Below are 288,358 nucleotides of genomic sequence, written 5' to 3'. Positions count from 1 at the left end.
CAACATTGTCCAAATGAAAAGTGGACCAGAAAACAGAATACCCAAGCAAAGATAACAATTACCAACCGGCAGAATAGAATTCAGGACAGTGTCTCTAAGCATCCATCCCTGCACTTCTTGGTAAATTGTATTTGTCCTAATACTCTAGCTTAATCTTCTGCCTAGTTTGGCTTTGCAGATGTTAGACCAGGATAGTGTTCATTGTTCTCGGCTAGAAATAGCTGTACAAAATAAGTAATTGTACCTTACTGAACCCGTGTTCAGCAGTTGTCTACGATCATGAAAATGCACTTCTTGTACGTCGCTTTGGATAAAAGCATCTGCCAAATGAATGTAATGTAAGCAACCCAGGGGTGGGTCCACGAGTAGCCAGATGAAATTTTAACACTGAGATAAAATTTACACAGCCATCATTAAAGTGAGTCCCTATACTGTTCTTTTCCCCCGTCATGATTTTTTCCTTTCATCTGATGCATTTTCATCACAATTTATTCCAAAAAGCCCCTCTGCAATGGGTTGAATATGGCTGATTAATAGCTTGGAATAAATCAAAATTTGTCTTTAACTGTTCTTAACCTTGACTCACAGTTGAATGCAAATGCAAATCATCAAATTATTTATCCATTCATTCATTTATTTATCCATTTATTTTTTTATGCAGTGTATCCCAGCTGTAACCAGAGAGATACTTGCACACAAGTCCTTCAGCCTTTCTCTGAAGCACACACAGGCAGACACACACACACAAACACACGTACACACTCCCACACACATGCACACGCGCACACACACGCACACACATACGTATACACACACAACACACACATACACGCACGTGTACACACACACACGTAGGACCCACAGGGAATCAACGCACCTGCCTGGACCTCTGCTCCGTAGGCAGGGGAGATGATAGGGAGATGAGAGATAAGGAAGAATTAATATAGCGTGGGAGCTGAAGCATGCATATCAGAGAGTTAGGGTAGGGGGGGTGGAGGGGGGGCTGGAGGGGGTGGAGCCAGGCCCTTTTCTGTCTGTGCCCGGCAGGTCAGCAGCCTCCGATAGGCATCGAGGAGCAGGGCCCGGGTCCTTACCCGGAGGGTTCAAGGTAAGAGCGACAGCCTTTGTCAGCGCTTTGATCTCCCCCCCCGTTTTTTAATTAAAGTGGTTTGCGTTGTGCCCCGTACAGAGGGATTCTGTTCCTCTCCGCCGGACAGCTGGAGCGTTCCACTGCATTGTGCGGGGGCCCGGCGCAGAAGCCGAAAATGTGAAAAGGCCACAGATTGAGAGACGGAACGGGAGCGGGGGAAGCCAAGGGCACGCAGCGCCCAATTAAGAGCGAGGAGCAGCAGGCAGCAGCAGAGGCAGCGAGGAACACAAAGAGCCGCCTGCCTGCGACGGGTCAAGCCATCCGTCCACATCGGCTGTCTCATTTCAAAGCTATTTTTCATTAAGGCGTCCATTCAGCCTTTAAAGGAATAACTGAATGGCGAAGACTGTAAGGATACTCTGGCCTATGTTAGTTTAGTTGCATTTATGAACATTCAGAAGCGTCTGCAATAGCAGCCTTACTCATATGAAGTTTGGTGAGAATGAACAGTATGACTAAGAAATGTTACTTTTGGGTCTAGATTCAATCAGAATTTGACCATGATTTAAGGATTCATTTATGTAATATATAGTTAATAGCACTAAAACATGTCTATTGACTGGGTTTACCAGATATTGAAGTGGCAAAACATTCTCAATTTCAATTATTTTTTTATTGATACATTTGTGATTCTCCACTGCCAGCAGGTCCATCGCACTCAACCAAACCGATAAAAAATGTAGCAAAGGCAATTATTTCTTATCAATATCAATCCCTGATGCAAAAAAAGTATAACTTTCTATTGGTAAGAAAATCTAAATACTACCAAAATCAAACAAGGAAGTACGCCTGAACACTATTGCTAAAAAATATAACTTGTAAAAATGTGTTTCATATAGAACGTCACAAAGGGAGAGCAATCACTCAATGCTAATTCATATCTGTTATTGACATCTATTACCATTAAGGTAAGAGAATGTCAAGACTCAGAAAGTAATGATGCATTCTGCATTTTACTCCACTTAAAGGCTAGTGTACTACAATTATAATGCATGTTGTTATATGTAACAACAGGCAATTTTTTTTTGATGAGTCATGCTTTAGCCTACTATTGATTGGCTGTTTGTGAGTGTGCGTGTGCGTGTGCGCTGCATGCCTGCTTGCGTGCGCGCGTGTGTGTGTCTCTGTTTCTGTCATTGATCTTGTTTGCTAAGCTATCAAATTTAGGCATAACAATTCAATTGTAAGCTAGAGTTGAATAATCCACCAAAAAAATTTTCTCAAAAGCACTAACATCATAGTATGTCCAACAAAAAAGATACGTCCAATTCCAACAGGAGGGAGGGAGAATTCAGCAGGGAGAGTGGCTCACTTTTTGATAAACACATAAAGGCAGCAGTAAAAAATGTTGTAATGTTTGGATACTTAAGCAGTTGCCTAATTCTACAGCTTTCTTTAAGGTAAATAGTCACAGCATTTTCTGTTGTTCCTTGTCATTGTTTCCCAGTGTCACTGACAATAGATTTTTTTTAAAGTGGCTCATCATCAGTTGGACCAATCAGAAATTAGCTGGTTAATTAATTTAAATAAAATGCTGTTTAATAAGAACTGTCTCATTATGAGTACTCTCAATTTCAATAAATGCATACTATATGTTACATACATCATGAAAGTATGGTGTCATCTATGTAGCAACAACCCACTGGACCTTTTAAGGATGAGTCTAAACTATTAAAACATGCTAAATTGACATACTGTGCAAGCGATGCTAACACTTTTCATTTTTACTGAATATATTTATGCATATTACCTGGGAAGGGGAAAAAAATATTTTGTTTGCACAAGGCAAAATAAATAAGTGCACTAGAACCCAGGCATGTTTTCACTACTGTCATTACTAAAATAAGGGCCAAAATGTGCTCCCTCCTTGGCAGGTCAGGTGGGTGGGGTTGCAGAAGATGGCAACCCAGTGGCTCCCCTGTAGCAGTAGTTTTCCAAGCTCGATGAATAAAGAAATGCGCCTATCTAAGATCGATAACAAAAAAAAAGGGTAATACATTTTACTTCGCTTTTTCTATGTCATTTTCTATTTTAATGCTCAGCTTGACCCAACCCTGGCAAAACAATTCTGGAGGAAGTTTGTGGATCGGGAAAAAAAGAAAAAAGGTCAAACGAAAAAGAAACAAAAAGTCTCTCCTCCTTGGATATTCTTGGAGAGTTTTTCTGAAGGTTAATGATTTCAGTGGCCTTGCAGTAGAGTGCCGAGCAGGAGACCGTACATCGCACATCTTACAAATGAGTAATGCCAAAGTCTTTCACATTTTCGCCCACTCCCTCTCCGCTAAGCGGTGCAGTATCGAAAGAGATCTATTGGGGTTGCGGCCCCGCGCCGGACTGGCACGCTTTCCCGAGGGCAGGCGGTGCCAAGCTGCTCCGTGTCCGAGGAGCGGGCACCGGGTTTTCGACCCCGTAAGTCAATCAGGCTCGGGCGTGACTCGCACTGTTTCTAAGGTTACGGATCCGTGACCTCGCGATGAAGGGGAAGACCGTACGGAGATTTAACGCATCCGCATTCGTCTCTCCCAGCTGGCGCGGAGCATCCGTTTTGTCGCGGCTCAGCCGACGCGCCCGGCCCGACGGCGGATTTCACGGGGCGAGCCCACGTTGTCGTCTCTGCATAATAAGCGGAGCTCCTCGCTCCCCTGTTAGAACAAATCCCCATCACCCCGCGCACTGAACGGAGCTCGCGCATCGCCACGCGCGCCGGATTTCGGGAAAGCTCTGGGCAAACAATGTGAGATTGTTTCTGCGCAACCTTCTTCAGGACCGCGCGGAGCTTAATGAATCTGATTCTACTTTCACTTTTTTTCCCGGACATTTTGCCCTGTTCAGCCCATTGGAAATCACTGTCATTTTCCTCATCTGCCACTCTTTTCAAACATTTTTTTTTTTTTAATTTGTATAATTGTTTTGTAAAGTATTTCAAGTGCATTCAAACAATCCAATACCCTAATGCATATTGCAAAATGAGGCATTTTATTGTTATTGCTATTTAAATGTAATTAGCAATTATAAATAAGTACTTGACTCTGATCTAGATCTGATCATTTGGTATTGAGATCCATGAGATGTCTAGATTCAGTCACTTGTGTTTACACTATTAGCTGGCGATTTCTGATAAGCAGAAGAGTACACAATACAGCAGAGCTTATCATAATGCCATTATTTGTTTGCTTATCAGTATCCAGGGTAACATTTACAGTTAACATATGGTCCATTTATGGGGCCAGTTTGCTGTAAACTGCCCTTCAGATGAAACAATAATTTAATGCAGATGGTGCTTGAAACCCCGGTAATTAAAAAGAGTGGTGGGGTCAGGCCCGTTGTCCCGATAATATTTCCCACAAAAAAGAATGCTCTCTATATCTAGCCCCCTAACAAACTCCCCTACGGCCGATTGGCTACACAGTCCCATCCCTCCTGGAGTTCTCAGTTGACTTATTTTGTCAAATAATACCATTCGGTTCAAGGCCCTTGTTATGTTTTAAAAATGAGGGTCCATCCAAGCATTTAAAACCAGCAACCGGAATCAAGGAATCAAGTCAGGTTCTGTGATCAGTGCACAAAACCGAGGTCCCACAGGATTTACCCCAAGACCACGGGTGAGCACGGATTTATTTTAGTAGCACAGGTGGCAGTGAAGAGGATATAGGCAATACTCCAAGAGGGTCAAATGGCTAGACGAGGAGGACCGTCTCAAAGAATCGGCCTCCGGCTATTTAAAGGCAGTGCCTCACATGCACACTTCTTTAGGGTCTAGCTGTCATGTAGGAAGATAGATCTGATTTTAGCGGTCTGTGAGTCTGGAGGAGTTCAAAAGAAGCGGAGCATTGGGGATTCTGATATGACAGTTGGCAGGCAGGGTAGAGGAGGGGATGTTTCTGTATATCAAGGGCTCAGTGAAGGGGTGGGTGATGGGGTTGGGGGGCCCGCATTCATGAATATTTCGCCCTATCAAAATGTCCGTTTCAGCCCAGCAGAGAGCGAGCCCAGCGCATTTTAATCAGCCAACGCATTCAGGCAGAACTGTACCTAAGCTAACAGAGAGCTTTCTCTGGCGATCGGAATGCACACCAAGGGTAAAAAAAAAAAATACAAATAATCGTAATGAAAATGAAACGAGAACATTTGCCGCCTGACCCGTAAAAATGTGGCGCGCGATTTTTAAGTAGAAGGGTGATTGAAGTTATCGATTGTCTGGAGCGTTTCACAGCTATTTAGGATGCTGGGTTAACAAGGGGGGTTGCCAGGGGTTTGAGATGCGATATTAGCAATCAGGGTTGTTGGCCTGACTGTAGAAAATCAATTTGAAACAGGCATTGGAATGCAAATATTTGTTTGTGCAGCTTTTTTTTTGTGGACTGAAGTCTCAGTGTTGTTTATTCAGGTCTTTGTTTGTGCTGGGAAAATAAGCCTTTCACTATTCTGTTTCGGGGAATTTCTAATACTGCTTCTAAACTCTTTTTTTGTTTCTGTTTACATTATAGATGCATGGGTAAAGAGGTGGATAAAGTAGAAGGAGGCCCAAGCCCAGAGACATGTGATGATGGGCATCTGAATTCTTATCCATTGCTTCCCAGTCACGATGCCTGTCTATACTGCCCCTAATGGTGGAAAAAACTTCCCATGGTGGTCAGAAAATCAGAAGTGTTGCCTATCTTCAGATGCAAGCTGTTGGCCCCCCTCTTTAGACGTGGTTACACTTCCACCTCGATCTCTTAAAGCCCCTACCTTTTGTGCTAGTTCAGGTTATGGTATTTTTATGATTTCACGCTTTCCTCTTGAGGCCTGTTATGGATGTCATCTGTATTTATTCTGGGTTTGTATTTTGTTTCTTGTTCAGCATAGTTAATTTGCACAATCTTACTGGTTCGGAGATATTGTTGGCCAAGTCTGGCGCGATTACTCATCTACAGAGGCGGACTTTTTTCTTTAATAAACATTAAACACCATTTAAAATGCCTAAGGTTTCCCCCAAAATGACATTACATGTAAATGGTTTTCAACACTATCGCCCCTAATTTCCATATATGAAGCCCTCTCCATAACCTCACTGGGTACCAATCCTTTTTAGATGGTATTCTGTACCAATTCTCTTTAGATGGCATTGTAAACATCTAACAGCAAAAAATCATCTTGTTTGCTATAGCAACTCAGGCAGCATAATTGTAACATCTGCTGCATTTCTACAGATGGGGACATCATGTTTTTTGGTCACCTAGCATCCAATTCCCAGAAGAATACACTTTGAAAACCATACTAACTTTTCAAGGATAGGTAACTTTTTAAAAGGCTTGTATGACTTGATGTATTGTTGATAAAAATTAAACCTTATACCTGAAATTACTTCCCAAAAAGATGTTTACTTTGCTCACTCAAAAAGTTTTTTTGTTTTTGTTACCTTAGGGGGGTGGTTGAGAACTGAACTGCGCATGTACCAGTCTGAAATGACTAAAGTAGCCACATTGTACCTTAAGTTAGACCGTATTACATTTATCAAGTGTTACATTTATGATGACTCTCCCGTACGTTAGGCCTACAGTACGGTTCTTGACTCACCTGACAGCTAAAATAGATGCTACAATAGTAGTATGTATATAAACAATAGCCAATATTGCCAACAATAGCCAATATTGATTTTGCTACCAACAATAGCCAGATTGGTTTTTGTTTTGTTTTAATTACCAGCTATACAATGGGTTCACTCCCAACACGAGGCACGAAACTGAGGTTGAGTTTCTGTGGCAAAATCATGCGTGTAACTAAATCAATCTAGTTAACTTAATTTACGTGCCAAATAGACAGAGGACTACTACAATTGAATGATTAATGTGTTTAAATTAATTATGCTTTTTTTTTTTTTTTTTTTTATAAAGACGCCATTACAATCTTGCAAGATATTGTGCATGTTTTGGTGTAGCAGGTTGCAGTAGTGAACTGAAGGAACGTAAGCACTATTTTTAAGCATCCATTCAGTTAGGAGCCAGCTGATAATCTCTGTGCTTCACAGGTGATTTGATCCCAATGTTATACTACAGCCTCAGTCCATTCAATGGAATAAATATCACGCGAATCATATGTAATGTAATCTTAATTAAAATCAACAGATAAGAGCATATTATTTCAAATGAGTGTTGTGAATATTCCTGACTGTAAGCGTTTAGCATTACTCTGATAACACAATAAGCATTTTCATAACAGATGCTGGCAACAGTCATTTGTTTTCTGTCATTTGTTTCAACACTTTGAGATGGGCACTTCTTTTTCTAATTAAGGACTCACGCTTGCTGTTCGTGCTGTGAAAGATAAGGTCATTAGTCCTGTACATTTTTACAGTGCCTCAGTATCATAGCTCGCGCCTTTGTGTTTGCACATTATTACCACTCAGACGGCTGTCTTTAGCTGCTTTAATGTGTTTGCCAATAGTGCCGTCTTCTGCATTAAACAAACGTCTTGAAGACAAACGGATCCTCCTGATGTGGTACCGCTTACTAATGGATACCAATGTGTTGGCAATGTTCTTTGCCCTGGCATGAACCTGAAATGAAAAGGAAATTGCATCTGGAATGGCTAGCCTCCACTGTGTCATGTCTGTGGTTCTGTATGGGAGCTTCAGACCGTCTGTGGTGCCAGCAGTCTTTGAAGGGGATCTGCATTACAGGCAGGCATCTTTTATGATCACTGTCAGTGCGTGCACACACACTCACACACACACACACACACGCACGCAAACACAAAAAACAAACCGTTCAAAGCATAATGGGCGCAGTGGCTTGCCGGCATCCTGCTAGATTGGGCCAAGTCCCAGTCCTTTGATACTGATTGGTAGCGTTTGCTATTAGACCTGACTGTTTGGGCAACTTGCAGCTTGCAATGCTTGCAGTAGTTGACAGCCACATAAACAAGGAATTGCCCATTTAAAGCTGTTTAAATGTCTTTTGCTGAGACCTCAGTATTCACAACACAGGGGAACTCGTGCCTGAATAGGACCAAATGCATTTACACCCAAAATTCAACCTCAAATAATTTCCCAAATTAAAGGAGGAATAAAGACTTATTAGAAACACAACAATATTGTATGTTTTTACATTACATTACATTACATTACATTACAGGCATTTGGCAGACGCTCTTATCCAGAGCGTCGTACAACAAAGTGTAAAACCATAACCAGGAACACGTATGACGAAAACCCTAGAGAGAAGTACCGGTCCAAGTGCAGGGAACAACCGCATAGTTCAACTTGGACCCTGAAGGTTAAACTGACTAACACTAACACAAACGAGAACAGCAACAATGCAGTCTATGCAAAAATACAAGCAGTAGTTAAGACAGGTGCATTAACTAAGTCACCTATGAGACAGCTACCTAGTTACAACCCTAAGCTTACAGTCAATTAAGAGATTACAGGGAGGTAGGGAGGGATGGGGAGAGGTGCAGCCTGAAGAGGTGAGTCTTCAGTCGTCACTTGAAATGGGTCAGTGTCTCAGCTGTTCTGACCTCCACGGGGAGGTCATTCCACCATCGTGGGGCCAGAACAGACAGGAGACGTGTTCTGGAAGCGCAGGTGCGAAGAGGGGGAGGCGCCAGGTGTCCTGAGATAGCAGAACGGAGGGATCTGGCTGGCATGTAGGGTTTGAATATCTTGTGGAGGTATGCTGGGGCTGATCCCTTGACTGCCTGGTATGCTAGGACCAATGAGTTTTTGCAGTGTTACAGAATGGATCTTATTTTTTAAATGTTTTTTTTTTTAAATATATATATTATTTTATTGTAATGTTTTTTCTTGTTTTGCAACCTCCAATACAAAAGGTTGCCAGCTATTGTGCAAATAGGTCCACAGAGAGGGAGAGGATCCTGAGAGAGGGAACAAAAGGATAATACAGCCACTCTGTGTGTGAGTGTGTGTGCGTATGTGTGTGGGTGTGTGTGTGTGTGTGTGCCAATTACTGTGACACAACTGTCACAGTAATTGGCATGGGTTTATTGCTGTCACTAGCAGTTGGTCAGTGAAGAAGATGGAAAGTTTTACTCATAATTATAGTTGTAATATAACAGTTGTTGCATATGGATCTGCATTCACATGTTATGTGTATTTTCAAAGGAAGCATAAACTCACCATAAAAGCTGCAAGATAAGTTGTTTTAAATACAATTTGATATTTACCTGTCAAGCAAATACACTTGCAAGGTAAAGCATATATTATCGTGCACTCTATCCCAGCTATATGAACATGGTAAAGTCCACAAGATTCACCACCATCCTATAACAAGATTGCTTTAGCAATTATATCATGATCATCATACATTACTTAATACTGCATTACACTCTATCCAGGCGCTACACAGCATAGTTCGATGTAGGCGCAAGAACACTAGGTATGAGTATGCAATGACCCCACGATGGACTCACCGTAATAACTTGTCAGAAGCAAGATCCTCCTATACAATAGCATGACCATATCACACTGCCAGTAACTAACTATCAATATCCGCTAGTCATAGCGACTATAGGCTGGGTGAGAGAGGCAGCCTGAGATGATCTTCATCTCGTTTGAAGTGGAGTCTCTGCGTTCTGACATCAGGGTCTCCACGGAGGAGACAGGGCGGAAATGCACGAAGGAGTGCAGGTCCAGTGCGAAGAAGCTGGCTGTGTGAGGTCTGATGATCCTCTGATGATCATCTATCTTGAAGCTAATTAAAAGGCTTAATCTCAGGGTTGCCGTGTGGCTCATCGTATTAAGAAACTGTTCTAGTATGTGGATGTGACACAAAGTCAAATACAGACAATAGTGCTAGCAGGTTTCCCAGCAACCCTGCAGGGAAGCAGAGTTTTGGTCAGCACAATGTAAAACAAAATTATTCAGTTCACTCAAACAGTTTGAGGACAGCAAATTAATTGTAAGTGTTCAACTGTTCTTTCCATTTTTTTTTCTTTCAGCTTTAAGAATTTTTATATAACCCCATTTATGTACTCTTATTAATTGAGTTACAAAAATGTATTCCATTCTTCAGTTGAGGATTCTCTTTGAAAAACTACATTTATCTTTTACAGTGTAGGATTTTCCTTGCCTCCTTTTGCATCTTGTATAATTAGTTATTCATTTTTCTGCTGAATAAAGAAGAATAATCTTTTATTGAATGAAGAGGGAAAAAAATTGGGCTAGTTAAAACAATTTGGACACCGGAACACATAGGCCTAATTGGAGAGTGAACAGTGTATTAATTGGCTTAAGACTGCATTTCAGAACAATGTATTTAACAACAAGACAACAAAACAGCAATTCTCTGGCCACATCAAGCTCATCTTTAGGCCTATTCAAGTTCATCAAGTTCCGACTGTAAAGGCAGTCTATTTGTAACAGTAAGGGCTATGATAGCAAACTACCATCTTATTTAGACTATTGTCTTCCATTTGTCGCGATACTTTGTGGCATGGACGTAGGTGACTGCAGACTTAAAATTGAAATCTCAAAAGTTTTTGTGTATTTTGAGATTCGCATTAGCCCTGTATGCCCTGTTTATTTTATTTATTTATTTCCTGACCAGAGTGTCTGGAGGTGTTGATCATTATTACCAGCCAAATTCCGATGGCTAAATCTTGGTTGGTGGATGTGTAGTTCAGCTTCTGCAGGTGAGGGCCTGAAGAGGTATTCTGCGTAAGGCCACAAAAAGGCTATGGCTCGCATTGCTTTTCACCTTCAGCCTGGTCACCACAGTGGTTTTCATGCCACAGTTTATGAACAACACAACTGACAACACAGTAGAGTATACATTTTGATCATAATAAAGCTGTGTTGAACAAGAGGTTAAAAAAGGTAGGTTTTGAATCCTGATTTAAAGAAAGCAGTTTTTTTTTTCTTCCCACACAATCTGGGGTAGGTTTTTTCAAAGCTTGGGAGCCCTCGAGCTAAAGGATCTACTGCCAGTTTTATTTAAGACTGCATGACCAGCTGGATGATTAAGGTTGCATGACTAGCACTGTGGTGCATGCGCCTCTTTCCCATTAAGTTGTGTGCAGATTTCTAACTGACTGGCAGCGTTACCATGGAGCCTGTCTGTGTCTCTCTCTCTCCCGGCCTGTTCACCCTCCTACAGCCATGATGGGCAGCTCTAAGCTGCGAGTGCCACACCAGAGCCAACCCTGGCCCCCTGCCTCCGCAATTATGTTTGGAAGAGACGTCCCTCTGCTAAAGAGGGCGAGCACAAGCAATCCAAACTGTGTAATGTGAAAACATTAGTTTGGGCGGGTCAAAAGGTCACGCTCCAATTACTGACTTGAGGGTGAGCAGGAACTGATTCCCAAGCCGGAGAATACAATATGTGATTCATGAATTCATGTCTTTCTCAGCTGTAATGAGTTCTTGAGGGACAGTCTTGTGGAGTTTTTATTTTATTTTTTTTGGAGCAGGCTCAATAGATGCACTATAGACCGGGTTCCCAACTGATCGAAGCAAATGTTCCCTCAGTGGATTTAGTCTGTCTGGCCCTCTGTCTTTCTCTCAGATGTCGTCTGTGATATTGTTATTGCGGACATTATATCTGTGTGTGTGTGTGCGTGTGTCATGTGAATTTATATAATATTGAATAGCATTAAGGATTCAGCATTTAGATTGCTCACTTACTCTGAGATACGTCAAAATTCTGTCTCATAATTCCATCGCCTTTGGAAGTATTTCATCGAATTTTGTGGCATGTTACATTTCTGCCTAATTATTCTAAAGAAGACAAAATGCACTGCCACCTCCTCCTCCTCCAGTGCCAACATAGACATCACCTCAGAACTAATGATTTCCTTCCTCCTTATAAGCATTTGCTCATGAAGAGAGAAGAGATTTCAGATGTCCTGTTATTGGTCCTTGTAGTGCTTTTCTATTAGTTATCAAATTTGAAAGCATTAATAAATCTATAAAGCAGTAGTCATCTAGATATGTTGTCTAGATACTGTATCTAAAATACAAGAAAGCATCATACAAATACTATTTATTGAAATACTTGATAAATGTTTATCTGATGTAAATCTTCATTTCAATAAAACGTTAATTCAGAGGAAAACTAACACTGATTGTTTTAAAATGACAGGAGGTAAGCAGAAAAATATTATGTCAACCGCACCAGAAGAGAAGAAGGCCATTTCTCACCTGTCTAAGCTTTGTAATCCTCAGCCTGGGTCCTCTCATCAACTCTGTGATCCTCAGCCTGGCTCACCTCAGTCCTGTCTGTGATCCTTCGCCTGGCTCCCCTCAGTCCTGTCTGTGATCCTCAGCCTGGCTCCCCTCAGTCCTGTCTGTGATCTTCAGCCTGGCTCTCCTCAGTCCTGTCTGTGATCCTCAGCCTGGCTCTCCTCAGTCCTGTCTGTGATCCTCAGCCTGGCTCCCCTCAGTCCTGTCTGTGATCCTCAGCCTGGCTCTCCTTAGTCCTGTCTGTGATCCTCAGCCTGGCTCTCCTCAGTCCTGTCTGTGATCCTCAGCCTGGCTCTCCTCAGTCCTGTCTGTGATCCTCAGCCTGGCTCTCCTCAGTCCTGTCTGTGATCCTCAGCCTGGTTCACATTATTTCTGTCTGTGATCCTCAGCCTGGCTCTCCTCAGTCCTGTCTGTGATCTTCAGCCTGGCTACTCTCAACTCTGTAATCCTCAGCCTGGGCCCTCTCAACTCTGTAATCCTTATCCTGATTCCCCTCAGTCCTGTCTGTGATGAGCCTGGCTGGCTCATCTCAGTCCAGTCTGTGATGAGCCTGGCTGGCTCATCTCAGTCCAGTCTGTGATCCTCAGCCTGGTTCGTTTTATGTCCTGTCTGTGATCCTGTGATCTGTGAGCTCAGCAAGATTGCATGGCTCAACATTTTTCATTGTGATCATAATGGATCGTGTCATATATACCCTACAGAACGTATAGGCTGAATCATAGTTCTTGGCCATGGAATGGGCTTCTAACACAAATCTTTTAAACCATTTAAAAGACCATGGGTGCCACTCACTAACCCAGTGACCTGTGGGATATTGGAAACCACATGAAATACTTCATATACCTTGTGGTTCGTCTTTTGTCCTTGTGTGGTCAGGGACTGAACACGCCAACAGGGATATGACTGCCCACACTGACTTTAGCACAGATGTAATTCTCAGAGGAAAATCCCAGCTGCATCGAAAAACAATGCAGCAAGTGTTAATGGTGCTGAGATTGTCTTGTCTACGGTCTCCAGAAGTTGCAGGGTTTCCACCCATGGCAGCTACTGTGCTTGTGTGATTAGTCTATCAGACAGATAGCCCCTTGATTAATGACGGTTCAGATTTTGCCATTTGTTTGCACTAGCCAACTGCAAGGTCTGTGCCTGCGATTATTCATAATGACTATAACAGATTGTGATCAGTTGACTACCATGACCCCCCTCACTATGCTTAAATAAACTTGACACCATTGGCAGTGCAAGGTGCATGTAATTAAGGTCATTAGTGTTAAAGGAAATGCTTGTCCTTTGCCATGTTTTCAGCACAAATGATTAATGAGTTACTTTGAAATGTATATTGAATAAATTATTTGGGTATTTTTAAGTGGCAGTTTACTCAGGAGGGGTGAAACTCACCTTACAGCACCCTTAGCTGCTCTTACAGTCGTCAGGGGCACTCATAAGTTACAATGATTTTTTAATTGCAACATAAGTTACAAGGGCTTTGGGAAACACCTTGAATGCTAATCATTGTTTTTTAACAGTCTTGATGCTTTGGGCGTTTTTGTAAATGGGCTCCAGTACCACAGAAAACATGGTCAAACCGTGAACTACTTTGTGGACCAGTGACCTGTTCTTAACTGTGTTGTGGAAATCTCCATGATCTAAACTGACATCAATCTTCAACTGAACTTTTTTAGGTAAAGGATACTGCCTTTACCTCATGTAAATAAGGTTATTTCTCGTCTACCAGCTTCTTGACCTCAACAAAAAGGATGTAATGGTGGTCCTCTGGATGAAATTGCTGTAATCAGGGATACAGGAATTTAATAGAAAGATTCCAAATCAAATCATAGGGTTTTCAATGTTTGGTTGTGAGTAGCTAACTGTGCACGCTATGCAGACACAACAAAGAAACAGTGCACTGTGTCATGTTATAATGCTACTTTTATTTTTCTTTTCGCACCATTTTTTTTTTTGTTTTGTTATTATGTTTCCTTGTTTTAATAAAATGAAAACTCAAACTAGGTTGGATTTGTGGCAGGCAATACATTTGCAAAGAAAATAAAAATAATGTATCCTTGCAGCCATACATTTGTTTTGGACAATTGTTTTTTTTTTTGATGTGAAGATCAATTGTTTGATCTTCCTTATTGTTTCAGTGCTAGTTCGCACTGTCCCTTCTCAATGAGGAGAAAGAATGTGTGGTTGCTATATCTCGCTAAATCTTTATGTATTTATTTATTTTTTATTTCTTGTTTCCTCTGTTTTTTTGGGGTTTTTTTTTGTATTGTTCTTGCAGACTGAAATACTTGGAGGCTTTCGGAACCACAGAGAGAAATTTGCTCATTAAACCATGCTACCATTTCTTATACATCGACACCATTTCGCTTACACCCACACAATAATTAAAATAAAGAAGCCCAGCAACTTTGGCAGGTTGTTATAAATTGTAAACTAAACAAGGACACTGGTCACTGCCCTCGGGAGGCAGTGACAATGCAGTAATTGCAGACTGACATCAATGTAAATACACAGCCATGATAGGGCCATCTCAGTAGCTCGGAGCTTTTAATGGGCAGTTAAGATGCAGTTAATCAGAAGCTAACCACATGCTCATTTGTTCCAATTTCCCCTCGCTTGCTAAGAACTGGATTTTTTAATTCCTTTCTCAACAAATGAAAACAAATTCCATTATGCCATCCTGCAAGTTGTTGTCCCTCAATTTGGCCGGGTTACGAAAATGTAAGTGAGATACTTAAAAGCAAAGGAAAAAACTATTTCATATATTATTGACTGAGTTGTTATTATCAATTTCACAGGCATAATGTTTATCCTAAATTGAAGCATTCCTCAAACTGAAAGTATTGGCCTCACCCCTTTCTTTCTGTTGCATGCAGGGGAGTACACACTTGCGGAGAACACAGATGGACAGCAATCAAAACAGCAGCAGGAATCTAACACCGTAGACGTAGAATCAAAATTGATATTGTTAAAAGCTAGGGGGGAAAAAATCAGAAGCTGCAGCCTGTAATGTGTTTTGTTGACAAATGCAGTTGAGTGAACTTTTATGTTGTGTTATACGTTTTTGCTTTCCATGGCCCCCACACCCACCCCCATGATAATAATGGTAACAGTAGCAAATGCAATAGTAATAAAAAATGATTTCAAGGGTTTCAATGCAGATGGTCCTCCGACGACCATTAGCACTGAGCTGCTGGCACAATGGATTGCAATAATCTCATCATGAAAGTATCACAGGATGCTGAAATTGTCCTCAGTAGAATTAAATATTTTAAGAGGGGAGCAGTAAGGAAATTCATCTTAATGATTTGGTAATTTCATACTGAAGTGCATTTTACTTTTATTTCTCATAAATTTTCTATGTTAATGCGTCCCATAGCCAGTTGCAAATTCATGACAGCAATGTTATAATTTCTTGTCAGAAATTTTAAAAAATAAAATAAAGCTACAGGTATTTGGTACAGGTATTCCTTAATGTGATTTTAGCACGCAGTGATACATTTCAGTCACATTTCAGTCCATTTGTACAAAAGCATGCATTTTCACATTGCTTCATGAAATAGCAGTAATATTGCTCCAGCCTCGAAACTCCAGGGATCAGGTGGTATCTTACATGGTTTTGTTTTCAGGAATCAGGAACAAATGTTTATGGATCAGGAAACGCTCTAATAGAAAGGAGTCAGCTTGTATCACCACATAACACCATGACATTGACTTTTATGAATTCCTACTTTCAACTTTAGCCTGAGCTGCTACAAGGTGACAGCAAATTAAATGAGAGGCTGACTTTAAGAAAGAACAAGCCCACATTTCTTTCGGAAATTGTAACGGTACCAACGCACCATACAAAATGTGCCACCGGGCAGGAACTCTATAATGAGGGAAAGGTGTGACTGGAATAGCCAATCAAGGAGCCTTCCTTCCCTCATCCCTACTTTCCAGCGTAATGGCACAGCAAACACCGTCTTCATGATCCTTCTCTCTGGTCTCATATGTGACTGTGTCTTTAGTTATTTAGTGTAGTTTAGTGGATTTAAAGGTCTGTTTTATATTTACATCTTATCACCAAGTTTCCGTTTTAAATAAGAAATTTGGCATCATAGCCTTGACACCAGCAAAGAGATTTCAGTTGGTGGTCTTTTGTGCTGCAAGTTTAGAGAGTTGTCCAAGCAGTTCTAACATCAAGCAAGGACAACATCAGTATTTTGTGAACTTTCACCCAAGAGAGAGAGTGATCTATTATTTTCCTTTCCCCAGGCTACTTGGTCTTTCACTTTGTTGCGGACACTTGAGAGGTCATATCAATAAGCTGAACAGGAAGTTCGGAGAAGAAGAAAATTAAAATGAAGAAGCTCATTTCATCTTGAACTACATTTATATCTGCAAAAAGACTTTCTATAACTGTGCATTTGGACTGCAAAAAGGACTAAGGGCAACTTATAAAAAAGTAATATGGGCAAAATTCTTGTTCACTTATTATCAAGTATTAATTCAAATTAATTATAAATTACAGATAGAGGTTGCCCCTTGCTCATGTTTCTTTGACAATGTATGCTAAAGTTAAGCGGTGCAGTTTTCAGAGATACCACACTTTGACCTATACAGAACTATCCATGACAGCTCAAACATTTTCTGAGAAAGATTTCCACAGTCTACGTTCTATCTCTACATACAGTGCATGAATAAATTATTTGAATCATTCCATTTTTAAGGCATACTCAAAAAAGGCACAGTCCCAAATAGCATGTTTGTGCGTTGATTAGTGGACGAAGAAAAATAATGAGTAACCTTAACAAGTGCTATTGTAAGTGCTGGCTGTTTTCTATTGATTATTGCACGCAGTCCCTCTTCATGCCCGAATTGATACATAGTCGCAATTTATCAAGCTGAAGCATAATTCAGTACAACAATAACTTGCTGCAAACATGTATTTAATCATAACACAAAGGAAGGCCATATGGTGAACCGTGCCAATATTATATCGCTGCTGATTGATTTCAAGGGCTTGCATAAGTGATTCAGTTTGTGGTACGCAGGACCAATTCAATTTCAGTACATGCAGTTGATCAACCATTTTAAGAAGCGTCAATACTGTATTTTCCAAGAAGTTACTTCACAGTCAGCAAGAAACTCTTGTGTTCAAAAATGTATTTATGAATGTAGGAAACAGTAATTACAGCTGAAATTACAGATTGGTAACACAATAATTGGATGGACCCAATATCAAATGTCAAATTTACTGCTTCTTATATTTTTAACTATTTCAAAATGTAAGGACTTAAGCAGGCCCTTTTAAAAAAATGAAACTTTAAACTGCCAATGTGATAACATACATAATACTACTCCAACCTTCTTGACCAAGCAGAAATGAATTGGGACTGCTCTGTACTCCGAATAACAACATTGCTTAATTTATGTGCCCCAGTACCATCCTTTTGGGTGCACCCATCTGACCCAGCAGTACAACTAAACAGACCCTCAGAACTCAGACACGTTTAATTGTATCGCTCTGGCTGAGGCCCTGATCCCAGATATTTCTTTAATTACTGGGCAGAGATGCCATCTTGCAGTTAGTCTCCCAAGTGTTTGAATCCCATTCCGTGGCTGTGCCTGAGTGAACTTTTAGAATGGCCTCCATCATTCTCCACAGGATTGGTACGTGACTTGGACCGGAGCCCAAATTCACTCCACGCTCTCTACTGTAGGCTAGATTAGCAAGTGTTGCTTTTTTTTCCGTACCGTGTGCAATATTCTGGACGAGCAGTCAGAAAAAGTTGCGGTTATTGAAAACAGTTAATGACTGCTGAAGACTGCTTGTCGATGGTAAGAAAAAGATTTAACCCTGAAGTGAACTTGCAGTGAATTGAATCGCTGCCCTCACTGTGGTCCGCTCCCATTCCTCAGAGTTTCAGGAAATTTCCAGGATATTATTTTTGAAAAAGACTGTTCTGTTTTACAATTATTTAAAATGCAGGGTAGGAACATTTGAGAAACTAAATGATGGTATGCAGATAATGTAATTTTCTTGACAAAGGTTACAGATATACGGTACATACAGATGTACATACTGGTTTAAAATTATGTATCTGGGCCATCAAAAACTGGGTTAGGCTACTAGATTTGGACACTTGTAAGGCTTCAATATGAATTTGTGATTTCTCCATCTCTGCATATAAAAGGACTGGGTGGATGACTGATTTATGATTTAGAAAAGTATTTGGGGGAGGGGGTATTTTTCTGGAGCTATTTTGAAATATTTCACATTAAAAGAGGCAAAGTGGGAATAGACTGTAAATTTCCGTTGCGGCATGTTCTCCGGACTGACCTCATAAACTCATCCACTCTAACCTGTCTCGGTCTATGATCCTCCTTGGAGTATGCAAAGGCCAGATGCTGATTTACCGTACTTACTGGAATAAATAGGATTGATCTCTACAAGGAGTCGTTAATGGTTCTGGATTGCTTTATAAAAATGAATGGCTCTGAAAACTGGCTCAGCCATCCAACTTCTTCTAAGCTACAAATCCTGACAACGGAAAACAAACTAAAATCAATCCATGGGCCTCTTTGCACTAGACCTGCCCCTCTTGGACACCACATGTGCATTCGCTCTTGTGTGTGTGTGAGTGTGTGTGTGTGTGTGTGGGTGTGTGTGTTTTGGTGGTGTGTGTGTGTGTGTGTGTGTGTGTGTGTGTGAGTGTGTGTGTGTGTTTGTGTGTGTGTGTGTGTGTGTGTGCGTGCGTGTGCAAAAGAGAGAAAGAAGGAGCATGGGTAATGGATGTGTCTACAGGTAATGCTTGGCTGCTCTTGGAATAGATGAATGGAAGAGTCACTAGGGATACCATTTTTAAAGACATCCTTACGTGAAATATGTGTCAGAGTATGCGCGAGGATGTTTTTGCCAGCCACTGCGTCCGGACCTACTTCAATTGACGGAAAAAATTATTAAGATTCCAGCCATATCTATCATTAACGTGTGAACGATGGCCAGGAGTGTTTTACAATACATAACACCGTAATCTTTTTGAAAACTATTTTAAAACAAAAATAAGATTGAACATTTATATTTGCGTGTTTCATCTTTTTGAAAAATAAAAATATGCATATGTGTTGCAAAACATGATAAATTAAGTTTTAAAAAGGCAATCTGCAATCAGTGTGCGTGTGTAAACCTTTGATCGACAAAAGAGACTGTCATAATTTTGCATCGTTAGTTTAGCTGTTTCTGAAACATATTTTCTTCTGAATAAAGAGGACTGAATAAAGATGACAAAAATATCTTTGGCCAATACACACAATTTCCGCTCTTTTCCACCATGGCGAATGGGCCCATATGGATGACGATGCATGAACTGGCTTTAGTCTGCAGTGGAGAATAACAGATTTAACAACAAGACAATACAACAACAATTGGCTGATCAAGCTTATCTTTAAGTCTATTCAAGTTCATCAAGTTTTTAACAGAATAAAAGGCCTATTTATAACAGACACAAAATAGCATTTGGGCAATGATAGTCAACAATCAACATATTCAAGACATGTTCTTTTATCTGTTGCAATACTTCATGGCACATTGGCTGACTTAAAAATGAATGTCTTGTGAGTTTTCTTGAGATCCTTCCGTGCATGTTAGCATAAGCTTCTCTTCCTGTAGGCGGCTTCTCTGTGTGGTTTTGATCCGATATAAACTGCTGCTCTGTGCCCAAAGAGCCTACCAGTCTACCGGAGGGTGATTTGGGGTGATAACAGTAACTTATGCTTTTGAGATAAAATATGGTCGAAGTGGTTGGGGGTGTGAGGTGTTCCAAAAGCGTTTGTAAACACAGTACTAACTCACTGTAAGATTCAGTACAATCTTAAAAAACAGCCAATTTATTGGTGGTCCGCTGTACGCAAGTTATTGCACTGATGGTGCAATTTGAAATCCCACATTTAAATGTTCATTTTTGTGTCACTTTGTGCCACTACCCTACTGATTAGTGCTAAGATCCCTTATGCCCTACTTTTATGCATAACAAATCAACTTGTCTATAGAAGTAGAAGCACTGTGAGGTTCCAGTTTAGTAAGTTACTGCTGACATAAATCCACTGTTGTTTGTTCAGTTCTGTTACACAATCACTGTCTTTGTGGCATGAATCTTTATGTCAGTCCAGAACAGTGGACATTTTCGGTACATGATCAGTCGTTCACTCATTCTCCTTTGATTTCATATCAGAAATATATGCACACCATTTAATGTAACATGAATAAATGATATTACATCAAACCACGTGTGTATCTGTGATATTTGTGTCTATGTGTGTGTGTGTGTGTGTGTGTAGAGAGAGAGAGAGAGAGAGAGATTTCATTAGGACCTCCTTTGAATTCTGCCAGATCGATGGTTGACATATTGAAGCCTCTTTATTACAATATGCAGTCAGGTGATTAATACCTAACTTGATGTGCTGACACAGAGGAAACAGGCATAAGAATGCAAGTGCAGCATTTCCGCAGGGAAGGGGCCTGTCGCTCTGGTACAGAAATAACCCCCCTTTCCCTCCCTCCCTCCACCAGAACTTCTCTCAGACTGCTCTCTAATTGCCTCCTCGTTGAGCCTAGCTTTGTTTGGGGGATTTTGTGAAAGTTCATTCAAGCCCTGAGGTGTTAGCTTGACCTGAAAAAAGGATAGTTGTGTCCCCATGTTACTCACTCTGCAGTAGTTCTGGTCTCACTGACTGTGCAAAACCACAATTAAAAGCATTATTCCCTTATAGGCTATCTTAAATGTACATTGCAATGGGCTGGTCTATTTGCAGATGTTTAAGTAAGATTAATTATGGTCAGTCAACATATAAAGTGTAAAAAGATATTTTGGAAAATCTGACCAAAACAGGTGTTGAATCACAATTAAATGTGAGGTCTTTTTCTTCATGAACAAAGGCAGCTTCATTCATTTCTAAACTGCCCAGACTACAGTGCCTGCCAAAAAGAAGACTGCACTCAAAAAAATAAGTCTTTAGATGAACACAATTTAATTGCATGAGAAATTTTCATCTACCTTTATATCTACCTTAGGTCTGTTAAAACCACAGGTAGCCTAATATAATTGGCCTGTAATGTAAGTACAATAGCTATTAAAGCTGCAAGAAATATCGCAAAGAAGATTGTTAGCCTTAGTTGTGCGGGGCCAAGTAAACATATTGTGGCAAGGTTATTCCCCACGAGAAATTGCAAAGAAGCTTAAGATTTCCAGATGCATGGTTCAGTACAGACTCAGAACATTCCAGCTGATTGGCAGTAATGTTAACAGAAGAAGACCAGGAAGATCAAGAGGCAGTAGACAAATATCGTGTGGTGTCTAGCAAAAGAAACCATTGTAAAATTGCACCACAACTATAGGAATAACTCAATGCAGGTATAAGAGAAACCAGTTCCCCTGACTACAGTGAAATGGCAAATATGATCTGCTGGTCTAAAAGGATGTACATCTGTGATAACTAGTTTTCATTTCAGACATAAAGGCCTTGATTAAATCAACCTCTCTCCTGAATTTGTACTTACAGATGATAGCAGGTGTTTTTTTTTTTTTTTCACAGACAGCAGCATTAATATGGATTTCATACTATTTCATGGATTTCATACTATGTTTATGAAGAAAAAGGTAATGCATAACATTTATTTGTCCAATTTCATGTAAAATTTAATGCATGCCAGTCTGTGAACTCGGTTTATTTAGTCTGTCCTCCGGGTTCCCAGGTAGAAAATGTTTATGGAATTTGCATAGAAACTAGAAAATGTAACAGCATATGTGGCATTTTTGAATCTGTGATTCATGTCAAATGGACAGATTTAAAGGAGCACACTTTCTCTTTGTTTATATATCTTACTGGCATGGCAGGTATGCCATCCTGCCAAGTTACGGCTTGGCGGGGCAGCATGCATGGGGCATACCAAGGCGTAACCCAGCATCGAGAGTTTGACACTTTTCAGGGTTTCCTACAGAAATAACCACAATTACCACTGACTCTCAGCCCTTAAAACATTAACTTCTGTACCTTTTGACCTCATGAAAACAGACAGAATTCACAAACAACTTCACACGTCCATACAATAAAGTCCCAGACATAGGGGATTTTTTTTTCCATCTTCTTCTTCTTCTTCTTCTTCTTGCTGATTATATTATCACAAATGCTTCAGGCCCACAGAGACTATCCCCACTGAACATTTAGCTATTTCTGCCAATAGCAACATCAGATATACATGCAAAATGGCATAAAGGTCCTTTTTTATTTTTTATTTTTAAACTTTGTGGTTGCCATCTATGGTTTGATTAGAATGGAAGGAAGCTGCCCTTTTTGCTAATTAATAATTGCCAAGAAATTACAGCTATTGCTTTTACAGCAGTATAATCTTTGTGGAAAACTCATAGTATCATATCATGACTAGGGATGGGTATTCACGCAGATCAAAGTAGATTTTGGTATTTAATTTTGGTGCTATCTGCACTAACGTTATTCACTCGCTCGGTCAACTTGTTAGCAAGTTGGCTAGCTAAACTCAAAATTCTCGAAGTAACACTGTGCAGCTGTATTTTACCCAGAAAGATTCAAACAATGGGACATGCCTTCGCAATAAAAAAAGACATTCTTTAAAGTTGTTGTTACTACTCGTTAAGGTAACTACTGGTTCAGGTTTCAAAACTGTACATTTATATGCATTAATATTATCACTTACTCATAACACAGTACAAAAAGAAATGATATCTGAAGAAAAACAGGTTTTCAACATACAAAAATGTACAATGTACAGCTTGTTTACTTCATTTTGTGAGCTAAGATAGTCAACATTGTTACTTGTAACTTTTCCTAATTTTGATATCAATACTTGCAATGGCAGGCCTAGATTTAGCAAGTTGGAATTAATGACTTATAGACAGCACTATAAGTCTGTATGTGTTGAAAATGTTGAAAATGTGTTCTTCTTCAGTTTTTTAATTACACTTACCATCATTCACTTTATTGCCTGAACCCCTGGGAGGAAACATAAGTCAAATGGAGGCCCAAACAAAAGGGATCGCTTTGCAGACTAAAAAACACAGCCAGCCATTTTCTGATTGCCTGAGCAGAGCTGGAAGTGCTTGAGTTATGCAGGCCTATTAAGGTAAACAGGCCTTCTTCCCTTTTTTCGGGCGCCCAGAGGAACGGAGTAAACACGGCGAGGAGAGCAGCTTTTTTCCGTTTCCTTTTCACGATTGCCCATCTGCAGACTTTTCGAGGAGAGGAGCACGAGCTGAATTCCGAAGCCAACGGAGCAGAGAGAACAGGTGCTGTCAGGGAGCCAGGCGGACGGATGTCAAAGAGCAGGGGAGGCGCGGCGAATCGCGAATGCTCACCCGCGGCGCCTGGGGAGAGGGGGCGGCAGAGTTAGCCTCAGGTATCCAGGAATAATAATTACACTTCTGTCACCTGGAGACAGGATTACAGGGGCCTGCCCTCGCCGAATGGACAACCTTTCCACCACTGGTGTCTAGGGAGCCAGGACAGGGAATGCTGTTCTCTCGCCTGTTACATCCAGACACGGGATGTCAAGAACACGCACTCATGCCCATACGTACACGGACAGACATGTACACAAGCATGCGTAAACAAAGTTAAACAGTGCACCGACACACACATACACACACACCATGAAAACTTGTGCACACACAAACACACACACATTGCATAAGCTTTGCAGGGCTATGCAGATCTACGCATATACGGAATGCCACCTTTGTACCGTTTGTTTGATCGGGCTGAGTTCTGCTTCAGTGCCGTCTATTAAAGGTCCGAGTCTGGCAGGTTTATCTGACTGATATCTGATATCTTCTCACAGTGCCGACAGTCGGCTGTTCTCTCGCACGTTACATCCACGTATGGGATGTCATGAACACACATTCGCACCCATAAGCACAAGCACATACATATATAAGCCCACACACAGACATATTTACACACACAAACACACGCACACACACAGCTTTGAAGGGCTCAGTTCCACACATATACGGAATTCCATGTTTACACTGTTTGTTTGATCGGACTGAGTTCTGCTTCAGTTAGTCCTTTAAAGGTCCCAGTCAGGCGGTTTTATCCCGACCGGTGTTGATATCTTCCCACAGTGCCGATAAGCATGGCCAGGGCTTTGGTCTCCCCAAGCGTAAGCCTCAATTACTCTTCGGGACATGGAGATCCTATCGCAAAGCGAGGTCTTGCTTCACTGTGCACTATAGCAAGATGCAAATTCCCCACATACCTGCTACCGCCTCGAGCATGGGAACGCGAGTCTATTGAACCAGTGCACTCTCTAACTCCACGTGCCAGGGGAAGTCAACCTGAATATTGCAGGCTCTGAGTGATGGATCTTCACTCAGCATTACAGTTCCTTAATTGCCCGAGGAATCTTTTAAGAACACCCAAGGCTGGTGTCTGAAAAATGATCAGTGCTTGTCGTTCCAGTTATAATTGAACACGCATATCTTGCGGGAACTGTCTAATGGGAGGTTTTCTGTTTTAAAAAACCTTTAATAATTTCAATGTGAACCTCAGGGAAAGTGATTTGAGATATCCCTGGGCATATCATGGTCCTACAGTTAATAGCAGTTAAATACCCTTGCCTTACTTATTTTGTTAGGTTGCTATATCTGTTGCTATCTGTTGTTTATTGCACTGGATTTTGCCAGGATTTTGTCAACACTTGTCCTTAACTTTGCATTACAAATAATGGACATTTAAAATCATTTGAAACATTTGGTCTCCTAACTGCCAGGGATGTGCTTCACTAATAAATAAATTGTGAGTTGCTTCCTCTGATGTGTTTCTTCTTCAACAAATAAGGTGGGGTATCCGATTCAAGCTAAATTCAAGCAAATGCAAGCCCCGTACAATGAAATGGCTGGCTGGAACTATCAGATTGCAGGACTACAGCCTCACAAACTGTAACTGCCCTTTCCAGATGCTCTAGAGATAAGTGCATCTAGGCTCAAGGCTACATCACTGGTAAATGATTGCACTGCTACCAGAACGTGCTCTGGATTTATTGAACTCTGATTGGCTCCTCAGCAGTGGCTGTATACTTGCCTTTTCTTGTCTACTTGTTTTCACAGTTTAGCCCTGCTGAGAAAACCTCATTAGCATCCAGCCAGCACACACAATTCACCCGCATGGCTACAGCGAAGGTCAGTGTTTTTCTTTGTGTCAGGACCTAATGAGTCTGACTCTGAAATTGACTGCCTACATAGGTTAGTCCCAGGGGCAGAGAGAGAGAGAGAGAAAGAGAAATTGTGGAATAGCGTGCAGAATAAAGTGGAATCCGTGCAAAAGGGCCAAAATATTCCATCCACTGAACCAGTGGACTGGGCGTTCACTTGGTCCACATTGCTGGAGAGTGGATTGTCCAGAAGGTTCTTTGGTCGGTGGTACTGTTGGCAAGTAGGAGAACTGAAAATCAGTGTGTTAATTCTGCATGACCTTGATGATAATATAAGGAAAATTTCCATACTACCAAGTCTTTAGAACCTCTGTTAGTACTGTGACTGCAGATTCCAGTTTTCATATGGTAAGAAGTTTTGCGGACGTGATAGGTGAAAATGAGAGAAGTGAGGATAATAAGATGATGCCTACTCTCAAAAGTATTTTTATAGCTTCTACATTTTCCTGGATACAATCAAGGACTGTCCTTGACTTTTACTTCAAAATATGCAATGGTTGTTTTTTTTATTTTTCACAGAAACAAACAAGTCTCAGCAATCACCAATATGAAGTCACTAGACCATGTTTGTGAAATAAATAAATAAATAAATAAATACGCTTGTAAAATCAAGGACAAATGTTGATTGAATCCAAGTCATTGTCCACTGCAGTATGACAAAATTTTATCTAGATTGTACTAAAATCTGTGCATTTGCATTACTATGTGTTATCTACTGAGCACAATGTGCCATCTACACCATTAGCATAAGCTGAGCTAATTATAAAATTGATGTGGCAAAAATAAGTGGGCAAATGTTTTTTTTTTTTTTTTGGCCCACCACCATCCCCCCTCAGCAGAGGATAGCTTTATTTATACAATTATAATGAGCACATGTCGTAGTGATAGAGTAGGAGAATGTTGAAAGAGGGGAAAGTAAGGCAGCGATTCTTGGATCTTTTCCGAAGCTGACCATGAAGGCACTCTGCAGCGCTGGTCAGTGAGGTGCTGTTACGGGGTACGGTATCCTTGGCAACAAAGAGTAAGACTCGAGAGCTACAACGCTGTATGTGCGGAGAGACTGAAAAAAGAAATAGTGACAGATCAGAGTGCCTAAAAGAAGGAAGGAGAAGTCCGAGACGTCGGGAGCGATTAGCGGGCTCGCGCCCCAGGCTCCGCGCGTGGAGACGGCGTCGGGGAAACGACGGCGAGCCATTTCGGCACGAGGGACGGTGTTAACCAGGCACCTTCTAAGAGCGGGAGCCAGTCGGGCTAGCCGGAGCAGCACACCATGCAGGGAGGCAGGTGTTTGGCTGCGTGCGCCAGCTGAAAAGAAGGCGACGACGCGGGTGTGGGTGGCGGACATGGATAATATACATATTTCAAATACTATACCTCTTTAGATGCAGGTACATTTTGAAGGACACACACTGCTAACTGAAACAATAATTTGGTATACGAATTCCATTCTGAATAGTGGTGAAAATGTATTTAATTGAATTGTCATTATTTATCCCAGGTCTGCTGGGTGGAAGATGGGGAGTTTAGAGGAAGAGGTAGACTAGTCAAAGGTAATAGGAGAGAAACTGGACTGGTACAGACAGTGATGGGGTTCACACAATATCTGTGTACATAGAGTTCAAATTGCATAAATACATACAAATACACATCTCTTGCCACAGCACAGCACAAACGAACAGAGACGGTCTCTGCCTGCTCCCTGCACTGCCAGGGGTTTTCAAGTGTGGGAATCTGAGAATGATATCACCTTCAAGGCTCTGAATCTAGCTCTGTTCTCTGGGTACAGCGACTCACACTGCGATGCCTGACCACCCAGGAGAAGAAATGTTTCTGATGTTTGCTTGTGAGACCTCCCAGCTCCTCCTCTTCCCCTACTTTCAGATTGCTTTCTGTTCAAAGCCGAATAACCTTCGAAGTACCGTGGCGCCTGCGAAGACCTGTCAAGTGCAGGTCAAGATTGCCAAAGTTGTGAAACAAAGTTTATCACTGAATTACGAGAAATGCCATTTGATCCAGGGATGAAGTGGTTTATTTAACATAGCCAATGTGTACATCACTCTTTATGTTTACAGATAAACCTGGTATCCAGTTTTATTCAGGAGCCACACAGTGCACATCTGCAAACTACCATCGTTTTACCCTACAGCTGATAGCTGGTCTTACCAGCGGGGAAACAAAGTCTGAGATTGGCTCTTATTTATGTAGCATCTCTTGTATGAAATATTGACACAATGCACGTATGATATCACATAAAAATCCATTTCTTATTTTACGGCTTGTGCACACATGCTACATCCTTCTATCTTTTTTCATTTTCTTCATATAAACGAGCAACAAATCATATCACTGATCATCATCTGCAAATCAGGAGACCAGCTGCATTTGGAATGTAAAATAAGAGAAAAACACTGGGATTACTCCTTTTATGATTCATACTGCTGTAACCCATGGTTTTGGAGAGTTTTCAGTTTATCTGATTATGACACAGAATTGCAAAACCCGTGTGAGTTAAAAAAAAAAAATTTTTTATGATAGCTCTGGAGAGGTTGATCAATTTCAGGGCTGAGGAGCAGGCCAGCCACCCACACCATGTCTGAGAGATAAAGAGGGAAAAGGATCCTGGCATAGAGAATGCAAGGAGAAAGGAGGAGACACACTACTAAGAACCTGTATATCCTCACGTAACCCTACCTTTACCACTGTCTCCTGTTTTACTTTCTACAGACATTATCTATTTTGTTATTTTGTAAACATCTGTTTCAGATTATGAAGATGTTTTGCAGAATTTGCTACACGCAAACAAAACATAAATTTAAAAAAGGAACCTTTATTCAATGTAGTGAGAGCCACTCTAAAAATGGCTCTTACTGTAAATTCAGGAAAATACCGGTACTTCTGCGATAAACTTCTTACCGGTAATTCAGAAAAAACATAACTCAGGGGAATAGATTCTGAAATGCACTGCAAATTTCAGAATCTATTATGATATTTCTAATTAAGATTTAGCCTTCGTCCAATCCATAATATAATGCATACAAAATAACTGTGACTTAGAAGGTTGAGACTTATTGCCCTTGCTTCAGCAAAATGTACTACGGTCTTGTAAAATGTTGCCATATGTTTTCAGTCTCCAGTCTTTCCTTCAAAAAGTAGATAGGTATCAAATGAAGAGAAACTAGTTGCCAATACAGGAAAAAATGTAATTTTGCCAGACTTATCCTTTGACCCTTTCATGCATGGTGTCCACTGCAGTAGACAGGGCTTTCAAAGTCTATTTCTATCAATTCAAAAACATTTCAATGTCCAAACTGCCTGATGGCAGATTGCTTGGACCTTTGTGTAAATTTTTATATGCTCCGTATTGTTGCATTTGATGATTGGCTTTTCTAGTTATGATACATTGATGGTCAAAATGGTGGGTGAAGGTGGAAACTCTTCAGAGTACCTCAGTATAACTGTGAAAACCTTCTATTCCTAGAGAACAGAGCATATTAAGAATATATTCTTGTTACGTAAGATTAAAGGAGCATTCTAATTCATATTTTAAACAAAAAAATACTTTAGTTCTTATACTGTGTATGAAAAACCTTCTGTCCCCTCTTGTAGACAGAGAGTTGTAATCTGCATGTCTACATATTTTCATGGAGCCAACAATCCAACACCCTTTCACATATCCTTATAAATAAAAAAGGATGTGAAAAATAATTGCTCTGTTTTTGGAATCATTCATGCATGAAAGGTTTAAGGAAGGAAATTCAGATTCTAGGAATTAATTGACATCATCATTGTCATCTGATGGGCCTTACTTCATCATCTAAAGCCATATATTTACATCTTCATTGGGTACATATTAGGGGTATGCTACAAAGTCACTCTATCTCTCTATCTGTTTCTGTTCAACCACCAAAATGATCTGTGTATCTGTGGTCAGATAGAATCCAGAAGTGGGCATGGCCTAAATTGGAGATGACAGGAAAATACAGACAAATAGATTTTTTTAAGGTCAGGCTATTGCAATCACTTGTCTGTCTGCCTGTCTGTCCATAACAACCGTAGCTCTCCTGCGCCCTGCTAGAAAGGTATGTTGGGTAATGATGTTCCTGTGCCTCTCAGGATTACAGATTGGCATAGCTACACTAAAAAATGTCAGTACAAGATGTTAGCTCTGAGAGACAGCTCACCACATCTAGGTTGACAGACCAGTCACACTGGGTTTGTGTAATATTAGTCTGAACCATTAGTTGGCTACAGCTGGCAAGCAGGGTTCTTGCTGGTTCTAGCTAATGTGATCTATCCAATAGGTAACATTATCTTACCTAGCTTAGCTTACCTGGCAAGCACAAAATCCAGGTAAATTGTTATTTTTAATTTAGACCCACCTGTTCATCAGAAAGAAAGCAAACTTAGCATTGGTCTTGAACTCCACCTGATCCTAAAGCTCTTGTCACCTTCTGAATTTTGCTCTGGTGTTTATTTTAGTTTTACAGCGAGCTCTGTCAATTTTTTTCTTCATTTTGCCATTTAATACTGCCAGTGATGCAGGAGCAGTTTATTTGTCGGCCATTGGTGAATCTTTTTATTTTTCAACGCATCCAGCTATGTGTACTGTTACAGTATGTGAACGTGCAAGGTCAATCTAATTGTTGACTGGTTCATGATGAGAACTAGCCGATCTCTTGGTTTGCCTTGTAAACCACTTCATTGTCTTGAAAACAAGAACTCAGGTTGAATCCCTTGTTTTAGAATGCAGAATTTGAGGGTTCTGTATAAACACAGGGAAGGAGGTACAGTGGTGCAGTGGCTAGCACTGTCACCTCACAGAAACACCTCTCTGTGTGAAATTTGCAGCTCTCCATGTGTCCATGTGGGTCTCCTCCCACAGTCCAAAGACATGCAGGTTAGGCTAACTGTAAACCCTAAATTGCCCAGTGGTGTGAATGGTGTGCGTGCCCTGCAACTGGATTGGGGACCTATCCAGGATATATTCCTGCCTCTCTTCCAGTGCATGCTGGGATATTATCCAGACCGCCCACCCATGATCCATGAATTAGTGGGTTAGATCATAGACGGATGGAACACACAGGGCTCGAAATTAACTTTTTTACTTGGTAGCACTGGTCCTCCCAACTTCAAAAAATTAGGAGCACCCACCAAAATGTAAGGACCACCAACAATATATGCAATATATTTTTTTATTGATAAAATGACAATGACAATATAACAGTACGGTTTACAAGTAACAGTTAAACTGTCACGCTTAAAATGTGTCGACTCCGTTGCAAACGCACTGTTACCTGCGATCTCCGTCCCACAGGCTTTACAGTATAAAGGGGGAATTGCGTGTTATGCATTCAAACGACAAAGCGCTTCTCGTCACATTAATACCGCTAATTAAATCAACCTCCAGTAAACTGCATCGGAAAAATTATCTGTTTCAATCGGGTCGCTACACAAAACACTACGTTAACGGTTCAAAAAAAAATGCCGTAATCGTTCGCTTCAACTTTTCAGCTATCGATAACACTAATAAATTGATCATAAACTTATGTCTTCAGGTAACATTAGAGTGTACTAACTAGTGAATGTACAGAGAAAGGGACGTCCGACTGGAAAAAGAAAAAAAAAAAGGTTGCACCAGAACAATTATTTGCACTCGCACAAATGCTCCCAATTATATTTCAAGGTTGTGCAGATTAAATTTCGGGAGCATATGCGACCAAAATGGTCGCAATTTTGAGCCCTGACACAGTGTGTGATGTTGAATTTCCCATGATGACCCCTAATTCAGCATGACCGTTCACCGATATCTTTCTAAAAAGTTATCTACTGCAACTTCAAGGAATTCTACTTTTTAATAGACATCATACATATGGTGCATTACAGTAGCATTCGCCTGACTACAATGTGTAACCACATGATCTCTTTCCTGAAGATCACAGGGATACCAGAGTATATGTTGCTTCATTCTTTTTTATGTAATCAAGTTAAACAAAATGAATTAACTCTATTTTTAACTAGGTTATGAGGATGGTAGAAAGTTGTCTAAAAGTAGCAACAATCAATTTTCCCACAGTTGATACCTTGCTGTGCAACGGACAAAACTGAACTGAACAAGCCTACTTGAAAAAAGTTGTGACTAATGACTCACAGGCAATTGTTTGAAGAAAACTTGTATACATTGGTAATGTCTTATTACAGTTTTCCATATCAGTAACGTCAGCAAAGTAGATTGAATTGCATATGCCCTTGACTAGTCTGGGTGAGTGTTTTGGATTGAATCCCAGCCAAGGTCTTGGATTCCGTCAAGATGTGGCCTTAACTTACAAAAGAAAGGGTTATTTTTTCAGCAGTGAGTTCACTAATCACCAAGATTAACTCACTAAACTGGGTTTGTGAAAGAAATAAACAAACACTTGCTTTCATTTGTAAGTCAAAATTAACAAATGTTAGACTGTTTCAGTTGAGACTTTACTTTTAAAACATATGGATCACCACATGCCCTTTCGTTTTCTCCCTGATTGTAAAATACTTTCTTTAATCTGGAAAAGCAATCGGCCAAGACAAAGCAGAGCAGCATCAAGAGTACCCCAAGCTTTCCGAACGGCGCCAACGTAAATAAAAAGTTGGCATTTTAATGCCGCTCGGGTAATGTGTTTGATGGTGCAATGATTTCCCAGTGACAATAGCGCAACTCATTTGTGTACTTTATTGGTCAAGGAGAGAGCTTAATTCTCAGGGGAGAGGGGAAGCCAGGTCTTGATGAATCATGTGCTAGAAACCGTGAAACGTCCTTAACCCTCTTCACTCCCAAGAAAAGCATTTCCGAATCACGTAACAACAAATTTATGCACTGCCAACCTGCAACCAGTAAAGTTCACGCTTCTAATCAACGGCTAATGTTGGTAAAAGAACAGACTGGTTAAACATGTTGAACTGAACATTCATATAAAGATAAATCCACACAGGACAGGTGAACTGGAACATGGATGTGTTGTAATTCTCAAACCATGAGAGAAACGACGGTAAAAACTTGTTCCAGGACACAAATTGATCAGGTATTCAGTTGGCATATTTATACTGATTCGAATGTCTCATCTCTGAAGAAAACTAGGAAGTGGAATGCTTTGCACTTAATGTGTATTAATAACTAGAAACTCCAAATTAATTTTAATGAGTATTTGTGAATTAGAGATGTCCTGATATAAGGTATAAAAACTTAACCCATATCATGTAGACTAGTCAGAGGTAATTACAGAATTATTTACCTAAAGAGTTTGGACCTGAAGGTCATGGAACTGAATCTTAGGAGTAGAAATGTTATTACACCTATTGGAGTCCCATAGGTCTTTATCTTACCTCCTATAATAAATACAGAGCTGCGTAAATACACAAAGGATTTAAAATATGAGCACAGCCAGCAAATGTACTATTGCCACAAATTACTTGCACTACCAAAGGGTATTAGTGTAAGTTCAGTAATAATTTAAATAATTTAAACACAGCCCCAAAATGTAAGTTAATGTTTTGCCACCGCTGTTAATAGAGAATCTGGCATAGGAGAACATTAGTAGCATCAATTTATGTAGGGAACATGATCCAAAATTTCAACTTGTATTACCATCTAAATCCCTGTGGGATAACTGTAGGCATGGAATAGCCTTGCAGTAGCCTATACTGTACAACTGGGGATTGGTTTCAACAGTCTAACTGCATTTGTCTTTAATACTGCAAGTTGCATTTTGGGATATAATGAAACCCCAAAGGCTAGACGCTAAGTGCATTCATGGTCACAGCGTGACACTCATAAGTAGCATCCGGGCTAGACATTTTCCAAAAGCTTTCAGAAGTTGTGAGAGTCTTTAAAAATAATTTCAGGCCTGGTCCAAGCAGAAAGTTGCATGGTGCTTCTAAGGAACACAACAGAGGAGTCCTGACTTGACCATAAATCTACAGAACATTCCTGCTGGTTTTCAAAATTTGAAATTGGTACTGTACTTCCAAACTAATTGATTACCAATGCTGGCACATGCAAACCACTGCACTGCACCAACAAAAGCTTTCTACATATTGTGTAGACAGCAAATCAATATTTAGTAGTTCCAACCAAGTCCCAGGATGCAGAAGGATATGTTTTTTTTCCGATGGGCAGGTTTAAACTAAAAGCACCAAAGAATTGATAGATCTGACCAAGGTCTAATTTATTCACAAAGTTTAAAACTTGCGTTTTTATTTCATGTTAGTCCATCTGTTTTAGCATTTCAAAATGTAGCTTTAATTTGACATGTCCATGTCTATGTCTATCCCCCACTGATTACCACTCAACCCTATTACAATATCTGTGGTTTCATGCTCTGAAAGCAGCATGTGATGGTTGTGGGAACACTGCTGTCAGTCATCATCTGGGCTTAATTACTACCAATTGATGTAGATCGCTGGGGAAGGGTAATGTGATAATTGACACACAAGAAGGCTCTATTAGCCTCTTTCTGAGGGATGTCTTAATTGCAGGTGGGAAAACTGCCCTAGATTGTGTGGTGTCCCTAATGATGGCATTATCTATTTAGCATATAGCATAGTGGAAAATCTGGACCTTGGTGTCAACCCCACTGTAAACCTGAATGAGCCATCAGCCAGAAGCAAGAACACATTATGTGGAGCCATGTTTTCATTCTGGTTGATTCTTAGTAATCATTTATGGCATTAATATCTATACAGCATAACATTTACAAGTGTGTTATTTCTTAGCAAAGTGTCATTCTTTTCAAATATTGTTCTTCTAATGATCGGATTACTGAATTTATTTTCATGATCTTTTACTTTTGGAGTGCCTGGCAACGACCATGTGCGTAATTGGCTGAACATCATGTGGAAAAAAAAAAAACTATTATAAACTGTTCAAAAAAAGGTTTCAAGGACTCGGTGACCATACAGTAATGCAGTCTTTTATATTTACTCATTTATTTTAATACTGCTATATTAAGCTAGATGTAGAAAGGATGTGAATAATCTTTAACTGTGTATTTCCAGCTAACACAGAGAGGAACATAGCATCAGAATTGCTTCACCTTTTTTAATTTTTCATGTGATTCCTGACACTAAAAGAAACTTACGATACGAAGCGATAGATTCATCAAGGTCTTGTGGGGTCACAGAGCTCTTACCACATGTAGAATTTCAGCACTCAGCAACTAATGTGCCGTAAGCACCTTTTCTGATGTTAAAATGGATGAAATGCTCCAGCCCTTGTTTTTGCGTATCTTAATGCATATGTCATTCAAGGAGTTCCCAATGTAGGACTGCACAATTTTGGGAGGAAAGAATGTGAAATATGTGTAAGAGGAATTAGATATGATTTATTAATTTGATAACATTATCAGGCTTCACTGATTGCACCATTTATTTAACGGCCTGGAGAAAACAGGTATAAACTGCATTCACACCTACTGACATGTTTGTGTTAGGAAGGGAAAATCTCAGTATCAGCAAAACTAGAAAAAAATGTTCTTCACTCGCATAAGAATTTTTGACATGTCTGGGGAGATAAAACAGTCGAACTTCGAAGATGCATCAGAACTGGAAACCGTTCATAATTCTGGCGTGTTTGCAGCTTTGAAAAAGATTTCAAAATGTTCTCATTTTAATTATTTTGATTCATTATTAATTGAAACCTTTGGATTTACACTACAAAAACAACTCTCATTTTGTAGCTATAAACCTTTATTTAAATGAATCAATGATAAAATAAGATAAGAACATAAAAATGTGTGAGCGTCAGCTTTCTCAACAAAGATATTCAATTTCAGTGATCATATTCAACAAGCCTTTTTGTGCATCTGAGATACAATTACTTTGGAAGGCTGAATCTCTAGACCTAGATAAGAGCATTTGCCTAGTGCTTGTAAAGTAAAGTAAAGTAATACCTCCAGTTCTTCCGAATCATCTTCAAAGGCCTCCAGTTTCTTCACACACTCAAAACACCCCTTGAATATAATACATAGCATTAAATACAAAATGTAGCATTGCAACCATTCAACAAGTTTCGCCGGTGTTGTAAGCGTAAGTAAATATTCCACATGCAGGGTTGCAGTTCTTTGTTACTTAGTGCTATCTTTGGTAAATCTTCCCCTGAGTATCAGCTGGATTCCGAACTCATCGGTGGAAGACGCCATCATGGCACATGGGATGATACGTGTAAATTCTGAGTGTGCCTGGGGTTTCACATGCAATGACTGGGCAAACAGAAGTCACACATTTCGAAAGGGTGGAAGAGCCAAAATTGTCACCAGTATTTAATCCCAGTTGTGTCTTCCCCACATCTACAATGTCTCAAGTGTCCAATGTTTTAACTTCTTATAACAAAATTTGATGGTCGCACATTCTGAGTGACTGTTACAAAACCATAATGATTCCAATTATTTTCATTAGGGATTATCTAATTTAATGTGTTACAAACAGGGGAATGTACAGATACAGACAGAGAACAAAAAGATAAATAATCATAGCCCTCTCTATCTCTCTCCTGAAGCCCGAAGTCATGTGGGATACAAATTATCTTGTCTTACAAACGAGTTTGGTTTTCCTGTCAGGTCTTGAAGTGTCAGTCAATATTTTTCTCTTCTGTTCTGCTCTGCTTCTCTGTACCATACATTTTGAATCACCTATTGACAAGAGCGGGGTCCTTGTGCTGCAGAACTGTGCTTTATCGAGCCATGAGCACATTGAAGTGAGTGACAATTATATTGGTATAACCTTGAGATTTGAAATGGACATTAATTAATTTTGCTCCAGTTTGGAGTCATTCAAATTGCTGGCACAGGGCTCGACATAGTAATCAGTTTATGTGGCCGTGTATTTACTGCAGGAATGTTAGGCTACATATCTTTCCCAATAACTGAATATCACTGCACCATTTAGGTTATAAACCTCACAACTCAGTGCTGTACATATGCCTATAAAATGATAATGACAAGGGAGAGAAGAGTCACATATGTTTAACAACCACTCATGTGCATATTTCCAAGAGACCAGGAAATTATAGTCTTTCAGTAGATGTGAATATGTGAGAAGATTTCTGTTAACGAAATATGTTAATTTGCAGATATTGTATAAAAAGAGATTTGACTGGCTCCTGAATGTTTGTGAAGTCTCTGACATTCACTGCCAGTCTTTACATTATTATGATGCCACGCACCTGTGGCAGGTCATCTTCATACAGTTTGTGGGCCATATGCAAGGGGAATTGCTTAGTACAGGCTCTAAGAGAAGAATAGGCAGCTTGCTATCCAGAGACATGCCTATCTTATACTGGCCTGTCATGTAAGGCTGTGGAGAGGGGAATAACGGGCTCTTTAGCTGTAGCCGTAGCTTTAACTGAAGGTCAGTGCCCGTAGTGCTGTGGTACAAAACTGTTATCAAACGGCGAGTCCCGCTGGTGGGCCATGAGAGCGAGGGATATTTGATTTGCTATAACAAACTTTCCATTGGCGTTCACCTAGTTAATGAGACACTGAAATTCTTACATGCACACTTATTAGGGCGTATGTGCAGTTGTATTGTTTACCATTTTTATTAAAAAATCTGAATGTACATCGCACATTTGTATACATTTCGGCAAATGTAATTTTCACTACTTGAAAGCTTTGCATTTTTGTGTTAATTTCTGTTCTCCCTTGCTTGATGATAGCCTTTGATATCAAAAGCCTAACCTTGGCAGATATTGAGCAACTTGGACCATTTCGCTCTCTCTGTCATTAAGTAAACCTCAAATCCCCCAGCAGTGCAAAGTATTAATATTTCAGGCCGGGGTGGAATTAATTATGAATGAGAACAAGCTCAGAGACTCTGAGGTTTGTACAAACACTCCAGGTCCCTGTCGACCACGCAGGTCAACTGCTAATGAGACCATGGGTTAACCTGAAACATTCCCCTCAACTCAGCAACAATCAGTGATACAGCTCTTACCGAAATTATACACAGCAGGCACTGTTCTCCATTGGGGACCAGCTGAGGTTAGTTTGTTGCATGTTCACCTGCTCCTGAAGTTATCCAGACCTTTCACATACGGGGTGATACTGTGAAATAATTATCTGACAATAGAATTCCAGAATTTATTCGTTAGGAATGTTGCTGCTAGATTTTAGAACTGCCACTGCGGGGAACAATATGTCAGAAAAGAGAATAAACACTGTCATGGATCTTCAATGGATCTGTTCTAGTGAGTGCTTTTGTCGCAAACATAAGAACGCTTTGAAGTGAAGTCTTAAGAATGCTTCAGACGTCCTTATGAAGTTGCATTACAGCATATATATATATATATATATATATATATATATAGCATTGTAAAAGCTCTCATTACATCTAATATTAGTATCACCAGGAGTAAATTCACAAGCAAGTATTCAGTTGGTATAGTTTGAAGGTAGTGGCCTTTGATGGCCCATAAAACATTATTGGCCAAAGATGGGAAATTTGATAGGTGGGAAATGACAAGTGAAGAAACAGCTTTAAAAAGTGTCCTTATCCAATTATTTTTCTGTTATTATTTTTCACTACTTTTATGTTAAATTAGGTGTGCATTCAAAACTGGGCCACATCAGGTTTAGGGGTTAAATTACTGATTTAAAATCTAAACAATAGCACAGACAAGGAAGAAAAACTTTATGGACTTGAAAAGAGAACAATTCACAGATACAATTCACAGAGTCACAGAAACAAGCTTGCTGGGTGCAGTTGCCATCCCTACTGTTGTTCTTGTTTTTGATCTTGTTGTGCATCATTAACTTACAATAGCAGCCATTGGTATATGCAATAAACACTTTCAAAGAATAGGAAAACAAGCTAACTTTCCCCATATCAATTCTGCCAGGAAATTGCATTGATATATACACATAGCAAAAGCATTACATTCAGCAGAAGTGGTTCTCTTTCTCTCTGAATCATCCATTTTTTTATGGAGCGTACAATTGAACATCTCTAAATTAACTGTACGAATGTTACAGTGGAGTAAGTTAAGTCCAAATTAATGAAGACATTCTACATGCCCTTCTGAGTCCCAGGGCTTTTGGCTTCCTTTGCAAACACCCTCTTTAATCTTCATGTTTTCTGGCTGAAAATGAACATTCATTAAAATGGAACTATATTTTCTGGTGAGAGAAAATTCCAGAAATAAAAAGGGAGAGAGAATGAGGCAGTATATTAAACCAGCTCAGGAACACTGCCCCCTTGAGAGCTGAATACGTCTTCAAAATGTTATATGTTCAACAAGCGACCAAGTTGGGAGTGTTGCTTTCTAAGATGGCGGCCAGGAGGAGCTTTATGACTGTACCAAAATCAAAATAATTCCATTTAGATGATTGTGATTATTAAACTGCATGCCATGGTAAGCATTAGGGAGGAAAATCAGAATGAATCAGAATCATTGTACACGGGAATCAAGGAGTAACATAAATTCTGTTGAACCGGTTTCTGGACGATGCATGTCTGTCTCATATTTCCTGCTGTGCAGGTGTTGGAATCCTCGCTGAAGAAGGACAGGCATGTAATTAATTTGTGTGCTTTCTGTGCTTACAGAAATCATGGTGTGACTACAGATGATCCCATCATCAATTACCTTCGAAGACTAAGGTGTGCTGCTCAGACTCCTGAGCAGAGTGGTCTCAGAGCTGAATACATGAAAGGAAACAAAGATGCCCATAGCTGTTTTTTTTTTTGTTTTTTTTTACAACGCACATTTTTTCAATATATTGCTTTTCTTCGTTAATATATTATAGATTCCAATATATAATATATTGCTCCCTATAGCCCCGATGCATGTTGGCTCTATTATTCTGCCAAAAAAGAAGGAGAAAAAAAACAGATATGTGTGAATCACAGCACGATTCACAGATATGTTCAATGTTAATCTGAAAAAAAATTAAAAGTTACAGAGGGATTGTATTCAAGTATATAAAATGTATAATTAAAGTCATGAAAGTATAAAATAATTTTTATATCACCTATATCTAACAAATGCACACCATTGGTACAAGCTGTATTTCTTACACACACAATAATGTGGACACACACAAACACACACATATTTATCACAATATTATCGGTCACGTAATGTATACTCAAGTTTTTTTTTTTTTTTCTCAGGTCTCAATTCCACTTCCACTCCCTATTTTCCTACTCTTTTTGTCTCCTTCGCTATCTTCCTTTTTGTATTTATTTCTTATCTTTGCATCCACCAACACTGGGGAATCTTTCAACGCGAGTGGACCATCCCCCATAAAAGATTCAGGCCTTGCATTAAACTGTCTCCTGACATCTGTAACGCCTCAGATAGGAGCATATGGTGCAGAGGGGGAAGTCGGGGGATGCTCCAGTAGCCCTGGGTCAGTGACACAGTCCTGGCGACTCCTAAAATCACATGCCATTATGATGAAGAACAAAAAACAACAAAAAACATTTTGGCTGACAGGAAGCCTTTTTTAAGAGCATTTTTATGATGTTGATGTTAGCAGTCGTGCTGAAGGAAGTGAAGGTGAATGCACCCATCCAGAATAGGGTCCGTTGTTAGTCACTGGAACCACATGACTGAATGCCCCTGTCTGGCGTCCATGTTGCATGTTCATTCTTTTAATTGTTAAAATGACACAGGCATGCGCACACACGCATGCACACACATGCGCACACACACACACACACACACATGCACATACACACACACACACACAAAATATGTAAACAAGAACACAAATTTAATGTTGGGACCAATTAAATATATTAAAAATAAAATCAAGAAACTTTGTTTCTGGAGAAAAAAAAACTCTTCCTTTTCTTTTGGACGTGTGGCACTGAGACTCTGCATCCACCATTAACGCAGTTTACCTTGCCTAACAGGTGTCTTTACTAGGATTTTCACTTTGAATTATTTACCAGGAGCTTTCACCTTAAAAGGCGTGTGGAAGATCAATTATTGAAAGGGGTTTTACCACACCGTGTTAATTATTTAGTGGCAATTTAGAGCTTGGCAATGGGTTAACAGGTCTTTCACTAGCTGTGAGGTGGTTTGGGAAGAGAGCGAGGGAGGGAAGCGGTCTCAGGAATGGGAAGAGGGGGCACGAAGGGGAGATTCGAGGACAGGAAACAGGGAAGGTGCAAGGCCTGGAGGCTCGGATGGCTGGGTGCGAGGGACACTAGGAGCATCATCTGTCATAACACGACCTTCTCGTCTGTCACACCCTGCTAGCGTAGCTGAACTTAATTGGCAGGATTCATGGAGGTGAAATGTACCCGCCTGTACCCACTGCAGCACATGCATGCGTGGATGTGCGCCTGAGTGCCTCCGTGTGAGTGTGCATGTGCATGTGCATGTTCGCATGACCGTGCGGGTGATGTAAGAATGATGCATTTGCCAGGCTGTCCCAGCATTGGACTTTACTGTCTGTTTTTCATTATTCACAGAATGCATTTGCTTAGCAGCTATCCAGGGCAACTTAAATGTTACAGGACGTATCATACAATACGTCATCAAAAGGGAAGCATTTGAGATTGCGGCCTTTGCAGAACCGAACCTAAAGTTTTAGACCTAGTAGCTAAACCCATCACTATATGTGAAATGAAAATTTGAAACCTTATTGTCAATCTAGAAGCCATTGCAGTTATGTCAGGCCATATGGCTCTGTTCCAGAAGCCCTCCCACCCATCCACGCAAGCATGCATGGGTAAGGCAGGGAGGGCCCCCCCTCCCCCATCATCCAGAGAGATATGCTGAACAGATCCAGCAGCAGCGAGGACAGTTTTATAAACCCACATAGGAATGGAGCTTGGGTGGAGTAGGGGATTTTAGACTGACTGCGTGCAGCAAGCATGCATGCAAGAGGAAGCAGCCAAATGAGTAAGGAGAGGCCATTTAAATAGACCGCCCTGTTATGTGAATGGACTGTGAGAGTTGAACATCACTACTCAGCCTAGCCATCAGCGGATTTAGCCAGAACCGGGCCTCCCTCTCGTGTCCTCCCTGAACTAACATGATGCTTGGTACATGTTGACTTTAACACTGACCTTTAACAAAGGAGATGCTTGCTGGTAATGTAAGGACAAACTGGGGCTCCCCCTGCAGGTTAACACCATTGTCAGACTGCCAGAGGAAGAGATAAAAAAAGGTTCAGTTTTTCAAAACAAGAAAGTACTAGAGTTTCTCAGATGTTTTTGAAGTTTAGTTGGAGTTCTTCAGATGTTGTAAACAAAACAAAAATTTGCCACACATTTCTTGTTGATGATGCACAAAAAAACTCCAAAAACCTGAAACTACAAGAACATAAAAACCTTTCCTTTTCCCAAATATAAACACGGAATTACAGTCAGTGATACGGGATTTTAAACCATCATATTAGTTGTTTAGTAATGAGACACTTACTATGAGTATAGCTTTAAAGGAACTTCGAATATGGGTTAAAAACTTAAAATGACCCAAAAAAAAGGTCATGAATGTATTTGCTTCAAGTAATACAGTGCATTCCTCTGTCTGGTGTGATCCAAAAAAAGAAAAAAAAATTTTTTAAATCAATAAAGAGGAATGTAGAACAACATGTGGTTTCAAAGTTGGTTTAAAGTTAACACCTTGTCTGACAGAAGAGTCATGAGGTTGGCTGTTTGCTTTGGGACCAGCCTCTTGTCTTTGACAAGCCCACTCGAGGCGCTATCAGTCTCTACAAAAAACCCAAAGTGTCAAGCGTCAAAACCCAAGGTCAGCGTAGCCTGGGGCTGCTTATCTTTCTTTCTTTCTTTTTTTTTTTTTGGTATTGTGATATTTTGGTACTGTACTTTTTGTAAAATAATAAAATGTAGTTTTAAAGTCGGGTCAGTCATACAGCGAGAGGCGGAATTCTCCCGAGTGCACATTTTTTCCAGATCGCTAAAAAAGCCTTTGGTCCAGCTGAAGATTGCAAAGTTTTGTGCGGTATACTGCAAAGAGCTCACACAAAATATCCCGGTGCTCCAGTGAAGAGCTTGAATCTCCACTGAATGTTGAATCAAAGTATCTAGTTGAGTTGAGGTGTTCTTTTGTTGGCACTTGCCTAATAAATTGGTGGTTCAAAATTGTGGTTCAAGTATATAGAGAACATTTGAAATAGCATTACATTCATCTTGTCAAAAATGGAAAAGATAAAATGAACATGGTCTGTTTCCTTCAAAACCGGGTGTTCTTCTGTCATGTTTCAAGGTCAAGGCCCTCTAAAAAAATGTGGTAATCATTAAATTAAGATTGACACTATTTCCATCCTTAACTAATCCAGATTTGCTGAAGGGTAAATTTGTACATTTCTGACTTACAAACAAGAATTCCGACAGTAAATTATGAAAAGAAAACTGCACTCAAAAGCATATTTCTGATTACAGATGATAACGTACCAGTGCTTCACTATAAACAGTGCCTCTTCCAGGGTCCTGAGTGACAATTGCATTTTTCCTCTTTGAAAAATATTTATCTGTGACAAAATCATAATGGCAGCAGTTTTGTGTAATGAACACATTCAAGGGAAATATTTTACGGTCCTGGCCTCGAAACAAAGATCTGGAGTCCAACAGAAACGATCCAGATTCTTCATCTACCAGAGACACATGGCCAGCTTCCGTTCTATCTCGCAAAATCAACAGCTTTTTCACATCTATGAGTCTGTTGTACTCCCTCTCCCCCTCTCTCTCTCACCATATAAATGTTTTGCTTATCTCGGATTCTGGCCCTGTCTCTAGCACTTCAGTGCTCGCTGTGAACACCCTGTGTGAAATGAAAACTGTTGGACTGCCACCGGCACTGAGAACAATAACACTCCCTGCATCACCACGCAGAGCTGGACTGGGATGGTGGAGAAGCTTTTCTGGGGATCCTACTAAAAACAAATACACATGCAGTACATTTTAATATGTATTACCCATTTAATTACACAGAGAAACATTGTATTAGGAATATCTGAGAAAGAACATAAGCCTTACAATTATAGAACACAAGATGTATGAAAATACACAAGAAATTCAGACTTGATCATACTTCAGACTTTCCATGACACAAAAATGGTTTATGAAAGATATTATATATGTTATATGATCATGTCCATGATCATATAACATATAAATAGACTTGTTGATAGTCTGTGAACTTTAAACATATTGGTACAGGGATAGCAGAAGAGGAAGATGCCATTTTGTTTACATTCCGTCCATTAAGTCGAACACAAACACGAGTCAAACGCAGCGGCCGCCCTTTCTTCCCGGGGAGAAAGCGAGGCGAGGACGTGACAGGAATTCCGCGGCCTCGGGGAGAAGGGCCAAAGCGGTGATTCGAACCAGCAGGGGAGGCTTCTCCGAATTCCCAGACATGTCTGCTCGTCGCACATGCAAAAGGCGGAAGGACGTCTCGCGCGTCTGATCCCTGGTCGCTCCGTGTTTGCCGTCGGGGCTCTGGCCGTGCTAGCCGGCGGCGGCGGCGGGCTTCCAGCAGGGCGAGGACCAATGAATCTGCCCCCGCCGCGTGGGAAGGGCGACCCCTATAAACTCACAGCTGCTGCGACAGACCGAGGAACACACAGAGCCTCGGAGTGTTTACCAAGGCCTGATATATGTCCACTCCTGCTTTCAGTCTCCTCTCTTAAATTCCACGCGCGGTTACTTCGGGGAGAAGAGAAACAAGCCGGGATGGGGAGGCACTGGCTTGAGAGCCCATTTTTACTATCATTGCCAGAGGCCAGGTGAGGTTTTGTTGTTGTTTATCCAGAAAAAAATAATTCTTCCCGTAAATTATCTTTGGGAGTTCAGCCACCTCCCCATTTATTTCATTTGCACTGGCTAGAAGTGTAAGAAATCCACTCATAATATCCCCTCATATCTTTATAAGGGTTCCTTTTTATTTGAGCATTCATAATTCCTCTTTACAAGTAATTATAGATAATTATGTATGCCCACATATCAACTTGAACCTTAAATGAAGATATATCCACTGCAACCACACACTGAGGAAGCTGAACTAAACCAAAACATGGTGATTATTAATTGTGTTTTAAAATTTACAAAAAAATGTTTTTTGAGTGATAAAGATGTAAAACGAGGTTTCTGTCTTAGTCATTATGCCTCCTCCTCATGTCTTTCAATTGCAAGTTCACGAACAGAGCAGTAGGAAGACAGTTATTTTTGCGTAGGTATTTGGTCATGGTTTGCTGTGGCAAAACAAGATACTACTAATTCAATTTTGGTTCTTTGTGGACTATAGCTCTTAAGTAGCTAAAAAGGGCAAAGCAAGTCATAAAAAGTGGACAGTTATTGATGGCAACCTGGTCTTATTGATGAAACATTAAAAATGTAAGACATTTCGCATTTGCTTAAGTGTCAAATTTAAATGTTTGAGCCTCTTGTATCCCTGAAGAACCTGATCAGCTTTACTTTGCCATTGCAAGAACACCACTTCTCAAAGGAAAAACAAATGCCTTTATAAAATGGCAGTGTCATGTAATCTGCTGTTCTGCTGAGGTAGCCTACAGCTCTGCTGAGCAAGGCAAAATTTGTGAACATGTTTAGCCTGTCAGCATTAGCATTAGCCAAATGGTCCTAACAACCTGTTAAAATTGAGAAATCTCAACTAATATTGGTGTTATTGCTAACAAGCTCTTAACATGTGGCTAAAAATAATTACGGTGGCATCTGAACAAACCCATAAAAATGGTTAATAACCATTTACTGATAGGTAGTTACAGAGTCATTAATTAGACCTAAATTAACCCTTTATATGTCTATCCAAAAATACTGTTACCCATTTTTAAACAAACTGAATTTTTTTGCAGTAAACCACATAACACATGCAAGAACATTCGCAGTAGCAGAATTACTGTATAAATGTGATAATGAATGTGGTATGTTGGCACATAGGATCACAAAGACCAAACGTCAAAGTCAAAAAGCCACAGCCAAGTACTTCAGACATGAGATTGCTGTTTTTGGATTGCAGCAGCAACCCCATCCTTGAATAGTGCTTCAGTAAACAAAGCCCTCTACTGCAGAACACTGGAACAAACTGGGGGACCGTGGTAAAAGAATGAGCTGATGTGTGGAGTGTAGTGAACTAGCCTACATGAGTTCATATGCTTGAATACCTAGCCACAGCTACTGTGACAATTATTACTAAGAAAAAAAAAACAGTCCCCACCATACGTTTCAGGGAATAATTTATTTAGCCACAAGGGCTGTTTCATTAGAGCGATATTACATTTGGGGTCAAAGGGGACAGCAATAAACTTTCGATTAAATGGAATGCTTTCTCACAGTGGCAGTAACCTGTATGTGTGCGGGCATGATTAGGTATTGGTTTTGTATGAACAATGGTTCTTCTGAAAAATGAAACCCGAGGAAAGTATCTATATCAAGGAAAGATTGCACAACATAAGTACCCATAAAGCAAAAGGACTGTTGATTCTGTGGTGGGAATTGTCCAACTAAGTAATATCTTTCCAATACTTATGACCAGAGAACAAAACATGAACTTAAAGATGCATGATGTTCATGAGAATGTGTTACCATTTTATTAATTTTTAATCCCAGAGCAGTATTAGAAAACGGAGGGCAACAGTGGTATAGCATGAGTGAAGGTCCTTATTGTAAATTCTATCAGCGGATATGGCCCTATTACAGGAGGAAACTCTGACTGAACGCTTCAGACCGAGTTCATCTCGCTTCCCTGTCTTATTTCCTTGCTTGGATGCTAAACCGCTGAGAGTTTCCCTGAATAATTCATAAAGCCGCTTTCTCTTACAGGTTGTACCCTTCCTTATGTGTCAGCTGCCCTTTTCATTCTTTAATCTTTCATTTACAGCACTACATAAATACTTTTTGAAAGAAACCCATTGTTAATTTATGTACAGTAGAGTGGGTGTCCAAAGATTGCTGTTAATTCTCTGTTAGTCAGTGGTCCTTGTTTCTGTCTCCACCCCCCCCCCCCACCCCCCACCCCCCAAAGCCCTAAATACACATTTTCTTCATCCCTCTTTTTCTGTCATTCCATTCCCTCCCTCAAACTCCTCAATTCCTCTCTCTGCAGGTGAATTTAGGCCATGCACTCCCATCTGATTTGTCATGAACCTCACAAAGTTTTTCAAGCCCATCAGATGAAGTGTCCGTGGTGTGGTACTGAACACCACTCTAATGAGCCACTGAACAATCTCTCCATCTTCTGTGTCAAAAAACTCCCATAAAATAGCTGTACGCTGGTGCAAAGCCAGCAGCCTTCAGTGTGCACAAATATTCCTGCAGTAGGTGGACGCACATGGTTGACCCACACCATGGGGGTTTTTCTTCATTATGGTGAGAATTCTTCAGTTATCAACTACAGAGGTCTTCCTTAGCTTACCTGGCCCTTTGCATTTATCGAGCACACCAGTACTTCTTTCTTCTTAATGATGTTCCAAACAGTTGATTTTGGGAAGCCTGAGGTTTGACCTTGGTCTCTGTATTATTATTATTATTATTATTATTATTATTATTATTATTATTATTTCTCGGCTTCATAATTGCTTACTTTCACAGGCACTTTTACTTTTGCTTTACGTCAGATAATAATGAGACCTGTGTCATCCAAAAAGGTCCACTTTTGACTCATCTATCCATAGAAGATTATCCCAAAAGGTTTGGGGATCATCCAGGTGCATATTTTGAGAGCACTGATATTTCTCTTGTTTAGCAGTGGTTTCTGCCTTGCTACTCTCCCATGCATCCTATTTTTTCCCAGTCTCCTTCTTATTGTGGATTCATGAACACTGACCTTAGCTGAGGCTAGAAAGTCCTACAGTTCTTTGGATGTTCTTTCTGAGATCTTTTGTGAGTTCTTGGATGAGTTGTCGCTCCGCCCTTGGAGAAATTTTAGGGAAGATTTGCCACTGTTCCAAGTGTTCTCCATTTGCAGATAATGGCTCTCACTGTGATTCAGTATAGTCCCTGAGCCTTAGAAATGGTTTTGCAACCCTTTTCAAAGTGATATATGTCAACAACTGTTTTCCTCATCTCTTCTGGACTTTGATGGTGGCATAGTGTGTTTGTTGAGGCTTTGTGGTGACAATTTCAATAGTTCAATTTGTCGTTCAATATGAACAAGGTTTAGATTCAACAGGGCTGGCTGCAATCAAGCCTGGCTGTGTTCAATCAGCAGAATCTAATTATCAATTAAATTTGGTTAACTGGTTGATTGAGTGACTAAGTTAAATAAATGAAATAATAATTTTAAAAATGTGTTTTGCATTTATTCAGTTTCCCTTTGTCTAATATTACATTTTGTCTAAAGATCTGAAACCGTTCAGTGTAATAAATATGCAATAATAGAGGAAATCAGCAAATACTTTTTCATGGCACTGAATATATCTTTAGAACTCCCATAATTCCTTTCTCTCCCTTCTGCCTGAAAAATGGATTTTTGTGTAAATTAGCCCTGTCACACTGTCTAAGAAAAGCTCTCAAACTTACTCAAGCTTTCAGTGACAATTCCTCTCGCAAAGAGATAAACAAAGGTGACAGTTTGGTCAGTCGAGAGGCAGCATTTCAAAACCCCAGCACATACTCTGCAACCTGAACTTTGTTGATGTCACTGAAGATCCTCTGAAAACGAAGAAGATTTGAATCACTTCCTCCACAAAGGCTAAGTGAAGTGGTTTTTTTTTAGCAGCTCCCGCGACACATGAAAATTAAAGCACCACAGAGTGGACTGTGCCGGCCCCTGTAATCACCGGGCCAAAATAATCACCCAGCGTAGAGAGGGGGCAAGTTATCCGAGGGACTCAGAGGTCCGATCCGGTGCTTGATCGCCAAGGGGGAATGAGGAGCTGGCGGTCCAAAAGCGCACACGCAGAGTCATAATTACTGCCAGACGGAGAATCCCCCCACGGTTAACCAAACAGGCACACATCTGTTCGCCGAGAGGCCAGAGGTCACGTGTCCATCAGCCGAAAAATATGTTGGCCGTTGAAATCAATTGCCCTTTTAGCTGCAACCGTTCTAAGTTATGAGGGTTTTACATGGGTTGCCATTGCGGCCAAGCATCCAAAACCGTAAGTCCTCTGTGAGCTACAGTACAACAAGATGCTTACAGATTGGTGTTCTGCTGAATATCGACAATGTCTATAAATGATTTTGCTTCAGTTTTGAGTGTGAATCTCAGTTTATGTTTTTGTGTCATTCTATGCAGAGTTTATTTGGTTAATTTCCGCAAAGTCTGTAATACTTTCATTATCAAATTGCTGCATGTCAAAAATGTTTTTAGACAAGACATAAACCTAACAATAACCCATCCATTTGCTGCACTCACTGGTGGAATTCTCTCTAACACAAGGTTAAGCCCAAGGCTGAAGCATACATATAAATTATCATAAAAACATTTGGGAGATTTATTAAAAGAAGTAGGTTTATTTAATTTTCCCCCAAAAAAATCCATATAACACTTTTTGCTGAGGCACAAGATCATCAATATTGTTTATCTCCAGCTGTAATGATATTTTTATTTCAGAGGTTCATATAACCTCTGTAATGCTACTCTGTCCCAACTGTATGCATGCTGGTCTCTCTTCAGTCATATGTTCTTACTGCATATGGCCAGGATTCAACACAGTAAATATGGATTTTGTTCTCTGATTAGGACGTTATAGTAAGTGAAGTACTACATTAGATGAAGCATTACAAATTACCTTAAGCTCAGGGAAACAGAAATCCACAAATATGTCATGAATGTCTGGAAAGAATAAGAATTATCCATACATTATCTATACCCGCTTATCCTGGTCAGGGTCACGGGTGGTGCCAGAGCCCATCCCAGCAAGCACCAGGCAAGAGGCAGGAACACTTTCTGGACAGGTCGCCAATCCAATCGCAGGGCACACTCATACCTATGAGCAATTTAGAGTCTCCAGTTGGCCTACCTGCATGTCTTTGGACTGTGAGAGGAAACCGGAGTAGCCAGAGGAAACCCCGGGAGACCGGGGCATTGGGAGAACATACAAACTCCACACAAAAAGGCCCAGGCCGGGATTTGAACCCAGTACCTTCTTGCTGTGAGGCGATCGCCGTGTCACCCGAATAAGCATTATGCTAGACCCAATTCATCAGACACATTTAAAGCTAAAGCAAATAGTAGTGTGTTTGAACCGGGGTTTTGGTATGAAGAATCTGAGCTCTTTTTTAAAAAGTTATTTAAATAACATTAATAATTTAATTTCAGCTGCTGCCAAACTTAACACTGTGTAAGAGATAAAGAATGATAACTCTTAATAAATGACATACCCAAATTTAAGGACAAACTATGATGAAGTGTTGATGTATCAAGTCATTTGCAGACTATGCACATCACACAGAAAAGTCAGTCCATTGGGGTCAGCCATTAAGCCCAACCTAGTATCTTGAAGGAGGCCAATGAAGGGTTATTTAAAAAACTATCATCCTAATAGTCTCCAACTCCAAATTTGTTAAGGAGCTATATCTATGTTTAAAAAATAAAATAAAAAACACATGCACTGACATCAGGGACACTATATGTAAGAACATCAGGTAAAACACCCCCCTAAAGAATATTTATTTCAAAAGAACAATGTTTGTTTTTTTCTCCACAATTTTTTAGCTGTCTCTCTGTCCCAGTAAGACTCACTCTTACGTTTGACATCTACCACAATCCCGGAGGGTGAGCATTAGCACTAGCCTCTTCCTCAAGCAACCTGGCTTGTTGTTACGATAACTAGGCATGTAACACACTTAGAAGAGAGCGCTATTTCGCCTGTTGTGGGTACCACTCACCCAGCTACTGCATTGCTCGTAGATGTCACTGGAGAGTGATGGGAGGAAGAAACCAACCCACTGGGGACCTGGCCACATCCCCTGTCACCAACCAACATATGACCCAGCGAGAGTCAAGCTTTCACTTGAGCCTACACTGCACTGTTGCAACCCTGGAGTACATATTTATGTTTTTAGTAAAACATTTGTTCATCTGCATTTGTTCAATGTAAAGTTTTATACATTTAAACACATTCATTTCAGATCATATTTTTATAGAAATGTATATTTAATATTTTAAAATAAATCTTAAAAACAGAATCATTAAAAGAACATTATCCCCTATTTGTGATCATGTGAAGGCTTACACGTACCTTTCAGTTTGTGATGATGGACTGCAAAGAAAAAAAGGGGAAAGTGTTGCCAAATGCCTGGAATTTTGTTCCCCCAAAACATCACTCAAAAGCTTTCATCTTCAATTGACTCCTATACAAAATTCACGATATGTTTCCACCATACCACTTTTTAAAATTCCTCAGTGTAGCATTGACTCCCATACATTTTTACTTTGAAAGCTCCCCCATGGATTTTTGAAATCCCAATACGTTTGGGAGGTTATCTCCTCTTACAGCAGGGCATATCTTATGATTGAAACACAAAGCAGAGGCCCTGCAACTCTGCTCCAAGGGCACCAGCCAATCAACAAGCCTGAGAGGATCAGAGGTCAGAGTCCAGAGGTGAACAGTACTTCCAGATTGCTTTCAAAATCAAAGTCACTTCCCAAGCAGGAAGTAATGGATAGGCAACTGGCTGTACGGGAAGCAAGCAGAGTTAAACTAAAGCTAGTGTTTGACTGACAGTTTAAGATACTTATTACCAATCTCCATGCGCTTCTGTTTTATTTCAATGTCCTAAGTATTAAAAGGTCCTTTAATGTAATATTTTAACAACCCACTAAAAGGGTGTTTTATACCAGATGTAACTTCACAAATAATCTTGTTTGATCCTTGGCTTGGGTGAGAAATTTCCTTAGTTACAATCTACGTTGTTTCATTCAATAGAGTAAATACAGTCAAGATCTCCAAAACAAAAAATCTAATAATTTCAAATATTGTTAGATACAGTTGCCTGGCTCACATAAACATTCAGCGGGAGATTTGGATAGCCTAATATAAAAGCCTTTAAGACATATGGTGAAGTAGCGCATAATCAGATTCATAAGGAACATTTGGGCAAGAAAGTTGTCATTCCAATACCACCTTCAGTATCCAAAATCAGCACTGATGAGGGTGGCCCAGAGAAAAATTAAGCACATTCGGAAATATCATGCTCTTATTATGAAAGAGCATTCTTTAAAAACAGATGTGTTTTCAGGTTATTCATCAAAAATAAGTTCAGAACCAAGACATCTATATCCATGGATATATAAAAACATGAAGTTCATGCTCAAGTTCAACAGCAAAGCCCGACCAGGGATGAAAACATGCAACTTTATTGTGCCACACATTTCCCTAATGCCAAGGAAACCACACTGATATCTATATCTTGAGCATAACCATTGCCCTGCTGTGTTATTCCTAACTAGCTCCGCTGGGATTTGAAAATATTCTGATTTAAGCTTCCCCAGTCCACCCACGTGGGCAGTGACTGACAGTCGACATGTTGTCTGCCGGGGCTGCTCCAGCATGTCAGAACATGTGACAGTGCCCTTCTACCCAGGAGCCTTGACCCTCTCAAACCACTCACTTGTTCCTCTGGGTCAGATACAAACAGGCACCGCATGACACATGGTAGACATTTGAATGCTGCATGTGAACGTTGCTAACAGTCCATCAGTGCGCACAAGCCCAGTATATATATATATATATATATATATATATATATATCCGTCTGACACACGCTTTCTGACCAATGCATAACGAATGCATTGCTGATGAATAAAAGCCAGCACGAGCCTCGCTCCTCACTGGCTTGTCTGAAAGACGTAGTGCTTCCTATCAAATTAGATGCTTTATGCCCCGCGAGTCAGCAGTAAACACACGGATCACCAGCCTGAAAAATGCAATTCTGCACCACTTCAATTAATCGCTGTTTCTCTCCTCCGCTTCAGCCGAGACACTCTGACCCGGACGAATAAAGTGAGGCGATAAACCATGAAAATAAACTGTCCGGACTTCATTAAGTTCGAAGCCTGAGCCTGCGTGCCTCGCACTCCGCCGGACGGCCCAGCGGGACGGGCAGTCTGCCCGCGGTGGAAATTTGAGCTGCGCAGACCCGATTCACAGAAGTTGCTCTATGCGCAACGCGCAGCGTTTGCAGCACTGTTTTCCGAGTACAGCGCACTACAGTAACCTTGCGTTTGAAAATCCATTTGAAACTGCATATGTTTTACTCATATAAGAAATAGGTATTAAATAAATAAATAAATACGATTATTATGAATACTAAGACTATTATGAACACCTACAATAGCTCCTGGGAGGTATGCTACGAGGGAAGCATAACATAACCCATGGTTTGTTTGCGTTAGCTGGCTTCACAAAACCTGACAACCACAATCCAGCTAAACCGGCGTCACAAAGGTGATTGTAAAGGCTTTGTAAATCAAGCTCTGTATGCGTTCCCATAAAAGTGTCGGTGTCTGCAAAAATGAACCTACAGCATGGCCCGTACTCGAGCAGCGCATTTCTCACCTGAGTAAAAAAGACTGATGTGGATGGATATAATGGGCGGATGCAATCAAAGTTTCAAAAAGTAACAGTTGCCGCCAAAAAAACTGGCGCCAACAAAATCGGGGGGCGGGGGGGGGGGGGGGGATTGCGAATAGTGTACATTTGTTAACAAATACATCTACCCTCTCGCTAAATATCCTACAGTTTATTTCTAAAGTGACAAGTGCTCATACTAGACCTCCTAAACCATACAAGATATTTAAAATATTGCCTGAAGCAATCACATCAAATTAAAAAAAAAAACTCAAAAATTAAGGAAAGTAGATAGCCTATGGATGCATAGGGTTCAAGAAACCTGCATATGTAGCCTACTCTATTCCCTTTGTTAAGAATCTATATCGTTCATGTAGTGCATCCATGTAGAAAGCCGGCGGATTAATTTGTCTCTAAATAATCTCCGACCTGCAAAAACACGCCATGCAAGAACGGAGCCGCCTTTCTCCAGGGAGTTGATTGGTCAAAGTACATCGCTTTTTAGATGTACTTTGGGTGTACTACTTTTTAGGTGTACTACTGTATGTTTACGTGACGTTTGTTGCGATGCAGCGTTGATAAATGTTATGCTCTTTATGTGCATGAATGCTGCACATGTCTAATGTAAGACAAACAAATGGACTTAAAATGGCTTGATTACTGAAGTTAAATGGGTGAAGGATGCCACATTATGGCCACATTTCTTCTGGTTTTTTTGTTTTTTTGCTGCAGAAAATGTGTCTGTCAGTTCTAGAGGTGGATGTGGACTGGAAGGGGAAGGCGAAGCACCTCAGGGCGTAAACCGACTGAAAGGCGCCGTCTCTCCCCGGCCCTTTGTCGCTCTCGGTTTTCCGTGTGACCTCAGACGGGCCGTACGGCCGCGCTCACCGCGCGTAGCGGCGGAGGCGGCGGCGGTGAACTCCCTCCCAGGCAGAGATAACGGGGCCCTCCAGGGAGGAGCTGAGCCGAGGTCAAACCCCGCAGATACCCCAGTTTCCTCCGTAATCCTGTCCCGTCTTTGAGGAAGAGCACAGTCGCTGGTTAGTCAGCCAGCGGGGCGGTTCGGAGCCCGTGTTTGAATTAGTGCAGCGGTGCATTTGTCCATCTCTCATTTTTATTCCCACGGCGAGCAATCAGTGGCATTTTGTAAATCCTTTCCCGAATAAATTCTTGCTTCTCCAAATTTAGAGTGTCTCTACAGTTCTCTTTCTCGCTCGCTGCAAACCATTTGTGATTCGGGTTCCAGAGAAAATTGCATTTCTGAATTATTTGGAGGTCCCAGCTTGGAAGGCACCTTTTCAGCCGGTTGTTGCAAAAATGCCCTGGAGTTAATCCCTTATTCCAAAGAGATTAATTATTGCAAAGCAAGTACGGAGACAAATCTTGGTATTGCCAGTCACAACTCGGGCCTCCAGCTAATACAAGGCTCATCAACCTACAATTTCAGCTACAAATTTGCTTAAATTTTACAGTCTTACTTTTATTTACTTTTTATTTATAAGGTCATGGCTCCTTCACAACCATTTTACATTTATTTATGTCAAGGCCAATGCATATAGCAATTAGAAAGAATTAAGGTGCAACTTGATGGGTGCATTGGCGATTGACACACCCAGGACATACTGTTGACTAAAAATGACTGCATTACAACAGTGTATCAATTCATCCTGCCATTGCATGTGATGTTAGCGATATCTGACAACAGATGGCAACTACTGACACGTCTGAGAATGTGCACAGGTGATTCGAATCTGTGATAAGGACCCATCTGTTGGGATACGTCCAGTGAGCTTATAACTGGAATGGCATGGCTGGACGCGGATTCTGCGGCCTGGTCCACATTAGGGGTAATGCACAGGTTTAGATGTTATTATGGCTTCTCTCTATCCGCGCAACAGCGAGCCACGGTCGCCTTTCTTCCTCTCTCCGGTTTCCCCGCAAGATTAGGGAGCCGCCATTTCACAGGCGACCCGCTATCTTCAAATCTCGCCCTGTGTCCCACGTTCTCAAACCCCCCCACCGCCCCCCCAGCCCTCCACCCCAACCCTATCCCCTGGCCCCGGCCCCCCCTCACCCCTCTATGTCTGGTGACAGCTTTTTCAGCTTTCACCTTAATTTGATTAGAGGAAAGGGATGAAGTTGTTCCTAATTTTTCTGGCCCAGATGGATGTTGTGTTTGGCTGAGACTGCGCTGGACCTGGAGACAGAGTGGTGCTGAGGTACACGGAGAGGGGATCTGCTGGGTAGGCTACCCATAGCAACTTCTCCAGGTTGAATTTCCAAAACATTTTCTTTTCCAAAGCAACAAAAAAAGTGCATTAAAGAAAACATACATTTTAAATTCAGGGATACATTCCAGACGCACCTGGCTGTCCTTCACATAAAAATTTTCCAAAAGCTATTACAGTGATTAAAAGACATTCTGAATTCCCTTATCTGATTTTGAATCTAAGTTCCAGCGTTTTTTTTTATTTATTTGTTTTATTTTATTTTTTTGGCCAGATTTGACCAGATGCCCCAGTGGTAATGCGCTGTTACAAACAATAAACCAGAACTATTACTGAATGTCACGGAGGTTAGTTTGAGTACTTGGTGTACAATGCCAAAAGTGAAGACGTCATCAGAATCCCAATCCAAAAATCAAGAAAGCACACACAAAGAAATGCATGGTGCCAAGACATGCTAGAAGCATCACTATGCGGTCACAGTGGTCGCATCCTATTAGGTCAGAATGACGTTGAATTTACGCAGATCCAGCGATCCCCATATAATACGGATCAGCTCAATGAGTGGGATGGGCTATCCAGATGATTTTAAGATCAGTGGATGAAGGCAAATGTATCGTGGATCCCACCTGGCAGAACATGACCAGTTACCTTAGCCCCAATCAGCTTTCAGTGTTTCAGCAGCCTGTGCCCTATCCACTTATCAATGTAAATTTATCTTTTTACCTGCTACTTTATTCATATACAATAGCAAGGGGCTTTACTGGACTCCTACACAATTGCTACAGTCTGGCTACCTAGTCAACCGCCTGAATGATCAGGTTAATAGGTGTGCTGAGTGGGCAAAAATGGCTGGTGCATATCATCCAGGTGGTAAGCTACGCACCGGCTAGTGGATTGAGACAGTAAAAATCCCTACATAAATGCAATCTGCTATTATCATATATCACTACTTTTGTGTACTTGACCAGAACATCCTACACAGCTTACATACGCCAAGATATCCACTTTCTTTATTGAAGCCGTTAAAGTAACGAGCACTACAATAGTGAAACACCCAAGATTTAAACCTGTAGCCTGCTGGCTAACCCTAATAAACACCCCGTGCTTTTAGACATGGCTGGGCGTTCCAGACACAATATTCCAGCTCAGTGGAGGATTTCTTTCGGTGGAGGGAGCGTTGGGGTCTGTGTTTTGAATTTCATTACTCATGTTTAAGTGAGACTAGCGTGCCGACGCGGTTGGCGATCTGCCCCAATGGTCAGAGTCCAAAATATGAGTCTGAAACCAATTACCAGTGTCCCAAACAACCGGGCTTTTCAGTCTTTAGGTAGAGGATTGAATAAAGAGGGGGAAAATGGTGCTGCAGGTTGGGCCAAAGGATTACTTTGAGAAGCCTTCTTTTTTTTCTTGTTGTAGAGCTTTAAAAATTCCTTCTCACATCACGTCACTCAAATAATTAGCACGCGGCCTCATCTAGGTTCACGTACATTTTTTACATATATGAGGGATATATGAAGAGAAAAGTCAGGCAATATATCATGTCATGTTGAAAGGGTACATCTGAAGAACTGCACATGGAAGCTAAAGCCTTCTAATTATACAGTCAGCTCTGTTGTCTTCCTACAATACCACTTAACACCCAAGCCTGACTGAACTGTAATTCTAGAGGAGTCTCTTTCCCTGTTAGGGTGTGGTACAGCCATGTTGAATGGTCGCTGTTTGATTTGAATGAGGGAACATGTCCCATTGGGGGCTTAAAGACCAAGGTTATCATGAAAACAGAGACAAACATTTGTTGAAAGTAAGTGTTGTTTTGTTATGCATTAATGCTGTGGTCTACTTGCTTTATTATGATTATACATGCCTCTTGTGGCTGTATAGTCATTTATTACTCCTATTACCTTTTTGAACTCTATTATAACCACTCATGAATTTATTTTTTAACAGTAATGCTGCAAAAATGACCCAAACTGGTATGGATCTGCCATTTGTCAGGCTAAAAAAAGACAGCAACTCATTAGACTAACACAATCACCTAGCAGATGTTTTTTACCCAGACTGGCTTACAAAAGTTAGTTAGTGTAGCCTCAGGAATACAAAAATGCTATATCACCAAGTAAGCACCACGGAGGCCAATTTGTAATCAATGTGTGAAGTTAGGCAAATAAACCAACAGCTTGTCACTCTTTTCTAGGTCAGTGAAAAGAAGTAATGAGGTAAACATGCACATGAGGTAACCATGGCCAGATATCCATGCTACTGTGGCCATTCCATTCCTGTCATGGTAGGTAAGAGATATGACAGTAAAATGATCACATTACCTTAAAGCAAGGCATCGCTATAAATCAGATATTGCTAGCATCTTTACATGATTAATAAGCGCGAGAATCCACTGAATATTATCGCTGTGTATCTGTAATTCAGTTTTAGTTGCGTCTTCAGTAGAAATACTCTTTCTTTCAGGTCACTTAAGAGCATTCAAATAATTAATTAAATTGTATACAGGCTTTTGAACTAAGGAGTCTGCACAGATAAACACATGCGTAGAATGTCAAAACGTTCTCTGGTTGTAAGCCCGGAGTATATAAAGTTAATCCATTCGCATGATTAAATAATCTGAGCGTATGTGCAGATGCTACATGAACTTGTGATTTGCCAGAACAAAACACAATGAGAAGATAAAATGTAGACTACAGTAAGCTGTGACTTAACAGCCCGTTGTTCATCTTCATCAAAGCTGAACTGTCAAACAGATTGCTGCTGTTAACCAAGCAAACACGTACACGAGAACAACAATCCGCAGAGCAATTCATTTCTCGCGGACAGCGTTTACTTTTAATATCTTTAATACTCCATTACTCCAGTGGAAAATAACCAGATCTAAAGTTCATCAGGAGGTCATCAGTCACTCAATCAGTAGAGCACCCCTCCTCTCCTTACAGTCAGTCATTCGTTAATACCTCCTCATCCATTTCATGCATACACTTACAGCATTTCCTCAAGCCAATGGTACACTGCCATCTAGTGAAGAACTCATGGTACAACAGCTGATGTGGTTATTGAAGTTTTTGGAGTTCTTGTTATAGAAAATGGAAGCTTTTGTTCCAGTATTCTATTGTGCTGCAGACAGTTGTCATTTCAACAACATCTTGGCTTCCCTCTTTGAATTTGGTCCTATTTCCAGTTTTAGTTTTTTTCCTCCATGCAAGCAGGCCTTGACTCAATATGTTGCATTAGCATTCATTCACAAATAAAGTGTTCAATAAAGTCTTTGGCAAAACTGTGTTTGTGAGGTAAAAACAAAAATTGCCTATCAGTACCCCCCTCCCCCCCCCCAAACTGAATAATATAAATAATTTATATATTTTAGTTCTACAATTATTAAGTGGCTACCAATCACTTATGTTGCTTATTGGGTTATACCTCCTCTGATGCGTATAACTGCAATGCAAAGTTACAGACTAATGTTGATTGAATTCAGCTGTCTGTCTGGACATCAGTTTTCTCCATTTTCTAGCGGGAAACTGAAGGAAGTTATATTCAGGGACGCCACGGTAAACAATTCTGGCATACTCCGATTTTCCATCCGTAGCTATCTAACAGATGCTTATATCCCCACCCAGTGCAAGATAATGTACTCAGCTGAGAGAGAAGTAACTGATCGAGGCATAAGGCAGTTCCTGTGGGTAGCTGGTTGGAATGGCTCGGAGCCATGCCGGTTCCTCCACCGCTCGACGGGCCGTATCGATCTTCCTGCGAGATGACGCTTGCCAGGTGTCGCGTCCAGCGCGCGGACTAGCGCACGGCCAGACAGAGTCTGAGATGATGGACACTCAGGCACCCGCTGCCTGGCTGTCGCGTCACGTCTGGCCGCCTTGTCCTTACCTGGCCGCTCTCGACTTGTCATTCGTCACGTGACCTTGCACTCGCGCATACCCAGGCGGAAAACCAGTCAGGACGCGGGAGACAGGTAATGAATCTGACAGACGCTTTTCATCGTACAAAACGTATCATCTGCGGATAAAAAATGGTTATATAGCCAAGAGTCACGGAACAAGAGAAGGCCTGTAATATTCTAAAAAAAATGTCTGTATGGTAGGCTCTGTAGCATATCTGAGGGGTTCGTTTCCTGTCTGAAATATTTATCAAATTGTTGTTAATATAGATATTTTTATGGCTTTTTTAACAAATGAAACTAATGCAAATTAAAACAAATGAAATGACTTTGAGGATGTGTAACAACTAATATAAATGCAAGATAAAGATATTACTTGGACTTTAAAACTCCTAAAGCTGGATATCTCAAAAGTGTACTGAAGCTGTTCTGTGTCTGAAGACAGACAGCAATGACTCTAAGCTCTTGTATTGTAAAAAGCAATTGAGGGGATTTGCAAAGGCATTATTTCATGCTTTGTACTAATGAGTAATGCTTTATGGCGATAGCAGAAATCTTCCAATGACAAACACAAAGGGCGAGAGTACTATATCTTCTTGACAATAGTAATTACCAGTCATTAACATTTAGAAGACAACTTGAACCTTGTGGGGAACACAAACATATCTAATTGCAATCCTCCTACCTCCCTGACATTCACTGAAAACATACAGATTTGAAGACCACAAATACTTCCTGATAAAATAAGCTTTTCTATGAATATTTAATGTATTTTCTTGGAGTATTTGTCAAAATTAAAAGCTTAATTTTATTTTGACATGCATTTAAGTCACAAATGAAACTGATTAATAATTAAATTAAAAACACTGGATTTGTAACATTATTTTGAGTTTATTTCAGTAATGTATTTTCTTTGTGATTTAAATGTAACAGAATGGGGGAGGGGGGGTTCTTGCAAAATTAATAAAAATAAATAAATAAATGTTACAAAAAGTCAACCTTATTTCATGCCTGTTTCTGCAGATGGTCGATCTATGCTATGTTAAAATTGAAAACAAATTTTAGATTCAACCATGAATAGCAATCTGGCCCAAATGGTCTGTTTATCTGCATTTTTATATTTTCTATGTACTGTGAGCTCCATAGTGTTTTTTTTGTTGTTGTTGTTGACCCAAATATTATGTAGCTCATGACATATTTATAGCAGAATGAATCATTGTAATAGAGCCTTGTAATTAAAGTAGTTGATGTTCTAGTTTTACGGAAATGGAGAAAATCATTTTATGTGAGAATTACCATTTGACATGGACGTTGTGAATAATTTGGACCTTCTCCTGACCTAAAAACATGAAACGTTAAATATGTATTAAAATATCTTGCATTTATTTTATCCAATATGGATGTAAATACCTTAAAAATACAGCTGACAGTCTGCACTTTATACTGCATATTAATTGTTTAATTTCAAATCCGATGTGCTGGAGTACAGAGTCAAAACAACAAAAATTGTGTCACTGTCCAAATACCTATGCACTGCATTCTATATTTTTTGTGTGCATATTGTCATTTGAATTATGTTTTTGGGCATATTGTAAATCAATTTGAGATTATTTTTGTTAAATTATAAAATAGCAATCACTAATTGTTAGAAGAATAGAGTGTATATTTCACTAAAGTACAAATATTACTTTAACATAAAATTTTATTCTGAATAATTCAGTATATCATATCTTAAAATGTCACATTTTATAACTTTTTTGTCAACAGATACTGCCAAAATACTTTAATATAAATATAAATGCTTTAGAACCTCTGTTAATGTGCATTTACACAAATATAATTGAAAATATTTAATCACTCATAATTCAGGACATATTTTAAAACCTATTTTTAAACCTTCCAGGAGGTTTTTTTTAAAGATTGATATTACTATAGAAATTATATTCACCAATGATTGTTAATACACAGAGTAGGAAATGCTTTGGAATAAACTTGTACTGTTTGCTACAGGAGTCTTTTAATCCAGAGAAATAATGTACAAATAGGAATGAGTTTATGTTCGGGCTGAAGCTATTAAAATGACATAATTACATAAATGATAAACTTGTGTCCAGCATAACTGTAACGAGATGCAACTATGTAGTACAGAGTAACTCTTCAGCGTTGAATCCACTCTTACAGAGTACTGTACATACAGTATGGTGCCTATTGAACTCGAGTTGAATTAACACTGAATATCATACATTGTAGATGTAATACAAATGTATTTTTATTGTAATGTGCAACTCAAGTCTCATCATGTAAGCAAATTACATGCAAATTGGTTATGCATTCTGACCTTTTATCAAAATGTATTTTTACATTAGTTAGGATTGATAGTTTCACTTCAGGTGTTTAAAAAATCAATGCCACATAAGTGGTAGAAAAACAGCGTGTCTTCTAACATAACAATGAGCATCCAAAGATAGTTACTAAAGACAATTTATGTATCAGTATTAATTATTTTGCAATATCAAATTTGATATCAACCTTATAACCTTGTCAACAAAATTGTTATGAGAAAGAAAAAGAGACACTATCAGGCTGAAGAGTCGTTTTGACACATACAATATTTGTGTCTGTTCTCAAATCAATACAAATTCAAACATTGTACAAGATTCTGAGAGCTAGAACACTCTTTGACACTATTCCCAGATGAACGAAGATCTGTAATGTTCAGACTGGGTCACACGCCTGCTCCCCTTATATGCAAATCGCTGTACGTTATTGCAAGCAAAGCAAGCGGAACTTGGCACAGACTACAAGCAGTTATCCCCGAGAGGCCCGTGCTGATTGGCTCTCCCGTCTCTGAGAGGGGAGCGCTTGCTGCAGTGAGAGTCGGAGTATAGGTCTGACATTCCGTATAATGAAGGATGCTTCCTGTTCCATCACAACCAATCACTGCTTTGGCTTCTAATGCAGCCTATCAGCATCACCCTCAAACACCACTTTCCCCCAGCAGAGAGCAGAGAGGTCGAAAGGACTGTTCCAACTTTATTTGTCCTGACGCTGCTTTTTCTTTGACGGTAAAACACGAGGCTGTTTGTCCTATTTCTTGACAAATTAATGTATTTCTTTTTTAAATGTTCCCATGAACATTAGTTAACTTAACACCAAATACTGTACAGTGAGTGAACACACATATTCTTTGAACATTTGGATGTTCAATGGTAAACCGCACTATTCACTTCATGTAGTGCATTTAAACAGGCCCATATTTGGGATACCTAAAGCAAGGATAGGGGGGTCTTCTTTATTTTAGTACATTAATTAGACAGTAGTCAAGTTGGTTTTTGTTTGTTTGCTGTCCTACAAAAATAAAATGGTTCCTCAAGGTTTTTGTTTGACTTGGGGCTTGCACTTTGACTTTGTCAAAGATGCAACCAAGTTTTATCAATGTTCAACTATGATCTCACTATGTGTTGGGGCAAGATGCACATGCGCGCAGTATCAAGCAGGTTCACCATTGTTCATTATTGAATTAATAACAGATAATAGCATGTTTAGATTTTTATTTGTTTGTCACCATCCCCTGACTTGTGAAACTAAAACAAAACATTCATTTTGTTACTTTGGGTGCACTTTGCCTCTTTCCATGGTGATGGAAGACACATTTTACCGATGGGTTACCTTATATTTATACCCCAGTGAAACTGGAAGCCATGGGAGGCAGTGACATGGTTGAGGATAAAGTTCCCTAGGGTTGAGACGAACTAGCTATGTGTTAATGCAGATTCGTTAAAGTGGAATTTTATTTAAAATAACTGTTAGGGCTGTGAATAATTGTAGTTTCTGGAGCATAATTGTTGTTGACAATATAGCACTCTGCTTGTATAAAATTACTAGCCACATTTCTGCAATGATGTCAAGCATTCAACACAAAATTACGTGTATACATGGTGCGTGTAAATATAGCACTGAAATGTATTTGTTTTTATTTCCCGTTACTTTGTCTCAGAATAACGCTCTCATTGCATTGAGTATAATAGTCAATATAATTAAACTGATGGTTTCTGCCATATTGCAGCATATGCTTCCCTTTGCAAACAGAGAAATTGTAGTGTCTGCCACTCAGATAAAACAATTATTTTGATTGCAGTAAATTTGCATAAGAGAGAATACAAGATATTTCCTTTGGGACCGTTTTTCAAGTTGAGAATTTATGAGGCAGTTTAGTGTAATACATTATTTTAGCATATGAACTGTTTTTTGTTTCCTTATAAAATTACAAACATATTTAAGAGCAAACGGTCTCATTTCTACTGTCTTTGTCTTGCATGTGTATTTATATACAATAAGACTTGTCATTTGGTTTGGTCTTTACCTATAACCATATTGCTACCCTTTTCTCTCGTTATGTAGCCTAATCCTTACTCGTCTACGAATTGTGACAGATTGAGGTCAATGGCGAGAGACATGGCCGAGGAGAAAGGTAAGAATGCGGGACAAAAACAAGTATAATGGAAAAAGAGTATCATCGATAAGCAACGCTGGGAAAGCGAGCGGGAGTCAGACAAGGGCGTCTGATGTTTGTGTCATTCCCATTATCTGTGCCGTTCTGGGGGGAGCACTCCGGACCGCCGCGTCTGTCCACCCAGTCAGATTTCTTATTTCTTATTTGGAAGTCCACTGCGGTGTCAGAGCGATTGCACTGTTCTTCAGTATCTGTGTGTGTGTGTGTGTGTGTGTGTGTGTGGGGGTGTGTGTGGGTGTGTGTGTGTGTGTGTGTGTGTGTGGGTGAATGTGCGCGCGCATGCGGTTTGCAGAGGATGGAATGTTATCCTCATTTTTTCCCCTCCCGAGAAGGTCAGAAGTTCAGCACAGCAGGGCAGCTGCACCCAGAGCACGCTGTCTTACCCAGGAACACTGTGGCCCTGATTAAAATGTCACATAATTGGATTTAATGAGCGATTAAACAGCGCTACCCTTTCCAATCAAATCAAACTGCTACTGTCCGACACACTTAGCACTGGGTCACTGCTTTGTAGGTTTGTAAGGCTTACACAAGGGGACCTCCCTCAAGCCCTGGCAAAAATATCTCTATCTCTCTCTCTCTCTCTCCCTCTCTCCCTCTCTCTCATTGTCTCTTTCTCTCCCTCTCTCTCTGTCTCTCCAGTTTCATTTATTGAAAGCAATATTCTGTATTCGGCATTTTATCGGGGAATCGATCGCCACAGATACATAAATAGCAATACTGTACAGTTAAAATGTCTTTCTGGATTCCATGGTCCAGGGATGCTCTTGGCCCTAAACGACTGCATAGTGTTTATGTCAGCAGCCAGCTTTTTATGCTAGTTCCTGTTATGTTACTGTAAAATTTCTTTTTAAAATGAAGGGTCCCAGAAATGCTTACATTTTTGTTTACATTCTTGGACAGATGTGAACTGTGTTTTAACACTGCAGAGTAATTTTGTGTGACAGACCTTGCACTTCCCTTTGTGAAACCTTGCCAGCTTTTTACCTCTCTTTACAATGAAAGAGATTGTATAAACCATATGATCTACATTGTGTCTTTTTACAATTATTTTATGGTCCACCACAATCAAAAGAACAATTGACAATTCATGGTTTATAGCTATGCTCCCATCCGATTGCACAGACACTGATGAAGTCTGTAGGCAGAAAACGTTTTTTCTGTCTGCTGATATGATCATTAGGTAGTCTGTTTCATCAAAAAAAAAAAAAAAACTGTTACAGAATGCCATGCATTTTTTTCCATGTTAAATGTAGCCCATCCTTCCTGGCCTCTAGTGGTATAGGTGGCCACGCCCACAGAATGTAGATAAAGCAAAGATCCACAATGTATTAAATGATAGACTATAAACACCCTGCCAATTTGAACTCCTGAACTGCCTGCAGCAGACTCGTACTTGGCCACCACCACAGCACTCATTCTTTTGTCAACAGTCAGGGCAATAAATGGCAGTAAAACAAAAGGAGCTCATTACACCATAAACCAGATCATAAAACTTATTTTTTATACTTTCTACCACATGATTTTTATACTTTCAACAATTATGTTGCCTTTGCATTAAAAAATCGTATACCCTTTCAGCTTTCAGAACAGCACCCCAGGTCACCAAATAAATCTTACAGAAAAAGTTTTAAATATCCATATGTAATGTACTTACATTGCATTCACTATATTTGCATCTTTATGGTACGTTCATTAATGTAAATGCCTGTGCTTGGATTCAAGATAAAGCTGTTTGCTAGGCCAGGTGCCATTTTCAGCTCAATCCAACAAATGTCCAAATGAAGACGGTTGGCATGTAGTATCTGACCATCCAATGCTCACACAAGAGTCTTTTGTTTAGTATATCTTTGGTTATCTGAACAGCAATAGGTTTACTATTTAAGTCAATCAAATTATAGGACAAATTAAAGAAGACCATAGCCTTTCAAACGAGGCTCTCACTGGTGTCTAAAGGTCCATATATTCGCAAGTAATCATACCTGCATACCTGCCTCCCCCTACCTGTGCATAATGTAAATTATGCTGACAAGCAGAGAGTACGCACAGACTGAAGTGAGCTAGTTCTCAAAACAACTTAGTATTGTTTAGTAGTGCCTTGTAAATATACATTTATAATTATTGTGGATCTGAGAATAGCTGCGTGACAGAAGTAGTTGAAGAGCTGATCTGAATTAGAGGCTTTATTTAGATTTTGAAAGTGGAGACTCACTAGTAGAGGTTGCTCTAGACAGACAAAATCTTTGGCAAGGTGACTGATGTTAGCAGCAGTAATGCGAGTTCAACCCAAACTATTATTACTAGTTTCCTGTTATAATTCCTGCATACATTTGAATTGATTTCCTCTGATATCTGTTCAAAATATGTCATTTTTAGTGAAGCAAACTTTTGCGGTGTAAATAACATGCTCAAAACATCCAAAATGTGCAATCTGGAGAATTTTTGGGACATCTTGGAAAAACCCTAGCATAATTTCACTGCGTTTAGTTAACTGCACAATTACTTGGAAAACATGTTGGGGATGAACCGTACCATAATTTTGCCACTAGCTGACGTAGATTTTATGAAATAAAGAATATAGTTGCATTTTTATGTACATTATATGTATACCATGAATTGTACCATATGTATACCATGAATTGAACACCATCTTGTAACCATTCATAATTCCTCACATATTTCTTAAGTTTTGATACACAGTCTTGATGGTACACTTGTGCCCTTCAAATAATGTCGTAATACATCTCGCCAATTTTGCCATTGCATACTCAAAAAAGACACACAATCGACAACAATACGTATCCCACTACAGAACATTGTCATACAGCTGTTTTTTCTTCCTTTTTTCTACCAAATCTGTTCCGCAGGTGCAGAGTTCACTCTTTCCTTTCGCCTCCATTAAAAAATAGCAACATTTTTTGTTTCTCTCTTCGTCTCTTTTCTTCCTCTCTTTTCTCCTCTCCCCCCCCATCTGCTCCTCCCCTTCCACAGATTTTCCTCGGTTCAGTAGCAGGGCAGTAGGTCACGCCCGTCCGTTGGGTTTTCACACCGTCGCGGCGCCGAGCGGCACATCACGCTAATCGGGGCTAACAATCCCCGGGGCTCAGGGGGGCGCGGGTCCCGTGGGCTTAGCGCCACTGGAACAGATGGGGGCAGTAATCCGGTGGCTCTGGGGGCAGGGCAGGGCAGCAAAGAGCAAGGGGGCAACGTCTGAGACTCGGGCCTGTGCATTGCCAAGGTCAGACGTGGCATTTCACTCACCGCGCGTATTATGCAAAAGCCTGGATTCAAACGGTTTGACTTAAAAAATAAACGCACTTCTTGTTAAAAATGCAATGCTGTCTCGCACATCATGCTCACTCCTACGGACGGCATATTTAATTCAAAATGTACTTTAGCTTAGTGCAAGTGTAGGAAGGCTCCAGGACTTCGACAATATTTGAGCAATGTACTTCAACCACAACATATGAAATAAAGAAAAAAAGAAAAATATATATTGTAAACATTACAAATGTATCTCTGATTCTTTTATCTGAAAATTATATTCATTTCAGGTTTACAGCCCAGAGTAAATAAGCATTTGAGAACTGATTTCTGTAGAAGGGCATTACTGGATTTGCCAAACAAATGCAAAGTTCATAGTTCTTACATTTACTTTGTGAGTTTTTATAAGCCTCATAAAATTTATAAATGGACTTCATTCACATAACTTCACATCTTAAATTATTTTGTTCTTAATAAAATAATTTGTTGCTACAAAAAACTATCATGGGATTCATGAAACATGCGTAGACAATCAAATTTGCGCATATGCCTGGTGTGTTGGATGTGCATGCCTGTTCACGTGGATTTGTATAAGGAAACATCCTAGCAATTCCATAAAAGTCATGCCATTGTTGTGTTGTGTGAAAACATCGGCCATTCAACGTTCTCCGCAAACATTGGTCGGTAAATGTGACCCTCTATGCATGTTGTATGTGATTGTGTCTGTTGTATTGTGTTGTATGTTTTGGACCCCCTTGAAAACGAGATGGTTCATCTCAAGGGGTTATCTGTTAATAAACTTTACATATCTGCACTGTATATGTGGGGTGATAATGATGCACTCTCTCCCCCAGACATAATTATCCAAGTAATCCAAAAACAACAAATATGCCATTGCTAAAAGTTTGGCTGCATGCTTTTGTGGATCATTATATCATCATCATCATCATCAATCATCATACAGTATATCACTTTTTATCAATAAACGAAATTAATTACATGCAATAAGGTCATTATCTAAGATGACAAGTGCCAAAATAAACTGAATAAAAATAACTGAAATAAAATAAAAACAAGAGTTTTTGAAGAAAACACCAACTAAAATGACTAAACTGGTTCTTAAAACTAAATAAAACTAAATTGAAATTGAATTCTATTTCATCAATCAATCTATTAAAAATTTTGAGGGTATTCAGATTAGGTAATGTAGTTAAAACAAACAGGATTTTTTATATGAATGTATATTAATCTAAATAATTATATTGATAAAAAATTGTTGTTAACATGAGGTCTGTAACTTAAAATTATTTGAATGAATAATAAAGCATTTTAAATCGAAACATATTCTGCATATGCCTTTACACGTTTCCAAACAAATATACATTTTTATCTTACAAAAGAACAAATTCAGATAAGAAAAAAAAAGATGCATGCCAAAAGTTTGTGGAAACATTCATTAGCATAGTTAAAAATCAAATCTGATTATATGCTTGTTTCATGAATGAAGCCCATTGACTGTCCCTATATTAAATGTACCACATTGGGTGCATTACCAGTATGCATGATTTATTTCTATTGTCACAGTTATATTGAGCGGCACCAAAGTACCAGGCTGAAACAGCCAGTGCATCAGATATATGTAGCCATAGTATATCACCTCTTAGCAGTGAGACCCATTTCCATGTTGCAGTTACTGTAGTTTACAGCAACTGTAAATCCCCTCTAGTAACACCCCATTATAGCAATCTTAACAGCATGCCCAGCAAAGTCTTTACAGCATGCCCACCAAACCCTCTTTACATAAGGAGACTCTACAGTGAACTATAATCCGATACCCCTTCACAGCAAGACAGCACATAAAAGAGTTCATGTACATCGGGAAGACCTACATTAAACTGAACAGCTAAGCGATCGCGTCTGAATTGCATTAAAATACTGTTAAGAAACTGCACCATAAAGAAGTCGTATAACCAAATGCATTGAAAATATCCGCAGTCTTTCTTGGCGATTACAAGACATGGGGATCATACTTATTTTATTATTATTTTTGGCTCTGTTAACAGATTTGCTAACGTAGCAGTACAGTTGATTATCAGCTTCCCGTGTTGAACTCAAATTCTGTCCCTGTGTCTTCTCAAATACACATCGCAAGCATTTCCAAAAACTCCTCGCCATCTCCGATCATTTTCTCGACACGGTCAATCAGTGGTCATCCCCGGGATTATGGGGAAGGAGGGGTTCGCTATACATTACACATTTCATCCCGTTCCAAATGCCCCTAAAGAAAGGTTTGAGTTCATCGAAAGGTCACCCCTCCAAAACCAGATCCGGTATTACTCTACCACCCGCCACTGTTTTTTTTTTGTCCAATCGCGGGAGTGGTACAGACGACTTCGGCCGCCCGGGGGGATGGGTCAGACACAAATACAGCCCTATCATGCATCCCCTAGACCCACACCCCCACCCCCCAGCATAGACTAAGTTCATACAGAGGTCACCGAATAACCCTGGTCTTTACGTGTATGACATCACGAACGCGGCATCCGTGAGAATTGCCCGTTTCACCCCTTATCATCTGAAGCTCCTTCCCCAGAGATCAGCTATGGGAATCGGTAGATTAAGAGCGTCCCCTTTCGCTTGATTTCCAGCTCTGCAGCCTTGCCCTGCACTGTTTACTGTTGGAACCCCCCAAAACCTTTCATCAGTACTGAAATACGGCAGTGTAGTATAATGGGTAAGGAACTGGTCTTGTAACCTAAAGGTCACAGGTAGGACACCGCCATTGTACCCTTGAACAAGGTACTTAACCTGCATTTCTTCAGTATATATCCAGCTGTATAAATGGATGCAATGCAAACGCTATGTAAAATGTAAGTGTGTTAGTCGCTCTGGATAGGTGTGTCTGCTAAATTCCTGTAATGTAATGTAATGAAATATTGGGACATCATTTGAACACACTTTTACAAAGTCATACTCATTCATACTTATTAGGTTGTATGACATCATCATTTCACCTTTCTCTCTTCACCTTAGTCTGTGATGTAAAAGTATCCATATTAATTTATCTCAACTGCATTAATGTGACCAATAGCTTTAATTAAAGTTTTGATAGTCTTTGCATATCGTTTGATAGTCTTTGAACAATTTCATAGTTCACTGTAAGCAAGTCTGCGCTTTGATCTTTGGTCCATGCATAGTGAAAAGCTGTTTGATTGCATCAGAGTTTGACAGCGTCCTTGAAACATCGAAACTGATTTAGACAGGCCTCTTTTTGATCTACGCCAGTGCTTGCCCTTGGGTTTCCTGGCTGCCTGCACGTCCTCAAAATCACCCTACATCTTCAAAGTTGTTTAATACCACACTGCCAGTACGATTTATTAAAACAATTTCACAATTTGCAACAATTAATTATACCATTTTTTACTTCATTAGAAAAACGCATACATACTGTATGTAAACACTTCACTATAGCCAAAATATTTATTTGCTTATATGTTATCTATTATATATATATTATCTATTGTAATTGTGATTGGTTGAAAAATAAGAATAGCGTGTTGCTGTTATTTCTACTATTATATTAATATATATTGTAAATATCATGTAAATGTATTTTGACTGCCAAACAATTCATTTGTTGTTCTTTTCTTTTCCATTTGATGAATTAATCAGGAATATTTACATGCATAAATTAAATGTCAATATAAATATTCCTTGGAAACTATTGCTGGTTGTAGGACCACTGTCTTTGACCATATTAGTTGGCCAGCCATTTGAAGCAATCCAGACCACAATTGACTTGCCAAAGGCCTTTTTTATGTGCACTCAGTGCCATTTGACTTGAAACCCACAGTCGTTTGCTTAATGTCATATGTTACCAATGACAGATCGTTGGAAATTTGCCCATCATGATTTAGCTGGTTAACAGTAGCTATGTAAAGATGCTTTGCTTTGCTTGTAGGTGACACTGTAAACTAATCATACTGCCTTTTATACAAAAAGGTCCATTTACAATGTGGACAGTGCAATTTGAGTTAATAATGTAATAATAATTTCTCCTTTGCATCTTATATATAATCAAAATATCCATATAAACATTAGCAGACTTCATGACCCAGACATATTTTTCCACATAACAGAAACTGTGTTATTATTATTTAAAATGCTGACACTTCACATTAAATATAATGCTAAATATTTTATTTAAATTAGCAATCAAGTATAAATTTACAAATCAAAATAAATAAATAAATAAATAAATAGTGAGCTCCATAATGTTTTGGGACAAAGCCATATTATCCTTGATTTGGCTCTGTACTACACAATCTGAAGAAAATCACATTTTCAATACACAAAAAATAAATCACACTCATAAGGCCCTGTCCATAAATCAGCAATTAAAATTTACTAAATCTAGACCTGCCATAAAATGTACTGATATAAAAATTAGGCCAAGTAACAAGAAACAATATTGTCTATCTTAGCTCACACAAATTAAACAAGTTGTATTCCAAAATAGTGCTACCCAATCTTTCCTAAATTATTTCAAGTAACTTGGCCCTGTGTTTTTTCATCTTATCGTCTGAATAGAATGTGGTCATTCAAAGTCCATGTGTCACATCAAAGTGTCAAAAGGCAATCATTTATAATAGAAATAATCAGCATCTCAGCTATGTTACATCAAAAATGTTTATAAATGACTACACTATATGTTTGAACAATTGTCTGAATCCAGTGTTTTGGGTGTATTAGAAGCACATCATGCATACAATAACTATTATTGTATTCATTTTTATTATTGTTGTTGTTATTATTAGTAGTAGTATTATTGTTATTATTGTTGTTGTTGTTGTTTAGAAAATTGTGCACATAAATAAGATTTTGTATTATTTTACGTTGTAGAATAAATTATACTACTGTACTTATTTGGCTAAACTTTATTTGACCCACAAGCATACAGTACATTAATGGGGCAAATATGTCTGGATAGGTTTATAAGATTCAATATTTATTTAATAGGCCCAAATATTTCTAAGCTTTATCTGTATTAATTTATTTATTCCAGTGTGTAGTGTGAATTATTGTATTTTCTTGATATTAATATCTGTTTGTGAATGTGAATGTTATATGCTGCTAGGAAAATTGACCCTTTGGGATAATTAAGTATTGTATGTATCAGACCTAGGTCAAATACATATTTCAAGTATTTTAACTACTTTTAAATACTTTTTTAATTATTTGAAATACAGTATTTACAAATACTGAGGATTTAAATTACAACATGTATTTGAAAATACATTTAAGGAGTATTTGCATATATTTGCAATTACTTTCAAATATATCTTACAACATTTAAAATACTAAATTTTCAAATACATAGTGTTCGATTTAATGGAATTTAAAATACTTTCACAACATAAGGTCAGTGGTGCAACATGCACAATTGCACCAAACTGTTGAAAAACTTCAAAAGCACAGGATATGCAGGAACCTATCAGCTCTGAAAGTTGAGCATTTTGTCTAATTAGAGGACAGTATTTTGATGAGAATGTATCAAGTGACTGCTGATAGCCCCAGTCCAATCGTACCAATTTCCACTGTCAATTGGTAGTGAATATGCACGGCTGAATTCTATTTAATCAGTGCCTAACTTTACAAAATGTAAAAGACGGAACTGGTGTTGAATGCTGTTGACAACAGAAAAAAAGAGGAAATAGAGTAAAAGGCCATTAACCTTAAAAAGATTGCATGGGTAAAAATAAACTGGCAAGTAGCTTATCAAGACGTCTGAGCTTGCCATCCCCCCCATGCAAAGACATGTATGGGCATAGGACGGAGTGTGGCGCAGTGGGTAAGGAACTGCGCTTGTAACCGAAAGGTCGCAGGTTCGAATCCGGTAAGGCATGCTTGTACCCTTGACAAGTACTAACCTGCATGCTTCAGTATATATCCAGCTGTATAAATGGATACAATGTAAAGTGCTAACTAAAAGTTGTGTAAGTCGCTCTGGATAAGAGCGTCTGCTAAATGCCTATAATGTAATGTAATGTAATGTAATTTAGGCGAATGTCTATTAGAGGCAGCGCATGGGTTGTTTAAAATATCCAACGAAGACTACACTTGCCCATAATCCAAATTCAACCCTTAGCCCCTAGTAGTTCCCCTGGAGTGCCCTCAGTATTATAGCTCGCTGACATCGCATCGAGAGCCGCTCACAAAGATTGTACAAAGAACTCTGGAACAGCCCTTTTCACATGAAGCCTACATTGTTGCTGGCTTGGTGATTTCTGCTATCTATCACTGAAAAATTTCTAAATATTTTAAAATTGTATTTGTATTTCTAAAAGTATTTTTAAAAGGCCCTAAATACTATTGGAAAAAAATATTTGGTTTCCCAGGACAGTATTTATTTACAGGAATGTATTTTTAAATACTATTTGGGAAAGTATTTGGTTTTCCATTAAAATAATTTAAATAAATCAAATACAAAGTATGTCATGTGTGAATGTACTTCAAATATGTATGTATGTATGTTTATGTGTATGTATGTACAGTACCAACATTACATTCAATATAGATTTTAAGTTGCAAATATTTTGTACAAGTTCTTATTTTTGCAAATAAGAACTTGTACATTTTGTAAAATTAACATGACAACCAAGTATAAACATATCACTTTTATCATATCCTTTCCGTTTTCATCAGCTGTTTTAAACATTCATTTAAATGTCTTCTTCCATGAGGCAATTTTTGTTATTTGATGTGACATAAAGTTTGAATCACCAAATTCTCTTCAGATACTAAGACTGAAAAACACAAGAGCAAAGTGAACATCATTAAAAAGAAAGAGAGCATTGGTGAGCTCAGTAATCGCAAATGGTGTGGTAAGCTGTAGGCGACCAAAGAATTCTCACTGTAATGAGGAAAAAACCCCAAACAGCTGTCCGACAGATCAGAAACAGACTTCAGGAGGCAGGTATGGATGTGTCTGTGACTACTGTCAGCGGAAAACTTCACAAACAGAACTACAGAGGCTACACAGCAAGATGCTAACCACTAGTTAGCTGCAAAAACATGAGAGCCAGGTGACAGCTTGCTAAGAACTACCTAGAGTTCTAGAAAAAGGTCTAAATGAGACCAAGACTTGCATCATAGTGATGGCAAGAGCAAAGTGTGGAGGCCAAAAGGAACTGCCCAAGATCCAAAGCACCCCCCTATCTATGAAACATGGTGGTGGGGGTGTTATGGTTTGGGCATGTATGGCTGCCACAGGTACTGGCTCACTTGACTTCATTGATGCTGTAATAGAAATGTTGATAGGAGCAGCAGAATTAAATATTAAGTGTACCGAAGCATCTTATCAGCTCAAGGTCAAACAAATGCCTCAAAACTCATTGGATGGAGCTTTATTCTACAGCAAGACAATGATCCCAAACATACTGCTAAAGCTGAAAACTGGGAAATTCCAGACAGGCTAAATCCTTCACACAATCTGAATCCAATTGAACATGCATTTCATATGCGGAAGGGAAAACTTCAGCCCCTGAAACAAGCTGTAGATAACAGCAATACTGGCCTGACAGAGCATCAACAGATTGCATGCAAAGGATATGCAACAAAGTACTAAACATGACTATTTTCATTTACATTTTCATTTTCATCTCCCAAACATTATGATGCCCTAAAATGGAGGAGGGAATATGTGAAAGTGCTAAATTTCTACATGCACTCAGATTTGTTGAAATGCACCTCTGTAGCAGTCTGGACTGTGGTTCCTCAGGACCAGGAGTGGAAACCACTGAGGAAGAAGGATTGTGACATGCCTGTGAAATGCTGCCCCCTTGTGCTCAGCAGGTACATATCTACTTTGCAGATACCGTTATTCAAAGAGTTCACTCCCATGACTTTTTAAGCACAGCTTTAATGTCACATCCAGTGTCCTACATGTCAGACCTGATTCAAATATTTTAATAGAGGATACACAGAACATTTAAATGCTGAAAAATAAAATAAAATAAAAATAAAAAACATCAAAAAATATGACAAAACTAGTTCACACACAGTTCATGTTCATTCGCAGGTTAAACCTTGTTTGCGCCATCTGGATTGTTATGTCACTGTGAATGAATACAGAGGCATTACTTATGCAAACAAATGAAAATTTGGTCCAAAAATTTTCCCATACATGTTGTTTACAAAGAAATAGTAATGATTTTATTTTCATCAATGCATTCCCCTGATATGAAGTAATTCACCACTTGTAAAGTTTATTTCTACAACACACCATGTGGAGTATAAGGATCATGGAAGCGATGGCATATTTATGTACCATATTTATAAAGATACACCAGTCTGGACAAAATATGTTTGATGGCTTGAAAAAAAAAACATGTACATGCAGAAATGTTAACATCTCCATACATTTTGATGCTCACTGGTTTACGTTATTCTGACTGTACTGGAAATATATATTTTTTTAAAGGCTTATCTCTTCAAACTTCCATTTTCACACGGTACAGTCTGGGATTCCTAAACATTTCAAAAACTTTCACAATGACATCTGGTCATCATTGTGGCTAAATCATTTCCCATATAGTACAGCAGGATATTCCGATTCCATTTCAAAGGAATACTGTATGTGCCAGCATTCTTCAGCCAATTTTTTTTTTCCTGGGGGCCAGATTCTTCTAGAAAATAGAGCACATGAGAAAAATATTCCATGCCCATATATGACATACTCTGAATGAGGAACCAAAGTAGTTACCTTGAAATATTCATAGCTATATACTCACACAGTGCCTGTGTAGGCCCGAACAATTTATGATACAACTGAATAATCAATCATTTCATTTTTTCATTGATCAAATGACCAATAGTACATCTATGAGGGGCCACATAGATATTTCAGCAGATGCTTGAACTCTGTACTGGGCACTGCACCAAAACGAAGGTTCAAATAGTCTTTAGCTTATCTGTCAGAATGACTTCGTGCCCATATACGATGTGCAGGAAATATGAGCTCTAAATTGCTCAGTTGGATAATTAAGGCTTCTCCTACCCAATTAGCACAATCAGAGATTGCAGATCATGGCCCCGTTGCCGCAACTCTCTTTGTGTAAACCCCCTCCAGTGGCCAGTTTGCGGCATTGAAATGCAAAAGCCTCTTATCCCCAGCGTGTGCATTTGGACACAAAGAAGTCCAGATAAAAGGCCAATATCACAAATTATTAAGCCATAGAGACCTTTGCCCCCATTGCCTGGGGAGTTCAAATAAAATTGACCAGGACGTAATATTGACCAGTGACGAATTACAGGGTTCTAAGTGACATTTTCATTAAAAAAGAGTTATATACAAATAAATGCTGTATTCACCATTCTTCGTATGTGTGTGGTGTTAATAAATGTAAAAAGTCAAAAATCTGGACGTAATTACAGTTTTTAGAGAGTTCTAAGTGATAAAGCCAATGAGGTAACAAGAACTTTAAAGCTCACTATCTCAGAACTGACTGTCTTCATGGCAAATAGACCCCTATAATTCTAAGGTGCTTCTGAGACGTGCACATAGACACTCAAGCTGTTTTTCTCAATGGCATGTTCATCCTGAACCCACACAGTGCTGATGAAACAACTAATCTAATCTACATCAGCCTGATCTGTCATTCTAATTACTTTCAATTTCTGAAACTCAATTACTTTAACTAAATTTGAAAGTGCTCATGTAATGTCAATTGACAGCAGTCACTGCTAGGTTAACTGGTGCGATTCTATTCACCCGGTGGTGTATCTGAAGAGATCATTTGTGTCCTCTGCTTTAATGAAGAACCACAGGGTTGTGTGTATGCTTTGAGTCAGGGAGACTTAAAAATTATACTGCAGATATATCCTATAGATGTCATTTTTTGTATTTATAAAAATTATAATAAGCCTATTTTTGGCTGGACCGCAACAGCGGAGCCAGCCCTTTAGCGCGAATGTCTGTGACTGACTGAGTGATGAAGTTACACCATTGGTCGGCCAAGTTATGAAGTTACACCATTGGTTGGCCGAGTTATGCAGTTACACCATTGGTCAGCTGGATCACGTGTGTTTAGGTCCAGCCATATACTAGGTTTTGACCTGGTCTTGTTTCAGTAGTACCAAAAGCCTGATACAACACTTTAATTGCAACTTTCTCTTTCACATGTGCAAGACCATTTCTGATTATCAGTCATAAAATTGGTGGAGCAGCAGAACATGGAGACTACCTTTATAATCCAAAGTGCTTAAAGGAAATTCCATAAAGAAAACAATGAACTTTCAAATGTGTGAGATTAACGACCACAAACGATTATGCTTAAAGCAAAGGAGCGCAGCCTATTGGTACTGTAGCAGGGTTAACTGTGTATGTGAGTGTAGTCCTGCCTCTTATTTTAGCCTGTTTTGCATTTTAATGATTCCGTGATCATTGAAGGCTTTTAGTAGTGTTCTTAGCAGTGTAGCTAATGGTTAAAATGCTAATTTATCTCTGCAAATGTGTATATTTTTAGATACTGTTTCATAGGTTCTATGTCACTCTGACACATGATCAATTTTCTTTTTAAGTGCAGGATGTAAATAAATAGACTCATTACCTATCTTGTTAGCAGACCACTAATTATTGAGTTTTAAGAGTAGAGCGCTTAATTTGTGCCCGCTAATTCAAATGCAGTGACTACAGAATCGCCGAGAGGACAATTAGCAGAGTGCATCTTGGGAAACCAGGTAGAGAAAACCATATGGTGCTGTTAGGTATACTGAGGCAGATGAATTTAAATGCAAAGCGTATTACATAAACATATTTTCTGATTAAAGTCCATTTTCCACAGGAAAAAAAACAGGAAACTACTTGCTGTAGTATCTGGTCAGTGGTAATGGCTCTCAGCTAGAAAAAGCCGAGAGGTCAGACAGTACTAAGAACTGTCATGCTGGTGTGTCGCATTGAAATGTGCTTCTTTTTCTACTGTGTCCGCAGTCCTTTAGTCCACCCCCACCCCCTGCTATCAGTCTGAAATCAAAGAGATTGCCAGGGGAACAGGGCAGCAGCTTCACGCTCCTACAGAGAGAGAAATCACATTTTTGTTACGAAGATTGCAGGTTGCTCTCTGAATGGTCTGTATTTGTTTACATGTCATGTCCAGGCAGTTCACAGCAGCACATAAATGTACATTTGTCTGAGAATGTCAGAGAAGAATTGAAGGGTCTGTCATGGGAAAACAGTTGTCAAAGAACCGATTCTGGATTATTATGTTTGGACATGTTTCAGTATTCTACAAAATGTATGCTGGATATGATTCTGTATCCTACCTATATTCAAACCCGGTGCTCAGACCAATTCTAGGGGCCACAACGGGGGCCGCAAATGACACATTCCGGGAAATACATTAAAGTGAATTTGGGTTCAAGGAGAAAAGTAACCCACTCGAGTTATGTGTCATAAATATCCATCCCTTACCTGTAATAGCTCAAATTTCTAGGAGAAGTACCTTTCAGCTCTACATACAGTCTTCCAGGCTGTCAGCATGTTGCACGACACAGGGTTCTACTAGGCGATTGTAGGAAAACATCACCATAATCTGAGGGAGAAATGTCAATGTTGTCATTGCGAAGCGAGGAATGAACTCACAGGACTATGAAAATGGATTTATTTGAATATTTTAATACTTCTCCCATTATGTAGTACATCCTCCATTTAAAAAAATGGACCCACACACACACACACACACACACACATAAGCACATACACACACAGTGTGTACTCACAGTCAAGAGGAGAAGTAGAGCCAACATAATTGTGAGTACACGCACACGCACACACACAGTGTGTACTCACAGTTAGTAGGACGAGTAGAGCCAGCATCATTCCCAGCATCACATACAGGTGCTCTGTCAGTCCGCCTGCACATAGGGGGCCCAGAATGGTGGCCAGACCCCCTACTGATCTCCTCACACCCTGGCTGAACCCTACACACACACACACACACACACACACGCACGCACGCACGCACACACACACACACAGTGTGTACTCACAGTTAGCAGTACGAGGAGAGCCAACATCATTCCCAGCATCACATACAGGTGCTCTGTCAGTCCGCCTGCCCAGAGGGGACCCAGAATGGTGCCCAAACCCCCTACTGACCACCTCACTCCCTGGCTGAACCCTACACACACACACACACACACACACACACACACACAGGCATGTACACGCACATACACAAACACATTCATACACATAAACACACATACATACTGAGTTCCACCGTAAATGTATACCTTTAGCCATGTAGGGATTAGCATGTGATATACTACATATTTACAAGGCTATAAATTATTTATTAAAACTGCTAAATAAAGCAAAGAAGTAACATTAATCATCTTTGCTTTATTTAGTGGTTTTATGATTTTTTAAGATCATTAAATTAAACCATAAACATAATTTGTTGATAATGTGATGTGGGAAAATGTTTATTGTATTATTGTGTGCATTTATGTCATCTGAGTCCCGTTCAGACGCAGTTGTGTCTTCATCAATTGATATATTAAATTTTATTTTGGAAAGCATCATTCATCATTAATGAAACCGTTGTAAAATTAAAGTATGAGGTTTAAAAAGCATAAAAAGAGTTTAAAAAGCATGCTTCATTTATAGATAAATCAGAGTGTAGGAACCATCACAAAATACATTTGATATATTTTGTATTGTGTATTGCTGTGATGTGGTCATAGCATTATAACTTATTTATTTGCCATCTATCCTGCTGTCACTTAAAATTCTTTGACTTTAAAATGAACTCAAATTTGTTTAATTTAGCTCTCTCTGTATTTCACACCAGCAAAAGCCCAATTTCACTTAAATTATTTTTAAGTTAATCTCATCTGTGGTCCAAGTTATATTTATATCATCCAACAGCAGGTGTTTTAACATGTTAAGAGTAAATTCAGCCACTTCCAAGATACGGCACAAATATTATGGGGTAAAACAGTTAATGTACCATAGCTCACTTACAAATGGACCAAGACCACCTCTTCATTGTGATTTGAACACATTCTGTTTGATCCATATCCAAGTGCATTTACATCACTATTCCCAAATTATAACTCCAAATAATTTGAATCAAACTTGCATGTGAATCAAGACATAGAAAGCCCCCCTAGAAAGCCCCCCTAGACTGCAACTGTAAATTGGCTGCACACTGTAATATTATCCTCCCACCACAGGGGGCAGTGCTTCTCACCTTGTGTCTTCACTGCAGTCACTTTAGAGAACAGGGACACCTGGGACACAGCAACGAATGGGAGCCCCAGAAGCTGCAGGAACACCCCGATGATGAACTCCGTTAACTGCCATGTGAAACTGCCTAGAAGCGAGAAGATTGGGGCAGTAGGAGGTAGAGGGAATACTACAGAAAAGACTGTCAAAGGAATATCACTATGATGGAGGCACATTGACTCCATTTCATATTGACCATCCATGCATCCATAGTACTTCTGATGGGTCTGTTCAAATCTGTCCCTCTTTCCCTATCCACGTGGCATTATAAGATAATGGTTGACCTGTTCATGGAAGGTATTCTGACTTGGAGGCTATATGATTGATACTTTAATGCATTTAATTGTATGGGGGCTAAATGCATTTGAGATGTATTCCGACCTGAGTAAAACTCCTGTGTAACTTGTTAAATGGGAAGTGTGTAGTTGCTCACTCTTAATAATACAGTGTTGCTTTGTCTTACAACACATCACTCGACGGCTGACAAATTCTGATACATGAAAACCATTATGATGCACAACAGCAATAATTCTCCGACATCTTTATACACAAACTACGACCAGCTATCTCACAACAAAATCACGAAAACATGTGCAGTAATTATTTTCGATTCCGCTATGATCTTACATTAAACATACAAGAACACAGTCCATGTATATGCATATTTATAAGTGTATGTTCATACGCACATCGGTCTATGTGAGCAGGTCCCTGGACCAGCAGAACTCACCCCGGGGTTTGGCGAGGAAGATGAGGCACCAGGCGCAGGAGACGTTGCAGATGATCAGGCCCACGACCAGGACCACGCGATCCGCCACCTTCTGGCTCAGCCAGCGCACGAAGAAGAAGCCGGCGATCACCTCCACCCCACACAGGAAGTACATCACGCTGTTCTCCAGCTCCCGGAAGTTAAAGTACTTCTGGGTCAGAGGGGTCACCATTGTCTGGGTCACGGACAGAGGGGAAACTGCACTGATTAGTGTGCATATTTGTGGAGTCACTTTTTGTGAATATTAAAAAAAAGGGAAACGCAAACTACTCGCTCCTGATTCTCAGATGCTAATTTGCTCTCATCTGAGCTGTGGACATTGACAATGTTATTTATTTTTTATTTAACATTTTTGGGGCAACAGGTCTCTTCAACATTGAGTGTGTCCTGTTATAGGCAGTGCTTACCTCTAGTGCAGTCTGATTGAAGAGAGTGATGAACTGGGCTGTGAGCAGAATCACCACCTCCTCCCTCAAGAACTCTAGAGTGAGAGAGAGAGAGGGAGTGAGGGAGTGAGGGAGAGAGGGAGGGAGGGAGACAGAGAGAGAGAAAAAAGAGAGAGAGAGAGAGGGAAAGAGAGGGAAAGAGAGGGAGACAGAGAGAGGAAAGGGAGGTCCTCTTGTGTAAGCCTTACAAGCCTACAAAGCAATCCAATTTAATTTGGTTAGTATTTGTTTATTGCTTATTGTACATTTCTGACACTTTCAGAGACCTCTTTATGTACGTGGAACAGAGGCCCTAGAAGTATATGAGATACACTTACCATTGCGAACACTGAAGTTCTGGAAGGGGTCTGCATCTGTTATGCTGGGAGGTGGAGAACCGTGAGCTGCGTTCCCATTGGGGATGATGAGGGCCTCTAATTGTTCGGGGGTGACGGCACCGTAGGTCTCCAGAGGTTCCTCGGGGCCCATCAAGGGCTTATCCTCCTCTACTCCCTCCACCTCCTCCTCCTCCTCCTCTGCCTCCACCTCCTTCTCCTTGTCTTCAGCCTCAGGAGGGAGGTCCCAGTACATGAGTAGCATCACCAGTTGGAGCAGGGCCCACATCATGCACATGAAGAGCTGGGGAAAACAGAGGCACGGTCAAAAGTACAGCAGCAAGTGAACCGCAGTCTATGTCTAAAGGGTCACGTTTGACACCCAAACACTTAAAAATGTGCTTTGGAAACACCATTTATCTGGGTGTTGCTTTCAAGCATTTACTGTTTTTTACATATCACACATTTAATTTCACATGTTGAATTACAATATGTGCTTTCATTGTTTTAAGATGTGCTCTTCAAGGCTATAAGCTACAGCATAAGCTACACTGAATGAGACAACCCAGTTCATATCATTGTGAAAAAACTTTTTTTTTTTTTTTAAATGAACAATCATTAACTTTTCCTTGACGTAAGAGCAGGACACTGATTTGTCTCACCCCAGGTGAAGTGTATTTGTCCACTAGAAATGGCCCCAGGTGGAAATCACACAGTCTAAGGAAGATGTTGAATGCTGGACCTGTGTGAGAGAGAAGCACAGAGGGACATATAGAGGACAGAACTAAGGAAGGCCAAATATACACTTCACATACAGTATACTCCAACCCCAACGCCTGGCGCTTAAGAAAACTGACCAATCAGGAGTCCGACCTGTCGGCACGCCATAACGGCTGCGAAGACGTTGGCACGGTCTTCTGGGGCCGTGCTCTGGGTGATGAACCCAAAAATAGAGGAGGCGGCTCCTGCCCCAACGCCTAAATTATAAACAGACAACCCAATACTCAGTGAAGTCCGTTCACTGGCATATGGTAGCTGTGCGTTGCACTGTTTAGATATAAATGCTAACAACAATGAATGTGCAGCTTTTATTTAATTAAATTTCACATGTTAGCACAATATGTGTGTTTCACAGTGATGAGGCTGTTTGCAAATAATTTAAACACAAAGCTGCCATTAAAATTGTGAGATGAAAGGGTAAACAAGATAATCTCACCAGCGACCAACCGACTGGACAGCAAAAGCCACTTGGAGTAGCCAATGAAATACATGAAGTTGCCTGGGAAAAAAGAAAGAGACATTGGGATAGGGTGCATTCCCTGTCTTATTAGCCTGAGTATTATCTACCAGTACAGTGAAAGCACTTCAAATGTATACAGAGGGGAGAAATCAGCAGTCTGTAAAAAAATACTATTTGTACATTCACATTTATGTATAGTTTAGGCCAAATTTATGTGTGTAGTAGTACAGCACAGTGGTTCAAATCTGTCATGACTAGATGGTTTCTCAAATGGGCTATTACTACTGTAGCTTTTGGAAGGATCATTAGCTTCAGCTGCTTCAGCAAATTTTCAGTTTAATATTTTAACCTTTAAACTATTTCATTTGCACTGAATAAGAAAGTGTGTTAAGCAAGATAATCATGTTCATTAACTGTCTGAAAGCAGAAGTACCTTACTGGGGAAATTGCTAACAAACACTTTAACAAATGATTAAATACATTATCATGCAAAACACCATTACTTCTCAAGATGAACAGAAGCTGTGTACTGTCATATTTAAACCAGATTGCATTTTGAATGAGATACAAAGGAAAGAAGGATGAAAAGAAAATACCAAACAGTAGGAGATTCTACCCAGCACAGGTGAACATTTCCAGCACTTTCAAGTCAACAAAACAGCTATTGTCCATTTGTGTCCATTTATAGCGACTGCAGGTCTCCCGATTCCGCTTACCAACAATCTCAAAGACGTTGGAAAAGAGGACGACGCTCTTCGTGGTGCGCGTCCGGTCGGACCAGTGCCCAAACAGCGGCCCCGAGAGCAGACCGCTTAGGCTGAACGCCGACAAGCCAAGGCCGAGGAAGAACGGTGCTACGTGCAGTATCTGCAGGTATCCCCATATCGTCGGCAAGATCACAGCTGAAGGAGAGAAACAGACACGGTCTTAAAACAGGTATGAGGATCACACTATGGTTCATATTATTCAAAAAGCGCATTCAATTTTTACCAGTAAAGTTATCAAATATCGATTCAACCGAGGTCTGACAAGAATGACTCACCCTAACCGTCACAAATTGGGAATTCCTGAGATCAAATAAAGCCCATGCTGGTTAACAAATGAAGCCACAACCGGAAACCCCCTGTTTCACAATATGTATCAATACACTTAATCTTCTGAACCTAGCCTTAGCTGACGTTTTAATCATGCTAACTGAATGTTTTATAAATGATAAAATATTTTCAGTACGGTACTCAGTAACTGAACAAATTAAGTTCAGCAATATATTTGCACAGGGACTACTGTACAAATCAATCTATTGACTAAATCTGGCACATTTACAATAATGTGCACTAAATAAATCCAATAAATATCAAGGAACATGCATGCTTATCTTATGCATTTTACACATGCATTCTTATGTGGTCAGTCTGTGACTGGGAAACATCAATTAATGCTGCTAATAGATTCAAATGCATGCCCAGTTACTGCAGGGACCTCAGCAGGTTTCCCCACAATAGAACCATAAACATTACAGTCAGAGGTGCTTTTTCAATCTGGCAGTCTGGCTGAATACATACAGCACATTGGGTGCTTTGCTTTATTTGCAGAACTCTCAGTAGCTTATTGCTACAGCAGTAAGTGCTGCCATATTTTTTATCAGTATGCCTGGGAGGCCATTTCAAACAGCGAACATCCTAGACAGAAATCCCAACAGGCAGCATCGCTGCAGGAAGCACAATCCCCTGAGCTGGGAGTGTTTGATGAAATGAGCAGACTTCTGTATTGTTTTCAAAATTCGTCTTGGTCTGACCTTTAGGCTGCTCACAGTACTTCTTAAACAGAAACGTCCCTCCAGCTACAACACCGTCAACTGCAAGAGGAGACTAACATACTGTGTAACAACAAAGCTCTTTGTCAAAACGGCCTTTTCTGTGAGAAGCATCACATTTCTGGAATCTGTTTTCCCTTGAAATGAGAAATAGTACAAGCTATCATTTTTCTCAAAGGTAAACTTAACATATCAGTCAGCTCTGCAGCCCTTCAATCTAGAAGACAGATGCTGTGTTTTATCAGTTTTTTTGTTACATTATGAATTTCTGATATGTTTCAGCTACTGGATGTTGGTGCTACATCATTGATTTTCTGTGAAATGTAATTGTATCTATTCCCAACAGCAATATTCTTGTCTGTTGTGTGCTGCTGCTCCTAATGTTGTGCTGCTGTTATATGCAACTTAATTTAAACATTTTTTTTTTACCTAATTAAGGACTACAGGTGAAAAGATAGCTAAATCTAGCACTCTTAAACACATCAGCGTGTTTTTTTCATGTGCAATAGCCTTGTAAAATAAACATAATGGAATAAAATAAATCAATTAAATAATATCTTGTTCCAGGTACGTAAGTTTTTTTTAAATTGTTTTCCAGTCGCTGTGTATCACTCAGGTAGTGATACGGTCATCTTGCAGTAGGTCTGATATTATTACCTGATCTGATCTGATATTATTACCATTATCTGCTCAGTATGCACTACCGACTGGTGTCGATGGTGGAATGACCTCCCTGTGGAGGCCAGAACAGCTGAGACTGTGACCCATTTCAAACGACGACTGAAGACCCACCTCTTCAGGCTGCACCTCTCCCCATCCCTCCCTTCCCCCCTGTAAATGACTAAACTTAGGGTTGTAACTAGGCAGCAGTTTCATAGGTGACTTAGTTGATGCGCCTGTCTTAACGACTAATTGTATTTTTATTTATTTTTATTTTTCCATAGATTGCGTTGTTGCCGTTCTCGTTGTTAGTGTTAATCAGTTTAACCATCAGGGTCCAAGTTGAACTATGCGGTTGTTCCCTGTACTTGGACCGGTACTTCTCTCTAGGGTTTTCGTCATACTTGTTCCTGGTTATGGTTATACACTTTGTTGTACGTCGCTCTGGATAAGAGCGTCTGCCAAATGCCTGTAATGTAATGTAATGTAATGTGCCACTCTGGATCCCATCTGCAGATATATCCCTAAATATTATTGTCAAGAGGAAACTAAAGACCTACAGGGTAATGCATAATAACTGTGGATTAACTCCAGTAGTCAAAACAGCATAACAACTTCAACATCAGGGCTACCCCAGCGATATTTGAACTCTCATAATGTAATCTTGTCATGGCTGTGCCTCCTCTGTTACCGCCTCCCCATAGTTTTTAGCCTGTATCGCGCCCCTTAGTTGGTCTGCCTGCGTTTCGTGTCTGGTTATTGTTAATTGTTGTGGCAATGGGTTAATTATGTTATCACATTCCACACGCGTCTGCTCGTTGTCTTGTTTCATTCCGCACCCGCCTGCTCGTTGTCTGTGACTGTCTCCAAGTGTGTCCCTGTGTATAAAAGTCTTGCTTCTCTGTTACTCAGTACTGAATCCTACTGTTTCTGTGTCTGCGACCCATGTTTTAGAGTTTCTGGCGTTTGCTGAGTTTTTTTGGTGTTCCAAGTTCTATGCGTGCTTTGAGTGTTTTGAGTTCCGTTACGTGTTTTCTGGATTTTGGGTTTTCTTTTGGAATTGCCCCTCATGGCCATTTGTTTGTTCTTGGTTTGTGTTAAGTAAAGTCTTTGTTCGAAATATCCTTTTGCCTCCTGTGTTCTTGCTCTGCACTTGGGTCCTACTCAACCAAAACCCTGACAAAGCTACAGTATGTCATTTTTATTTTGTTTTCAGGTTGTAGATCGCTATATCGTGGCAACACTGGAAAGGGTATTTTTTTTTCACCTTTTAAAGACTCGTTGCGGCTAATGAAAAAGAAAAGGGGAAGCAATCATAACCAGCAAATAAAACATTGCCAGATCAACCAAAATGAGAGCGGATGCCGGGAAGAGAAATGTGGACACACTCAAGCAGATTTTTATTCACTAAAAAGTAGCTCATTTAATTCTGCTGAAATTTAAAGTGGTGGTAAGCCCCTAATATTTGGACTCTTGTGCTTTCTGATAATGTGACCATACTGAAACATTAAATTTATCATTTTAATGACTTCCCAGGGAAAGTCATTAAAATAGGAAAGCAACTACCAATGGATCTGGCAGCAGGACAAAGTCAAATAAAAATTATTTCAAACGGGTAACCTCTTTATTGCAATTCTATATTTAAAAGTAAAGCTAAATGCAAAAGTATTGGGACGGTAACAGAATTTATTTTGGCTCTGAACTCCAGCACAATGTATTTGCAATAAAACAGTGAATATGAGGGCTTTAATTTGAATGTATTTATATCAATTTTGTGTGATGATTGTGGAAATTCCAGCCCTATTTATACATTATTTACCCCCACCCCCACCCCCCCCCCCATACACTCTCCCATTATCATGGGACATGCCAACAATTACAACCTGGCATTTGAGATTAAGGAGAATTAAACCGGGGATAAAAACAAACAAATACTTGCAAAAAAATACATTGTTTCAAATTTGTCACTGAAGCCAATTTGAGGCAGTTTTTGCTTGACTTAATAAAGGGGTAAAAAGAGGAACACAGAATAGAATCAAACTGAATCAACTTCACTGTGTTCTACTGTATGCTCCTCTGCAACTGATACAAATGCCCACTAAAGATCAATATGCAGCTGGAATGCTTTTACTATAATGTATAATTCCTGTGTTAAGCAGACCACATGCCCCATGAACATTATGTGAATGCCAAACAAAAAAAAGTACATACAGGGAAACCACAAGCTGACTGGCTCTGAACCCAATCACGAATCCACACCATGTGTCCTGGGGTTTGATTCCTGGATACGGCACCCACTGTAATGTGATCCCATCTCAGTCTATAAACCTCTTCACTTCAGCCCTTTCTGAATAAAGTGAACAATACCATCTCCTTAAATGCACCAGTAAATAATTACACTGGTTCATATGATTACAGTAATGTTTAAGCCACAGAGAAGCCATTGCCTTCAGCACACTATTAAGACAAAACAACATTTCTGCTACAAGTGACTGAACTAACACAGATCTTAATTTGACTATGTACTCCACACTTTTAGATCTGTAATCAAACAATTTTATTTTTATATAAGGGTATTCTCATACACTTTGGTTTCAACATTACAGCAATTTTTATATATAGTTCGGGGCACCATAATTTTTGGAACATATTAATGTTTTGTAAATGAAAGTAATCATGTTCAGTACTTTATCACATATCATTCACATGCAATGACTGCTTGAAGTCTGTCACCCATAGACATCACCAGGTGTTGAGAATTTTCTCTGGTGATGCTCTCCCAGGCCTGTACTTCAGCTGCTTGTTTCAGGGGCTAGTTGCCTTAGGGTTTTCTCTTCCGCAAATTTAATGCATGTTCAGTTGAATTCAGATCGAGTGAATGACCGGGACAGTCAAGAATTTTCCAGTTTTTGGCTTTGAAAAACTCCTTTGTTGCTTTAGCAGTATGTTTGTGATCATTATCTTACAGTAAGATAACGAAGCGCCATCCACTGTGTTTGGAGGAATTTTCTTGAACTTGATTAGATAAGACGCTTCTGTACACACCAGAGTCCATTCTGCTGCTATCAGCAGTTCCATCACCAATGTAGTGATCCAGTGCCCGTTGGAGCCATACATGCCATTGAGGGGCCGTGCTTTGGATCTTGGGCAGTCCATTTTGGCCTCAATGCTTTGGTCTGCCCATCACTCTGATGCAAGAGAGCCTTGGTCTCATCTGTCCAAAAAACTCTTTTTCCCGTCTGCAGGCTTTTTGAGGTACTCCTTAGCAAACTGTATCCTGACCGTCCTATTTTTACAGCTAATTAGGGGTTTGCCTCCTGCAGTGTAGCCTCAGTAGTTCTGTTTGTGAAGTCTTCTGCAGACAGTAGTCACTGACGCATACACGCCTACCTCCTGAAGAGTGTTTCTGATCTGTCGGACGGGTGTTTTGGGGTTTTTCTTCATAATGGTGAGAATTCTTCGGTCATCAACTGTAGACATCTTCCTTTGCCTGCCAGGCCCTTTGCAATTTCTGAGCTCACCAGTGCGGTCTTCCTTATCAATGATGTCCCAAACCGGTGGTTTCGGTAAGCCAAAGGTCTGTCCCATATCTATGACTGTTTTTTCTTATTTCTCAGTCTCATAATGACTTTATTTGGTACAACTCATGTTCACAAATGCCAATAACAAACTCCACAGGTAAACCAAAGGCCTAGAATCAAGGCTAGATACTGAAGGCTCTTTTATACCTGCACAAAAGAAGCAATAATACAAGTTGAGAATCTGCTCTTTAACCACATGTGAATTGTTTGATTGCAAATCTAAAATTGTGAAGTACAAGGCAAAGTCAAGGCAAAATAACATTATATACCTCACTGTATATTGAGACTCCAGCAACAAAGTCCTGACTTGCAAAGACATTATTGGCTCTACAATAGATTGTTAGTGTTAACAGAGGCATTTGTTTAATTATTAGTCCAGTGTTGATTCCTTGAATAAGTGCATATAAGTAGCATCCCATAAAAATGACAGGAGGTACATCTAATTGAAAAATGTACCTGTTGCAATTATTGCTTATTCTAAGCATTTTAACATAAAATAGTTAAGAGGTACTAACATATGAAAAATGTATAGACAGTTTATTTATTTTAATTTGGCTTCAAAATATAATGTAACAACACTTACTATAGAGATGTTGTTAGCATTTTGAGAAAGACTAAATACAAAGTAATTGTATTTCAATGCCATTATGATGAAACATCCAATAACAATGTGGATGGCTGTTTACAGATATTGACTGACCAAAGAAAAAATAAATACAATGAACAGGCATGAAACACATTTGTGAGTCTTGATTAACAATTTTTTTTAGAATTGGGGAATTATAGGGGATGGCTCCTGCTTGTTCCAAAAGCATTTATTTAAGCCATTAAAAGACAGTCTCTAATGGAAATAGAACACACTGGAGTGCATTAAAACAAAATATACCATCAAGACCATACATATATAGCATCAAAATATATTGCAACGCTTCATCATAATACAGTCTATTTATTTATTTATAATTATGATTATATGTTTCAAAACATGCTTTTGAAAAAAGACAATACATTGCATTTGCAATACATTGCAATTACTTCAATTTCCATTAAGATTACAAGATCATACAAATTAGAGTGTTCATGACAACTGAGAGGGGAGAGCATGCCTTCAACTCATGTGATACAAGTGGGGAGAGACCAAAAGTGATACAGCACCCTGATGAAAATTCTAGCTAGGATCATTTGGGATTCTAAACAGGTTTAAGATGGTTTGAGATGTGTTTTTGAAACTTTTAGCTGGTCACAGCTGGTCTCTAGCTACAAAACTTGTCAAAGCAGGTTTAGCTGGTGGTCAAACTGGTGGACTAGCTGACTATATAGGCCTACCAGCGAAAATTTTCGAAAACACAGTCTAAATCAGCTTGATTGGTTTTGGCTGGTTTAAAATGGAATTTGCAGCAGGGCAGAAATAAAGTGCAGCTCCCTTTACCGGTCTAATTTTTACAGTCCAGAAACTTGAAATTGGCACTGAAAATACACTCTCACTGGTAAGTGCCCCATTTGATATAAATACCCATTAATATAATTACTCCTAACAAGTTGTGCTCCGTTCATACTCTGTGACCCTGCTACTCGTAATATATCCTTGTATTTCCACTGCCCATGCAGCTGCCAAGACCTAGTCCAATTCTCATTCAATATTAACACATGCAGTAATACCTTCCACCAGCGCATCCAAATAAGCTTTAGTGCGCTGTTTTCAATCTACAGTATATTATTTCCTATGGTTCCACGTAAACCACATATATTTCATATACATTATAAGAGCAAACAATATCATTACTATAACTAAAAACAGTAAAACAACTATTCAACTAACTAAATTCAACACGTATAGGTCAAAGTGGTTCGCCATTAATCACTTAAGTGATGAAGCTAGATACTGATGCAGATACTGGTGAAATCATTGCCTTAAATTGCGCCACGACGGCGACACGTTAAAGGGAATTAACTCATTTTCTAAACGATACTCACCGTATTCGATGCCACTCAAAAGAAAGATTAGCCCAATAGTGAAAAATGTCAGTTTCTTTTTTCGTCGATAATCCATTTTAAACTAGAGTAAACTCATCCGCAATGAAAGGTAGGCTTACTTCGCTTAAAAATTTATCACAGTCCGAGGACAGTCGGGATCTTACAGCATGGTTCCTCCCTCTGAAGCCATTTCATTTAATAAATGACAGTGTGCATCCTATTACAGGCTAGCTGCTTCCGTCCCCACTAAAGATGCTTCGCAGGCTATACTTTTAATTGACCTGACTACCGGTAGGCCCATGCGTTTTCCAGGGAAAATAAGACATAACCGCAATAATAATAATAATAATAATAATAATAATAATAACAACAACAACAACAACAACAACACGTCCAGGTCCTCAGAACAGCTAGTTTGAGTAATATAAGTAATATTCAGAACAAATCTAATTTTACTATTTCCTAAATGTATTCGTGCAACTTCACTTTATTCAAATGTTTAAGTAGAAGCCATTATTTACTCAGATTTACTCTCATGGTTTTTTTTTTTTTTTTAATATTTGGCTATTCACGGTACATACCTCAGGGAGAGAACGCAGTTGGATAAATGACAGCGCTGACAATTATACTGCTTAGACAAGACGGCGTAGAGAAAATTGCTGTCAGAAAATCTCCCCATTGTTTTGAGTAAAGTAGTAAAGCTTATAATAAAAATGAAGAGGTGGATTCATATTAAATAAGCATATAGTTTTCCTTTGACCTGCTAATAACAATTGTAGTAGTAGAAGTAGTAGTAGTAGTAGTAGTAGTAGTAATAATAATTATTATAATTATTAATAATAATAATAATAATACAAGACTAGTTTTAGATGTAAAAATATGTGTTGCATTGTGTCTTACCGAGGCTAAAAAAATGTACTGAAGAAATCGTATGATGTTTCCCACTGTTGGTGTTTAGGCCTAATATTCTCTGCACCTACGTTACAGCATCTGATACAAAGCACACGCTCAGGGCTATCCATAATTCACTATGACCGGAGGTGTTCAGCTTCTGTTTCATTCATTGCTGTGTCCTCGGACCCAGTTTCAGTGCTCGATTACACCCCCTGTGGTCACAATCCTAAGATGACAGCCTCCAATATGGTTGTTAGTTTTAAAGACAGACACAGTATATTTAGAGAAGTCTCAGACATGTCTTTAGGTGAAAAGTACAGACATTTCCATTAAGTCGATCAGTGTAAAATAAGTGCAGTTATTAGCAATGAGCATTTATCAGATTTTGCCCCCATTTGCACGAATACTTAAACCAAAAAAATGGATTGTAACTTTTTGGTTCTCAAGCAACTCCCCACTGTCCAGACTCATGTTCTTACCATGCCAGTGGAAATTGTGGGCTGGTGTCCTGTAAGCCTATGCAAGGGTCACACAGCTTTCTCTGTCTTATTTCTTGAAGTTTCAGAATGCTTTTAAAAATATGTTTTGCTTAGCTAAAATGGGATTGGGTTACTTGAGATAACCATACTGTACACACTGCCTCCATTAATTAAAAAGTCCCTCTTCTGGACAGCTGGAGTCCACTGACTCCCTTTAGTGCACCAATGGCTGAGCTGCACACACCGCTGCATTTAGAAACACAAAATCAACTTCCACTATCGGCTTTGTGCCTTTCTACTAGTAATTTTGGCCTTAAATTCTACTACAGATATATTTAAGTTATTTTGCTTATATATAGCCAGTCCACAATTAGCAGTTCCTTTAGCAACTGTTACTGTTCAGATTCAGCAGGAACAAACCCATTTATGAGAGAACATTAACAGAATACAAAAGTTAACCTGAGGATATGGGAAGAGGATAGGTGAATAGATATTTACCTCACAACCCTGGGATTCATGTCTAACCTCAATTATAGGCAAAATTAATCTTACCAATAAAAATCAATTGACTGTTGACAGTAATGTTTTACTGTATAACAAACTTGCTAGACTGATCGTAATTTTCAAATAACATTCCATGGTTTAGTTCTATGGTGTTCTAAAGATATTATGGAAGCAAATAAAGTGAATATGTATTTGGACTCCAGTAAAATTATAGTAATAAAAACAATATAGCAAAGGCACACAGAATTTGAGAAAATTAACCCCTTCCACCACACCCCACATGGAATACAAAATGTGAACACTAGTGCCAGACAAGAGGTACATACAAAGGGAAAAACATCCCAGTTCAATGCCCCCTAGATAAAATTATTAGCTGTATCAGACCTAACGGGTCGAACGCTGTTTGTGGTGTGGATAATAAAATCTTAAAGTGTGCAGAAACACTAGCTTTTGGCCTGTCTCCATCCACAATTTTAAAAGATGCAAACTGAGTGAGAGCACAGAGGGGAGGGGGAGGAAGGAGGGTGTAGAACTGAGATTACACCATGAGCACATAGCAGGCAGCGAGGGTAAACCAAGAAATATTTTCGCACGTCTGATACGACATCGTAGATCGAGCTAGCTGTGATAATGTCAGCAGATTACTTTGAATGGTTGTTTCCAAAAGACCGGAAAAGTTCCTCTGGTAAAATAAACCAAATAGGACTCGAGTGCTTTCCTTATGCAGTTACAGAGTAGATAAATGAATGACCCAACTACTTCTTATAATCTTATTATTTACTCCCCGGTAAAGAACCATGTCAACTAAATGATGACCATTGACCATGAAAACCTTAGCTAGGTGAATGGTTTCACTTTGAATATTCAGCTTCAGAAAAAGTCCTATTCTTAACAATGTCATTTGGTGGCACTCTGACAGACATTGACAAGTGAAACCCATGCCAGCTCTCTCAGCTGAAATGAGCTGCCACTGAAACTAAAATAGGAAAATACTACTTAGATACTACTTAATACTACTAATTAGACATTAGAAAAGACTAACATTACTTTTGGAAATGCTATGTACAATTATAAAAACTAGCCAAGCTACATAAATCTTAACAATGCTAAGATTATTCCCTGGTCTTATCCAGAAAGGGCCTGTGTGGGTGCACACACCTGATTCTACTAATCAAGGTGCTTAGCAACGACTTACTGGATAAGACTGGGGACCCCAGCTCTAAAACATGAAGAGCACCTAATTAAGAAAGATTAACGGGTTGTTAAAATTCTGGGATTGCAGCTGAGGTTGGATTGAAAACCAGCACAGTGGTCCCCCAGCACCAAGTTTGAGAACCACTGATCTAGAGAAAAAATACTGTCCAGACTGTCACAACTCCACCACAGGAGGTTTGAAATGTGCAGGGTAATTCAGACTTTTTTTTACCAATCTCTACATCACAGATGTGGGCTGGGATCCAGGTGAAACTAAACAGAGCTTTTCACCTTTGGGTGGCAGTGCACGGCCATTTTTCTTTTTGCACAAAATGCAGTGGGACAACCTAATTACATACAATTTTTTTTTTTTTTTTTACTATAGGACCAATGTGATGTATCAAAGGAGAAGGGATACCCAGCTTTGGAACTCAAAAACATGATTTAGTATTACTGTGTGCACAATATTTAAAATGTCAAACTACTGTTCACATTAGAGGAAAATTAGTCACTCATTAAATATAAAAAAGGACATCTTTATTTACATGGTGTGGCACATTAAACAACCCACAGCTCCTTAGCTGAACCTACAGAAAAATGCTTCTGTTTCTTTAATGTCCACTGCAACTGACAAACATTCCACTTGTCATTCCGAAAGCAGGATGTACGGTGTTAAGACACCAAGAATGCGGTCCGTGAAGCATCAGGTAGACTGAAAGGAATAAGCCACCCAAAGGAGAGGGTTCAGAAGGCCAGTTTCTTCATGAGCAGGTAGACACGAGAGTCCACTTCAAACCCGTGCAAGTTGTTGGCATCTCCCTGCAGTCGCATAAGCAATCCCCCATAGGACACGTAGGCGGAACTGGAGAAAAGAAAGACTGGTATAAGAAATACAAAGCAGACAGACAACCCTTCTTTGGAAAATCTAAAAACTCCAACAAAAAAAAATTTGGAACAAAAAAAATTGGAACAGGAAATTCTTGGAGAAGTGAGGAGCTGTCTATTATGAACAATACAGTGCAGTTCTGTTTGCAGCCAACTGGGAAAAGGGACAGTTATCCAAGAAGCCAGCCAGTCTAATGTTTCTACAGTTGTGTCATTGTCATCACTAGTATTATAATGTGATTCTTTTTTGTACTAGTAGTGGAAATATGTCCATTGCATGGAGCCTATATCATGCATATAATGCAGGAGTGTTCCTCAACTCCAGGCCTAATGCACCACGTCGTTTTTGTGGTTTTACTTCAAATGAGCTGGGAATCGAGCCCTTGGAAATAAAATGCGCACACCCTTTATCCAATGAATTACTTGAAGGAGTAACTTTTTCGTAAGTGTCGAAACCCTAAAGAAAACAGCAGACACTGCAGAACTGCAGTACTCTTGTTCGACACCACAGTCCAAAAGTTCTGAAATTAACTAAAATGAACAAAATTAAGATCTGACGAAATGCGACTCGTTTAGAGGGGAACTGCCATGAATGGGTGCGGAAAGGCTGAAAGACGGGACACTTACAGGCGCGTGGCGGCCTCCGTGGAGGTCTCGTCTCCCTCAATCTTGTACACCTTGCCGTACATCACGTAATCGAACTGGTCCGCTCTGCCGGGAACACGCAGGAGAGATGTTTCAACAGGCGGCCACTCAAAACACGCAACACGCTGAAATCGCGCACGTTCTCGCGGCTAGGCTAAAAAAAACATCGTACCTCGATGGCCGGTCATCCTGAGGATTGTACTCTCCGTCGTCTGGAGTGCCGTCTTCATACAAGGTGCTCGCTATCACCAGTCTAAACTTGTCTCCTGTACAGCGTGAGGAAAACAGTGAGATGATTTCACTGCAGACCACTGCTAGGGTCACCAGATGGCAACAGTAAATAAATAAACATCACATAATTTTTTAGAAAATAGCCACAATTAGGTCCAGCTTTTAACATCAATTTACACCTTTATTACGACTGACCGTAAGGTAAAGAAACTGTTTTGTGATTGTTTTTTAGGAGCTAGACAAGAGGGAATTTTTGCCTGAGTTTAATTTACAGTTTATTGACATCTTTTGTTGTTGTCCTTTGCATTTGCTGCTTTTTACAACCCTATCCTGGGTTGTAAATTTTTGCTCTGTAAAAAAAAGGAGTTGACAAGCTAAAAAACCTTCAGTTTCACTACTGCACTGACATGTTACATAGAAGTCTTTTTATTTATGTAAATAAATATACTAGTCTAGTTATAGAGACAAGCAGCACCCTGACTGCTCACAAATTAAGACTAACCCTATTTAATCAGGACTTCTGGTCACCCTAACAACTGTGGTTTCATTAATGGACAATGCTGTTTTCCTACCATAGGATGAGCCAGTGGATTTATTTGCTCCCTTCCTCCCTTACCAACCTCTCTCCCCCCCTCCTCTTCCCCCTCCTTCTCCCTCTTACCCAGGTCCACGGGGTAGATCTGAATGTTCACATCAAGAATGAGGTCCATCTTGAAAGATTCACTCTCACAGTGTAGACGTGACACTATGGCAAAGACAAAAACACCAGAACTCATTGTAATGAAGAGTCACAAACAGAAGTACAAAAATCTAATTGACAATCCAGCCGGCTCACCTCTGTCAAACTTCTTCCCATCAGGGTCGATATCTTTCACGTCAAAGATGTCTTCAAACAGGATTCCTGCCATGTCTTCCTGGATTCACTGCCTCACGACTCCACAAGGCTGTGAGATATATGTTGCTCTTCTATCCTCAATTCAGGAGCAAGTACTGTATCCACACAAAACTAGATTCAAGATGTGGTTCACAAAACATGAAATAACAGAATGGCAATTGAATCAGGAACACAGCATTACAAAACATAAGAAAATCACATTGTTAACCTACACCAAATCGACAAGAATGTGAAGTTATCGACAACACAGGCACACTAGATTGTGTTTAGTTAAGGTAAAAAGATAGCGAGTGATGCATTTACTACACCACTAAGACAAAAAATAGTTAGCCACTTCATTCGGGTCTGAACAGCAAGCTCGCACTGCAGCACTTTCAGTAAAACCTGTACGGTGACGTTACGCATAGCAGTCAAAATAAACTATTAGCTAGCCATCCACCGTTAGCTCTGCAAACATAGTTAGAAAGCTACCTTTCTAGCACTTTATCTTTACACGTTGCTCTTGGCTTCGCTAAAGCTTGTTTTATGTTGTGTCCGTCCAAAAAAGATTCTATAGAAATCTAAGATCATAATACAACGCCAGCCAGTAGCGTTTCATTCATTCCATCTGCAACGTGCTGAAACTTTTTCAACAACCAACGCCAATATACTTTTACTTCCGGGAGAACAACACTGCACCGGAAACGAATGGCCAGTTTCAGAAAAGCCGATGAGAAAAGCAAAAGCAGTGTTCCGTGTTCTGGAGGCGGTGAGTGCCTCTAGTGGTGCTGTATCTGTATTACACGCGTATGGGTGTTACAAGGACTTGTGTCCACGGAAAAAAAACAACTGATAAAAACTGGAAATGGTCTCCGATCAAACATGTTGTTTAGGCAATTAGGCATACCCGAATATGCAAAAATCTGTTATAAAATTAAGTGGATTCTACTGTATTATCATTGATCTACACGTGCCTACATGTGCAGATTGAACAGAGAAATAAAATTATGAAAAACCTTTTATGCTGCTACAAGGTACAAGTAACACCAGTGACCAAGGGCATAATTTATGGGGGGATAGGTGCTTACAACCCCCTAATAATATAGCATGATAATGAGATTTCATATAATAGAGATGGGAATTGTGTGATGTGAATGGGGTATACCAATTAGTAAGGCTGTGTGTTTGTCAAGGAAGTTGCAGGTTTAATGGATTCTGTAACTTTCCTCAATTTTTGACATTTTGAGTGCTCCCCGTCATTCTTAGGCAGTTTTGAATGGTAACGGTCAACTTTATCGTAGCCTATGGTGTTACTACACTTTAACAACAGCCTTTTGGCACATGCTGGGAGAAACAAAGTATACAATGTATCCAGATTCTGGAACACACTGGGATCAGGATTCTCATCCTTGCCAGTTGGTATCAGATGTTTGATGGTCTCTGTCAGCAGCTAAATATAGGGAGACAACGCATTGAGTTGATTTTGGCAGTAGAGCTGGACCAACCATAGTCGCTGTCATGCAGTCACTAGTCACTACCAAAGCCCTATTTTGAGCTAGGAAAAACCCTGGGAACATAGTTGGTTAGACACTTTTTCACACCCTGACACTGAAAAATCAATTCACGGCTAAGGTAGACTTAAAGGTAGAATTAAAATAATGACTTTTCTTCTGGACCTGTAATTTTGCAAAGCAGCACAGTTTAGAAAGATTACATTGGCTCAAATTGCTGCTGCAAGACTTTTGACCAAAACAAGGAAGAGAACTGAAATTATGCAGTATTTGCACTTTACACTGTCCGCCCATTTGTTTTATAACTGATTTTAAAAGGTTTTACTTGTTTTTAAAGCCCTAAATGGCTTGGCACAAGCATACATTGCTGATCCTTTTGAAACATATTAGCCCAAATGTGTCCTCAGAACTGCAGGATTTGCTGTATCCCAAAAGTTTACTACAAAAGAGCAGCTGTAGCTTCTTTTTCCTGTTGTGCTCCTAAAGTGTAGAAGACTCTACAGATCAGAGAGGCACCAACAGTAGCTAGTTTTAAAAGTTAATTGAAAACCATTGTACATTTGTTTTTAGTTGATTTGGGCTGGTTGTATTTATCTGTAATTTTGGTTTTACTTGTTTGATCCTACTTTTAAAAACGAATAATAATAATAATAATAATTATTATTATTATTATTATTATATTCTTTTATTTTTAGAGAATGTTACCTAATCTGCCTGTCTAATCTGCTTTCATGTTCTATATTCATCATCTTCTTATTAATGTTTCTAAACTGTTGAACTATTACCAAAGAGAGGACCAAGGAATAATCTCATTTTATTCCCTAAACAGTAACTGTCAGCTGTTCAGCATCAATCAGATTGTAGATCATGCAATACCACGTAACTAAAATTTGATTCTGTGGAGGGATTATATTGAATTGCTCAGCCATGTTCATCAGTTGTGTTGTTTTTTCCATAAAATATGCATGGCCACTATAAAGGCAACATGCTCTTTTATTATTTGTCTTTCCAAAGAAAGAATTCTAAGCAACGAGAAGTTCATAAATAATGTAGAGGGGTAATTGTGGTTGAAAACCATGTGTGATTAAATGAGTCTTTTCAATGCAATACATATCTCAAAATGTGTTGCCACTGGAACATATGACACCTGAGAGTTGACAGTATATACCCAAAATTTCTGACTACTGGGACACTGACTAGCAATACGGAGACAGGTAGAGCATCCACTTGGACAAAGTATTCTACAGTTTTCTCAGGTACAGTTTCAATTGCTCCAACGAAATGACTCTTTAAATCGAAGTTATATTTCTAAAATTGTTCTCATTAATATTTTGCTTTCTCACATTGCGTATGGAGTAGCATTCAGTTGGAAACGCCTTCCGTCAACAATTTGTGTGCACAGGGAGCTCTGGTAGATCTGGAAACATCCTTTGGGAGATTGTTAACCTCTTTTACCTGTGTCAGTTTCTATAGAAACCCCAGCTTCCCTGCAGCGTCAGTGCTCCGGTGAGACTGGAGGGTGCTCTACAATTACAATTTACAATTTAGACATCTTACATGTGTTTTCGGCTGTAGTGACTCAGAAAAGGCTTACCTTTGAGCCTTCGTAAGCCCGCAGGGTTTCCTGGGTATTTTCCGCTAGCTGTGCATCACCTCACTTCACCTCACCTTCGTGCACTTTAACAAGCAGCTGTGAAAATTCTGAGGAGACAGTGGTTAGCGAGCAGGTCCTGCTCATTCTTTTTTTTTTGGGCATTGGAAGGGCGGTGGGTGGGGGGGGGGGTGTCTAAGTCTCAGGGTAAAGGGGTGCGAGGACAGCCGCTAACCGTCCCTATCAGGCGCAGGGATGCTCCTGAACCCTTCCTCCCGCCGAGGGTCTCACAGCATTCCCGTCCACATCAACCTCCAGAGCGTTCGCCGCCGACCAGACAGGTAAGGGTGGAGCGGGCTTCCCTCTCTCCCCATAACTCCACTCAGTCGTTTATTTTCTTTTTTTGTCTCTTAAACGACCACTGTAATGGAGGTCCTCCATGGTGTCACATCTGCCCTAACTACATCCCCCATGCACAATGTGAAATTGTACAATAATATGTGGACACGGACCACAATGGAAATACGTCTTTTGACATTTTTATATTTTTACCCTCAGTAATGTGTCTCATCTATGAGTTGATATAGTGATATGATGACATGATATATGTATGCAGAATGGTGAAAAGCAATCAAATGAAGTTCTGTATGTGTATATGAAAATAAAAGAGTCATAAATGTGATTGTATTCAATGACACTGCAACAGGAAAATATTCTACCAGGACATGCACATTGCATCAAAATATACAGACATTTTACAAAAAAGATTTAATGGAGAAAAAAATGGAAATAATACATGCAAAGTCACTTGTTCTGGGAAACCACTTTTGTGGCCAAGGCATAATTTGCCTGTGAATTCTACAGCATATGACATCACTCTTCCACAATCAATGCTTAATTGATGGAAGGGATAACTGATGTTCCAAACATCATTCCAGAATGTTCCATAAATGCTCAGCTGGGTTCATGTCTCATGGCTGAGAATGTTAGTGCCATGCTCATCCAACCATTGGCAGCTGCACATATGCTGGACTGAGGCATTTTCATTTTTAGAGATACCCCTGTACAGGAAAGAGAGGCTTAAACAACTCAGGAGCAACCACTGACATCATCTGTGACTTCAAGGTTATCATTGTACACAAGCCATGTTAGGAAAATGGGGCCCAAATAATTACATTACCATCAGAACCTCTCACTGCTGGAACAGTGTTGTCTTTAGATTTTTTTGTTTGCTACTTTTACAGCATAGGATGCTTACTATATGCCCTTATTTGCAGAAACTTGCATAGCTTATATTGACATTGATTTATAGAGCTGGCTCTCTACTGAAGCAATTAAGGATAAGTACTTTGCACAAGGGAACATGTACCACACAAGACTCTATTTATTTTTTTTATTTACCAGCACATATTAACGCTGGATAAAATATTCTAAGGCAGTTTAGACGAAGGCCTGGTTAGTTTGATCAATTAATTTAGCTGAATTTAACATTCTTAGCTTTATTCAGAAATGGAGAGAAATTAGTATTAAACCCCTAACCACATGGGGCACTCATATATGGTTTGAGAGCTGGCTGCCTTATAGACTGCACATCTCACAAAGGGAAAATGTTGATTGAATCAATGCCAAAGTGTAGATACTGACATACCCAAGTGCAGTATGGAAGATGAAAAACTAAAACAAGTCCATAGCAAAGGACTACGACAGCAATTAAAACAGAACAAGTAATCAAAAGTGGAAAATACAGGTGAACCAAAGGTGGAAAATACAGGTTCAGAAAGCAAAAGACCTGTACCTGGCCCAGTATTTTGTTCCAATCACCTGATTTTGCTAATCAGCATAATCCTTCAGCCAGGAGGTAGAACTACTAACTGAAATCAGCTGGCTGAGTTCATGGGTGGAAGAAACATGTGGCAAGACTTTTATTTTCTGACCCCTGGAATTTCCACTTGTGATTAGAACTGGCTGAAATTATTGTTAGGGCTAAGGGAGAGGAGAGAAGAGAAGTAGGTGGCTGTCAGGTCTGCTCTGAAAGATGGTCCAAACCTTCATTGTTCTGTAATTGTAAATTCTGTAAATTCCTGCTACTGCAGGGAACTGAGAAGAGCTGTGACTAAGAAATGAAGAACTGGAGGGTATGAACCACTAACTGACCTGCAGTTTCAGAGCTGAGAGTTGCGGCAGGAGTGCTTGCACAATAGACTAAATAATGGGACATGCCTGCTGGTGTCCCCATAGGTCAAAATGTGTCTAATGTAAACCAAGATTGGTAGCCAGTGAAGGGAGAGATGGAGATGTGAGACATTAAAGTATCAGTAAGTTATACAAAGATTGAGGTGTACCATATAGAGAAAATATAAAATGACAATAGTCGCTATGGGAGCACATGACTGGATTTGGAAGGGAAATTAGAAAATAGATAAATCTTTGCATTGGAATATGATGTGCTGTATATGAAGCCTGATGTCCTTTCAGCCTGTCCATATAATTATTCATTTAATAAATTCCCCCCTTTTCAACCTCAGCAGATGTGTGGTCTGTATTCTGCTACAAAAACATGGATGTTGTGCATCTTTTGAGGCAAGCTTCTCCATTTGAAAGAGATCCTGAGAATAGATAAAGCTTTATAAATCTAAATATCAATGATCCCCAAGGTACTCCCATTGAAGTGTTAAGACTCTTCAGGTCACCTGAAAAGAAAAATATGTACAAAATGCAGAAGATCTAGATCCAGAGCAACCACAACATAGGCCTCTATTGCAGAGTGGAGTGCTTCCAACATGCAACCTTAATTCCAAGGTCTACTGGTTCTACCTTATGTCCCCTATCTGGCACACCACACCTCTGCTCTGGTTAGGATGACTATAAACAGGCATGACTCTGAGGATCCATTCTAATGCTGTGTGTGACCCCCAGGCAGAGTTCCACACTCTATATGCAGGAGGTCAGAAGTAAGGGAGAAAGAGGCAAGACCCAGGCTCCCATATCCAGTGTGGGAGAGGAAAGGGCCATCCTACTGGGATTGTCCATGATCGGATTTTCCTTACTCATGTACTTCCTGTTTGGAACCCTGATAGTGAATCCCTGTCTTCGCAGGTGAGACAGGAAGAATCTTAATTTTCTGTGGGATGGCAGTCAAAGAACAAGTTAAATGGCAAAGCAAATATCTAGCACTTAAAACATTTTGTTCTGCCGCACATAATTTTTTTTTAGGTGTTGCCAATGAACAATTGAATTCACTCGTGACCATGGGAAGCTGCAGGGTGGTTAGTTTTTGCTTACATCTAAAAATCAGCACCAAACACAGATGCAAAAAATTAGGTGAGGTCAGTTAGCTGGGTAATCAACTGCTTAGTTGATCAGCCAAGTGCCTAGCAACAACAAAAATCTGCGCACCCTTCAGAAAACCACAGCGAATGAGTGACCAACCATGAAAAAAATGCTTTGCCACAAAAGTCAGTTTGCTAACAGTCTCTGTTCAATTCTTCTGTTTCCCGGGCACTCATGTATGACATGTACTCTCTTTGTGTATTGGTTCAGCAACTGGACTGAAGAGTCCAACTGCACAGTGATCCAGGCCTCCTTTCCGGATGAGTGGGAAGACGATACAAGAGAGTTCAGGTTCCCCTGTCTGAATGTCACCGTGAATCTCTCCCGCTCGGACCACAAGGCCCAGCTTGTCATGCTATACTACAATGAGGATGCATTGGATCTACCCTCCAAGGTATAGAGAGACTGAGTCTTGAAAGAGGACAAAAAAGCAAACAGGATTGCAGTTAGTTAATATCTGAGCCTTGTTCCAGGTCATGCTATATGCAAGTGTGCAACAATTTTTGCTTAAAATTGAAATGAATGTATATGCAATTCAGTTCAATTTAAAAGAAACTCAAGCCTTAACAAGCCATATATATATAAGTATTAGCACGTAAGTATTGTAAGTATATAATGTGACCGGTACTAAGGCTTAGATTTGCCCTATATTAATTTAGCTTTGCAGCACAGGACCATAGTCTGGAACAGCACTCCTACTCTGAGACACTACATGAATATGGGCTTCATCTAAAAGCAGAGATGTTTGCAGTACCTTTATTTGGTTATTTTTGTCACCACAAGTAATGTGTACATGGTTAAACAAAACAAAAAATATAGGTGTACCTCTTGCTTGAAGTCACCCTCCAAATCTGAATCTAGGCCTTAGTGGTAAAAAGCCAAAACCTAACTAGCCAGGTACTAGTTACATTATTATTAAAAAATATGAAATAATCCATATGTATATTGTCACTATCGATTGCTTCTTTTCTTCTTGATCCAGTGTTTTTATAGGCCCAAATACCGGCAAAACATAAGTGACATACAAGAAGAGGCTCAAAGGATTCACAGGCTCTTCCAAATGAGGAGTGAGCCTTTCAGATGTTTTTCCAGCCAGGGTGACAGCCATCTTGGGTACACCAACCCGGGGGATGCCATCCTGACCAAGAAATGTGACAATCAGCAAGTGATGCAATACATGTTCTTTTCCACCCTGATGCTGGCTGGCGGGGTCATGACCATCAGCCTCGTGAGGCTAAACCAGCACCTGTCCCGCATGGTCGCACAGTTCAGTCCAGGGTCAGAGGAGGTGGATTGACCAGCTAAAGGTGGGAAGAGGAACACAGTCAGGCTAAAGATCAGGGTTGCGCCAAATTACAGTTTAAATTTACATTGACAGAGACAACTGCAATTCAAATGGCAATAATCTTTGAGAATGGAACTGGAATTAAATTGAAACAGGCACACTGAATTGAATTTAATGATGTGTGAATTGGATTTGAATTGACCCAAACACTTTTTTTTTTGCTTATAACTCAGCTTTCTGAGCTCCCAGACACCCTCTTTGGAACAGTCAGATCAGGTTTCATGCAAATCATTGATGTAAGGCTGAATGAAGCTAATTTAAGTGTTTTGCTAATGTCAGTTTTACTCAGGATTTAGTTCAATATTTTAACTTCTATTTTACAAATCCAATATACATTTTCACTCATTAAGGTAATTCTATTATCTTTAACTTACTCACATTCCTCCTACATAGTTTGACCAAATACCACTAATTCTGGCCAGAAGCATGTATGGCCCGAGCTTTTTTTTTCCATTTTGAAGAAATTATCCAACAAAGTTGAAAAAGGTGTGGCCTAAAAGGAATATTGATATAACTCCATGGAAATTAGTTTTATTGTTATCAAACTGAGTATTAATGTTAAGGGCTGTTGGATAAGCATGTGTACAACTGCAGTCCAACCTAAACCCATGGGCGGTGCTACAAATGCCAAAATTGGATGAACAAAATTTCATGCAATTGGTTCCACATGCTGTGGGGCCAAGTATTATTAAAAATATCAAATTTGGTTACAATCACTGCCTGTGGGCATGGCATCCAATCACAAGATTTTACCTTAAAACTCAGCTTGTGATTGGACAATTCATGCGAAACTTGCAGACCGCACCAGACACCCTATCCGTAACATTCATTCCAGGTTTCATGCAAATCCATTGTAATCCAAACCTTTCAGCTTACTACACCTTTATTTATTAAGTCTGGGATATAGTTTCATTCACTACAATAGTTCTGTTTTCTTTAATTTATTCAAGAATTGTTAATTGTCGCTTGTGTCTATTTTATATTGTTATTGACATTGCCTCAAGGTCTGGTCACACTTTGAACAAAATTGATAAATCGATCACAAGAAGACCTTTTAACACAGATCTTCATTTACTATCCAAGAACTATTTTAGTCACAATCACATTTTCATTTGTTTTAAAGCACCCATTGGCTAGATTTGATTTTACACTGTATGAAATTCACATTAAATTCACTCGATCCCAAAAAATATACTTGTGATGCAACCAGCTATATCAACTTGAACTTCAATGATTTATGTTTCAGTCAGGCCAATGATCAATCAACATTTGTCATAACTTGAAATCTTGAAATCGGTTTGTTTTTCTTTCACAAAAGACACAACTGGAATGATCACAAATATTCACTCAAATGGTGCTGGCCAAGAAAAAAAAAAAAACTTTTCACTCACATTTATTTGTAAGTCAAAGTTATGACAAAGTTATGGCCAAATGTTGACTGAATCCAGGCCATTCTATTTATTGTTTACTGGCATTTGACTAATTGTGACCAGAACTTTACTTTCATTGCCAGCTCTAAGTGTAAAATTGCCAATACATTATTTTAAGATGGTAGATTTTGTTATATAAAGTATTTGTGAAATACACTTGAGAACATAGGACCTGTCATTTGAAATAAATTTATTTGTACATTTATATAACACTCAAAATATTTGAGAGACTGGGTACAAAGCAATCACCTTATTAAATGATGCAATGACTAACAGACAACAGATAAATGAAAGGCAGTTTGTTATTAGCAGTCAGAATTGAATAAATGTTTACTACAGACTGCAGTCTTAGGCCAAACATCCTTTACAGCTATAGCAGAATGATACAGAATAGGGATTTTGCTATGTGATTTGCATGCAAGAGGGTTTTATTCAACATTTGTTTGTCTCATTATACATATAAGTAATAATGATAAAATTATATTATGTTGAAAATGTACAGAACTTTTTTCAAAGTTAACTGGTCATAATTTTAAAATTCTCATTTAAAGACCATTTCTTAAAACAGCCCAAGATGATAGAATATATCATCTGCTTACAGTAGAACCTCAGAGATACGAAACTCAGTTGCAGCTCGACTGGTTAAGCTTACATGGTATGAATCTGAAAGAAGCATACACAATTACGCCTTGCCAAGCTCCAAATTATCACTAATACATAAATGCAGGCATTCAACAAAAATGAGCCACACTTTCCATCGATGAAAAAGAAACTAAAAATAACTGCCAGTATTAGACAAAGGGGATGTCTCAGCACTATTGTAAAAGAACAATGTGGAAAACTCATCAAGACTTCATATAAATAAGTTATACAATGTTTGCATAAGAGCCTAAACGAAAGTGGGTCACTAAAACAAAATTGTTCAGAAAGCTGGCAAGAAAAAGAAAGAAAAAAAAAGAGTCAATGTTCTAAAGTGATCCTGATTACTGCTGGTGTGATTAACATGAACTGAAGACTACAGCTAGAAAAAAATTAGCCAATTTAAAATAAGGCAACCGTAATACAAGTAGAGGACTTTAATTTTTTTAAAAATTAAATTGCTTAAAATTGGTATATTTTCATGCCATTTTCAAAGTTATGAAAATTTCAGTTCTGGACAACTTACATTTCCAATACCTTCATATCTCAGAGGTTCTACAGTGTATACCAATTTTTATTTGTTCTCTCAAATGTTTCTCTTAATTAGACATTAAGAGATATAAATGTATTACAAAGTTTGACCTAAGTCTAAAGCAGAATGGGACCAATCTGGGAGAATCCATAACTGCTTTAAGACTTGTTTGACCAAAAGATTTACACATTCACAATCGGTATGAAATTACCTCTGTTAACCAACCTTCACTGTTTCACCACAAACTGACATTATAATTGTCCTCGACATGTACAAAAAGTGGCTTACAATGAAATTCAAGTAAAACCATTGAAACTGAAGTATGAAAGTGTATTTTTACATAAGGCTGCTACAAGCACAACATCTCTTATAATTTTCTTTTTAGTGGAAAAAAAAGATTTTTTTTATTTATTTATTTTTTTTAAACATTTTTTAAATGGCTCTTATACAGTTTTACATTGACATTTTGAGTGGGCCTTTTCAAAGGGTCCAGCCCAGGACTGTCTGTAACCTGTACAGACACACACACACACACGCAGAGGAATAGTTTGTCAATAACAAACAAAACCATGCAATTATTGGCTTCAGAAAAGCAGGTTTAAGGCTACTTACCACTACAAGTATTAAATGTCTGACCCATTTGAGACAGTGGGATAAAATAAATCATGAAAATCTACATGCAGGGAAGTAACTATAGGGTCCTTTAGACAGAAGGCATTTTAAAAGAGAGAAACAGAAAAATACAAAGTGCAAAACCACCTATACACTTTAGTTACAATTGTATAGCTGTTAAATGGTTTACTGCATATAAGAACCACATCTGTATTTAAAAATGTAAAACCTCAAGTATATCAAATGAATGCATAAGAAGTCTGGAATAGCATAGTTACATACTTGTTCCACTCTAGATATTCTACTTAACTACATACTATTGGAAAAAAAATAAAATAAAAATTCACAGTTCCCAAAAAAAAAAAAAAAGTATTTCTCAGGGCCTTCATATTTTCCCACTGCATTTATAATGCAGTTTACTGAAACTGTAATCAGTAGATGTACATTTTGTTTTTCTTTTAAAAGAAAGTGCTTAGGCTTGCACTTTTGAATTGTAGTTCAACATTTTCAACTGTGGGTGGAGTCAGTGGAGGGATTGCTGGCTGACCCTGCCAAAAAAAAAAGAAGCACTTGGTTTCAAAGTCAGTGGTAATCACGTTCCTGTCAGCGGTGCCCTTTAATACTTTGCCGGGAGTCGTAGGCGTTGAATGAAAACATGATTGCTTTTCGTATCGAGTTGTCTGATGCAGCCGCTGGATTGCCTAGTCTTGTCCTCGTTTTGAGTCGAAACGCATCATCCCGCGCGGTCAAATGAACATTACAAAATAAATGGCTATAGCGTAACAGTACAGCATACAATGTAAACCTTGTGTGTCCAAAAAACCTTGAAGATACGTTTGTGCATATCGATGGAAAAAAAGGACTGGATTTTAAAATACTGTAAGTGAATGACTTCATTTGATTCAATTCACTCAGCTGCAGATTTTCAATAGCAACAATTTAATACTGGGCCTCTTCATAATAAAGCCTGTTGTACCTGCAGTAAATGACATACAATAAAGGATTTGCTAGAGAATTAGTTTTTATACTTTGGCTCAGTCAACAAAGCTAAATTCAACATAAAATAAAATAATCACACAATAAGTTTTGCCCAAATGCTATTATTCCACTTAGAGATAACCAGTAGCCTCCTATGTCATTCCAAAAACACTTTTCCCTCTTAGTTAATTATTACACATACAAAAGCTTATAAAGTAACCACATTTTTCATGTTTCAAGATTTTCTAGATGTTGTCCATTCTGCATTTAAGAGGCATGAATATAGGGGTGAACTAACCTATCGAAACAAACATGACGCAAAATAAATATGGCAATACATGTATTACTTCTTAAAGTGCCCATAACATAAATTTCAAACTGTCAGCCACAGCAACTAATGCAAGTATCTTCAATAATACATCTAGACACATTTAAGTTTCAAATATTTGTTTCGACAAGAGGGCCTTTGCAGCATTTATTTTGCTATCCCAGAGCGAAGGTTGACATAATGGTTGAAAAGTGTTGCCTTCGACTCATTGCAGCCTAACTAGCAAAGTTTTGATAATACACCCTTTTAAAATAAATAATAGCTTTTGTTCCACGTATCACGATATGAACTCAAATCAATCCCAAATGGGAATCAGTGGGAGACTTCTTTCTCAAATCAACAATGGACAGGAAAGGTTAATGGGTTACTCGATTACATAGGCAGGATATTCACTAACACCACAGAACATAGCTAATTGCCACTAACACCATTCCTGAAGCCAACACATTATCAAAGTGAAACACACTGAAGACACATACACTTGTGCTAGTGAATGGATCATCCTAGCCGCCTGTTGAGAACTGCATTTCCACTGGCGTTAAAAATGACCTTTTTTTAATCCAACCCGTGAGGTCATAGGTCATTGCTATTATGAAAGGGGAACCCTACCCTGGTACTGGGATCTGTTGGAATTTGTCGTTACTCAGCCCTAAATTGATCGACTAGAGGAAGTTTACACAGCCTACCATAGACTGTGAGAAGGGAAAAGCAAAATACATTTTTTTTCTTTGTTTTGGAAAATTCTGTTCCTTCCCCAGTTTGTTTTCTTCGGGTTTGAATAATGCGAAAGGCTCTAGGAACCCAAGCTGACTGGGAACACTTTACTCCTCAAAGGAGAAAAGTAAATGGCAAATGAATTTAATGCTGCAGACTAGTTTCATTTAATCGGGTAATGTGTGCTGAATCGTTGAATCATTTCTCATGCTGCACTGGTTCTCAGACGAGTCTCATGAATATTACTCTATGAGTAAGACGAGTTGCGTTTCTGAGTCAATTACTGCTTTGTGTCATTTCCTTCTCCGCACTCCAGAGAGTAATTTAGTGTGTTTATTCAGCTGAATGTTAGACGTCTATTCTGGGAGCACCAGGTCCTTGCGGCAAATGGAAAGGAAACTTTGGAGTAATGACGACTCCGCTCAGACTGCCTCTGAACATATGCAGAGACGGAAGGGCAAATTCAATCTAAAATAATGCTTTGCACAGATATTTCAAAAATTAAGTGTCAATTTTCTGCGCTGCCTGCACTACACCCAGTTTGGCAGACGTCAAAACAATATGCACGCCAGACAAACTCATCTAGAAAAATCTTACTCGTCTACAATTTTATATAACCATTGATGGAATCGTCAATGAAGCAACTCAGGTTGAGCACCGTGCTCAAAACTATAATGTGGCAATACCCTGCGAAGGTTTCAAACCAGCAACCGTCTGGATACGAATTCCATTGCCAACATATTTTACGTTGCATTCCTGCCACAGATAAAACGCCCAAAACGGTAATACGAGTTGAAAAAAGGGAAGAATGCTAGAATGAAATGCTAAGATGAGTGTAAAACCGTCAGGCTGAATCTGGGCTTACATAACTTGTGTCTACGCCTACTGGACATGATTCACAGGGCAGCTTGCCTGTGATGAAGTCAGAACAACGTGAAAGACAGCATGGTGTTCTGCCCACCGACCAAGTTCTCACTCCACGATGACTTGCACTAAACAGAGGACTTATGAGGCAGTATTAGCTGTTTTTGGAACGGGAAGGATAAAAACGTTAAAGACCATTTTTTATAATATAAGCGCCAAACGCAAACCTTTCCATCAACAACTCCGAACGCTTTGGGCCCTTAATGGAACATTTCTGTACACGCACAAATAAAATCCATTCGTGTTAATGACATCGCTCTAAATATTGGCCAATAAAAGCCTGGCATTCTGCGCGGCTCCTATTTGTCAGTTCTCGCCATGTCTGACGTCATCCGACATCTTTCGGTGGCTCCATTACAACACCAAGGTAGTGCCGGTGTCTGGTTCACAAGAACACGCCTGAAACGACACACATTCAACGTAGCCAAACTGAACTAAGGGCAGTCCTTCTCTGGGCCTTAATTAGTAATACGGCTTCACGGTATCAGTCAAAGTGCTTCTGTGAGCTCATCCATCGTTCCCACTGGTTGCACACGGTTACTAGAGATACATAAATGGGGGCTAAGGGAAAACAAGTATATTTCATTAACACTGCTGCAGTGGACTGAAGTTAGTGACGGACCAATGAGAGGCCTCAAATACCACGCTAGACTAGGGTAGTCCAATCAAATCCCTACAGGGCTGTTTCAGCCAAAGCCTGAGTGAAAGATCGAAACCTTACAGTTCTTGGCCTTTACATAAAGGTTTGGTAATTTCAGCTAACTCTGAATATATGCTGCCATGTAAGATCCGACAAGCCCAAACGCTTCCTTGCGATCCTCTCTTACTCAAGGAGAGACAGTACAACAGGTGCTCCAAATATCGCCTGGGTGTCGCGGATGAGTCTCCCGTCAAAGCGCATGCACAACCCCACAATGATATAGGAACCCTCGTTCTGCAGGACAAACGACTATAATTCACTGAACTACGTTTACGAGAAACAGATGAACACAACGCCAAAAAAACGCTAAAAACTTTACCCTGTTTTGCTCGGGAGTTTTCTCAATATTCTGTGCATATTTTAAAGGCATAATAGTTAGAGGAAGACGTTTCCACCACCAGAGCTCCCAAAAACAAAAGAGGTATGTTATTTTTTTTTTATTTTTATAAAGGCCATCGAGGACAGTAGCTCCCGGTTGCCTCCTACACAGGAGGCGACCACAGGGGGCGACAGAGGGAAGGAAACCGATCAAACAAAAACCCTTATTGACAAAAACCACAGGTGAACCCAGCAGGATTTGAAGGATGCCGGAGACTGCCGGAGAACTTTCCGGATTCGTCGGACACCGTCGCTACGTGTACCGACCGGGGAGGGGGGAGAGGGGGCTATCGTCCCCTGCTGTTCGCGAGGCTCGCGGGGGCCCCTCAGTTTAGAGCGTGCTGCCGGATGGTGTGGAAGATCCAGTCCATTTTGGTGGTCCAGCCGCCGTGGTGAGCGTCGTTCATCTGCTTCATGAAGTAGTCCAGGGCCTCCTGCTCCGTTTTGTCCAGCGCCAGGGTTTTACGGATGTAGGCGATGTCGTCGAAGGACTGCAGCTCCGGCATGCCCGAGCCCAGCATCATGGAGAAGAGGTTGATGAAGAGGTTGGCGTGCTGGCGGATGGCTAGGTATGCTTTGTAGCACATCTCCTGGAACCTGGCAGACGGACAAGACACCGTGAGGAACAGTCATACCACTCTACTAGGGAAGGGATGAAAATGGATACAACTAATATATTTAATTAAAAACATTAATGGCTGCTTAATCATCATATACGTTTATATCCCAGTCATTACCGAAATCACCAGCTGTTGCACCGTAGCGTCTATAAAACTGCGTCACCCGCCTATAAAACTGAAGAAGGATAGTAATATCTGGCTACAGACATAAGGGGAGCTCTTCTTACTCACTGAAACTCAGTAAGCACAGCGAAAAAAAGGAAGTTTTCACTGCACCAAGGCAAAAGGCCAGAGGTCAGACATTTGTGCAGCGGAAGATGCCAAAAACAACCGGAACGTTATCTGCACCTTTTTGCTTAAAATAAGCAGTTATTTCTTTTGTTTAATAGCGTGTTTACATTTTTTAAGAATAAGCTGCAGTTATTGTTTTGCTTTCAAAGCAGGCCAAAATGTTCACATTTACTTCAGTAAGCTTGTTTTGTTGAAAAAAAGTATATATAATTAGGCTATTTCTGAATTCTGTTATTTTGTTAAAACTAGTCACTGGTTGGTCAAAATGTTAAAATTTTACATAGTGTGATGCCAGGCCTGTACTGTAGCCATCTTAAGCTCTTGCTTGTTTTGGGGGCTGGTCGTCTTAAGTTTTCTCTTGAGCATACAAAATGCATGTTCATTCAGATTCAGATCTGACATGAATGACATGACAAGAATTTTCCAGTTTTTGGCTTTGAAAAACTTCCCTTGCAGCTTGGTTGCCCACATTGAGAATGAAAGCAGGCTTTGTTGGTTTGTTCCAAATGCAATTTTTGCAGATGCTGGCCTTCTACTAATACTAAAATGCTACACGCAATACAACACACTGACACAACATGAGACGCATTCGACACAGCACACACAAGCCAGATCCGTCAAGCCCTGACCTTGCTACACTGCGCCAACAGGACAGCCCATCTACTGCAGACATGACTCATTCATCTGTGACCATCGCTCGCAGCAGCAGGCGCCTTGTAACCTCCACCCGCCAAGGATCACAGAGTCTCCCCCTAGCTCCAGTGTGGACGAACTCCCACGTCCTTCTCCGAACCTCCCCCTCACTATCCATCTTCCGCCGTGGCCTGAAGACTCATCTCTTCAGACTATACCTAGACTAACCACCACCACGCTGTATAATATTTTAAAAAAAAATGTTTTTTTAAACCCCTTTTTCCTGTCACTTGTTACATGTTGCCCCATCCCTGCACTTCTTGGTAATTTGTATTTGTCCTAATACTGTAGCTTATTCTTCTGAATAGTGGTGTTCATTGAATAGTGTTCATTGTCCTCGGCTAGAAATAGCTGTTCAAAATAAGTATTGTACCTTACTGAACCCGTGTTCAGCAGTTGTCTACGACCATGAAATGCACTTTTTTGTACGTCGCTTTGGATAAAAGCGTCTGCCAAATGAATGTAATGTAATGTAATGTAACCAAGCACAAACCAAGCACACACACACGCGAGCGCACAAGCAGAGCGGACACCTTTCGAATTCTCTCGTCTTGGTGCACTCCTGCGTTCCTTTGCTGATGACGAGCAGAAAGTCCTGCGTCAGGACGAAGGGGACCCGCTCTCGCTTGTAACCAAACTTCTTTTTCTTGTGATCCAGGAAATGGCCGAAATCTATGTGGAACAGCTTTAGGCGAAAGAGGAAAGTGAGAGCGTCAAAAATGTGTCGAACGCGCGCGGGAAAACCGACCGCAACTGATCGACCAGTCGTCCTACCTGCCCGTCGTCCTTCACCATGATGTTGCTGTTGTGCCTGTCCCCGATCCCCAGGATGAAAGTGGCCACGCAGTAGCCGGCACAGGACCGCGTAAACAAATCGATGGCTAGATCGTACCTAAAGAGAAGCATTCAAGGGAATACGCTTTCAAAATAAAACTTCTCAGTCCTTAATACATAGTATTAATACATTAGCTAGAAGCAGGATCAAAATATGGTAAGATCTACGCACAAATAATAGTGCTTAAATACATTTATGTAAAATTAGGCCTGAGATATCTCATCTAGAGTAAATTACAGAAGTGAGAGAATAATGATTAAATAATGCAAGTAAATAATGTAAGAAATACATAACTATGCATTTAATGTATGAACAGTGTGTTACGCTAAATCACACCAGATAAAATTTACATGCGTCCGGTGGCTACAAATAATTGCATCGATCAAGCTGTGGTCTCAAACAGTTCACTGGGAGGAGGTTGAGTGGCATTCTTTACTCACATCTCTCCCTTGTTCTTGTCTTTGAGCCACTGGTGGAGGGTGTGGCTGTTGAACTGCAGCGCCCCCTTCAGGCCACCCTTGCACTGGATCTGCATGATTGTGTGGGAGTTCCTCACCACCTCAATGAGCCCCACGCAGTCCCCGATCGAAAGGCACCCGTAGGGCAGCATCCTTTCATAAAGGGATAAGGGAGGAAGACACTGGTGACTCCGCGAAGGGAAAAGCGGGGGTCTCAAACTCCAGTGGCGGGGAGCTGCGGTCTTTTACATTGCATTATTAACACGTTTGTCTCTTCACAATGAATATTTATTTTATGGTGGAATTCTAAAAAAAAAGCCTGTTTCGGGGTTCTGAGGGATAAACTGGGAATTTATTCCATTGCCGTTTAAAAGTCCATCAAGCAGAACTGGAAAACGCAAGGAAACAGGAGCGGAATAGCTCCTTGTTCCAAATAAAATATATGTGGGGAAATACAGGTCAGCATTTTAAGGGAGATGTATATCCAGCCAACGGAGCCTGACGTGTTGAACGAGTCAGGTTACGAGGGTCCTCGGTGTAAAATTTATCAGGCCGAAGGAATGCTCTACAAAGGGACAGGAAGCAGAATCGTCCAACCGCCAGGTTTAATCATTAATCTGTAATCTGTGTTTAGCATCGATCGTTACGGGAATAATAAATACCTGAGATCAAGACCCTGGTTCTGCCAGATGTTTTCCATTATCCTAATGATCTGGAGGGTCAGCATGTCTTGCCGTAAATCTGCAAAACAAGCAGGAGGTCTCCAATGCGACGTCCAAGGCCATTTCGATAACGGTCACATTTTCTAAAATACAGCGGAGCTCCGACCAGCTCGGTAACGGTTACATTTTGCGAAGTGTTCTCGAAAAACCGGAGCCGCCACAGGGGAGTACGGCCCGGGAACACGGTTGGTGTTATTTTGCGAGAGCGAAGCGAACCTCACCGTCTCCGTTCTTGAAGATGATCTCGTTGTTCTGGAAGAGGAGCTCGGACATGATGTCGGGGTTCTCCCAGTTCAGCCACAGCGGCCGTTTGGCCGAGGACATTATCCTGCAGTCCTCGAGTCTTGAGACGTTCAAAAACAGACAGGCGCTTTTCAGTGACGTTAACCGACGGCGATGGTTGGGCTACACACGCGCAACAATTTTTGACAATGCAGACAAAACAGAAACTGAACTTGTGATTTATGGAATCCCATTTTGTCAAAAATTAAACACATAAATATGGCAAAATAAAAAACCGCATGAATGAATGTAGCGATATACAAGATACAGTTTGGCTGTAAGACTCAGCTGTGCTGGTGATGAGGACACAGTTTGGCTGTAAGACTCAGCTGTGCTGGTGATGAGGACACAGTTTGGCTGTAAGACTCAGCTGTGCTGGTGATGAGGACACAGTTTGGCTGTAAGACTCAGCTGTGCTGGTGATGAGGACACAGTTTGGCTGTAAGACTCAGCTGTGTTGGTGATGAGGACACAGTTTGTCTGTAAGACTCAGCTGTGCTGGTTATGAGGACACAGTTTGCCTGTAAGACTCAGTTGTGTTGGTTATGGTGATGAGAACAGAGTTTGGCTGTAAGACTCAGCTGTGCTGGTGATGAGGACACAGTTTGCCTGTAAGACTCAGTTGTGTTGGTTATGGTGATGAGAACAGAGTTTGGCTGTAAGACTCAGCTGTGCTGGTGATGAGGACACAGTTTGCTGTAAGACTCAGTGTGTTGGTTATGGTATGAGAACAGAGTTTGGCTGTAAGACTCAGCTGTGCTGGTGATGAGGACACAGTTTGGCAGTAAGACTCAGCTGTGCTGGTGATGAGGACACAGTTTGGCTGTAAGACTCAGCTGTGTTGGTTATGGTGATGAGAACAGAGTTTGGCTGTAAGACTCAGCTGTGTTGGTGATAAGGACACAATTTGTCTGCAAGACTCAGCTGTGCTGGTGATGAGGACACAGTTTGGCTGTAAGACTCAGTTGTGTTGGTTATGGTGATGAGAACAGAGTTTGTCTGTAAGACTCAGCTGTGCTGGTGATGAGGGCACAATATGTCTTTAAGACTCAGCTGTGCTGGTTACGAGAACAGAGTCTGGCTGTAAGACTCAGCTGTGCTGGTTATGAGGACACAGTTTGCCTGTAAGACTCAGTTGTGTTGGTTATGGTGATGAGAACAGAGTTTGGCTGTAAGACTCAGCTGTGCTGGTGATGAGGACACAGTTTGGCTGTAAGACTCAGCTGTGCTGGTGATGAGGACACAGTTTGGCTGTAAGACTCAGCTGTGTTGGTTATGGTGATGAGAACAGAGTTTGGCTGTAAGACTCAGCTGTGCTGGTGATGAGGACACAGTTTGGCTGTAAGACTCAGCTGTGTTGGTTATGGTGATGAGAACAGAGTTTGGCTGTAAGACTCAGCTGTGCTGGTGATGATGACACAGGATGGCTGTAAGACTCAGCTGTGTTGGTTATGGTGATGAGAACAGAGTTTGGCTGTAAGACTCAGCTGTGCTGGTGATGATGACACAGGATGGCTGTAAGACTCAGCTGTGCTGGTGGAGGTTGAGTTGGCACACCTGAGGTTACCCAGCTGATGTGCAGGATTGAGCGGGGAGGTGAAGTTCTGAAGGGCGTCCATGTAGTCCGGCCTCCTCATCTGTTCCACCAGAAACTTCATTTGGACCTGGAGTCAAACCCAGAGCCAAAAGAACCAGTGATCAGAGCTAGTCAAGGCTTTTCCAACACAAAGCAGAATGTCAGCTCACAACACTGGTATATTTAAACCCTGTTTCCACAACATTTCGGTTGCACTGTAGTGGGTTGAGATCATCCCTATAGTAATAAACTATAAATTATGAAAGTCTTAATTAATCGTGATTTGGTAGTGTCATGTCCTCACATAGCTACCATGTCTATTCAGTTTCTTGAAATAAAATGGTGTACAATGTTTGAAAAGTTTTAACAGTGGGTAAATCACGGTGCATTAATTCTGTGAACCATCTGTATCATCTTTTTCACAGAAAAATGTACACCATCTAGAGTTGATTTCACAGAACATTTAAGTGTGAGATTGAGGCCTCATGAAACCTTAAATAGGAGCTACGTGGTTGTCACTAATGTAAGCCAATCGCTGTGTTTAGCTGTGGAGAGCCAATTGTTTCGTTTGGTTAAAACAAGGTAATTGACAGCTCACTGTAGCTCCACCCACTTTTAGGTCCATGAAACCTCACTCGCCCATGACTAGTTGTACATAAGTGGGTCCCATCTCGTTACCTTCTGTGTTTCGTCCTTCTTTTCCTGCTTGAGGATGTCTGTGAGGTTGATCAGTTTCTCCATGGCTTCCACCTGCCTGCTCAGGTGCTTCAGGTACATTCCACAAGCCCGACAGTACGACTCCAGCAGCAGGCCGAATCGCTGGCTCACCGTTTTGTTGTGCATCTCGGACCTGAGGTGTGACACCAGCGGGGGGGAGAAGGTTTGAGCGATTCCTGTGCTTTCCAGCTGTTATAAACGCTGATATAGAATGAAGCTGAGCCTTTCTGGGTTTTCTTGATAGTATTTCACTGTTTGATTGAATTAAGGATATTATTTTTTTGTTTCTGGTGACAAATGCAGGTATAAGGCATGCTGGGGTTTGTAGTCTAAAGCTAGAGAATATACTTCCAGTAATGCCAAAGCAGCTGTTATAGCAGCATTACGCCTCCTGAGGCTGTACGATTGTATATTACCTGAGCATTCTTCAAAAAATCATGCTTAATCTTATTTTCAGGAACTATTTCGCTGACACATGCAACACGAAACCACTGCCCCCAAGGAAAGAAGTACCATCATGATATAAAAATGGATACTTAAAATTGTGAATAAATACCATTAAATTAATCTGTGTACGTGTACAGCCTCTAGAAACATAACATCACTGTTCAAGCTGCTTATAAGCTTTAGAGTCATTTGAAGTGCATTCTTGCTTTAGACTACAAACTCCTAAATGCCATCAACCTGCCACTGTAAACAACATTCTGTAAATATCTAAAATGTGCTATCCTTCAACACACACAAAAAACTATATGAGTCAATTGAAACCATACACAAAATCTGAAATAATATCAAAGGACCTCAGAAAGTACCCCAGAGGCACTTCACACTTCTATCAAGCTACGCACAAAACTGAATAAAAGCATAAACTAATTTCAGCTACTCTGAACCACTTTTCTGCTTTTCAATAATAAATAAATAAATAAAGTAACAAAAAGCCAGGCTTAGTCAATTGCTAAATTATTCACTCACCAAACATGCAGGTTTGCTCACACAATAATGACCTTTCCAAGAAAACAAAGGCCATTTACACGGTGCTTTCTCTGGTAAAATATCATTCAGCACGTACATGAAAATAGTGGACATTATGAAAAGTAATGATACTTTTTCTCTTTTTACAATAATACTGTGGATCAGGTGGATATTTGGGCTAGGTGGAAGGGCCACCTTTTGAAGAAAAATCATAACCAGTCATGTGACAAACACCTAAAAGGGTGGTTTTGAAGTGGCCAAAAAAAGGAAATAAACTTACTTCAGATGCCAAAAAAAGAAATGTCCTATTCTCTGGTTAGTCAAAGCCTTCTTCAGCAAGAATCGCACCAGTGGGTTATCGAGGTACTGCTCGTATTTGAGAACCTAACAGGCAGCAAAAACAACAGTTATAGCACAAAAAAAGAGATCATCATAAATTAAAGCCAAGTGTATTGCACTAGAAATCAAACCTTCCCTACCTGGACCAGTTGAATGAGGTACTGGGAGAGCTTGTCGTCCGTCAAATATTTTTCAAGGCACCTGACAGCGAAGTCCCGGATCATGGGATCGGGGAAGTTGCAGTCTAGCAACTCCATGGCTTGTTCTGGCTTTATAGCGGGCCAGTCCTTCAGAAGGCAATACATCTTGAAAGGAGAATACAGCCATTTTTTTATCAACTTTGCAAGATTAACAACTGCATCCCAGTGATTAGAACACAGAAGGGAACAGAAGGAAATGTTGATGCTACAATCAGTAACCCCCATAACATATCATTTAAAATCCAACAGCAGCTATCCTGTGAGAAATTAAGTACCAGGGAATCATGCTAAGCACTCCAAATAGGCCTTCGAAGGGGCATTTACTAATCTGGTGCTTTTGTACATCCAGATTTCTACTGGCCATCTGGTTCATTAAAAAAAAATTTTAAAAACTGAAATTGAATATGTTTAAACGATCACTGGTAAACTACTGACCATTTTCAGGGAACAGCCCTGAGTGCTCTCTTACACTAGCATTGGAAGTCAAAGAAGGTTTCTGTAAACTTGTAAAGATTTTGAGAGGTATATTCGTGCAGGTAAAATGGGGAGAAATTTCACATCCCATCTGGGTTCACTACACCATAGAGACTTTTTTCCAGAAACCTGACAAAGATCCGATAAATTTTAAGATGACAGGAATACATTTGAGGAATTAAAATGGAAAGATGTTACATGAAACGTGACAGGGTGATATATGGTGCCAAATGCACTTCTTCAAGAAGTAAAAATGAGCAATATCTACAAATATTCTTTAACATCATAACTCCTAACTTGCTCCATAATTAAGAGATCTATAAATCATTTAAGAAGAACCAAATTGGCTGCATTACCAAGACAGAAATGGTGCAGTGCACAATTTCTGAAAGATGTACTATTGTTATTGGAGGATACAGATGAAACATTTATTTTAAATGGTAGAAATAATAATAGATCTTTGAAATTTAGGCTACTGAAAGACAAGACATTCTGTCCTTACTGGATGACATGGTGTGGATGAACAGATAGTCTGTGTTGGAAAAACACTGTCATGTCATGGGTCAAGTAACAGTGCTATGGCGATCTCTTATTTTAATTTCCCTGCTTGTTTGGCATTGTCAACTCTTACTGTCACTTCAAATATAGCTCCATGTCTGGAGTACAGTCTAGAGAGGGGTAGGCAAATTTGGTCCTGGAGTGTTGAAGATGCTTTCAAGCTTGACTGGAAAGTTTGATCAATTATTAATAGTGTGTGAGCCTGACTACTTGAATGGTGAAACAAAACAAGTCCCTCCAGCATATCACCTAAGGCGTAAGCTAACATAATTTAATTTTGCAGTTAGGGGCCCAGATGACACCAAACACAGAAACAGCACCGGCATTGCAAGTAAACACAACACTGACATACATAACAGAATGACATCTTCGTGAGAAACAATAATAAGGTATTTAAACAGGGCATTGCCCACACAGATACCTGTGCTACTTCATCTCTGGAGTTCCACTTGACCGCCAGGAGAATCTTAGGCAAAATCTCCGGTATATTTACACAATAATGCCTAGGAGGAAAGACAGGCAATGAAACTGTGTTAATATAAGTTTTTTCCACTGTTATCCTACAAAAAGCTTTCCACACAATATGCTACCAGAACATGCTGTCACAGTTTTTTCAAATAAATTTTTAATCTGTTGCTGAAAGGCTGCGAGCAATTGTAGCTTCCAGGCATGCTCAGCGTTAACTGTTCCTCCTCAAATTTAATGGACCCTTTCATAAATGAAGTTTTATTGCTGCCGTAAAACACAACTGAAGTAATCGCAGTCTTAAAGTTCTTATTCGCTTATATGTTTTCACGAACACGGTATAGGTCTAGTGCGCCCTGTTCGCCAGCGCTTGCTGAGCGCGGTACGCTCTCCGTTGCCGTGGTGTTGGGTACACACGTTGAGAGCGCGTGCTACCTGTGCCGCCACAGGAAGTCCTTCTCCTGCTCAGTCACCTCAGACAGGGGGTCTCGGTTACACACCAGGCGCAGCTGCTCGTTGTCGCTGTCCGTCAGGGGGTTGTCCCGCGCCAGTCTGTTACTCTGCGGGGGAGGGGAGGGGTTGTTAAAAAAAATATATACTCTTGTTCGTTGTGCCAATGCACAGCATGCGTGCGGGCTGGATGAAAAGAGGGGACACAAGAAAACACAGTTCCCAGAACCCAACACTCGGCCCACCTCGGCTTGTCATTTTACTAGTCTATAGTCAATCGATCCACAATCGACCAATTTAACGTTATAATCAATCATTTATCTACTGTCCCTGAGACGGACAGATTATTGCCAAGCCCAGTTATAGATCATAATAGGAAAACGATAAAAAAAAACAGATATAAAGGAGTGCCTAAAACCAACTACATAAAAACCACAGCATCGCACGCATGCAAATTCTCTCAGGGACTACTAAAAGTGGGTGAAGTCACTTGTTCACATTCGGGGAGTACACGGTATGTTCCTCACTTCAAATTTAGGTGCAGCCATTTTAGCAGGGAAAGGCGCAAACCGTTGCCAGTCACTACGAGAGAATCCTTGTTAATGCAAGTAGAGTGCGGCTTTCGGCCTTGCGGGATCCCAGGGCCTCAATTTCATCAGAACAACCCAACTTGCGTACGACATACGGTATAATTCATGCGCCGCGCGCGGGAACACTCTCGCGTCAGACTGAAACACACTTTCACACCTGAGACACACTGAACACTTTAAATGGTAAATGGACTGCATTTATATAGCGCTTTTATCCAAAGCGCTTTGCAATTGATGCCTCTCATTCGCCAGAGCAGTTAGGGGTTAGGGGTTAGGTGTCTTGCTCAAGGACACTTCGACATGCCCAGGGCGGGGTTTGAACCGGCAACCCTCCGACTGCCAGACAATCGGTCTTACCTCCTGAGCTATGTTGCCCCTAGTACATAAAGTTCACACGTCGTTTGCTCATCCGTTATACACTGTATATAAATTAAACGTGTTATTATAAAAATATTACATATACTAATAAATATTTGATTACTGAGATTCATTTGTGTAAACTGTTCTGAAAAGGCTCCAGAGTCTCGATTCCCACGATTCATGGCAAAAACTGCAAATTCACTCCTGCAGTGAAGCTTGAGCACACACTGTTCCTGGACAATTTTCTAGAACACACTGTGCATGTGGTGATGGCCTGGAGATTCCAAATAAAATGGCCTGGATCTGTGAGGTGTGGCCCAGCCCAGTGAGCAGGGGAATAACGTGGCGTTTGGTGGCGGACGACCTCACGTTCAAGACCGCCAAAACAAACATCGGAGCTTCCTCGTTCCACCGCCGGTGGCTTGACAGAAATTCGTTTGAGCCGCCTTAAAATTTCATTTGGTGCCTCGCCTCCCCATCAAACCCCCCCCCCCCCCCCACAGCCCGGCCCCTCCAGTGATGACACGCAGCCAGAAATATACCTCGCGTCTAATTTTATCTGTTTATCTATCACGTTCTGCTGCAGTCGGTTTGAACATTTGCATCTCAAAGGCTTTAGAGAATTGCGACATGCAAATGGCTCACTCTACCGGCTGTCCTGTCCCAGGAAGACTAGATGTTTCTAGAATTCAGGTTCAAATTGAAATTACGCACACACAACCAGAGAAAGCTAAAAAATGCGTACCGACATTCTGACTCATTAAAAAAATACAGAACTAACATCCACCAATAGCATAATCACAATTTCAGCTGTCGGGTGTCTTAACAATCGGAAGCGAAATAAACTGTTAGCAAAACGGAACGGGAATCCTAACGGCAAAGCGGCTACGAGTCTCAAAGGCCTCATTAAACTCCTAGCGTGAAGTTCATAAAAACGGTTTGGCAGCAGCGAACATGTACACTGAATGTGTGTCCGGGGACTACAGAGAGAACTAAGTGTGCATCGCGCTGCTCGACAAGGGCCGCTAAGGTCGAGGCCCATTCATCATCTTACCAGGCCGGTGTGGCAGTAATTAAAGCCCAGCTCTCTGGATATGGTCCAGTTGGCGTGGTCCTCTACTACGGCCATGTCGGGGAACTTCACCGGACTGCTGAAATAATCAAACTCCATCTCCAGGCAGGGCGTTTCCTGGGGGAGGTTAAAGACGGTGACGCAAGCCGGAAGCGCCAAATAAACACCGAACAAACGCGAAATCGTTCGTGGCTGGCTGGCTGGCTGGGCCTCACCTTGTTGGGATTGGAGCCCGTGACCCCGATGGGGTTGAGGAGGTCTTCCAGGCCGTGCGGCACGGGCCACAGGTTGAGGGCCATCTTCCCCGAGACCAGGGTGTGGGTGTAGTCGAAGAGGTTCACGTTGCCCCATGCCAGCGGACAGTGTTCCTGACGGGAACCACAGGTTTTGTGTTACCGGCAGTGGAGGGTGGGGCTCTCGGAGCATTCAAATGCAATGTGGCGTGTGGCGCAACGGACAGCTGCCCATGCACATACGCATGCATGCACTCAGGTTTGCGGTTTGTCTGTGTGTGTGTGCTTGTGTGTGGATAATAAGTGTAAGAGCCCTGAGGTGACAAAACCCTGGATATGAAATGCCCCACACAAACGCACAAACACACACAAACAAACAAACACACGCACACACCCGAACTAACGCACATACACACACACACAAACACACACGCACCCAAACGCACACGCACCCACACACAAACAAACACACGCACACACCCAAACTAACACACATACACACACGCGCACACACACACACAACAAACATACACGCACCCAAACGCGCACACACACACACATACACACACACAAACATACACGCACCCGAACGCATACACACACACAAACAAACACACACACTTGCATATTTGTATAATAGTGCCTTTGTACACCAGCGTCTAATATAATTAGACACCGGTAATATTTTGTGGGTTATTTATTTAAAAACTGATACTCAAAAAGAGAAGAACATAAATAAGTAATGACTCATGCTTCATTCACCGGTTCACTCATCCTGTCCCGTCAAGGCTACAGCACAGCTCAGTCACACTGGCTGCTTACACATCCTAACCACAAGCATGTGAGCTTTTGGACACCATTTTAGGCTACAACACAGCGCTTTCCCTGGCACGTTAGGGACCGTCTCGAAAGGAAAAGACGCGGCCCCGGGCGCAAAAAAGACCGTCGCACGGGACGGACGGAGAGAACACTCACCTCTTTCGCCCCCTTCCTTCCCTTGACGGAGCAGATGGACAGGCAGAGTCGGGCCGCCCGCGGGATGTCAGGAATGTACATGTCGTAGTTCAGCCACTCGTTCCACCTGCGACCGGAAAAACCCACAGGGGGAAATCACCATCAACATAGGAAAACCCAAAATCGGCCCATCAGCGCTACCGTGGCGTTTCCGGGCAGGGGCGGCCCCGATTCGGCGAGTCCGAAGGAGAGGTGGGCGGTTTCCGGTCATGGACGGCCGGCGCCTGTGTGTGTCTGTGTGTGTCTGTGTGTGTGCGCTGACTTTGTTCCAGCTAATGATTCTGGCTCACACACTGATGCTGGCACGCTCCTGCACGTACCACTGCAGAGCAACACTTCAACCCGGAGAAAAATGAGCAGTCCGCAGCTGCAGCTTATGACTTCATAAAACCAAGGCCTGACCAAACGAACGATGGGCGTGAGGTCCCTAACCGATCGGCCCTCGTTCACCCCGCAGTCTACGGTCCACGTCCCGCTCTGCAATACTTTTTTTTTTTTTTAGCTCTGAGTAATTTTTGCTTTTTTTAACCTTTGTGCATACTGCAATTGCTTCTCACGAAAGGGGAACGTGGTAATGATGAAACTGCGTGGACAGCAACCACAACTACCACAGAGCAAAGGTCTGAATAACAGTGGCCTGTTCTCTTGTGATGGAAACAACCATATTCAAATGTAACTGTCACAATAATAATAATAATAATAAACATTTATTTATTTATTAAAACATTTTTAAAAAACAGCAATATACACACAATTATGATGTTATATTATATATATATATATATATATATATAAGAAGATTTCACATTTATTTGTATATTTAATTTCAACAGCTTGTCAGACTATTTCAATTGAAATGACCGTGTGATAGAAAGCAGCGTTGCGTTTAACACACTGTGAAGTGAGCGGCGTGCGCCGGTACCTTGGATTGGAGCAAGGCACGCGCTGAGTGTTCACGTTATCGCACAGCTGCTCCCCTCCGTGGTATATGCCCGTCCGGACGTAGATCTGGTGGGAGGAAGCGAACGGTCAGGGATGCGGAAGTAAAACTGTCACCGTGACCAGCGCCACAATCTGTGTCACGACACTGAAAACAACCTCTTTCCACAGAAGACAGAAATATGACAACTAGAATTTTCTAAGCATTCACCGTTTATGAATAGTTAGAGACGGTTGCTTTTCTGGAAATCTTAATGAAATATAATTGGTAAATACATTAATTTATAAAAAAAAAAAAAGTGATGGATAGAAACACCTGATAAAGTCTAATATATCATATCTGAATACTTAGTTTAAATACTTCTGTATTTAACACCAGTAAAATTAATGCAGATAACTGACCGTTGTATCAACAAATTCACCCACAATCAGAACAAAACTCCTATTTGATATGAACGCCAGGCATCTGTAGGGGCGTTACAAAATTTACCCAGCATCTAAAGAGTCACACCACTTACATGCATACATAATTGACCCAGGCCTGGAAGTCATATCCCACTGCAGCTTCTGTCATAATTAGAAGGCCAAATACGGTAGGGGGGGGGGGGTTCTGGGTCGGGTACCTTGTCGATGTCCCGAATGTTCACGTTGACGTACGTGGCGCACAGCACCCGGATCCTCAGCGTGCCGTTGATGGTCCACAGCGACTTGGCGGAGGCCTCGCCGTTCATGTAGGGCGTGGCCGTGGAGATGCGGCGGGCGTACGAGGGCATGGTGAAGTTGTCCATGGGCAGCTGGGAGTACAGGCTCTCCTTGGCCATCAGCATGAGGTTGGGCATGCGGCCCAGCATGATGCAGCTCCTGACGTACTGCCGGGGAAAAGGGAACGACACGCCGTCAGCGAGGCTCCGCTGCCACCGGCGGCAGCGTAGCGTGATGGGTAAGGAGCTGGCCTGGTAGCCTGAAGGTCGCAGGTTCGATTCCCGAGTAGGACACTGCCGTCGTAGCCTTGAGCAAGGTACTTAACCTGCATTGCTTCAGAATATATCCAGCTGTATAAATGGATGCAACGCTAATGCTATGTAAAAACTTGTGTAAGTCGCTCTGAATAAGTGTCTGCTAAATGCCTGTAATGTAAAGTAACGACCACTGTGCAGCCAGTCAAGCATAATTTATGCTTTGTCGTACGACGCTTTTGACACGTGTTGCTCGACAAAAGTGATGTATTATCAACTGAATAGTGTCGCTCGAATGTAAGCAAATGGTCACGGGTTTTGTGTCTCGTTACTATAGAGACATAACCCTCCCCTTAGGCCTTCGTTGAAGTATAAATGCCAAATGTCTGACACCTTCATTTTTGACGAGCGACACTTGTCGAAAGCGTCATGTGACGAAGAACAAATCAGCGTTTAGGCATCCTATAGTCTCAACCTCACACATTCCCACACAGTGTTTCACAGAGCAAAAGAGAAGCAGCGATTTCTAATATTAGCTTCCTTCAACCTCACTGGTTCTACCAAGCTTTAGCCAGCAGGATGTACTGTTAATAGACGTCAATAGCTGCCTTGGCTGAATTGCCAATTCCAATTGGAGCCCCACCTACACATAATCATGATTTGTCATAAGTAACAACTGGTTGATTTATAAAGCACTTCCGTTGGACTTATCACTTATCCTGACATTGAAGTGTCAGCCTGGTCAGGTTTTCACACTCAATTCTGGGGACCACTGTGAATGCAAGTGTTCCTTCCCACCACAATTGCAAGCTCTGAATAGTAATGAGCTGTTAATTGTTCGTTAGACACTTAATGCTGGCATATGAATTATTTACCCTCTAAAGGTCACATCACGTCATAAACACCTACAAATGCCATGACGAATACTTATTCCATGCTCACATCCCATGTAAACATTTTCTGTATGGTGCTGTATCTAACAATTCATTTAGAAAAAGGTTCATTTATTCAAGTGTAGACTGGCGGGTGAAATCATCAGGGTCCTAATTGTAGAAAGTATGGTCACCTTCTCACTGAAACCAAACTATTGCTGAAAGATCTCAAGGTCAGTGACAAAGCAAATGGCAATGTGCCAACCCTGCACTGTGTTAGAATAAGTTAAAGGGCAAAATTATGTTGAAATTTAAACATGATTTCAACAACTTTAATTGATGGCTGGAACACAAAATGGCTATAACAAAAAAAGCCAGCATACACAGTGGGTCCCCAGGAATGAGACTGAAAATCTGTCATAAGACTGACAGGTAAGGAAAGTCCTGCAATTGAAGGAAATATATAAATCACAGTCCATTTTTATATAGCTTTTTAAAAAACATTATCAAGCTGTTAGCAAGGTACACCTGTACATCACATTTTTTAAATTGATGTATAGCATTTTGTTTTTTACACAAGCATTGCCATAAGCCACTTAGGAAAAAACAGGCCTCAGCAGCCCATTACAACACTGCTGTTCAAATAGGCTTTTCATTTAATTAAATGGTAAATGGACTGCATTTATATAGCACTTTTATCCAAAGCGCTTTACAACTGATGCCTCTCATTCACACACACACTCACACGCCAACGGTGAAAGGCTGCCATGCAAGGTACCAATCAGCTCGTTGGGAGCAATTAGGGGTTAGGTGACTTGCTCAGGGACACTTCGACACACTCAGGGCAGGGGATCGAACCGGCAACCCTCCAACTGCCAGACAACCGCTCTTATCTCCTGAGCTATGTTGCCCCTATCATTACATTATAATTACAACTAAACTACGGGATTAGACCAAGCATATAGCAGTACTGATTGCATTTTTGTCCAAAGTTACGCAAATCTGCGTATCTTTCTGCTTTTAAATACCCTCAGCATTCAAATTCTTTTAGAACACTCAACATCTGAATTGGCTAGGGAAACGCAGCACCGGTGCATCTACTGTATAATTACGGATAGCAGTTGTTCTGAACGGCATTAATGCGGTCAGCAGGATGGCGCGGCAGCTGCGGGGCCTGTGGTTATCCGTTAAGCAGAGTTTGAGGGTTACATTATATTACATCACAGCTATTACTCAACTTACATTACTTTTTACATCGCATTTTACATTGTTTTACATCGCATCCATTTATACAGCAGGATATACAGTATATACTGAAGCAGGTTCAATACCTTGCTCAAGGGTACAACGGCAGTGTCCTACCTGAGAATTGGACCCGCGACCTTTAGGCTACAAGACCAGGTCCCTACCCATTGTGCTACATTGCCGCCCCATGGGTGACGCGTATCTGGCGCCCTGGGGGGGGTTAAGGGATTACCTTGTACTGACTGAGCGGGTACTTCTCCAGGAGGTACTCGTCGCAGCCGCACACCTTGAGGATGTACTTGCCCTGGTACTCCTGCACGCACATCTTCAGCTGCTCCGGCGAGAGCAGCATGCTCCGCGTCTTCTTCCGGATGGCCTCGGCGATCACGTGCTCCGGGACGCAGTCGTGGTTGATCTTCAGGGTGTATTTCTGCTTGTCGTTGTTGGGCGAGACGATGACCCAGATCACCACGATTATCTGACCTGAAAAAACAGCAGGCAGGAGATGTCTGTAAGTCTTCCAGGACTTGCAAGTTATAAGGTGTCCCTACATCTATAAGCTAATAAATAATTTTGGTTAAAAAAAAAATAATTTTCAGCAAATAGAAAAGTGCAAAACAGAGCAAAGAAACATTTTTTAAACTAATCCTCAGCCTGGCATTCCAAAAAAATCTTGTATTTTACTAGATAATTAATTAATTATTCTGGAAAAGAAATGACAAATGAAAATATAGCTGCAAGCAGCAATATTGGGGGCCAAGCACTATGGGTGAGTGCAAGTCATAGCTTTCTGAGGTTTCTGAAAAAAAGGAAATAAAAGAAATAGTGCAACATTTGCTTGCACTATAGTTGCCTTCATACCACAGTGGTGTTCTTGGGGTGCACTGCAAGCTGCAATAGGAGAGGGAGACAAGCAAAAAAAGGACCACAATGGAAATATGCTATTAGCGTTATTGTGTCTATCCTTGATAATTTTTTTTTAAATAATGTGTATGAGAAGTGTACAATGTCCAGTCCTTTGTTCCATCCAGCCTGGAATATGCACACACAAGATTCTAATAGTTTGAGATCGTTTCCCCATTGTGTGATGCTGCCCATCCTTGCCCTTCTGCCTGTCCTGTCATCCGCAAGTGCTCACGTAATGTGGAATGAAAGTAAAGCACACCATTCCTAAATGAAATATCTAGATTATAATGGATATATTTCCTGGGTTCAACCACAGTTGGTTATGCTATGTGCACCACTCAAAGCGCTCACAGAGACAGTCACTAGTGTTGAATCCTGTGTGCACTTCATTACAGCTTTTGCGCATGCACCGTAGCTCTAGCCTAACTTAGAGCAATGTCGATTATTGAGAATAATTCCTTTCCCCAGGTTGGTTTAATACAGAGCGGAGACGATGTGATCGTGATGCTATGAACAATTTATTTATTCAGTAAAGCACTGACACATTTACAATCAGGACTGTAATATGCACCGCTGCCCAACAGTGCTGTCCTGACGGGAGACCTTTTCCTGAAATACTCCCTTGGTGTTTGGCCCCCTAATAAATTAGCTGTTTTGTATAGAGTATCAACGTTCACAAAGTATTGTAATATTTATAACAAATGAATTATATTATGAATGTATAAGGCACTATGATTACCAAAGTTAGTTAGCGTTTTCTATGGTAGTAAAACTTTTTATTTAGCTTACGCAGAGCCCAAAGATTACAGGACCCTTTTTCACATAATATAATATATTTCACATATATTTAATGTAAGTAACTTCTAAAGTTTGAAGAACGGTACCGTTTTAAATCACTACCACTCAGATCAAAGCTCAACACATAAAACGTTCACATTATCACAAATGTCAAAGTATGTTAATGCTTTGTGTGTCAGTGACGTTGTTCTTTTGCTGATGCAGTACCCAAAGCAGTCCTGCTGAGGCAAAGGGTTTCGTTTGCCGGAGCTCCCCTACCTTTGTCCAGTTTGCTGTGGATGTGCTTTGGTAGCTCTGTCGACGACTCCACGTTTGGGGGGTACACGTAGAGCGCCCGGCTGTGGGGCCCGCTGGCGTCTCGGAGGTCCACCGACTCCTTGCAGACGTTGAGAATGTTCCTCCGGAAGTCCTGCACTTCGGGGTCCTTCACCAGGTCGAACTCGCACACGGGCATGCCAATGGCGAAACCTGAAACGGGCCCGCGGGCAGGTGAGAGGCTGAAGTGTTTCCTAGCGGCGTGCACGTACCGATTTAGTGTGGTCAACGGTCAACCCACCCAATCCATCTGAAGAGTTTTTCAGTGAACCTGTCAATTTGGCTGAGATGATAATAATTATAATTTTGTAGGTTGTGCTGCACTGCCACCGAGAGTGTCGGTTGCATGTGCGTCATGCATAACGCATTTGCAGTCAGACTGGACATTTCTGCCACATTTTGTGAGTTTTTGAGCATGGTAAAAGCAGTGAAGATGCAGCAAAAGGAAAATAATAAGAATAATAATCCTAGCAAAACAATAGAGGTCCAACACACCCTTGGTGCTTGGCCCCATAATAATAATAGCTTTCATTCTGAGAAACATCTTGCATAGCTGATGGACAAATAGTACATACTTCTGGCCAAACCACTCTCCCTGGTTTCTACAGTACCCCTCCCCCCCTTCAGCATTGCCAAACACTTTCTGCAGAGAGCTGAGCAGGCGAGGGAAGCTTACCGATTTCTCGGTTGAGAATTTTCTCTTCCCTGTTGCCGACGGGTTCAATGACTTTCAGGAAAGGCTGAAAGAGCCTGAGGTCGCAAAGTCTCCTCGTTTCATCGTAAAACTCCTCCCTTTCCGCCTCCTGCGTAACACTGACAAAAATGTAGGAGGTCTCCTCCTGCAGGAGGTGGTGCAGGGGGTACTTCCGGGCCTCCTTAAAGAGCTCGTGCTTAATGGTGATGAGGGTGGCCTCACGGAGGCACTCCAGGGTCAGGATCATCCCGTTCGGTAGCAGGCAGTCCACCAAAATCCGAGGGGGCATCAAGTGGATGCCCCATAGTTCTCCGGATGACGGTCTCGGGGGCATGGCTCACGCCTTCCCAGAATCCTTTGAGTTCAGCCAAACGGGTTTGTCTCCTGTGGAGGTACAAAAGGAAAATTTCACAAGCTACATTGTGAAGCATTCTGCTTATCGCAATTCCAAGATTCATAACCGAACGGTTACAATACAGTAGCTATTGGGGATCTAAATAAACAAACAAACAAACAAACGTAACGTGACAACATTATGTTTCACTGAACATGAAGAAAGAAAACAAGGGAAGCAGATCAAGGGACCATTAATAGCATAAGGGGTTCGCACTGTCTACATTTTCATTTACCAGCAGACGTGGTTTCAAAATCCTTTCAAAATCCACCGTTCTCTGCAATCAACGTGGGCGAAAGACGATAGTTACCAAATGGAGGGAACACACAAAATCATTCACATTCACAGAGAGTGATAAGTAAATAATCTGTGCTCTTGGCTTGCAGTCAATATAAGCCAGACATGCACACTATTACATTACCAATAGGATCACACCAGTGATGAGAAAACCAACTGTTGCAGCTACATGTGTCTTAAGGGTCGAGATGACCTCATGCAAGTTACTGTTAACTCGCTGGAAGAAAAGAGCAGTCTATGAGTCACACATCTTGCTGGAAGTAAAGCAGAACCCCCTCCCCACCACAGGAGAAATCCATTTGGGAAACAGAAATTCCTTGGTAGATCACTAACTTCATGCCCCCCCCCCCCCCCCAAAAAAAAAAAATCCTCTCTACAAGATCCAGGGAAAGGGGCCAGAGTTTCAAATTATTGTTTGGAGAACAATTTTGATTATTTATTTTATTGAGAACACTTCATTATTAATAATAATCCATAATGATCTCAAGAGAAGAATGGCTATGGTGTGAACTAAAATTTCCAAATGAACTGTACGGCTTGGTTGAAGTTTACTGGGAGGCAGTCCTTGCACGTAATATCGACCATGCCTCCCACTGTATTTGGACATTACTGCTAGATGTAGCTGGGCGAAGGATTATACAGGCAGCGGACTCTCTTCTTAGAATGTGCAGTACATGGTATTGTGAATTCAAATCAATTTCAGGGGGGGGGGGGCTCTTAAGCTCTCAAGAACCGTTTTATTCTGGTAAAGTCCACTGGTGATCGCACCAAACTTCACAAGTTATTCACAAGCAACTCTGAGGATGGGTGAATACTTCCCAATTGACAGCAAACACTGAAAAGAGACGCATTGAAAAGTCTACATGGTTCTTTTCCACAGCTCAGAGAAACACATGGCAGTGCACCAAGGCAGAGGGTCACACAACCACACAAAGAGGCTGACAGATGTCCTTGAGCTCACGATATAGAAACCAGACTCTGTGTTATGATTCAGCAAAATGCACAGGGACATGACATTGTAAACAAGCACGAAACCGTCCAGAACCACAGCGCAACTGTACTAACTATATAGCTAGGCAGCTATGGCATGTCCTCACCTCTGTAACGTTACTGGTTTTCCTCCGTGTGTCCATACATTTGTATCGGTGGTTGTAGCCGTGTGTCCTTAGCTCCTACTCATGCGTGCAGGATAGCATCCGTACGTGCGAACTAGCGCGATGCCTTTATCTGTCTGCATCTCCCGAAATCACCACTTTGCACGGCACAGCATTTTTAAGCACAGCTTTATCGCCTAACGTTACTTTAGCTAACCCTAAAATGTCCGTGTTTCATCTAGTCTTACTAAACGAAGCACCACCTGCACACGCATCCTACTAAACGTCCGTGAGTGAGTGACCACAATTTGCCACGCATAGCCCATAAAATAATAATAATAATAATAATAATAATAATAAAATATTTTTTTCAATTTAATTTACAATGCAGCCAAAAGCAGCAAGCAAGGTAAACCGCTCTTTCAGTGAAAGCAGCGATCCGGTGAAACAGCTGTAAACGGGCACACACTCCATTATTATAAACGACTGACCACAAGACAATTTATTATGTGGTAAACATGAGCCTATTTAGTGAGCCACTCTGCAGAGCATATACCTCCACCACCTTCAGCATATAGCAGGGGTCCATCCATACATTTCAATTCTTCTAGCATGTTCTAAGGTCAATCATCAAGCTTCATCTGAATCCTTTTCAGTTCTCAGGTAGATGAAGATACAAAATGACACTCGTATGACCTCCTCTCCACCCGCTAGCAGTAGACGTAAGAACAAACAACCTTACCTTGGGTCAAGTTAATGGCTGTAGTTTTGGTATGGGTGAAGGAAGAGGCCCCATCTATTTTCAGACATCCAGCATCGTTGCCAAGTCCTCAACAGCATCCTCTAAAGTGCCACTTCCTGTCACAAACACAGGAGTTTTACTGTAAAATGGTGTCTTTTCAAGATGGAATGTGCATCTATTTCTATCTCAGGTCACTCCTTTCAGTAGTTATCAGGATTTGATCTACCAAATTTTGTGCACTGGAACCCAGACAATGACAGCTGTGCAGACACACAGGCGAAGCTCGAGTAGGACATCTGAACAACGATCAGACAATCTGACAAGGCAATACAATGACAGTGCTCCTAATGCAAAAGCAGACATCCGCACTGATCATTGTCGGTTGCTTTAATGACAAATGTACTTGAAACAGTCCAGATGCGGTTGACTGCAATCTGTAAACCGTTAATACAAATAAGCATGCAAATTTGAGGTGAACTGTTCTGTTGAACTGTAATGTTTGTACTGCTTGCGCTATAAGTAGAGTTATTATTAATAGTTACTGAAGCAAATGAGAGAAGTGGTGTTTTAAGGATTTTTTTCAAGCCGTCTAAGCCACCTAGAATAGGCCATAGGATAAATTGTGCAACAACAAAAAAAATTTGGAAACGGTCCATGCATTTATTCGTGCAATTTGGTTTCGAATGATAATGCATGATAAGACATGCTAAATTAACTACAGTAGAATCCATGCATGCCACTCAGACATGCGCTAACGACGTCATTTTCCATAGAAACTGCCTACCTTCCGGTGTTTTGCCGGTTTTGTGTCTTTATAGGACAACTGTCGGTTTATTTACGCTACATCTGCTGACTTTCAACATATATTTATAGATCATTATGCAGTGTAACTGGGCATAATTCCATGAAAACATCTGAAATATGCGCTTATGGTTTATGTGAATATGCGATCTCTTCAGAATGGAATGAATGGGAAATGGTTTGGGATTTGGCAATTATATGCAAATACTCAAATTATGCAATAATCCGTTATGCACAAATGGATTCTACAGTACTAACCTGTTTTTGGCTATCTGTGCAGATTGAACTGAGAAATAGAATTCTGAAAAGCCTTTAATGTTGTTTAAGGTAACAGTAACACCAGTAACAATTAATTGAGTGATTGTTTAAAAATAATTTTTATATAGTAAGCTGGCATTTGTGTGGACACATTAAGTTAAATGGTTAGTTAATATTTTACTCTAAGTTGCGAACAACAAAAATTAAATGCATTTGAAGACATATTACAATTCCAAACACCACTATTGTTGTAGAATGACCCCCTTCCAAAGTGTTAGACACAGGCTTCTACAAACTAATGAAACGCAGTGACTTTCTGAGCAAACCTGTAGATGTTATACCATCCCCAAAGTGGCAGAAAGAATGATTAGGTTGCATATGGACTTGCAGAGCTTGCAGCATAAATATTTTCAAATATAAATATATATCCTATGTATCTTCAACACAAGGTGGAAGATCAAACAGTACTCCCAAGCCACTAGTTTTATTTCCATGAGCATTAAGACTATCATTTAGTCTTCGAAATATGCTAGCAATATTTTATTTTGTATAGTTATTTCAATGACATATGCATGTAGAAATACTCCAGCAATCATTATGGTTGCAGTCTTACAAACACATTATTATGGTCTCTGTCTCAAACCATCCTCAGTCTCAGTCTTGAGTCGTGTGAGGCGGTTTAGACCATTTCATTTTTCCAAAAATAAATCCTATGCAATACATGTGCTTTACATTCAGTGTGGTTATGCTTAATATGCTCTCTGAGTGAATTACAATGTGCCATGCGTTGTTTTCCCAGATGTGGACTGTAAGTCAGTATGGTAGGGAAAAGATGTCATTGCTAAAAGCTGCACATTCAAAAGAAAGAAAAAAATACATTGATATAGGCTATAGTATTCCAATCTGTGCCATTGATATTAAGGCACAGCTAGGTGCATCATCTGGTAAAGCAACAAATACACCGATATGCAGTTTATTTTGTTGCATTTCATTCTGTGCATTTTTCATTCTGTGTTATTTCATTCCCTTACATTCTTAATCATAATAACTCAAAGTCAGGTGGCAACAGCCTCGGTCCCATTTAATTCCAAATTCTAAACGATTGCTTATTGATTCGCCACTGCCGTACAAAGAAGTGAGCCCCTCTGTGACGTTAAACAAGAGAGAGCCTGTCCTGAGGGCGGGGAGCAATCGAGGGGATGGCTTTCGGGTTTTGAACCGGAACTGCCTCACACTCCTTCATGTCAACACCTGTCAGCAAGGACTCGCAGAGAAAATAAACTTATGCGCTGCAGTCCGTAAGTACTGGACAGTGAGACAATGTTTGTTTTTTTGGCTCTACACTCCAGTACACTGGATTCGAAATGGAACAATCACTATGAGGTTAATGTGCGTACTGTCAGCTTAATTTGAGAGCATTTACATCCATATCAGGTGTAGGAATTACAGCCCTTTCTATACATACTTCCCCCATTTTAGGAGACCAAAAGTAATTGGACAAATGAACATAATTTAGTACTTGATTGCAAATTCTTTGTATTCGATGACTGCCCGAAGGCTTCCACCCACAGACACCACCAGACGCCGGGTATCTTCCCTGGTGATGCTCTGTCAGGCCTGTACTGCAGCCATCTTTAGATCCTGTACAATGCAGGGGTTTCTCAATTGGATTCAGTCCAGGACAATGACTTGGCCAGTCAAGAACACTTTAACATTTGGCCCTGAAAAACTCCTTGTCTGCTTTAGCAGTATGTTTGGGTTTACTGTCCTGCTGCAAGGTGAAGTGTAGTATAGTGGGTTTGGAGGCACCTGGCTGGATATGAGCAGATAAGATATTTCTGTACACTTCAGAATTCATCCTGCTGCCGCCAACAGTCACATGAGCAACAAAGACAAGCGAGCCAGTTCCAGTGGCAGCCCTACATGCCCAGGCCACAACACTACATACACCATGTTCCACATGCTTTGGATGGTTATAATTCCTACACAGTTCACCTAATATGGATGTAAACACCTTCAAATTGAAGCTGACAGTCTGTGAAAGTGAAACCACTACATGCATGGTTTCACTTCAAATTCAATGTGTGGGAGTACAGAGCCAAAACAACAAATGATGTGTCATTGTCAAATTTCTAACAGGCTGCACTGTACAAGTTACCACACAGACAACTTGATTAGTGTACACTGTACCAATTTCACATCGCTGTCTCTTCATCTGACACTCAAAAGTAATGTATATCTATCAACCCACGTTTTGCCTGTATTATTATTATTATTATTGTATAGCGCTCTACAGTGCTCCTATTTTAAGTGCATTTGCTCCTGAAAATTCATGTGTGCTAACTACACTTTGGAGCACATCTACTAATTGTGATTCTTCAACTTAAGAGCACATGTGCTCCTTGTTAGTATCCCTGTTATTATTATTATTATTATTATTATATTAGTAGCAGTATCTTAGAGGAACATGACAGTTTGGCAGCAAAATACAGCCAAGTCCAACCTGATATAGTCAAGTATTTACAACTGATTATTTTATCACATCTGTAACAGTAAATCGCCTGCTTGCCAGACAGGTTTTTTCCAGATGTAATTCAAAACCTCTCGTTTAAACTCAGATGGTCACATTACAAGAAGAGCCCATAGAATTGATATCATCATCTAAGGATTTAGGATTTTATCTTTATGGATTCCAGTTACATTACTGATATCATATTTATCAAAAAACTTGAATTGACACTAGTTTTAATTATAGAAATTAGGCTTGTTTTTCTTTTCATGCTAGAATGAAGTTGGCGGATGCAACGTTTCAGCCTTTATTAGAATATGGTGATATATTGTATTTAAATAGTCAAGCATCACATGTCCATACTCTTGATAATTATACCATGCTACCTTAAGATCTGTCACCAGTTCTGGCTCCCACATTCATCGTTACACTTTATATCAGTTATCAGAATGGCTCTCTGGCAATGAGGCAGCGAATGCATTGGCTGATATTTTTATGTAAGGTTATCATAGGACAAAAGCCAACCTACCTCAGTATGTTACCTACTCCACACAATAATGGACATTATCATTTAAAATCACAAAATAGGATTTTATTTAAGGTTAAAAAAGGTGTTGGGAATTTTTTTTTTTAATTATTTTAGTTATGCTGCACCTTTTGTATTGAATACCTTGCAAACAGATTTGAAACTTGACTATTTTGTTGATGTTGATCATTTTAAGTCAATGATTTTAGATTTGTTGAAAACAGAATGTAAATGTTTTTAATCATGCTTTATTCAGAAATTTTGCTCTTTTACGTCTTTTGATGGTGTGGACTGTATTTTATGTCAGTGTAGTGTGGTAACTTTATGTATGCTTCTGTATTGGTCAGGGCCTGTAAAAGAGGTGTAAAGCTCAATGTAACCTCCCTTGTAAAATAACGTTAAAATAAATAAATGGGTTATGTGTGGACTGAGGAATGACGCTGTATGATCAGACATCTTATCGACAAAAACATCTAACGAATGTGGCACAGACCCTTTTCGGTTGATGGCAACGCATTAATTGGTGCCGTGAAAAGTTGATAAATGATCACTGGGATTCGACCATGTCGTAAAATGGATTCCATAACTTACTATAACCGAACTACAAGGAATTAACGTTAGCTAGGTGACGCTAGCTCTTCCTACATTCAGTAGGTAGACTAGCTTGTTTAGAGTTAAGCTCCTAATTTCTCCGAACCATATATTATACCATGCTGAAACATACTGTCATAGTCTAAATTAAAGTAAATAATATTTTTGAAAATATTTTCACTGCAATATGTGTTTGTCATAATACAGGACACATGTGCTATGTTAAAATAATAATAATAATAACGTCTCAGGACGAGAGCTAAATTGCCTAACGTACCTAGCTAATGTTAGCTATCTGTGGTTATAACGTTACTATAGCTTAGCTTGCTAGCACATTAAAAAAGAATTTGGTGCGTGGCACCATTTATGAATTTCAACAGGTTTGGAAATTGCCTTAAAGAGTATTTACTTGCGTTATTATATACACATTATCAAGCCATTGTTAATGAGCAATTAGCAAAACACATGTTGATTAGTTGACAATCATGTCTGTGTGTGTGTTATCTAGCGCTGGCTAGCTTGGTTAACCAGGGATCTAGCAATAAATTAGATAATAAAATACTCTAGTCAGCACACACATCTAGCTACACAGCTAGAACAACAGAACAGAGACGCGTGGGAAGTCTGCTGTCCGAATATCTTGTTGCTAACTATACGTTAGCTAGGTAGATATAACTAATAGCTACCTATATGGTAGCAAGTGTTAGATACAGAATAAGCAGATACCTAGACTAGCCACGTATTCTCAGTTTCGTGTTAAGTGCCCTCGCCACAAGACGTAACATTTAGCGAGATAATGTTTTTTTTAGTACAGACGCCTTGCCGGCTGCTTGCCGCAAGAGTAGCTAATGAGCTAGATAGCATTCCTTGATAGTCCCTAGTAGCAATGGTGGTGATGTTTGTTTTCTTTCCTCGAGGAAGCAGCCAATTCGAGTTCAGCAGAATAACGATAGTTTAACATGCTACGTTAAGTAAATAATCAAAATTGTCTTTTCGTTGTTGTCACTAGCTATTTAATGGTCTTCTATGTTGATACGCGTGTGAAGACCGCCCTCCCCGCTGCTATAACGTTACTTACCCTGTCGTCTGTTCCCAGTGGTTGATCCCCACTGTTCCAACTTCCCCGGGCCTTTCCTAACAACTCCAGTCCGAAGCTCAGGCCTACTTCCAGCCTGACAGCCGCAACTTCTCCATAGCAACCGTCGGTCTGTTTCTTGTTTTTCGTGTATGGAAATCAAGGAACATAAAAGACATATATTTTTTCCTTAACCCCCCCTTGGGGGAAAACATTCAAGCCCGTCCTTTAGAATAATAGCCGTATTCCATATTTCTTCCAATGTCTGCAGCTAGCAAGCTAGCACACGAGCTTCTAACTCACCGTAAATTAATATTAATATCGCGACAGCGTAGCCGAAGTAAATATTCGCGGGACCTGTCCGGGAGAATTTGTTTTCTCAGCTCCCACCGATAAAGCTCGTTGTCGCGCCGGGTTTTATATGGGTTACGGGTGTCCTAAGAAACTGCTCTAGCTAGCTATATCACTCAACCACCTTATTCGCTTAATACTTCAGAGTGCTGCAGAGCTTTCAAAGGACTCCCCCAAACAAGAAATGGAGTCAGGTGGGACTGGCAATTATATAAGCCAGCAACTTTGTAAATCCGCGGCTGCTTGGTATATCTGTCTCAAGCCGACTGCTTTACTGTAGCTAGCCGCAGCAGTTGCTAAATTATCTTTTTTGTGTGTGTGGGTGGTTTTATGGGTGTGCCTGCAGAAAACTGTTTGATTACTTCTCTTAAAGTCAACAGCAAAAAGTTCAAGCAGAGGGGAAAAAAACTAGCCTATCCCCTGCATGTGTACCGTTTATACATAAATACTGGTGTGGTGTATTGTGTGAATAGACACGGCTTTTGAAATTAATTTGTCTATGAAATACATGTGCACAATAAAATGTGATGTCCTGTCTGCATACAGCTGGAAGGAAAAAAAATAATTTGGCTGTATGCTTAAAATGTGTGACAAATGAATCATGGATGACTGATTTGTTTCTTTTCTGTACTAATGCACATTTATTGTTGTAAATATCATATGGGGCATGCCCTGCCAAGGCGTAACTTGGCTGGATGACATACCTGCCATCCCAATTTAACCTATAGAGCATATCTTTATACAGTTTTGTTATGAATATTGTTTGTTGAGCAGTGACCATAGTCACACAGTGATTGGCTAAGACAGGCTGGTGGTCATTAGAGAGAACTATGACTATTGTTATTGACATGAATATGCGGTGGATCTGTAGGCAAAACAAAAGAAAGAACTAAAATAGAATAGCAAACCAATGGTATTGGGATTTGCAGAAGTTGAATATTGCATGAGAATATGTGAGTAGTGATTTATTTTAACTTTGTGTGATTAATTCAGCATCTGCAGCTTTGCACAAGATGGTGATACCAACCACCTATATTCTAAAGTTTAGCATATCATTTATACGTTTCAGGCGCTTTTGGCCAGAATGAATTCACAGACAGCATAGGACAGAAAAATAGCTTGTGTGCATATATTGTGAACACAAGCATCGGTGAGCATTGAAAAAATGTACAGGAAAACTGCTGAAAAAATGCAGCACTGATACCACCCATACCACCCTTTTCCATTCTCATGTCAGGCTCAGCAGGTGTGGACCTGGGTAATACTTGGTCTGGTTAGTACTGACTGGAGACCTGGGAAAAACTAATGAGATGCTACGGAAAAGGTGTTGCTGAGCCACTAGGGGGCGATTTCCCCCACTGTACCAAATAGGAGAAATAACCCAATGCCCCAGTAGAGTGATGGGGGAACTGTGCAATAAAAGATGACATATTATGGATCAGATGTTAAATTAAGGTCCTTACTTACTGTGGTTGTTAAAGCTCAAAATCCTGATAATCTCCTGGTGTACTTGGCCCAGGCTAACAGTTTCTCAGGTGCTAATAAATTAACAGAGCACAAGGGTTAAAGTGCAGGAATAGCAGCCACTGTTTCCAGGTAAAATGTGGGAGGGGTTGTATTTTGCTAAGGCTACACCTTGTGTAACTGCATTACAACAGCAGCACTGTGAAACTCTTGTAACAAAACTGTGAATGCAAACTGATTAATTAATTTATTTATTTATGTATTTTAAGTGCAGGGCATGCATAAATAGTATCATTAATTGTATCACTTGGGATCACTGGATCACTTTCCAAAGAGAACAATTGCTCTTGTGAGCTGTAATTCAACAACTTTTTTGTAAAAAAAAAAAAAAATACAATCCTGGATCATTCTTGTGATCTGATACCAAACTATGATTTCAGGCTTGTGGCTTTCCTACATTGTGACATCAAAGGCAGGTAAGAAAATATTTAAGAACCACAGATTGTTATTTCAGATCCAGAGACATTATAGCATGAGCGCTGCATTAAATTAGGCAAATTCTAAGAAGCACAGAAGACTAGAATTTCCACTGGCTGAATGGATGGCAAAACTACAATGATTAGACTGGTTAGCCGTCTGTCATTTCTGTACTTTTCTGATAGAAGTTCTAGAGAAATGCTGCTTCTTATGAACAGTAGCTAGTAAGTGTCTCGGTGCCAGTGTCATAATGGTCCAGTGTTATTGTTAGCCTGTTTGTTATGCTTAATAGATCTGAGTTGAGATGGTTGCTTTGTGCTGGTGTTCAGTATTCCAGATATATTTGCTGCTTGTTCAGTTTCCCTGTGTTTGTTTAACATGCATCAACATGTATGTGCACAATGTTATCTGGGACCTTGAGTGGTGGAAGTCCAATTACCTGGTATGAGCACTTATCAGGAAACATGTGTGAGAATCACATTACCTGTCATTGCCAGTTGCTTTGATGTTTTGATGGAGGTGGCGCAGCAGTATGTAGCTGTGGCTCCATGGCTTTTCAAAGCTCGCTCGCTCTCTCTCTCTCTCTCTCTCTCTCTCTCTCTCTCTCTCTCTCTCTCTCTCTCTCTCTCTCTCTCTCTCTCGCTTGCTCTCTCTGCCTGCTGCATCGACATTCAAGGCGCCGCTGCCACACCATTTCCTCTTCTGAATGAAGTGTGCCAACTGCAAACATCCCAGCCTGTTGCAGCTATACCAGGCCCTCAGAATGCCGATGACTACCCCCCCCCCCCCCAAAAAAAAAATCCCCTGAAAGCCCCCTTCCGTTCTTGGCTTTAGCACAGGCCTAGCACACAAATGCAGGAGCCATACTGAAAGACTGTTCCTTATGCAGTATAAGCTATACTGTATGGGAACACAATTAACACAATTGAGAGACAGTTTTCAACTGGTGCTATAATTTACATTTAGAATGTACAATTTCATCACTTGACAGATGCTTTTAGCTAGAGCAATCTAAGAAAACACAAAAAGAGCTGGAGAGGGTACAGTCATACACATGCCACCATCAAGTTGCTTGCATCAAAAATGCAGAGGTCTGGTTGGATGGGGTGATTATTGTCTTATGATAGGAAAAGGTAATACTAGTCATAGCTTCATATGTGAGAGTGTGTGATTTGAATTGAATGCAGGCATCCATTGGAAGCCAGTGAAGGATGTACAAAAGTGCTGTAATGTGTGATTCTTGGCAGGTTGAAAACCAGCACATTCCCATAAGATGACTTAAAACAATGTCTAGTGAAGGACAACACAGTTTGCGTCACTTTCAGCACCGTCTGTGTAAACAAGTCTCCCTTTGTAACACAGAAATTGTATATTTGTGACACAAAAGTGTTAACTTTGACACAAAATGTACTAAACTTAGGGGTGTAACTAGGCAGCTGTTTAATAGGTGACTTAGTTGATGCGCCAGTCTTAACGACTACTTGTATTTTTATTTATTTTTATTTTTCCATAGATTGCGTTGTTGCCGTTCTCGTTGTTAGTGTTAATCAGTTTAACCACCAGGGTCCAAGTTGAACTATGCGGTTGTTCCCTGTACTTGGACCGGTACTTCTCTCTAGGGGTTTCGTCATACTTGTTCCTGGTTATGGTTATACACTTTGTTGTACGTCGCTCTGGATAAGAGCGTCTGCCAAATGCCTGTAATGTAATGTAAAAAATGTGTTGAAAGTAACACAAAAGTAGTAACATAAAAAGTATGTTGGATATTAACACATCCTTTCTGAGAGAGTAGTCTAGACAAGAGATTACAGGGGCTTGTAAAAGTAGCTATACAGCTTCTTATGCAAAGAAGGGGCATGTTCTCCTGTTGTTGCGTGGGGAGAATATGCAGTAACTGGCGACTGCTGCAATGCGTTCAGAGAAGCTCAGCTGTTCATCTGCGGTCACGCCAAGGTTCCTAGCTGAACAGAGGGAGACACTGCGGAACCATCAACTGAGAATGTAATGGTTGTAGAATGTAATGATTGTGAGGAAACCGGAAAACTGATTAGTAGATATTTAAAGTCTGCTACATACTTTTCCTTCATGCTCATGTGACTTTGCATAGCGGCAAATAGACCAATTTGTCCATACAGGAACCAGCTATCAAGATTTTAACAGCTAATTCCTTGCAAAAGGAGTGACTTCCTTTGAAACATTTACCACAAAGCAATGCTGTCTTTGTTAGCAGTGACGTGCCACAAGCATTTCTTTGTTTCGCAAAACCACATTGAAGTAGTATGTTGTGCCTCAGAATGGTTTTTATTTGTGCCACTACCGCACACAATGTATACAGTCTACTACTACTTAGTCTATCGGGCTGATGAAAGGACTAGTGATTTGATGAAAGAGCTTTGGGCCATTTTGCTATAATACTGTGAGGTTGTGGCAGTAGCACCGTATGCATGACAGGGGCCCTTAAAAAATTGTGCTGTAATTTATGGGCCCCCAAATCTCCTGGGTAGTGGAGTATTACTGGCTCTTCTACTCTTTTTCACACTTCCTTATCCAGGGAAACTTACATAAGCCTCATTTTGCACTCGATCCATTTATGCAGCTGGATATTTAATTAAACAATGCAGACTAATTACTTTGCTCAAAGGCAAAAGACGTTTTTTTATCATGAGTTTAAACTGCAACTACTGGGTTGCAAGCTTAGTTCTTTAACTATGGTTATTCACTGCTGTCTATAAATTTATATTATTCTGCTTAGAGCTAATCGAGGTTAAGAAAATATTTTATAAAACATTTTGGTTGTTACAGTTCATGAAATGACAGAAACGTTAGCCACAGTGCAAGTGGGAAAGGCCTCATCTATTCAAGTAACATATAACTTTTTAACTAAACCTGGGGGGTCAGGTTTTTACTGCACACATTGTGCATTCAATATCTTAGTCTTTGCTTGGCACAAGAAAATGTGGTTGATCTTTTGCAACGCTTACTAGATTTTCATTCTCTTGTGATTTTCCATTCCATAAGAGCTAAATGAAGAATGCATCTAATCTCATTTCAATAGATGCAGTGCAAAAAGACTTTTGAGCTCATCAAGTGTATGTTTTCTTCTTTTCTTGTTGTTCAACTGTTGTTATGAATGGGTTTGTTTTCTTATCCTGGGGGATACCAGATCAGAGAGGGGGTGTGTGGGGGATGCTGTTTTGATGAAAGGTTGCCATACTTTGCGAAGGTCACATGTCCCGTGCATGCGCCGAAAAAAAGCTGAAGGGCATTTTTTGTCCCTCCACCCCAGTGACAGCAGCAAGTGATTGGTTGCGATTAGGGCTTAGCATCAGTGTGCATTCCCACAGGCCAGCGTCCCCTCCTGCACAAACCCTCCATGGGGGACAGACAGACAGATGTACAGCAAAAGCCTTAGTCCATTTTTTTTTTTTTTTTTTTGTATAGCGCAGAGAACTGTCACAAAGACACTTTTAAGAGTAGAAAGGCAAGGGACAGAGCAAACACTAGGCCTGAACCCCCAAAAAGCAAGTATGCAAGGTAAAAAAAACTCCCAGTGGGGAGAAAACCTTCAAATGGCAGCGAGAAAAAACTCCCCAATGGGAATAAATTTTGAAAGTAACCCGGCTATAGAGGGGTAGCCCATCCTCCACTGGCCAAGCACAGACATTTGCTTTGCAAAGCCGGAGCAATGTGCCACGGACTTGGCGCGTGTAAATCGTCATCGTGCTCCGCTTGAATTTGGCATGACTTCACAGACATCGCACCCTGTTTGGGTGACCCTCCGCCTCCAGGATGCAGGGATTAGCCGTGCCCGCAGAGGCAGCCCATATGGCGGTTGCAAATGTCTTTCGTGCACTGCTGACATGAAACTATCCTTTGATATCAAATTCCTGGAAAAGCATTGAATGTTCTGTCTACAAGTTCAGACATTCTGGATTACTGTCCTATAGCTGGGTGGAAATAGAGGAGACATTGATAACTGACTGCTAATAACTGAGGGGCATTCAAACTATCAACAGCTTAGGAACAGAATTTGCCATTAGCACTGACCGGTCACCTTGTGATCTGTATGGTTATACCAAGAAGTCAAACACATTATCTCTAATTTGGAGCTATGTAGGGGCATACTACTACATCACAGAGTGTTCATAGGAACTGGAGAGGGTAGGAGTGGCCAGTCAGTGAAGCCTATGAAGTATCAGGAAACTGCCCCTACTGCGCATGTTCACAACTGTTGAGGGCAAATGAGCTTACTGCCCATTGAATTTGATGTAGAAATCCAAGGTGAAATCGGTCCATTTTTTGTGATCAGAAATGTAATTATGTCCAGCAGTTTCTGAAACAATGGTTGTTTTGGTCCAGAAATCTAGGGAAAATATTTATTAAAATGAGCATATTTTATTACATAATGCATATTTTTCAATGTGCTTTTCACATGAAACACAACGGTCATTATAATTTCAAAATACTATCAGGGAAGTTTTCTTTTGCCTTCAAAAGTCTGATATTCCCCATTCATTTTGATGGGGAGCTAATGTTTTTCCCTCAACAATGAAGACATGCGCAGTAGAAGCTTGCTTCCAGGGCTTCACACCTTTGGTTGGCTGAGGGTGTTCTTTCCTGTGTAGTTAAATATGCGTGTATATGTACTACATCCTAGCATAGAAAATCATGTCATGCGCATCATCAAGCTTCCTGTTTGACTCGAGGTGCACAAAGGCCTAAACACAAGCGCCACCTCCTGGTAAGCCTGTAACAATGCACTTTCCTGGCTGATATAAAAGTTTCTGACAGCCTAAGAGTTGGACTGCATTTATATAGCGCTTTTATCCAAAGCACTTTACAATTGATGCCTCTCATTCGTTGAACAAATATAAACAAGTCATAACAAGAAAATAAGAACTAAAATGTGATTCTTTCCAGATGTGGTGTGTTTATTGTGTATTTTTAATCACAGCCTTTTAATTATTTCCCAACCAAACCATCATCATTAATTGAAATGAAAGAAAAACAAAGAAAAACAATTCTAATAATATTGGGCCTCATTCATAAAATTTTAAATTATTCTTACTTTTGTTTTTAAAAATGTTCCTAACAAATAAAAATATGAGATTCATGACACGTGCAGACCTTTGGTTTTGTGCATATCCCAGGTGTATGAGATGATTAATGCTGGCTGTTTGTAAAGTCATGTAAAATCCTGTTCATGTGATTTCCTTAAAGAAACAGCGATGAACAAATACAGATAAGAAAAAAATGATGAACATGCAGTTAACGATCAAATGTGATTGCACACGTTTCGTGAACGAGGCCCATCGAGAAGACGCCTTGTCAAAAAATATGAGTTGCTCACTGAGAGATACTAATTATATCAGTATTTGATAGCTCTCATTAGATCAAATGATATTTTTCCTAACTACAACTTATGGAAACAGTTGCCTTTTCTGTTTGACTGTCATGTTGTAAATTCTAGACTCTGAGGACTTGCTGGGATTCCAGGAACTTCTGGGAGACAAATTAAAATGTCCGGAGGGACAAGTCATTTGAACAATTTTTACTGTTCTGGCACTTCACCAGAACTTGTGATCTATACCAACATGATCTTTGAATAGGAGGGCTGTTGTTCTCTCAAATTTTGTTGTTCTCTCAAATTTGTTTCCACCCCTGTGGCCAATCACATTCAGCACTCATTGCCGCAACCTCCGCTATCGATCTGTGGGACACGCGTGATGCTTTCCTCCCAAACGTGACCTCAGGCGGCTGCTTCGTTTCACATTGTAGTCCACAAGCTGAGCTCGTACAGATGAGAGGCTGAAGAAGACCCTTCACGTGCAGCTTTAGCAAGCAGAAATTTATATTTTACAAGAAGTCCATGTATATCACATACATATTCAATACATTGCAGTACGTTCCATTTGCGTAAGTGTATTTCAGGGCTGAGCGGCTGTGTTCAACAGCCGCGAATGGCCCTGTTGTCACCACAGCATAGCGCAGGAAAGGAGGGTTGCGATCAGCAGGATCCTCCTCATTGCATATTAGCAGTTTTTTCTCATCGTTCAATTACCTGCAGTCTACCGACACTAGATGCATGCTAACTGTACTCCCTCTGGATGCACTGATGGCAGGGCTCTGCTGGTGGTACGTGGAGTGGAATGAAGAGGCAGCTGGCACAGAGGAGAGCATGTTTGTCTGTGCTCTTTGGGATTGATAAAGGACATTGGTTCAATGCAATCGGACATTTCACTTCAGGAGGAAAACATTCTAATCTGGGGATGAAAAGTAGTTAATCACAATACTGAAGCTTAAGGTTTTGGCACATGATGAATCAATGCTTAGAACATTAATGTGTGATATCAATAAATTAAATTTTATTTATATAGCGTATTTCACAGCAATTGTCACAATACACTTCACAGACAACCCTGGCCTAAACCCCCACAGGGGTGAGCCTAAAGCAACTGTGGTAAGGAAAAACTCCCTGTGGCAGATGGAAGGAAACCTCGAGGGGGATATAGAAAGCAAGCATATCTTGATGATAAACTTTTCTGAAGGGCTGAATGAGGAACTGTGTTGACTGTCATCAATGTTGACATTATCATTGGGGGAAATTGCATCTCATTCTTTGTATAATACATTCATTTTCGTTGCTGCTGCTTGAAGTTAATACTGCTATACTGTCATTTTAAATGGCTGTATTTTCACCAAAGCGCATCCTTTGTGGTTTGCTTCTTCGTGGACTGACACTTGAGCCATTTCTGACTGTGTGCTACACATCTGTTTACCATGTAGACAGGAAGTGCTGACCCTTGAGCAGACCGCAGTGGGTAGTACAATGTTACCAGATTGAGTTGGAAGCCATCAGTTATGGGGGATGTTGAGTCTGTGGAGGGAGAAAGGGAAACACATTGCACCGGAAAAGGATGGGGGTCATGAAAATAAGTTAATGTGGATTACTGAGCTTGAATCTTTTCTTTGTGTCTCTTCTAACCACAGCTGCATGACATCACTGTACAATGTCAGTCAGCTTTGGCCAGTCAGCATATAATCATCCATGTTGTTTGTATAGAGAATCAATGACAGGCTGTCAGTTGATGTCCAAGTAAGTCTTTTCACCTTTCATGTTTAAAGCAATTGGATAAAGGATGAAAGTGGATTGAAAAGCCAAGATAAAATAGAAAATAAAATTTGTTTCAAAAAGTCAAAGATTAGATCAAAGAAATAGTTTTCATTTTGCATTTTCCAAAGCAGCAGTTTTCCCTCCCGCATAAGGTTGGCACCCAAGCCCATATGCTCAGCTGTACAGTGCATTGTAAAAACACTATGACTGGCCAATGCAGCAGAGTGAATGAATTGTGAGGGTTATCTTCATAACAGCCTCTATCTCAGTTATGTAGAAAAAAACAGTCATGTTGATAAGAACAAGAGTGCTTCTAGATTTTACGAAGGGGTATACAAAATGTAGACATGGGTATTTTTCTTACAGAAGAATATGCAATGAAAGTCCCCACTGTGCTTTCTAACAACGTGTCATTTCATTTTCCTGAATGTTCCTTACAGACTGAAATGTTCTCCGGTATAAATTTTATCTGTAAAGACCAGGTCATGACCATGTCAATATGTTTCAAAGTTAATCAATAATGACATTCTAATCATTAAATAAGATTTTTTTTTTTAATGAATGATACCTATATTCTGCATTTGTATGCTGTGTATACATAGACTGTTTTAAAGCAAGAGCTGGAATGAGTTTTAGAGTAACTGTTCTCAGTTTCTCAATTGTTTAGGAACCTATTAGGCCTCACCTTTTAATCTAAGTATGTACTGGTCAGTTTAACACACCGAGATGATTACAGATTTTAAACTTACCAGAAGTTCTGAAATGAAAGGTAGGAAGTTATCACATTCAGATATTTGATATTAATTTTGCAAAACATTTTACCCAACTGTGATGCAGGGTTGGGGAGGGCTTCAGTATCACACGGTGAACAGACAGTCAAAAATAAGGGTTGACCTGCTGCTTTTGTTAAGTCCACAAATAAACAACACCAAAAATCAAAATAATGAAAGTCAGCAAGACGCTCTACTGGAGGGACAGACAGGCAAAAAGTCCAGCAGAAAACTAGAAACAGGAACACAGAAAAATCACCAGTCTTTTAACCAGCCAATGTCTAAATCCATCCTCTCAAGGCCAGAAAACCAGGATTTTTTATAAGACCCAATAATTAGGTAACTGGCCACAGTCAGTGAATACTAATCACGACTGCAGACATGCCTCTGAGTAGGGCTGGTGCTGCCCCCTGGTGGACAGAACCCCAATTCCCTTCCTGGCACCACAACAACATTGAAGTGAAATCATAAAGCAAACTACATATTTACAGGGAGAGCTAAGCCAAATAAAGGACGTGTGTGAACTAGTTCCTTAAAAGTGCAACAATCAGCTACCTAACTATGAATGTAGTGAGCACAAGTAGTTTTCTAGCTAATCAATATAATACCTTAACTCTAACATGCTGGAGTATAGAGCCAAAACAAAAATTGTGTCACTGTCTCAACTATTTTGCATTTAACTGTAAGTGCTAAGAAAATACAGTTTTTAGTATGAGAATTAGTATGATAATTGTTTCTGAAACCACTATGTGTGCATTTTTGTTTATTTTCTTCTTCTTTTTTCATTTTTTCAATTTTAATTTAGCTTATATTTCTTGTAGGATAATGTGCTGCTTGTAAATGGTTCCTACCTTGCCTTGAAAACAGTTTTTATTTATACGGAGCCCTACAGAGCCCCACTGGGGTCAGCTGAGAAAAAAAGAGAAAAAAAACCCATGTGCAAATCTGTACTCCCGGTTTAGAAATCTGTGCGCGGTTTATAAACCGCGCTCTCAGATTCATAATCCGCGCCTTCTATTCTAATTACAAATCCATGCACATGGATTTGTAAAACGTGCCCGCCAATTACAAATCCATGCACACGGATTTGTAAACCGTGCCCGTGAATTACAAATCCATGCACATGGATTTGTAAACCGTGCCCTCGAAGTACGAATCCGTGCCCACGGATTTGTAAACGGCGCCCTCGGAAATCCGTGGGCACGGATTCGTAATTCGAGCACACAGATTTCTAAAACAAGAGTACAGATTTACACATGGGTCTTTTTTCTCAGCTGACCCCAGGGGGGCTCCACAGAGTCCCAAGTTTATTACTGCACAGTAAATTTCCACATGGGAATAATTTACTTCATTTGTCATATATCCGTGTCATGTCTGGAGTACAAAATATTATCTTATAAATTTGAATTAATTATGCACATCAAGCTGCACTTTGAAAATCTTAACGGCTATCTCTTTTGGAACAGTGGGGCCCAGCAAGCTAACTTAAATGTATGATGTAACATTACAACACAATCTAATTCTGTGGGTCAACCAGGTGAAGACAATGGTCAGTAACAGAGGCACTCTACATGTTTACAAAAATGGCCTTTGTTATCACTCCTGAACAGGAAAAGATATGACAGGAGCCATAATTCCAAAATAGGATGTTATTAGAAAGTTATTAGGAGCGGCGCAGTTGGTAGCACTGTTGCCTCACAGCAAGAAGGTCCTGGATTCAAATCCCAGCCTGGGCCTTTCCTGTGTGGAGTTTGCAGGTTTTCCGTATTTTGGCATGGGTTGACATGCAGGTAGGCTGACAGGAGACTCTAAATTGCCCATAGGTATAAGCGTGTGAGTGAATGGCGAGTGAATGGTGTGTGTGCCCTGCAATAGATTGGGGACCTGTCCACGATGTAATCCTGCCTTTCACCCAATGCACACTGGGATAGGCTCCAGCACCAATGAATGAATGACCGGCTTCTTACAATAAATTTATCAAAAGAAATGACAAATATGGCCATTTCTGTCTTTCTTTCCGTTTAAAACCAAAATGTAAGTATTTATCTTGTGTTCACGCGATTTCAGGAAAATTCCTTTATGCTGACTGGCTTTCCTCTCGAAGCTAAAACAGGCAACACATAGGCAAAACCCAGAGAAGTGTCATTCTTACTCAAAGCAAAACTTCTTCTTCTTCGGTGTTTATTGGCGGTTGGTAAACCAGCTTATAGGTGCATTACTGCCACCAACTAGACTGGAGTGTGGAACAAGAGATTATGCAGAACAAAAGAGAAAAAAAACTCTAGATTCTTTTACCTAAATCAGTTTCTTTTAAAAACTTAATAATGTCACAGTATATCTTGCATGCTGTTTTTTTCCCAAGAGACCTGACAAGGAAAGGTCATGGTGTTTTGCCTTCCTTAGTGACTGAAAAAGGTGATTTCTCTCTATATTGTATTTTCTACATTTAAGTAGTACATGTTCGACTGTTTCTGGTTGGGTACAGTGTGTGCATTTTCCAGTTGGGTGCTTGCCTTTTTTACATAATATGTGGTTGAGACCTTTATGACCTATTCTCAGACGAGTGGACATTTTCTTCCCTTCTTTTCCAGCCCACCTTCCTCCCATCACCAACGTCTTTGTATATTATGTAGATGTCTTCCAGTTTCATTAATGTCCCAATACTCCTGCCATACTGTTATGCATGTCTTAGTTTCAGCTTTGCTTAATGGAACCTGTAGACTCTAGATCCTTAATTCTGAGAGTTTGTTTGGGCAGAATATCCATCTGCTCATTTCCCTCCCTCGAAGCATAACTTCTAAAGCCGACGTTTTGACACTCATGTCGAAACGTGGGGGTTCCGGTTTCTTCATGGTTCCGGTGCAGGGATTTTATGAAACCCCGTAGCAACCCTAACACGTTTCGATTTTACTGAAATATCCTTCCGCATAAAAAGGTAGTTCACAAGTTTTTATATTGCCAATACTAAAATACTCCCAGAGATAAGTCGAGCACCTTTGTTTAACATTATGTAAAGCCTAATCTATTTATTATTAGGCGAGACCTTTTAATCAATGTATCGTTTATTAGTTAGACTGTTTCCACGTGGCGGAAGTGTGAATCCCGGGTTAATAAAAGGATCTGCCGTCCTGCTCAACCTCCTTTTCAGTTGAGCACGCCTGGGTGTATCGGATCATGTCAGGGGACTCTGTGGATTTTAAAAGGTAGTTGCCCATTGAAATAATTTCTAATAACAGTAATCGTTTGAGAATTTAGTATTTTAATTTTCTGTATGGTTTTCTCAACATCAACAAATGTTTGCTAACTGAACGTGAAGGAATTGCTAATTAACTGGCTGAAGTTAGCTATTTTGGACTAGATTATGGTAAATAACCATTTACTTCATCCAGCACATCATGCTTTAAAGCATCCACGTTTTAATTAATTTATAACAAAGTTTTCAAGTCAGATTCAATTTCCGACTGTATAATTGCAAGCGTGATAAAAGGCTAAACTATATTTAGCGAGTTAGCCAACCAGTGGCCTACTTTGTAGGATATGCCCTGCGATTTCTCACGTTACACATGGTCTGTCGACCCGGCGTTGGAATATTTGGTTTAGATGTGATCATGGTAACTAGCTAACGTTAGCGGTCTTGCTGTGGGCAATGCTAGCTATGAATACGGGGAAATTAATTATTCCCCATTCATCTAGTAAAAAGGTGAACTAGCTAAACCTGTATCGATAGCTAGTGGCTTTAAACATCGGATATAGGCTAGTAGTAGCAGCCTAACGTTAGAAGCGCAAGTTGCATTTTTATAGGATAACGAAGTTGTCATGAATTGCTACTTATCCAGCTAGTTCAAGCCATAAACCCATGCGATATTGTTTTCTGTCGCTGAATATCTTGACACAGATTAGCTTTGCTCCCTAGCAATGTTAGCTAGCTGTGTAGTAGCCTGTATTGCATGGCGCTAAACCGGTAAAATAACGTATGTCGGTGCGTGCATGTAGGTACACCATCTCGCATCACTCCCAAATTACGCGGTGGTTTTTGAAAGTGCAGTGTGCTTGCAACCTTCATAAAAATGGCACTGCAGCTTTGTGAACGGTTTTCTATCACAGTGGCTGCCCGCCACGTGTTGCACGGAAGTAATGTGTGGCCAAGTCAGTCGAGGTTAATTGGATAATCGTTTGATGTAACATCATTCGCACTAGGTACTTCCAACCTATTAACTTTGTAAAAACAGACTGGTAACTTTGTAAAAACAGAGTGGATAAGGTGATTTCGTAGCAGCTGGACTGTCCCACCACAAGGTATGCCTGATATGGGCCAGAAATTTTAACTTGGTTGAACTTGTAACCAGTACAGTTTCATGCCACTTGGTTCTTATTGTGGTGATGGTTACTGTGGTTTGACCTTTGGCTGACTAGGCACTGTACAGTGATGTTTGCGTTCAACTAATTTTGTGCTATTGCCAGCTTTAGAGACAGACCATGGAGGCCTGGAGGGAATGGAGCCTGATGGTATTATTGAGGTGTGTGGGTTTTTTATTTTTAATTTTTAATTTTTTTTTAACCGTAATTTCATATTTTGCATAGTATATCCATGCCGAACAGCCCAATCTCATCTGGATTTTTGTATTCTCTCAGAGCAACTGGAAAGAAATTACCGAAAATTTTGATGACATGAACCTGAAGGAGGCCCTCGAGGGGAATCTGTGCCTGGTTTTGAGAAACCATCGGCAGTTCAGCAAAGGGCAAACCTTCTATGCATCATAGGTATGATTTTTCAATTCAGATCTTTCTAAGGTCTGTTATGAGCTTGTGTTCAGATCTGTTTTGAGTGACATGATGCTTTACCATCTTTCGGGACTGACCTTAACTGGAGATATCTTTTCTAACTGATCACTCAATAGCCTAATTATATTAATGGGACACTGCCGTCCTCTGTGCTTTGCAGTTGCATATACTTTTTTCTCAATGCAAAGTTATTATTCTCTGAAGTGAACAAGAGCATTTGCTTTGGGCTTCTGGGGAAACGACTTGCAATTAATGTTGATGTCACTTCTCCTGATTCAAATGGTCATCCTGGCTCTAGGCGATTACTTGGGTGCCACGCCTGCATTGCAGGCACGGACGTCGGAAACGATATGCGTAAGCTGCCGGGCGAAGCTACCCACATAGTGGTCAGAACCCCAGGGACGAGTGTTCGGCATGCTCAACAGAGGAGGTACCTGTGTGAGTATTTGCGAGAGTACGTTCTGCTGCTCAACATCCAAAAAATGGCTTGGTAGTGAGATGATGCGTAACCATCTTTCGGGACTGACCAGTCAATGGAGATGCCTTATTTATCTAACTGATCACTATGGTGAAAGGTGCCCAGGCTGTCTTTTGGGCTATGTAAGTTCTGACTGAAATGCTCCTCTCCACAGCTCCCAGGTTCATCAAGATGTTTGTCTTGGGTGAGGCGGATGACATGTTGAGTCGAGGATTCAAGGACCAAATCTGAGATTTTTCACACATTACTTTCTAACATCCAAGTGAGTCCCTTTTTAAAGACTTGATTAATAAGAACTGTAGCCAAATTGTCAATCATGGTGATTGTTTTGTGGCTTATATTGTAGTGAATCTTAAATTAAGTGGTGATTGGTTGAGGACATCAAGGTTTCAAATCCAAAATCACAAATGCGTAAACAAATATTTTGGTGCTTACTAGAGAAATATTTCAACCATGCATGTATAACTGATTCTTCTGCGTTAAAGAACCATGGTAAAATTTCCTAAATCAAGTCTTGGTTTATGAAATAATGCTAGCAAGGTAGTAGGTGGAGGTAGAATATTTAGTACTGCACTGCAGATGAAATTTGGGCGGACCTCTTAATGTCCGGTGTCCTGTGTCTCAAAGTCTAGTGCCACAAATTCATTCTTAGGAGGTCGAAGAAGTGTTCACGTGAAGCCGAGATTATAACCTCCCTTTCGCCTTAGGTGGTGCTCCTCTCTGCTACGGTGCCAGCTGACGTGTTGGAAGTGGCCAAAATTTATGCGCCAACCAGTTTGCATCCTTGTTAAAGGAGGAGCTTACTTTGGAAGGCATCAAGAAATTCTACATCAATATGGAGAGGGAGGTGAGCAATTCAACTGAGCCATGCATTTGCAGTGTCGGCCTGGCATTTGCGTTCGCATACTTTCTTATGGTACACTGACCTAATTCTGAATTCCTTCTTGCTAAAGCACTCTGCTAAAATCGTGAGATCTAAGCCTTCTTTGGCTTAGTTCTTGTGATAATGAAAGTCAGAGTACACCCAGGAAGGAGAGTAATTGCACAGTATCGGAAATGAGACCCTGGTGGACCTCTTTCTTAATGTCCAGTGTCTTTGGTCTCAAGGTCCTGTGCTACAGCTTTTAACTGAAATAAAATGGTTATTTCTATGAAGTGTTGCGCTTTTACAATGGGACTTACAATTTTTTATTTTTATTATTTATTTTTTTTAAACAGGAATGGGAGGCACGAGATGTGATTGAGAGATTAGGTCTGGATCTAGCAGAGTTTTGATCACTACAGACTTGCTGGTGAGTTTAACATTTGATTTGTTTTTGTTATTTACATAAGTTATCATTCCTGTGTAGGACATGTTGAATTTGAAGTTCAGGGGTAATTTTGATATGATCTTGGTGATATGGTCAGGCACACTTTTGAAAGCTTTCACTTGAAGTTGCATTGTAAAGTTGTACTCTGCTTAGGCTTACTTGGTTTAAATCAGGCTGGGGACCTGAAACCAAAATGGCTTTTGTCCTTGCAAAGGTCGTGTTTACCTAGCAGTAAAGCCTTTTGGGAGATAAAAATGTCTGCACTCCACATTGGATTTCACAGTTGAAGTTCATTACTTAATTGCAGGCTACATAAACTATCATTTGTCCTGTTGAAAATGCAGTTCTTTTTTTCTTCCTATGCTTACTTGGAGATTTTTGCTTTCTAAGCTTGTGGAATTGATGTGCAGCAAGTATCTCTGGTCATGAATTATGACCTTCCCACAAATCGGGAAAACTACTTCCACAGATGAGCGATTCTAAACAAACTAACCCAAAGTCGCTTGAGAATTGAATCCCGCATTTGGGATTTTGACCTGGTTGTGATTATCGTCTGCCCAACAGAATCGGTCGGAGGTCGTTTGGCAGGAAAGTAGTCGTCATCAACTTCGTCACCGAGAAAGCTAAGAGGATCCTCCAGGATATCGAGACTTTCTACAATACAGCCGTCGAGATGCCAATGAACGTGGCCGACCTGATTTGACCCTTTCGGACAAGATTTTGATTAAATATATTAAATGTGGACAATATTTAAGAACCTGTAAATTGTTTAATTGACTGGTTTCAGAATAAAATTAATGTATGGTTACTTTTTCTTTTCCCGAATGATTCTTTGAATTGTACATTTTCATTTTCCCTTAAAGTACTTGTATCTGGAAGTCTGTACCACTTCCATTCATAAAATTGGGTTACCAATAAAATATCTGTTAATATTTTTGAGTGCTGAAAGACTGCCTTAACATACCTGTCCTGATTGCCCCATGGGTTTTGGCAAATCTTCAGTTTGGCTATTTTTCCTGCAACATTTGCACCCCCACCTTTTGTTTTCATGGGGTGAATGGTAGTCATGATCTTTAAAACCAATTGGCCATTTGGGCTGACCGTAATGGAGGTGGTCTAGATATTAAGGGCATGGATTGTTCTGCTTTGCATGACTGAACCTAATGATTTTGGCACAAATGTGGGTGTACACCTAGTATCACTGCCTACTGTTTTTGAAGCTGTACTATGACCACGCAGTATACTTGTGGTAGCAATAGGTTTAAGTGTCTGTGCATTTTCAGGGTTATAGGAGAATTTGGGTATCACTAGGTGCCTTCACACACCCCACAATGATTTGTAAAGTACAGTACCATGAATTATTCCATTAAATCTTTTTTGCAGGCATGCTATTTGATAGCGGGGTGTGCTGGTTTGTTTTCACCGGACCCAAGATACCCAGTGAAGCGAGTTGGCAGTCTAATTGGCAAGTGCCGAGTCATACTGTCTGTAGCTGTAGGAGTGAATACCAGCGGTGTAAAACGTGAAATAAATGCACTCGGTACTGCATTGTGCTTTTGAGTTTTCCTTGCATCAACATACTCTGGTGAGCAGTTGCTTTATCTGTGAAGGCCAACTTGAGCCTGTCTTTGGGCCATTCCTCTGGGTAGTCCAATACAACTGGTTAATTATCAGTGTGGCAGTCACACACATTGCCAGAAAAAAAATTACCTCTGGCCATATGGATTTTATTCTTTCTGGCTATGAGCTCCAGCAGTATTAATAAAACTAGTTTTCAATGTTAAGATGTAATTTGGCATGCTGTACCAGGCTTGAGCCAAAGTATTTTTGTCATAACTTGTAAAACTAGGGGCGGGGAATAAAACCCTCATTAGTGTGACTTAAAAGGTGGTACTGTTTCCACCTTTATATACGTGACTTAACTGGCCATTAGTCAGTTCTCTGGGCCCAGAGGGAATGTGCAGGTCTCAAGACTACTACAGTAGCAGCACTGCAGCCATGAATGGTTTGTGTGGACAAATGGTGAGGTTGGGAGAGATTTGCTTTTTTTTGGACTGGCACCAAGTGCAGTCAGCAGATTGGGCCTCCATGGAGCAGAAGGACATACCTGTGACTGAGCTTAATCATGTAAACATGAGAAATGTCAGTATTCTGTGGCTGCTGAAGTCTTGCTTGTAGAATAACCTGTCTTCGTCACAGCAGAAAGAGTATGGAACTCCCATTTTCTTCCTGTGTACATAGACCCTGTTTACACTTGGTTTTAAAATGTGTCTTGGGCGTTCGGATCACAAGTGGACAGCGCTAAATACAAGTGTAAACGACCACCGAGATGCATTGTGATCTGATCACTCAAACCACTTGCCGAGGTGGTCTGTGTCACATCTTTTGTAGTGTAAACGCTAATGCGTCCTGATGCGTCTCCGACAAGGACGTAACGGAAATACGTCATCAATGCAATTTTCGTCTTGTCCTGCGCTCTTTTGCAAGTGCAAATGACTTTGTCCTGCCAATCTCAACAGTTGGAATAGCCCGTACATGTATATTAGTTCTTGAAACATTTTTGTTCTCTTAGCTAGCCCGTGCGAAACAAATCTGGCGCTTGTCTGGCGACAGACTTTTGACCTTCTAGCGGAAGTGATGTAGACTAACGAAATCTGAACACAAGTGGTCAACTGGACACCGTGGAGACGCATGATAGACACGGGTGTGAACGGCGATGTGTCTCGGGTGTCCACTTGTGTTCGGATCACCGAAACGCATTTTAAAACCAAGTGTAAACAGGGCCATAGTTGCTCACTGCAAAAATCTGCATTCACTTTGACTCCTAGCCATAAAAAATGGATTGCAGTGTGTGGTGGTCTTGTTCATTAAATATCATTTGGCCCTCCAATGTTAACTAAAAGGTTGAATCATGGATTTCTCGTAGTCATGGAGCCTCCGTTAAAATAAGGTTAAAAAAACCTGCAGCTGTTGAAGTATTAGTGTTCGAATTTATAGTATCATCAAAACAGCAGCCACTTCTGCACTGTCAGTACACTTGTGAGAAACGTCTGTAAATCAAACATTTCAGAAAAAAACAGCTCTTTTTTTCCTCAAGAGAACTGAATGACAAACTCAGTGCTGAGCTAATTTGAGACCAAACTATCCCACCCTGCATGCAGTTATCATTTTGAACATTAGATATACAAAATAGAACTGAGTTATAAAATACAGTGTGAACAAAGTTTATCTTCCACTTTGCATTTGCCCCAGTGTTCCCTCTATCATTGCTAAATTAATCTTCCTCTGAAACACTGTGAGCTGTAATATTTGACTGTGCAGAAAAGAGGCCCCTTGTCAACAGACTAGACTGGCTTACATTGGGGTCAGCCTCATAAATGTGGAAAAGTAAGCATATACCAAGTGTACTTTGTATTGCTTCTCTATGAAGGTTCCAGTTACATGCAGAGCAGTGGCCTACAAACCAAGGCCCAATATCAAACTCTGGGAATAGGCCCCAGCTTATGAATAGTGCAATAAGGGAATAACAGGGCTATATTTCCGCTGCTACTATTTCATTAGGTGACCACCGGTGACAGAGCAGTTACATATCATGGGAACAAGCCGGGTTCACTTTACATAGGCTCTTAACAGTCAACCCAATTTCAATCTGACAAATGACTTACTCATAGTTTAGGAGTGTTACAAAACGCATTACTAACATACAGTTAAAGCAAATGCTGACAGCTATATCCTACTCTTGTTTGGAGATCAGATTATTTAAAATCCGTGTTTCAGCAGCCTGGAGGGGGCAAATACACAGATTGATGTGATACTAATGAATTTGGTGAGCAGCCTGATTTTTCAAACAGTACAGTACTATTATAAAACTCATTTGATTGTGCAGTGTGATGTCACACAATTAGAACATTACCGCCCCCTAGTAATGTTATTATGACCACTGTAACATTTTTAGAAATGATACCTAAAAACTACTTGAGATACCCATCGCACGCAAAGTAAAAAATATGAGGCAGTATAAGCATGGATGCCAAAACGAAACCAAGGCACTCTGCAGGTAGAAAAATAGTAAAAAGCCTTTATTAAAGTGGCTACAAAATTCAAAATGGTGACCAACGTGTATTGACCAAGAGCTGGTCTTCATCAGGGTCAGAGTGCTAATGAGCACACAAAGCATAGCTTACATATATAAATGTGTAAACAAGCGTAATTAGATAATTGGGATGGCAGGAATGTCATTCCAATTATCTAATTATGGTTGGCAGGTATGCTACCTGCCAAATTATGGCTTGGCGGAGCATGCCCCATACCTATTCAGTACCAAGAGTCTTTTTTCAGGGTTTCCTACAGAAATAAACACACTGACCACAGATTCCCAGCCCTTAAGAACATTAACTTCTGTACCTACTGACCTCATGTAAACACACAGAATTTCTGCTAAATATAGGCCTGTCATTTAAAGCACTGATACCAAAATGAGGCCACGTTACAACAAACAATATTGTCTATTTTAGCTCACACAAATTAAACAAGCAGTATTCCAAAGTAATGTTACCAAATGTTTCCTAAATTATTTCATGTAATATGAAATAGGATGGGAAATAGAAATATAAATTCTGGGGCAATTACGACACAGTCCGGTCCAATTCCACGGAATCCACAGCTCCGGCTTTTAATTGAAGAATCCACTATCGTGTAGCCTACCCATGGCAGGTGCCCTCCAGTGTAGGCTTTATTCCTTTTGCTCGAGTCAGTCGAAATAATGACAATTAAGCTCAGAGCCGGTATCAAAGAAAGGAAACTACTCGATCATGCGACTACATGTAAACTTATACGCATTTTTTCGTATAAGAGGATTACCTGAGAACGACAAATAACCTTTCTGGTTGTAAAATGGGTTGAGCTGCTGGGTCACAAGTGTTGCGCTTGTTTTGTGCACACGGGAGCTCCGTCGGTGGTGAGTGGATGCCGCACACCCGCAGTTCAGTCTGTATGTCCCAGCACGAGGTTCAAAAGCTTGGGGACTGTGTCATCACCCTCGTTGGTGAGTAGGCTACTCTTGCTGCTCGCAGTGAGTATGTGAACGTTAAGGAATAGGCTACCGTTGCGTTTGGGAAGGTAAAAACGGCAGTGCTGCCCCTTCTGTAGCCTACTGTTAGCTTTGTCTGGAGTTTTTCAGTGCAGTACGTTTGTTTTATCTGCACGTCTTTCCACTCTGACCTGAATGTCAATAGCAATAACAACACGACCTCAGATACGTAGATTATTGGCAGGTAGTTTTACTGAATAGACTATGTGCTACGAGTTTATTTTTTGGAATTTTGTGAAGATGTGAAGAGCGCAAACACTTGAAAAAGTATAATCCGGTAATTATGTGTAAAGACTGATGATATTGGCCTACTTATAGTTTGGAGTTAACCACATTTAAGTAATTATTAAATTTCTGTAATAATGATAGCAAGGATAACCAGACAATTTAAAGCAGCCTACTCTATCTAAAATAATGTCAACACTACGGCTTCAGTTGGACAGTATTTAGACTATATCATGTTAGGAATCCATGCAGAATTATTTGTTTACTTAGTTTCGTTTTAGCTAATCTTGAAGCTTGTAGGTTGTGAATTGCTGTATTATTTTGATAATTTTGTATGGTGAACATAAGCTATACACATGTAGCACTAAGTGCTGCTCAGTAAAAGTAAATCCAGTAGGCATAGCATCAGAAATAATGTCTGCCTGTATCCTGTCAAGGAACCTTTATACATAGCAGTGCAAGTTCAAAGATATTTTGTTTGTTTGTGAATATGTATTCTGTGTTTTTATGTATGTTTTTGTTTGTGTATGTACTTATCCAAAATGTTCTTTAATCTTGAATTACTGTAAAACATTGGCGTATTGTTAGTCGTCACAGTGAGTTACAGTTAGATGTTGATATTAGATGGAAAAACAAGAACACAACGAACACAGGCATACAGTGTTTCACACAGGCCTTTTCAGGTGAAATGTCTGTTATTTGCATTGCCTCTTTTTGCTTGGTTTTGCCATGCTTCAAACACAGATATCGCTAATGTACACATCATATTGAAAACATATATGAGAAACCTCAGTTTGTCCTGGTAAAAAGTGTAGCAGATGACATGAAAAGGTGTGTTTGAACTTAACAGGTGTTTCTTATTTTGCTGGTGATTATAGTCAAGGACTGTGGGGTGTCAAACTGAGGTTCAATTTTGCGTGATTGCGTGTTGAATGTCAGGCAGATATTAGCAATGGTGGAACATGGCACAGTTATTGTAGAAGATCTAGTCTCAGGGATAAAACACATATACATGTACATAAAAACCATTTACCACCATATGATTATACGTAGTGTTGTATGGTATCCTTGTAGCCATTTTGTATTTTAGAAATAGTTCATTGGAAATAAAATACATCAAGTTTAGACAGATTAAAATGTAAATGATTGTACCTGTGTGTTCATGATTTATAAATGAAAAGGCCAATTTAATAATTTATTTGACATTTAGTTTCTATGGGACAAAATGTCAGATTACAGATAACGTGGGTGTCAAAGTAAATTTGACGACCCACTGAGTTTATGGATTATATCCTTTGCATACATGTACCATCCAATTTTTAAACTCTGTCCAATATGTTGGATTTGGAGTGGCTGTAAGGGAAAAGGTGGCTGTGCCAAAACACAATCCAAACCCTGGTGATGTCAGTTGTCCTGGAAATTGGCGGCACAAACTTACCCCCAGCTGCGTTTGTTAGCAACAGTAGCTCACTGTGCTGCCTGTGTAACACTGTTTTGCATTCATAGTTAATTGAGAACTTCACATAACTTCACTTGGGCATGGCCGCTCACACTAGCCTGTCGCAGGACCGGTCCTCTTTCTCACATTCCATTCAGCTACTTTGAATTCATTCCTTCTTATTTTTCTCAGTAAGCAGTGGTCTGTGTCATGTGCTACTTTGGCTCAATAAAACCATTCTTTTGAATCTGACCTAGAAACATACCCCAAAGTGTAAATCTGTTTGTGTGTCATAAGTAGTGGTCTGCATTATGTACTATGGGAAATAACACAGAGTAATTTCAAAAATCTTCGCACATGGTATAGTAGAGGCATACTTAATAAGATAGATGTTTAGTGGTGGTATGGCTCTGAAGTAAGTCAGGTGTCTGGCTTGTAACCAGTAAGTTGTAAGGTTGAGTCATGGGTGGGTATTATTGTACTGCTGTTGTAGGCTTGGTGCCCACCTGATTTTTCCCCTTTAAATATCTGAATTATTGAATAATGTGTACAATGTACATAATGTAGGTCACCTTGAACATGGCTATCTAAAGAAATTTATGTAATTTAGAACCAACACATTACTGTGAAGCAAAATACTTAGAGTAGAAACTCCACTGTCACCTGGAGATGAAATTCATGACAAACCTGACTCATGGCCTGTTGCACACAACTAGGCTAACTGCAGTTTTAGCTCCTACCATACCTTTAAATTTTTGATCTCCCACCGTACTTCTCAATGTTTCAGCACCCATTAATGACATCTTGCCATCAGAATGCAAGTAATATGCAATGTACAATTTAAGATGATATGCATGGTAATTATTTCATCGCCAGTTGAAACTCAATAGGGCAAAAGAGAAGAGATGTAGGTCAGAATATTTACACCTAAACCTCATTCAGAAGTATCCTAACTATTTGATCATTGGTAATAATTTTGATTTATTACTTAATGCCTTAGACTACAGTAATTAAAACACAAAATCTAATAGGCTATATAAATACTAAAGCATGTTCATAATTCAGGTATAGCGATCTCAAACTGTCATCATTGTTTAAAATGGTGTGATATGTAGCATCCTGTAAAGAACTGCATCTGTGAATATATACTAAAACAGAGCAAATGTCTTATTTTAATTTCCAGTTATCGTTCAACACTGTATTTTGTTATGGTAGCTTTAGCGGTATTTAAACACATCAACCTCTAATTGCGCTAAGAGGATTAGCATAGTCAGGCTTCTTAGTAACGTGGAAAACATAGGAAAACTACGCAGCCTGGCTGGCTTGGTCAGGGATGGTTGCAGACATGGAGCAGACAAAGAATCTCAAACTCAGAGCAGCTGGAAAATATGTCGCTTGTAAGGCTAATCGATGCAGTATGTGGCCTAGTCCTTGAAGGCCTATGGCTGGACTGTACTTTAAGCAGATGTTACGTGAGGCTTGGCTGACTATCGGAGAACATTCACAGTAGCTTTCAGGCACTGTTTTTCCCCCTTTGTTTAAAATCAGACAATCAAGTTTAATTTTACAGTTTTAGAAACTGTTTCATCACCTGTTTGTTTCATTGCTAATGCTGCGGGATGTAGATTCTGGATGGAAATTATGATTCGGTGCAGTAAATTGCAGTAAAAATGGCAGGTTGGTTTCATGTCAAGAACAACTGCTTCACAGATATAGATATTCTTAAGCAAGCTATAGGCTAATTTTGCAAACAAACTAATCATAATTGCAGTGAACTGTGTTATACATGCTATAGTTAGCATCATAATTCAGCTAACTGCCAGAATGAAATAAAAGCTACCTTAATTTTGATCTTAAACATTTTTAAACACTTTTATTTCATATGTATTTTTATCCTGCTGAACTTAAGCACATAAATGAAAGACAATGTAAGGCAGCTGTTTCTTTTTGCATTTTGTTGACAGCTGACAAACATTCCTGAAGAAATCTTAAATCAATCTACAGACCCCTCATATGCAGTATTTATTTATTTATTTATTTATTTGAGTTTTAAGGAATTGGGATATTTATCACATGTTGTACAGAGTAATATAATATAATATAATGTAATGTAATATTATCTATTATAATTCTCGTAGTTAGCTGTAATATGATCTGCATATATTTCACATACATTTCAGTGCCAGTGATAAACATATCTTTGCCTCTGTTGTGGAATTATAATTTCAATGTGAAAATGTGTTGTTGCATTTTAAATTTTTTTACCTTTAAAAAAAAAAAGAAAAAACATTAAAAAATATATATTTTTGCTGTCCAATGCATGACGGAGCATATCCAATTCCCACCCAGTTGGAATGGCCAATTGTCTGCTGCTGCTGCCGTGTACATGCACGGGCCTACTGCTGATTCAGGAGAGTGTACACATCCACAGTACTCCTCAGAAACATGTAGAATTTCCAGCTGCTACGTTTCTCATTACAGACTACAGCTAAACTCACATTGAGCAGAGTTGGAGGAAAGCCTTTCATATGCAACTTTAACTGCAATCCACGGGTGCCCAATTGACCAGGAGGGGGCACTAGATAGCAGTGCATGCAGAGCCCTTTCGAAATGACCCCTCCGATTCCCTGGATGACACAATTGGCTGTTGCTGAGTGCATTGCACTTTGGAGCTACTGGCCACAGTTGGCTGTCATGTTCGATTCAGTCCGAGGCTCTGAGGTATTGTGTTGTATTTCAGTTAAATCCAACACAGCTGTTCCTCAGCTGCATTCACCCTGTGTCCTTGCCCCTGGTCCTGAAGCTGATATCCAGTCACTAGATATCTGTATCTGCTAAGGCGCATGCAGTCTTTTGGTAAAGCATTAAGTGTATTTGCTAATTCCTTCAATATTTGCACTACTGCACTGGGACTTACTCATTATTTCCAAAGGAAAACATTGTGTCTTTCCTGAAGTGCTTTTGGATGTTGGCCAGAGTCTATATTTAGGCAGTAGCACAATGGAACAGTAGTTTTTTTTCCCCCACCAGAATCCATTGATAAATATTTAAGAAACCGGTGCCTTTGAGGATCTGAATTCAGTCAACCCAGTCTATAGCATACTTTTTACTCTTGCCTTAGAGCCCCAGTCACCACAGGTGTGGGCGTCTTCCAAGAAAAGATGAAAATCCTTGCCTTTCTCACAGAAAGAGCCCTACGTGGGTTCTCACATCCAACCCAGTTCCTGCTGTCCTCAAGTCCATTTGCATGCTCTTCATCTTGGGGGTGCCCAAGAACCTTACAGTATGCAGAGCATGGCTGGTTATTGCAAGCTAAGGTGTGAGTGGCTGATACTTTTTCTTGATTTCCTCACTCTATTGATTTCAGTGTTTAAAAAAGACTGTTGTGAGAGTGCAAGTAAAAATGAGTGAATGAATGAGTGACTACTTTCACTCATAATTCCTTTAAGCACAAACTGACATCCAGACAGAAGAGGAAAATAGCTGCAAATAACAGTGGCTGTCTGTAATTCAGCTGTCCTGCTTTTAGATGCAGCCATGAGAAGTGTGTCCATGTAGCATGGAGCTATGGCCCTTTGTTCATATGCTCTGAGTAGCCCCATGAGGTAAAGACAACCAGAGGGGTCTGCGGGGGCGACATAGCTCATGAGGTAAGAGCGGTTGTCTGGCAGTTGTCTTGCCGGTTCGATCCCCGCCCTGGGTGTGTCAAAGTGTCCCTGAGCAAGACACCGAACCCCTAACTATGAATGAGAGGCATCAATTGTAAAGCGCTATATAAATGCAGTCCATTTACCATTTGCTTCAAAAGAGAGGCACTGGCGTAGTCATTGCAGCCTTCTTTGTTTCTTTCACCAAGCATTTCACTGAATTACTGCAACAGGAAAACAAATGAAATGTTTTCCTTTTGAATTTTTTGCCTTTCTTTTGCAACCAGTCATGGAATTTAATTAATATCCCAGCATTGCACCTGCAGTGTACCACACTTGTCTGTGCAAGGCCTCGTTGAACGTTTAAAACTTTGTGATTCTTTTTCTCCTCATACTCTTCGTTCCTCTCCTTCTTTGCTTCCTGGCCCTTATATGAAGTAGCCTAACCACACACTCAAGTACCTCAGCTACAGAATCAAAAAGAAGAATTAGATAACCCCCTGATAATTTGTAATACTTTCGGGCTGCAAAAAAAATTCTAGGTTATTAATTGCTTTGTGTATTTCACAAAATGAATGAATGAATTTTAGAAAATAATTTGAGGAGTTAGAGAAACTTGGACCTTAGATGTTAGAAAATCAATGTGTGTGGGGACTATTAACTTTAATTACAGTGATCCAGTGAGCTAAAATGTTGGCAGATTTTAACACCCTATTACATGTATTTTCCATTTTGTTGGAAGCTAGCACATTCTAGTGTTTCATAGTATAAATGTGTAATGGGTTATGTCAGAAAGTAAAGCTTTAGGTTTTAGCTTTCAATGAAGTGAACGTTCAAGCTTGGTTTTCAAAATTCTCCTACAGGGATGGATTGATCCTCAGACTGAAGTCTCTGAACACAATGCATCAAGAAGCTACTGTTGTGTCTCCACTTCCCCTATTACACAATCACAGAGATTGCTAACCAATAGAAGGTCTCCTTTTGTTATTTTAAGCAGACGTCGAGACAATTTATTACTGTCGACCAAAAAAAAGGGTTGGTACCTGCCCTACCCCCCAACTCAATTTAAAGATATTATTACATTTAAAGGCATTTAAACAAAAAATACCAGGAAAATGAATATGTTTACTTAATGGTATTAGTTCAGCCAGCAAGGAAAATTTTAATGAGAGGCACACACATGCAGCCAGAGGAATGCAAAACAAAATCAAGGACAGCCAAACTCACTGCCTACAGTGGTATGCTAATACTGCAACTCGGTTTAATACTAGTTCTCTTTTTTGAGTAAAGCAAAACTATTTTGGGTCTGTGTGGTGGTTGGGGGGTGCAATCTTAGTGTGCTCTTTTGCAATGGTATAGTATGTGACTCGTTCAGTATAGAAGTATAGAACCTTCCCTGCATATGCAAGCCTCATTAGCCAAGCTTAAAACATTCAGGCTGTATCAATTCCCTGAAGCACACTTCACTCAAGTTCTCACACCACCACATGGGATAGTTAAGCCTCATAGTATCACAAAGTGTCTGTGGGTGACATCATTGGCAACATATTTGATGCTGCGTTTTTACGTAGCAGCAGAACAGTATGTTACACCCTTATGTGTCCACCTTAATCACAAGGTTTCATTCCCCATGGTCTACTTCCACTTTATCATGGCTTTTATCAGAGTCCACCACTACCTGGAAGAAGGTCATCTCATGCTGCATTGTGGTTTGTTATTGACTGAGTCATTTCCTACCCTTTCATACTGAAAGTTGAAGTAGCATAACCGAGTGTTCGTTTTTGTTGGCCCTGCAGTCTGGCCACAAGAATGCCATTTCATTTCAGGTCAGTGATTTTATATGTCAAGGCAATTGTATCTACAGGAGCATGCTCATTTATGAAATACATATTTCTTAAAGGATCACTGAGTACTGGCATATATTGCTTGGTATGATTTTTAGTTAAACACAAGACGGGGTTGCTTTTTTAAATCTAAAGTTTAACTGAAAACTCTACGGATAGTGAATTTTTCCCACACACATCCTCTGAAGTTGATGATACAGAAAATTAAGGCACAGAGAATGTACAGCTTCCTTGTCTAATCTACTGTAAAGTTGTTTTTGTTTGCTACTGCTATCACATAATTACATTGTCACAATATTAGAAAAACATGATATCACAGGTCCTTGTTTAAAGGTTAGAAGTTGATACTGGTTTCTTAACACTGGATTTGAGCTGTTGTTTGAAGAGGTCATTGAAACCGAGGACATTCGTCATAGAGCACTTTGAAAGGAATGTTACACCGTAACTAGATAGAGACAGATGGTACTAACAAGAGACTTGCTTCCAGTCTATCATCGTACCGCGTTCAATCTGATAAGTCTGGCATGTACCTATATTTTTATTAAAATGTAAAGATAATGTATTATTTGTAACATTTTTACTTTGCTTTAATAAACATCTCCAAACGAGATGTTTATGTTCCAGCAGCATTGCCAATGGGTCCACCTGACACTTTGTACATTGTTCTGCTGTTAAATGTTTTAGGATATGTTAGCAATCTGACAGAATTATGAGAACACGCATTTTTTGGAACAGAAATATATGTGTGATTTTCAGTAGTCTTTGAGACTTCTTTTTTCATGGAGACTTACTATAAATTAATAGCGCATAGCAATGCATCAAGTACTAGGAACAATGTTAATGTTTATCTCTTGTGAATTCTGATTATCCTGGCCCTTTTGTGATTGTTAAAACAAACGATTCTGGGTGTCTGGATGTCTGAATATTTTTGTTGAACATATCCAAGCAAATTGAGTTTCATGGATTATGCTTTAGTCAAAGCTGGATAAAGCTGACCTGGTATTCAGTGAAAGGGTCACTAGTGTGAAAAGATGCAAATTTGAGTGGGTCAGATTTTCTTTGACATCATATGTAGTTCACTCAATATCCTAAATGTAAACTTTTGTGTGTGTGTGTGTGTGTGTGTGTGAGAGAGAGAGAGAGAGAGAGATTCTGACAGGTCTTTATAGCACAAAAATATGATACAGAAAGCTGTTCTTTCTTTCCTGTATTCATAGTTTTGGTACATTGGAAACTATTACATTCTGAGCTGTTGTTTGATTGGTGTTGGTCATTTGTGAGTATGTAATGTAATATTCCATTGAACACTCCTCAGTCTCAGCTATTACAACACATAACCATGTTTAATTTCAATCTGCCTGAGACATCCTGTTCTAATCATTGCAATAGGCATGTCACGTTCTAGGAATCTCAGTGTGGGCAATTAGGCATGAGATTGAAGTATTACGTTAAATGTTTATGTATCCAGCTCTCGTTAGACTCAACCCTTCAACCTCAGTGTTTGAAGGATAATGACATAATGGCCACTGTGCAGTGTGGCAGTGTTGTGGTGTATACGAATCGAAAAGGATAAAATGATTAGCTGAAACGTTGGATCACATTCTGGCGATAAGAACATATTCACATTGTGGTTCCGTTAACAAGCAAGGTGCTGGCATAGATATCCGGTCTGTAGAACTGTGGTCGCGTGTCTGGAAGCCAAAGGCTTCAAAAGAATGCTGGCTTTGCCCTGGAACACTCGCTGGTAAACAGCCGGCTGTAATCAAACCCACCTGGACGGAGCAGCTGAACAAAAACAGCACAGCTTGAGCAAGCATAGCTTTCCTCACCCTCGGATCCCCCTCCTCTTTCTCTTTTGCCTCTCCCATTCCCTCTGTTTTTGCCCCACGCTCTACTTTAGCACGATGTGACACCGCCTCTTGTTGCACCCTGTACTTTTCCGGGTGAATTAAGTTGTCGATCTCTGTCATTAGTCTCTGATGCTTTATGGGAACAAAGGGAATTCTTCCCGGCTACCAAAGAATGTGATGTTTAAGATTTCTACTTATCTGCAGACAACTAATTCTGTCTGAGACATCCTGTCATGTTTTCCACATTCTTGCCTTTTCCCTACGGAGCTCTGGAGAAAACATTGTTGTGGATGAACCAATAAAGTGACCTTATTCACAGAACCTTTGCCAGTAAATAGGCTCATAGGTTTCCAAACTTTAGGCAAGTTTCAAATTAAATGTAAGACACAACTTAGAAATAGATGTGAGAAATGCTGGCTGTAGAAGGACCTCTTTCGTGAAATAATGGAATGTGTTTGTGTCTGTTTTAGGCATTGTGTTTAGATCTGCTAGAGGCATTGCCTCTGTCTGACCTTCCTAGATGGTAGGTCGGTGTAAGCTCGTAAAAATTTGGAAGTTGGTCATTCTGAAAACAGCCAGCATGTTGGTTGGCTTGTGTGTGGGAGTTTCTTGCTTTACGGTCTCAAGGGCGTGTGAGCTGGCTTTGTTATTGTTTTAACTGTTGTGATGGCTGTGCAAGCCATATTTGGTTCCACGTGAAGCTGAAGAATCATTTTTGTGCCGAGGAAACAGCTTATGTATACAAATGTGAAAATAATGACTTCAGACATTATTTAGATAGTAGTATTTAGACAATGGTGAAACATTTTTTTTCTTTCCAGTACATAAGCACAGGAACAATGTGGAAACATAGGTGTTTAGATTGGCTTGGAATTTTTTCATTATCAAAATCAATAAAATCTAATTGTGAGAGGAAGGTGATTTTGTCCAGTTGCCTTTTCTATTTGTGACTATTTGCACGACCTGATATGTGATGATCCACCGTGGTTCAGGGATGTATCCACGGTAATGGCACAGGTCTCAAGGCAAGATGGACATATATTAAAATCCTGGGCTAAATGTTGATAAATTGATAAACAAGACTGTCCTAAACCATATGAGCCTCCGTGGTCAAGTATAAAAGTTTGAGGGGGGGGGGGGGATTTGTTTTGGAATTAAACAAATTTAGCCAAGAAAAGAGAAATGATTTAGCAATTTTTTAAATCTCATCTTGGCACACTTACTGGAGTGTTAGTCATTCAATGACACAAATTTAATCCCCGTGCTGTAAAACACAATAGATCTGTCAAGTCATCAAATTATCTGGTTATCTAATTGAGCTTGATGAAGTTGTTTTTGCCCCTAAGACAGGAGTAACCACACCAGCAAGGCCAGTTTTACACATGCTGTATTATGAGCTTTTGAGAGATGGAACAGCTTGCCACAATGCAAACACACACATTATGGGGTGTATCTTACAGAGACCTGGCAAGTAAAATTGGCTCCATATTCTGGTCAATTCTTGTTACTTTGTGCTATTTAATGGTATAATTTCACCGTGGGTGTCGACGTTCTCGAATTTTGGTCTTTAGGCTAACAATTACCTAAAATCAACTAACATTTTTCTCTGGTATTACTGTTTTGTTAATAAATGTAAGACAAGAACGGGGGAAGTTTTTAAAAACAGTGCCTCAGTGGCTGCCTGTGGTGCTTTTGGACGTGCTTTCAGATTGTAAACACCATTATGTTCCCAGGCAGCTGTAGTCAGGGCTAAACACGACTGAGTGAACACATTCGTTGACACAGCTGGGACCAGGCTGTTAACGGAGCAGCTACCCATGCATGCCAGTAGTGTTGTGTCGTTCGCGAACGATTCGTTCAAAAGAACGAATCTTTTGGGTGAACGAAGTGTACTGAATCACTTCGTGAAACGATTCGTTCGCGAACGTGAACTGGTAGTTCACTGACTGACTATCGTTCGCAGTTCAGTGATTCGTTCACTGAACGCCCTGCGCCCGCCCCGAATCGTTCGCGAACGACAGTACACTTGCCCGAATCGTTCGCGAACGACACAACAGTACAGTACACTTGCCCGAGTTGTTCGCGAACGACACAACAATAGCTGCTGTAGCGAATGAGCAGTCTCTGGTGAGGAAAGTGGGTATGGAAATATGGATAATAAATGGATAATCGAACATCACTGTCAAGTGTGCTGTTTATTTACAATGAAATAACAAGCCTTAAAAAAAAAAAACATGTCTCAAAGTAGGCTAGCCAAGGCTACTATTTTATCGACTACATTTTATGAGAAAACGATAGCCTATATCTACTTAGCCAACGTATATCAGCACTTTCTCTTTCAAGCAGCCGTTAGAACAAGTCACGGTAAAGAAATCAGCATCTAGGGCTAAAACAACACATTTTGGGAAATTTAGTAAAATAAAATGGCCATATCAAACACATTCTTTCAAACTAAATTGTTTAGAATCAAATAGGAAACAAAATTTAATTAAAAATAGGGAAAGAATGTGCTTGGTTCTTTGGCTATTAAATATTCTGTGGGAAAATGCTCTGTCTATAGCCTACTTTTTAAACTGGAGAACTACATTCAATTGAAATAAAATAATGTGCTAATATATGAACTGCGGTTCGCCTGTTTTCATTTTCGGTAGGCTACTAACCGTCAGCTGTTTTCGGTACACTCGAACCCCCCCTCAGCTCCACAAGTGCTGCAACCCCCCCCCCCCCCCCCGCGCAGACGCTTTCCCCGGTGCAGCCGCCGCGGTCGCGCTCGTTTCCTCTTGTCTCAGACGGACGCACGGAGTGGTGTGAAGGAGCGTCGGGAGGGGGGACTAATAATGGATTTCCTCCTTCTTACCCTCTGGTCCCTGATTGGCTCATCTGGCGTCTTATGTGCGCTGAGCCTTGAGAAGTTATGCCAGGGAGCAGACGATTGCTGTCGGAGGAGCTCGGAGGCTGGAAAAAGTGAGAAATTGTGCTTTCTGCAGAAGCACTGCTTGTGCCAGGGCTGGCGCGCGTTCGAAAACTCCAGGAGGAGTGAGGAATGGAAATGGTCACAAACGAAAACTCAGATCCTATCGGCTATATCTGGCATTCATACTTCTCATAGGAAAATTACTTTCTTTATGAAAGACCAGTCACTGGTAAGTGCGACTTTTCTTATGTGTGTGTGTTTGTGTGTGTGTGTGTGTGTGTTTGTTTGTGTCTGTCTGACTGTCTTTCAATGCGTGCGTGCGTGTGTATGTTTACTGGCAAATGCAGCTACGTTTTGACATGTTTAGCAAGAACAGGGGAATGATTTTTTTTTATAGAAAGAGAGAAAAAATAACGGCAGTGTGTTGAAGCCCAGTTGCATTTTTATAGCTCAGGTCAGCATGTTCTCTGGACTGATCTGTATGTCTGTGTTCTGTAGTTCTTTAATAAGTAATCTAATACTCTAATACTGACACAGCCTAATATAACCATATTAAACTCATAAAATAGAACACTACAATTCTCATTTTTGTTAGTAACCAGTGACATTCTCTTATAGAAATCTTTTAGGGGGAGGAATTACAGTTCAAGGCACCAATGAACTCATGTTTTTAATGTTCAAGCAAAAGCATCAAAATTAACCATGTGCTTCTCTCTTGTTACGTGTACGTACAGGTAAAAGTTTTCAGTGCTTCTAAAGTGCTTCTATGACTTTTCCTACGCATCTGTAGAGTGGGGATGTAGGCTGTGAGTGCAGTGGTAGGCAGTGAGAGGTTTTACCATGGAAATGGAGCAAAGTTTGCCAACATTGTGATCCTGCCACCAAACAAAAACCCTGTTGTTACATATTGCCCTTAAATTCTCATAATCCTCCTTAACATGATATGCTTGTTTAATTCCAGGTCGGTAAACCTGTAAGCCTGTACACCACGGGATCATAAATAGGTCCTGCATGAATCAACGTTATGTCCTTGTGATTAAAAAGCAAATTTACCTCACATCTACACGCTTGCCACAGAATATGGTTATTTGCTCTCACATCATTGCATTTTCCAAGTTAAAACCAATGGAATCTTTGCACAAAAATGGAGAACGCTATGCAAGCATATGTTTGCTCCTAAGATGTAGTCATATGTGTGTGCTGTATCTACTGATATGTGTGTCCTGTTAACAGGGCTATTATTCAGATATCACAGAGGAGAGGTATGTGGAAGACCTAGTTCAGATGCACTCAGCTCACAGAAGTGAAACACCTGATCTCTTGTTCATAAAATAGAAATAGACCAGTCGGTCACCAAGCATTTTTTTCAGCATTTCTTGGAATTTATTTTGATTTGTATACTTTTATTCAAGTGGGAGCTTGTTAAAGCAGTAAGATGTAGGATCAAACACATGACTAGATTATTTAGGGTTTGCAAGGGCCGGCAGTGTGGAATATTTATAGCCCTGTGCTTGTAACCAGGGGGGCTGCAAGTTCAAATCTCAGGCACTGTGCCGCTGACACTGGTTCTTCGCCGGCACTGCTTCAGTGAAGATCAAGCTGTTTAAACAAGGAATACTTCAAATGGAAAACATGCAAGTCACTGTAAAACTGAAATCTGCATCACAAATGAATTACATGCTCAGTGTAGAATAATGGCAGGGATTTACCAGTTTTATGCTTGAATGAGTTTCTTTATCTGAAGGCCTCCATCTTATCAAAATGAAGTAGAAAATTCTGTTTACATTCCAGTTCTATTCGGGCACTGCACTGTCGGAGCAGCACAGAGGATAGAATAAAGAGCTTACTAAAGAGGCTGTTCTTAGAGGTAAATGGCGCCTTCTGTCTTGTTCGCGAGATTAAAGAGGGGCATAAGGGTACATATCGCGTAATGAGCACGAGGTGAGAGACCATCTTTTGAGGTCTGCTGGGAACAAAGCACCCCCTGTGTGTTTGTCTGGTCCTAATGTGTGTAGTCCTCCCGCTCAACTCACCATGTGTTGCAAACATGATGTTTCCTTAAGGCATTTGCAGCACTGGAATGTACACTTTTGCACGGCACAAAATCACCTCTCGTTCCATTGTTCCATAATGGCTCTCATCTCATCTTTCAGTGGCCCTATGAAAGTCCAGGTGTCAGACAGATTCGCAAATTGATTTCACAGAATTTTTTTACGTGCAGTAAATTAAAGGTACAGGTGCTACTTTTACTAAATGATTGCCCTGTATTGTTATTTTTATGATTATATGAGTATAAGTAGTGGTTTTACTGCTATCATTTTTTTTTTGGAATATAATTTATGCTTTTTTATTGATTATGATTTTATTTTTTGAATTGTATTGAATTTAGGATTCAGTACAATTCATCAAGTCTTAATGGTTTTTTAAATTTATTTCTGAGGCATCTTTAGCCCCCTAGATTCAAAGAGCATTAGTGCAATGAACTGTTGCAGGGAAACATTCCTTTCTGCGGTGGATATAGGTGGGATAACAGAAATAAATAAATTCTGAATGTTTGCCCCAGTAAAAGTTGACAGTTCCAGACATCTGTGGTTGTTTATGGGAATTGCCGTGGTTCGCGTCTGGCTTTGATGGACGGAACGGGCAGAAAGAAGGGTCTGTAGGCCCCATGTGTTCTCTCCATGTGAGCCTCTGACGCTAAAGCTTTATAGCCTTTAAATCTTTCTGTGTGCTGGCCTTTATGTGCCATATTTAGCTTGGTTGTTGTGCGTCTCCTTAATGAAATGTAGCCTGTGTTAATACTCTGCTTTATGCCAAACGTGACAGAGGCGTTTTTGTCCGCCTGGAACTCCTGTACACAGACACAGCTTGATTCGGGGGCAACATAATCCATTACAGCAATGAATAATGGGAAGAATAAAGGGCCCTGGTAGAGCGACCCTTGATTTTAAAGACCGGGCTCCATGAAAGGGGTTTTGTTTGGGCGGCGATTAGCCCAAAATGAAGTCTCGCTGAAAGGCCACAGACTCAACATACTCTCCATTTACTGCTGAAAGCCAGGCTCTGCCAAACTCTTTCTCTCTCTCCTCCACCCCGGTGACCGGACAACCGCGGCGTCGGGGGGGCGAGGCCACGGTCGAGCTGTACGGTCGCATGGAAAATGTGTGTCTCATAGCAACCTTCCTCCTTCCCCCATGCCGGGTGTTGGAATTTATGATGGAGCCTGCTTTTCACAGGCATTAGTTCAGTGGACCCTCCTCTGCCCCAGCGCGAGACGCATGGGGGCTTCGACCTGCTGATTTGCTGAGCATCCTTTGACTGACTGGGCCTCGCACTTATGTTTCTCACTCTCTCTTCATTTAGATGAGATAATGCAACAGGAGGTCAGGCCCCTTTTGGCGATCAACATCATCGAGCAGCTCCACCGGCAGTTTGCCCTACTCACTGGTGAGCAGGTCTTTTAAATGATGTCTTCATAGCTTTGTTTTAGTACTGCGCGCTGTATTAACCTGGATTCAATCAACATTTGTCTATAACCTATTGCTCATTATTAAATGCTCCAATGTTTACCTCACAACCACAGTATGGCTAATTTTGGTGATTGCTGAACATGCCACATTAAAAAGAAAGAAAAATACATGCATTTACCTGTAAGGCACATTTTGATGGAATGTAGGCTAATGTGTGATCAAATTTCAATTTAAGTGTAGCTAATAGTTTAATGTGGGTAGTATTCTGATCATTTCTGTTTTTCACCATAAACACCGACTTCCAGAAATTGCGGATAACCTTGCTGAATGAATACTTTAAGAGTATTTTCAAAAAGAGATGTTTAAAATTGTCCTCAAGGAGCCAGACTTTCGACTTAATTATCTGTTCAGTCCTAAAGCACCATGCTCGTCCTTTGCGCTGATTTGCCGATTTAAACAAGCAGCCCTTCATTCATTTGTTAAAATTAGACAGCATTAACAGTTGGGCAGTGTCAGACATGAACAAAAAGTATCTGTGAAGGCAATGTGATAAATGTCACATCTGCCCATTGGTACAATTCAGTGACAGAGCACAGTGTGGTTAGATTGAGATAGACTTCTCAATTTTGACAACTAATTTTCGTAAATATTCTAGTGCCCCCTGATAATTTTTTCCTGTACATTGCAATGGTTTGGTATGCCACATCACAAGTTATTATTCTGTATTTTCTGTACATTCTTCTCTTAACAATGAGCCATATTTCAGTTCCCTTTGTCTGTGCTGTGAGCCCCGTACAGACAATCTCCTCACCCACGGGGTAAAATTGAAAACTACTATAACATCAAAGAATTTGTTTTAAACAGTTAAATTGTAGATCCCACTTAATTGAATAAAGAGAACCCAATTTGCATCGCAAAATAATGTTTATAATAAAATACAACAGATGTGGATTCAATGGAAGACTAATTAGGAAAGTTTTAATAAGGGTTTGCTCAAACACGAGTATTGTCTTACATTTTCAAGTCTTTTTTGTTGGTATTCACTCAATCTGCCTGGTTCACTGCTTATGACTATGCTGAGGATACAGCTGGATCACTGCTGCTGTAGCTTCCTTTGTCTGACATAAAATGTCTGTCCATGTGGCTGAATGATGTCCTTGATACTGAGGGAACACATGGTTTTGTTCAGTCTTCCAGGACATCTCGCTGGCAAAGATTTGCTGTTTTCAGTTACTTATCAATATCTTGACCTCAGGCTTTTTTACAGTCTTTCATTGCAGCGAGGAGCTGTTTTAAAATGTGATTTCCAGCCTACAAGATGGTCTCTCGTAATGTGAGGTTCATCTTAAGGGGCAAAGCCTGGCTTATTCCTGGGGCTTGGAATCTGTACTGCTCATCAACAGGAAGAGTTGCAGAGATAGAGCTAGAACTACTGAACAGGTTTATTTTCTTGCATTGTTTACTTGCGTGATTTGGTTTTTCAGTTATTGCCTAAACGTCAAACTAATATTAAAATATTGCAAATGCATGTCAAGCTGGGAAGAAACTTTAGTGTGAAAATGTGTCTTTGAATGATGTTAAGTTTAACAGTTTAATGATTGTGGTATTGAGAATCTCATGTGTCATATGTACAGAGAGTCTCTGTGGGTAGTTATGACTGCAGTTATGGGACTTCTTTAGTATGGGGCTACTGCTGAACAATTAAAAAAAAAATTCTGAACAATTACTGTTCGCCGTAAGATGATGGTTTCCATGCTTCTAAACTTAATCTGTGAAGTACGTATCTTACTAGCTTGTATAATGATTATACCTAGCAGTTAAAGTGTGAGTGTTCTTGTATGTTTGTAATAATACTAAATAACTACATTCAAATACTTAGCACTTGCTTTGCACAGTTTTGTTGTAGGAATGATTAACCAGTCACAAAATATCTGTCTGTTGCGTGTTAGTCCCACTTGTACCCACTTCTGTTTTTAAATTACCATAAGGGCTGAAACAAGAGTGTGGTCAGTTTCTATATCCTTTAAAATACTTCAGTGCTTGTTCATAGCTTATTTTAAAATGGCTTCTCTGAACAGGACTTTATTTAATCTGTACACTAGGGTGGAGGGAGATGCCACTACTTGTATCTGTATCTGTATTTGTTCAACCAAAAAAATCATTGAAAAATAACTGGTAGTGGGCATGGCTAAAACCATAAGTGTGTGGCTTTGAACCCAAAGCTGTACAAAATGCCAAAAGTCCCTACTTTTTACCATTATAATCACTGGCAGTGCTATTGCTGAGATATTAAAGCATTAAAGTCATAGTTTTACAATGACATCTATAATAATGCAGTTGAACAACCGGTAATTTGTTTTTTAAAGCTGTGTTTAAAAAACAATGAACTATATGTTGCATAGCCATAGCAGGCTTTTATAACGCGGAGGTAAACAAAGTCAAGTCAAGTTTCGAACATAGGAAAATGTTTTTATAAATCAACGCATTGTTACTCATCCTTACTCTGAACTGCAGAGTACAAACTACATGAACTCCACCACCACCCCTACCTGAGGGACACTGAAGTCAATTATAAACCTAAAAAAATGTCTCTCTACATGCATGTGTGTGTCTTATTGAGAAAAGATCCGAAGAATATTGGCACTGACTTTCGTAGCACCACATTGCATATCTGACCTGTTGAATGGGTACCATCCCAAACGTGACCTCAGATCTTCTGGTGATAGTCTGCTATGCATTCCATAAGTAAATTACAAAAGAAGCAGAGAAACCTTTTTTATTTCTGTGCTCCCCACACTATGGAATAGCTTACCCAGACAGATCAAAGAGGTGCCAAATGTAGCACTGTTTTCTGAAAACACACTTCTTTAGGAAGGCTTTTTATTGACTGTATCTTATTTTAGTTTTTACTTTTACTAGTTGCTTTAATTTGTCTTTTAATATGTGAAATATTCTGACTTGTATTTCATAGTGCTTTTATTGCAGTTGTGATTTATTCTATTTTATTGTTTAATATACCCTGTTTTTCCCCCTATTGTGATGCACTTCTGCCTCTTGTTGGATGAAAGGTGCAATATTATTATTATTATTATTATTATTATTATTATTATTATTGTTGTTGTTTATATCATCATCCCATCTGATCAATCAGTGTAGCTTTCTTCAAATCTGCGCCTTGTTGACTGACATCTATCAGGCCAGTCTACAGAAAACCTTGATGTGTCCCCAAAGAGGCCTTAGTCCCACTGCCCGTGAGTCAGTGACACCAACCTTTTCTGTTGTGTAGGCATTAGCACATGCTGGCTCCCCTGTGTGGCCACAAGACCTATAAACAATGAGTGTAGCTGTCCTCACAGTTTAGGGCTGACAATATGCATGTTTCTGCTGAGACAGTGGCGAACAGGGTGAAAATGACCATTAAGACAGAGCCAGATGCTGAAGTCCTGCCGTGTGTTTCTTCCACCTGTGAACTCTGATTTGCTGATTTCGCTAATTAGTTCTACCTCCCTTCTGAAGAGTTGTGCTAATTATCAAATCCAGGTGATTGTAACAAAATACTGGGGTAGATTTTTACTTTCCTGGACCTGGCTTTACCACCGCTGGCCTGATGATGCTTTTGTGTTGGTGGGTTATGACTTGATTTTTCCTGGGTCAGGCCAACGAATTGCTCCCCTGTGTTCAGCTGGACTGTCTTCCCAGGGCAGAATTTTCTTTCTGTGGCTCCCCCATATGCTGAGTGACAGTGTACTTGATTTAATCCACCCGCCAGAATGTTGTTGTATCAGATTGTGTTATTCTCTTTACAAGAGGGCCACATTCCTTCCTTTTGGGTTGTTCTTTGTTCACCTGGCTCAATATTCAACAGCTAGCCAAAATCACATAGTAGGAAAGTTGTGTTATGTTTTGGTGTATATATGAACATGGGAATATATGAATACGTTTTGCAGTCATGGTGAACGTGCTCTTGTAAAATGCTAGAGCTAGTTCAGGATGGTGGCAAATTTAGGGATGTCCAGTTCAGTCTTGGCAGGAGGATAAATCACATGGTGAACATGCTGGGGATTTGTTTCATTATCACATCAGCTGCTTTGTTCTCTTTTTTTTACCAGTGTGTTAACACCACAGGCAAATTTTCCTTGTCTGATATACAGTTGAGGCCAAAAGTTTACGTACACCTAGGCTAAAGATATTCAAACTCAGTTTTTCACAACTCTGCACATTTCATGTTACCATACTTTTATTTTGGCTAGTCAATTAGGGCATCTACTTTGTTCACATCAGAGGTAATTTTAAAACAATACAGTATAAGCTCTGAGTTACAAACATCAGAGATATGGATTGACCGTTCAAATTGAATTCAGTATGAAATCCAAAATTTTAAAACGTTATGTTATACCCAATCAATATCTAGCTTTAGTATGTTTCAGTCTGCTATATTAGTTCATGTACATAAAATGTTTCAGTCCACCATTGTATTAAATGATGTAAAAAAAAATTCTGGTTATATATTTTTTAAATTAATATGATACGAAGTGAGTGTGCATGTATGATTATTTCTCTCAGTATAACCATGCACCAGTTTTTTGAGATGTCATCCCCATTAAGGCAATTTATGTGGATACACCAACCTGATTTAACCGCCTTTTTGCATTGTCAGCCGTTCTCAGCCATAATAAGCTTCAAAGTGCTCAGCCAGCATAGCCTGGAGATACAGTAAGACCAGCAGGAACTGGGAGGTTAATCCTTAAGTGTGTCTGTGTCTGTGTGTGTGTGTGTGTGTGTCAGAGAGGGTGTCCATACCCCTGCTTTTTCACCAGTTAAAATATGCGGCTTTCCTTTAGTTAAGTAGTTTGGGCAACTTCTAAGGAAGTAGTTGGCAACAGTTGGAAGTAGGCATCTGAGTCCTGCATTTAGGTTTGCTGTTTTACATTTCATCTCTGATTCTTTTGGACTTTTCTGCTGTCTTTTGGTTTTTGCACCTTGGATTACTTTGGGACAAAAGCTGTGGTTTGGTATCTTCTCTCGTTCATTTCTTGTGTGACTGCTGACTGCAATTGTTTTAAGGTAGTTGAACCTCACCTTTAGATTAGACGTCAGTATTTGTTGTAACTTAGTAAATTTCTTAATTTTCACCTGGTTGAGAGTTGTACATTTTGATAAAGGTTGATCCAAAAAGTTTGCTCTGCCTATCAATGAATTTGACGAATTGATTGCGACTTCATATCTTTGATAATAATTACCAAATGAAATCAAATAAAAATATTTTACTTGTTGGGTAAATGAGGTGTTTTAACTGTTGATGCACTTGTGTTCGGGATTCAGAGTGCCAGATGTCAACGAGAGTGTACATAAAACTGCTGGGTTCGGAAAATTTCAGTATACATATTTCAATTAATCTTCACCTTGCTGACAGAATGTTGTATGTTTTAAACTTGTTCAAACATATAGGGTTTGTGCTTAAATCCTGCATGGGTTTTATGTCAAGTCAACTGTACATAAATAAAACGCCATACCAGTGCTTTACAATACCATTACAAATTGCAGTGACGTTATCTAGCTGTGCATCACCACCTACTGGTTGTGCTGTGGAATTAACAAGGACCAAACAAACAACAGCTCAGATATATGTCAGGAACTTCTTCCAGAAATTATCCATAACAGAATTCCTGTTGTAAAATGAATTCTAGCCCATATTCCCAAGAAATAATTTTGGTAAATGGTAAATGGTAAATGGACTGCATTTATATAGCGCTTTTATCCAAAGCGCTTTACAATTGATGCCTCTCATTTTAATTTTCTAACTGCGTACCATGGACATTTGTCTCTTGTTTCATGTGTTTTGTCCTGGACTGAGGTTATAGTCAACTAGGAACACGTCAACATTTGTCATTGGATTTGATAATGAAAAACGAAGGTTAGTTTTCAGCCTCTGACAAACACAATACAGCGAGTGGGGCAATAACCAAACATTTCTTGTTAAAATGTTTTTCTCAAGAAAGAAGAAGTTAATGGCAGAATTTATTTTGAAGTCAGCGTTCATGGCAAAGGTTGTTTGAAACCAGGCCTTAGTGTTAAAAAACAAGATGGCCCGATTGCTTGTTAAAGATAGAGTGGTGACACAGTTACATTACAATACATTACAGGCATTTAGCAGACGCTCTTATCCAGAGCGACGTACAACAAGTGCATCAGTTCAAAGTGCAGAGGTGCAGAAAAAACACACTAGAGTGAAGTAAAGATCGTAGTGCCAGAAGTGACCACATAGATCAGGACTCCAACCCTGTAGGGTAACCTGTTCAGCAAATAAATAAAACAATCCTGCCAAGTACAAAACTAGCACTACAATCACATTTACCCAATCAGAATCAAACAAAACAATCCTGCCATATACAAAACTAACAATATTGCATTAGCCTAACTAGGTACATTGAGCTAAGCTAGGGAGGGGTGGGGAGAGGTGCAGCCTGAAGAGATAAGTCTTTAGTCTGCACTTGAAGGTAGTCAGATTCTCTGCTGTTCTGACCGCCACGGGAAGGTCATTCCACCAGCGAGGGGCCAGGACAGACAGCAGACGCGAAAGGGAAGTACAGACACGAAGAGGGGGAGGTGCCAAGCGTCCAGAGGTGGCAGAACGGAGAGGTCTGGCTGGTGTGATCAGAAGAAGGAACAACCGTGGTGTGGTTTATTTTCTGTGGTCTTGTAGGAGGAAGAGGAAAAGATGGTGACCCCATAATCACACTCCCAGAGTTCTCTGGCTTTGGTAACATCTCAGAAGAGGATTTCCTCAATGTTATCACGTACCTGACCAGTGTTCCCAGGTAGGGCCCCACTATTTCTTTACTAAGCACACCAAGGCTTATCTCAGCTTAGAAGAAAGATCCAGTTTACCTCAGAATTTCCATGCGTAATGAGTGGTTAAGTTGTGTTTGGCACTGGTGACCGTGCCTAACTCTCTGTCATTCAGCTGATCACAATGACAAAGGGATTTTCACTGTTTGTATATATATATTTCCGATTGTGAATACCTGTCCCTCCAGGTAGACTCTTCCATTTAAACTGTCAAAGGTGTGCTGAGCAACTACCTGAAAAGAGACCACATGGACATTACTTGTAAAAGCTGGCTTCTGCCCAGGAATAACAAGGAACATGGTATATGTGGGCATTATGGTCTGGATTTAAGACTTGAACCTTGTCACTTGGGCACAACAAACAGTTAAAAAATTCAAATAAAATGGTGATGTGTAAATATTTAGGGAAAAAAAGAATTGAAACCAAATGTTGGTATGTCTCATTTTCAGTTCTTCTGTGTTAAAGGGAGAGACATTTGTGTGTGTGCGTGTGTCCGTGTGTACGTGTGTTTGTGTGTGAGAGTCTCTTGTTTTGGCATGAGGGTAACCGCAGCAGCACCATAGAGACACCAACCTGCATTTTTTCATGGCCAGGCAAGCATTTATGGAGGGTCATTTAAGGGCTGGCCTGTGATAGTGTGCCATGCAGTCAGTGTGCTCTTCAGGCTCTTCAGGGAGAAGTTGTGTGGCTGAAATCGGTCTGTGCTGCTGTGTGCCTAGAGGAGGTGCAAGAGTGTACTTTACCTTTTGAAATTATTTTCTTATATAAATGGTAGTTCATAGCCTTGCAGTGTTAGTAAGAGTGTCTATTATTATTATTATTATTTATATGGGCAGCTAATTATTAGAACAAATGCTGAAAACCATTGTTGATCTCCTTTAAAATGATGGCATACAGGTTTGAACATTGGTTGGGGCGAGGCTGTGAAGTAACTGAGGCAGGATACTCAAACTGAAAAAACATATTTAAATATTTTCATTTGAGTGGTCCTTTAAAAAATTCAGATCTGCGATCACTACTGAATGAACTGAAAAAAGTGTAATGCAATAGAAAAAACATAACTGTACAAAACATCCTATTTAAATGTCATAATTACTATGGCATGAAGTCACTTTCCTGTATGATGTCTAGCCTTACCAGAATTAGCTGCTGATTTTGGTAGCAAGGTGCAAAGTCAATTAAAGGGAAGATAAAAGCGAAGAGTAGAACTGCTTGTACATAACACGCTTGCAGTGTACTGAGAGTACACTCGGTGAATTTCCTTCTCGTGTGCGCCTGTGCCTTATTTGCAGTCAGGAAGCGGCGAGCGTCGGGTTCATCGTAATCATCGACCGCCGCAGGGACAAATGGAGCTCTGTGAAGTCATCTCTGGCCAGAGTCGCGGTACGTGCCTTTAGCGTGCCTAATGCCTGCACATTTGACAGTGTCTCAAATTAAATGCTCCTAAACATGCAATTTACATCAGGGGGAGTAAATATAGGTTTGCATATTGCCTGTTATGGTTAGCATATTAATAGTTAGCGTGCTACCATAGAGCCATATGGTTGACCGAGTGACACCTGTGCTAGCCATGTGGTTTGTTCTAGTTTGACTTCCCCTTGGGGAAACTGGCTTGCATTACTGCTGCCTGGAGTTAATCAGCATCCTGCTTAGCTGTGAGTTCAGTTCTCATGCAGAGTTTGTGTTTTTCGGCCTGCAGGGGGCGTTCCAGGGAAACCTGCTGCAGGTCCTGGTGCTGCGGCCTTCCCGATTCCTCCAGAGGGCTATCGCTGACATCGGCATCCGACTGCACCGGGACGACTTCAAGATGAAGGTATTGTCATTTGGGTAACAAATGAAGCAGTCGATATAAATTCATGTTTTTGTATGTCATATAATAATCGGCATGCATGGGATGGTAGAAATTCCATATTTGTATCCATATTTGAAAATCAATACATGTTCACCTTTCTTCAGTTTTAAAATCTTGTGCTGATTGTTGAGAGCATCTTGCCTTTCTTGAAATAGGAAGACAGATTTATGATACATTTAATGTAGTAAAGATCTCAATTCAACATGGCTAAACATACAGTGACAGGAAACCAATATATATTTAATTGGCCAATATAGGGGAAAACTGTCTTGGCTCACTACAAACAGGAACATCAGCTTAACGGGCAAAATGGAAACTACTCACGTTTCACAAGCCTCTCTAATTCATCCTCTCAGTTTGTCTCAGGGGAAATTACGACACCTATACGTGCAGTCCTCGCAGAAAATTTCTCAATCTGCTGTCGTATCGGTTCCCGTTTTTCCTTCTTCCCTCTCTCCCAGGTTGTCATGCTGAACTCACTTTCCGACCTCCACGGATACGTCGATAAGGCCCAGCTAACGCACGACTTCGGGGGAACCTTGGAGTACTGCCACAGCCGGTGGATCAACCATCGAACGGTGAGCTGGGGCAGCGGTTCCCCAACTTTCAAGCTCTTCTGCGGATGACTGGGAATTTTCAGTGAAACCGATTTCTAACAGAAACACAACAATATAGCCGGCTATTTTTTTTTTCTCTCTGAACATTGATGAAAATGTTGTTGAAAATGAAATATTGTTAATAAAATATTAAGGTCTCTTTCACGGCTGTCAGTAATCTGGAGTAACATTGGTACTGGTATATAAAGAATGAAACAATTAAGGCTACTTTGCTTTCGCTATTAGTTTCATGTGATATGGTGATATGTCCATCTATAAATCATATATTTATATGAATTTGTTTATTTGGAGTCAAATTAGATCCTTCTTCAATTCTGACCCCAATAGGCCCTACCTTCAAAATGTTAAGCTTGGTAAAGTCTTATTTTGTGACGCAAGCTAAATTTTAGTTTTTGGTTTATTTTGTTTTAGGGAACCTGAGTACGCACAAAACAAATAAAATAAATACATTTTAATTCTTTTTTCATTTATTTAATGAAATAAGTTTTCAGACGCCCATATCGCCAGTGTGTGTGTGACGGAGAAATAAGTCACAGTCACAGCCTATTTATGCATTTTGGGAAATTGAGTTTTCGCGCGGTTCTCAGGGAGGAGGATACACAATGATTGTTTAGTTAATTATTATGCTTGTAGCGTTTAGAAACTGTGTTTGCCGGTTTGTACTATTGTTTATTTCCATGTTCTGCATAGGCATGATGAAATGAATGCATTTATTGCCATTATTGCATTAATAGATTGTTTTGGTAATGGTATGGTCTGAGGAGGGGAAGAGCCTATTTAAGCTCCTCAGTCAGTTCACTCAAGAGAGGCTGTGGGTGAAAGAGCACCTAGCTGAGGGCCTAGTACTGAGAAAAGACCACGTAAGGACCAATTGCCTTATGTTTATTGATTTTTGATTTCTTTTGTAAATATTTGGCACTTTATTAGTTTGTACAGCACTATTAATAAATTTCATCTCCTTTCACCCTATTTCTGTTGTTGGCCTCCGGTTTGCTGCTCGGCATCCTCACAGTGTTTCACGGCACTCTATGCTGCTTCTGACCTCATATCCTGTTTGGTTGACCTGGTTAGCGTGTGGAAATTATTCTGTTTATAAACTTCCTACTGATACCTCTGTAGGCCATTGAGAGCTTTGTGGTGACAATGAGGTCTACAGCTCAGATACTGCAAAACTTCACCGCCGATCTAGCCGACATCCAGCTCCCCGATGATGCCCGGCACACCAAGGACCTACTGGCCACCCACACTGAGAAGTACAAAAGGGTGAAGGTGCGTAAAAGACCACGGCCAAATTAAAACGCCATCAGACATTCCCAGCGTAATTGTGGAGCAGTAATCCTGTCCTCTAACAAACATTTCACAATATATTTTCAGTACAGTCTGTTTGAATCCCTTAGTTTTTCCGATTTCACTCAGGGTCTTGTTCCTTGTATTTTTAGCATATTTATTTCAGCAATACCTCTAACTTCGAAATAGAGATTTCCTTGGTTTTTATTTGAATTTAGATCAGGATCATTGAAGTATTTCCATATTTCTTCAGCTCTAGCCATAGACACCCAAACATGCAAATGAGATGGTAATTAGGACTGAACAAATATGCCAAGATTTTCACAAGATAAGTGCAAAATTGCCATTGGGATGCTGAGGGCAGAATTGTGAATGTTCTGGGTCTCCAGACCTCCAAAACAAAATAATAATTAAAAATACATTTTTAAGTGTGGAATCCATCCTTTTATTTCCTTTTTCAACTACTGGGTTTGTGAATGACAATGAGTGAATGAATGAAATGTCTGTTTCACCAATATTAATATTAATCCTATCACAACTGACAACTTCAGTGAGCAGTCCAGTCCCGCGATATCGAATGAACCTAAACGAAATAAAACATTGAGATTGCTGACTAAATTTTATATATATATTCATTTAGTTTTTTTTTAAAGGAACCAAAAGGGACACCTCAACACATTATCGATGGCGGCCAAACAAACAGTCGTCTCCTACGCATTTCTCATTGTTAGGTATATACCTCATACAATGTAAAATGTGGAAATAAAGTCAATGATGATTCAGGTAAAACAAAGATATGTAACACTATGTCCAGTCTACATACAAAGTTATTCATACAAACGGCAACCACCACCACTCCTAGCGTATACTGATTTTTGGCTGGACCGCAACAGCGAGGCCAGCCCTACAAACACAAATGTCTGTGACTGAGTGACTAAGTGATGAAGTTACACCATTGGTCGGCTGAGTTACGAAGTTACACCATTGGTTGGCCGGATGAAGTGTGTTAGGTCCAGCCATATACTAGGTTTTAACCTGGTCTTGTTCAATAGGAGATTCTCTTCTACTCACTGACTGGCTATGCAAAAAGTTCTGATGGTGGGCTCTGTTTATGTTCCGATTTGAAACACTTACTTTCATTAGTCCAACTTTCCACTGTTTCTTGTATCAGCAATTTCACTCTGCAAATATGGGTAGATCTATCAAGCGGGCATGTTTGTCTAGCAGGCTGATAGTGAAGATCTAGAGGCATCCAAGGGGAGGCTACCACAACTTCTGAGTGAGCGCTACAGAGACGGTTTCTGTACTATAATTAACTGAGCATAGGCTACTGAGGGCTGACTGGCTATAGACATGGTGCAGGGAAGCAATGAACACATTCTTTGATCTTACTGTATCAGTAGACACATTCTATGTTTTTTTTTTTTTTTGATTCAGGTATAAAGTAATATGTGACTCTGAATATGTTTATATTTATATTTTGTTTTTATTAAACAATAAAGCAGTGAGCCAGATGCGTGATGGTTCAGATGTTATTAGAATTAGCTGCAGATCACAGTCGTTTGCATGACACAAACAGAATACTATGTGAAAGTTCTTTGACGTCCTCCAGTGTTTCATTTCTGTGTATTTGTTGAGGAACTGGACTAAAGAAAATGTTTCCACATCAAATCCTAGGTGTGGGAGTTTGTTTTACCCTTTAGCAAGACATTTTAACAAAACATTTCTTCAGTCAACATAGCTATTGTAGAAATACATAAACTGTAAAAAAGAAAATAATAAAAATCTAGTTTTTTTTTATTTTCCAAAAAGAAAAGATAATAATGCATAATGAAATAATGTAGAAATTTTATAGTGTGTTGCTTGAAATCTGATGTTTGGTTTATATTTTGCCATAGTGATGCTCTGGCTTATTCTCACATATGCACATTTACACATTTATTCTTACAGGATGAACTTAATCTTGCAATGAAACAAGGAACTACTCTCCTTTCCTCTATCAAAGAACCTGCCACCAAAAACACAAGCTGTAAGCTTAATCCTGACGAGGAAGAGAATATAGCCACAGTTGAGAGGTTTGCCACCTATTTTTTTTAACCTATTCTAACACTGTTAATTTTATTGTAGTGTGAGATGTTGATGAGATTATGGTAGCCCCACAGTACAGTGTACAACATGTCACTGTTCTTTCTTGAAAAAAGTCATGCATATTTCTTTGCATCTGATTCAGGTTTCTGGTGCAGTTGGAGGAGACAGGTACCACATTTGAAGAGTTGTGGTTAAAAAACCGCTTGAAACTAGAGCAGTGCCTGCAGCTGATGAACTTTGAGCGAGACTGTAGAGAAGTAAGCTATACTTTCATACAGTATGCAAATGGTGTGTATCCTGACTTGAATGAAACTGTGAATGAATGAAATTGATACGTTAGATTCCCTGATGATGAAATGTAATCCATAGGTAAAGACTGGAGAAAGATAGCAACATGTCCCTTGGTCTTGAAATAGCTGATTGGTCGCTTTCTCCCGCAGGTGAAAACTTCATTGGACGGTCTAATGAGGGCACAGGCAGCCTTTTTGGACTGTGGCAGCTCTGCCAGTCAAGCTGAGCAGCTGTTACATGAACTGAAGGCCCTTGATGAGAAAGCTCAGGTTAGTTCCATATTACATTAGAATGTATAGAAAACACAACTACATTCTGCCACAAGAGAACTTCCACTGAGATATTATTATTATTATTATTATTACAGCACACATGTAAAAATACTGGATATAGGAATAACTAATGATAATCCATATGGTCACTTCATACCCATTCAAATGCTGTTTACATTACATTACATTACATTTATTTGGAAGTTGCATTTATTCAAAGCGAGGTACCGTAAGTGCCTACCGAAGGTCATTGGAACAGCTACAGAACACAGGTCCAGTAAGGTACAATACTCATTTTGTTACAGTTATTCATAGCCATGAACACATTAAGTCAGGCACATCAAGATAATGATACAAGTGCAATTTCAGTGCTGGATGGAGATACAAGTCTAACATGAAAGTGCTACAGGAACAAATTTGGATTCAAGTAATAAATAAATGTAATAGTTTTATTTTTGCTGTTGTGGCTGTGTCACTCCAGTTTTTATCCGGGCTGCAAAAATGGTCCGGGTGACGCAATGACATTCTAAAACAGCTGTTATATATATATATATATATATAGCATTGTGACATAGTTAACGTTTCGTTACAGCGTCCGTTTCTGTTGCGATAAAGATTCCAAGATAACTTGGAATCTTTTTCTCTGGTTTAACAGGTTATTTTCCAGCCTGAAATGCAATCATATTAATAAACGTAATGATAATAAACACCCCGAAGTGAAGCGCAACATTACCTACTGATCATACATACGATCACTGTGAGGTTTCCATAGAGGATTTCAGCTGCATACTCCCGTATTAGCTACTGAAAATACTGCAGAGGTGGCTAGTGCATACTGACGCATGAGTGCTGTGTGCGTTGTGTTGATGGTAGCGTAGCGCTGGCTAGCACTAGAAGCTAGCTAATTGTTAAATAGTCTACTTAGCTACACCACAATATCACTATACCACTATATATAGTGGTGTAGATTTCAGGGGACGCAGTCACCCTCAATATTTAGTCCCCCCCCCAATAAAAACATGAAAGAAGCATTTCCACCATAAATCGATGCAGAAAAGGCACAAATTGGTGCATAAAAACTCAACAGAATGCAGGAAATTAAGTGTTTGATGGTCAAAATTTCCCCCGGAAGCCCACACCTAGCAACTCCGCTCTGTGTGTGTGTGTGTGTGTGGTGGGGGGGGGGGGGTGTTGTGTGTGGGTCGCTCTTTTTTTAGGTTACAGCAACAGCCCCTAAAATGTCAGTGCACGTCCCTGCCACACAATGTGTTTTAAAGTATCTCTCCCTTGCAGTAAATGAGCTATTAAAAAGCTTTATCATTTGAAATTTATGTATCCTGTTACTTAGCCCACCCAGTGTCCTGTGCCCTCACGTAAAAAGGTTTTGGTAAACAAAATCTCATGTTTTAGCACAGCAGCTAAGATAAAGTTTATTTGTGCTGGTGAGAAAGGTTGCCTTCTGCTTGAATCATACTCATGTCTCAAGTAATAAAATACAACTGGCCCCGGAAACAAACTCAATATTTTATTCCAGTATACAGAGAGTCTCACACTACAATACAGATAGTTGTCAGAGGTGACAGTTTCTTCAGCTCTTTTGCATCATTTCAGAAGGACCCGATGATTTTGATGTGACATTCATTCATTGCCAAAGGAATAATTCTCTGTCCCAGTCTATAAGGCTTGCCTCCCAAGCGCATGTCAAACTTGACGGGGAGGCAGTCTCCCTGTTGTACCAACCTACTTTTTCACCAGTGTAGACATTTATAAACCTATACATGCTGAGATGGGCAAAATGACATCAAAATATATTTTCATATTAAATACAATGTACACCAACAGTAAATAGTAAATATATGACAATACTAAATACTAAAACTATCAAAATGAAAGGGAGAACTTCATATACAGTATAAATTACTAAAAAGTATTTGAGATGGGTATCTGAAATACTGCCCAATTCCATGCGCACAGAGTGCTGCTAATCCCCATCCATTCATCCCTAGCAGCCAGGCTCCTGGCACCAGTTTGACATGTGGAGCGCATTCCACACGAGAACCACACAGCAACAGGGACATGCGCCGCTGCAAACGCCTGCGAATACCTCTCATCTCAGACCCATTCATCACAGAGGAACGCGCAGCGACGCCTGGCACGGAAACAAATTCACACACACACACACACACACACACACAAACATTCGGCCCTGAGACACAGAGGATCGATGAAATAATCTGTGCTTAAATAAAGAGGGTGAATAGAACTGTTAAAGAACAATGGCTCAAACTGATTTTTCTGAGGAAATTTCACCGTTGAAGTTCAGTTTCGTGGTGATATGCAGTAGTTACGCTCCGTGTAACCAATGCAATGGAAAAGAAGGCATAATAATGAAATATGATGACCAATAAATAAATAAATAAATAAATATATTCTAAGAAACCACATTTGTAGGTGCAGTTAGTGCAGTGTTTCTGTTTCACAGTGTTGTGGCATTCTGATATAAACTGTTCATGAATCCGGTGGTACGTGCTCTGATGCAAGGGGACCCCCCTTGCCAGATGGAAGAAGTGTAAATAGTCCATTGCAAGTGTGAGTGTAGTCATTAATAATTTTACGAGCTTTCCCTGGGCACCGTTTGGGGTAAAGGTCCACAATGGGTGGGAGATCAAGTCCAATGATGGATTTGGCTGTCTGACAGTAATAACGCGCCTTAGTGCTTTCTGGTCCTGGGGCACATGGCTGCCGTACCAGGCTCTACAACCTGACAGCGCACTCAATTGTGCATCTGTCGACGTTAGGATCTGGGGGTGGGTGGGTATGCCGAATCTTCTCAACCTTATCCGGAAATACAGATGCTGATGAACTTTCTTGGTAATGCTTTCTTGGTGTTATGGGACCCGGTGATGTGGACACCGAGGAAGCTCCACAGCTGATCTATTGACGGTGATTAGCTAGTGCTCTTATCTCTCGTCTCCTGAAGTCAAACAAAGGAATATAAATGAGTGTTAGCAAGTGAAAGTGGGCTAGTGTCTAAAGGCAGAACTAAGAGAGGCAAAGCGGTTTGAAGGTTGAGTACAGGGTGCTTTCAAATCTTTTGTCTTTCACTATTCTTACTTCTATTTGTGTCCTTTGACTGAACTGACTATGTATAGAATCGATACATAGTGTAATCTACGTCACTGCCTCTTCTCGCTTGCTGCTGTGCCCACAGGTAGAAAGTACAGAACGCCGCACTACCAGGGATGTGTTTACACAGTTGGACATCCAAGTTATTCATTGTTAATTCCTGCCATCTACACAAATTTCAGAGCCAAAATGACTCATTTTTTTGTGGTTTGATTCAGTCTGATTCAAATCTGAAGTGCTGTTTGCAATGAGCATGGAATTTTTTTTACATGACATGAAACCTGGCGGTGACTCAGTGTAGCCTTATTGAATTCAAGCTGTGCGTAAATCTGTAAGTGACAATGGCAGCGGTCATGGTTGCAAGAGGAAACAGCAAAAAGCGTTTCCCTGTGTAAATCATTCGGACCCGATGACCCTCCGCTCTGTCCGATTGACAGGAAACCTTGGACGCGGCTCACAGGCTGGCTTTGCACGGCGACCAGCTGATCCAGAGCGACCACTACGCCGCCGACCTGATCCGGCCCGCGTGCGCCGAGCTGAGGCGCATCTGCGATGACTTCACCAACGGGGCCAAGCGGAAGCAAGGCCTGCTCAGGAAATCCCTTGAAATCCACAGACGGATAAACGAGGTAAAAAAATGGACCCTGGAGGAAATGCCATTCTCTTTGTCCCTAAAACCTTTCACGAGCTTGAATATAGGCAGGTATTTTTTTTTTCTGGGAGATGAATGACTAACTATCTGAGTCACTACATTACAGTGGTTTTGGTTATATGGAGGTAATGCTAAATGCAAAGGAATGTTGACTTAAGAGGCAAAATGAGAATTTGAAATTGGGGAGAATAACTTTTTCAGAAAGGACTCTACATTTCTAAAGAATGCATTTGTGTCATGCTCATTTTCAAGACAGAAATGATGACATTTTACCACAGGGCTGAGGAGATGTTTTAGAAAAGCACATGGCTTTGCTAGTTTATACCACTTATTGAAGAGTAATTTACGTTTGGTTTATCTCAAAAAGATTTTCAGATACAACAATGACATTAATGACACTGACAGATTTTATACAGTGTTACAATAATACAATGGTGTTATATAATACATTTTTAAGTAGGTGATATTTAAGTTATTGTATTGTGATTGTACCCTTCATTTGGCCCATTCCATACCCAGTACTCTCTGGTGTATCATGATAGTGCTCCTCAGCTGTATCTAAATAAACGCCTTAAGCGCATAATCTAGCAGAACAGCACCACTCTTGTCACACTGGCACATGTATTATCTGAGGCTCATGGTTATTTTGTTCAGGACACCAGTGTTTACCTAGTGCACATTCTCTGGGTCTGGACAACCCCCTTCCTCACTTCCACTGCCAGCTGACTTCCTCCAACTGCCAGTGGAGGAATTATGCAGCACTTCCTCAACTCTGCCCCAGGAACCATTCAATATATCATCAGAAATAGCAAGCTCTTCCCCCTCCTTTGGGCATAGGGTGTGTCCTTAAACCCCAGCTCTAGATTTGTAGATCCTGAAATGTTTGGAGTTGCAGAAGGCATAGGGTAGGCCTCGAAAATGTGTACAGTTGCCCACAGCCTGGAACTTCTGTAAGCAAACACCCGGTCGAACAGAGGAGCCACTATTGCATAGTTATACTGCAGATGCAGCATCTAGGCCACGTGTGGATCATAATGTGTTTAATGTATGATAATGTTTGACTGAATTTTCTGCTCATATAATATTTTTCAGCAGCAGAACTTAAATTATTCAGTCCAACCTGTAGTTGAAATTTAATAGGTAGGGAAAATTACGGTCCACCAAATCCCGTTATAAACACCATTGCTGTCTTTTCCATGCAATACCAGTAACAAAGATGTTGGATTCCTTTTAAACTTCATAATTTTTGTAGCATTTAGAATATAATTTTTAAATAATGCACTAAACATTCTTATAAATGGTTATTATAAGTGTTCATTCTGGGACTAATGACAACAAATGAAGGAACCAAACAACTTTGGAAAACATATTCTTCTGAATAATTATTCTCAAATCGAATTGGTAGACAACTACGATTTACTCAGGGAGAGATCTGATATCTTCTTCAGAGATGCCTACATGCAGATATATTCAGTTCTGTCATCTTCTTGCAGAATGTTAGATAGCTTTCAATGATGCCTCACTGCTCTCGAACCGTAAAAAGTGGTATACAGTTCAGGCTCTAGGATGGACATTCCCCTTTGGCTCAGTATGAATAAGCTTAGGATATGGACAGTGGGAACCATGACAAAGAGGAGCACTCCTTCCCAGAATTGCTTTAGGGATGAACTTCATTACCAGGTCACAGTATTGGCGAATTGGCATGACCGAGGGAGCCTGAATCCGGGAGATTTTGTTGCAGGTGAACAACTGGTGCGAGTCAGGTGTGTACCTGCTGGCCTCCCAGGCAGTGGACAAGTGCCAGTCACCCGAAGGGGCGGAGACAGCGCTTCAGGACATCAGAAAGTTCCTGATGACCACCAGCGAAGCCCAGCTGAGTGGCCTCAAAGACCTGCGTGACCAGTATGAGGTCATTCTTACTGCAGAAGTCAAGGTAGGTGCTCTCTGCTACTTTCCTGAGAACGGGACAAAATTAATTGAGGGCAATTGTCCCTATTTTAGGTAGCTAAACAGTGACACTAGGACTCTGAAATGCTCTCACAGCACAGAGGAAATGTTAGTAAAGAGTCTCAGACTTGGAATGATGGTCTACGATGCATTTTTCATTTTAACTCATAACTGGTAAGGTCAGGACACACCTAATCGTAGATCACCTTTTTAATTTGGCCCATAATAGATAAGATTTAAGATATGAACAGAAAAAATCTGAACTTATATTCACAATCCTTCTCTGTTACGGATTCTGGATGTGGGCCGTCATCTAAGATCAACTTTTCCTTTTAGCTCGTAATTGATAAGGTTAGGATGTGGATAGAGCAAACCTGATCCTAGATCAGTGCTCTTACTCTTACTGAAATGCTGTATATGGACCTTCATCTAAGATAAATGAGGTTGCAAACAGGGCAAACCTGATCCTGCCTTGGCAATTCTTCCTTGAGGTTGTGGATATAGGCCCAAGTCTCATCCAGCTTTGGTCTAAGGTTGTATTCTGTCATGACCGCCATCTTCTTGCTTGCTTCTGTGGAACAGATAAGTGTACAGAAGGCCCTTCGGAGGCTTGAGGATGTGCAGGAGATGTTCGAGAAGAGGCAGGCCAGCCTGAGGAGGCTGTCGGCCAAGCAGACCCGGCCTGTGCAGCCTGTTTCGCCCCGCCCCGAATCCTTCCCAAAATGCTCCTTGCCGCAGTCACCTAGGGACACCGGACCCGGTAAGACCACAGACAGGCCTTGAGCAATCAACCACCCTTCTGGTTCTCAAAAGTCACCCCACTTGCAAGAAGCGCTCAACCGCTCTGCTTGCTTGTGGAAACCAGCGTGGTAAACCATGCACTTGCTGAGCAGAAACAGAACCTGGGCTGTTCCCGTTTCAGTGAAATCTATAAATGTGCAGTACATCTGAGTACTGGCTGTACTGTCTGTCTTTTGAAAAAGATTTAAAATTAGGCATTTAGCAAACTATAACAAACTGCATGGCCATAGGATGATTCCTGTAATGTAAAATAATAGCCATTAGGGGAATACTCTATCTGAGACATATGATCTAGGTGCACTGTAGAAGGAAGCAGTGAACTTATATGACCTTATTCTTCACAACGGAAAGGGAAGGATATGCAGAGAAAGATGTCTCAGGTGCAGAAAGGCATGAACTTAGTAGTGAAGGGTCTGACTTGAGTGTTGGAAAGGGGAACTCTGATCAAAAAAATATCAATGGCAGTTGGGGAGACAGGAAAGAAGGAAGCATACATCTGCAGACTGCACTTTCTCTCTCACTGCATTTTTTTTTACACTATTTTGTACTGCAATTACTACTCAGTGTTGTTGTTCAATTTTTCATGCAAAGTGATTAGCAATGCAGTTGCAGTGATGGTGTTTCAAATAAAAACAATGTGATAGTTAAAGTTCCGGAATATTTTTGCTGCATTGGCTTGATTTGACTTGTTTGTGTAACAGAATGTTGCAGAAGGTGAAATCACCCCCCAATAACTGTGAAAATTGTCCTGCACCTGAAAGCTGTTGGTTATTGTCCTTAGCAAGTTAGGTGGAGCAAAGCTACCCTTTTTACATTTTAGCCTAAGGGGCTTTAAATGTAGCCAAAGCATGTAGCTTACATGTATCCTGACTAACACCAGACCTGCCAACCTTGGGTACCACAGTAGTCAGTGTAATGCTTAGTTCACAAGCTTTCGCACCACTTCACTTTGCACACGACAGTCTGCAAGAGACACACACAGACACACACACACACACACAAGCCTTTCTTCATAATTCTAGTTTTGACTGTAGAAGTGATCAGGCAAAATTGTATAATTTGACCTGATTCTAAAATATCACTTGCACTGCACTGGGCTATATTATGATATACTTGCAAGTCAAAGGTTTGAGTACATGATTAATATTTCATTATATGATATGTGTGCTTATACAAACTGATGACCATCAGTGGATTGCATTTATTTATTTAATAAAAATGGAAATAATTTATTTTGTATATTGTAACATGTTTTCATTTTAAAGTATTTACATAAACTTATGTTGTAATGTAAAAAAAAAAAAAAACTTATGTTGCGATGTAAAACACTGTCAGGTATGAATAAAACCAAGTTCCTGTGCATGATTTCCATTTTTATTAAATAATTGAATCAGCTTATATAGGCACACATCATATAGGGCTAATGAAAAAAAGTATTCAATTGAAAAATTATCTAGGTATGCCTTTGCAACTAGAGGTTTAGCTAAATTATTACATGAAGCTCCTTGGTGGCTAATGTCAAAATCATAAATGCACAATGTGCAAAATGCATAGTGCGGAAGTTTTGACGGGCGGAGGTACGGCCATTGCCCCTGAGTGTGCGCGATTCAAAGTTAGAACAGGGAGTCTCCGTGGCGTTTGAGTTGCTGCAGCTAAATAATTACATCAGTTATTCACACCGTAGCCGTCTCGTAACGAGACTAAATCGTATGCGAGCTACTACTACGGCTAACTATATTCACAAATTTATCTTATTAGGATATACCCCTTGAAATGCATCATCACGTAAATTTACCCAACGTGTTTTAACGTTTTATATGTTAACATTACGATCACATTTGTGTGCTTGATTATTACTCTCCCACTTCTCATTTCACCTCAGCAATGCAGCGTTACGCCTCGGTGGATAATAAAGTACCGCTGTGTGTCAGTGCATGTTGAGTGGGTCGGGGAGGGGTTACAGAACCACAAGCACAAGGTCGCATCTGGTCCAATCCGAGGGATGTAGTTTAAATACCAAATAAATGTGCGGTATTGTTTTGTACTGATTGATTGTTTTCCGTAATTAAATTAGAATCATATATATATATATTTTTTTTTTTGCATAGTTTTACTTGGCATTTCGTACATGCATATTTTGATCAACAATTGCGTGGTTGGTACACAAAATGTGTGCAGGTTGACAGGTCTGTAACACTACTGACAGCATTGTCTTAATTGTTCCGCCTTTGACTGTTCTGGCTTGCACGAGGAACTGGCTGAAATCCTCATTTTGTGTGGTACAGTTCTTTCAACTATATTGTAATTCAATGAATGGGCCAAATGTTGATGCTTGAGATCTCTTTTAAAACTGAGATATCATGCTCCCTATACTATTGGGAAGGCATTAAGTCATCTAGTAATATTACACACTGGGTGGCAAAGAACCATATTTGTTTAAGATGGTAGCTTGCAAAACTGAATATCAAAATCTGTCACGCATGTGGTTGCTTGTTTGTCATAATCTGTCATTCTGAGTCATTTGCCACTAATAAATTAAACATAGACTGGTGCGAGGTTGTCTGATGCCACACATTTGTAGAACATGGCAGAGGTACTAAATGCTCTGAATGCGACCAGGCAAATTTAATTCTGCTCTGATACAGAAAAAGGTAAACATTGTGACGTAATTTGGTGAAATGTCGCATTTGTATCTGAACTAGCGTTAGTAGGCTACTTTGGCTGGACTCTGTAGCTTAGTCAGTGAGCGGTGAATATTAAAATCGCTGCCACAGTCCAAGGCCTGTTGTCTAAAACAAATGTCCCAAAGAGTACATTTTTATATATATGCCCTTTTTACCTTTTTTATGTACTGTACACCACAGACAACTTGCTACCATCTTATATGCACTAGAGCTTCCGAAAAACATGAGACACAAACTTGATATATTTCTCCTCTCAAAGTGTATTACAAAACAACCACTTAGCTGTCTACAAAAATCACTCGATTAAGCTAATCAATCTTCTCACAGATGTATTACCATTGTAAACCACTCTTTCATACATTCGGCACAAACTTGGAATTGTTTAATGTTAACTAACTCTTATCACTATGTTAATATTTACAAGGTACTGTTTCAGGAAAATAGATGAAGCAGTATGTTTGACGTGAATGCTGTTCAGGTCACGGTACCTTTATCAGCCGGAGAAATTCATGGTTGATTGCTTGCTTAGTGGTCTGAAGCAACAGTGAAACTTGCAGGAGATTTGCATGTTAAATTACCCACATCCCACTGGTTCCGAGAAATGGAGCTGTAAATGTTGTTGTAGAAGGGTAACGGTAAAAACATTTGCTGTCACTTTAAAACAGGAAGATTATTATTGCATATTCAGATTTATATTAGAAATACTGGAGAAACAGTTAATGTTCTGCAATTATTATATCAATATTTTATTGTTCATGTTAAAGAACTATAAGCCAGTGTTTCAGCATTTAAAAAAAATGTAATTAATCAATTACACATGATATTTTGAAGTGCTATGGCCATCTTACTTTTTTATTATCATTAATTATCCTACATTTCACACAGGCTGCCCTCATACCAGGCACCAATCAGAGGTGGAAAATCCATGTTCAGAAAGTAAAAGTCCACCCCAGTATTTTGTTCCAATCTTCTGGATTTGCTAATTAGCACAATTTTCCAGCCAGGAGGCAGAACTAGTTAATGACCTCAGCTGGCTGAGTTCATGGGTGGTACAAAAACATGGCAGGATTTTTTCCTTTCTAACATCTGGATTTTCCAACCTCTGGCCCCAAGAGGGTTGTGTATGGTTTGAGTATATCGCACAGTCTAGTGTTGACCGCTTTAAATCAGTGGTGAATTAATGAGTATATCTTGGACAATGTCAAACAAATGTATGCCTTTAATCAAATCAAATCAAATTTTATTTGTATAGCGTATTTTACAGCAGTTGTCACAATACGCTTTACAGACAACCCTGGCCTAAACCCCCACAGGAGCAAGCCTAAGGCAACAGTGGCAAGGAAAAACTCCCTGTGGCAGATGAGAAGAAACCTTGGAAAGAACCAGGCTCAAGGGGGAAACCCATCCTCCTCTGGTCAGCTCAGGGTGCCGACTGGTGACCAACATGTCAGTCAGTTTTACAAGGTTTATGATGTGGCTCAGATGATGGGTGGAGCCGGGTGGCGGTGATGGGGAACAGCAGGTGGCGACAGATGTGGGCAGGGTGGAGGCAATGACGAAAGAGGGGCTGGACCGCAGAGGTGGGGGAGACCAGACGACTCTCGAAGCACTCTCGAGGGTTGGGGCAGCGTGGGGAAGAGGGTAGAAATGGAAATTAGGGAATTTGCAATATAGCAGACAGTGGGTAAAGTGGCAGTAGTATGTATTGGGGGGACCCCGCCAGGAGTAGTATATGGCTGCATAGCTACTAGGACAGGGATGGAGAGCCCATGCAGTCATGAGGGGTAGAAAAGCATACCCGCCTATCAAGAGCCAGCCCGTGTAAAGTCGGGTCATAGCTGATTGACAAGTGACAGTAAGGAAAGGATTGCCACCTACAAAGCTCTATGACTACAGGCTTCTCGCACCCTGTCTCCAGACTACAACTGATTATAAGCCTGAGCATAGAGGTGCATTTTTAATCTAGATTTAAATATTGAGACTGAGTCTGACTCCTTTATAAATTTTGGAAGCTGGTTCCACAGTAGTGGGGCCCTGTAGGAGAAAGCCCTACCACCTTTTAGGTTTTTGGAAATTCTTGGGACTACCAAGTAGCCTGCGTCTTGGGATCGGAGTGACCTTGTCGGCGTATAAGGTAGGAGCAGGTTAGATATGTACACAGGTGTACGTCCAAAAGTCAGGAGCAAAACCTTGAAATCTATCCTATGCTTAATGGGTAGCCAGTGAAGCGATGCTAGTACTGGTGTAATGTGCTCATACTTCTTAGTTCTGGTCAAGATACGAGCAGCTGCATTCTGCACAAGCTGGAGACTCTTTAACGAGAGTCAGAAAGCAGGGCGCTACAGTAATCTAACCTCGACGTAACAAACGCATGGATCAATTTTTCAGCATCCCAAACTTTACAGATTTATACATTCAGGAATATGTATGAATGAATGTGTGTATATATTTACAAACTTGCTTAACAGGAAATTGATTTAGTTGCATTCTAATGGGAGTCCCGCCCTCCACCAGCTTCCCATTCTTGCTGCAGTTTCAGATTTCAGTCAGATACGGCAGGGCAGGGGCCTCCTTTGAACACGAAAGCACTTATGCTCCGAGAACTGTTCACTTTGCGTGGGGTGAGGTGGGTGGGGTGGTTTAGAAAAACAGTAGAGGAGCCACAAACAATAGATCAGTTTTTTCAAGGCATTGATTTTTTTAAAGGAGATCAGAACAGAAACGGAAACATTGCGATGAGTACGAAGAGGAATTCTGCTGTCTCCCGAGCCAGGTGGACAGTAGAAATGGGCGACAATCTAGTAGAATTATGACAATGGTATGAATGCTTATTTAATGCACACACAACAAGCCCGCGCGTGGCACGGTGATGCAGTGGATAGCACAGTTGCCTGCAAGGGTCTGGGTTTGAATCCCAGCCGGGGCCTTTCTGTGTCCATGAGCAAAGACACACGCGTTAGGCTGATCGGAGTGTCTAAATTGCCCGTAGGTATGATAGCGTGCGTGAATGGTGTGTGTGCCCTGTGATGGATTGACAATCTACCCAGAGTGTATTCCTGCCTCTCACCTAATGCATGCTGGGATAGGCTCCTGACCAGGAATAAGCAGGTTAGATAATGGATAACAACAACAAGGATGCAAAGTTTTGTCTGAGTTGTGTTTCTGCAAGCATCAGGTTCTGGGAGTCTGGACTCTGATTGATTATGAGTGTAAATGTTATGTGTGTGATGCTCCATCTTGGCCAAGTCATCTAGTGTGCGATTTCTGATGACTGGAAGACGAAAGAAATCTGTTAAATCTGTCATTATGTGTGGGGTCTCCCACGTTTATAATATCGGTTAGGATTTGAAAAGTCCTGTAGTGTGCACCAGACATAATAGGCTAATTCTAAGTAGGCATTAAATAGGTTGATGAATTCCACTTCGGTCTGCTAGAATACTAGTTCAACTGTAAATATCAACCGTTGGCAACAGGCCAGGCACCACTAAATGATTTGTTCTGAGAGCCGTAATATGATGTACTGTGCTATGCCAGTGCCAGCTGCTGCACATTGTGTCCCAGTCACTTGTACTTGATTAGCATTATGGGAAACCGTGCACTGTCTCATTTTGATATGTTTAACATTCATGCTGTAAAAAACTAATTTGAAATGTTTTTCTTGGGCTAACAAGCACATAGGTTGACAATGCATCTTTGTGAGCTATAGGGCTAGAGTTCAAGAATGCAACACTTCTTCCTCTCAAGTTCCAGGCTAGGCTTTTTCAAATTTCCGCAGACGTTTAATATTTCAGAAGCTATGTAAAAGCCAACTGTCTTTTGGCAGTATAAACTACCTCTTCGAATACAGTCTACCCGACATTTGAAAAAAATAAAATCCTGACACTTGGGTCAGCATTGGAGTAAGGATGTGTTGTACATCGCTCTGGATAAGAGCATCTGCCAAATGCCTGTAATGTAATGTAATGTAAACCAACTGTTATCTGAGCCATCTGAACAGGAAAGATTTTTAAACAAACAAGCAATGTGGGGGCCATTATTGTGCATTTTCCAAACGGTGACAGAATAAAAAATAAATAAAAGAATCTCCCCATCCAAATCCATGTTCGTTCCTATATCCCGCTCTGTTACAGCGCCGAACCGCAGAGGTTCAGAGAACTTGAGCACTCCAAAACAGCCTGCTGACAGTGATCTGCTGAAAAAGAAAAGCTCACGCAAGACAAGAGGCAGCATTAAGGTACAGTCCAATCTCTCACCAGCTTCATAAAACTGTGTTCAGAAATGTGGTTACAAGTGTAAAACAAACACCCAGGCAGACACACACACACACACACACACACACATATGCACATCAGACCTGAATCAAATACAGGCACTCCTGTGGATACCTGGGAAATTTCTTGAAAACATTTGACCATTTTTTTTACATTCAATAAGAATTTTATAAAAATATGTTTCAAATTGTCCAGAACCTGCAAATATTTTTAATGCAGAAATGCTGTCAAAATGTTTTTACATGATGGTGACTCTAGTGTGGGTTATTTTCATTTGTTGGCATGTAAATAAAAAACTGGCTAAAGTATTGTTTTAAAACTCTACTTCTGCCCATCCCTAATATAAATCAGAGATATGAGAGCTGAAATGTGTAAAAGTAATCTTTCAATAAAACCTGGGCTACAGATAGACATTTAGCTAATTAGTTAGCTTGCTAGGTACACTGCTAGCCTCTTTCTATCTCTACAAAAAGTCTTGCTACATGGCTATATGTCTTTTCATATTCCACAGAGGAGACCGCGTTGCCACATTCTCTCACCCCATTCTGAATACACTTCAATTCTGCACCCAAGCATATTTGTCAGTCTCCTTGCAAAAATATTAAACTGCTTAGCAAATTTAGCTAATTGCTCATTGCTTTACGGGGTAGAGGTTGGGGAAAGGGGGAACTAGCGCGGGCACACTGGGCCTACTGGACCGAGTTTTCTGTCTGCTCATGCGCAAAGCTGGCAAGTGAGCAACAACGCAGCGAAACTGGAGTGAGAGAATAGAGAAAGGCTCCATCCTTTTGAAGCCCGGCTCCGCGCTCTAGTCAAATTACGTCTCCTACACTCTGCTCATGCGCTCTGACTTCCTTTGTTGAATTTGACACTTCTGTGCTTGTGACATGTACCGTGACACTGAAGGGTGAATAGCCTGCTCCGTCATTGTTGCGGGCCCTGGTTTCCCGTTCCAGATGGCAAATTTAATGTTGTTGTTTCATTTAAAACTGCGACATCCGGTGTAATTCTGCTGTCATGAGCCACCTTACGAAGCGCACCAGCCTGTGAGAAAGGACTTCTCCGTTTCATCCCTTTTTATCTCTCAGATCAGTGTGTGCTGCTGGTTGCACGAGTCTCACCACAACGGAGTCTGGTATGATTTGGAGATAATTAACCAATGGGGTTCCCCTTGGCCTAGTCCTCCATCCCTCTAATCACAAAGCCGAACGATCAGATTCTTTTGTTCAAATTTAACTTCCCTTTAATGGTAATTTTCTAATCACCATTGGATCCATATTGTCTCTTTGAGACAGTATTTTAAAATGCTGTTTAGGTTTATGTGCTTAAGTCCAATCAAACTCAGCTTGGGAAAGGGTTGTTTTTCAAAATGGATTGGTTTTGTTTCTCACCATGAACAATTAGTCATTTCAATTAGATTTTATTTGCAATGTAAGGCAAATGAGAAATAATTTTCATTTGTAGTGACTTTGATTATGCTTTTTGGCCATAAATAAGGATGCGACTTGGATATGGTGTGGATGATTGAGAAAGACGTCAATGTACCAGAACTGCACCTACCTGTATAGCAGCTATGATGTGGTAGTGTTCTTTGGATCAGACATGATCAGGTGTTTGAAAAAAACAAAACAAGACAAAAAAAAAAACCCCAGCTACACCCTGATGATTAACTGGAAAAGGGATGTGGTGTTCTGAATTTAAATGCCGGTATCAAAAATATTATTGTATTCTTCTCTGGTATGTTCTATATATGTAGCATTGTATGAGGTAATAGATATGCAGCCTTCTTACCTGGACAGTACGTGGTAATGGCCACTACAATTTTTGCTCATGACTTTCCAATGTTTGAATTGAATTTGTAGGGAAATCCCTAATTCATCTTTAGCTGTCAGTGGGGCAGATGTTAGCTGCTGAACCAAATTCAGCAATAAAAAAAAAAGCTAGCTTGTTTTCGCAAAACTTATGAAGCTAGCTAGCAAACCAACTTATTGAACGTATTGTAAGAGGTTACAATCAATCAAAATGAATCTGCATAAATATGCTTTCTTATACAAAAACATGGAGATTTTAAGTTTACACCTCTCACTGTGATCACACTGATCTTGAACCATCAATATAAGCATGAAAGGACCTTTAAAATGAAAGAAGGACGATCATGTGTTTGCTTGTATGGTTTCACACATTATTTCTTTCAGCTAAGAAAGGCCACTGTACCGATTGGCCCGCTTAACATTCATTGCTGTTCATTTGCCAAACCTTAGATTGAAGTTATGCTTGAAGCCAGCCAAGGAGGATCGAATCATGCACTGCTGACCAATGAGACGGAGGAAAGCCTGTTGAATAGACGGAGGTAAGGGTTCCATCAACGTACACTGCATATATACGCAATTGCATGAAATGAATGCATCTGCTTATGGGTTAAGAGACACAGACCATATAAATCTAAATTAATCCGCTATTATTCATTTTATATATACATTCCTCTCTTCTCTTTATCAAGCATACTAGCCTCCATGTGTTTTCCAAGCACAAAAGGCCAAGTTGTCATACTTGCAAAGCGTATATTATACACATATAAGAGACTGTGTTTTTAAGACTAACTGTTTGCATGTGTGACTGTCGACCCATTCAAACGTGTACAGGAAGTCAGTGCCAGTTAGTTGTGAGCTAGGGTGCTATTTTTTGTTATGTGTGGTCACCCACACTGGTTTCAGAAATATTGTTGCAAGTATGAAATGCACACACATGTACAGGCACGCTCACATACACTTACCTGTAGATGTGCAGATTATTTACTTATTGCACATCTGTGATATTCGATATGTGTGATGTTAAGAATGTCTATGGTAACGAAAAAAAGATTGGTAACCATTATACCTGAAGATGTTGTTTGACTATTAATCAAGCAAATTAGACTTTATTGAGCAAATCTTTGATGGGAAAAGGAATAATTTAAGAAAACATCTAATTAAGTAGTAATGACTTAATTAGGAAAATCTTAAAATGCAATGTACGAATGTTACTTATTTCAGTGTGTTTGGATGCGTACACGTGTGCGGACGTGTGGGCGTACATGTGTGAAAATATAGGGTAGAAAATAAAAGTGATTAAAGCAACAATAAAGTTGGCACACAAGTTGCAGTACCATTCTTTAAGCTTGAATGATAAAGCAAATATTTCTGTCAATGATATTTCTGTCAGCAAAACATCTAAATCTCTATATAAAAATAAAAAGAATATTCAGGAATTAAAAAAAGCTTCCCCCCCCCATTTACGACCACAATGATATGGTTTAAATTGGGTTTTGAGCACACTTTATTGGTTGCTGGGTTATAACAGGACAGAAAGCTGCATGAGGACTTGCAATATGTGTAAAAAAAATAAAATAAAAATGAGTGGACATTGAAGGAATTTCCCTGATGAATACAATATACAAATTGGATATGCAAAGAACAGGACAGTTGTTGAACTTGGTAAAATACTTCTATTTCATGTAAGCTAACTTTTCCATGCAGTATTATGGCTCCACGTGACTCAATATATCAAGTAAAATGTGATAAGCACACTGTATGTGCCATCGCTATTGTCCATTATATGCATTCACATAGAAAGACCTTATTATTGTGAACAACTGTATTGTAAACCCAATATCTCTTTTTCATAAGTCTCCATAAACAGCAATTGACATTTTTTTTTTTTACTATGACTATTGATTATTGAGTGTTACCATAAAAGACAAAAAGCAGATTCTTTTCTGTATGCAAGTTTAATGGCTATTTATACATTCAAAAACGGTGCGTGTTTCCCAGATAGAGAAGTGTGAATTTAAACCACTTCCTGTGTTGCTGCTGTGACATCTGCAGCACTGCTGTGGGACACTGCTGCTTTTTAGACCCTCAGAATGATAGGAGGTCCAGAAACGTTAAGCTTAAGTGTATGGGTGTGGATTTGCTTACAGAGCTGAAAGCGGGGTGTTTTTTGGGAAGTGTCTGCTTTGTTCACCACACTACTTTGTCCTTGGTGTAAACTTCAGGAATGCACAACAGCAGAGAGCAAAGCAATGGAACTGCTCTTTCAATCAGTTTAATTGAATTGGTTGGTACACGAAAAAAAAAATGTTGAGAACCTTTACATCCTTCATTATGACTTTAAACAGAGACTAGAGCTCATGTGAAACTCCGAAACTGTGTGGGACATTACTCCTCTCTCTTTGGGAAGCCAAAGAATACAACAGACAGTACTTGAGTAACTTTCCCTGCTTGAGATAGAGATCATCAGGAGGTAAACATATGTTGCATATATGTTGGTGGGGGCACCCCAAGAACTTGGTATGTGCTGAAGTCACACAGCTTGCTATAAAAATGCAGACTTGCATGGGTAAGTGTCAACATAGGAGGGTTTGCAGAGGAGTGCCACTCTGACCGCTGTGCAATAAAGCCTTCCGAGGAGTCCGCCAGAAATCTTTTGTACTTCGAGGCTGGTGGCCACCTTCCAGAGGTCGTGTATGTCGTTCACGTGTCCGTGGGAGGTTATCATCTTGCCGTAGATGCATGGGTGATACGGGGCTTTTCCCTCTCCCGAGAAGAAAACGTGTTCTTGAGGGGACACCCCCATCGCGCTGGCACAGATGCCCATGAAGACGTCGTCGATGTAGAACGTGGAGTTGAACGTCAGAGAGACCTGGTAGATTTTGGAGGCCACGTCCCCCGAGATCACGTACCCAGCCCCAGCCGTGTAGTCCGGGTAAGAGGACCACCGGTACATATCGTAGGGGACGTAATACTTGCTGGCTTTGTGACGGATGGGAGGGGCGCCTCTGTGCACGCGGCCGACCCAGAAGTCCCGCACGCCCCTCCGGTCCATCTCCCTGAGGTACCTGACCAGGTTGGGCATGTGGACGAAGACGTCGTCGTCGGCCGACATGAAGAAGCGGGCGTGGCCACAGTAGGCGTGGGCCCAGCGGAACTGCAGGAGCAGCTTGACGGTCAGGTTGTGGAACGTGTCGGCAAAGTCCTGCTGGACCAGGTCTTGGTACCTACGGTCCTCTTCGAGGAGGGCCTGCTGGGTGCTCTCCCTCTGCTGGGGGTCCTGGTGAATGCCCAGGGCAAACACCACCCTCACGTTGGCACCGAGCTCCTGCCGGATGTAAGTCTCATTCCCCCAGGTGGAGCGGATGGACCGCCGCCTCTCCACATTCTCGGGCGATGTCTTCACGAACAGCAGCAGGAGCACGTCCCTCCCGGTGCACTTGTGCTTGTGGTTGATCAAGTAGTCGTAGCTGCTGAGGCTGTCGGCATCCTGTCGGCTGATGGTGAAGCTCTTGTTGAGGAAGTCATAGCTGTTGACCATATAGCGGTACGAATAGGACTTTGCGTGGCTCACAACGTGTTTGTCCAGCTGTTCCCAGCACACCATCACCACAGACAGGATGAAGATGGTCATCGCTAGCTGTACGCATTGACACTTTCTGATCCTTCTGAAATTTATAAACATCCTGCAGTCTTCCAACCTTCGCTGTCAGGTCCAATTGGAAGTGCTTGACGGGGCACCTGTGTTGTACTTGGAATTATTCAAATGGCACGCTGATCTGAGTTCCATTTTATCGATCCCGTAGGAGGCAGGGGGCATGGGTTGCTTAGTGAAATGTGCCCAGATTCATTTTGTCTGTCTTAGAGCAGTCAGTGGACTGTTTGGTAATTCTGGAGACGACTGAGGTGGGTCCTGCTGCACTCACATTTGCCGAAAGATTGGTGAGGTCATTTTGCAATTCCGAACAGTCCTTATCTCTGTGAAGAAGATGAGAATATATTTGCTTAAGTCACAGGATATTCAGCTCACCAAATACAGAACAGTAGTGATGGTAAGAGTATAGTTTTTACTTTTTCTCTTATAGGGATATATAACAAAATAATCTTACACTGAGAAAACATTTCCTACGATATTTCTTTTTAAGACGTACTGCTTCAAAAATTCAAACTGCCTTAACAGGATGCATGCATTTTTTTAACAACACTTTAATAAGTGCAGTTTCTGTAGTTCTGTAGTCATGACAACTTTGATGACACTACAGCACACTGTAACACCTCCAGTTTGAACTCTCACCTACATAGTGTATGACAATAGCCGGAAACAAAGTGCCAGAGCTAAACAGTTTATATATATATTTTTTAATTACCCAAAGAATTAAAAAAACTAAAAAATAAATAAACAAGCACATTTTTTTCCATTCTTGATAAAGTTTCTATCAGTTAATTAGATTGCCCTCATGTCCTTGTTGTATGAGAAATTACAATTATGCCTTGTATCTAATTTTATTATTTAAGATAATAAAATTAGCTACAAGACTCCTGTGATCTGTCATCCTTTCCAGAGGTGTCATTGTGCAATTGCAGTTAGCTACATATAGGAAATAAAATCCAGACACTCCACTCTGTTGGAATAATACGCATACAGTATCGTGTGTATAAGTGGGGAGCCAACAACACTTTTTGGCACCACAAATTGATATGATAGCAGTCAGTAACCCCCCCCACTTCCCCCCGAATGATAAAAAACCCAAATTTACGTGCTTCACATGGGTAAGTAATTTGTAGTTCAAGCCCGCGACTAGGTTGCATTTCTGACTCGTATGAACTTCTGACGTACGATTGCTTTTTTTAGGAGGAGGATGGCGTAACTGACACATGCTTTTGTGTCACGTTAAACAGGAAGCTTTTTTTGAGGTGGGGAATGGGCTGCTTGGAAATCTCTTGACTGCGAAACTGGACGTTGTCACGTCTCTGTCAGTGAATACAAAAGCCAACACAGCAGACGCGTCGCGCGCGGACGCGATAATGGAGGGTTTAGGTCGCGGGGGCCCGACCAAATCGCTGAGAGCTGCACGACAAAACAATGCCATTACTACAGCAAGTTTGCACTTGGTAACGCCAACAATGAGGCACCGGCGTGTACAGCTCCAATAGCCCCAGTGTCAATACCGGGGGGGATCATTGGCCCCGGTGACCCACAGTCAGTGAGTGAAAAGCTTTAAAACATCATTAGTCTGCCGCAACTAATGGGGGTCACCCACCGTCCACTGAAGTGGTCGCCTGTTTACACCAGTGTTGTAGCAGCATGTATAACCCATGACAATCTCTCAACTTGTTTGTTTTTTTATTGTGCACGTCTGTATCTGTATTCATCTGTTATTCGCCGTCTGATAATTGCTTTCGGCTGGTATCACTATGACTCCATCGTGATTCATTAATGTTGGCTGAGTTGGGGATATTTAGATGGAGTGGTTTGTTTTGGATAGCATATCTGGCTTGTGGTTAAGTACTGTAACGCTAGCATTTCATAGCTATGCTATTGTGAAGCAAATATTTTCCACAGAGAGGAAGAAATTCCACAGTATACAAAAAAGGAAGTTTCTCTGCACTTATTATGCCAAAGTCACAGATAAGTTAAAAACAAGAACATTTTTTGAGTGAGTCTTGTCATTGACTTCATTTAATATTTTTGAAGTACTTTTGTTACTCAGTTTTAATTATACTAAGTCTGAAATATATTCAAAAGTATGTCAAGTAAGCTATTGAACTGCTTTTCATATGTTTTTCCCTAGCTGAATCCTTTATAAAAATCTTTACGTTCTGCAGTTCTTTAAATAAAAGATCATTTAAAAAAAGTTTTCTTATTAAGTATTAAATGATTTATCATCTATTGCACTAATGAACAAAATTAAAAAATACTAATCCATACAGAGTTGTCTAACATATCAATATTTAAATAGGTTCATATGTAGCTCCCTGAACATATACCCAAATGTTCAAAATAGCATTAAGTCCACACCCAAGAATCACAAATCTCTGTATCATTAAGCACTAATGAGAATGTGCCAAAATGGCCCTTCTTCGGTATTTCAACCATACTGTAAACTGGAAGTTCATGTTTTTCATGACTTTTTCAATAGAACATTTTATAATAGGTAATATTTTAGACTCTAATGATCTAAGGTATTCCATTTCTGTTAGTCATTGTGCTTCCACAAAGGTTGGGCTCCATTAAAGGGAGTTGCCTCCCCCGACGGTCCCCCTCCCCACCCTCGTGCTCACATCGTGTAGTTAACTGGCTTCTGGCCATGGGCTTACTGCAAAACCGGCACAAACTTCAGACTCCTAGCATTAATGCAGAACCGCTCATCCCTGTTGTCCCTTTATTTTTCCAGCCCCTTCTAAAGTCAGCCTATGAAAGGGAACAGCTCTGCGCGCTCCTCTTACAAAAATCTTACACTATAAATAGAAGTCTGTTCAGCACTTACCAGAGCATGAAAGTTTGTGGGAATGGGGGAGGGGAGTCCGGAGCTGGCTTTCTGGAGGTGTTGGAGTTCCAGCAGACAGCAGAGAAGTCGCTTGGATGTTTTTTTTTTTTCTTTTTTTTTTTTTTTTTTGTCCTACGGTGAGAGCGAGGTGGTCGCGACAGAGGCGAGCGCAGCAGGGCGGCCCCTCCCTGAGCCGAGCATAACGTTTTGTGAACCGTTGCCCGGGCTGCTCTTTATGTGGGAGTGGAGGAGGAGGAAACGCGCTCAAAGGGGAAGCTCTGCCCTCTCGATTTCACCTCAAGCACTAAACTACTGCATTTCTTTGTCGGTTTGAATGGTAATTCAGCTCCGAAGTCAAAGTTAAAGTCAGCTCCAAAAGAATTGTGCCATTTTCTAGATTTTATTTTACTAATTTGATTTTGCGTCATTACTGCCGTCCACACTGCCTGATGCAGGGACTAGACTGCATGCATGAGACTCCCTACTGTCTCTCAGGCTTAGAAAAAGCTTTTCCCCTCACAAATTTCCTGTAAAAATTATAGTCACATGGAGTTAAATCAGTTTTGCCTATTTTTAAATAGTTGAAAATAAGATTATATGATTCATAAAAAGCATGTATTTATGAACTGTGGATTCACTGTTATATGTTCACTGGATGTTTTCATATTTGCAGTACTGTTATTCCACATACTTCGTATTTCTGGAATAAATAAAAAAACTATTAAACCTATTTTCCCGAAGGTTTTCACCATTTTTTTATGTTTAATATGGAATTCTGTGTAATATGCACTGTGATATACCCAAATTGTACAACCAGGTTTTTTCTTTTAAGAAAACTGTTCCTGTTTTTTCCACGTGCTGATTGAACAAAGAAATAGGAGAATACATCAAATGGCATTCAAGTGCGTGATAGTATCGACAGCACATCAATTGAGGCTGCAGTTCAGACCAATAATCCTTTTAGAAGAATCAGTAGAGGCAGGAAAAGGTAGCTCAGCTAGAGAGAGTCCCTCTACATTCCAAGCAATTGTTGATTCTCTTGACAATTTTCTGTTCCATAATTATGGTATTCTTCAGTATCAAATGTTTAGTAACATTAGTAATACACTAAAAAAGGAAATCAATCTCTATGCTACTAGCTGGCTGATTTTGGTATACATTTCCAGTTCACTGTAATATTACCTGACAATTACTACTTTACCAGCTAGTTTAATATTTCAACTGTAACCTGCTCAACCCATTTTATTATTTGTTGCAATTGATCCCTTACTACATTTCTGTTGCATGCATTCTACCTCTGCTTTACAATGGGCTCTATAGCCGGGTTCCTCCTGAGATTTCTTCTTGTTTTTTCTTTTTGAGTGTGTTTGCTCCCACTAGCAAGTTTTTAATTTATTTATTTTTACCTCGCTTGCATTTTGAGAGTTCAGGCCTGGATTTTTCCCAGTTTTCCTTCTGTTGCTCTGTATAGCCTCTTTGTGGCAAATCTCTGTAAAAGGCGCTATACAAATAAAATTTATTTTATTTGAATTCAACTATACTCAGATTATGCCTTTGTCTTCCCAGGCACATCCTGAAGGAGATGATTGAAACAGAGAGATTGTACGTGGAGGAGCTTCAAAGTATCATTGAGGTGTGTTTGTTGTTCTGATTTGCTGTCCTGTGACTAAGATACATGGTTTGTCATTGACAAGCCAGGTGCCATGGAGACAAATCGAACACAACAAAACAGACATAACTACACAAAGAAAGCCGCAACCTTTTGTTCTAATTAGAAGCTCAAGATTCTACACATACAGTTTGTAGTATTATTTATTCATGCAGAATGCAAATAAACTCATTATAAACATTGGCCAGTGCCCCCCACTATCTGATAGGACCCTTTCAAAAATGATACATCAAATGTGATATCATTTACAATCTTAAAACCATTCATCTTTGTGTTGTGTTCAGCTCATGAACATTATCTATTACACCATTATCCTTTGTTCTCATTGCTGGTGACCTTTTGCCCTGTGACTCCCATGTTGTAGGGATATGCTGCTAAACTGGAGAACACAGAGTTATCTCACCTGGTTCCAGTAGCATTGGAGGACAAAAAGGAAGTGCTTTTTGGAAACCTCTCTGAAATCTATGAATTTCACAACAGGTAAGAATTTCCCTTGTGTGTATGTACGCACGTACAGGTGCTTACATAAATGCTTGCGCACATCTTGGCTTTTTTTTTTTTTTCACACATTTTTACCATTTGAATGAAGGCCATACTCTTCAGAAAACAAATACCATCGCTCTCACTCAGGAGCACCAAACAGGTTTCAAGCTTTATTGCTCAGACCAGACTCAGATTTTTTTTTCTTTCCAAATTTTTGTTTTTGTAATAAAACTGATATTATACACAAGAATTAAACAGACCCGAGGGAATTTCAACTGATAATTCAAATGGAAAGGGATTACAGGGTAAATAAGCAACCAGTAGAATCCAAAATGCATCAGGCTGTGTCTGTCTAGCTAAAAATCTCCCACCATGTCTGCTAATACCTTGTATTATTGAAATAATAGTTATACACATCATATAAAAATATAAGAGCATTTATGGCAGTGAAGTTTCTGTATTTTCTGGCTAATTATAGCTAGCAGTAAGCATATATGATCGTGTTAATATGCTTTAATATTAGTATAAATATCTGAGTTCAGTGTGACTGTACAGACCTCAAAGTGTAATGATGTTTCCTTGATATATGCAATGTGTATTTCACAATGTATTTCACGTGTTCTTTTCATGCTGTCTTTTCAATATTGCACTGCTTGTGGAAAAAAAAATATAATTTTTAATATTGTTAGCATGAACAAAATTAAACCACTGAAGAAGTTATTTTTGAATTATGAAGTTTTATGATCCAAAGTTCAACGTCGGTGTGGACATGGATAAAAATTATTTATTTATTTATTTATTTATTTTAATTATGTAATTTTCATATATCGTAGACTTATTCAGAGACATAAGTCTATGAGCAGTGTTTGGATTGAGAGTCTGTATAGTGACCATAAAGGCCTGCCAGTAATTCATGTTTCCAACTGTGTGGTCCAGGATATAAACAGAACAATTTTAAAAATCTATTTTAATACACATTCTAGAAAGTAGCTATTTTTTATATTTAAAATTAAATTTGAAATAAAACTTTTTTTTTCAAATAATGCTTACTTTGGTTCATTTAAAATACTTATACTTATGTTTATGCTTAATTTGTATTGTATTGTGCATTTTTAATGTGCAACTTCTACTCACAAATATTTCATTATTAATGTTGGCCCTACCGCTGTGGGTGGGAATATGGTATTTATCAGATCTTGCTGTAGTTAGCCCAATGAGGATTGACAAGAATGTCGTGTTTTTTCCCCCGCTTTCTTTTACCTGTTGTTTTCTTCAAGCTAATATTCAGTAAATGTATAATTACGTTTCTCCAGCACGAAGACCAAAGAGGCGCTGAATGGAAATGGGTCGCTTTTAAAAAGGGGACGGAAGTGGTTTTGTGTAAGTAGGTTAATGTCTTCTCAACCTCGTGCTTCCCAAGAAGACCCACCGGGCTTCTCAAGAACTTCAGCCCTCAAGAGCCCTGACACTCAGACGACATATCTGTCAAGTTCCCATTCATCTACATCTGAAAAGCAGCCCAACTGCACACAACGTGCCTAGAAAACCCTTCGCATCGCGCTTCAGAATCCCGACAGCTCGAAGGCTCGCGCTGCACCAGGAATGGCGCGCGAGTGACAATGGTCTCCCGTGTGGATGTCATTTTGATGTGGGCAAAGATGAGCCTCAAGTCGAGCTTTTCGTGATTAAAGGCACTGAGGAGAACGCTATAACTTGAAACGGGCCCAAAAAATTCAACCCAACCCTACATGAGCGGGCATTCTTTTCAGCCGAAGAGTTGCAGCATTTTGAAAGCCTGACCAGTTTGAATCCGACTTTAGTAAGTATGTCAGTACAGTAGACACACCCTGGTTTGAGGTATCATCGGTGCTCTGTTTGAAAAAGATGCGATTGATGTCTTGGTCAGATCAGTGGATGGTGCACAGCGGGAGGCTTGTGCAGTCTAAAGTTTGAACATGTTTTTATGGCTACCTTACTTAAGTAGGCTATCACAGTATTAGTTTTTTTATGAACCCTGTGATACATTTTTCAGCTGAATTACAAACCATGTAAAAGTTTGTCCAGACCTCTGAATTTCCTTTCAAGGGCTACTGCTTCACTTCGACCTCCCCTCACAATAACATTTAGTCTTGCCAGCTCTGAGGCATCCATTCTCTCGCTTGCAAAGCTTAGCTTGGACTAGCTTGCCAAGAGCTGCCGTCCAGCTTGTGTCATGCTTTGTGCTCAGAATTTAAAGGGCCAGCCACAAAGGTCCTGACATGAACGGAGCTCGATATAAAACAACAGATTTAAGACCCAAAGCGACCCTTGGGCTCTGGTTGGGTTTTAACAAGGTTGGATGGAATTGACAAGCTCTAGAGTGCACCCTCTTGACGAGGGGGGTTATTACACCTCAGCGACTGGCTGGATTTAAAAAGGGACTACCCATCATTTGGCAATGTTTGCCGGAGCATAGTGTCATGGTCAAATTATGGAAGGGGTGACATGTCAATGTTGTGTAATTTTACGTATTGATACAAATAATTAGCAAAAATGCATCACGTTTCAGGATTAAGATGCTGTCCCTGAAATAATACAAGTCTGTTGGTTTACATTAGTAGCACGTTGCAGTGGTGCAATCTGGAAGCAGTATTTTAAAATACTGAAAACCACAGTCTTGCTGACTTCCTGTTCACTCACAAACTGTCAGTTTTTACATGAAAATGTACTGGGATATGAATTTAAGACTTTTTTTTCCCCCCGGAAAGAGATATGGCCAGAACCTACCCCCAGAAAACAAAGTTCAAAGGTCACTGATCACTTGCAGGGTTTCCACCAGAAAAGTTGTTAGGCCCGGTGGCAAGTAGCTTTTGACGGGGGCCGGCGGCCAAGTGTCTTTTTCGACAGGGGCCCGGCGCAGGCCAGCGACAGACTGATGGCAGCATTAAGGTAGGGCCCTACAGTTTCTGTGATAACAGAATCACGGACGGATTCGCGGAATTGAGAATTTAAAAAAGCTATAACACAGATTCCATAGGGCCCTACATTAAGTCAGTGCTAAAAGCTGACTGGAGATTTGAAAATATGACTACGTAATGTGAATGTTGTTATAAATAAGTAATTTGGAATGCTGGGCACATTTAAATAGGGATGGGAATCGAGAACAGGTTCCAGGTTGTCCTATTCATTGGAATCTTATGCCTCCGAGGTTATCGATTCCGCCAGCATGTTTTTATGACAGCTGCACATTGCAAAACAATGATATAATGCCTTGGGGGAGGCACGCACGCAAGCAGCCTCTCTCAGGTGTTTGTTTTGGACTGCAGCTGTCACAACAAATTTGATCCGGGCGGCCAGCCTTGATACATTCTGTTGCGATAAAGATTCTAAGACAATTTAGCAATTTCTCTGGATTAACGGGTTATTTTCTAGCCTGAAATGTGATCGTATTACTAACTGGCTACACATGTCATGTAATGTGCAAGTAGTTGGCTATCTACCTGGATATGAAGTAAATGTTTTTACCAATAAATAATAATAAATGCTATTTTATCCATGGAAATAGCAAAAAAAAAAAGGCAAAATAAATGTTGTGGTTGCGATTGCCGTCGTAGATGTCAGAAGGAAATGTCACTGACAAAAAAAAATTTGCTCTCTTTGCAGTGGTTTAGGCTAGAAACGAGCTGTAAGAGCGGGATATGCACAACACTGCTTACTGATTGGCTACTGAATCTTACAACAATGTACAGCCTTGGAATGCTGGGCACATTTCAGTAACAACAAAATGTCTATGTATCTGTGTTACTGACTGTTTGGCTAGCTAGCTAAGTTGACCACATTGTCGTGCACATCAATGTCATCAAGCTAACTTTATTAACAAACAAGTGAAGTTGTTATTTCGATGGGGATTAATAAGTCATGTAATATTACATGTATCATGTAATGTTAATGTCATGTATCGAACGTTACATTCATGCTATTAGTTTAACGTTACTGCTTAAGTTAATATAAAAAGAATGTACTTACCAACGAGATGAAGTGATAACGCAGTTTGTAACGAGGTTAGTTAGCCTACTAAATAAGATATGGTGGCTTGCTAGGTAACGTTAACTTGTGATAGTTGGAAGCGTCACGTGTTGAACGTCACTCAATGAGGGTAAAGAACACTGATCTCAGACCTGCTGTTTTCCTATAGTGCGTTCACCAACAGATGTCGCTGGGGAGCTTTCCAACCGAGCCGCCCCACTGTAACTGTAGTTTAAAAAACATATTAAAAATACATTTTTAAAAAATTTCCCCTATGCTTAGGGGTCAACTTGCAATACACCGGCGGAAATCGTGACTTGGATGGAAACATTGCATCTGCAAACTGGCAGAGAAGGGGGGGGGGGTTCATCTGGGGGTCAGGGGCGGAATAAGAATGCCGACCGGAAACATCAATCACTTTGACAGGAACCAAGTCATACTATCTCATCTCTCCTAACTGCCCTACCAATGGAAGCTGAGCTCTCTTTAGCAAAAGGGATTATCCCTGTCTCTCACCACATGCTGCTATTAATATGCTTCCACCTCAGCTTCAGTTTTCCTAAGGACATTCCCATATCTTGGCAGAGAACCATCTCTATAAGCTGGCTTCCTATTTCCTTGTTTTTATTTTGATCAGCTCTTTTTCCTGCAGCAAGTCCTGGGATACTTGATACACCAGAACAATAAAACTGATGTCTCCTTTCCGTCTTCTCCTTTTCTATTTCCTGTTTTAATTTACAGGACATTTCTGAAAGAGCTTGAAGACTGCAATGAAAATCCAGAATCAGTTGGGACATGTTTTTTGAAAAGAGTAAGTGAAATCACGGTGGTTTCACAATGCAGACTGTAACAATAACTGTGTTTGTAAATGACAAAGGGGTGGACAAACTTTGGTCTGGTTTGTTTCAGAAAGAAGACTTGAAGATTTATGAGAAGTACTGTCAAAACAAACCTCGTTCTGAAGCTCTTTGGAGGCAATATGGCGACAGTACATTCTTCCAGGTGACTCCTCTTCTGCCGTTAAGACACCAATGATGGTTCTGTGTTAGTTCTGTGCCAGTGCAGGAAAAGCATTTGGTCAGAATTAAAAATTATTCAGTGCAAGTACAAATAATCTGCATCATAAGGGCCATTTACCTGATGTGTGCTTGGTAAAAAGAACTAAACACATTCCCTTTGGTTCATTTTCAAATGCAAAATAAAGATTAATAAAATTAAGCTGCCATAAACTTATATATTGACTTTGTGCACAAAAATAATAGCAATATAACCATGTGATAGGTTTTCAGAGAATTGCCCTTTAATTCCCATATTAATAATATCACTTACATTTTTAGTATGTGCAATAATAATAATTGTCAGATTTAATAATGACTTTCAGAGTTCTTTGTTAGTTCATAGAGTGCTATTAATCACTTCATGCGAGTTAGTTGATGTAATTTCTTTTTATTGAAATTTATAATATACACAGGTATTTTTTCGACATAGTGCAGGCAGAGAAAATGAGTATTCAGAGCATTAGGACACAAAGGTCCAGATTTATTAAGCCCTTTGCGACCATTTTCAGATGCAGATATGGTGCATTCTGCCCCAGAAACATGCAGCTTATGTATCAAACGGGCGCATGGGGCCAGAAGCATAGTATGCGTGTGATTTAGGCGTCATCACAAGTTGCACTTCTCTACTTAATGCATATGCATTTAAGGGAGGATCGTGTGAATAACGGGGAGGAGGTATAAGTGTGGCAAATTTTTACTGAATTTACTAAATGATGGAATCTGTGACACCGGCAACTTCTGTGACCAGCACCCAGCCATAGAAATAATTACTCTTCTGGGAGAAATATAAGATGGCTTAGAACCTCCCACATGTTCCCATTATATCCGTAAATAGTCCAGCTCTCGCATCTGGATTAATTCAATCAGCCAACTGGAGCCGCAGTTGGAATATACATATTTTGTTCTGCGTTGTGAAGATACACAGTACAATGTTCAGTGTTAAGTCAGCTCAGAGTGGACTCGTATAAACTCTGTAAGAGCTGAATTAACACTGGACATTTTACTGTGCATTCAGTGCACTAAACAGGAGTGTGAATAATTGCGTACTTAGCTGTACCCTGACGCGAATGCACTAACATAGTACCCTCATTAGCCGGTAGTCTGCACTGCAAGTTTCTGTTCGCCCTGAGGTTATTAGAGCAAAGGGTGTAACATCACCAAAGAGCAGAGACAGAACGGGCGCACGGGGCCAGAAGCGTAGTATGCGTGTGATTTAGGCGTCATCACAAGTTGCACTTCTCTACTTAATGCATATGCATTTAAGGGAGGATCGTGTGAATAACGGGGAGGAGGTATAAGTGTGGCAAATTTTTACTGAATTTACTAAATGATGGAATCTGTGACACCGGCAACTTCTGTGACCAGCACCCAGCCATAGAAATAATTACTCTTCTGGGAGAAATATAAGATGGCTTAGAACCTCCCACATGTTCCCATTATATCCGTAAATAGTCCAGCTCTCGCATCTGGATTAATTCAATCAGCCAACTGGAGCCGCAGTTGGAATATACATATTTTGTTCTGCGTTGTGAAGATACACAGTACAATGTTCAGTGTTAAGTCAGCTCAGAGTGGACTCGTATAAACTCTGTAAGAGCTGAATTAACACTGGACATTTTACTGTGCATTCAGTGCACTAAACAGGAGTGTGAATAATTGCGTACTTAGCTGTACCCTGACGCGAATGCACTAACATAGTACCCTCATTAGCCGGTAGTCTGCACTGCAAGTTCTCTGTTCGGCCCTGAGGTTATATTAGGACAAAAGGAGTGTAACATCACCAAAGAGAGAGGAAGACGGGCGCACGGGGCCAGAAGCGTAGTATGCGTGTGATTTAGGCGTCATCACAAGTTGCACTTCTCTACTTAATGCATATGCATTTAAGGGAGGATCGTGTGAATAACGGGGAGGAGGTATAAGTGTGGCACATTTTTACTGAATTTACTAAATGATGGAATCTGTGACACCGGCAACTTCTGTGACCAGCACCCAGCCATAGAAATAATTACTCTTCTGGGAGAAATATAAGATGGCTTAGAACCTCCCACATGTTCCCATTATATCCGTAAATAGTCCAGCTCTCGCATCTGGATGAATTCAATCAGCCAACTGGAGCCGCAGTTGGAATATACATATTTTGTTCTGCGTTGTGAAGATACACAGTACAATGTTCAGTGTTAAGTCAGCTCAGAGTGGACTCGTATAAACTCTGTAAGAGCTGAATTAACACTGGACATTTTACTGTGCATTCAGTGCACTAAACAGGAGTGTGAATAATTGCGTACTTAGCTGTACCCTGACGTGAATGCACCAACATAGTACCCTCATTAGCCGGTAGTCTGCACTGCAAGTTCTCTGTTCGGCCCTGAGGTTATATTAGGACAAAAGGGGTGTAACATCACCAAAGAGAGAGAAAAAGGGAATCTCTCACAACACTACAGAATGTCAGGTGATGTCATATTTAAGTCTTATTTCTCCCATGCCATGGAATGTTGAAAATTTGCACTAGATTAGGTCAATGTGTCCCAGCCTGGAAGAAGTATTTTTAGCATGAAAGCTTTACGGTGGAGAGGTTTCTTGTGTTCAGTTTTTTTTTTTTTTTCATTTATGGACATGCAGTGCTGGTGAGTGTCGATATTAATGGATGTTTTTGTTGCCATAGGAATGCCAAAAAAAGCTGGACCACAAGCTCTCCCTGGATGCATACTTACTGAAGCCTGTGCAAAGAATCACCAAGTACCAGCTGATGTTGAGGGCAAGTTGACAAGTGAAAGATGTCTAAAGGTTTTTCAGTCTGACGTTATTATATAAGCTAGTATGCTTGCTTTATAAGGACATTAAACTATGAATGTGTCAAACATTTATATATGTAAGGACTTGTATAAGGGCTATGGATTTGGCTTGGGTGCTTGTGTCCAATACTAAACAGTTTCTTAGCTTAGTCTCTGACTTCACTTTTGAGTTGAATCCCAAAGCCAGCTGGCCTCATCAACAATTGAAGCATCAATTGGATATTAATAGGATGGTTCCAAATTACCTAAAAGGATCACAGAGTTTCCTACAGAATTATTTTTAGTCAATGGTGGTGGCTTGGTTGTGTATTATTATACACAAAACTTTATTATGATTGGTGAAGGATTAGCCTTCACTGTAGAGACAGGATGTGTGTGTGTGTGTGTGGGGCAGGGTTGTGCATGTATACGTGTGGTTTTTCCCCAGATTTTAATTTAATTTACAAGTCCTCTTAATAAACCTTTTCACCATTTTCATAAACTGACAGTTTGATTAATCTGGCAGATAACTGCACTTGTTGTACGTCGCTCTGGATAAGAGTGTCTGCTAAATGCCTGTAATTTAATGTAAAGAAATGTTTAGAACATCCATTTAAAAATGTTAGGTAACTGTGCCGCGCAATATTATATTTACACCTATAAAATACAATAGGTGTACAATGTACAATACATTACTATTATACCTGCATTGGGCTACATAGTTAGTATACTTGTGTACTGACCATTCCTGTACACTATACCACTATTATTATTATATCTGCACAGCACTATCATACCTGAACAGTGAATTACCATTACACTTCAACTGAACTAAATAAAAGTATTTTTTATTATACATGTACGGTGCTACAGTACCATTTACCTGTAGAATAAATGAATATACCCCCAACTGCACTACAAAAGAATCAAAATTAATTAAAAGTTGCTGGTGAATACTTACAAATACAGAATGGGACTGAACGTAGTGGTGGTTCATTTATTTAAGACAGTAACCATGATGTTATTTCATCCACTTCCACCAAGTCATAGGAGAGAATTTGGTTCGCTTGGCAGCTGGTTTGTCTTTATTACGCTTAGAATTGTCACCAAAGTTCTCTGTTACCATGGTAATTGTTGCCTGTTTAGTAAACAGCCAGTTTGTAATTCTGAGTCATCCTGAATGTTTCATCAGTGTTTAGTCGATGGAGACAATTTTTAAAGCCTTATTTATGTATATGATTTAGGTCCAGAAGACCTTGAATAATAATATGGAGAATCAGATAGAGAAGTAAAGATTGGAAAGACATTAGTTTCCACGTTTGTCAAATATACAGTATGTTACATTTTGTTCATTTAGGAGACATTCTTATCCAGAACAACTTACAATGTTAGCGAACATAAATGCTTCCGCTTGAAATCTGTGAGCAAAATTCCCAGAGTAGCCAGTGTATGAAACATCATTGACATGCTAAATGTGTAACTTATTCCAGCATAGAACCAAATACAAATATAAAAGTACAAAATCTAACACTAATAATAATAATAATAATAATAATAATAATAATAATAGCACTGCCGTCTCACAGCAAAAAAAGGTCCTGGGTTCGAATCCAGCCTGGGCCTTTCTGTGTGGAGGTTGCGTGTTCTCCCTGTGTCTGCATGGGTCTCCCTGCATCATGCTAACTAGCTGGTTAAAACTTGATCTCTCGCAACCTTGTGATGTCGCAACCTATGACGTTATAGTAGTGGTTTTATTGATTTTTCCTATATGACAATGACATGAAAATGCAAGAATAACCTTTGCCATTCTTATTTAGAGATTTTAAAGTGGACAGGTTGCTAGCATCAGTAAATTAACTGAATAGAAAGGAATGTTAAAAATGTCAGCTTCTAAACTGACAGGGTAACAGTCCGTTTGGTATATTGAGCATGCAGAATATTTGCCCGTGTTAGTCTACTAATAGTCTACTAATAATTTTTTTTGTCAGCCTATTATAAATATACTATGATTTTCAGTAATTCCATGCAAAGTAAGAAGTGTAATTTTGTCCATTTTTGTGGTTGTAATGTTGTTCTTAGGTATTGTGTCAGTCACTTCTTCACTAACTTAAAATGGGCTGTGTGGAAATTATTTCCATTGCACTTAGTAAAAAACAATCAATGCCCTTGTGTGGCAATTATGCCAGGAATGCATTATTATTTCCACTGTCAAATTAGGACTGTAGGCTTTGGGAAAAAAAACAGCTGAGAAGTGAAGTCAGTGATGTCATATGCATGCCTATTGACTCTCTTGAATAAACTGGATAGTGATGTCATCCCTCATCATCTTTGACAAGACCTCAATGATCTCCTATGTGTCAGGGGGTAGGAGGAGACTTGAGTTGAGAAAGCAGACTGTGGCTTGACATCTGCCCAGATGACACCAATAACATTTGCATGCAGGAAATGACATTCACATTTTTGTTTACCTAGAAAGATGTGCACATCCAGTTAAGATTTCTTTGCTGTACGGTTACATTTGTCAGTTTTTGGAATTTGTTTTTTTCCAGCTAGAGTTATATAGATATAACAGTTAAAGGAGTTATATAGATATAACAGTTAAAGGCAAGTTTCAACCTGGGAGTCACACCTGAAACCTTTGGGAAAGTTCAGGTTCGTAATCCATCATTTCCAGGTAGCTGTTCAATATTATAGCTTTGACTGTTATTCCCTCAATTGCCCACCAGGAGATGCTCAAGTGCAGTGAGAGCGCAGATGGCGCGGTGGAGCTGAAGGATGCCCTGGCGACAGTTCTGGACATCATAAAGTCAGTCAATGATTCTATGCATCAGATTGCCATCACAGGGTTTGAGGTGGGTGCTGTTCGTAGAATTTTTGCCTGTAACCTGCGGCAGCCATAAAACGAATTGGCGTTGCAGGCTTGGTCACAAGTTTAATTAATCAATATGGCACTCATGGTCATGCTGTATCCTGGATACAGTCAGTTAGATACAGTTAGACACAGCGAGAAACGAAGTGCCAGGCAACCCTGTAGCCAAGACTGTATTCACAATACAGCACGCCCTGGAGTGCCGTATTGCTTTCACAGAATGGTAACAACCTATAGCAACAAGAAATTGATCACACAATGTTATTTAATTTGTAATGTTATTTGTTAGTAGCGGCTTGTGCGCGGAGTGATACTGCTTACAAACAGTCTATTTGATTAACTGTTACTGGATTTACAATCACTGTAGAACGCAGTCTCAGCCCATTTTGTAATAACTAAATCAAATAACTTCAAATCTGTCTTATAACACTAAATTTACCAGATGCTCTTATCCAGAGTAACCTGCACTTTTTATTGCTTTTTTGTGCTATTCAAAAAAATACTGCTAATTTCTAAAGTAATAATAACAGAGTTAAGAATGTTCTAGTTAAGAAAGTTGCTCAACAGCAGCATCCTAGCTGGGAATGAAACCCACTACCTTTGTATTACAGGTCTCCTAACCATTTTCCTGTTTTTCATTTTGCTACACTGCCACCCTGTAGTATGTGTCTGTTACTGTTACTCCTGCTGAACTACTTGTCATGATGTCTGAGGTCTCCCTCAAGACGGAAGGTCAAGTCAACTTTTGTAGCCTTAGGATTTGGCCAGTCCAAATGTAGAATTTTTGAGATTTCAAGCAAGCCCGTTCGACTGTGGTGTTTAAACTACATTTGTACTGGGTTAGAGTAATCTTTCCAAATAAACATTCGGTTATCATTTTGTGTTTCATTAACATCACCTCTATAGACCAGTATGCTTAATTCTTATTTTCATTAGCGAGTTTTAATAGTTTGCTTTCATTTTTTTTGTATTGGTTTAGAGATTTTTTTAAAATGAAAAACAAACATATTGTCTTTATGGTCGTTTGGTGGCAGGTGGGCAGAAATTGCAGTTATGCTTAAGAGCATTACCAATGTTAGGTGAATTGCTTGGAAAATTAATCTGATACTGATTACAAATTGCATGCCTAAAATTGTCATTTGCAATCTTATACTCATTACAAATGACATGACTGAGTGTGTAATTAGCAACGTAATCTGTTGGATTACTTTCAGATTACCTTCAAATCCATTCGCCGATTGTATGTTAGAATTAATTCAGAAACATCTAAGTTTGTATGTTTCTGACAACACTCCTTTTTTTCTGAAGGTGTAGCTACAATACCTACACTTGCATCCTGCTCATCCTCCTGTGCAGGTGTACACGAATGAGTGTGTTTGTGTGTGGTCGCATGTGTGTGGTGTTAGTGGGTGCACATATGGTGTGCTTGTGTGGACTTGCGCATGTGCATATGTGGTGTGTGTACACTGTACATTAAAGTATTCCAAAATGTAATCCTGTAATCTTTTATAAAGTAACTATATTATTAAAAACTGATACGTATTTTACAAAGTGTCCTGGTTTGATTATGGTGACTTCATTCTTGTAATCTGAATACATAATCCAGATTATAATTAATCTAGCTACCCAAAACTGACCATGACACGTTAATGAAATGAATTGTATGTGTATAGAAGCTCTTTGCAGACACGGTTGCGTGTCTCTCTCCTCAGGGCAACTTGAGTGACCTCGGCAGGCTCCTGATGCAGGGTTCCTTCAGCGTGTGGACCGACCGCAAGAAGGGCCACAGCAAGGTGAAGGACCTGGCCCGCTTCAAGCCCATGCAGAGGCACCTCTTCCTCTACAGCAAGCTGCTCCTCTTCTGCAAGCGGCGGGAAGAGCCCGCGGATGGGCGGGAGAAGTCTCCCTCGTACAGCTTCAAGCACTCACTGAAGGCAGGTCCCAGACCCCAGCACCCGGCCCTCAGAACGCCAAGGCCACGCCCCCGGACCCCCCCCCCCCCCCCCCCCCCAAAAACTCTAATCCCCGTGTCTCAACCCCCTGGTCCGAACACCGCGCACCACGGCCCGAACCCCGCCGCAAACTCATCGTTGAGGGGGATTTTCGTGGGGAATGTGCGGCGTCAGATGGCGGTGACCTCCCGCGAGCGTGAATCTGAAATGCCAGCATTCCTCCCTGTACCGCGTCCACTAGGTTTGCGCCTGCGGTCCTTTTAAGCGTCTCCCGTGCTTTGTTTTTTCCAGATGAGTGCGGTCGGGATCACAGAAAACGTGAAGGGGGACGCAAAAAAGTTTGAAGTGTGGTACAATGGAAGAGAGGAAGTCTACATTATTCAGGTACAACGGCTCGCTTCTTACTGAGGAGTTGCATGTTCGGAAAAAAAGGATTGTTATTTGGTGAAGTGCTGCTTGCAGTTCTTTGGTGCGCTCACCCATAAGTCACTGACTACTTCCCACACTGTAGGCTGCAGAGTACCACAGGAGAGTTGGTACAGATTGGAAGAGAGGCATCTCTTTCACTGATGACAACTGTGAGCAACTAGTCGTTAGAAACTGATTTCTAGGTTCCAAGGCAGGCACTTACAATACCTTAGCCTCACTCTGGCTTATTTGAGGCTAAGGTTCTTCAATTAATTTAGTTGGAAAACTTCCAGTAGCGCAATGACTATCCTACACACTACTTTTGTGCATGTGCATATGTGTAGTATGTGCTTTTTCAGTTTAGCACAGTATTACTGTTAAAAGTGCGGTGTTCCTCAATGTCAGATTGTTTGGCAGCACTTCCTATATGTGGGCACTGGGTGGCAGCACGTGCCCAGGAGAGGGAAGCTTGGCTGAAATTAAGTCTGGCCACACACTGTCACTGTGGTGTAGTGTGAACTTCTAAAGCAGTACAATCCTGCGTATACCCACTCTGTGTTCTGCATTTCATTCCAAAAACATCCATCCAGCTAAGGATCTGTATTACAATCTCGCTTAAATATCAGAAACAATAGAAATAAATGCAGTCATTTGAGAGTCATTTGTTGGCTTTATGTGCAATTAAAATGATATCCATACCAATGTAGCCTCTAATTGTTACCAGAAACTTGCTACTAAGCTGATGTGGCTATGCAGTCATACTATTGGCCACCCCAGCTTCATTCTGGAGACATTGTGCACCTTGTTTAATAGGTCAAATGCTTCTCTCAGAAAATAAGGCCCATTTTAAGAAGGGTCTGAGGTGGATATATTTTCTCGGTATGAATGTTCAGTGTCCAGAAGTCCATCTGGCAGGTCCTTCAATGTTTTATTTCTGTTATTTATTTAATAGTATTTAGTATCTTTTTTATTCAAGTATGTGTTTACCTACAGACAAAAAACACGTCAAAGTCAAAATTGGTGAATCAATTATCTCTAGTGACTTGATATAATTGATTCACCAATTTTGTTTTTGACATGTTTCGTGTCTGTACATCAAGTCTCATGGGTTACTCATAGGGTTGGGCATGTGACATGCCCATTATCAAATGATGTCAATTTGAAGTAAATTAGCTTCTTCTAATCACCTATCCACATGACTGGTGCTAGGAAACAGCAGTGCAGGAGAAACAACTGTGTCCCTCCCCCCCCCTGTTCCCAGGCACCCTCCATGGAGGTGAAGAACATGTGGGTGACGGAGATCCGGAAAGTTCTGACAGGACAGCTGGAGGCCTGCAGAGGTATGAGGGCGACTGTTTTTGTACGTTCACTCGTTGCTGTTTCACACAGCCATTTTTGGCCTAACTTCGGCAGGTTGGGCGCTAGGTGTGGGTGACAACAGTTCTTCTTGTTCTTCGTCAGTTGCGCGAACAGTTGCTTTTAATTTTATCATTACCGTTAAAATGCCATTTGAAACTCTGTTAAGGGGCAGAAAATGGTCTTTGTTAGTCAGATAATTCCTTTTCTTAGAGGCAATCTTAACCCGAAAGATTACATTTTATGCTTTTTCCATCATTTCACATTCTGTACACAGAAAATAAAATGACTAGACACAATCTTGAGGCAGCCTAGATCTTGTTCCGTAAATTAAGATGGAATATTATTTGGAAAATTACAATTTTTTTTTACAACCCTTCATGCCCTCAACTGGCAGCTCAATCGAGCAATTGAGTTTCTTTTCATATCAATTTATGGAGCAATTACAAGTACAAATCCAGCAAACAATTTGAGCAAATTAACAAAGAAGAAATTTATATGCACAAATAAACTAAATTTGGATGTGAAAAGAAGCTCAACCGCTTGTTTGATCCTCCTACTTAAAAGGTCAGTTATACAACAGTATTTGTTTTACGTACTGTATTGCCAACTGTTTATAATGACAAGAGTGTTAAGTAATAGCTTCTTACTGGAACAGTGTTGAATGCCCATCTTTTACTTTGGGAGTTTACACTTTATGGTTATAAATGTCTAAAGATATGCTGTGCTTGCAGTGAGTAATTCACTCATACCACTGTGCTCGCAGTTCCTCACCAGTTTCGCAGGTCTGGTCCTTGACTAAATTCAATTTTGAATGGAGATTCTCCATGCAAAACTCAGTTTAGTCCAGGACTAATCTTAATATGTATTGGTGAAACCGGCCCTAGATCTCCTTAACAAAATGACCTGTACAGGGTGGGGATGCAGTAGATTCTTAATAGTACAGTATGCCAGAGGGTGATAAATTCTCTTTCTGCAATCAGTGTAGTATAGGAATTTCTCTTTCCACAATCCATGTGGTTCAGGAATGCGCTTTTCCAATTTATAATTTTGTATAAATCTGGATTGTGGAATCAAGGTTAATCCAGTGGTATGTGTGTGCTGCCAGATGCCTTTGCTCATATAAAAGCAACAATGTAGGCCAGATTAACACACCTGTGGGCACCTAGGTGGTGAAGCTGTAAGGCCCCACCCTCCTCTCTCTCTCTCTCTCACTATTTCTTTCTTTCTCTCACGTTTACCACAAACATTTCAACCGAACATACACACACACACACACACACACACACACGCATACGCACATGCACACAAAAGGATTCGGCTAAGTACAGTTATATATTGTATACAGTATATCCCAGATTAGATTCTTGTCAATACCTAATGAAAAAAAAATAATACTGTCCATGTTGCAGTCTATTTGAAATCACTTTTGGCACTTTTCTTACATAGCTGGCTCTGGTATTACAGAACTTTAAAAAAAAATCTGCGACAGCCTAGCTATTCTGCTGCATGGAATGCGAGCTGCCTGCTAGCGTCAGTGCGTCACTTTGTTCGTTTGAAGGATGTACAGACTGCCTGGCGCTATTCCCCATTAGGTTTTTATTTTTCCTTGCGCATGCAAGGCCCTTTGGCATGGACGCACACTCAAGTCCCCCCGATTGTAGATCCGGGCGAGGCAATAGTCCACTTCCACTGGCGCTACGTGTCCAATCTCGGCCTCCGACACGTTCCGCAGCCTTTCGATTCCCTGGCTTGTGACGCAATTTTGATGACGCACCCTTAGCGTCTACGTAGGGATAATTTAAGCCACATTATGCAAGTAATTGTTATTATGTGCAAATCGTGGGGGTTCGAACCCCTGCCCGTACGGGGGCCTCGCATACGGCTTGAGAGTCGGCCGGCTGCTCCTACTGGCTGCTCCACAGTGTCAATAATTTAGCTGCTGCAGCTGAGGTGAAACTGGCTATATTTTCATTGGAATCTATAGAATTTAATCAGGGAACGTAGAAATGACTTAGGAGGCCGTTTGTACAAGAATAGATCAACTCTAATGGTCCTGTCTATTGCCCGTGCAGTACCATCAGAATATTCTCAGCTTCACTTGTATTTTAGATGGCATGTACCCGCATAAAACAAGAAAAACATGAATCTACTTTTAAATGGACATCTTAAAAAAACGCCACGGTTAATTGCTAGCACTTTAAATTACAGGAAAGTGCCGGAATCTTCCCCTTTGGATTGTCAGTGTCTGAGCGTTCGCCAATGATTCTCAGAGCGTGAGAACCGTCGGCGAGCGAGCCTTTAGTTGGCGGGAGCAGCGTGACGGCAGAAATTGGGAGCGGCAACAAAGGGCGGCGGTACGCCTCGGCTCGATGGTTTCGATCCGCTCTCAGGGAGCGTGCTCGGGCCCCGCTCCGCTCCGCCCCTCGCGTCTGCTCCGACGACGCGGGGAACGGCTCCGAACGTGCGCCCGCCGCAACCGCCGACCGCCTGACCCGGGCGCCGCTTCTGCGGACGGGAGCCCCGCTGCCGCTGGGCCGAACAAGCGATTACCTCACTCAGCGTAGATCCAGCATCGGCTGATATCGAGGAAGCCCGAGTTAATGCCTCTCTAGACTCGTTTGATAGGCCATGAGCGCCGAGAGCCGTAGCCTGATTGGCTGATAGCGAGCCACAGATCCCTCCTGCTTATTTATGAATTAATTTTCGATTGCTAGCCTATCATGCGAGCCTCCCGTGGTGGGGGGATGAGGGCCTCGGTGATACAATCGCATCATGAGTTTGATAAATCACCTCGCAAGTGTGTTCAGACAAAGCAGAGGCAAGCTTTCCCTCTTTGTCACAGCGCACATTAATTTGCAGTCATTTCCAAGCCTCTGAAGCAAAGAGGAACACAAAACCAAAAACACAGGAAGAATTTGGTGGTCAAATGAGAGGCTTGTACTCTTTTTGTTCGGCTTCCTGTGACATCAGTGACCAGCAGTGTGTTTATCCAGAGACGTCCTCTGTTCCAGTAACATCGTTCTGTATTATTTTTCTGTATTCTTTTCACAGAGGCAAGACAGCTGCACCAAAGAATCGGCGACAGTGTTTACCACACTTCTGTCGATACGTCCAATGCAAAGTAAGAGAAATCTTGAGTCGCAGAGAAATCTTGAATTGTCACTATGCAGTGTGCAACTGGTAGTAAATGGCATTGTTGGAGGCAAATGGATGGGATAAGAGTGCACACTTTTTCTATATTTTGTTGTAATTCATACAGTAAATATATGTGGTTTCAATGTGTGTGGCTATTAGCACACTTCAGTAACTGAGGATTGTTCATTTTTTACTTTTACTGTACCTCTTTCATAAAGCCTTTGGCTGTAAAAAAAAACAAAACAAAAAAAAAAACATACTACTTTCACTTCCCAACCAAGAGGTCATTTGATTGGACGGGCTGGCTTTTCCATGTGATGTTCATGCGCAGTGTGCATGTTTGTCAGAAACGTGGGAAGAGCGTCCCTAAAGCAGGCGGACTCGCCCAATTCCAAGGCGGGAACCAGAAGGGGGAGCCCCAGCCTGGCCCGGAATCAGAGGACAGGTGAGCCCCAAAAAAAAATACCATGTGACCACATTACAGCAGACCCGCTTCTCGTAATCCGCTCATGTGTACCACTTCAGCTACCACAAAAAAAAAAAAAAAAGCCGCCAACTTGCAGACTGGCACAGGTACACAGTGCGGAAAATCTACCGGCAGCCATTTTGAGTAAATGCTCAGGTTAGGTTTTAGTTTGGACGCCGCGCTAGCATGCGAGTGCTCACCTCATGGTCGTCGGCTTCGGCTCGGAGCGCCTTGGCGGGCGCTGCGGAGACGGAGGTAACAGGTACGATTTCGCACCTTCACACCTCATGGGCACAGCAAGCTTTTAGCCTTCGCGTCTGCTACAAACCTGCTGGGGAGAGTGTTTTGCGGAGCGGGGCCCTTTGGCTTTCAGCGAGAGCGACACCTTGGACCCACTGGAGAATAGAGGACTTTGGCAGTCTCTAATGCTTAGTTAGATGACCCAAACTGACAAAATTGATTTCACGTATAGGCGTATGGGGATGTTTGAGGACACAAAAAAAGAAATAAAAGAAGTATTAAAAATTTTGAAAGGGTGGCAGAGGCAGGTAGAATTGGCTGCGCAGAGCAGAAAATATAACGCAGTTTCAATAAATGAGTGAGAAAACAGTGGTGTAGTGTGAAAGTGAAAATGTTTTGCTTTTCTGAACGATTTCACATAGATTGTGTATCGTTTGCAAACCAGACAGGAGTCGAGGCTCAGTATGGGAGACTCCCTGAACTTTCCCCAGAATTGGGCTGTCTGATTATTATTGAGGCCCAGAGATAAAGGTGTAAATAGAACCTCTTTTTTAAGACGAGAGTCAATCTTTTAGTTAATTGAGGAAGTCACAATTTCAGTTACCTATTGGATTCCCACTTGCTGTTATCTCGTAAACTACACAAGATGACAGCACAGTGTTTATGTTCATTGACACTTATCACATCACATTATCAGACCAGTGTAGTGTGTCACACAATGAGTCAGAAAATTGAAATGTCCATCAACAACACGTACAATTGTGTTGCTATGAGGAGGTGTGAAATGTTGATTTTAAATTAGCGACCTGTTCTGTATAGTACAATAATATTGTAAGGTGACGAAAATAAATCAAGCTGCTTGCTTGTGACGTACAAATAAAAACAGAGACAGCTGCGAATGTCACACATTTGAGCTTCTGATGTGTCCATTCTATTCTTTCCACTAGCCAGTGCGGACACATGAGTGTGTTTGACACAAATGAATGTTCTGAAGAAAGACAGGACAATTGCTGCCTATGTTTGAGGGCTAGTAATAGGCCAGGTAACACTGGGCACAGGAAATGTTTAGACGTAAATTTAGAAGACCCGAGAAGTGACACAGCCTTATGAAAGTACGGATTATGATACGTGATATACGAGACGTGTGTGACAGTTGACAGCAAGGAAATTCCTAAAATATTTCAGAATAAATTTAAGATCCAAGAGAGCATTGCCCTCACTTGAAAGTTAACATATTGAAGAGTTATTCAAGCATTAGCAATTTTAGCCAGCTTTCTAGATTTGTATCTAATAACATCTCTACTCTTTAATCAGGGTCTTATTCATACCAGAAAGGGTGACTGGGAATCACATTGTCAGAGGTAGATGAAAAGGTCCATCTTCAGTGTAAATCATCTACACATCATAGTTGTGGAATTCAGTCCAGAGAAAAAATTGCTCACTGTGCATAGCTGATAGTACATGCTGATCTTTGTGAATGTTTTTGACAAAGATCTGGAACATAAAGGCATAACCGACAGGAATAACCTGTAAGTAAGGGAGAAAGTCGAGTTGTGTAGTTAAATGTAATCCTTGTCAGTTGGTTCAATGTCTCTTTTTTATGGATTGACTTTAAAGTGTGGAAACATGCCCATAAAGAATATACACTTCAACTTAATTTGGAACCAAATTTGTAGTTGCTTTTGGCCTTCTGTGTTAAGCTGAGAAATACTTGTGAGCTGCATCCTAGAGTTAATCCGAAGATATCTGAGCATTTACCTTAATGTGTGATGTATAATTTTTGACATTCAGATTGACAGTCCTCACCAACCCTGGAGTTGAATCAAGTGGGAGGTTTTCTGCATCCCGTCTTCTTTAGTCAAAAATCCTGACACCCTGCAGAATGTGTGAGCTGCCTGCCTGAGCCGTTTCTTTTTCACTTGATCGGGGTTGTAATGTTCTGAGGGCTTTTCTGTTACTTTGTTGAATCTTTGAATACATTGATGGTTTATTTCTCTGTTTGATCTGTGGACCCGCTGTACCAGTGCTTGATGTGCGGACGTCAGCTGCTCGAGTTTATTGTATGTTTTGTGAATCCTGCAATCTGGGCTCACGGATCATGTCATGTTGCATAGAGAGAGATGTTTTTTCTGAACCGTTAATGTCTTCCAGCAATGTCCTCAGCTCCCTTCATGCGCCAATGCCGGGTGTAATGTCCATCACCATCTCCACAAACCACAAATAAAACCTGCTGCATTTCAAATGTAGACTCCCAGATTCTACCCCTGGTTTTGTATAGCACAGGAGGCTGTCTTATCAGTAGAAAACAACCTTGCCTTGCAAAAGCATCTCTCAGATGTTTTGTGTACCCCGTTTATCCTGTTTGGACAATTACGTTTTTAAATCATGTCATTTGGTGATCCAAAATATGAATATTTACACTGACCAACCCGTCTGTTAAATCTTATTTAAAGTCACGCTGGCTTTCCCTCTTCTGTACCCCCCTTTTATGCTTTTTGACAGCTGCTTCGCCCCGGGCGGCATCTGTCTCAAGCTATCATTTCTCTATGTTACGCTGTCTTCAAGTGCCGGTCTGTTGTGATCCTGTGGTCTAATGATCAGTTCTGCAAGATGTGAAAGATAAATTAATCTGTCGGTAAGCAATGTAGCAGTAGGATATTGTTTTACTTTGTCATCTGTATTGACATTGCTTGCGCATCACATTACCCTCAATACTTATCCATAACAGTATCATTTCATTGTTTTGCATTGATGTACGCCTCGTAATTAGCCCCAGCTGTGTAATTAATCATGTTTCTGTCGTGACTGCCCGATGATTTGCTGCATTCGGTCTGCAGAAATTCATGGAGGGAGATAACTGCTAAAATTCAAGCCAATAGATGACATGGAGAAACTTGTTTTTTTTTTTTTTTTTTTTTTTTGCCAGTTGAACCCCTGAGCCTGTGCCTTTTTTTATTGTTGGTTTGAAACTATGTGCACACCTTGATCACGTCTAATGTCAGTTATATACATTAAACATTACATTTTAATCTGATTTTGAGACATATTTATTGCTACTGCGGGATATTTTACATTACATCTACCAATAGTCCTTACACATTTTTCAGTTAGGATATACCTGTTTATATATCCATATAGCATATAGATTTATGACCTAATAGTACAGGACATTGACCCCTCATTTTTTTTTTTTTGGTCGATTGAAGCTGACGCTGTTTTAAATGTTCCTCAGCGTTTAAAACCTTCCACTTTGTCCATCGAGGCCAACTCGGAAACAGAGAGCTTGCAATTCTCTGGAAACATGTTATTGAATGAAGTGGATGGGAGACACCAGCAGTGGTTTTCGGCTGAAATCAGCCAAGTGCGAAATTTGGTGAGATGTCCGCTTAGCCAGCCAGCGGGAGGCTCGGAGAGGTCAGAGAGTCCGGAAATGCCGATGCGGCAGAAAGAGTGTTCTCTGTAAAGGAAACCTGTCTCTTTTCAGCACAGTATTCCTGCTCTATATTGGACCCTGTGGCTTATTTTCATCTGCTTTAGATGTTAATTACAGTATCCACACAAATAGCTAAAGTAAATTTAGGCTTACTGTTTAGTGTTTTGTTGCCACATGGGAACTGAAAGGAATTATTTGTGGGTTTTGGAGGGCTTCTCGCAGTCTGAAGAGCAAATATTTTAGTTTATTTAATACAGCTTAGCTAACATCTTGTGAGTACATGTGACATATTCCTGGAAGACTCTTCTTGTAAACTGTGTACATGGGGGGTGTGGTCCCTGAAGCATTCTGTGACTGTTCCTTTAATAAAGAGCGGCCTATGAAATGCATTATGATTGACTGATGAAAGATACGTACTGTATGTGCCATGCTCTGAACTACACACAGAGCATGCTCAGATGGAGAGGAAATCTGTGGAATTGCACCTTATTATGGGCAGCCCTATCCTGTTCCTGAAGATCTACCATCCTGTTAGTTTTCAATCCAACCCAACAAAGCACACCTCATTCAACGGCTAAAGTGATCTCATTGAGATGCTAATTAGTAGAATCAGGCGTGCCAAATTAGGGTTGAAATGAAAACTTACGGGACGGTAGACCTCCATGAGCAAGGTTGGGGAGCCTTGCCCTCGAGAAGCATTCTATCCTTCTTCAGCTTCAGAAATAGAATGAGGAATGAGGGGTAGTGAGGAAAACTGAAGCTAAGTCACCTTGGGGAAAAGGCTGAGCGTGTTAACAAGGCAGCACATTGTTCGATATTATCAGTCCTTGACCGTGAGCATTGGGTACAGACCGGCTTATTCACCTTGTTACAGCCACCCTTGTCTGAAAAAAAAACAATTTCATGGCTTTATGTATTTTTCCTTTCATATGTTTTGCGAAGTAAATTCGGGTGAAGTTTCTTTCTCAAGGGACTGCAACAGTACTCAGCCAGGGAATAAAACGTGTAACCTTGCGGTATGAGGCCAGGCCCCTTAACCATCTCATTGGAACTAATAATGGGATGCTAATGTGTTGTTAGTTCCAGTAATGACAATACAAATCCATTAGGCAGCGCAGTCGACCCTCAGTTCAGGTTCAGACTGAGGGCTAAGCAGCTCTTTGAAAAACAGGAGCGCATTCAGCACTGATAAACTTTCTAAATGTGATGGCCATTAAAGGCCTGTAATGTAACTGCTTTTAATTTTTGTCTGCATCAGAGCCTGAATATCTCAATATACACAGTCTTGAAAATGTTCAAGAAAATTAACACTGAAGTCTAATGCTCGCTCCTGAACTAGATGAACGTTGCACCATAATACTGGACAGTAATTATCTTGCCAACAAAGAGCGCTTTTTATCCAGCAGCAACAAGATAAATAGAGTGCATTTCATCAGTCAGACATTCAAAAGTTATTGGGGAGTAAATGAAATGCATTTCAACAAAAAAAAAAAAAAAAAAAAAAGCTGTTCTTTGCTTCTAGTTGTTGCCAATTCTTTTTTTTTTTTTGGGTCAGCTTTACCAGTTGAATGTGCAGGAATCACAATAGATATATGTGTTTAATAAATAAAACGCCCTAATGCTGCTTTAGTTTTCTTGCAGTAATTGATGATTCCATATAGGCTAGCTCTTTGTATTATTATTATGGAAGATTCTTGCAAATGGACACAGTGGTCTATAATTATTTCTCTAGTGGTGTAACCTCAGTCTGAGAACTTTACCTGTCGATATGGTGCTTTCTCATTAGTGTATCCCCTATTGATTTTTCATCCTTGGCAGTGGGCCAGGCTGTGTTGCAAATGCCTGCCATTTCTCTTTATCTAATCCACATTCCCTCTCTTTCTTCCTCTGTCAGCATTAAAAATGTGTTTGTCTAAAAAATCACAAATTATTCTGTTCTGCTGGAATGTTCTGTTTAAAAAAAGCATGCATTGGGGCTGCTGGGTGCCTCATCCTGTTAAGACTCTGTTCTGGTGCATGGATGGGTCCCGCAGTCAGAGCTTGAATCCTGAGTGTGGCCAGTAGCCCTGCAGGAGGGTAGCGTAGCGGTAGCATTCTCCATAGTTTGGGAGAATCCAGTTGACTGGGGATCCATGTCTCAACAATCTCTAGCGATTCCCGGCAATCGGGCAGCCCCAGTCTACTTTTTAAAGCTGTGGACAAATAGCTTTCCTCATGCTCATGTTTGTGTGAGCTCATAGCATGCGGTCTGCCATGTGAAAAGAAGCAGCTGGTGACATCAAGTGCTTCGGAACAGATCGCATGCTTGTCTATCCTCTCCCACATCGGCTGCTCAGATTGCAACGTGAGCATGGCTTTGCGTGATCGAGCGTTCAAATTGGGGAGTAAATGGAAGGTGTGTGAAAAATATACTTGCACCTACAGTATGTCTATAGCTCTGCCTGTCTCTTCCCTTCTATCTGAGCGATTGTGCTGCTTTGTGAAAAAATACGTTTTTTTTTAGTATTTGCAACTTTTTGGAATTTATTTGAGATGCCCTTACTTGCTCATGCTGGATTCCATCTGTCTGGAGATCTTCTGGAGTATGCTGCATATTTTTATTCTTATGTCAAACCCTCCTTTAGTTTATAAACATATACAACTGATGTGCAGATACCTATGTTTAAAGTGTATGTTCCTCTGCATTACATATCCTTGCGTTTGACTGGTGACTGGTTGTGAGTTTTTGATAAAGGTTGATCCAGCAAGTTGCCCTGCCTATCAAAACATTTGATAATTTAATTGATGATTGATATACAGTATTTGATATTAACAAATAAAATAAAGTAAATATAATGCACTCTACACACTTTTGAATTAATGTTCTTCCTAGAGTTCTCCCGTAACCTCAATGATAGCACTGCCTCCCTGGTAGATTACATAACCTTGGCCTCAGATAAATATGGAGTGAGAGATGCCCTAGGACTGAATCCAATACACTGAAAAATTGGAAGGGGGCTGTCTCTACAAAAATTTTAGCTCTCTGCTCAATCATTCACACTTCAACCTCTCACAGTCTGGTTTGATCTTGACTAAGTAGTATCTTGACATGTCCTTGAGGAATCTTTCGCTAAGCCATGCAGACTTCAAGACATCGTATTCTCAGGAATCTCAATCAGACAATCCAGATTATGCTATGAACCATTATTTCAAACCTCATTGCTACTTTGTCACGAAAGACTAGTCACGAAACAAACAGCATTTAATACGACTTTGCATCATCACTCTCCATTAGTCCACAACTTTCACATTCTTTTCTGGAAATTTCCCCTTTTCTGTCCTCAATGGTCTAAAAAGGGTATATGTATCTGTATGCAATATAATCTTCCGGGCACTTTATTTTTTTATGTATTTATGCCTAGGCACTGCAATGCATTCCCTGGCAAATGGGGTTCCCTGACAAACCCATCTACCGTTGCATCTGATGCATAAAGTAATGTCCAAGGTCCCAACAGAACCGTTCTGCCTCTAGCATTTATACATGTCTGTTGTGGTCTACCATTAAAAAATTTGGCAAATGACTTACAGATAGATGTTGAAGGATTTGTTGAGAAAGAGGCGTGGGACACAACTATCCTCAAAAAACCCCAATCATCAGATGATAAATTGGAAGTTTACTCCTAGGGTATACTTGACCCCATTGAACTGTTTTCATATGGGCTTAAGACACTCTCCAGTTTTTTCAGGGGGCAATGGGCACAGTCGTGCATGTCTTCTGGGACTGCCCAGATGTTTCAAGTTTTTGGACACAGTTTGCGCTATCTTCGGTTATACAGAAATATATTCCATGCACATTCATTGTTTCTATTAAATTCTATTAACTTTCTGCTCACTCAACATGTCTCTCTGGAGTAAACGATTACTTCTTTACTTCTACATTGGAATTTACTGCCGCAAAATCGATGGACTCATTTAGATATCATTGCTATGGAAATATCAACAGCCCATATTCAATCAGTCGAAAGTCAGTGCGATTGAAGCCTGGAGGGCTATAAAAAAAACCCTAGTTTTTAAGTAAAATCCCTGACACAACCAGCCAGGCCATCTTCACTTCTTTTATAAAAAGAAAAATAGTTATTTATTTGTTTATTTATTTATTTATTTACACTTTGCTGTCACCATCACGGGTGAGGCTGAGACTGGATCGGTCGGTGGGTAGGTGGGGGGGTAAGGGTTTGTGGCAAACACGCCTGCCACAGGCCACCGAAGTGGCTTTTCTTGGGGCCCTCCAGCACAGAGACACAGGGAGAAGATGTTAAAACAGTCCACATTTATTCCACGAGGGCTTGGCAAGATGGTAACGCCAAATGAGCAGATGTTAAACCCTGTCATGACAGAGAGCTGCCTGGTGTGGGTGGGGATGGCAGATTTAACCTGTGCGCAGTGATTACCTCACTACGCACAGGTGCAGCCACTCCTGTTCCTGGGTCCAATTAGCCTGGCCAATTATCTAATTCTTCACCAATTATCCAATTGGCCAGGTCTAATTAGCTTGACCCAGGGCAGGTGTGGCTGCTTAAACCAGCCATCCCCACACCACATACCCCCAACGCCAAACTGAGGCCAGGGAGAACCACTGGCCGAAGCCTACACCCCCCCCCCCCCCCCCCCCCCCACCCCCACCCCCACACTCCCAAGAAAGCAAAAGACAACAAACAAAAACAAAACACTCCAAACACGGTAAAAAAAAATAATTAAAAAAAGTCAGGGTGGGTGGCCCCGGAACAGTCCAGTACATGTGGTGACCCTCCTTCGGATGACAAGGCAGCCCTTCTTCCTCCTCCCTCCTGGAGCACGGGAAGTCCTGGGCTGCTCTGCTGGCTGGTGGGGGCGTCACCGGCTTGGGCTGTTCCACGGGCTGTGGTGGGGTGGCTGGGCTGGTGGGCTGGTGGACTGGCCTTGTGGTGCTGGGGACCAGGAACCCTCGTGGCTGTGGTGGCCGCCAGTCGGCTCTGCTGGTGGGCGGCTGCAGGCTTATCCCCTCATGGACTCCGGGCAAACCAACCAGGCCAAAACAAAGAACGAAAAACAACCAAACGGACGAGAAAGGAAGCAAAACGGCGCGGCCACCGCTCGTGCGCCGCCCGTGGCTGACCCGCCTTCCCGGCCAAGTCCAGCTCACGGCGCGACCACCTCTCGTGCACCGCCCGTCGCTGACCTGCCTTCTCGGCCAGGTGCAGCTCCTCAGCGTCCCAGCTGAGGATTGCCTCCTTCCCCTCCCTGGTCATCTTCCGCTCCCCATTCTTGGCCCGGAGGATCCGCCCGAAGCCCTGTCGGGAACACCTCAGCCGCCCCTCCTCCAGTGTGCTTTCCTGGCTGGCCCTCCTGTGCCTCTTTGCTGTGCCGGAGGGGCCCCACGTTGGGCGCCACTGTGGCAAACACGCCTGCCACAGGCCACCGAAGTGGCTTTTCTTGGGGCCCTCCAGCACAGAGACACAGGGAGAAGATGTTAAAACAGTCCACATTTATTCCACGAGGGCTTGGCAAGATGGTAACGCCAAATGAGCAGATGTTAAACCCTGTCATGACAGAGAGCTGCCTGGTGTGGGTGGGGATGGCAGATTTAACCTGTGCGCAGTGATTACCTCACTACGCACAGGTGCAGCCACTCCTGTTCCTGGGTCCAATTAGCCTGGCCAATTATCTAATTCTTCACCAATTATCCAATTGGCCAGGTCTAATTAGCTTGACCCAGGGCAGGTGTGGCTGCTTAAACCAGCCATCCCCACACCACAGGGTTATTTGTTTTTTTTTTTAATGTCCTGAATTCTGTTTATATATATCCTGTATTCTTTTGGCCACCATGTATTTCCATTTACCTGAAATAAACTATTATTTAAAAAATAAATCAAATTTACATGTTTGATAAGTGAGACGTTTTGACTGCTGATGCACTTGTGTTCGTTATTCAGAGTGCTGAACATTAAACGTGGGTGTTAGGTGGTAAAACTGGATTCAGAAATTGCCTTATTTTAAACAAATTCTCACTTCGCCATCAATGCATTTTGATGGAACGCATTAATCAATATTCCATATCATGTTTGATTATCAGTGAAATTCCAGTTAACATAAGTAATTGTGTTATATCTGCAGTTCATGCATAGAAATTTGTATGCACCCGAAAATATACATTGTATATTTTAAGCCACTTTATTCTCCTCCATCAGGAGTAGATGTACTGAATACAGTGTGGAATAGCGAGAGACAGAGATGTCCTTTCCGTTGATTTAAAATGTTCAATGTGAAGGTTCAGCTACAGTGTGTCACGGCCTTCTTCACAATCGGCAACGTTAGAAAAGAGAGAAGCAGCCTTTGATCTAGAGTGATAGTGCTCACGGGCATTGTTGTAATGATATTGGTTTTATTTAACTTGTTATTTATTTATTTATTTATGACTTTCTAAGCCCCTCACATAAAATTGGAGCGTCAGGATTCAGTTTGACATTGACTGTATTGTCTTGAATGAGGACATACAGACTTCAGACCTAACACATGCATGAAATACTGCAGAGGACATAGGGAAGAACAGATGTATACGGGGTGCACCGGAAATTGCACAGGGTTTTTGTACTGGCAGCTTTAATATGGCCATTGATTTATTTGATGACACAAGGTACAAAGCTTCTAGCGATATTAGCTTAGTTTACAGTGGGTTTGTCGGTAATTTGTCCATATATGAAATATTGCCCACTCACTGTAGTTTCATACAGGGAAATATCAGGAGGGGTTGTGATATTGTTTTTCCGTTTGTACTCTTCTCCTCAGGGTGGGGCCGTAGTCCTAGTAACGCAGATGACTCGGTCCCCGTTCCGTCAAGCGCGGATGAGCTCTCCAACTCCTCCGACGCCGAAGACGAGATGAGCAACAAAAGCGTAAGTTCAGCCCAATGGACCCGTAGAAAATTTCACCAAGATGGCTGTCAGTTTCCTGTCATTGGTGACGCCAGGTCCACGCTGACCAACAGTTTGAATCCTGCAGGGCAAGGCAAGGGCAGCATTGCTCATAATAAAGACAACAGCAGTAAGAATGATGGATAGCAATTACATAAAAGGGAGCATTTTACAGTTAAGGGAGAAAGTCGCCTCAGTCACCACCAGTACTACACACCCAGCTGGGAGATGCAGGCCATTTTGCCATTTTGTGCCCGAATGCTCACCGCACATTGGCCTCCCCACGGTTCACCCGACTGGACCTCATTTAATATTTGGCTCGCCTTGAAATTCACCACCGCCTGCTTTCTCCTTCTTCTCTCACTGCCGCCAGGAGGACCATGGTCGGTTTGTGGTTCAGCTGAAGCACAAGATGAAAGCGCCACAGGATCTTCCTCTGGAGCCGGGGGAATTAGTGGAGTTCCTGGGGGAGGCGGAGAACGGGCAGTGGTGAGTAGCAAAGTCCCCGCCCTGTCATTCTCTGGCCTGTCACCACCTTGCTCCTGTCTCTGAACTATGAATGTAGTCAACTCTTACATTTTTGTTGCCTGGACACGAGAAGAAACAAAATTTAAAAAGTGCCGTGCTTGAATATGTTGTTGTTGGATTTAATTGATGCTATAGAAACACATAGCCTGCTGGAGTCAGATGATGTCACCAGCAGGAACAGATGATTATTCAGCTGTTGTTGTACTGTATGTCTCCTAGTTTACGTGGCATTCACCCTATTTTGTCAATTTTAAGTTGTTGCTTATGTTTATTGTGGTAGTAATTTGTACCAAATATAGAAAAATGAACTTTCTTAAGCATAAATAGATTTTAGAAAATAATAATTATGTCATGCTCAGCAAGTCCTGTCTTTCAATTTGATACAAATATATAAAATAATAAGCCCTTGTTTAAAATTTAGAACAGAATCACAGAGTGTGCTTGGCACACTACCCATATTTCTGACGTACTCTTTATTTAAATTGAAGTATTTGATGACAGCGAGACTAGGATGTATTTTGCCCTTGATTCAATCAATATTTGTCCTTAACTTTGAGTTACAATTGAATGTAAATCAGCATTTTTTTCTTCACAAACACAGTTTGGCGAGTTCAGCAATTTTCCAAACTGATTGTGCCGACAAAAAGTGTAACGCTTACGATTACTTGTAAGTCACTTGTAAGTTAAAGATAAATGTTGATTGAACACAGGCCTTCTAGAATATTGCGATTACAGAAATACCTCTTTCTGAATTATCATGAATACAAATGACATGATTTTTCTAAGCTCATAAAATATAAATGATTAAATACGCAAAGATATTTTACCTATGTTTTTTTCTTTTAGTGCATTTTGCTATAAATGTATTTATTTCATTTATCACAAGCATGCGTGGCCTTCAGTAACCACTGTGAAAACCCGAGTAAGAGAAAATGATTTGTACCTGTTCATATCTCATAATTTAATTCAGAATTAATTTCTATAACCCTTTTTCATTTGCATCCCTGCGGTAAGCACCAAACAAAGATATTACACTTTTTTCTCATCTCTCAATTTATAATAATGCAGCCATGTAGGTTTTGCTCTTTAAAGAAATTAATAATTTAGTCTGAATGCTCTATGTACAGAATGAGCACAGCTCCAGGGACTGTAGTGAAATACGTTATCTCTTTTATATTTTCCTTTTATGTTCTCACATTTAAATGCCATGATATATATATTCTGCACATGCCACTATTCCAAAAATGTCAGCCATTTGTCTTGCCAACAGGGGCTCAAACCTACTGTTAAATTCTCGTTATTTCCCTACTGCTCACTGTCTACTTGCAGGTACTGCAGTCGTCTTCACCTGCATTACCACCCCACTATACTCTGAAAATATGGGATGTTTCAATAATGTTTTTCACAACACCGGGGGCATTTATTAATACAAAAAGAGGACAGTGCACTTGTTAAGCTTGATTTTGATGTTTGCATTAACCTAGCTTGCAATGAGTTGAATATCCTTGAAGCCACACCTCCTAGCACCGTCCCATTGGCAGTATGGCACACTAAAATATTGGGAGTTCAAAAGCATCCTCTCGCATGCATCCAGATGTAGTGCAAAGCAACAGACAAGCACCATGCCAAAGAATAGGCCTGCTTCCAAAACACCTGGAAGATGGCATAGGAGGCAGTAACAAAAAAAAAAAAATCTTTACTTTCCCTCTCTTTGGATATGACATCAACATGGCATCAGAAAAAAACCTATGGAAGATTTTTTTTATTGATTTTATAGGTTTGGGAGAGGATACAGACGTTCTCTGCACAATTGCCCCACAAAATGGTTTTTATCCACTGGTATAACATTCCTGAATACCTTTGCTCTCTGATTATTGGATTTTGTTAGAGGAAAAAAATGCATTGCTCAGTAATCTAATCCAGCCTCACTTGTCAGGTTCATAACCTTATGGTACTATTATCAGGTTGACGTGAAATAAATTAGCTTCATATCCAGGGATATGCTTTGCCAATAAACCAATAGTCAGTTACTACCAACAAATTATAATTTTATGTAGGTAGGGATCCAGTTGGAGGTGGGGATTCAAGCGAACTCAACCATTGGCTCATACATTTGGTTAAAACCCACTAGAACCAATCACAAAGCAGTTTCACAAAATGTAACTTCCCCTTGAGATAAATCTAGAAATACAGTGCCTGATGTCAGGACTAACACTTGTCCAGTCCAACCCCAGGTTATTATGAGCTTGAACACAAAGGTGGCTCTTCAGTGAACTGATACTTCTTTGAATTGAATTGAAAACCTCTTTTTTCATGTTGTAGGCTTGTCCAGAATGTAGCTACTCAGAGGAAAGGTCTGGTTCCAACCAGCATCCTGATATCTGCTGAAGGAGAGTCTATTTACAGTAACACTGGTACTGTCTTCAGGCTAATCTAGCATGGAGCGTACTGTAGGCGGCTGTTTTGAGACTGACGATGTGCAAACCAAACCTCTGGCTGTGACATCAACAAGCAGAGCATGGCCTTTGCCACGTTGTATTGCTTACCACTGAAATACCCAGGTTGCAGTCACTTTCATTTGTTTTAGCAGCTTGGAGTAGTGCCTTGTTTGTAACTGTTTCTACACCGCAGCTCTCATGGCACGTTTTGTATTTTGTGTTGGTTTTCTGCAATTGCACCGACAAAATTATGCTGAAAGGCAGAAGTCGCTTGATTCCAAAAGGTTTTGGCAAACTGCAGCTTCTGCTTTCTTATTCATGGTTTCTTTCCTTTGGAACTTACTGCACCATCTTCTGAATGTTACATTTTTTGCTTAAAGTCTGAATTTTGTTGTTTAGGGGGAGATTCGTTATTGGTTGTTCATTGCTGCTCTGGCTGAAAACTCTGCCCCCCCAACCCCCCCCCCCCACCCCCCCCCCCCCCCCACTACTGGCTGCACGTGCCTGCTGCATATTGTACTGTGCACACAAAAAGAAGCACTTCTTTCTGAATGACAGCTTTTATACTACTGTTCCATCTGTTGTGTTCCAGATATCTTCAGCAACGTATGCACCGCCGCATTAATGGACATGGAGGATGCGGAGAACAACATTTTGGGGAGGACAAGCTGACCTTCTGAACCCAACATATTCCCCTGTCCTCCATTTGGCTTTGTTTCCTCTGACAAGGAGTTGGAGAGATTCATGCTCCAATTTCAATTTTTCTGTTCACCAATGGGTGAACTACAAGTTCCTGCCACGAATATGTGGCACTGCTGTACCTACCATACTGTGCTTACTAAGCCTGAATAACTACTGAAGTCTCAACCACATATGTGGGAACTCATTTCATCTTTCTCGACAACACTTAGGAACTACAAGTCCCAGTGACATGAGTTAATTACTTATGACAGTACCCAAAAAAACAATGATTGACTGTGGATTTTTAAACTGGATTTATGTTTCATTAGCAATGTTGGTCATGCTTTGAGATACAGAGCCTTTGCTGCCGCTGGGGTGAGTTCATTGTGAAATGGAATAATTGTGGAATACAGGTGGCAATGTGGATTGTTCCCATGACATTGATGAAACTTGAGCACAGCCTACAAGTAAAGCAGCTTGGACCAGAAGCAGTGGTCAATCTGCAGACAGACCTGCATGTTTGTGTCTTCTTAAATTGTTTTAATAGCTGATCAGCAATCTGCCTGACTGGAATGACTGAGTGGTATGGGTCTAATGAATGAATGGTTTCTTTTTATTCAATCTTCAGTTTCTGTTTGTTCAGTTTAATTTTTATTTTATTTATTTTATTTTTTTTGGACCAATAGTGATATGAAACAAAACCAACAGCATTAAGCAATTGTGACCCTTTGAAAACAAACATTATCTTCTGAATTAAAAAGACATTATGGCCCACACAGTCTTGGCCCAAGCTCATAATTATGTTTGCTGTTATTCCTAAGGGTAATGTCTAAGTGGCCTTGGTCTCGAACAACAATGATTTGGATTACCTGCAACCAAGAAGAAAGCTGTCAGCATAGCTGGTTTTTATATTATTTTTTAATACAATGAAATGAAGGTGATTCGTATCATTTACCACAATGTAATACAAAGCTCTGAACAAATTTAAGATAAATTGAAATGACTTTTCCCTCCAAGACTGTAAAATTGTAAAAAAATAAATAAATAAAAAAATAAAATAAAATCAGGGCTTATAAATGAGACATGTTGTGCTCCTGGGACTTATTAAAAGTGTTTCTCCCCAAAAGAAGTATGACATATTTCTATTTTTTTCTTTCCTCTATGCTGTGTATGTATTTAAAATGCATAATCAATACTGTCATTTATAAAGACTTCAAATTGCCTTTCTGCAGTTTGTTCATGTGAGGATAATGTCATTGAAGAACATTTTGTATATGTTTTTTTTTCTGTATATTTTTAAATATATTGAGAAATGCCCTCTATAATAAAATGCTGTATTTGTGTTTATTTTGTTTGTGATCAGTCCTCTCTTGGTGTGGTAATAAGCAGAAAAATTAATTGGTTATAAACCTCCTTTTCTATCAATTTGGTGGAAACTATGAGTGTGATTCAAGATGTGGTTCCCTTCTGAAGAAGTCTGACAGAGATTTACTGAGATTTCTGTTAGAGAATAAATGTCCTGTAATGTAGGATATTGGAGAAAGCAATAAGGATGTGACCTGCATGGGCCAGGGACACATATTACCCTGCAGGTTTGGAGCAAGATTGCCCTAATAGCTTAAGCAGTTAGTTTGAACAGAAATACTGTGGATCAGAAGAAAAGAAAGATCAGTGTCGATAGTCCTTTCTGACATTCTTGAGTTACCTGACAGCAACTCTCTCTCTCTCTCTCTCTCTCTCTCTCTCTCTCACACACACACACACACACACAGAGACACACGCACGCACTCTGCAAGATACATTTAGGAGTAGGGCAGGGTTTAAAATTCCAGCATAATTTGGATTTATAGTTTTGCCTGGTGAAATAAAGTTACAACTCTATTTCGTCACAGGTTTTTAATGTTTTACGAAACATTTTTGAATTAAACAAATAGTGCCAAATAATGTAATGCAATCAATTTCTAGTCATGTTGCACTTTCAAAAGAGGCAACAAGAAAGCAAGGCATTCCTTTGCATAAAAACAGCCCTCTGAGCTCTGTTTTCAACGTCCAACCAATGACTACGGTGATCACGCTACTTCCGCCTTGCGTTCCATTCTTCCGCCAATCAACTCCCGCTGCTTGAGTTTGCTTTGATTTTGAATTCAGGAAATTTGCTAACTACTTGTCTACTTGCACGATGAGAAACGTTAAATTAAGACAACATTGCAGTAGTAGTATTCTTATTTAGATCTTCGGTGTGGATTTTAGTCTCAACATCAGTTGTTTAGTTCATGTTAATTTCTGCGTCTATGTTAAATATTTATACAACTGGATAAGCTGCATAAACTTGCTTGCTACTTTGTATCACGCTTCTAGCGAGCTGGCTACCTGACGGACGGACGATTCGTACTCGGTCCTGCAGGTGCAGTTGCATTGGTGAGTTGTTACGTTTTATTCTGACGTTTGTTAATTAATACTTGTTTCCTCAAAACTGTGATATAGCTGTTATCTCTAAGGTTATGTCCCATTTAACACTGCTACGTTTTGACAGTGACGTATGGATCTTATTTTCCTGGATATTTATTTTATTGTATTATATCACGTCAGCCTTCCCATATGTACAGTAACGTTATCGTTATCCTATTGTATCTGGCTAGATAACAGCTGTTATTGGCTAAATTAGCTGTTTGGCGTTTTATAAAGTCTAATTTAGCTTGCTAATTACGTCATGCAGCAGTGGAGGATTCGTTTTTCCTGACAAGTGCTTACCTCACTGTAGGCTACAACTCGAGTTTAGCCAGCTAGAAACAATGTTATAGCCTTCAAAAAAGCTGTAGGCTATCAACTGTATGTATTTCGTGAAACCGCAGGAGAGCTCACGAGCTAGTCGCGCATGTCAGGCTCAATATTTGATTAACTTTCAGAGATCGAGCGTCTGGAAATCGAGTTATGTGTAACGATTGACTTTTAAATGCAAACCTTACTTTAACTAGTTTTTTATTTATTACTTTCTAATTAAAGTAATTTAAATAACTAAAACAATGATAAATCCAACTCAAAATGGGATCTCATCATAACATTATTTTCCTAATCGGCATTCCAAAAGATATAGCATGAGAGAGAATAATAAGATGATAACCAGCCTTCCAATTGCTAGCAAAAATAGTAGGCCACTTATATCTTACTAGATTACAGAGAAACCAAAAGCTATTGGAAAAAAATACTTGAAGGATACACATGAATGTTACATGGAGCACACTATTAGTTCAAAGCAGGATGGTTCTCCCTGTGTCATAAGAGAATATTGAAAGGAACAGTTGAATCAATGGAATGCTTGGTCCCCATAACCAAGGTGATATCTTGTATCTTTAGGCTATTCTCACGCACAACTCTACTTCTGTGCTGGCTTAGCAGAACGAAATCAACATTTTAACAAACAAAAATCATGAATTATCCCTGAATTAATCGGGCAAGTGGTCTAGCAGTTTACTTGTCCGACAACTGTTTGAACGTTTTTTTTTCTTCTTCTTCGCAGTGTCTTTGTAAGGACTGGATGCCCTCACTGCCGTCTTGCTGTCATGGCTGGCTGCAGTACTATGAGTCTGGGGATGGCTCATAATTCTCTGCTCGATTCTTCAGTCTTTGACTCCAGAATGGCCGACACATCTCTGGAGCATTCCTATCTGAGTATAACACCAGGGGACATATGCCTAGATGGTAGCTACCTCATTCTTCGTTGAGAATTAAAATCATCTTTATTCTAACTAATATTATTTCACTTTAAACCTTCACAGAAAGTGCATGTTCAAATTACTTGGTCTACATATGTTCTGTATGCATACATGTAGTTAAATATAGTTGCTCATCCAATTTTGCCTATTAACCACTTTACAGGTGATCTACCACAGGTTGAGACCCAAGTTGTGCTTGTTGGAGATGCTGGAAAAAATGAAGAGCTTGTGGAAGCATTGCAGGTAAAAGTTGTGGGCCAGGAAAATGATAAAGTTCACAATGGCTACATTTACACCACAGGTCTCGATGCCCAGTTCTGATTTATTTGTTGCCTATATCCAATTTTTTGACCGCATCTTTACATCAACTTTTAAAAGTGACCCACATCTCATACCTTTTTAATACAGTTTACACTTGAAACAACCTGTATGCGTACACAAGGGTTTGGTTACCAATACGAATGTAAAGAACCACGCTGGCACATTGCCACTGCTCCTGCCTGACATTGAGACAGACAGATGAAATGTAAAAATAGACCATTTGGGGTTAGGGGGAGGACAATTCTAATTTCTCCTTTTTTATAAAAAAATTTTTTAAAAAAAGAATCTTAATTTCAGCGGTGAAATTAATTCACACAAGCACTAGATTTCCCTAGTCTAAAGAACTGTAAAAATGGGTCGTTTTGGGGACATGACCAAACGGGAGGTCCGGATGTTGGCCAGGCTTGGGTGGAACTTTCATCCTTTCAAGGTTGGCCATTTAATAACGACCCACAGGTGCAAGCATATCGGCATCTGCAACAGACGCAAACCAGACAGAAATAATAATTCACGCTATTGCCTTTTGAAGCATTTTTCAAGGTCTGCCACAATCATATCCTGTATTTTGGCCTGTGCCAACTCTTCGCCCCCCAGATTTAAAAGGCACGTAACCTTGGTATTTATCCACTGGTGTGAGCCTTTGTCCCCCATTTCACTTCTTTTAACTAAGAGTGAACATTACCAACTGAGAGTGATTGTGCATGTTTTGGGTTACATGTCATTCAAGTGCGAAAAAGTGTAAGAATATCACATCTTGAATGGCGTGCAAATCACAATAACCGGTTTAGATGAGAATTGGCAGATATCACATTCCTATCAGATTTATTTCCACATGTGAATGTGGCCTGGATCTGAAAATATCCAATTTCATGTTTTTTTTTTTCCCCTGCCCCCCTCCCCCCTCCTGTTTACATGTTCCTAGTGTATATCTGATCTGTGCCTAGTGAGCAAATCATGTCACTTTCCAATGTTTATTTATTTATTTATTTTTATAGTATTTAGCTCAGAGACATTGGGGAAACATTGCTGCTGTGATTTCTCTAATGTCTCGGCAATTGGTTTCCTTACAAGTCAATCAAGTAGTAGGACAATTTAGACAGGACTCTTAAGCTTTCTAACGAGCCCCTCATTGGTCGGGGATGGTCCGCTTTAATGGCCTAACAGTTCCACTGCGCAGAATGTCCACTGCCTGGCACCGGCGTTACATCAGGTTGTTCATTTGAAAGATTTGCGAACTGTCCATCACTGTTCTCCCTTCCATTTTGTACTTCTCCTTGCACATGCATGAGCATGCTAGGCCTCAGGGTGCCCGGGCCAAGTCACCCTGATGGTGGATCCGGGCTCGAGGAAAGGAAAGTGACAGCCTGTGAGATTGATTCCCTGCAATCCGATTGATTCTACCAGGTTTCGGTCAAATTATGTTATAGGTCCCCGCTGAACTTTGAGCCCCACATACGCAAGATTTGTCAGAAGTAATGACTGGCAATTCCTTTATAGGAAAAGCACTTTCGTGGACTTATCTCATTATCCGAGCATCTGTCAGATCAGGCTTGTGTTACCGTAAGGTTTTGAGCTTACGAGTGAGGCCGGGTCATCAGTTGTGTAGGTCTAGTGCGAGAGAATACCGGTGTTAATTTAACCAGGCCGTTTGTACAGCTTTTGGTACGTCTGTGCCCAGAATGAACAAGTGCGTTCGCATGAGTGGGCTTTCACATCCACGCTCTCCACGGACACGTTTATGTGGAGTTTAGCAGTTTAGCAGAGGCGTGCCGTGAGTCGGATGGCATTTAAAAGATGTGGGTTGGAAGGTTAATTCTTTTAGCGTATGGTATAGCTTAGGGTCTGCGGTTCGCCTGCTTTATTTATTGCTCTCCTTTGGGTGAATGAGTAATTTTATTACGTATTATTTGCTTTGTTTTTGCCGTCAGAAAGGAAAAATGTTAAACTTGAGCTTTTTTTTTTCTACATCTAAATTGTATGACGGGGCTTGCCTGAGAGAAACCGCGAATGTGAGGGTTAGACGAGAATCAATCAAAATCTGGGTCCAGCCAATGGGCTTTACGTAATTAGTTTTGTTCTATTCACAAATTTGTTTCATATTGAGAGGTTATCTCTGGCTCTATCACATCTCTGGCTGTGGAGAGCCACAGGGCCTTCTGTTTTCATTTTCACTTTCAAATGAACGGCCAGTTTAGGCCGAGGAGAACAAGGTGAGGTGAATTAAAGGGATAGTTCAAGTTTATTTATTTAGCACATTTCATACACAGGGAAATCCAATGTGCTTTATACAAAAATGCACACTTGGATATGTACAGAGGTGGGTAACGCGGCTTCAAAGAGTAAAAAGACTGACCATGTATGTAATGTGTGTATGTAATGTTGCTCTACAAACTGCTTTGGAGTTGCTGGAAGTGTATTTCTTTTTAGACCATGAACTTCCAAATGCGCCTATACCAGCCATAAAGCCTTATAACTTCAGAAAAGATACTGTCTCTTTAACAGTGTGATCAGCTGATTCACTTTTTATCAATTCAGTAACAATGAGAACCAACACACCCTGTGGCCTTCTGGGAACAGGGATGGGGGGCCCTAGATTTAGTGCGTGCCTTAGTTCAGGGTAAATTCCATAAAGAAATTAGGGTTAATCTGCCTGATGATACAATTGCGGCGCTTTATCTGGGAATCAAACCTGCAACCTTTGAGCTAGAGGTTCAATTCCCTAAGCGTCAAGCCTCGCTGGAATACCGGCTAAGCCTCGGAGTGAGGCGGCTTTGAAAGCTGGAATGCAGGGAGGTTTTAATGAGGAACGCAAAGGAAGAGGGTATGACGCAAACATTGAACTCACTGGTGAAACCCTCTTGTGCTCGAGCGGTGAAACTTGTCACTTGGGAAGGCTTTAAAATGATCCATCTGTGCGGCAGATTATGAAATTAAGCGGAGGGAGACGTCTGCACGCTGACTCACCCCGACGCCTTCTGCGGCACTAAAGTTTTTATTAGCTTCTTCGATGGTCCGCCGTCACGTTTTTGCAACACTGTGTGAATCCCATGCTCCACGTGCTGCAATGTTTAGACCGGGGCCCGCCAAGTAATTGTTTGGAACATTTTAAGCCTTTAGATGTCAGTAAAAACCCTGCAGATTATTGGCAATGCTATAAGAAGCATTTATTTTCACCAATGTCTGGAACTAAATTCTTTTAAAATGGTCGTCTGTTTTGGCTCTCATGCCTTTGCAGGGTCAATTTCTCTCTATTTTTATTTATTTTTTTTTTTTATTTGTTGGGTTTTTTTATTTATTTTTTAATCCTGCACCTTGGAATATTAAAGTTTTTCAGATATGTATTTGACCCAGATCTGGCAGGACTGGAGTGTTTCTGTTCAGTGTCTTTTTTCTTTGTTCAATCAATCAATCAATCAATCAGTCATTCATTCATTCCTTCCTTGCAGGCCATCAAAGTAATGGAGGTCCCAGGGATGATCGAAGGAAGAGCTTCAGGCATCAAGTCCAATCAAAAGTTGATCGAATCGATAGTTAACATGGTAGGCCTCCGTCTCTGGGTGTGAGAGTGATCAAGGAATGTTCTATAGAATCTGCATGCGCAACCCAGAAGTATATAGGGTGAAATACGTCTGTGGTTCTTCAATTTTGCTCGCGTGGTGTAAAATGTCAAATGCATGGTGGTCATGTCCACATCTATGTGAAACTAACCAGTTATTCCACTTACAGTACAGTATGCACTTTGGTAACCTTTGGCCTCTTAGGTGTTATTATTGAAAAGTATTGTGTGGGCTATTCATGTATGCATTCACACAGTGGCTTTTCAGTGGTTAAGTGCTCGTTTTTTTAAAGTATTGTGCTGACCTCACCTTTTTTCACTCTGGGGGGAAAAAAAAAAAAAGCATGAGTAATTTGGCCCAGTTGCATTTTCCAAGTTATTGTTCGGCCGTTGGGGGAGAAAGACAGGCTTGCCCGCATTCTTCACATAAGCACATTGGGGACCCTCAACGTCTTGCATACTGATAAGTTGGCGCTAGTACAGACAGCCTTTCTCTGAGAAAATTGACTCATTTTGTTGATCTTGTTGTGCTTTACTTTTATATATTAATTAAGCATTAATACAAATTTGGAAATTAACACAATGGTAGTATCGTTCATATGCAAAATCTATCTGTGGGCCCATATTTGTATCTAGACACTTTTTCCTTGGTTTTGTTCTCTAATGGAACCAATTCAGATGCTTGAGTACCAGTGAAGCTTACTTTTACAATTCTCTGTGTGTCATATGTATGCCATGTCATCTGATTGATCTTTGGCTTGTATTCAATCAACTTGCATCCTGAATTGCTAGTATCAGCTTCTTTTCTTCACGACCATCGTTTAGGAAAACTGACTGAACAGTTTGTAAACAAAAAAGATAAAGTCTGTAATTGCAGGTCGTAGCATTGGATGAACGTTAATTGAATATGTTTAAAATTTAAATTTGACAATGGTTTTGCTTATTTTGCAAGGTTGTAATTGGCTTTTACTCCACCACCTTGTTCTCTTGTCCTTGCGCAGGACGTCAGTGTGCCCTGCATAAAAACGGAGAAGGCGAGGGAGGTCGGGACGGTCTTCGTGCTGACGGACTTCGGGTCCCCCGAGTACGGTTACCTGTACGAGAACGACAGCCGGATCGTGGGCCCTCCGGTCGTCCTGCACTGCGCCAGGACGGAGGAGGTAGAGTCCTAACGGAAGATCGCTCTTCGAACGCGGCCGCGGCTCAGCCGAGAACCTCCAATCCTCTCGCGCGAAGACCGAACGTGCCGCGGAGCGCAATTCGGGCGTAGCGAGGCTGGAGTAACGTGGCTTTAAGCCTGTCGCCGTAGCTGAAATGTCGCCGAAAGATCTCGCCAGTGTGTAATGCTCGGGGCCGGCTGCTCAGTCCCACAGCCCTTTTTTTAATCGCTTGTCTGTTGCTGCAGCCTCTTCCCTTCTCCTGGAGACCCCTGTACTCCAACACCATGCGGGACCTCAAGCTGTGCTTCACCGGATTCCGCAGGAAAGAGGAAGTCGTGAGTCCGTGCTGGCCGCTTGCCACATCAGCTCGTTTAACCGCAGCGGTGCACTTATACATGTATGCAGTGTCCTCTGAAATTACTCACACCGTGATAAAATTGAGCAAAGAAGGCTTTATAAAATAAGCAATATAAGTAATGAGTTATGTTCCTTGCTCAAAAATGGGAAACTTCTGTACAAATACAGTTGCTCAGAGCAATATGTTTTCACGAGTTATATTTTTCTACGTGTCACAATTATTCTCACACCTGTTTTCAGTACTTTGTGCACCTTTAATGTATATAATTTAACGCATTCCCTTTGCAAAGACTAGTGAGTCATCTTCTGTTTTTACTTTGTTTTTGTTTTTTAGATTAGTGAACATATTGGTATCTTTGATCATTTTCTATTACATATTTTTTCAAGATCCATCTGCTTTGTGGAATGCACTTTTCAATTCGAATCACACATTTTCTATTTTACAGTTCAGGTATGGAGACTGAGATGGCCCTTGCAGTAATTTTTGGCCAGTTAACATTTGTTGGCTGATTTAGCGGCTTGTGTTTAAGCTTCCTGGTGCGACATAAGGCTTTTAGCCACAAATTTAGCCATGTTTCCATTGGCCTTAACAGGACCAGCAGATGCTAAACAATCCCATAACATCAAGATCCTCCATATTTCACCGTGGGTATGATGTCGTTTTCAACATAAACATCCTTCTCCTGACACCAAATTCACTGCCGATGGCCCTGCCCGTGCACAATTTTGGTCTCATCTGACCATTACAGCCAGTTCCAAAGTTCCAGTGCTGATTAGCAGACTCCAGATGGTTTTGTTGTTTGTCCTCAATTGAGGCTGTTTTCTGGCAACCTTTCCAACATGGCTTTTGGCATGCTGGGTGTGTCTGATTGTTCCATCTTTGGGACACAAAGTCTCCGAATCTGTCAGGTTTTGTAGATCTCAAAGCGTGGCTCTTGATTTTTTTTTTTTTTTCTTTGCCACCCAAAACCTCACTGTGCACGAGGGGCAGGAACCTATTTGATGCTTTACCCGGCAGGTTGACCTGCCCCAGTCGTTAAAATTTTTTAAACCTTTGATTTAATTGTGGAAATTGTGGCGCTTATTTGTATTTTTGTAACCACCTCCAGAAAAGTGCAGGTTATAAAAACAGTTGTCATGTTTCTTCTGGGAGTTATTTGCCTTTCTTTGTGTTACAGCTAGCCTTGACCAGCCACAATACAGTTCCCTCTTATTGTGAACTGAAAAATCTTTTCATATTAATGCAGATTTAGGTTTTGTTGAAATGAAGTTAAGAATTATTAAGTGATAATTGTTAGGTAACATCGTTTTCCCTAAGAAATGATGTTGGTACAAAAGAATGTACTTTCCCTTTTTTGAGCATATACTGTTGTTCAATACCTGTATTTATTGTATCCAGCCTTCTTTGTTCATCTCTATCAGGAGTGTGCTTAATTTAGCTGGACACTAGGGATGGGGGGAGGGGGGGCGGCAATCAATTCAGTTGCATATACAGTATCACAATTTAATTAATTTATTTTTTGCTGGAAATTTCTATATCATTACACTGACTCCAGAATCAGTATTTAGTCTGACTTTTATGCCACAAACAAATAGGTGACAAAACTCACTAGAAGACAACAAGACCTTCAGAATCATTAAGTAGTGATTTTCATTGGCCTTGATACCTATGTTGATTAATGCATCCAAACAATGGCAGGAAAATGCACTCAACACTTACGTGTGAAGCACTTTGCATTGCGCTTTATGTACCAAAGGTGATATAGAAATAAATGTTGTTATTATTATTATTATTTCGGAGCTGCTAGAACCCTTGACTGTTGGAATCGAGCACTTCTATTTATGTGTGTGCCACATGTACACTCGCCTATTTGTCAAGAACATGTTGAAGGATTATTCACATCTCTGACCATATCGCGTCTCTCCACTGCTTGTTAATACATTGCCTTTGTTCTTTACTGTGCTCACAAATCTGCATTGCCAGGTGTAATGAGTATTTTGTGCACTTCAGGCCGACTGCTTTAAGACCTTATAAATCTGTCTACGTGTCCCTCAGGGCTTGGTCCCTGGTCCTCTCCTCTCAGGAGGAGTGTGTTAGGGATGTTAAGAACACACATTTCTGACCATCAACTAGTTGCTGTCTGTAAAGGGAATTTACTGACTTATAATTTTTGTGCGTGTGTGCATGTGTATATATGTGTGTTTGCGTGCGTGCGTGTGTGTGTCTGTGTGTGTGTGTGCGTGCGTGTATGTATGGTCTTCCACTAACTTCCACGTCTACAGGTACATTTGGTCAGTCTGGTCCACCATATGGGGGGAATCATCCGGAAGGACTTCAGCTCCAAAGTCACCCACGTCGTAGCGCGTTCCACCCACAGCGAGAAGTACAGGGTGAGCGTGTGCCGTTCGTCATTTTAGCAAGGGTTTGCACGCAACTTATTTACTTTCATTCAAACGATAAAATATTCATGTTTCTTTTGTGCAGCGGCAGTATCAGCATTCTGGATGTGTTTTACCAGAACTTCCCGGGTTAGTTTGGAAGGCAGGAGACGGGCTGATCAAATAGCTTCAGTCAGGATGTTTTGCTCGGCGTGTGAACGCTGTGGAGAGCGTGCTCCAGGGCCGATTCAGTCTCCTGTTGGGTTTCCTCCTCCGAGAGATTCGCTAGATGAAGACTCCTTCATTTCCATTCTCCTTTTAGCTGCTGTCAGCTTCAGTTAGGCTATATTTTTTTCTGCTCTACAGAAAGACAGTCTTGTTTTTTGAAAGAGAATTGATAAAAAGCACGGGAGAGGGGGGCCGGTTTATCTCCGGTGAAGATGAGTTTTTTTCCCTCACAGAAGGCTGTTCCTCGCCTGAAATCGGAGGTTAACTACCTTTGCGTTTTTGATGGAAAAATCCCCCGACACTTCTGCCCATCAGATTGTGAATCGCCACTGAGTTTCCAAGGAAACTGGAAAGTTCTGTTGCCTGCTTCGTTGATTTTGCGACGGATAGCTGCTGGTTTTTGTGTGGCGGAAAAACGTAGAACACTGCTCTTTTTTTATCGCCAGCATTGGAGCTTGAGCATGCAGTTAGCTGAACGAAGTTTGTTTGGTCGGCCGTATCTTTGAGAGGCGGGGTTGTGGACGTTCCCCTCTACTCTTCAAAGCGACCAAAAAAGAAGCCTCTACAAACTGCGAAAACACGAACGCGCCGCTATCTGTGTTTCTCGTACGACAACTTTTCGGCCCTAGCAATTGCGGAAGATTGACGCTCTTTTCTCCGCACAGAATTTTGCTGTCAAATATCAGAAGCGAGGTAGTAAATGCCCTCTCTCTTTTTCTTTGACAGCTGGCGGTATGCATGGGCACTCCGATCCTCACCCCGGACTGGATCTATAAAGCCTGGGGCCGGAGAGACGAGGTGTAAGTGCGCTAGCAGGGATCGTTCCGCCGCCCCGTTTTAGCGCGTCGATGCTTCTCGGTCGACCCTGCGTGCGACCGCTGATCGAAGCTGCACCTCCGTCTTGTCGGTCAAATCTCAGTCATCTGTCAACAAACCTCAACTGAAAAAACTGTTTCTCAGATTTCACGGTGTCAGGAATGCCTTTTTCATGCATTTTGGGTTCATAAACACTCGGGCGGAAAAGAGTACAGCATGATTCCTTCCCTTAACATTTAGGCAATGGGCTCTTTTAGAACATTCAATATGTCCTTCACCTCAGACCACATTTAGCCAGCGAGCTCATTTTACAGCCTGCAATTTGACATGCAGCTGGGTTACTGGGCTAATCTTTATTTATTACAAATTATATGCAATTATATATAGCAGTTATGATAATAATCGTGGTTTGGCCATTATGTGGACAAATCATTGGAATAGTACACTCTGGTTTTGTAAATGAATCAAAATTATTTTAGGATTAATTTTGTAGGGCATCATTGAAGTGAATCATTTTCAGATGGGCACTGTAGTGTTCTGTGAGGGCTTTCCTTAATATTTTCCCTAATGTTAATTTAGCTTGAATAGACTCATTGGTTCTACGTGCTTTGCTTTACATGTGTGCATTACGGCCCCCTAATGGACTGCATTACTGCCACCCAGGGGACTATGCATGTCCTGCAGCCTTGGACTGAGACGTTGTCCTGAAATGTACTGTATCAGAATCCGTTTTGGACTGAGTTGACGCTCTATCATTGGACACCTTTTAACTCAGAAATAAGATCCTTTTGCATGTGAACTTGACTAATGCTTTTCCTTTCAGGAAATTAGCCAGTTAACAAAAGTGGTCTTATATCCATAGGTATGAAAGGTACAAGCTCAAGGGCGTAAGCAAAGAGCAAGTTTTAATTTTAAGCTCAGTTGTCCTCAGCCCGATTCTACAGAGCCTCTGGTGTCTGCCATTTTCATTTATTTAAGTGGTTACCTCTTTTTTTTTTTCTTCAGTCTGAATTGTCTGCTGATTTTAAGGTGTGAACAAAAGCCCCCGTGGCTCTCCAGGACCGGGGTCGAAGATGAGCTCATAAAACGCGACTCCAAACCGAAGACCTGTCGAACCCACTCGCTTGGCTGTTTGTGTTTTTGGTCTGTGTTTCAGCGAGTTTGAGTTTTCTGTCGTGCGACCGTTAATCTCCACAATCGCCAAACCTCGTAACGCCGGGCGGATAATGGGGGGGGGGATATGGGGGAAGTGGCAAACGCTTCATTTGGTTTGTTGGAGTTGAGGACAAATTACTCTGCGGCGGAACAAAATGGCACTCTTAGCGACGGCAGTAAAGCTTCAGCTGCTGTTATTATTTCCATTTCGCCTTCTTTTAATGCGCACTTTGCTATGGCGTACCGATGACGGCTCTTCCTCCCTTTAAACAGCGGTTTCGGTGCCGGGGATGAGGAGTTCCGCAGTGAATTCAAAATCCCTCCTTTCCAAGACTGCACGCTCTGTTTCCTGGGCTTCCCTGAGGAAGAGAAGAGGAACATGGAGGAGAGGACTCTAATGCATGGTACCATAGGTTTTTTCTTTTTGTTGCCATTTTATTTCGTTTTAAATTTCTAGTTTTATGCCTGTTGATGAACTGAGAACTCAGTTCTTAATTACCGTGTGACTAGGGAGATCACACTGGCTTGGGAAAGGAAGGAATTGTGTAGCCAACAGCTCTGTTCTATTTCAATTCAGCTCAGGAAATGAATAGGAAAAAATATTTTTCATGTTATTCTATGAGGATGTTTGATTGAAATAGTGAAACTCCGGTGACCAATCAGATTTGGGGGGGGATAATGATGTAGCCAATGTGGAAATTTGAACTGGACTTCAGGGTTGGCACCCCTGCGCTTTGGAAGTGTACCATGGGATCTTAAATGGCCAAATGGTCTCTGTGGTCCTGACTGACTGCACTGTTGAAGGACAAGCAGCACCTCTGCAGGGTATTGGATTTTTGAATCTGGACCAGAGGGAAGAGTGTCCCCTGTTGGCAAACTGACAGCACTTGCAGCAACAATAATCTATTCCCACTAGCTTTCCGATCCAAGTACTGACCTAGCCCGAACCCAAAGCCCAATTTCCCTGTCTGTGCAACCTTGGGAGAATGCATCATGAAAAAAATCCTAAATTAAAGGCATACTATGCAGCATTTTTTTTTTAGTCTTGCTGTGGTCTTGTGTTTACAATCAAATAAGTCTTCTCATCCATCTTCAACTCCACACACTCACCACGGTGTTAAGGGTGCCAATACAAATTGATAAATAAAAAGCTGATATTTCAGTCATGAGATTATCTGCAGTGATTTAACTGATAATTTGCCAATTACAAATATTTTGAAGAACAGGGTTTCATTTTTTTTATTATCACCTTTGTGGAAATTTTACGGCTCATGTATGTACTAATGCAAACATGCATGTTCAGCTTCACAAATCGTGCCGTGATGTCATTACACCAGCAGATGTCAATGTTGAACTGAAGGTTCAAGTGACTCGCAACACTGAATCCATTTAGAATCAGCTGGTCGAGTCGTTCCAGGCCGGTTCGTGTTCCTAACGAAGGCAATGCGTCAGGTGACTGCTGATCAGCCTCAGGTGTGCGTGCCTGTGTGCGTGGTCTCTGTTGCCCAAGGCCCTGTAGACCTCCCTGGCTGCGGGAGGGAACTGGAACAGAGTAGGAGCACCCCGCTCAGCTCCTCTTAATACTTCCCCCAGCATCAGAGAATCCTTGAAGAAGGCACTTGACATGAATCTCTTCAATAATATATCTGGCTCTACACTAGGATTGTATGTAGAAACTAAGCTAAGCCGTTCTGGCTGTGGCTGACTGCCTTGAGAAAGTATAATGTAGTGTATGATGCTGCATAGCCAAGGTTAGCCAGAATTGTTTTTTCTTTTTGTCTTTTTTTGGGGTGGGGATGCTGCATTACAATACAACCATTTCTTCTTGTGTTTCCTCTCGTTTTTTGACAAGGTGGCCATTTTATGGAAGTCGGGGAGGAAAAATGTACTCATCTGGTTGTAGAGGAGAACTCTGTGACAGAACTTCCTTCTTTGGCATCAAAGAGAGTGTACATTGTAAAGCAGGAGGTAATGTCAGTTTCTTTCTCACTGCAGATGCCATATGGTCTCTTAACTTAACTGAGGATTACCCTGACTGACGTGCGGCTTTAAAGTGTACAGCAACACTGGATATTGGCCTGTCTCCTTCCACTTCACTATTTAAAAATATGCAAATTGGGGTTGAGAGTGAGAGCACAGGGGGTGGGTGGGGGGGGCAGTACAACCAGTCGGTAATGAGGGTGAGGGGAAGACAATCCCGCACCTGTCAAAAAATTTTAAAAAAGAAAGAAAAGAAAACAAGAAAGGGGGAAAAATCCTGTGTCTGTTACTGTTCTGAATGGGGACCCACCGTAGATCAAGCTAAACCTAATTGCTATTTATTACAATGTCAGCAAATTAATTTGAAATTTAATTTGAAAGACCAGCCAAGGGTTTTTTGGCAAGAGAAACCAAATAGGACTTCAGTACTGTCCTTACGCGACTGCAGAGTGGACAAATGATCCGACTGTATCATTCCCTGACATCATCTTATCTTATTTACGTCCCCGGTAAAGAACCGTGTCAATGATCCACAACCATGAAAAATAGACTAACATTAGCTAGCTGACCATTATCAAACGGTTCTGCTGCAAAGATTCAACTACAGAAGCAGTCTTAACATAATTTTGTGAGTGACTTGTTGGTGTTCATACAGCCACAGATGCAAAAAAGTGAAACCCATGCTAGCCATGCTAGCTAAAATGAGAAAACAGCTAGACTTGGCCAACTAGCCTGCTAGGAAAGACAAATAGACTCAAATAGAGACAGGATACTCTGATTTAGAAATATAATTTAGTGTTTATTACTCCTTTAAGACAATGTCATTTTCATCCGCTTGTGTCTCCGCTGTATCTTACTGCATCTACAGCTATTTACTGAACTGGATTCACATTTCCGACAAATGCATACATTAGTAATAATGCATACATCATTGCAAGATTTGATTTAGTTTTCTAAACGTCTGTTCCATTTGTCTTCAGAATGGCAAATCATCCATAAAGAAGTATTTTGATGTGAAAATCATCCGGCTTATAATATGTGTCTTTTTCTTGTCACAGTGGTTCTGGGGCTGTATACAGATGGATGCCAGAGCAGAGGAATCAATGTATCTGTACGAAAAGGTAAAACAGCCTTTTCTGCATCAAGTTTGAAAATGTATCATTTGGCATTGAATACATGAACCATTTAGTAGAACTTGATCATCTTGGGATTTGAATGTTAAGTGAAAATCTGTAGCGTGTCTATTCACAGTACATCATGCCTTACATTTTTAAATGGCCTGCCTAGCCTGTAAAAGGAATATTGTGAAGTATACAAAAAATAGCTTTTCTCTTTTTTGACTGATTCTTGCTGTTTGCCTCAGTCAACAAACAACATTATTATATTTTAGAATTTAATGTGATGGCTACCCCGTATGATCGTGGCTGGCTGGTATACACACAATGACACATGCATATATTTCAGTCTGATTTTAAATAAAACAGATGCAGTAGAGTTACACAGCGTACTATCTTTGTGTCATTTTTCTGAAAATATGGCATACCAGAAAGAATTTGTATGTACACACACACACGTGCATGGACACATGCACACACACACACACTGCATTTATAGGTACCGAACTAAACAGATTCGAATGTGCAATAAGCCATTCAATAGAAGTCACAGGCGATGTCCCCCCACCTGTCTGTCTCAGCCGGGCAGCCCCGTCATGCAGAAGTGCGCGTCCCTGCTGTCGCTCGACACGCCGCGCGGTCATCACAAGAAGCGCCGCCTCCGCGACGCCTTGGCCCAGCTGACCAGGGAGACCGAGGCCTCCGCCTTCCCGCCCTGCAAGAGGCTCTCCTTGGAGCGCCCGGCGTCCGCTGGCTCCCTGCTGGACGTCTCCAACACCCCGGAGTCTGGCGGCGCCCCTAGAGGTCAGGCACGGCTCTACACGCTGCGCTGTGCTCCCTTTACACCGCGCCTCATGACTTCACTATATTTCAGCCTGACAAAGTTCACACTCCAGGGTAGATCCACTCAACGTCCAGGCTTGTGCTTTGCTAATTAACTAATAGTCAGTCGTTTATTTCATTATCCAAATGGGGATATCACTTAGGTGCTGCTCTGATTGGAGGCAGTTGGGCAAGCAGAATCTGTTCATGGTTTTGGTTTTGGCACTTTGGTTACAACCCAGTCTACTGATAAGTGTCCCCCTTTAACAGATAGCTCAAGCAAAACAAGCAACAAACTAGTAAATGCCATACATGTCTTAAAGTATTGGACTTTTTAAATGATTAATTATTATTTAAATGATCATAATATTAATTTAAATCTTTTCAAGGCAAGTCAAACTCAATCTTATATTTGGCCTATTAGAGACCAGTGACCCAGACCTAGAGAATACCCGTCCAACTTCAGTGTCCAACAGGAACAAAAGAAAATGAGGTAGAGGGAAATATTAGAACAGACACACAACCAAGGAACTATCACAAAACAAAAGAAGAGAAGTTTCCTCCGCTCTAAAACAACTCAAAAAATGAAACCTCAACTGAGTTGAAGCACTGAAGGGGTGGGGGTGGGTCAGGTCCATTTATGAAATGACCATTCGTAAAAAAAATGTAACCTTAAGATGCTGAAAGCAGAACTAAACTCAATAATATTATCAAAAGACTTTTATTCCTCAGTCTGTGTTTAAAGAGACCCATTGAATTAGGTGGCGATTAGCTTAGCTATTGAATTCCTCTAACCGAAATGGCAGATTTCCTCGTGCTTTTGACGGCGAAGGTGACATTTGGAAATAATAATAAAAGAAAAGTCTAGCCAGTACTGAAATCTTCATTCTCGTGCAAATAATGTTGTATGACTCTGCCTCAAGGCTAGTCATACAACATAGATCTTTGCTCTTTTCTCTAGTAGCACCCTCAAAAATATCAATACCAAACTGGCCGGCCTTGCCGACCATTACCTACGTGGATGGAAAAAATGAATTTCTTCGACACATTGACAGAGATTGGGCTTTCAAACCCATGAGGCGATTATAGCCCAGTGCTATGGTGTGCTGGGCCCTGACACTGAGCAGATTTGTGTTCTGGTGTTTTCTACAGAGGGGTAATAAAACCTTCCATGGGGCAGAGACACCCCGACACCCTAGATTTGTGTGCATAGATAAGAGCCTCTGAGTGTCTTTTAATTGCCAGAGGAGTGGATGATTGGGGAGGGGAGAGAGAAAGCACGTATCGGCTGTCTAATAAGAACAACAGAGCAGCCCAGCATTGTAACAATGTAACACTGCATAGATCATGTGACACTGTATAGATCATGAGAAAATTGCCTGTATCAAAACACACTGTCCCTCTCATGTCACATTGTGAAGATTAGGCATTTGAAATGATGGCAGTTCAGACTGGATAGTTCACTTGGGGGTATGTCAACAACTCTCTTCACGACCAACTAGAGGCTGGCCAAAATGTCTTCAAACCTTCCATGATTGCAGGATTGACTGTCCCGAAGCTCAAAACAGCATCCCGGCAGTCAAGGCTACCATTTAAAGAATTAGTAGCCATTATTATTGGAATTATTATAATTTTTTTGGAATACTTTTTTATCCGAATATTCAAAAAAAATTTCCCGCTATTGAGAAGTTGCATTGGTGCTCCTTGGTCTGCTGAGCTGAGGGGAATGCAGACGAGTGTCCGTGTCCTCTGAAGTGCAAGCAGGCCGGGCGGTGTTTCCTTTTTCACTCCGGAGGAGTCACTCATGCTCAGTGTGCTGGAATTGCTCACTGCCCCGTGGGCCCGCGGGCCCTGCCAGCCTCTGTCAACACCACGACGCTCCCCATTTCCATTTGGAAACCGCAGGCCTTCGCCGTGGCGACGAAATGGGCAACCAGCGGCGAAGGGCTTTTGTGGCCGTATTGAAGTGTAAGGGGAGTAGAAATGCGGTAAAAAGTGAATTTTATTTCCCCCCCCCCCCCCGTTATATTTTCGCGAGACCTATGATTGTTCCCTGCTGGTCGCATAGCGGCCTAGGTGTTCAACGACTATGATATCCGTTCTGAAAGATTCTGCGGTTTAACGGTCTCGCGATGCACTGCCGTGAACGAATAGAATGAAGCAAGACGGTGCGTATGCACGCTCAACTTTGCCAACACGTGACCCAGTGTTTCCTGATTATCAGGAAACATGGTGCTTGACTGATGTCAAATTTGACAGTTGTTGAATCAAAAAACTTTTGTTTGTTTAACAATGTCATCACAATTAATTTATTACTACAAAATACCATGATATGTGTAGGGGACCACCCAAACAGAAAAAAACTTGTGATGCAATTTATTTGTTTTTGGCCATATCCTCATAGGACAGAATGGAAATTGGTATATATGTGCTATACCAAGGTTAATGCCCCTCATAGAACAAAATAAAGAGGTCTTTTTCCCCAATGCAGAGAGCTACAGCCTAGCTAATGGATGTAGCGTTGTTTGCATGCAGGCCTATTTGTAGAGGAAGAGGAGGAGGAAGAACAGGGAAAGGAAACGTTGGTGAGAGAAGGAGAGGATGGTTGCTAGTGAGTACCCCAGGTCAGTTGATTTCCCTCCCATAATGCTTTTCTTCATTGGACAGGCAACGCTCAGAACAGCTGGGTCCTACAAATGTTGGGAAAGTTGTCTTAGACAATGAGGAATACATTCATATGTAACTAACAAACATCATCATGTATTGTTGTATATATGGCCAATGTTTCCCTTCAGAAAAACTTAATTGGACCAAATTGCTCTCATCGGCGAGATGCAGTCTACCCCTAAACATGCAGGCCTACAGGAGCTGGGAGCCTTTCTCCAGGGCAAGGCTTTTTGTTGGAGAGCCCTGGGTTTGGCTTCCTTTTAATACAGCGTCTTTGTTTTAGTACCACTGATCCTCGATGAGTTCCCAGAGAATTTTTGGAACAGAATGAAAGGCAGATGTTTATAAGCCATGTTTATAAGCTCCTGCGGAGCTTTGAAGAATTGGACTCCAGCTGTCCAGAGCAAGTCGAAACGTTCATTCATTGTGAGCGGCAGTCTGAATGAGAAGTCCCACGTCGCAGTCAGAGGGAGCGGTAGCTAGCCTGCTAAGAACTACATATGGGAATGAGCCGTTCACCCATACCTCTAATGTAGGCTCAGTCACCGTCACCTAAGTTACAAATGAATAACAAGACCTGGTCAAAACCTAGTATATGGCTGGACCTAACACACGTGATCTGGCCGACCAATGGTGTAACTTCATTACTCACTCAGTCACTCACTCAGTCAGTCACAGACATTCGCATTTGCAGGGCTGGCCCCGCTGTTGTGGTCCAGCCAAAAATGAACTAGTGAACTAGATTGTTGTAATTAAAGAGGAAGTTGAGCCACAATAAGGAAGTAATTAGATCTATAATTAGTTTATTGTATGTCTGAGTTGTTAGCTCTGACTGATAAGGTTGCTTTTAAAATCACATTTAGCCCAGAGCCTAACAGAAACAGCCTGGAGCTGCCCTAGTTCCTTTTAAGTCATCAGCAGTCGGGAACTGGGGGGGCTTAGCTTGGAAGCATTGCCCTCACACATCTCTGTTATGCTTTATACAGTGCTGTGTATTATGTCGCATATCAAATGATGTATTTTGACTTGAGTGTTCCACTGAGCCTTGAGCAGTGCAATGCTAATACAACAGAGCAAAACGCTGAAACAAAATGGAGGGGTAATATAGCGGTTAGGGCACCAAATGCTTTAGAAACAAAAAGCGAAACGTATCGGTAAGTATCTGGGTGTATAAATCAATACTTATGTAAAATGGATCTTTGAGTGTTTTCCTGTAGAAGGACATCTGATAAAGGAATAATGCAATAAAATGTACCGCAACAAGGCCCTCACACTGTTCGGTAGTGTTTGCCATTTATTTTCCAGACAAAACATTTTCCAGGAAAATGCTCTCATGGGCATAACTGTTATGAGGGCTCGAGAAAGATGAATAGGGGGGAAGTGCTTGGCTGTTTTTTATTTATCATTAACCAGTGCACTTTCTCAAGCCCGGCCTGACGGTATTTCTTCTCAAAAGCGTTAACTAGTTTCTCCGGTGCCGCTTGGGGCCCCTGCAGAACATTCCAGGCCTTCGAAAAACGGCGGCGCCCCCGCGAAAACGTCGGCGAGGTGGCAGGTCTCCAAGGAGCTGTACCAGACGGAGAGGAACTACGTGGACATCCTCACCTCCATCCTACAGGTGCGCAGCTTGGACACAGGCTACAGTAGCGTATAAGATAACGACTTCCCAGAAGTGCACCTTTGTATTTGTCTCCAACTCACACGGTTAATGTACAAAATGGTGAACAATTCATGCATGCCACACATGAAGTGATGCTAACCAGCTATTGCGAATTTTCCACTGTGTGCTACCAGCAGTCAGATGCAGTTTCCGTTCATACACACGCTCATTTGCATATTGACTGGCCTAAAAGAGCAGTTTCACTACCTGCTTCTAGCAGACTTGACTAACTGTTGCGGTCGTTGCTCCCATTCTTGCGTGTGAACTTGAACATGCTATATGAAGCTCTAAAAAGAGGACTTGCAACCGTATTTGGGTTACTGTGAACGTACCCTTGATCGGAGTTTCTCAACCCGGGTTTTTGGGGGACCCACTGTGCATACTGGTTTTTGTTTCAACCGTTGTAACAAGCTCTGTATTGTAATGAGCTGCTAATTGTTCGTAATTGGGCGCAAACTGTTCCTAATCAGAGTTTTTACTATTCTATTGAAGTATGATTTAGCCTTTTGAAGCCACATTATTTTTTAGGGCATAGATATTTTCCATCTTAAATATCCCATATTCACATCCTGGGAATTTAAATCAGTCAGACCAATTTATGCTTTCATTTACTGTGCTGTGTGTACTATATGGCAAATGATTCTGACTGAAAGAGGTTCTGTTTTTATTTGATTCAGATGGAAAGTGACCGGTGAAATCAGTTGTGTCCGATTTGCTGAGTGTGCAAACCTGAAACCGTCTAAAATGAATGGAGTTTACTGACAACAAATACATGTAACCACATGATTATGGTTGAATTTTTTTCACTCATTCTCAACAAACTTAATTGATGAAAATGAATGGAGTTTACTGCCAACAAATACATGTAACCACACAGTTATGGTTGAATTTTTTTCACTCGTTCTTAACAAACTTAATTGATCAATGGATTGGCTTTGATGAAAAAAAAACCGCGGTTGAGAAACACTGCCCTGAACTGTGGCTGAGACGAAGGCCTGAGAGATCTGACCAGCAAAGGGAGCGACTGGGCCTGTCGCTCGTCCGTCTCGCGTGCTCGATCGACGGCGGCGCGCTGAGTCTGTCCCGTGTGCACTCAGCTCCCCCCCCCCCAATCCCCCTGATCAGTGAATCGCCATTACCTGGCTCGCCTGCTGAGTCTCCAACCAAAAGTGATACTGCGGCAACAACTCAAGAGCTTGTAATTGCACTGTTTTATGTGCTAAGAATACAGTTATGAGATATCGAGCAGTATAATTTCCAAGCCGGGTACAATTAGCATTGTTTTATACCATTGTTAGTATTAAAGGTTTAAATGCTCGTATGGCAAAGAGACACAACAAAGTGCATTCAGTAACTTATTTTTGGCAGTGACAGAATCCCATAATTCTAAGCTCTCGCTAAAGAGACCGAAACTTTCAAGGGCCATCGCTATAGCTCGAACTCACACAATTACAGGCACTTCATTACTGCTAATTGCAACAGCCTTATAAAAAGGGAGCATTAGCGGTAAAAGTACGAAACATAAAAAGGCTTTTAAAAATACAGTCTGTGTAATTGTCTGAAATGCACCTTATCTTTAGCTGTTTAAGCTTCCGCTGGAGAAAGAAGGACAAGTCGGAGGCCCAATTCTGGCCCAGGAAGAAATCAAGACCATTTTTGGTAGTATCCCTGATATATATGACGTGCATACAAGGATAAAGGTAATTAAAAAAAATCTATATTAAATGCTCTTGATCATTTTCAAATTCATTAAATAAGTCAATTAAATGCAGTCATATCAATGTGTATAGTGGTTGTTTGTGTAATAATGAATTGATGTGTTTGCTAGGCAGATCTGGAGAATCTGCTCATTGACTGGTCTGAAGAGAAAAGTGTTGGGGATATCATTCTGAAATATGTAAGTATAATGATGTATTGCTCTAAAGTATTTATCTCGTATCTCTGCTTTTGTTATATATATTTTTTTTTTTTGTTGAAGAAACTGATTAAGCTTGCCAATTCTAATGTGTACTTTCGCTTACTATACTATATATACACCACTGAGCTTTATTAACCCCTTTGCACAGATGGTAAATCTGGCCAATCCTCAACTATTTATGTAGTGTTCTATTTAAAGCTTTATAACTGCAGATGTGAGTATCACAGAGACTTGGAAAATGGTTTTAATAAATCAAGACAACGTGTGGTATTTTACAATAATATTGTGTGAAGAGGTGAAGGATTAAGTGTAATGAAAAACTTTATAATCACAAACTAGCCATATTTAATGAATCCTTCAGTAAGATTTCGTGTCAAATTTTTTAAAATCGGTTCTCTCTGCTGTTCTCTGTCCTGTTCATTTCACAGTCCAAGGACTTGGCAAAGGCTTACCCACAGTTTATCAACTTCTTCGAGATGAGCAAAGAGACCATTGTGAGATGCGAGCGGTTGAAACCAAGGTTCCACGCTTTCCTGAAGGTGCCACTTCTCGCATCCATCACTCAACACATCAATTCCAATTAGCCCCTGCACATCAAACGGTAGACCTCCACACATTTTAACTGCCCTTCTGAACCTCAACACTTTGTCCCGGCGCCGTTAGTCTTTCTCTCGTTCGCTTCTCGTTTTTCGCTTCCTTAAATTGCTTTGGCGGGCGAGTTCCTCCGGCCTTGTAAAAAAAAAAAAAAATTAAAACCCACAGCGAAAGTAGCTTCTCGGCGGAGAGAGCGCGCTGCGGTCCAGCCGAACGGAAGCGAGAGCGCGTGTCGGGTAGGCGGGGGTTTTTTTTTTTTTTTTTTTTTTTCCCCCGCTCGGTCGCTGCGGCTGCGGTGGTGGTGGTGGTGGTGGGGAGGAGGAGGAGGTGGGGCCGGGCCGGCGGCGGCGGCGGGTGCGAATGAGTCACCGCGGGCTTGTTTTTTTATATCTCCAGATCAACCAGGCGAAGCCGGAGTGTGGGCGACAGACGCTGGCGGAGCTGCTGATTCGCCCGGTGCAGCGCTTGCCTAGCGTCGTGCTCCTGCTCAACGGTGAGCCCCCCCTCCCTTCCCCCCCCCTCCCCTTCAGGAACGCAGCGGAGCTCAAGGACTCCGCGCGCACGAGTGGAGCGGGCCTCACGCCCCCCCCCCCCCCCCCCCCCCCCCCCGCCCGCGTACCTTCGCCTCGTCGGCGCCTCTAATAACTCCTGATCGATGTCACTTCCTGTTGCGCCCGGGACGCCGGCGATGCCTTCCCCTTGATCCCCGAGCGCAAACTTTATGTTCCTCGCCGTCCAGTATTGCAGCGCAGTTCCCGCTGCTGCGTTCCAAAAGATGTGCTGCCTGCTGTCTACGGAACGGTATACGAGTTTTAGACTGAAACGGAGGTCATAAGTAAATGTCAGTTTAATTCACTGCATCTGGTGTACACCCACAGATGAGCCGCTTAAAAAGATTTTAGAAAATAAGTCCAAGTTCAGGGTTTTGGCTTGTGTAATACTGTGCTTGTTATTTAGAATGTGTGCGCGTGTGGGGGTGTGTGTGTGTGTGTGTGTGTGAGAAAGTGATTGTGTTGTGCGTTGTTATATATTGTGCGTTTGTGTGCGCATGCATGTTCACGCGCTTGTTTCTCCTCCTCTGGCAGATATAAAGAAGCACACTCCGGAGGACAACCCTGACAAGGTCACCTTGGAAAAAGCCGTCGAATCGCTCAAGGAGGTCATGACGTAAGAGGACACCGGCTCGCGAAATTTAGAAATCTGGCTGGAATCTTTTTTTATTTATTTATTTATTTATTTTTTGCCTCGTGCAGAGAGAGGAAGCCTGTGTGTTTTGCGTTTTCCAGTCGCTGTCAGCATCGGCAAATTCGAGCGGTTACGTAACGTAAACTAATTACGTTTGACATTGGCTCGTCTTTCAGACACATAAACGAGGACAAGAGGAAGACCGAAGGACAGAAGCAAATCTTCGACGTGGTTTACGAAGTGGACGGCTGCCCGGTAAGCTAAGCGCGCAGGCGGCGTGTGAATATATTATGCATGTGTGTGTGTGTTTGTAATACCCCGGTCTAATGCGTATGCTTTCAGCAGATGAAGCGCGTCGTGCGCGTTTGCTCGCTGCCAGGAGCAGCCGTTTGGCCGCCCGCGTGTGCGTTCGCACCGACGAACCCGGTTCGCTCGGGGGGTCGAGGTTAATTCCGTTGTCGGCTCGTTCGCCGAGCGAATTGAAAATCGGTTCGCGGGCTGAGAAATTGTTCTGCGAGAACTTTCCGGTTAATTGAATTCCCTTCTTGAATTTGTCCAGTCGGAGTGGAAATTAACCCCGCTGCACTGACGCTCGGCCTTTTTGCAGTTTGCACGCTTTCAGGTCGTTCGCCGTTTCCGAACGTGCGGCCTTTCGCGTATTCGTTTCGCGTTCTTACTCCGGCCCGAGGCGGGCATCGTGTAGCTTTTTTTCCTTTTTATTTTATTTTTTATAGAGACTGAGATATCGGCGTTCTTTCCGGAGCGGGGTGAAAGGGGGAGGAGGGTGTGCTCTCCAAAAGTCCAAAGCTCTCGTGTCGTTCCACGAAACTCGGGTGCTCCGGCGCGGGGGCGGGGGGGGAGGGGGGGGGCGGCGGCTCTGAGCGAACCCGGGGGGGTTTCGGGCAACAGGCACGGACTCTGGAGAAAGGGCGGAAAATGAAAGGCCCACCTCCCACATGTGTGGTGCTGCTGCTGGTAGCCTGAAACTGCCTTTGAGTAATCTGGGGGGGGGGGGGCGGGTTGTTCATAAACTGTCTTGCCGTACAAGCGCTGAACTAACATCAGGTTCCCTCTATGTTTGTATCCTAGCTTCATCCATTATGACCTGAAAGGTGAACTGATCCTAGATCAGCAACCTTGCCTCTAGGATCTAGCTTCATTAATACGGGCTAACGTTTCCCTTGTCCGTATCCTAACCTCATCTATTACGGCCTAAAAGTCAAACTGATCCTAGATCAGCACCCGTATTAATGAACTGTCTCGGGGCACTGATCTGGGCTCCGATTCGCCCTGGGCATATTCCTATCTTATCCATTATGAGCTGAAGGATAAAACTGATCCCAGACCAGCTCCGTTTCTTTCCGAGCGCAGGATCAGGGGGCCGATAATCTCTCCGCGTCTCTCCCCCCGCAGGCCAACCTCCTGTCCTCGCACCGCAGCCTGGTCGGCAGAGTGGACACGGTGGCCCTGGGGGACCGGCCCTGCGACCGGGGCGACCACGTGACCCTGTTCCTCTTCAGCGACTGCCTGGAGGTGCGACGCTCAGCGGCCGCGCGGCTAACTGCTCCGACCGGGGCGGGCCTCCCGGAAGCCTTTCCGCCGTGGCGCGGCGGCACTGCTTCACTGATCTGTCTTGTCGGGGGGTATCAGTGGCTCACCCTTTCTATGAACTCATCGTTTTTACCTCTTGTCCCTTCCCCCACACACCCCACATATGAAAGTGCACAGTGTTCATCTGGTTGCAAAGCCCGCTCAATGCAGGAAATCCAATGGCCAAAGTGCAGCACTTTTCCGGGACAATTCATTATTTATGAGCGCGCGGCGAATTGCTGGTGCAGCTATTGTGAGGCGGCTAATTAGCCGCGTGGCATTATGCGGGAGCCGAGCGGAGCTGCCGGCGAAATGTCACCCCGAATCGGCAGCGTCGGGCCCCACCAGGTAATGAGCGGAGGCGGGGGGGGGGGGAGAAATCGAAGTGTCCCCCACCGCCCCCCCGCCCGCCCGCCCGCCTCCCCCTGCCCCACGCGAGCTTCTTAATCGTTCACTCGCGGCCACCCCCGTACCCCAGGGAGGGGTGGTGGGGGGGGGGAGCCTCTCCTTTTATATTCCGCGGTGTTCCAGAATCCGGGTCAGCACCGGACCCGCTAATGAATGAGACTGTTTACCTTATTGATCATCACGCCTTCGCTCCAGTCCCCTGACGCACCCCCCACCCCCACAGCCCCTACAGCCCCCCTCACCTCGCCCACACTCTTAACGGGGGGAAGGCTTGTGAGGGATGGAGGAGGACTTTTATTTTTTATTTATTTTTAAAAAAAATGTCCTCTCTCTCCTGGCATCTAAAGACTGTATTTCAAATAGATATTTGACCCAAGTTTAATGTATATACAGACTGTATATATTGCACGATGTTTTCATACGTAAGCTGTTACTTGTTGCAAAGGGTAATTTATTTGGTTGAATGTTAAACTGCTAAACTGTTTTGTTAAACTAGTACAGTTCAACTGACCCCAGTCGTGGTGTCAAACGAGTATGCTCAGTGGCGTGGGCGGGAGGGCCGTTACCATGACGCTCTCCTGGCCACCTCACCCCCCCACCCCCCCCCCCCCAGATCGCCAGGAAGAGGCACAGGGGGATCGGAACATTCCGGGGCCCGTCGAGCCAGACGCACGCCCCCGCCCCGCTGAAACACGTGGCCCTCATGCCCCTGTCCCAGATTAGGAGGGTCCTGGACCTGCGGGAGACGGAAGGTGGGTTTCAGGGTTTCGGGGGGTTTTGGGGGTGCGCTTCCGGGTTCCCGTTGCCCGAGGGGCAGGGTCCCCTTAGGGCACGGCTGTCAGACTCGGCGCGTGTTCGCCGCCGTCTCTGTCGGCCGACGGCCTTAGTTGGCCTCGTGTGTTTGCGCAGACTAATTTCCCAAGATACACTTCAGCCAAATATTCAAGAGAGGCTGGCTGCAGTGCCACTTGAGGTGCGTGGGGGCGGGGGGCGGGGGATAGGGGGTGGGGTTTGCGGGTTGGGGGGGGCTCGACTCAACAACTCAAGTACCGGGAATTACGCATTTTTTTTCTTCTTCTGCGTGGCTCGCGATGGTTGCCGTGGCGAGGATCGCATAAACTCCGGATAAAAGCAGTCGCCGTATATATGAGATTAAAACAATTCTTCTCGGAGGCCTAACAGTCAACAAATAGCAGCGGGGCGATCCGTCTCCTAATCTCTCGCCTCCATTATCTTTCCCCTCGGAAGCTAATTAGCATCCGAACCGCGCCGCGGCTGTAAATGAACGGCCGTTTTAACCGATTCGGCGGCCATCAATTCAGACTCTTTATGTCCCGGCGGCGTTGGCCGATGTTTCATTAGCCCGCCGCTCCCTTAATCTTTCGGGGGAAGTCCTTATCCGGCGGCGTTAGCGAGCGCGCCGCGATCCCGCTAAAACGTGTAGCCAAAGCCGCGATGCGACCGCCATGTCGGCTCTGCGATTAGCGCGGCGGTTCCGTCGAATTCATTACAGGCGCTGCTTTCGCGTCATGCGGTGTTTGAAGGTAGAGACTCGCATGGCCCATTTCCGGTACGTTTCAATACCAAGTGGATTGGCCGACGTTTCGAGTATTACTGCTGATACTCGTCCTATCCTGTTAACATATGTTCAGCAGCCTTGCTTCACACGGCCCTGTTCTGTACCCGCACTGCTGTGTCTGTAGCGGGAGATGCAAGGCCGACACCTCTGGAGAATAGCCCTGTTTTTTTTTTCTCTCTCTCTCTCTTTCTCCATTGAAACCGGGGGAGTCGGCTTTATTTTTTGTTTGCTTTCCGTGGTCGCCTAAATGAAAGGCAGCCTCGGGGGGGAGGGGGGGGGGGGGGGTCAGGGGTCAACCCCGTATTAACTGACTTTGCCTGACCTGAATTCTATTGCGGAGCGAGAGGAGCTGAGCCTTACACACAGTCTTCTGTGTGAACACGGCGAGGGCGGCTGCACAGTCTGAACGAAAAGAATCAGAGTCGTTCATTAACTGGACCGTGTGTCGCGAGAGGATTTGAACTTGCTTTATGACCGTTGAATGAGTCATTTTAAGTTCAGGGTGAGAGCCCATGAGTAAATGCCGAACAGACTTGTTAAACGACCAGAAATGCTCAGTATTTTTGTACTGCACTGAGAAAATGCAGAGATCTTTGGGGGAGCACCTAAAGAAAGTATGGAATATCAACAAAACAAAAAAAAATTCACAAGATGGGCTTTTGTCCTTAAATGAATGCATTGACTTTTTACTGCTGTAACTGCAATGATCTAAAATTTGCAGCGTTGGGTAGATTGATCTAGTTCAGTGGCTTCCAAACAGGGAGTCATACTGTAACGTTTTCCAAAAAACGTTCACACCAGTAAAATTAACCAGCACACTAATCACCTGCTGTGCATCTGTTGGTGTGTGTGCAGTTGTTTGCATTTTACAGGGGTGGGTTACAGTAAAGTTATTAGTTTATTAAGTTGGACTGTGGTGGTTTGGGGACCACCGTTAACTTGGTTGGTGTAAGAGGCTGGTTTGTCTTTGGGGTGACTGTGCTTCTCTCTCTCTCTCTCTCTCTCTCTCTCTCTGTGTCTGGGGTACAGAGTGTCAGAACGCCTTCGCCCTGCTGGTCCACCTGCCCACGGAGCAGGACCACCAGCTCTTCAGCTTCCAGCTGGCGGCCGCGGACGCCGCGAAGGCCCCCTGGCTGCGGACGCTGTGCCGGCAGGTGGCCAACACCATCTGCAGGGCCGACGCGGTGAGAGGACCCGGCGGCCGTCGAACGACCGCGGGGACGGAACTCGGGTGGAACGGGGCGTAGCGGAACGGGGCGTAGCTACGGTCACACACCCGCCACTCTAGCACGTTCGCTCTGATGCTTGCGCACACATACTCGCGCACGTACTATCACGAAAACTCGCGCGTGTACCAATTCGCCCACGCTCGCTTGCACTCATGCATGGGTTGGGCCATATGCCGCAAAGATACGTTACATAGCCAAATGTTTGCGGACACTCGACATCCAGCATCTCATTCAAAATGACGGCCACTAATATGGAGTTGGCTTTTGCAGCTATAACAACCTCCACTCTTTTGGGAAGGCTTTATGCTAGACGTTGGAGCGTTGCTGCAGGGATTTGCTTCCTTTCAGCCAGAAGAGCATTAGTGAGGGTGGGCACCAATTGGGATATTAGGCCTTCACTGGTTCTATGGGGCCTAGCCCGGGCCATAAAAAGCAGCCCAAGACCAAGGGATGTCCACATACTTTTGGTGTAATTATGAAATGCAATAACGATCATCGCCACCGTGTGGCATATTGCCTCTTTTCGTCTTTTTTCCTTTTATTTATACCTGACGCAGTAGTAAAAATCCAAACTTCAGAGGATGTGTGAAATGCTTCCAGAGGAAAGAAAAGGTCACCGCTGTTATCTATGGGGGTGTTGATAAGACGGCCAATCAACAGCAAGGTCGTACAGCTATGTGATCCTGTGAAGCGTTTTTTTTTTTTTTCCGTCATATGGAAGCTGAAAGGCCTTACTGCTGATTGGCTGTCTTATCAGCACCCAATAGATAATACCGGTGATGTGCTTTTTTCTCCCCAGCCTCTGTTTGAATGTTTACTACCACATCGGTTATAATTAAAAAGAAAAAGACAAAAAAGGGAAGGCAATGTTGCTGTTTGATCCTTATTGCATGAGTTAATTATCAAGGCGATGATTGTTATTGTGTTCGACGATTATCGTCGCAGTATATTGCCCAGCCCTAACTCGCACATGCACACAAGCGACGAGAAACATGTGCACACCACACACACACACACACACACACACACTATACACTGCGGAGTGCGTGTGGAACTGGAATCTTAAACGTTTCAGAGATTAACGCGCGCCTCTCCTCTCCTCAGCAGGCACGGTCTGCCTTTATTGCGCTTAAGTCTCGGAAGAATTGTAATAAAAACGTCAAGGTAGCGTCTACAAATAACAGCTGGCGTTAGTCGTCTGTGGAGTTTTACTCCGTTTTCCCGTCGTCGCGGTTACCCTCCGGGCGATGGTTGCGTCCCACCCCCGCTCCCAGTCCTTATTACTTCAGCGACTCCCGCTGCGTTTCGAAACGGCAGGCGGTCCCCGGCCGCTCCCGACGGCGGTTACGTCTAGAGTTACGTCTTAACTTTTCGTTGTGGGGGAAAAACCAAAAAAAAACGAAGCCCCCCCTCCTCCGTATATTCACCCTCCTCCCTCGGCGCAGGACGTGCTGATTCGCTGCGCCGACCCCGACTCCCTCCAGGTGAGCACCAAGGACATGGACAGCACGCTGAGCCGGGCGTCCCGGGCCATCAAGAAGACGTCCAAGAAGGTGAGCGCCGTTCTAAAAAAAAAAAAAAAAAACACGACCGAGGCGGGGACCCTCCGCGTCGATCGGAACTCTGAGGCTCGCGCAAACGATAATGGGCGAGCGGATAACTAAATAGCGAGAGAAATCGTTGACGGCCCCATTAGCGGAGCTAATCTCCTCCGCGCGGACGTTTATTGACCGCGCTTCCCGCGCGTCGGAGAGAGCCGCCGCCCAGGTTTGATTCTCATTAAAGCGGGGCGGCGATGAGCGCTCAGATGTGTGTGTGTGTGTGTGCGTGGTCATTTCAGGTCACCAAAGCGCTCTCCTTGAACAAAATGCCCAAACGGGAGCTCCAGAGGGCCCTCACGGCCGGCGGATGTGCGGGCGGCCACGAGAGGAGGAACGAGATTTCTGTAAGTGTGTGTGCGTGCGTGCGTGCGTGTGTGCACGTGCGTGCGTGTGTGTGAGTGTGCGTGTTTGTTTGCCTAACTTTACGTGCAGATTTTCCACCAGCGTATGTATTTGTATGAGAGAAAGCAGGTGCATTTCAGTGCGCACTCCTGTGTGAGCCACGTGGCTGCTGCTCGTAATGAGATGTGGATGTGGAGGGAGTGATTGGGGGAAGACCGTAACGGATGACCGAATCCGCTGAATTCATTCGTGGCCTCGCTTGTCAGGCTCGTGCCGTGAGCGCGGCCCGGGTGACCTCGCGGACCGTGTGACTGGCCGAAAAAAGCAGAGCTCGGCCATAAGCCTGCCTGTATTGTAGGGAGGAACGCTGTTGATTTATTTAGCCGTAATACCATGCAGGTTACAGAAATAAAGTTATGTGGCCGGTATGTGAAATGCCTCTCAATGGCTTTAAATGAACAGGAACCGAGCCGCACGATGTGTATTAAATGTAGGTACTTTGCGCAAGGAAAGAACTGGAATGTTAACTAAAGGCAATGTATCAAAGGCTTTATTAGCGATTGTATTTTGGTAAAATATAACCTAGTCTGCTTGAACTTTTATTGCAAAAAGGAAGAGGGGGTTCCAGAAAACTGCTACTTTTCAATTCAATTCAACTTTATTGTCATTGTACATGGCACAAGTACAAGTACAACGAAAAGTGGGCTTGTGATCTCCCAAGTACAGTGCAAATAATCCAGTGTGTGGATTTCTACAGCCAGTCCTAAAAAAGGCTAGCGAGCATGAATGCTCCATTACTAAATGGCCACAATGGTTCTCTGGTAAACCAAAAACACTTTGCCCACTGCAGTTTGCTTGTCAGAATCTTTGGGCTGACTAGCGTATCATTTTCCATTAAAATACTTCATTTGATATTCTATGATTGATAATAAAGTGAAAAATCACCAACCGCTGCATTTCCAGGTCAATTACATTGGCCATTTTTTTTTGTTTGCAAATTCCACACTGTATGGGCCATGCTTGCAGTACTAAGCCATAGTTTGATTGGTATTTTTGTGCATACATTTACCATTTAACATATGGTAAATGTATGAAAACACTTTGTGTTCAGTTTGCTCATTTTAGATGTTTGTAAGTATTAGGGGGATAAATTAATTTGCAGTCATTCATACCCTAGTCTATCAAGTGCATTTGGCCTTTTTTTAAGTGCATTTTATATTTTATTGAATGAAACTAGACTGAAGGTGTTTCATATTCAATCCAAGAAACATTAAAACTCTTTAAAAAATCCAGGAAACAGAAAAAAGGTGTGATCTAAAAATCATTGTTATGTAATAATGACGAGGAGGGACACAATCACTGCTACTCTAAGTCAAAATAAGTGAAAGCTATTTCAGCTGATAATAGTATAATCACCATTACAATATTATTGTATTATTAAGTGGAGGTGCCTTCACTTGAAAATACAAAGATTTCCATGTGCGTAGGTATGCAAACTACTGGCTCATTTAGAGTTGTCATCTGTGCTTCCCCATGTTGAACGGTTACAATAAAACAAAACCGCTTTCTTATTTGCTTGAGCGAAGCCATTGTTGCGATGACTACTGTAATTTAAAGGTTAAGTTGATTCTGTCAGCTACTTTTCTGTCTCTTCTCTTTGTAGGACCTCCATTCTCCATCAATGGTGGACCTTCCTTCAGTGTTTGAGAGGAAATACTTAAGTTACAGTCGCTCTACGAGTCACCTTTTATGATACTATGTGAAAAATGGAAATTTAAATAGGTTTTATATGTTTACGGTATATTATGCAATTTAATAATCAACTGTGGTACAGAAGATAGCGTCTTGTAGGTGTCGGAAGTTGTTGGCCGGCAAGCCAACACCATTCCTTAACGTGAAACACAGTCCTGTGTTTTGAAGTCTTGTGTTCAGTGTTCCACTGTTGCTTTCCACATGAATTTTGTGTTCATCACAATCAACTGACTGCTTTAGTCTTTGAATTATTTTGTCTTTTGATAGCTGTAGCATATTATATTTTCCTCAAGCTAACCCTTTTAACAATAATATTGAATATTGAACTTTATTGGGAACAAGCCTGCTAGTATCAATGTCTTTGTTCTTTTATTGCCAAAAGGTGAGGTAAGCAGTATTTATTTAAAAATATATCTTTTAATATATTAATTTCTCTTTTATACGTTATCATTTTTAACCAATGTGCAATACCTGTTACTGTCTTAGGGAGATTGTCAGTCCAATGTGATGTCCCACATCTGTGTACACAAGGAAACGCCTTGCTTTGCATGTTACATGAAACTCTACTACTGTCAGGAGTTAAAAAAATAAGCTCCAAAATGTCATTTAAAATGAATCCTTTTTTTCTGTTGTGGAAATTTAATTACAGCTGAAACATATTTTACTCTTTTTGAATAAAAGAATTAGTGGTTTGTCTTTTCATGGGCTGTCAAAATGAATGCTATTTTTTCTTTGGCATTAAGTATTACAAGTAGAGTCATTTGAGGGGGTAATTTGCGCATTACTTCACAACTGAAGTGACAAGACCAATATAGAGATGTCATCTTATAGCTGTTTAAATTGGTTTCACACTATGTTTGTGTTCTTGTTTTTGTAATTATTATTGAGCCACGAACTGACGGTACTTCTTAATGCAGTTATCCGGACTCTGTGGCACGGCACCAGTTGCAAAAAAAAAAAAAAAACAATTATAAAAAAATGTATTGAATACATTTGCACACTTATATACCGTGTTGTAGTATATATCTTATATATCTTATATACCAGTCCGAAACCTGAAGGAACCGGGCAGAGTTAGTAATGTAATACCTCTGACAGTGATTTGGATTTCCTGCTGGACACTATCCACCATTTGCAAAAAGAATTTCCCCCACTTTTGTTGATGACAAGTTGAATGCTTACTGTGAATTCCTGTCCTTTCTAATCTGAACTGTGCATGTACTGTACAGTGAGTGACATTTGGAGAAAGTAACGTGTGTTGATTTTGCAAAGCTGTCAAGTTTTACTTGGTTTTCTACACTTTTTACACCACCGCCAAAGACCCCAGATTATTTCAGTCATGGAGACAGGTTTGCACAGTCGACTTGACCACAATTGACCGCAAATGACCACAAGTTCCTCCGGATTTTGTTGTTTACATTTAGGTTGCTTCCACCTATATCTCACACAACAATACCTACACCTGGACTGCTAGTGCAAAGATGAAGTTACATCAGTCATTGGACAGGCACTCTTATCCAGGAGTAATTTTCAGAAGTGGAGAAAATCAGTCTTAGTCTTCAGTATCACCAAGAAGGGCGCCACAGTGGTGCAGTGAGTAGTGCTGTTGCCTCACAGCAAGAAGGTAACTGGGTTTGATTCCTTTCTCCGTGGAGTTTGCCAGTTCTCCCTGTGTCTACGTGAGTTTCCTCCTGGTACTCTGGTTTCTTCCCACAGTCCAAATACATGCAGGTTAGGCTAATTGGAGTGTCTAAATTCCCCTCTGGGGAAAATGACTGAGTCAATGGTGTGGGGGCCCTGTGATGGATTGGTGGCTTGTCCAGGGTGTATTCCTGCCTTACACCCAGAGTATGCTGGGATAGGCGCCAGCCCCCCCCCAACCCTGACTAAAAGTAAGCAGTTTAGAAAATGGATGGATGGATAGAAGGCCTATTTATAATCAATGTGTGCTGTTAACTAAACTATTATTAATGTAATCAAAGGTGTAATCCATCAAATACTGCCATGCACATAATCGGATAAACATTACACAGCTTTACTTCATCACAGTCCCTTATCATATCATATCCTTTATCATATCATATCCCAAAAGGAAATTCAAAAAGAATGTGCATGGAGGATAGAAGAGAAGATGGGCTTGGTTTCTGCTGTCCTGACAAGAGGGGGAAGCTCATTCCACCAGAATAGACACGTGTAACTTGTCTTGTATGATCCTTCAGCTAGCACCAAAGTTTTGAATGTGATGCAAGCTAATATCGGCAGCGAGAGATGAGAATGGGAGTTGCATTGCTCTGCCTAGGGAAGCTGCAGATCAGGTGAGCAGCAGCTTCCTGTATACACTGCCAGGTTCTGATGGTGTAGACCTGGAGTTCCAATGGTCCAGATGGGAAATGACCAGAACCTGGGGCTGGGTTAGGTTTTTAATGGTCAGGCTAGGTCTCAGCCTCAACAGGTTAAGACACTGACGTTAAGCCACCTTTGGAGAAGTGCTTTTTCAATAAATCAATAGTCCATTGCTTCATTGCAACTGAAGAGATCTTTTTTTAATCAAATTGGGGAAATGAATTTGGTTACTTGTTATATATACATATGTGCATGTATGCATACTCATGCACACACACACAAATATTCATTTTGCAGGTCTCACAATTTGGTGTAGCTTATATTACAGGTAGAGGTAAAATGCCATAAATTCTACAAATGTGTTTGAATTGCATGACCTCTGTGGATTCTATTCTCCATTCAAGTACACAGTCAATGTGCACCTCTGCATGGCAGGTCGATTCTTTATTGTGAAGAGAAAGTATGATGTTTCAGTGCCCTTGAAGACAACCAAAAGCAATAGATGCCTGCAATTAAATATTGATTTGCCTGAGATTCGGTTTTGTTACCCAGGGCCTCTCATGGTTGCCCTTTACAGTCCTGACTGGAGCTGGAGTTAACCCCTAGAGTAGCACCCTGTTTTTTTAACACAAGCCTGAAAATGATGTACCCAAAATAAAATGGTTGTTATTCTTGAACTCTTTTGACTACAGGCATAATCCTTGTCTCTTCTGAAAGGTAGCCCTTGGGAGAATACAAAACTTTATGGCTGTGCCTGGTGGGCTTAAAAACATAATGCAGCCACAGCCAGAAAAATGAGCATTCTGCATGGTTTTATTTTGAGCTATGTCTTGGCAGGATTCCAAAAAGGCCATTAGGAGACTCTTAAAGGACACTTGTTATTATGGGTATTTAGAGGTGTAAAATTCTATATATTGTATACTATAAGCTATATGTAGAAGTATGCTTTAATGTAGGTGGCTTTCCCACTGCCTGTCACCCCCTCCCCATCTCCTTCTCCCTGCCCCCCTCTCCTTACAACTTCTGGCAGCAGCAGGTCTACAATATTGTAGAAAATAAATCCATTAGCTATCTATAAAATGAGATCGAGTACTTCATTGAACATGCCCTCCAATGTGGATTCAAAGCTGTTTTCACTGTCCTATTCAGAGATATTTACACAGACAACTGATTTCTTCCAAGGCTATATATATTGAAGGACTGCTTGGCCAGTACTGGTCAGAGAAGCTTGTAGTTAGACTCATTTTTTTCCAGAGAATCTATATGAACCGGAGTTAACAATTTTTTGTACACAATACCTTTGTGTATGCAACAGCTATAAATCCTTTGGAGAATTGTTTAAGTAAGCACTGGAGGTTCTATCGAGGTTTCCCCAAGTTAGTACATTTTTGAGACTAAAAAGAACTATGGATTTTGTTCACTGGATTCTTGCCATGGGAAGCATATCGACTTTTTTGTAGTTCTTGTCTGTGGAGTTCCAAAATGCTAAAAAGGTGAGGCCCTCCCAATCTTGTTCTGCCTCCTCACATATTACAAAATAAGGAACCGTTATTGCTAAAACATTGGCATGGTAAAATTGTTTAGAGAGGTAGAACTGTGAGTTTTCATACTTTCACATAGTGTGTCATGTAACTAGACTGATTTCACTGTAAAAAGAAATGGAATGAATGTAAATAAACCCACTCATGCAACATTATTCTTTAAAATGGGGTTGAAGTACGATGGGTTGGAAGTCTGTCATTTTTCCTCAATGCCCTCTGCCTACCATGAGAGGAACTGGTACATATCTAGAAGAAGCAAACCATTAAAGACCTAGCATGTAAGCATCTAAACTAGGGGCCATCAGCCGTGGTCCAGGAGAGTCACAGGGTCAGCAGATTTTCTTTGCTGTTCAGCATTAAAATGTGCAAACTGCTTTAATTTGTCAATAAAATTCTCAGTAGCAAGGTAAACTGGAATACTGTGTTGTTTCCAGAACAAAGAATGACCACTGGTCAAAATGAAGGCCATTACAATGAAGCATTTTGTAGATACTACCCCAATTTAAGATACTTTTTTTCATTAAATGTCTTAAAGTTGCTTTCTTTAAAAGTACCAGGCTGTATTTCTGTTCACCCACTCCTGTTTGGGCATGGTTTTTACCTCCTCTTTTCCTCAGAGCTAAACCACAGTGCTGTCTCCTGAATGCTGCGTTCATTGGAACAGCCATCCGCGAGGGAAGAACCGTCCGGGGAATACAACAAAAAATCACAAGCACTTATTTTCTTTTCGAATTAACTCCTCCCCCCCTCCCCTTCAAAACAAATCAATGGAACCCATTAGAGGAGGGCCCAGGGTGGTTTGGCTTGATAGTCTGGACAATGGGGGGGCCTGGTGTTTGGGAAGCCTTCGTTCCTCCTCCTCTAACAGGCCTTGGCAGGCCTCCGGTGCAGACCCGCGGTGGGGTCGTCAGACCCCCGTGTGGAACAGTCAGTTCCAGCACCGTCTGCATCCCCCAGCTGCCCCTCACGCGGTCACAGCGCTCCCCTCTACTGACATGGCTCGCGATATTAAAATACAGTGCTGTGGTCCCTCTCCTTGGCCATTATCGGCACTCTGGCTTGTTTACCAGTGAGACACCTGAGGCTTGCCAGGTTTGGCTTTTTTTCCCCCTTGCCATACTGATTGAATTCCTTAGTACCAAAAAATTGAGATTTGTGACCATTGCTTACATCAGGGTCACCATTTGGGGGGAGGCAACTAGGTATGTTGTCCCAAGCCCTGGAGGTGGTGACGGGGCGAGGGGATCTGTAAACTATTAAATATTATTGGTACATATTATTGTCCCAAGCTCAGGAATAATATAATTTTGTCCTGGGCCTGGGAATTTCAGTACTTACAGCACAGGAAAGACAGATTGTGTTTTGGAATATTATTTGTATAATGACTCAAATCCTATGTGTATTCCATATAGATATTTGATGTCTAGCACCCTGTGCGTTGAATACAAGTGCTGTTTAAAGAGCAAATAGTTGAGGCATAAGAGTTGTTTCGCATTTCCCCATGATTTTCAAATAGCCTGCTAACTAAGAAAAGAAGCAAGGCTAGAAGGGAAAGTCAGAAACTGCCATTTTTAAGGTGTCTCGTGCACTCTGACATTAGTTTAGCCTAAACATGCTTAAATTCCTCATATGGTTAAAAGGTAATGTGCCAATTATGTCAGTTACCTAGGCGTACTTTAACACTGTGTGTTCACCACAAATATTACAAAACAATTGCTTTCGTTCTAGTTTCCAGATATCAACACTAGTTTAAAAACTTGACAAATGACAATCACAAAGGTCATTATTTTACTTATTATTAAACACATCCATCAAATTCCATGACAGTCCACTTTTTCTATAAGTTATTTTATTCCATGGTATTCTGCTAAGGCAGTGGTAACCAACCTTGTTCCTGGAGATCTACCATCCTGTAGGTTTTCATTTCAACCCTAATCTGGCACACCTGACTGTACGAATTAGCAGTTAAACAAAGATATCTAGCAGTTGAACTGAGGTGTGCTTTGTTGGGGTGGGAGTGAATTCCAACAGGATTGTAGATCTCAAGGAATATAGTTGGTTACCACTGTGCTAAGGTCTACGGTGAAGTCATACTATAGGTTTCATTTCTAACAAACGTAGGCAACATATTGGCTGTACTGAATGAAGTGAATGATTTGAATGAATCAAAAGCCAAAAGAAGGACGTACTAATGTTTTCTGCCAATATAAGCTTGGTGAAGTGCCTCCAATTACTAAGGGCAATAATATAATGACTGGGGAATAAAAGTAGCACTACTGTTACTCATCAATTTATATCATCAGCTGGACTGCACATGTTCCCACAGAGTTTTTTTCATGGCTACTTAAAGACAGACAATGTTGTGTTTGTAATTGTATGAACATGCGGTTTGTCTCACTTGATTTAATCAGTTTCTTCAGCCAGCCAATCAATCTTCAGGCCATTTTTGAAGCAGCTGTATTTTGTGGTATGAAGTGCTCAGGTGTGATAAGCTGTGATGATTTTTTCCAAAGGAAACCAACCGTAAGCAATAGATGGCAGTCTCCTGTGCCCTCCCGCACTAACAGAATTACGAAACGCAAGGCCATTCCTAACGTTACCGTCAATTTATTTTTAGCCTGCGAAGAACTGCCATTTGCATTTTTCCCCCCCCTCTTTTGCCCTAAAATCTAATGACAGAATTTGTAAATCTTCTGTAGTGCTTGAGCAAGTCTGTGTGTGCGGGCATTAAAAAACATGGTAATCGGAGAGGAATCTACTACCACCACGACCCTCCCCACAAACTGCCCTACGTCCCTCTTTAGTATTACGTTGGGACTGCAGGGGACATTTTACCCCCGAGCTGAAAGCATTTAATCGTATTCATGAAAGCCTGTTCGCTGCACTTCACATTGCTTGTGCATAATGCAGAACTAACCTACCAGCCTGCATTCATGCCGCCGCTACATTACATGAAACCTGCAAGTGAGTGCACCTCAGTTTTGATGGAAGGCATCTGGTGCTAACGAGGAGCTGTGGCAGGCTTCTCGGAGAGAAAACGGGTTCCCACCTGGATCACGCATCACCGTAAGACTGAAGACTCATCTCTTCAGGCTGCACCTCTCCCCACCCCTCCCTAGCCTATAGTTCAGCTCACTGTACCTAGCTAGGATAATTTGATTATGTTAGTGTATCTGGCAGGATTGTTTTTGTCTGATTAGGTGTGATTAGATGTGATTCCAGTGCTAGTTTGTACTTGGTAGGATTCTTGCTTGCTGAACAAGCTTACTCTACAGGGTTGGAGTCCTGATCGATGTGGTCACTTCTGGCACTATGATCCTTACTTCACTCTAGTGTTTCTTTTGCACCTCTACATCATGAACCTATGCACTTGTTGTACGTCGCTCTGGATAAGAGCGTCTGCTAAATGCCTATAATGTAATGTAATGTAAGAAAGACAGACCGCCACCTCTCTATTATAGGAGCAGCTATTGTTGAGCGGAGTACGCCAGGTTAGAAACAGCGACCTGGCGCTCTCTGACCCGCTCGCACGCAGTTTGAATGTCGGTTCACAAGGGCATTTTTGGACAGCTGGCAACAATGCATATGCAATTCTGTGTGCTGTTTACATGAACCTGGGTGGCTTTTTGAATGTGTTGCAAACCGTAAAAAGGCTGCTGTGCTTTTTCGAGAGCGTCAGGAAAATCGGACAGGCTTAGCTGTAGGCTAAAGGTCTTCCGTAGCTTCATCATATTCCAAGCAAAATCTTTTTTTCCACTCAGAACATTTTCTTTTTTTTTCTTTTTTTTTACCACATAAACTGCTTTCTATAAAAGAATCCCTTCATTTGTTGTAAAAAAAAAACAGTGTTCTTTCTGTATGTTGTCATGGTTACGTACAGAAATAAATCTATGTTTGGAATGGTGTTAATAAGATGCATGTCAGGAAAAAGAAATGTAGGCGATCTATATGTTAAGAGAAATAACATTTTGTCATAGTGTCAT

At 40.9% G+C, this 288,358-nt stretch overlaps 7 protein-coding genes, 1 long non-coding RNA gene, 4 other non-coding genes and 1 pseudogene across 21 annotated transcripts; 9 read left to right on the top strand and 4 right to left on the bottom strand.

Moving 5' to 3' along the window:
* Nucleotides 1-74,846: 74,846 nt before the first annotated feature.
* Nucleotides 74,847-91,274, bottom strand: mfsd8l1 (major facilitator superfamily domain containing 8-like 1). The gene is made up of 12 exons (XM_064338980.1): nucleotides 91,034-91,274; nucleotides 83,722-83,907; nucleotides 82,982-83,044; nucleotides 82,623-82,742; nucleotides 82,428-82,507; nucleotides 81,769-82,069; nucleotides 81,413-81,486; nucleotides 80,967-81,180; nucleotides 80,202-80,324; nucleotides 78,994-79,124; nucleotides 78,416-78,536; nucleotides 74,847-78,016 (listed from the first exon to the last, which is right to left on the bottom strand). The coding sequence occupies exons 1-11, from the start codon at nucleotides 91,107-91,109 to the stop codon at nucleotides 78,456-78,458; spliced, it is 1,449 nt and encodes a 482-aa protein (XP_064195050.1). The 5' UTR covers nucleotides 91,110-91,274; the 3' UTR covers nucleotides 74,847-78,016; nucleotides 78,416-78,455.
* A 3,345-nt stretch (nucleotides 91,275-94,619) lies between these two features.
* On the bottom strand, nucleotides 94,620-97,438 carry polr2h (RNA polymerase II, I and III subunit H). 2 transcript variants are annotated; one of them, XM_064338979.1, is made up of 6 exons: nucleotides 97,232-97,438; nucleotides 96,701-96,871; nucleotides 96,527-96,610; nucleotides 95,807-95,900; nucleotides 95,617-95,700; nucleotides 94,620-94,966 (listed from the first exon to the last, which is right to left on the bottom strand). In XM_064338979.1, exons 2-6 carry the CDS (start codon nucleotides 96,771-96,773, stop codon nucleotides 94,849-94,851), a joined length of 453 nt encoding a protein of 150 aa, XP_064195049.1. In that variant the 5' UTR covers nucleotides 96,774-96,871; nucleotides 97,232-97,438; the 3' UTR covers nucleotides 94,620-94,848. The 2 variants fall into 2 exon arrangements, with proteins under 2 accessions (XP_064195049.1, XP_064195048.1); XM_064338978.1 differs by having other exon boundaries at nucleotides 96,701-96,855; nucleotides 97,232-97,437.
* A 2,330-nt stretch (nucleotides 97,439-99,768) lies between these two features.
* On the top strand, nucleotides 99,769-105,552 carry kcnmb3 (potassium calcium-activated channel subfamily M regulatory beta subunit 3). The gene is made up of 4 exons (XM_064338977.1): nucleotides 99,769-100,182; nucleotides 102,758-102,937; nucleotides 103,382-103,565; nucleotides 104,154-105,552. Exons 1-4 carry the CDS (start codon nucleotides 100,097-100,099, stop codon nucleotides 104,466-104,468), a joined length of 765 nt encoding a protein of 254 aa, XP_064195047.1. The 5' UTR covers nucleotides 99,769-100,096; the 3' UTR covers nucleotides 104,469-105,552.
* Nucleotides 105,553-106,121: 569 nt separating this feature from the next.
* Nucleotides 106,122-140,350, bottom strand: LOC135256812 (phosphatidylinositol 4,5-bisphosphate 3-kinase catalytic subunit alpha isoform). 5 transcript variants are annotated; one of them, XM_064338973.1, is made up of 24 exons: nucleotides 139,988-140,350; nucleotides 139,688-139,822; nucleotides 133,925-134,040; nucleotides 131,380-131,781; nucleotides 130,647-130,856; nucleotides 129,546-129,575; nucleotides 128,917-129,167; nucleotides 126,235-126,480; nucleotides 125,595-125,680; nucleotides 124,634-124,739; nucleotides 123,641-123,793; nucleotides 123,408-123,542; nucleotides 121,389-121,513; nucleotides 120,910-120,991; nucleotides 119,397-119,561; nucleotides 119,198-119,301; nucleotides 117,907-118,078; nucleotides 117,210-117,316; nucleotides 115,592-115,713; nucleotides 115,311-115,389; nucleotides 114,631-114,801; nucleotides 114,130-114,247; nucleotides 113,889-114,040; nucleotides 106,122-112,348 (listed from the first exon to the last, which is right to left on the bottom strand). In XM_064338973.1, exons 4-24 carry the CDS (start codon nucleotides 131,729-131,731, stop codon nucleotides 112,078-112,080), a joined length of 3,237 nt encoding a protein of 1,078 aa, XP_064195043.1. In that variant the 5' UTR covers nucleotides 131,732-131,781; nucleotides 133,925-134,040; nucleotides 139,688-139,822; nucleotides 139,988-140,350; the 3' UTR covers nucleotides 106,122-112,077. The 5 variants fall into 5 exon arrangements, with proteins under 5 accessions (XP_064195043.1, XP_064195041.1, XP_064195044.1 ...); XM_064338971.1 differs by having other exon boundaries at nucleotides 139,688-140,350; XM_064338974.1 differs by having other exon boundaries at nucleotides 133,925-134,036; nucleotides 139,688-140,350.
* A 12,621-nt stretch (nucleotides 140,351-152,971) lies between these two features.
* LOC135256811 (uncharacterized) lies at nucleotides 152,972-154,888 on the top strand. Its single transcript, XR_010330527.1, has 3 exons — nucleotides 152,972-153,063; nucleotides 154,322-154,377; nucleotides 154,493-154,888. It is a non-coding gene; the product is annotated as an uncharacterized LOC135256811 (long non-coding RNA).
* LOC135258387 (small nucleolar RNA SNORD2) lies at nucleotides 154,684-154,753 on the top strand. Its single transcript, XR_010330979.1, has one exon. It is a non-coding gene; the product is annotated as a small nucleolar RNA SNORD2 (small nucleolar RNA).
* Nucleotides 154,889-154,900: 12 nt separating the features above from the next.
* On the top strand, nucleotides 154,901-157,064 carry LOC135257951 (eukaryotic initiation factor 4A-II-like; annotated as a pseudogene).
* Nucleotides 155,134-155,208, top strand: LOC135258388 (small nucleolar RNA SNORD2). Its single transcript, XR_010330980.1, has one exon. It is a non-coding gene; the product is annotated as a small nucleolar RNA SNORD2 (small nucleolar RNA).
* Nucleotides 155,590-155,762, top strand: LOC135258386 (small nucleolar RNA SNORA81). The gene has a single exon (XR_010330978.1). It is a non-coding gene; the product is annotated as a small nucleolar RNA SNORA81 (small nucleolar RNA).
* On the top strand, nucleotides 156,059-156,243 carry LOC135258383 (small nucleolar RNA SNORA81). Its single transcript, XR_010330975.1, has one exon. It is a non-coding gene; the product is annotated as a small nucleolar RNA SNORA81 (small nucleolar RNA).
* A 4,214-nt stretch (nucleotides 157,065-161,278) lies between the features above and the next one.
* Nucleotides 161,279-247,711, top strand: LOC135256808 (guanine nucleotide exchange factor DBS-like). 4 transcript variants are annotated; one of them, XM_064338966.1, is made up of 30 exons: nucleotides 161,279-161,474; nucleotides 176,801-176,884; nucleotides 183,611-183,725; nucleotides 185,049-185,139; nucleotides 185,456-185,569; nucleotides 186,070-186,186; nucleotides 187,345-187,494; nucleotides 189,463-189,587; nucleotides 189,743-189,857; nucleotides 190,041-190,160; nucleotides 193,727-193,918; nucleotides 195,683-195,874; nucleotides 196,471-196,648; nucleotides 203,504-203,607; nucleotides 205,906-205,994; nucleotides 213,507-213,573; nucleotides 213,974-214,089; nucleotides 218,839-218,908; nucleotides 219,007-219,099; nucleotides 221,818-221,910; nucleotides 224,653-224,778; nucleotides 226,508-226,729; nucleotides 227,039-227,131; nucleotides 228,417-228,495; nucleotides 231,566-231,635; nucleotides 231,997-232,094; nucleotides 242,593-242,699; nucleotides 243,091-243,206; nucleotides 245,568-245,659; nucleotides 246,276-247,711. In XM_064338966.1, exons 1-30 carry the CDS (start codon nucleotides 161,396-161,398, stop codon nucleotides 246,353-246,355), a joined length of 3,387 nt encoding a protein of 1,128 aa, XP_064195036.1. In that variant the 5' UTR covers nucleotides 161,279-161,395; the 3' UTR covers nucleotides 246,356-247,711. The 4 variants fall into 4 exon arrangements, with proteins under 4 accessions (XP_064195036.1, XP_064195039.1, XP_064195037.1 ...); XM_064338967.1 differs by lacking the exon at nucleotides 161,279-161,474 and adding an exon at nucleotides 173,344-173,666; XM_064338968.1 differs by lacking the exon at nucleotides 161,279-161,474 and adding an exon at nucleotides 175,217-175,304.
* Nucleotides 206,942-212,175, bottom strand: LOC135256810 (lactosylceramide 1,3-N-acetyl-beta-D-glucosaminyltransferase A-like). The gene is made up of 2 exons (XM_064338970.1): nucleotides 211,941-212,175; nucleotides 206,942-209,430 (listed from the first exon to the last, which is right to left on the bottom strand). The coding sequence occupies exon 2, from the start codon at nucleotides 209,135-209,137 to the stop codon at nucleotides 207,998-208,000; it is 1,140 nt and encodes a 379-aa protein (XP_064195040.1). The 5' UTR covers nucleotides 209,138-209,430; nucleotides 211,941-212,175; the 3' UTR covers nucleotides 206,942-207,997.
* A 723-nt stretch (nucleotides 247,712-248,434) lies between the features above and the next one.
* On the top strand, nucleotides 248,435-281,193 carry LOC135256807 (protein ECT2-like). Of its 2 annotated transcripts, XM_064338964.1 has the most exons (25): nucleotides 248,436-248,782; nucleotides 249,882-250,063; nucleotides 250,241-250,320; nucleotides 253,845-253,937; nucleotides 254,956-255,114; nucleotides 255,360-255,449; nucleotides 257,755-257,862; nucleotides 258,805-258,878; nucleotides 260,323-260,453; nucleotides 261,902-262,017; nucleotides 263,088-263,150; nucleotides 263,726-263,948; nucleotides 268,130-268,251; nucleotides 269,874-269,993; nucleotides 270,122-270,190; nucleotides 270,640-270,750; nucleotides 271,202-271,298; nucleotides 271,891-271,972; nucleotides 272,167-272,245; nucleotides 273,404-273,523; nucleotides 274,602-274,740; nucleotides 276,597-276,751; nucleotides 278,242-278,349; nucleotides 278,637-278,741; nucleotides 280,403-281,193. In XM_064338964.1, exons 2-25 carry the CDS (start codon nucleotides 249,925-249,927, stop codon nucleotides 280,490-280,492), a joined length of 2,673 nt encoding a protein of 890 aa, XP_064195034.1. In that variant the 5' UTR covers nucleotides 248,436-248,782; nucleotides 249,882-249,924; the 3' UTR covers nucleotides 280,493-281,193. The 2 variants fall into 2 exon arrangements, with proteins under 2 accessions (XP_064195035.1, XP_064195034.1); XM_064338965.1 differs by lacking the exon at nucleotides 278,637-278,741 and having other exon boundaries at nucleotides 248,435-248,782.
* The last annotated feature ends 7,165 nt before the right edge of the window (nucleotides 281,194-288,358 follow it).

Source organism: Anguilla rostrata, chromosome 6 (assembly GCF_018555375.3).
Source record: "Anguilla rostrata isolate EN2019 chromosome 6, ASM1855537v3, whole genome shotgun sequence".
In the NCBI taxonomy this organism is placed as follows: domain Eukaryota; kingdom Metazoa; phylum Chordata; class Actinopteri; order Anguilliformes; family Anguillidae; genus Anguilla; species Anguilla rostrata.
Note: the sequence above shows the minus strand (reverse complement) of the source record. Positions and strands in the feature narration are given on the sequence as shown.

Excerpts from the sequence above, each read along its gene's own strand:
- mfsd8l1 (XM_064338980.1), bottom strand. The coding sequence starts at position 91,109 with ATGGATTATCGACGAAAAAAGAAACTGACATTTTTCACTATTGGGCTA. Across the intron at positions 82,743-82,981 it reads GTCCAGTCGGTTGGTCGCTG|GCGTTGGGGCAGGAGCCGCC; the intron begins GTGAGATTATCT and ends TTTATAATTTAG. Across the intron at positions 81,181-81,412 it reads TCAATCAGACTGCACTAGAG|ACAATGGTGACCCCTCTGAC; the intron begins GTAAGCACTGCC and ends TCCGTGACCCAG.
- polr2h (XM_064338979.1), bottom strand. The coding sequence starts at position 96,773 with ATGGCAGGAATCCTGTTTGAAGACATCTTTGACGTGAAAGATATCGAC. Across the intron at positions 96,611-96,700 it reads TGGGAAGAAGTTTGACAGAG|TGTCACGTCTACACTGTGAG; the intron begins GTGAGCCGGCTG and ends TCTTTGCCATAG. Across the intron at positions 95,901-96,526 it reads GATCTACCCCGTGGACCTGG|GAGACAAGTTTAGACTGGTG; the intron begins GTAAGAGGGAGA and ends CACGCTGTACAG.
- kcnmb3 (XM_064338977.1), top strand. The coding sequence starts at position 100,097 with ATGCTCCTGAACCCTTCCTCCCGCCGAGGGTCTCACAGCATTCCCGTC. Across the intron at positions 100,183-102,757 it reads GTTCGCCGCCGACCAGACAG|GCAGAGTTCCACACTCTATA; the intron begins GTAAGGGTGGAG and ends TGTGACCCCCAG. Across the intron at positions 102,938-103,381 it reads GTGAATCCCTGTCTTCGCAG|CAACTGGACTGAAGAGTCCA; the intron begins GTGAGACAGGAA and ends GTATTGGTTCAG.
- LOC135256812 (XM_064338971.1), bottom strand. The coding sequence starts at position 131,731 with ATGCCCCCGAGACCGTCATCCGGAGAACTATGGGGCATCCACTTGATG. Across the intron at positions 125,681-126,234 it reads ACATTCGGGACATCGACAAG|ATCTACGTCCGGACGGGCAT; the intron begins GTACCCGACCCA and ends TCCTCCCACCAG. Across the intron at positions 123,794-124,633 it reads GAAGGAAGGGGGCGAAAGAG|GAACACTGTCCGCTGGCATG; the intron begins GTGAGTGTTCTC and ends GGTTCCCGTCAG.
- LOC135256808 (XM_064338966.1), top strand. The coding sequence starts at position 161,396 with ATGCCGCACACCCGCAGTTCAGTCTGTATGTCCCAGCACGAGGTTCAA. Across the intron at positions 189,858-190,040 it reads TTGAGCGAGACTGTAGAGAA|GTGAAAACTTCATTGGACGG; the intron begins GTAAGCTATACT and ends TTTCTCCCGCAG. Across the intron at positions 232,095-242,592 it reads GGCCCGGAATCAGAGGACAG|GGTGGGGCCGTAGTCCTAGT; the intron begins GTGAGCCCCAAA and ends TCTTCTCCTCAG.
- LOC135256810 (XM_064338970.1), bottom strand. The coding sequence starts at position 209,137 with ATGTTTATAAATTTCAGAAGGATCAGAAAGTGTCAATGCGTACAGCTA.
- LOC135256807 (XM_064338964.1), top strand. The coding sequence starts at position 249,925 with ATGGCTGGCTGCAGTACTATGAGTCTGGGGATGGCTCATAATTCTCTG. Across the intron at positions 257,863-258,804 it reads CCCACAGCGAGAAGTACAGG|CTGGCGGTATGCATGGGCAC; the intron begins GTGAGCGTGTGC and ends TTTCTTTGACAG. Across the intron at positions 263,151-263,725 it reads CAATGTATCTGTACGAAAAG|CCGGGCAGCCCCGTCATGCA; the intron begins GTAAAACAGCCT and ends TGTCTGTCTCAG.